The sequence below is a fragment of the Leuciscus leuciscus genome (assembly GCF_965113295.1).
Source record: "Leuciscus leuciscus genome assembly, chromosome: 7".
In the NCBI taxonomy this organism is placed as follows: Eukaryota; Metazoa; Chordata; class Actinopteri; order Cypriniformes; family Leuciscidae; genus Leuciscus; species Leuciscus leuciscus.
The window spans coordinates 17,053,564-17,308,510 of record NC_138731.1 but is presented as its reverse complement, the minus strand read 5'-3'; the positions used below and the strand labels follow the sequence as shown (position 1 = coordinate 17,308,510).

Genomic DNA, 254,947 nt, shown 5'->3' with positions numbered 1-254,947 from the left:
TGTGTCTGCCACTCATCAGATGAGCATCTCAATACAGGAAGATGTTTGTCAGTCATTTTCATGTGTTAGAACAGGACTGTCCCAAGAATCAGTACAGTCTCAAAGGATCTGTATGTGCATGTGTTTTTGTCCCTTAAATGCTATTTGCTTATTTGCTTAAAAATATTAAGCATATAAATGTCCTTTTCATTTTCAGAGGAACATGAATTTTAAAATTTGATATGTTTGACTATACTATAATTTACCATTATAATCAGGATGTTGCCAGGTGAAAAGAACACAGATCTGACAGGGTAAACAGGGTGATTGATTGATGGTTTGTTGCAAAGAAAGTTTTTAACAAATGTGAACAGAAATCATTTTGTTCTATTAAAGCTACACTGTGTAGGATTTACTCCCATCTAGTGGTGAAATTGTATATGACTACCAACTGAATATTACTTTCCAGCCCCTCCCATTCCAAGGGCGTTGTAACTCCTACGGTGGCCGTATTATTTCAAATCTGCTGGCAGTCGCGAGTAAACTCCCTCTCGCATTCGTCGTGGTGCCACTGAGAGTAAAAACGTGAAAGGCGAAGCTTGAATTGCCAGGTATGTCCCTCTTTGTCTAATATATTTTCAAGATGGATGCGCAACATGGCTTCCGCCATTCGAGCGACTCGCTCGTATGTATTCTAAATGGCAGATTATACACTTACGAGAATACTTAATTAGTTGGTTGAAGTGATTACACATGAATGAGAACGTATAATTTCGAAAGAACAAAGTGTTTTTTGCTAAAAAAAAACGTAAAATATTAAACAGTGTAGCTTTAAATTTGACTTATTGCTGATGTGACTGACAGTGCAGATACAGATTTCGGGAGTTCTTACTGCAGGAGAATGTACAGGAGAATGATCAGTCAGCTAAAAGTAGTGGTGGGCAGATTGAGGCTTTGTGGAACAGTTGAAGCAAATGTGCTGTATTGTGTTGAGGCTTCAAAACAATCCGACACCCGTCTCCACGGTGACCCCTAGTGGTCAAAACTGTGTAAATGCAACAAAAACACCTTTTAAAAATCGATTGCAAATTTTTTATTGAAAGTAAAATCTTTCAAATGCAATTATCTTATCATCTAATAAGATTATCAAGTGTCTATATGTTCCTTTATCAATTGTCAAGGGTTTGTTTTGTTAGAATGTCTCAGCTAAACAGGCCAATAAGAGACTATTTACTACCATTATTCATTTTAATTATACTAATGTCTAATTACAACGTGTACAAATGTATAAAAATGATCAGAGATCAGGTAAAACCCACAGACACTTGTTCATTGATTCATGGGCTGACAGAGATCTTGTAGGCTTTAATGCCTTAGGTTTGTGCAGCTATACTGCTCAGCCATTGTTTCGTGCAACTCCATGGCAAGACCATTGACTCATGTAGGTACCCTACACTGCGTGATTCTATACGCTTCGGTAAATCGAAGAAAAAGTAGTTATCCTAATCTAGCGAGTAGCGACACAGTATGAGTGAACCATATTAGGGAACACAAGGTGGCACCACATTGAGCTGGTGCAGTAATGCAGTATTACCAACAAGAGAGATGAAGGAGAGTCTTTAAAAACTTGAGAGACAGTCAAACGTAGCAAAAAGAAAAGGAGCAGCATTTAATATATTTTACCTTCCACATGAACACACACTTGAGTTTGAATCTGCCTGACGTGGATAAACAAAATAACCCAATACAGACATAATAACAGAAATATATTCCATTGTAAGTGTCATACTGCTTAATCTAAATGTTGTAATGCATGAAGGGTGAACTGTTAATGGAATTAAATATGTGCTGCTATTTGAAAACTGATATATGTCTTCTGAAGCGACACAATCGCTGTGTAAAATAAACTAGTTATTCAATCCTTTTTTTTACTCTTTTAAATCAAAACATTGATCAATTCCAATGTCAAATCAAATCTCAAATCATTTTAGGATACAAATGTAATAATAAAAGAGAGTCTGTAGCAACTCCTAAATGGAAAATGTTGACTATTTCAGAGATGCAAAACCTCCCAGTTGTGGTTGAAGTGGTGTTCAGTTACCATGTTAAGTTGAAATGGCTGCTCATGCAGTCAGAGTCTTAGCAAGGGTATCCGGAAAGCCGGGGCCCCTAGAGACGTCACCACCTTTCTCCCCTCTAGCAACGACCCTGCATGTAATGCTTGTGTATTTCCATTAATTTAAGAATTATTGTATCTCATGTCACTCATTTCTAAGGATTCAAGTGTCATGCATTTTGTGCATGTGCTTCATGTGCTCCATTTGCTCCATTGTGCAGCTAATAGGGTGAACCATTGTGCTTCTCTTTCACAAGCTCTCTGTGGCTATACTTGTTTCCTGATTGTCTTTTCCTGTCACTCTAAATCATCACTGTTTTACTACAAGATGTGTTTAGTATCATGAGTTCTAAACTCAGTACTTTGCTCTTCTGCTTATTATATAAAGTACACTAAAAAAATCCTAGCTGAAATATTTTTTAAACAAATTGTTTACTAAATACTAAATATGCAACTAAATATTCTGGGGGTATGGTAAAAAGAAAATGCTGGCGGTGGCTCCCAACTTTTTTCAATAAATTCTGGCTGGGAAAGAGTTAAAGATTACTGATTTCAGTTTGATTAAAGGTTTTTGTTGTCATAGTATGTCAAGCATATTGTGAAATCATGTAATTTATTCCACATCATTTAATCATTATTATGTTACTTTAGCTTCAATAAACTCAGCTTTTTTTGGCCTCTTGTCTTCACTTCCTCCCTTACTATACAGCACATCTACAAGCCTTTAAGATTCTGAGCAGACAGTAAGACAGTTTACTCCTTTACAGCCCTTAAACTGAGTGTCCTGTTATGGCAAATTTTAGGGTTCCTCATCTGGATCTCTGTCGTTATTGTTCTCCTGACTTACACAGGTACTGATTTAAGATCAAGATTTCTTTCCTCTCCTTACTTGTTTCATGATGTCTTCGTCTCAAAGCCGATAAACAGGATACATTATGCTAGCGGATATGAGTATAAAGCCCAACATAGTTTGATAAATAAATTACTATCTTACCATTTAGTGTAGTTGTTGAAAAATATGTTTTATCAGGTTAAAAGATTAAGATCCATATGAACAATGTGTCTCATCAGCTTTTGTGTGTGTGCATTGTTTCTACTGCATGGTTTTACCATCTACTGAAGTTACTGTAAAACTTTAGTAATTGTGATTCAGTAACTCTTTTCATCAGATTATTCCAAATTAAATCAAGAGCAAAGACTTCGACAGCACATCAACAAAACAGTGATTGTAGGGGAAACAGTAACACTTTACTGCAACAAAACCAAACTTGATGACGATTTCACATGGAAAATGAACAGCTCTGTTATTTTTAGGCAGGCCCCTGAGAGTAACATAACTATGAGAAACTTCAGCTCAAACAGGATTCACATCAACCCAGCCGTTCCATGAGAGTTAAAAATACATAAAATACAAGTGTCTGATACAGGAAACTACACCTGTTATCCAGCAGAAATAGGATGGACATTAACAATAACAGGTTATTCCATGATTTCATTTGTTGAACTTGTTCCCTTTCGGTCACGTTAGACGCCACGTCGGACTGACAGACGAATACGAATTTCGCTAGAGAGGCCAATCTACTTCGAGTGTATAAAACGGTAAGGGTGGATTTCCTGCAGGGGTTCAGTCTGCAAGACTGCCGAATTACTAAATAAACGTTATTAGCAAGTTGGTAGAAAACTGTAAATTTCTTGTCTATTACCACCCACTGCTACTTATACCAACGACGGAAATAAGCACAGTTACAATAGCTTAATATGTGGGAGAGCGTTGCTATAGAGTGTGACAATATTGTATTGCAATATGAAGCACTTCAAAGTCAATACCAAATCAAAACTAGTTAGCACATTATTTGTAATTGAAAAGGTTTAAAGACCCACTCCGATGAAAATCATGTTTTTCTAGGTGTTAACATGTTCTTGTTGTATTTTTCTGATGTTAGAGGACATATCTTGAGAAAAATAAATTCAAAGTTGTATTTCTGAGTATTTCTGCATTCAAATGGCTGTGAATCAGTAGCAGACGCTAAAATGCCGGCTAAAATAGACTGGAGTTGTGACGTAGTAACTCCACTGGGCGGGGCCACAAGCTCATACTCCCCTCCGCCCCGCCCGCTCAGGTTCTGAGGAGTAGAGAAGACGATGGCGGATCAATACCTATGTGCGGTAGCGGGTTGCAATGCTAAGAGGAGAGATATTGGTATTAGCTTTCATGCTTTACCAAAACATGTTGCTGTGAGAGATGAATGGATTATGTTTCAGGGTTCCAGACTGCGACCATTTTTTGAGAATGTGCGAGTTAAAATTTTATGTGGTCGCATTTGTGCGAGTGCATGGTCATGTACTACTCAGTTAAATTCACGCATGAATTTTCCTGCATTGAACTTGTTTTAGCGCCCGCCAAAGTGAATTTTTGTCCCGCCAAAGTCTTATTTGATCGGTGAGTAATGTAGATGAACTGCTGCGCTTGTTTAACTGAAAGAACGAGCAGAGAGAGAGACCCGGACGCGCTCACGCGCACTCTCTGTCTTCAGAGCCAGGCGAAAATGTAAACAAGACCTCACCGTCTCCAAACTAAGCGCTGTCTTGCATGCTCTCTCTCCCTCGCACATATTAATCAAAATAAATCGACACGGCACAGGTTTTGTGATTTTGGCTAAAAACGGCATAATCATCATTTAAAGACCACTGAGAATGTTTAAAAATAGCTCAAAATATGATCGGAGTGGGACTTTAAGGACAAAATATGGTTATGGATACACTTAAAATAGTTACAAAATAGATGAGATGATGATAACTTATACCATTAATCTTACCCAGCATATATGGGGAGAGAGAGAGAGAGAGAGAGAGAGAGAGAGAGAGAGAGAGAGCGAGAGAGAGAGAGAGAGAGAGAGAGAGAGAGAGAGAAAAGAGGAGGTAAAGAGAGAGAGCCCCAAGAAAGGGACCCAGAGAATAAGAAGAGAGCCAGAGCAACAGTTTCAATCTTCTTTTATCCCTTCCGTGACCATGTGACTAAAACCCAAATGTGAGACGTTCAAACTGACCGATCAGATAATTACAACTTCCCCCATTGTACTAAAGGTGTGACAATTCATAGACCCCCAAAGTACACACATCTTGGCCTACAGGCCTTGATCGCTATTAGCCCCTCTGTGCCTTTGGGAAATCCAAATGGTCCTTGTGGTAGAAAGAGGGGGTGGAAAACAGTAAAACAAATTTCTTTGTTCATTTCAGATATCTTGGATTATTTTCAATCCTACACATGCAATAATTGCAGCAGCTGCTCTGCCTCACAGTGCGGGTAAATAATGAGCAGCAGGTGCATCGGTTTCTCTTCATTGGTATTGGTGTGACGGCGATACAGCGGTGATCGAGTCCTCTCGTTTGTGTGTGTGCGTCTTCAGTGTGCGCTAAAAAGCTGTTCTTACAGCTGGTGACGGTGCACTTTTTAAGAATGTTAAAAAGCTGTTATTACAGCTGGTAAGAGCTGTGCCTTCAACAAGAGGGAGTGCACACTACAGGCTGCACGTTCCCTGTCAGTGTTGCATTGATCTTTTCTCTTGTGTGCTTCAGCACCGAGAGAGCGAGTCTCCTAAAAGAGTTTACATGGGTATGAGTTGCGTCTGTCTAAAGATGAAATTCCACCCGTGTGTTTCTGGATGCGGTTGCTTCCTTTCCTCACTGACGGCCACGATCACGGTCCCACATGCCTGGGTGTAAGCATGCTGACACGTTGTTTGTGGGTGGTTCATGTTCTCGCATGGGAACATGACCACGTCGGCACGTCGGTCGACTCTTCTTTCTCCAGAGAGCTTGAGTCCCCTCTTGTATGTAAAAACATAGCCGCAGGTCTGCTCGACACTCTGGGAGATCGAGAAGATCAGCGAGAGCTTATCCACAGGGCAAACCCCAGACGGACCTCTCGCTCCTCTGCGTGTCGTGAGCCGTCGAGCTGCTCTAGGTGCGCAGTCCCCTTGCCTATTCTCCATTGTAGCGCCCTCCCTGGTATAGCCACCAGGAGAGGTCAACTTCTGTAAAATAGCTTTTGTGTCTGTCAGAAAACAGACCGACGTCACTCAAACAAATGCCTCTCTACATCATCATCATCATCATCTCATGTTCTGGAGTCATTATGGCCTTTCTGATAATCAGCATCTGCATTCACAGGTGAGAAACAATAATTTTTTCTTTGTATTTTTTCAGTTGGCTTTTATGAATAACCTTAACATATTTTCAAAATATACATGCATCACTACATTTATATAAATCTTTGTAAGTCAACTCAGGGCACTTTTATGTCCCAGGGGTTGATTCTTACTTAAACAGATTTTGGTAACCCTTTACAATACATGTGCACTAATATGCATTAATTCATCCTTAACTAATGCACTGATAATCTTGAGTTATTGTATGACTTTATACTTTATTAACTAAATTATTCAATAATGATAGCCACATCAGCAACTAAAGAAGAGTCTATCTATTGCCATTATTAAATGCGTCCTCATGGATTTATTACCTATCCACCTTATTCTTGACGAGCTTACTGCGTTTTGAATTATGGGCGCCTTCTGCCACTCGGAAAATTCCACTCCCTTCTGAAAATTATAGATACTTTTTAACATGACTTAGTCATTTATTTCTGCTGCTTTTCAAATGCTGTTTATGCATAGATTTTAAATCTTTACTCGTGTGCCAGACCCAGGCTTTTTAACATAAAATACTAAAATCGATCATACAATCATTTTTAGATTAAATTTATGGTGATGTATGGAATGTTAGAAATAATCACAAACCGTTCTGCATTTATTGTGTGAAAATTATTACATATTTACACAAATTATGACTGTCATCATTTCTATGACCAACAATTATGATACTAATACATTTGATCAAAATAATAATTTATATTTTTTGATAAATTTTGATGAGTAAAGAAAATAAAGATAAATAAAGAAAAGTCTATATATTTGTACTATATACATTCAAGCTGTAATTTAGTTCAATTATGCAGGTGTGAAAATATTATTAAACTGAAGATACACAAAGATCTATATAAAATGCTAGTCTTAGCAAGACAAACAAGATAGACATTTTATTGTACAAATATATATGTATATTTAAAATGTATATACCACAGAATGCTATTTGAGATGTGATGGAAATAACTCTTTGATTGAAATGTTTTGGCTGAAGTTTGCATGCTTAAAAAAAAAAACCCATCAGAACCCCATGGGTTTCTTGTCTCCATTTTTAAAGAATGCTAGGTAATGAAAGGTTGTATATAATGAGACATGTCTTAAACTATTGCATAATACTTGTTGATGTACATGTTTAATTGGTTATTTCAAAAGATTTCTACCGATGAAGTATGTTTATGAGCTGTTTAATTCATAAATAAAAAAAAGTTACGCCTGACATAATTCTTTAAGGTTTCATATAGAACATTTACTTCTGAGAGTGGACATATTTACTGAAACATTTCAATTAAAAATGTCACACAGAGACATTCTAACAGCACTGGCATTTAGTATATCGCTTACGTGAAAACGCAAACAAACAAGGTCACAGAGAAACTGATTCTCAAATGAAAGGTGCTAGTGTGATGTTTCCTGGGCTTTATACATGTGTTAAGAGGGTTGTTTGTGAAAGTCCACATGGTGAAAAGAGGTCATTTTTCATTGCATGACTACATGCACGTACATAAACTGAACTGCATTCTGTGATGTGAAAATGCTCATAATTTAACAGGAAACTGACGCAGAAGATGAACTCTAGTCTCAGTGAAACATGCAGTCCAGGAGGGTGCAAGTATATTTACCACACCACAGGTTACTTTTCAGCACATAGGCTACACTAGGGGATCTGTTCTGGAAGTCTTGCAGTATATATTTAAGTTTTCTTTTTCATTCTATGTGTGCATGATCTGCACAGGTGAAGATGATCTCTCACTGTGACAAACATACAATAACAGCCTGTGTAAGTCAGTTCAACTCGAAACCACCTACCCCCACAAAGTCAGTTCGACACCTCCCTCATGTTCACCACATCATGTCACCATGTCCCCATCTATTTCTGGCCAAAACTGCTGCAAAACATAAACTGACACACACACACACACACACACACACACACACACACACACACACACACACACACACACACACACACACACACACACACACACACACACACACACACACACACACACACACACTTCTCGATGGAAAAACTACTTTGTAAAATCACTTTTGTTCCATCTAATTGAAAAGAGGAATGAAATGCCTGTTTTTGTTTGACTTGTTTTATCTTTGTTTTCATCAGGTCTACAGTCTTCGTACAGTTTCATGAACATGATGTTTCCTTCTCAAGACACCAGTTTATGTGTCTGCCACTCATCAGATGAACATCTCAATACAGGAAGATGTTTATCAGTCATTTTCATGGGTTAGAGAATGGGATAAAATGTGTTGAATCCCAATAAAATTTATGGATTTGTATGCTGCTTCAGAGCAATATTTGAAGCTCTTGTTCATGTCAAATCATGCAATGCAGAGGGAAATTTACAGTGTACAAATTAATTAGATATTACATATAATTTGGAACTAAAATGTAAAGTTTTGCACATTGGTTCAGAAATGAGTGTGTAGCCTTTTTTCTTTATGTTGTCAACTGCTTTTTATCACTTTATTAGAAGCACGACAATTAAACTGTGGCTGTTACAGAAAATACTAAACAGATATTTAGAAGTTTAGTTTAAATTACATTATTAAATTACAAGTATTGAAAATCAACATGTGTATATGCTCTGTAAAAATTATGTGATGCAAACCTGCTGTAAGAATTGAAAAATTAGGAAATGCCGGACAGTCTGGTTGAAGAGCGGCCAGACCCTGAGAGAGGACAAAGGACCTCTCTGGAAATTAGCATTTAAACTCACCATTTGTGAGACAAAGTCTCACCTCCGAAACATCCTAATCTACATCTCTCCCCCTCTTCCCCACTCCCCCTCTCTCATGCTGAGACCACATGTAAAACACCCAAGAAAATGTATAGTTTAATGTGAATGATTATCAGAGAGTATTTTTCATGTTTGGTATAATTTAAAATGTCACAGTGTGACTAGTACAAATGTCTCATTTCCAAATAAGTAAAACAAAAGGTAATACGGTTTTTATGAGTTTAGGGACAACTTAAACACAAAGGAAGGTGGTCTCCTTTCTACAGAGGTGGTCCCCAAAAGGTGTAACCTCTAAACGCATATTTCCATTGTTAAAATATGTTACCAAGTGAAAGAGGTCCTGACTATATAATGAAATGCAGCAGGAGATTTGGGGCCTTTTCTGTACCTCAGGTTGGCCTGTGAGGCTGAGAGTGAGACCTCTCATTCTCATGTATTTCTTAATGTTGGGTTGCATCTTTATCGATTATCTTTGAATTGATTATTAAATTGGCATGATACATTTACCTGACATAATAAATTGTTACATTTGATTATTCTAACTGACTTTGACATTATTTTCATTAAAGAGTTAAAAGGAATAGTCAAACATTCGCTCACAATTAATGATCCACAGATATAATTAAAACCTTTTCATTTATGGAGTCAGATGAAATAACGAGAGAATACATATTCAAATGTATTGCATTTAATAAAAAAATACTTTGCCTCGAGAAAAGGACAGTAACACGTAAAGACCTTCCACGCTGGTCGGATGTCGGTTTTGGGCCGATCGAGCGCTTACACTGCGGTCTTCACACACACTTGGGCTAAATACAGGAAATATGTTAGTGAATTTTTAAGTTAATCTTGATCGTTTTACCTTTGTGAGTACTGTCTATAGAAAAAAAACCGTACCGGATTGGTGCTTGCAACGCGGAGCTGTTACAGTTAATGCCCAGAGCTCCCATTCAGCTAAAACGTCAGTTCTGGGGGCATAAACCTAAAGAGTGTCTTTGTGCCTCTTAACAGACACAAAATGCAATTAAAATGTCTGTCCAACATGAACAGGGCCCTTACATGACAACGAGATGCGTTTAGCAACTTAGCCATTGTTTAAACTCACCTAAATAGTGTTTTAGACGGCTAGCTGTAGTCTCGCGCTGAAGTCCCGTGGGAACTCAGTTGTAGCCGGAACACGACGCTCCTCCCACGCGCGATTTTTTTCCCCAAACCACTTCAGCGGAAATCCCGCCCTGCAGCTGATTTAATTGGTTTAGGTTACAGTGACGATTGACATGACCAATGAAAACCTTAGAATCAGCTGCAGGGCGGGATTTCCCCTGAAGTGGTTTAAAAAAATAAAATAAAAAAAACCACGCGCACTTTTTCCGGCTACAACTGAGTTCCCCCATTTAGGTGAGTTTAAACAATGGCTAAGTTGCTAAACGCATCTTATTGTCATGTAAGGGCCCTGTTCATGTTGGACAGACATTTTAATTGCATTTTGTGTCTGTTAAGAGGCAAAACATTTTTTATTTTTGCCGTGGTCAGTCACTCACAACAAGTGTGGTCTATCAATACCAGGTGGTATTTTGTAAAAATAGAAGTAGAACGACTTCAGTATAATTTCACTTTGAACTTAAGACTGCTCATGTTACTTTCGACCCTGTCAGTTGGGACAAAAGTAACACAACAATATACAAGCTAGATTTTTTGTGTTACTCTTGTTTTTTTTTTATTAGCCTAAATATACCTGAGTATGACCTTGTTAACATGTAATTGCAAACATATTTTGGCCTTTATCTTTGCAAAAACATAATTTAAAAAATTACATTTTCATTTTAAATTTCAGTTTCATCAATGTTTCAAACCTAACCCAACAGTACAAACTTGAATTGTTTAGAATATTTTTTTTATTTACGTTTTTTCACCATGAAAAATATGAAAATTAAATTAAATTAGCATAATATAAATTCTCAACATAACGTAACAATAGTCATGTTTGCATTCCAGCTGTTTTTATGCATACATTTAAAGTCCAACTGAAATCAAAATGGACCCTATTTACTTAGCGCATATTACTAGTCTTGTGGTGAACAATTAATCCGTGCAAGTTAAAACACAGGGAAATGAAGCAGTCAATCAAGTTTACATGATTTACAAAATGGATTTCCACTATAATCAACAATTATATAAGAAACATGATAAATGTAAACATATAAAAGAAAAAAGAAAAAAACGTTATATCTTTCGCGGCCAGGGCGCCGCCATTGTGCAGTATTCTAACATGTGACGTCACGGGGTTGGTTGGCTTTAAAGGCTCTGGGCTGAGTTCAGTAAAACGCAGTGAAAGACATAAAACTTAACATTAAACTACGCATAAAAAGCGTTCATCTGCTATCATATTATCATGTCAAACCTCTCATACATGTTTGCATCACATTGGCTCGTTAACAAGATGCATGTGCTGGTCGAACCAGCGAACAACTAACGTTAGGTACAGTCATTGTTAGCTAACAGCTGTAAGCATGAACTAGCTAAATAACGCTAACTTAGTACCAGACAAAAAGACGACGTCTAACGTTATGTTTACAAACTGCACATGCACACTGTAGATGTTTGTGAAATAATTTTTTATTCAATATAATGTTTTACATTTTACAGACATGTTACAAACTATTTACAGGCTATTTGCTAACGTTATAGCTTGTGTGTGTGTGTGTGTGTGTGTGTGTGTGTGTGTGTGGACTACTCTTCAATCATACTCTTCAATAAAAAAAGCCGTCTTCCTGCTTCATTCTGTAACATACAGATCTGTATTGTGCTATTGTTTTTGATTCTGTAACATACAGATCTGTATTGTGCTATTGTTTTTGATAGTGTTATACATTTCTTACAGATAATCACGATGATCATTGCGTTTGTCTTACTGAATGTGGTATCTTCCTGTCAGCAATTACAGTTTTTCTATAAGCTTTTTTTTAATAATGCCGACAGTAAAATGTTGCCAGATATTGATACGAAAAACAAGCAACAATTATAATTTTTTTTATAATAATCCGAAATAAGTTCAAAGCGTGTGTTTTGGAAATAAGATTAATATATCACGAACCCTAACATGCAACTTTCCACTTTAAGAACTTCCTAAAGTGTGACATTAAATCAGAAAAACAAGTCCAGAAGACTACTGCCACCTTTCCATGAGATGGATCTGGCAACACTGGATCGCACCCGCGCCCTCACAACGCGCTCTCAAGCCCCGTTCACTGCGCTAGATTCTCGCAGCAAAATGAATTGCAAACACTCATATGAGGTGGTTTAAACGGCTAATTAATCATTCAGAGAGCTTGAAATTTTATTTTTGAATGTAAAAAAATGACCGAGGTCCGGACCTCGGTGACCTCATAGCTGGCTACGGCCATGTATCACCGGCTGTTCGACATAGCGACGTACCACTGCTCGGTTCCCAAGCCGTATCGACTCAAATGCATAAGTAATGGGACACACAGGCTCAACAGGTCTCTCAAGTTCGTCTTCCTACATTTCAAATCAATTGCGTATTCAGTCCGGTCCAGTAACGCTTCACTCTCTTCACTCACCAGCGGAACCAACCAACCCCGTTACGTAGGCTGTGACGTCACTCCAAAATGGCGACTCGCTAGCTAGAAATTACGAAAATAATTTTGTCATATCTGTGGTTTTTAACAACTTATTAAAATAAAATTTTTGGCAAGGTGATTTTTCTAATATATGTAGCTACTACCAGTGCCAAAACATGGATGTTTCATTTCCCCTTTAAAATCATGTGTAGTGGGCCTAAGTGTACAGTAAGTGTGTGTGTAAACATGCTTTAATGAAGTAGACTTCAAAGGCTTTTGAATTTGAGCTTACAGTTCTTTCATCAACCTGTCTTTTACATAAACTTACAAAATAGATACTTTAACTTAGTCCTCAGATAGAGGAGGGTTGCTGCTAGCTCCGTTAAGGTATTTCTGTCCCTCCCAAACTGCATTGAAATGGTATTTAGCAGCCAGAATTTAAAAAATTTCAGGGGGAGAAACCCCCTGACCCCTCCTAACATGATCCATATCACCCATCAGAAAACAATTGCAAAATCTCAGATTGTGCCCCCCCAGAATTTTGGCTTGCATGACGCCCCTGGCTACAAGTGAGACTGTGTATCGTGATTCTGTACTATTCTGCTTGTTGAAAATGTATTATGCAGTAACTTAACTATTATTCTAAGAGAGTGTGTCTGACAGTGATTTATTTGCATAACAGTTAACGTTACATGTCAGTCATTCTTTTTTTATGGTCCGTCAGCGCGGAATCGCTCGTCAAGTTCGTAGAGAGCTTATTCAGTCCATTTTAAATTCTGATTTTGGCTGCCTCTCAAATGGGTTAAACCATAGATATATTACATATGAAGTTCAAGTAAATGCGCTAGAAAATCCGCGCTCATTCAAGGATGTGCATTTATTGCATGGACGGAGAAAGCGCCGACACCTGCAGGATTTCATCTGACGGTACATAAACATATTATAATCTATCTGTTCCGTGAGAGCAGAACAAACGAGCCTTTATATCTATAGATGTTTTTAAATCTGAAAACTCCAAAAACCAACGAAATTGTCAGACATCCATTAGTGCATGTTCACAGAGGAAAACAACTGAAATACAGCGCTGGTTGTTCTCTCGAACGATACTTGACGACAACGACAGAATCCAAAGCCGCGGGCGAATTAATGGGTGTATTAAATTGTATGAAATAATCCCGAAAAAAGCACAAACACTGCAGAGATGGCAAGTTCAGCAGCTAAAATTTGCTGAGGTGAAGTGAGTAGTGACGCGACTAACAGCAAACAAACGGCTAGCATTGACATCAGCGGCAATCCACCTGTCACTCAAAAGTGGACACACCCTTAATTATGCAGAACTTTAAATATTAATCAACTAAACGGATGAGTTATAAAAAAATACCACCTCCCTCACAGTTGTTATGAAGGGCAAAATTAGCTGTATAGACCAAAGAGATCCAGGCTGTAAACATGTTTTTTTCTGCTGTAAAGTTGGTCATTTTAACATGGGGGAGATACAGATTTGACTCACTTCTGCAGCCAGCCTCAAGCGGCCAGTCAATGAATTGCAGTTTAACTCACTTCCGTGTGGGTTTCAAGAGAGAGACGGGGAGGTTGCCGCTTGGACAAAAGTAACAAGCCTCGAATGACGTCAGAGTTCGGTTCGTTTGGATGATGTGAACGCTGTTTTCCGAACTCGGGTGCGCACCCGCGAACCGTACTCGAGTCCGCTTAAAAAGGTGGTCTGGGGTACGGTTCATGTGAACTCGGGTACGGTTCGCTGCTGATATGAACGCAATCGAACCAAATCGCGGAAGTGAACCGCTATTGATGACGTATAATCTGGTGCCTGCGTGCGTGTGTGCTAAACAACTGTAAAAGGGTCTATATACACTTACCTTGACGAAAAGCGGGATTGACGCACTGCAAGCAGAGAGATGATTTCTGCTTGCCTCCACAAAAATTATCTTCGGCGGGAGAGCGGACATCCCGCTGTCTTTGGAACGGTTTTAATACTTTTGCGGCAGACAGACGCAAGTGTGTTTCTGTATCTTTTCTTTGAAAACAAAACCAAAGGTTCAAAAAAAGAAGAACAAATGTGAAGCGAGCAATTCTATCCATTTTGACGCCTTTTCATAGCGGTTACCAAGCAACACGAGTACGCGCCATCTGCAGTTTGATGACGTAAGCGTACCGCGGTTCGGATACAAATAATATAATGTGAACACAGTCCATCGGGGGCAGGGGGAGGGGGGAGCAATCGAACTCTGGTTCGGAACAGGCAATCGAACCAAGTGTGAAAGCACCCTTAAACCCCAATTACTTTTATACTGAAAAACTCTGACAAGGCAAACTTCAGGATGTGTTACAGCACTTAATAACCTGTAGATTGATCATTACTGTGTGACACATGAAATGAAAAACACAACTTGTAATTAGAAAAAAAGTACCGCTTCAGTAATTTACTAATCATACTCGAAAACTGCCTTCCGGACCTAACCACGGGAAACGATGACGAAATCACGTGATATTTGGCAGCTCCGTCAAGGGTTGCATACTGAACGTGCTGTCATAGCTTGAAATGCTAATATAGTCAGGGCTCTGAGAATATCGCTTTGTTACTTTCGTCCCGCATTATTTCGCCCCGGTTCTCTCTCAGAGAGATCCACTGGCACATGCCAATGAAGACTGGATGTGCCAATACGCATAGTGACATGTGCCATTGGCTTCTGTGCGTCAGATGCCATGTCACTTAATGTTAACTGCTACTGGAGATCTGCCAGTCGCGGGTCTTTCATGCGGAGACTCTCCTCATATTAATGCATAATGATGCATTAATTAATGGCCAAATAACGAACTAATATAGCCTACACATGGTGATGAGCTAAATGACGAACAGCTGTGATGATAATTAGTATGCAAGGAAACAGATGAGTGGTGGGAAAACTCAAAGAAAGGAACATGTGATGAATGAAAACAAACTAAAAGTCAATAGCCCCGTTTACATGCACACTTTTTTGCTATTCTGATTAAGATCGTTCTGATTGACGGATTCCGGTTGACTGTTTACATGGGATGTTATCTAAACCGATCTGGTGTTTACATGTGCTGACGCTTTCAATCAAAATCATTTTGTGACATGCGCACACTTGTCTGCCGGATCTGGAAGCTCATCATTTTCCACGTTTTCAATCCTGTCAAGATGGTGCATCACTTAATCGTTGCGTTAGTTGTAGGCATTAGCCGCGTTTCCACTGTCGGGCCAGTGCGAGTCAGGGCTTTAAACGGCCGTGCCAGGCTATAGCCTCGGGCCAGTAGCACCGTGCCCAAAATCTGCTGCGTTTCCACTGTGCCTCTCTGGAACAACGTCACACAAACCCATCATTTCACCAACAAAATGGAAGTTTTATCAGAAAACTAATCGGAAAGAAATCACTGGAAACAGCGTGATCGCAAAACAAGAGCGACCGTTTGCTGGCATTTCTGTTGTTTAATTGAATATTTAAAACCCAAGTATCGATGTTTTACCACAGGTTTACAATAAAAAGCGACACATTGATCATAATGAATTAATTTGTGTCAAAATTGCACATTAGTCACACAGAAATAAAGTGGTTTACCGTTTATGACGTTTGTGAACGTCTATTTCACAAAAGAAAGAGGACACGCAACTTATTCAGTCGCGTCTGTTTCTGTTTATTTGGTAGCCTAGTTACAGGACATATTTACATCACATTTAGAAAGAATGATCATTTCTACAAATATGCCACCAAAAATATTACCTGAGGAGCTTTAGCACTCTCTCCCAGAAGGATACAGTTATATTTTCAGTCAGAGATAAAGAGGATAGTCCGGTATAAAGAGACGAGACGTAGGCTACTGACAGATAAAATAAATCAGGATTATGATAACCTATATGATTTGTCTAATTTCTTGATTTGTCTGATTTCGCTGATTTCTAAGCGTTCATATTTACCATGTTTACTATGTTAATGGTTAGCGTGCATAGTTTTTTGCATCTGGTCACAAACAGAAGGCATTATGTTAGCTGACAGAATTATCTGGCGCAAAACCAGGCATGCGCTGAAAGACGTTCACTCAAAGTAATCGGATCAACTCGTTTACATGGTGTAATCTTTAATTTGATCGGTTCATGAAAAGGTTTATTCCACCCCCTTCAATCCGACTGAAATTTCAATCGGTTTGAGCATTTTTATTCCGATTGAGGTGTTGACATGGAGCATTTTCATTCTGATTGGACTTTTAAACTGGTTATAATCGGAATACAATGCTACATGTTAACGGGGCTAATGAAAACAAATATATCAAACACAACTGATATATTGTGACAGAATGTCCCCTCCGGGAAGACGAAACCTCGCTGCGTGGAGAGGAGATTAAAGGGTAACTAAACCCTAAACCAACTTTTTTTAGTTAATGATCTGTAAGACTGGGGCTTTATTAGTGCTGTTCATTGATTCGAGTAACTTTTTTGACATTTGGGTATAAAGTGTTTTAATTCTACAATATATGGTGTAAAAACGTCTGAGTGCTGCCCTCTTCAGGTTGAACGGTGGGCTACTGCAGTTGAATTTTCCTATTGGATGTTGCAGTACTGCGTGACGTAAGCAGGTTCCAGCTCACCACGCCCTTGGTACGAGCTCACCACGCCCTTGGCAGTATAAAAACATCTTGTTTCGTCAAAACCACTGTACCGAGTCAGGAGTTGGAATTGTGAGTATTGAAAATGACCAGGATAGCGTATTTTAGCATCTATTTAGCATAGCATTTATATAGTTATTTAGATTATTTCATGTAGCCTAGGTAGGTAATTAGCATAGTTGTTAGTTTAGTATTGTTAGAAACATAGTTAGTAGCCAACATGACATCATGACTTTGCGTAAACATACACGCCACTTTCAAGTCAAGTGGCGTGTTATTTATACGCATTTTGAGCTATCCGCGTGTATGTCCACGCCGAAACGAACCGTCATCTTCCGCGTGTATGTCTACGCTGTTAAACGTCAGAGTGATTCCGCGTGTATGTGTACGCCGTTAAATGTCCGAGCGAAACTGAGCAAAATGTATATCTACATCTGGGGAGCAATATTTTTTTTCCTAGGATGGTAGGGGGAACACTCATAAATGGTATTAACCCCAGTGACGGGTAGGTTTAGGGACGCGGTTGGGGTAGGTCATATATATTTATATACAGTAATGTAACGTTAAGTCACCGGCGTTGATAAACACGCTGAAAATCGATTATGCGTGTTGATAACACGCCAAAAATGGAAATACGAATTGGCGTGTCATACATACGCCATTTCATGAGATCAGTCTGTTAGTAGCATAGTATTGCATCAAAATTAATTGCGCAGGTATTAACATAAATAAATACATCATCTCTGTATTACATACATAATACATTACATTGTCTCCAATGTCATCTCTCTCATGTTCGTCCATCCTCGGGATGCTGCTGTTCTTCTTCTTTTTTTTCCCCACACTTTTTCAGCGGACCTTTAATTAACCGGGGTTAAGTAACCTTAACCAATGAAATTAGCTGCAGGGCGGGATTTCTGCTTAACTGGTTTTCGGCCAGTGGGATTTTTTTATATTTTTTTATAGAATGATTAAAAATACAGGAGAAATACAGGAAAATATTTAAACACGATGATAGCGGGATAGCAAGGTAAAATACGGGAGAATCCCGGGAGAACCGGGAGGGTTGACAGGTATGACTTTCGCTGCTTATTGATAACAAATCTATTATTCATTTGTTAGGGGTGTAATGATTCATCAACTAGATCGATGTATCGATTTATATTCCTACGATCCAACTACATCGATCTGTGCTCGGCAAGTTGGCCTTCCGGACGACATATATCTATCTAACATCGTTTTAAAAGGTAATGAATCGATTGTATCGATACTAGGAAATAACGCATTGGATGTAAGCATGTCAGACTTTATATGGATGTTTTTTCTTAGCACTTTTAATTTTTTATTCATTTAGCTGACGCTTTTATCCAAAGCTTTAGTGAAGTGATACAGCGATAAAGGCGCTGTAATTAATGATAAAGGCGTTAAACGTTACTCGATTCAGTCTGCCTATCTGTGACGTGATCGCCATGCGTGACGCGGCAGCAGCAGCGCGACAACATGCAGCGCAAACTAAAAGTCTCTCACCTCAGAAAAACGGACTTCCCTGTCCTCTCAGCCGCTATTGAGAATGAGGACATACTCATAGGTAGCTTGCTGTCACGTGACGAATTGAGCCCGTCCACCATTTTGGGAGGATACGCTATGGGTTGCCAGGGGCAACAGTGCAAGAGCAATACAGAGACGGAGCAGGAAAGACGGCTTGAGGAATTATAATTGAAATTACGAGAATTTTTTTTTTTTTTATGTTAAAATACGAAAAAACTGTAATACATGGCTCCTACGGTTTCCATGACAATCGTGTGAGACACTGGAGCAGTTTTTTACACAGCAGTGTTTTCCAGGCATTCTAAAATAGTGCGACAACCTCCTCTACTATCAATACAAACAATGAACGGTGCTGGCGGGTATCCTCCCAAAATGGCGGAAAGGGGAGGATGACGCGGTCTCTGAGGGCGGGGCGCTGTGTCGTGACGACATCTCCTCATTCTTCAATTGCACGCGCAAATGCGGCAGAGCGCGCTGTATCACTTCACTAAAGCGCAAAAGACATACGAGAATACAACGTCGTAAATTATTAAGTTAAGAAATAAAAGTTAAATACCAATAAATTACGTTATTGGTACGTCATGTGTGTTGCTATTTATCAGGAGCAGTTTCCATGTTTCTTTACCAGTTCTTCTAAGTATTGTGTATCACCATGGTAGCCTAACTGTTGTTTGTTTCCATAACAAAATGCCACTTACTGGTTATTTTGTATATTTTTATATGACTGTGGTGGCTCATACCAAGATTGTATTAACAAAAACTAGTTTGGGATTGCTATTTAATAGCTTAACCTCGCAGTGCCTAGTGTTTATCAGTATTTGACATATTCTTAATTTTTTTTGTATGTTAATAAGTAAAGGGGGACAGAACTTTTGTGTGTCAACAATTTTTGTGTAAACAAATGTATTATAATAGGCCTATATAATTCCTAAAAAGGTGGGTCGCGGCTTGATGACCATGGGGAAATGTGGGTCCCATGGCCAAACTATTCAAAACATCATTCAATGTTGTGATAATTGTAATTAATAATCACAATTACAAATTCAAGGGAATAATCGACAGTTATAATTTGTGTCATAATCGTGCAGTCCTACTTTATTCAAAATGTGTATGCATTTGACATTAATTGTTTACTTGTTTGTTTATATCCATAATTAATTGATACCTGATTCCCTTACAAGAATTTTTGGCTAAAAAGTCACTGAATCGATTTCAAGTCACTGAATCGTTTCGGATCGTATCGTTCTAAATGAACCAATATCGTCCTTGAATCGTATCGACAACCACGAATCAAATCGTTGTTAAAACGAATCGTTACACCCCTATAATTTGTGCATCCACCCAGGCCAGAATGCCTAACAGGAGTGTGTCGTGTGACACAGGCACACTGATGGAGCCTTTCACAGAGTGTCCCGGGGCAACCTCTACACCAATAAAGAGGAAAAGATCTGAGGTGTCCACTGATGACTCCAGCTACCATCAAGATGGAAGTGAGAGCACCATCAGAACCCAAGCGGGAAGGAAGTCGACCGGAAGTTGAAGCCGGCCGCGTGCCACCATCTTGTAGCAGAACTTCACCTGCTGTTAGCATCCCATTGACTCCCATTTATTTTGGCATCACTTTGACAGCGAATAACTTTACATCTGAGGCGTTTAAAGACTCCATTTGTCCATTATTTATTTCTAAAGAAACACGACAATGTATAAAATGCTCCATTACCTTGTAGCTTACGTTATGGCCCCGTAAAAACAGTTTTTGTAAAAGTAGGCTAACGATTGCGTCATAACCACGCGACTCTCTGTCGCACAGTAGAGAGATTACCGTATTGACGGGAGGAGAAGCTCGTGGGCAATCGGGGAGACGTGGAGGCAAAATGACAAAATAATTAATCAGAATACCTAGCAAAAGTTTCTCCTGCTCCTAGCTCATGGATACCTCCTACTCACACTCTCCGTCTCTGCAAGTTTCGGAAGGGAATGATTCAGATTTCTCATGCCACAGCCACTAGAAGACAGACGGGTTGCTCACGTCACATCTACGTCGTCAAGTTCAGTTTGAGTCTGCGCGTCAGGAACGGAAGTCCTAAAAAATCGCTGAAAACGGGCTTCACTTGCCTCAATTGAGTTCCAATGAGATGACTCTGTCCATTTCTTATACTGTCTATGTCAGAACCCCAGCCACAGAACTGGAAGTGAGGGGCGGAGCTTACGTTCTAAACCGAGTAGCGCCACCTTAGGTTTTGGAGCGTAATTTGCTTTTATTCCACACAAAATGTCATACTTTATATATATATATTATAATGATACATTAAGGTACAGTACAATAAGCATTTTAAAACATTGATCTTGTGTAATATAATTGTATATAGTTATCCGTTTCATTGTATTATGAGAGTTACTTCCTGATCATGATGTTGAACAATAATGCTTGAAACTTATGGGCATTTTATATCAAATATACTTTATTTCACAAGACCATGTGCAGCATGCATTTGTCTTTATGTAAACTAAAACATGTCAAATCAAAAAAAGAGAGAGAGAAAAAAAGCACCCTCGTTTTAAAAGAAACAATAAAAATGTCTACAACAAATGAACAATTCACCCCTAGGCCCATTTTGTCATGACAATCCTGTATAAATTAAACTTAAAATGTATCAAATGAGGAATTCACTCAGGCCCATTTTGTCCTTACATTCTTGCAAAAATAACTCCATGTCATCCCTGAACACAAAATGAAATACAAAGGGCTCTCTGGAAGCTTTTGATTGTTCCAGGATATTGTTGAGTTGAGGACCTTTTCATTCGAATGAAAAGAGGCTCTTCCACTGGACCCCTGAGCAGATGGCTGTTGGAATGGAGCCATTTCACAGCTTCTTTCATGTGCCGGATTATTGGGAGAATATTGAAGGAAAATGTGACTTTAATATTTCTTATAAATGTATTATATGTTAAGATATACACTCACCTAAAGGATTATTAGGAACACCATACTAATACTGTGTTTGACCCCCTTTCGCCTTCAGAACTGCCTTAATTCTACGTGGCATTGATTCAACAAGGTGCTGAAAGCATTCTTTAGAAATGTCGGCCCATATTGATAGGATAGCATCTTGCAGTTGATGGAGATTTGTGGGATGCACATCCAGGGCACGAAGCTCCCGTTCCACCACATCCCAAAGATGCTCTATTGGGTTGAGATCTGGTGACTGTGGGGGCCATTTTAGTACAGTGAACTCATTGTCATGTTCAAGAAACCAATTTGAAATGATTCGAGCTTTGTGACATGGTGCATTATCCTTCTGGAAGTAGCCATCAGAGGATGGGTACATGGTGGTCATAAAGGGATGGACATGGTCAGAAACAATGCTCAGGTAGGCCGTGGCATTTAAACGATGCCCAATTGGCACTAAGGGGCCTAAAGTGTGCCAAGAAAACATCCCCCACACCATTACACCACCACCAGCAGCCTGCACAGTGGTAACAAGGCATGATGGATCCATGTTCTCATTCTGTTTACGCCAAATTCTGACTCTACCATCTGAATGTCTCAACAGAAATCAAGACTCATCAGACCAGGCAACATTTTTCCAGTCTTCAACTGTCCAATTTTGGTGAGCTCGTGCAAATTGTAGCCTCTTTTTCCTATTTGTAGTGGAGATGAGTGGTACCAGGTGGGGTCTTCTGCTGTTGTAGCCCATCCGCCTCAAGGTTGTGCGTGTTGTGGCTTCATAAATGCTTTGCTGCATACCTCGGTTGTAACGAGTGGTTATTTCAGTCAAAGTTGCTCTTCTAACAGCTTGAATCAGTCGGCCCATTCTCCTCTGACCTCTAGCATCAACAAGGCATTTTCGCCCACAGGACTGCCGCATACTGGATGTTTTTCCCTTTTCACACCATTCTTTGTAAACCCTAGAAATGGTTGTGCGTGAAAATTCCAGTAACTGAGCAGATTGTGAAATACTCAGACCGGCCCGTCTGGCACCAACAACCATGCCACGCTCAATTGCTTAAATCACCTTTCTTTCCCATTCTGACATTCAGTTTTGAGTTCCGGAGATTGACCAGGACCACAACCCTAAATGCATTGAAGCAACTGTCATGTGATTGGTTGATTAGATAATTGCATTAATGAGAAATTGAACAGGTGTTCCTAATAATCCTTTAGGTGAGTACACACACACACACACACACACACACACACGGCTTAGCTCCAGTCTATTTAACGGATCTTCTATCGCCCTATAATCCATCGCGCTCTTTAAGATCACTAAATTCAAGGCTTTTGGTCATACCTACCTAGGATATCCAGAACCACCAAAGGAGGGAGAGCATTTTCACATTTGGCTCCAAAACTCTGGAATAGTCTTCCTGATACTGTTCGTTGCTCAGACTCGCTCTCCCAGTTTAAAACTAGATTAAAGTCGCATCTCTTCAGCCAGGCATTCATATAATCCTACAGTTCAAACTACAATCCGGCCTCTAGCTCATAAATGCCAGAGGAGAACTGGCCCCCGACTGAGCCTGGGTTCTCCCAAGGTTTTTTTTTTTTTTTTCTCCATTAGGTCACCTGATGGAGTTTTAGGAACACCATTAGGTCACTTGATGGAGTTTTTCGGTTCCTTGCCACTGTTGCCTTTGGCTTGCTCAGTTGGGGATATTTAATTTAATTTTATCAATCAATAAATTCCTCTTGAAACAAACTTTGTTGTATTATTTTAATTTAATACTGTGAAGCTGCTTTGATACAATCTGTATTACACACACACACACACACACACACACACACACACACACACACAGCTTGTTCTTCACTTGGAAGTGACTCTTGTAGGGTTTCTGCACTGGAATATACATATCTTGGTTAATTTAAAATTGATCAGAAGAGGGTGCAAATGTAACGGTGGAATGGAGTAAATGTCCAGTATCTACTTTTCAGAGAAAACCCTAAAGTTTTCCAGAAGAATAAGAGCCCACCATCTCCGTATGTTTGGAAAGTCACACTGGAAGACAAAAATAGAGAAATCTTGATATATCAACTGCTACAACATCATAAAGGTCAATTACTTAAATTGGTAATTACTTACAGATGTAAAATCAAAGGGTGCTCCCAAGACAAGATGTAGACCAGACTGGAAAACAGAAAAAAATTAAGGAACATTATCTCTGTAAACGTCAAATAAAAAAAATGCTTCCTTGTTCCTTATTTAACAACTTGGTTTATTTATATCAAAACAATGTCTCACCATCAACATGAAGACTGTTGGGGGGGATATCCTAAAAAAAGAATCATGAGGTTATTAAGGGTTTGACACTTCAGTCCCAACTTTAGCAGACCTCTTTATAACCAACCTTGTTTTTCAGTAGCACCCATGTGTCAGGTGCAATTTTGGCTGTCATTTTACTGCAACAAAAATATACAAATAATAAAAACAGATTTGTTAATATGAAAAGTTAAATTGTGCAGCACATACAGTTTGAAGCTCTGAATCCATGCAAAAACACAGCAGTTAACAGTATTTGGGTCTTTCTTGTAAAAACTGTCACAGCATGCAAAATCAGAACATCATGCAAGTAACCATTAAGTAGTGATGTATGTCTCGAGACCGGTCTTGGTCTCGAGACCGGTCTCGAGACCACTTTTACGTGGTCTCGGTCTTGTCACGGTCTTGACGGTCTTTGGTCTTGGTCTTGTCTTGGTCTCGGACCTCTCGGTCTTGTCTAGGTCTCGCTGTCTCAGACCGACATAGTGGTCGGGGGATTTAGCAATACAATACTACAATATCCACGATGACACAACGTTCGATAATGCAACATTATTATCCGCAACGGAACGGATTGAAGCGCGCGTCCGAGTGAAAGTGCGGCGTGTGCGTGAGCCACACCAGAAAACACTTTATCCGCGCCACTGATCGCAGCGGCAACGAGCACTTTGATCACTTGATTTAAAAAACACATATCAGTGACATGATGGGTTTTAACTTCATTCAGGAGATTTTGGGTAACTGCACAACTGACAGATGACCTTGAGCGCACCGCCAACGGTGTGTGTTTGTGTGTGTGTGTGTGTGTGTGTAACCATAGCGACAAAACGACCAACTTTCGGATCCTGCACTTAAGCCTATAATTTCGTTTTTAAAAATTGAATTATGTATTTAAAAGTTGCAGAATGGATTAATTTGGAGACTCCGAAATCGGCAGAGATAGGCAGGCATTTGCTTAGATGAATTTGTGACTTTGATGTGTGTGTGTGTGTGTGTGTGTGTGTGTGTGTGTGTGTGTGTGTGTGTGTGTGTGTGTGTGTTGTTTGATTACAGTATTGTATTTAAGATGGTGTTAGACTAAATAAATGGTCTTTTAAATATCATATGCATATCTCCGTTGTGTTGACTAAACATTAGGCCTAATCCAAGTTTACAATTGTGTATCTTTAATTAGATTTTACGATTTCATCTACACATTAAGTATATTTTCAATTGGTTACATATTTCTCATTCTTTAGACAGTTGTTGGAGGAGAAAGATGGTGTTGGAGGTGTTTGATGTTTTGTAAGATGAACCATCAGTACCAGTCATGTCAGTCCTCAACACAAAAGTTAAGGGAGTCTCAATCCTCTAATAGTGCAGTAACAGCCGTCATGCAATTGCTACACATAGTTGAACTCACCCAGTCTGCATAAACATTTACAGTGAGCTCACAGTCACACACATGACATGGTCTGTCTCTGTATTGTTCTGCCTGTGTAGTTGAAGTAATACCAACTAATATGTATTGAATGTAAACTGCGGCTGAACCCTAGAATGCTGCTATTCTTGAATTCATACAAGTTGCTTAGCTTCAACACTGTTTTTTTCCCCCTCCGGTCTCGACTTGGTCTCGGTCTTGGTCTCGACTTGGTCTTGGTCTTGACTTGGTCTGTCTTGGTCTTGGTCTTGGTCTTGTCTTGGTCTCGATACCCTCTGGTCTTGGTAGTGTCTTGGTCTCGGTTTAGGCGGTCTTGACTACAAGTCTATTGGTTTGTAAAGAAGGGCTTCATGCCTGCGCACATATATATTTGAATGCGCATACCTATGGACTAAAAACATGATGCACATGTGTCTGTGTTTTCACGGGTTTGCGTTTTTGAGGTTTGCGCAGAGATAACCTTTTTTTTTTTTCAAGGCTTGCACCTTGAACCTATTTCAGGGTTTGCGTTCTCAAGCCACCAGCCATTGTGGAGCGGGCCGGATCGCGTTGAGGGTTTTCTGTTAGAACGGTGTCGTGTAAGCGGCCCCTAAGTTAATAACTAATGATCTTTGCAACGGAAGTGAATCAATCAATCAAAACTAACTTTAGTTGGACAATCATTTTATTCTAGAGCTGCTGTAAAGCCAAAACAATCTCTGTTACTGTAATGTCCTATTATCACTGTAAAGCTGTTTTGAAACAATCTATATTGTTACTTGAGTGACTTGACTTGACTATATAAACAAATGTGACTTGACTTATGTAGTGCCGAACTGGTGAAAACATATCCATATCGCTATGAACAGATGCTTTCTAAACAGCAGTACTATTTAATCCTGGTCAACACTCCACCATATAGGTCAGCTTCACTAGAGGGCAAGCTGTCAGGAGACCATATATAGGCCTATTAAATTAAACAAGCTCCACCTGTTTGCAATCTTTCTCTATAAATACAGGTGCAATACCACCGGCACATTCTCATATTTGCTCCTTAGGCTATGTTCAGACTGTCAGTCCAAATCCGATTTTTGTGCATTAGCAAGTGTGTCAGAATTAGCAAGTGTGAACTGCAAAAAAATCACATCAAATGCGATTTTTACAAATCCGTTTTGAGCTACATCCATATGTGGTTTGAAATCCTATTCAAATCGCATTTCTGGAAATCCATTTCAGTCTCTTAGGCCACGTTTCTGTCTTCATGCCACTGGGTTTACTTCACATGTGTCAGAATACATCAGTTGTGTTTGTTAGTTTTGTTTCCATGGACTTTTAGTTCGCTCTGCTCCACCAGAGACCATCGACCTGCGGCTTTCAGCAAGGTTTTTGCGCCGGGTTCCCTCATCCCACCGGCACCAGTCGTCACTCTTCTTCCGCCACGAACCTGCAAGCCGTCCGCTGCGTCCCTCAGATGTCCGCCTCCTAAGTGTAGCAGGGTGGATTAACTCCACCTATTGGGAGATCGTACGCATGCGTTTAGCTTATTAACTGTCTTGCAATTGAGTGTAAAAGAAGTGGGTTTTGGCTACCGTATATGCGTCATGGCATCGTCGTTATGTGACGTAATTTGTTGCCGTCAAAGGTATGTGTAATGGCTGGGATAAATCCGTGCTCTTTGCGATGTGCAGGCATTGTTTAACCTTGTCTTACTTTTTAGATTGTAAGCCTTTGTTTTCCCATCTGCTGTGTGCTGGCTGCCTACTCCTCACAGGTATATCGTTCAGCCATGTCATAAACATGATTGTTGACCGCGTTTAGCTACTATCTGTTCTATTTCCAGTGAAATATTCATAGTATGTCATTTACAGCTGTATGTTTCTGATCGAGCTGCTGTTTTCCCGCATGGTGCGCGACCATGAATGGTTTTGTTTATGTTGACCATCCTGCGGTATGTAGAATTACAGCTTTGTTGATTTAGTAATTTGTTACTTCCTTTTTTAAACATATTTTTGTCATGCTCTGCAGGTACCTGCAGATCTGAGGGTCTCCCTGGCTACTTGCTGGGATTGAGCATCAATATTAAATCGTGACACGTCTAATTATGACTACATTGCTGTTTTGCCTCTACGTCTATTAACTGTACGCACTTAGTTGCGGTGTCGTCTCGCGCCTCGGTCGGGGGTGGTGCGGCTTGCTGGCCGGTCTGTCATCGCTGGCTACCAGTCAGCTAAATCTTACCCCAGATTTCCACCAACTGCGGAACGGCTCCGGAACGGCTCCGCTGCGTGTCGGATCCGTGCTCCGCTGTCCTTCAATACCCACCAGGTCCGGATTTGTTGCGGATTTGTTGCGGATAGGCTGAAGTCACGAGGACCCACGAGATCCCGCGAATTCATGTATGATCACGCGATATAAGTGCTGAATTGCTGCGGAGCTCTCCGGCATCCGGCAAAAATAGAAGCTCTGCGTATCTGCTCCGGAGTGCTGTGGATCGCCGGAGTCGGAACGCAGTCGTTCCACAGTCAGTGAAAATACACACATTGACTTTAATGGAAACCTATTGACTCCGCCGCCGTTCCGGAGCAGATCCGCAGCCGTTCCGCAGTTGGTGGAAATTAGGGAGACATATCCAGCTGCAGACCCGCAGCAGCACCAGTTTCAGAACCGGGGCAGAGTTATTGACAATGAGCCAAGCATGGCGGAGAGCACGGTGAGCTGTCTAATGTTTTGACATCATGTGGTGAAAAATTATCGCATATATTAAAGTCCCTGTAAAGGCAATTCTAAAAAAAAAATCTAAACACATTAGAAATGTTAGAAATGTATTGCTAAAACATATTACAAAGACTGTGAACTGTGAAGTGCTGAATTGTGGAGTTAGACCGTTAAACAGTTTTTCACCATTGCTGTGTTCCGGATTTTTTGGGCGGGGCTAAAACGGGGGCTCGATGACGCACTGGAGCCCCTGAGATCCCGGACACGCCCCTACTTGATGACGCACTGGAGCCCCTGACGCTGGCCCCTCCCCTAAATAGAGCACAATCACATCAGTTTACCGATCGCGAGTTACTGTCAGTACTATTAGTTACTACAGCCTACAGTTTGCTAGCTAGCTATGCATTCGTCACGGAAATGCGTACTACCTGGATGCGATCACGTACAAAACAGATCGGTGTCCTTATTAAAATTTCCAAAAAACGATCATATCAAGAAGAGGTGGATTAATTTAGTGAAGAGTCGCCTTGATGGAGAGCTGAGGATCACCGCCAAAACCTGCCTCTGTAGTGATAATTTTACACGGGATAGTTTTATAAACTTTCGTCTGAGACAACTGGGATTCACTGATAGTCCGCTGTTACTGGTGAATGGGGCCGAGCCGACTATCTCTCGCCTCGGTGTTCATACTCCCGTCGCGCCGACAACTGGTGCTATCGTCGGCAGTGCGTGCCCACCAATGAGTGTAAGTTGCCTTGTGTGCTTATGTTATAATTATAGTAGGTAGTCCAGGCTCGAACATGTATGGCTTTGTAAAAACAATTAAGCTGCTAGGAGCATCCATTCCGGCTGTAGCGGTGACAGACAGTTGATTGTGGCGACGGCAGCTTTCCCGCGAGTGGGCGTGGTTTCAGCGCAGCCAGCGGACACGCCCCCAGCGTTTGAGAGCAGAGACAATCATTTTTTCAAGATTTTGATAGCTTATTTTATGTACTTGCCGGCTTTTTTTATCATTCAAATTTGGCTGGGTGGCTAATAACACATTTTTCTGTGGTGTGACAAACTCAGAACACATACTTAATTTTGACTTTACAGGGACTTTAAGTTTAGCGTTTATCTGCTAAATATTTAATTTGTGCTTGGCTTTATCATCTTATTGAAGCTTGAATATGTTGTCATACTTTATTGTATTAAAAAAAAATTCTACGGATGGTTCGATTAATTTTTGCGTGTTGTAAATGGGCCTTGCGGTGACGTTTTGAAGACGTTAGTGTTTCTTCCACGTTCCTCTGTTATATGCATTGTTTGTGAGTTAATGTTTCCTTATAGTTGAGTTTTTTTTATTTTTTTTATCCCATTTGTAAACGTTGAGATAATTGTGTGGTGCTTTCATCTCTTGTAGAGACATATAACGATTCAGAGAGGTGACTCATTACCTGAGCTGGTGCAGTGCAACAAGTGTTGCAGCTATTACCACTGCCTTTTTTGCTCGCCCAGTGTATTTAAGCCAGCCAAACTAGTCAAATTAAAAAGCCATGTTCAAATCCACTTCAACAAGGCAGTTGTCTATGGAGACAACTAAATATCTTGAGTTATTTGTTTAATATATATACACCCAATATATTATAGCATAATAGTTTACCAGTATACTGATTTATTTTAGGCTTCACTATACACAGATGTGGACTGGGATGTAGAACAGAACTGCATCACCATTGCCCATACTGTGATACGCATGTACAGGTTTGCAAAAAAAAAAAACTGATTCCAACTTCAGCCAAAATTTTATTCCAGCCACTGCAGCGCTGACCACACCTTCTCCAGCCACTGCAGAGCTGACCACACCTTCTCCAACCACTGCAGCGCTGACCACACCTTCTCCAGCCACTGCAGAGCTGACCACACCTTCTCCAACCACTGCAGCGCTGACCACACCTTCTCCAGCCACTGCAGAGCTGACCACACCAACCACTGCATCGCTGACCACACCTTCTCCAGCCACTGCAGCGCTGACCACACCTTCTCCAGCCACTGCAGAGCTGACCACACCTTCTCCAGCCACTGCAGCGCTGACCACACCTTCTCCAGCCACTGCAGAGCTGACCACACCTTCTCCAACCACTGCATCACTGACCACACCTTCTCCAGCCACTGCAGCGCTGACCACACCAACCACTGCATCGCTGACCACACCTTCTCCAGCCACTGCAGCGCTGACCACACCTTCTCCAGCGCTAACCACACCTTCTCCAGCCACTGCAGCGCTGACCACACCTTCTCCAGCCACTGCAGCGCTGACCACACCTTCTCCAGCCACTGCAGCGCTGACCACACCTTCTCCAGCCACTGCATCGCTGACCACACCTTCTCCAGCCACTGCAGCACAGACCACACATTCTCCAGCCACATTTATTAAATACAAATATCTTTATTTATATATATACTGTATATGTTAGTTAGTTAGTTAGTTAGTTAGTTAGTGGAAATGCATAGGCCACCATCCAGTGTGTGTGTTTAAAGGACATATGAGGTTTGGGTCTGGCTCTTGTTGGCTGTTTGTATTGTAATAGAAAATTCTGACATCTCCACTGAGGAGCCAGTCCCCATAGACATTGAGATGGAGGACACAACCCCGACCTCAATGATGGTCCCAACCAGTAGTAAGTGTTAATATATCCTGTATTAAGTCTAAATATATCCTGATGCAAGTTATTGTATGTAATTATCCATTTTTACTATTACAGCAGAAAATGAAATGGTGTGTAACATCAAACACCTGTCTGCCAGTAGAGTGTTTTGGGATTGTCTGCCAAGTCATAGGCAATCAGCAATGGTATGTGAATGACAGTTGTCAGTTTTATTTGATGTTGCAATGGCATTCACAAATCAAAATGTATGAATTTGAAATGCAGAATGCAGATTTTTTTTATGTTTTTTTATATATACTATGTAATTTCTTCTCTCATTTGGCTTTAAGCTTGAATGGGCTGTGGGGACGGACGACCCAGATGAGACAATTGCCAAAGTTGGAAACTTGGTTATGAAAAGGAAAGATTTCTGTACTCTCGGTCTCAATGAGCTGTTGGAGGCAACAGTGAGTTGACACAACAACATACAATAACAATAAGAAATGTTTGTGACCGTTTACAGTTCTCTTTTTAAAAATTGCAAATTGCAAACAGCTGTCTTGAGGTAATCGCATTGGTGGCTAAGGAACAAGTACGTTTTTGTAAAGCTGCAAATTTCAAATAGTCAAAGACATAGTCGTCTAGCTTGTGTACAGTCTTACATTGGTATGTTATGTTGTAGGGAATGGATGTGTGGACAGCCAACGCATATGTTGTGGTGACCTGGTTGCCTCCAAGTAATTTGGAACCATCCTTGTCATTTCCAGTGAGGCCACAAAGTTACATAACATTCACAGCAGTGACTAATTTTATTTTAAACCAACTGAATGGATTTTTTTAAATCACCTGAATGTGACCGGTTGGGAATCTGTAATGTTCGTGTTGGTTCATTGGCAGTAGGTAATGGTTGCGTATATTTCAAATGGCAAGATACGCCCACTGGCGTTGAACCGCAGCTTGATATTGAGTACACCTGTGCGGTGCAATCATGGAGGTGCGTCAGGTTCTAGTGGTGTGATAAAAAGCCTGTTTAAGGGCCTGTCCACACGGAGACGCGTTTCGCTGTATACGTATACATTTTTTATCGTATTGGCGTTTCGTCCACACGGATCCGGCGTTTTCGGAGACTGAAACCGCTATTTTTTGAAACCGGGTCCCAAGGTGGATAAATCTGAAAACGCCGCCCTTGCGTTTTCGTGTGTACGGCCAATCCGTACATTTTGTGAAACGATGATGTCATCACACCAAGTGTCAACTAGTCAGACACTGTCAAGTCACAGCAACTACATTTATGGTTTTTCATATTGTTCAACAAAGTTCTTGTTTAAAAAAGAAAAAAGAAAAGAAAAAAAAAAAAGAATCTACTGTGCCTAATATTATTGTTGTATACAGCGTGCAAGGTTTAGGTTTATGCTCATGCTTTAAGTCTTCTTCTCCGTTTTTAGTGTATGTCTGTGGCAGAATTACAGCGCCACATACTGGTCTGGCATGTATACTACATCGTTTTGAGTCGGTTTCAGTGGTTTCGTGTGTACGCAGATATTTCTTGAGACGACGCCGTGTTTACGGAATTTTTTTTTGGAACGGGGAAAAAAAATATCGGATAGGGAAAGCTCTGGCTTCGTGTGGATGTGGCCTAAGTGGGGCATTGTCATTCTTCTCCCTGCTGTGTGTAGTAACAGGCTACTCATTTCGATTTACGTTGCACTCTCTGGTGAGTTGTTTGCCGTATTGCCCTTTTCTGGGATACATTCCCATCCGTAGCACACACACCGGCTGTGGCTCAAAGCGCAGTGCGCGCACTACCTAGACACTGTTTGGGCGGTCGGACGAAGATAATGAACCACGCGCACAGAGTGCTTCCTTGCCAGGGGTCTCGGTAGGCTTTGAAACGCGACCGCTGTAGTAATGGAGCGGGCGAGTTTAATAACGCAGCGTTTAGATGCTTAACGGTCGTTTCCTATCGCAGAAGAATTTGAATTTACTGCACGATTATAAAATACATCCAGGGCGATTATTTCCTTAGGGGGCATGGTGAAGCGTACATTCAATTTGTATGGTTATTATTTCCTGACAATAACAATGAATATCTGTGTGGTCATGTTAGGCCTATTTTATAAGATGTTTTATTACTCTTTATTGTATTTACAAATTGTTCTGGAATACTTACTTCTGATTGGTCAATAGCATAATTTTGTAATAAGTGTATATTGTGCAATTAATTAATGTATGCTGCATTGCATATTTAATTGTTTGTCCAAAGGACTCAACATCCTTTTTTCACATAGTAAAATAATCTCATTAGGCCTGTCATGTTCATGTGGCGTATTTGGTCAGTAGTCATGCTTACAGGTTTACCCAAATTTTTTAATTCTGTCATCATTTTGTCACCCTCATGTCAGGTTTTTCCTATTTGAGTCATTGGTCATCAAAACTGGTTTCCAAAGTTGTTTGGATTATCAACATTCTTCAAAATATCATCTTTTATGTTCAAGCAGAAGAAAGAAAGTCATACAGATTTGGAATGACATGAGGGCGAGTAAATTATGACAGAATTTTCATTTTTGGGTGAACACATACTCCGAGTCCCAATATTCAGATTTGTGGGTTATCTTTTTTTTGTGTGGCTGTTATGATTTTCAATTCTTACTCTCCAAGGTTACATCCTTAGTTATAATAAGAAGTCATTGGTAAGGGTGCTTCAGTGGTAACCCTTCAGTGGTAACCCACTTAAATGCACTATCAGGAATGTGTGTGCATGAAGTGGCGAGCGCAGGTAGCATCAAGTTCACTATAGCTTAAGACTTTCCTACGTGTCCTACGAGGTAAGAAACGTTATGGTGGGTTTCCTCTTTTGGGAGGGGTGAAATTACAATTAATGTACAATTCGTGTTTTTATTGCAGGTGCGGCCCAAGAGCGCTAGCTGCTGTTCTGTTCTGTTTTTTATATTTATTTGTGTCACTGTTTCATTGTGCTGTTTGCACGACTGACTGCAGCGGACGTTGCGGTTTCGAACCGCTGTATCCACCAAGCTCTTTAACGAGCCCTGCTCGGTCTGAAAAGTGTTGAAGTATCGGACATGCGTGTTCTATGGGCTATTATATCAAATTAACACGCTGGTAGCTGGGTCCATTTAAAATAGTTTGAACGATCTTAAAGAGCAGTATTAGTTGTGATGTTAAATATGTCATTTTGACTGTCTGTGTAATCTTTTGCCCTTTTGTTTTCCTGTCTTTTTTTGTTTTCCTTTCTTTGTAATTACAAATTAATTTGCCAGTGTATATCCACATTTGATTATTTGAACTGTGATATTGAAGCTTAACAGAAGGGGGGAGTGTATTTTGTTTCCTTTTGGTATTGTTTTTTTATTTTGTTTATCACAAGAAACTTTTGTTCACTGATTTGCTGTGTGGTTTGTCCCTTTCTGTTAAAGTGGGTTTATTATGGTCTCTTATTAACTGTGGGTATTTAAATGGTAATTTGTGTACGAGATCTACTTTTAGGATGTTTTAAATGAATGATTCTCCCTGTGCGAAATAAACTTTGTATACTTTTGGAAAGTCACGTCTCTGTCTTTGATGCAATTCGAACCAGCAGTTTTGTAATTCTTTTTGCTTAAACTTTCTCTTTGGGGTATTTTTTATTATTTTTACTTTCCTAGGTGGAGGAGTAACCTAGGTGGCGTAGTTTTTTTTTTTTTATATTTAGCCAAAGTTTACATATAGGATTGCATTGCACTGAAAGATTGCATTGTAATACCGGCTTGGAAGCCAGCACACTGGATGTTGTTTGTAAGTTATTTGTAATCTGGCTATTTAATGTAACTTTGCAGTGTTGTCTGAAAATTGCCTGCTTTTGTCTTATCACAATTCAGAAATACCATTTCATGATTCAGAAGTACTAACACTATTTTTTGCAGGTCATGAAGCCAAAAGGCACATGTTCTTCCTAGATTTAACCAATCCATATGGGTTGGGTGATGAGAGATATGTGAAAGTTTTCCGGTTGCAAAAATAAATATAGAAGTGAAAATGTTCAAGGTTCTCAGTTCAGGTTTGCTGTTCAAGTTTCGCTGTTCAATGTGTGTGTTACATTTTTGCCATTCAGAGTGTCCCATTCAAGAGTTTAATAAACTTGCTTAATGGTAGACTTGTAGTCAAGACCGCCTAAACCGAGACCAAGACACTACCAAGACCAGAGGGTATCGAGACCAAGACAAGACCAAGACCAAGACAGACCAAGTCAAGACCAAGACCAAGTCGAGACCAAGACCGAGACCAAGTCGAGACCGGAGGGGGAAAAAAACAGTGTTGAAGCTAAGCAACTTGTATGAATTCAAGAATAGCAGCATTCTAGGGTTCAGCCGCAGTTTACATTCAATACATATTAGTTGGTATTACTTCAACTACACAGGCAGAACAATACAGAGACAGACCATGTCATGTGTGTGACTGTGAGCTCACTGTAAATGTTTATGCAGACTGGGTGAGTTCAACTATGTGTAGCAATTGCATGACGGCTGTTACTGCACTATTAGAGGATTGAGACTCCCTTAACTTTTGTGTTGAGGACTGACATGACTGGTACTGATGGTTCATCTTACAAAACATCAAACACCTCCAACACCATCTTTCTCCTCCAACAACTGTCTAAAGAATGAGAAATATGTAACCAATTGAAAATATACTTAATGTGTAGATGAAATCGTAAAATCTAATTAAAGATACACAATTGTAAACTTGGATTAGGCCTAATGTTTAGTCAACACAACGGAGATATGCATATGATATTTAAAAGACCATTTATTTAGTCTAACACCATCTTAAATACAATACTGTAATCAAACAACACACACACACACACACACACACACACACACACACACACACACACATCAAAGTCACAAATTCATCTAAGCAAATGCCTGCCTATCTCTGCCGATTTCGGAGTCTCCAAATTAATCCATTCTGCAACTTTTAAATACATAATTCAATTTTTAAAAACGAAATTATAGGCTTAAGTGCAGGATCCGAAAGTTGGTCGTTTTGTCGCTATGGTTACACACACACACACACACACACACACAAACACACACCGTTGGCGGTGCGCTCAAGGTCATCTGTCAGTTGTGCAGTTACCCAAAATCTCCTGAATGAAGTTAAAACCCATCATGTCACTGATATGTGTTTTTTAAATCAAGTGATCAAAGTGCTCGTTGCCGCTGCGATCAGTGGCGCGGATAAAGTGTTTTCTGGTGTGGCTCACGCACACGCCGCACTTTCACTCGGACGCGCGCTTCAATCCGTTCCGTTGCGGATAATAATGTTGCATTATCGAACGTTGTGTCATCGTGGATATTGTAGTATTGTATTGCTAAATCCCCCGACCACTATGTCGGTCTGAGACAGCGAGACCTAGACAAGACCGAGAGGTCCGAGACCAAGACAAGACCAAGACCAAAGACCGTCAAGACCGTGACAAGACCGAGACCACGTAAAAGTGGTCTCGAGACCGGTCTCGAGACCAAGACCGGTCTCGAGACATACATCACTACAAACCAACCCTCAGCAAACTACTTGTCTGGCCTTAAAAATGTATAATACATAATTATTTATCGTTTCCGCGTGAACCGGAATTATCCCGACAACGTTTAATCTATACAGAGGTAAAGGGAAGGGAAGGAGGCCTTCACAGGGGAGAGACTAGTTGACACTTTAGGACTGCGCCGTCGTCGCGTCCAGGCGCAGGTCCTTCATCAGATCTGGATACGGTGGACTGCGGTAAACCTCGGGATAAACAGAGAGACTAATTTGTTGTATTATTATCATGTTATCAATGTGAAGCTGCTTTGATACAATCTGTATTGTAAAAAGCGCTATATAAATAAAGGTGACTTAACCTGACTTGACTAATAGTAGCATAGACGCCATCCTTCTTATGATGTAACAAGTACAGTACATCAGGATTTATGGGAAGTGTTCCTGGTTCTGGCTGACCTAATCTATGCAGCCTAACATCGAATTATAGAAGTCTATAATGTGTTATGTGTATGCTAGGTCAAAGAGATGTGTTTTTAGTCTAGATTTGAACTGACAGAGTGTGTCTGCTTCCCGGACAATGTTAGGAAGACTGTTCCAAAGTTTTGGTGCTAAATAGGAAAAGGATCTACCGCCAGCAGTCGATTTTGATATTCTAATCTAGGTATTATCAACTGGCCGGAATTTTGAGATTGCAATAGACGTGAAGGACTATAATGCTTTAAGAGCTCGCTTAAGTACTGCGGAGCTAAACCATTTAGTGCTTAATCAGCAATATTTAAAAATGTATACGATGTTTAATAGGGAGCCAATGCAGTGTTGACAGAACGGGACTAATATGGTCATACTTCCTGGTAAGAACTCGAGCTGCTGCGTTTTGGACCAGCTGTAGTTTGTTTATTATGCGTGCAGGGCAACCAGCCACAATAGCATTACAATAATCTAGCCTTTATGTCATGAACATTAACTAATTGTTCTGCATTTGTCATTGAGAGCATATGACGTAATTTAGATATATTTTTAAGATGGAAAAATTTGGTTTTACAGATACTAGACACGTGACTTTCAAATGAAAGACTGGTATCAAAGAGCACACCCAGGTTCCTAACCGACGAGCAATACCTATTAAGCATATGCATAGGACACCGCTTAAAATATTGTGTCCTGAATATTTGTAATATGCAGATAGCACTTGACAATATTCACAAAATATGTTATTTCTCGTGTTTGGTGTAAATCTAGATGACACATTCTAGATGTACATTCTCAGGATGTATGTGGGAACTGTCATCAACACCCCACTCTGGGCAGTTTCTGCAAGGGTTTCTTATTACAGCATACTTAAACCCACATCTTCTGCAGATACTGATGACAATTAGGCCTGTCGCGATAATTAAATAACCGTCTGATCGCGATTATTTGATCTAACCGCGATTGTTTCAGACAACCGCGATTATTGCGCTCTTTTATAGACCTACGGCACAAGGGGGAGTCATGAACCAAAATAAATAGACAAGCAGTCAAGCACTAATTACGTTTTCTAGCAATATATTCAAAGTCATCTGAAGCCATTCCATAGCTTAATGTGAGGGACAGTAGTATATTTACATTGTTAAATTAAAGTTCACAAACTCGTCTGCAGCTGTCAATCATTCCGTTCAGCATTCAAACTCTGCAGCTGTCAATCATTCCGTTCAGCATTCAAACAGCGCGCGTCGTCCGGTTACGACAGGATACACGGTAAAACTTTCTCCAATGTGACATTGACGTTATAATGCTTGATCTGTAGATAAAGGGCTGTGGATTTGCATAAAATGACTTTATTTTGCTGGAGTTTTTTGCTGTTTCTAAATGACTCGCTCGCTACCGTGTGCCTACACAGCACAAGGACTATGAATTGGCATCAGACGCACAATAACTGGAGTTTAAAACTGTGAAGAAACAAATGATCAATAAACTGTTGGACTGATATACACTAGGATTTGTGCCCTCGACATTTCTTCGCTTTGTGCCGTGAACTTTTAAATGCGCACTTGTGCATCGCTGCGACTCCATGTTGCATTAAGCACATCATTCTGCACCCGCGATGCGCATACTGTACGCGCTTTGTTCCGCTCTGTTTTGAAGCGTATCATATTATCATGGTTTGTGCACATTTGTTTTTATTAACATGTTTAGATTTTATTAAATTACTGTGCAGATGTTTTCAAAAATTACTTTTTGCTGCTGATTTATACACTCACTAAGTTTAATAAACAAATTGTCATAGCTATTGAATATAGCCTATTTATTTAATATTTAAAGGTGTTAACTGTAAACTTACACTGCAAAATGATAACTTACAAAGGATTAAATTCATCACAATTATTTAATGAATGAAGCACAAAGCCCTAAAACAGACAATTAATCAGCATAATTGCCAAAGCCCTAACACAGACAATTAATCGTCAAAGCCCTAAAACTGACAATTAATCGGCATAACCGCAATTATTTTTTAGACAATTAATCGTCAGCCAAATTTCATAATCGTGACAGGCCTAATGACAATACAGATAGCATTATTCAGATGTACAGAACTAGTGTGTATTAATGTATAATAGTTAAATGCTATTTAATTTGCAGATAAAACTTCCGCTAACCAGAGAATATAAAGTTTATAGTTACATTTATAGTACACGAGTACTAGTACTTCTACATAGTGCGCTTTTTTTAGTGAGTGCAACCCTCCTTGACACTTTATTTCTGAATTCTGAAAGATATTGTTGCAACAGTGTAATTGTTTTTTTTTTTTTTGTTTTTTTTTTTTCAAAATACTTTAATATTATAAACTTTTATATTATTAAATGCATATACTATTATATTATTTAACCTGTTATGATGTTCTGTTTGCAAATCTTTTTACCTGAAAGGGCACAAGGATGCAAAGGCACATGACACTTCTGCCTTGCGGTTGAGGTGTAAAATAGTTTCCAGTTAACGTCTTAGACTAGTATAACAAAGTAGAACAAATATGACTGACACATAAGACAATCAAACACTGTTCACTCTATACTGCGTCTAGTAAAAATACAATCCATTGTCAAAAAGCCTTTTACGAATAAGATCAGATGTGCAGTTACAGTCAATCAGAATAATTTAGATTGAGAAATTGTGTGCAACATGCATCAGATCAGTAAAAGATCTGTGGGTGCTTTTGGTGTGCGGATACTCGTGCCTCTAGTGTTTATGTTAAAAGATCATCTTTGTCTATTTGCACTTTCCACTTTTGCTATATCTTACTGGCTGTCACATGACAGAAGTTTATACTATTATAAGTTGAGTACCAACAAAGCTGCGTCAGTGGAATATTTTTGATCTTGTGAAACAGTAATCATTTCATCAGTATATAAATAATCTCTCAGTGCTATTTAGGCCTAATGAAGACACCTCCTGTTTCTCTCTGTGGTTTTAGGTCACAAGGTTGATAATGGCTGATAACTGACACGACTTTTTCCAAATAGCAAATGCCTACTTTTTTTTTCTTTTCTTTTTTAACAGCCCTCCTACTCTTTGAGATAGTATTTGTTTCAGTCTCAGACGACATGCCCACAGACCACCCACAAGTCTGTTTACTGACTGCCCCAAAAATGCCAAATACTGTCTGAAAGTTTCAAGTTCCAGCCTGTTTGTCTGGCTTCTCTGCGATTTCCAGCTGTTTGGGTGCACATGGAAACAAAGTTGTTATCCAATAGCATCATAGTCATCAAATCTTTGAAAGACATTCATAGTTTTGTTAGAGGCACTTATCAACTAATTCATGACAATCTGTGTATTCTGCTTTACTTCTGTTTGTGAAATATTCCTTATTACTTTTGAAGGAAGAGAATATCACAAAGTGTCTGTTAAGTTCCTTGTTTTCTTTGCAACTGATTGTGAAACGACAGTGCTTGTTGCTCCACGTCATTCTAATAATGTGATATGATAAATCCACCCGTAAATGGTACATAAAAACAAAACATTGGTTTGCAAAACACTGCAAAACAGTGATTGGTCGCTTTATATATCAGTCAGACGGACTCTTCCTGTGTAAGTGGGTGGTTCTTCACTACAATAAGCTACAATGTGGAGCACAATGTGGGCTACTTCACTCAGTTGTATTATTGAAAAAAGAGTTATACAGAACTTTTATTATAAAATGTCATATTGTACAACATAAATTACTAAACCATTTTAACTGTAATATCCAAAATTGATTGAATGTATGTACTTCAGTTAAAAAAACATAAAATAACATGTTGTGTTGACTTGAAAATGTAACTGTCCAGAAAATGGTATCCATATCCATATCACCATCAAAAAAAGTTACACTTTATCTTCCCTCATAAAGTGTTTAAGCAGGTCATTGATAAAACAAATGTGCAGAATCCTAAAAGTTGAAATGACACTGTTTGATCAGGCCAGCAAGTTCATTGGAACATATAAAGTGATTCATCACTCAAAGTTCTACTGAATCATCTTTTACTGCACTGATGATGTGATGATGATGAGGATGATGATGACACATTGTGCTGTTTTAAAATAGGCATGGACCAAAACCAGTCAAAAAAAGACAGGAGACTAAATAAAACAAGACTATTCCTTTTAGGAGCTTATGAATTGAACCAACCAACAACCTTTCCATTACAAGCCCAGATCTACACTTCATGTTGTAGTGGTTTTTGGTCTATTTGCTTCATATCTACTGCTATGACGCTAACCGAGGCGGAAAAATGATACACCGATCTGTGCACGTGTTCTTTCAACTGCTTTGACCAGTGGAATGTATTCACCACATGCATCATTTACATACAAACCTGATCGTACAGATCTTTCCATTCTCACACAAAAGATTATATAATAAAATATCACAGGTCATGCTATACTGTCAGGACATAAAAAGGTGTTGCTAAGCACAAGTGCTTTATTGCTTTTTTCACATTTATTCATTTTCATTGCAATGTTATTTTGCTGAGCATATTCATCAAGTGACATATTTCCAAAGGACAATATAGCCTATATGATACAATGTTGCTATGCAGAAAACATTACTATATGCGAGCCGCACAGTGATATGGCTGAAGAGGTGTTTTACATCAACTTCCCGAACTTGAACCATCCATTTGATAATTAGTTTTAAACTGTAGTGAACTCTGTATTCTTATATCCCTTTTTCATTTTCACCCTCATTGAAGAAGTCCATTCAAAATTGTGAGCAAAGGTCATCATTATACGTTTCTCAAATGTGCTTAAAGCTTTTAAAACTAGAGTCAAGTGCTTTTGTGAAAGAAGCTTAAAAATAGACAGCTGCACATGTTTTCGCTTTGGTTCACAAATGTTTTCCAGGGTACAGAGGGTCCTAGAATACAGGAAGTGTGTGGGTTATGAGGCTTCTCTCTCAACTCATCAAAGAGGCTGTTGTAGTGCACACTACTGACTTTAGTGTCTGAATTTAAAGAAAATATTAGTCCTGCCTCTACATTAATTAATTAATTCAAAAGAATTGTGCATATGAATTTGGGGTGCATTTACACCATACAGGCCTGGCGTAAATGAATGCTAATTTGTGCCTTTATCAAAAATATAGCAATAAATAATTATAATAAGAATAGTTTTAGAAACATGACATTACCTGCTAAACACACCTGGCGTGACGTGTTAAACTCCATCCTAAACATTTTAAACAGCATTTAAAAAAAATGTTGTTTTCATGATCTCATATTTGAGAAACATGGAATATGTGTAATTTAAAAAATGAATTAATGAAACAAATTTTATTTAAATTTTTATACATTTTAAAATAATTTCTTGATGTTGGTAAAAAAAACAAAAAAAAACAAAAAAAAAACATCGTAAGTCAACTACCCATACAGTACTTTTCAAATATAATGTAAGAAATACACAATTCATAATCCTTATGTTGTCTCAAGAGTAGCTGTAATAATCAGTATCTTGAGCTGTTTCACACTCTGATCATCACGTTGCTCACTTGAGCTCAGTGGTTCTCGGCGGTGTCCCACTCTCATGTAACCACTTCCCCTCGTTCCTGTCTGCAGACTCGCTCAGTTGATCAGAAGTGCTTGAAATGTTGAAGGGAGAGTGAGAGCTTCATTTCTACCTTCTGCGATCATGGAGGTCTTTCAAACCAGAATCCTGCATCTAAATATATGGGTCATCATTAATTTACTGACTTATGCAGGTATGTCGTAACATTGTTGTTGTGATTGATTGTTTGGTTTTGGTGTTGTGTGATGTTCTTGTGTGTGTTCGCGGTTGTAACGGTCACCAGCTGGAGTGCCCTTGAGAGCCACCAGAGGGCACTCCACATAAGACTATTATCACTCACAAACTACATTTCCCATAACTCACTGCCCGGACTCATCATCACTGATCACATTCACCTGTACCTCATTCACTGATTGCATTCACCTGTATCTCATCCTGTTAGTCTCAGTCTATTTATACCATGTTCATTCATTCACTCACCGTGAAGTCTTGTTTGTGTCACACTGCATTTCTGAGCGTTTGATTTTAGATTTCATGTACATGTATGATGAAGTGACAGTGACCTTTTCATAAATATTAGTAAATATTTGACACATCAGAATGCATATATTTATTTCACTTGCTTTAATGCATTATCTCTGCTAATTTTAGAGATAGAAAAGATGATGAGTAAAGACATGAAATGAAATGTAAATATGTAAAAGAGAACAACACATGTGATACTGTAAGTTATGTTTACAGGAGATGGAAAAACAGCAAAGATTTAAGTCACAGAGAAACAGGACTGTGAGTTTTTTCCCCCCATCACTTAAATAGTGAATAAGTTGTAAATGGTCCTTTTATTAAAAAGAAGAATTTTCTTATCTATTATTAATTATTTATTTTCTCATTTCAATTTAGTCACAGGCACCAGCCAGAGGAAGGATACAGACTCAAACCAGTCAGTACTTTGAGAGATACAACTCGGTGTATGGACAAGTATGATGTCATTTTTTTCAGAAAAGTTTAACTTTTCAGAAAAGTTAAACATTTTACATCAGAACTTTTTGATATTTAAGTCAGTACAAGGCAGGGCTGGAGTTTATGCACGCACTGGTGCTACAGAGGTTGAAAGTTATATAGCACAGGCCACACAGTGTAGCACAAGTATGAAACGCGTGTTACCATCTCTGAAAACAGACACAAGTAATGCAGTTCATCACCTAAACAGACATGTGACTAACAAAGGACATTAATGTTCCGTACAGGACGCACAAAATACAAACCTTAACCAGAAATGTTTTCAGACACACATTTTCTTTATTTGCCAAAAATGGCAGACTGCAGGAAAATGGCAGACGTGCTCTTGCTTAACATTAGGTCATTTTTGTTTATATAGCCCAATATCACTAATCACAATCCAAACAACATCCATTGTTTTGGCTGAGCACTTGAAAATACAGCTTCATTTTCCTATGAATCATTAAAAAGTTCTAAAGTTTTATAAAATATTACATTATTATGATAAAAATCTGTGACGGTAGTTTCTGAATTTTTTTCAGGAAATCTGATGCATCCACTGAGAGAAAAAAAAACTCCTCCACAGTGGAGAAAAATTTATAGATTTGCATTTGTTTATTTCAAATATCTCTTGAGAGTATTATTATTTTTTTTATCTAAAATAGGGTGTTGTGAGCATTTTTGATTACACACATGCAATGTAATGAATGTTTCATTCATACTCGCAGCCAGAGAGCACTCTCGTGCTGAAAGACAAGTGAGACTCATAAAGTCATAAAACTTATGATAAAAAGGCATTCAGATATCGCTGTAGCAGAATACAACACAGATAGACATGTTCTGACTGATGAAACAGGAAGACAATAAATGGTTTATCTGTGTTCTTCTTGACATCTCAGGTATTTTCATAAAATTTCTCTCCCTCATTCTATCTTATGAAGCCACTTCAGATAAGATCACAAAAGGAAGTTATATCAAACACTCAGTGCTGACGATATGAAATGAGTTTGAAATAAAAGCATGTAATCAAATGTTCACTTTTGTTGGATATGGCACACTGTACAGCCCTACACAAATGCCAATGTATGTCACATTTATAACACCCTTGCTGTGTAATTGGAACATTGGGGGTCAAACCATTTCAAGAGATCCAATGGAGGTCGCTTGACCAATTTTTTTTTTTTTTTTTTAATTGGTTTACCCACAACAGCCATAGTGTCATGGCACACAATTAATTATGATTTACGGAAACCTCAATAACTTGGCTCAAGGTGGTCCTTACCTCCATGAACATAAACTGATCTTTAGAGTACATTACAAGCCTGCATATAAAGGTTGCTCGTTTTTGTTTCTTAGACTTAAAACTTTAAAACCTAAAACTCCAAGTCATCGCATCTCTCTCTTTGTTCGAGACAATATGCAAAAGCCTAGGCTGATACATACTTCTACAGTTCTGTAGTAATAAAAATAAGTAAAACATGATGTCAGTTTAATGTTACAGTATATATTGAAAAAAGTATATATTGAGGTTTCCATAAATATCTGACCATGCAGCCCGATCTCACGGGAAAACGTACAAATTCTACAAAGTGGCTTATTCGTACGAATTAGTACGATTTTTGCAAAATCGTACATATTTGACGAATTGGCCAATTCGTATGAATTCATACGAATGACCTACCCCTGACCCCGCCCCTAAACCTACCCATCACGTGGGTTTAGACAAATCGTACAAATTCGTACGAGTGAGGTCGTACGAATTAGTACGAATTAGCCAACTTTTTATCATTCGTACGAATTCGTACGAATTGGTCGTGAGATAGCGTTGGACCATGAAACAAAGACAGCTACTGTGGTCAAACCAAGTAAAGTCATATTAATTGCAATGTCCCAAATACATTTTAGACCACTTGAGATGGACTGATCCAGTGGTAGAATGCTATGGGTAGCATATGTGATAAATGTACAGTAGGCTAAATGGTGAAAAAAAATTCATGTAAATAATTGTATTTAGTGTACATTGAACTTATTTCTAAATGTGAATTATTTTAATGTAAAGCATATTTTGGATGATTGTACATAATGTAAAACCATGATTAAAAATAAATGAATAAAATAAGTCTTTCTTTCAGACAATGCATTGGTGAAATAAATCCAGTCTAGGAGAAAGCATTACAACCAGAAAGTCAAAAAAATCATATGAAAAAGAACAAACTATGATTTAGACATAATTTGTTAAGAAGCACAATAATATACCCCTTCACAGGGTCGAATTTATGCATAGGCATCCACACATGGTTTGTATGTCCAGAGAGGGCCCAAAAATGCTGGGGTAAACAATAAGTGATAATAATATAATATAATAATATAATACAATAATACCTTTGTTCAGAGCATTAGACAGTCACTGGATTAGAGAAATGTAAATCTGAAAACCATAAGTGCAATAATTAATTAATTAATTCATTAGATTTAAACTGAGGCAGTTATGATCTGAGAACAAAAGAGCTGTAATAAAAACAGCTGTCAACAAAGAGTGATCAATGTTACAAAATTAGTCAAATATTTGACCAGTTGCCGAGCTTTGATCAAGCTTTGAGTAAAATGTAACCGGGAATAAATGTAGTTGCAGTTCTGAACACTGTGGTTTGTAATGTATTACAGAAAAACCACATGAATTTACCATGTTTTCCCTCATATGATCACATGGATTTCACATGGGAACATTTCCGAAACCACAAGTTTCCCATGTGCATAGTAGCCTGTGTGTTTCACATGTGTTTTTCCTGTACAGAGCCCACTTGACTATGATGACAGCCACAGCAATAAGATGTAAATTTGTAAATGTATTGCAAGGGAGCCTATCTATAGCCTGATCAGTCTCATTAATAATTCACGATGCATTACATGCATAGCCTATTTCACATGGACGAATGTATGGGCTATATTTTTTCTTTTTAATTTTGTATTTTGAGAGAATTTGATGTTACTTATTAATATATTAATATTTATGCAATATTTATGGTCCATTTTTGCCATTGAAATTTATTATTTTTTTAATCTAATTTTTACAAATATTTCTTCAATTATTGCAGTATTTCTGATTAATATAGAGACTAGGCCTTTTAAATCCATTTTTTTAAGTCAGATTAGCGCCATCTGTTGAAAAAAAAGTAAACATTACATGTTACTGCATGGGTTTACCACTAGATGCCTGTATAGCTCTCTATGGAGAGGCTTGTGAATTCTCTAGTTGTTTTTGGACCAAATTACTTACTTTTAAGATGTGGATTTGAATGTATTTTTTAGAAATTCTCAAATAAAACGTTTTGCCAAGGTTTATAATTCATTTAAAAAATTAATTCGATGTGAAGTATACACGTTTTTGCATTATTACTACAGTCAAACCTGAATACAGAGAAAGCATTTTGTTACAGGTAACATTACAATTCAATAAAAAAAAAATACAAAAATAAACAGTAATGCTATCACAGCTTATTGTTATTATTATTATTATTAAACATTATATTAATCATTTTAATAATAATTATATTAATTACATATTTATTTATTATAATTATTAAAGGAGCCATATGTAAGATTGTGGCCAAAACTGGTACTGCAATCACTTTCAAATTACTGTAGAGCGGTGTATCCCCTCCCCCTCCCCCCTGACTCGAGGTTGCCAGATAGGCTGCAGGATCCAGCAGAAACGTAGGCTGCTACGTAGCTGTAGTAACTAGAGCAGAGCTGGCAACCCCGATGCCGAAACACTACTGACTTCGTGATTGGTAGATAGGTGGAGGGTGGCGCTTCAGGCCAAAACACAAGATGACAACATCAACATCAGTTGAGGGCTGCAACTTCACTTTTTAAATGACAATATCCTGGCCGTACTACTGTTGTCAGCGTCAGCGATATAAGTATTTGAAATGAACATGATTTCTTAATGTCTAGTGACATATCAGGGCCATTTTATGATTAATTGAAATACATTTATTACATACAGCTCCTTTAACTATGTTATGTTTTTCACTATTAATGTTTTAGAGTTTCACCCCTTCATTGCTGAGCACTTTTTTTTTTCTGCATCGTGACCGATTTGTAGAGAATTTTTGTGTTTTTGTCAATTTCCCATTCATTTCCTATGGTCGGTCATTTTTGACCGAAGAGCAAAAGTGTGACTAATTTTTTTACAACAACTTAACCTGCTGGAATCATTCGCTCAATTTTTGTGTGTTCATTGTTGAGCACTTCTTTTCTGCATCGTGACCGATTTGTAGATTGTACACACACAAATTCTCAGAATTTCCCATTAATTTCCTATTGTCGGTCATTTTTGACCGAAGAGCACAAGTGTGACTATTTTTTACGACCACTTAGCATGCTCAGATCATGACCTCAACTGTCATTTGACCTTTTTTGTATGTTCACATACCTAATGCCATAAAAGTCACCAAGTTTCGTAACATTCTGATGAAGCTGTGATTTTTTTAAATTCAAAACAGAAAATTCTTCGGTCATTTCTGACCGAAGAGCACCTGAGGGTTAAACTTTCCGCGACTGCGCAACTGGGTTATAGGTTGCCAGGTTGAGGTGACAAACGGGTTGAAATTGTATATGGTGTGTGGATTGTGTGAATATAATGCATTTAATACAAGATCTGGCAACTGGTCAACATTACACAAACATATTGGTCCGATTACTCATAAAGGAGTTTGGGCCATGCAAATTACGGGAGTATACCCGTATAAATAACAAACCGGGACGGGTCCGGGAGATAGGGCTAAAAAATGGGAGAAACCCGGGAAAAACGGGAGTGCTGACCGGTATGCTATAGGGTAGGCTACCTTTAAATAGGGCACTATTTGAGGGGACAGTCATTTGTAGTGGTGTCCACTCCGAACCCACAGTGGACGTTATTGAGGGTACTCATTCAATCCCACAGTGACGAGTGTACAACTGAACTCAATAGCTAGATAATACCCATAATGCACTGTGAGAGTCGAGCGCTGAATAAGGTCCCGCGTCTCGCCAGAAGATGGCGCCGCAGCAGAATCAAATCATCCATCCATTTTCCAAACCGCACTGGTCCAGCGTATATCATACAGGTACAAATTCCTTTTTAATTGAATATTAAATTGTTTAATTACGGTTTATACATGCTAGTTTCCATAGCAGCGTTCAGGATAAATATTTTAATTAGGCCTAGGCTACTACTGGAACTGCCAGTTTGCTACATTTCAATGAGTTATTAAACAACATGCACAAACTATGCAAGTGGCAGCTCACTCAGTCGGTTTTTTTCAACTGCTTCAAATGGACTACATTAGTGGAGTGAATATAGTGAATGAGAATGCGATTTCGAACACATACATGTCCTCCATTGCAGGCCCATTTTTTCTTCCTTTTCTTGGAGAAAACCGTTCAGTCCTCGCTAGGGCTGGGACAACGCGTCGAAGTCATCGATGACGTCGACGCAAAAAATACGTCGACGCAAAATATGCGCGTTGATTCGTCGACCTGTTTTCATTTCTCTAAAAAACGTGTGCAAATTACTTCACAGTGTGTACCTTATGTGCGCTGATACGCGATGGCCATCATTCTATCCAACGGTATAACCAATCCAGGGGTTTTCCTGCATTGAATTTTTTTTGGCGGCCGCCAAAGCCTTATTTGGTCGATGAGTGATGTAGAATAGAATGACTGACTGCGCTTGACAGGGCGCATATAAGTACGAGAGAGAGCCCCGGCCGCGCGCACGCACTCACCGTCTTCAAACAACACGAGCGCTGTCTTGCTCTCTCTCTCTCCCTCGTGCATATTAACATTAGACACGATAGAAAAAGGGCGGAAGACCAAAGTTTCACGTGGAGCATTCGGAGATTTTTTTCTCTTGAATTACCGCCGAGTGTGAATTGTGGTAAAAAATAAACTGCCGGGATAATCACACAACGCTTGCCGTAGGCTACACGTCCGATTCGCGAACTAATGACTCCTTTGAACCGATTCACTTTAATGAATGGTTAAAACAACTGATCTGTCCAACACTGAACTCACGAGACGTCTGAATCGGTGTATAACAAATCGGTAACACTTTACAATAATGTTCCATTTATTAAATTCTAGTTAAGTACTTTTTTTTATTAGTTTTTTTTTTTTTTTTTTTTAAGAAAAAGGTGAGTGGCAGAGTGTATTACTATACGTTGTTATTTTTACGTGAATGAATAATTAAAATATGCACTTTTTTCAGTAAGCTAGGACTATGTGTTTTCAACATAAATGTTCAATTCTGTTGGTTCAGGAAGGACGCCATGACAGGCTGCTGGCTCCCACTGTTAATTTTTATTTATTTTTTGTTGGAAAAGCACTCTCTACTTAAAGCCCTCAAGTTTACATTGGTTACTGTATTCTTTCAATTGCTCTAAACAAGTATTTTGGGTGACCTTTTTATTTTTTTATTGAATGCTAGACATCAAGTTGTTGTTATTTTCATCTGAAAGAAGAACTTTTTCTCAGTAAGCTAGGCCCTATGTGTTCAGTAAGCTTGTTTCAGTAAGCTATGTGTTTTCAAGGCTTTAAGGTTTTATTGAATGCTACCTCTGACTAAGAATGCATTACTATGCACTTGTATAGTCTTTTATTTTGGAATTTTAAGAGCAATAAACATATATTGCAATGTTAAGGAATTCATGTTTTTTTCATTCAGATATGTAAATTAACATGTATAAATTGCTATTAGTCAATTAATGGGGATTTGGGAGATAATCGAGAATCGAATCGAATCGAAATCGAATCGGACCGGAAAAATGAATCGTTAGATTAATCGATGCATCGAAAAAATAATCGCTAGATTAATCGTTTAAAAAATAATCGTTTATCCCAGCCCTAGTCCTCGCGCTTCTTTGCTGTAATTTCAACATTGAAAACTGGTAGGTAAGACGTTAATTCTGAAAACATTTACGCATCAACAGTCCTCGGCTCCATGCATTTGTAGCCTAAATGCAATCATTTAAAAATATTGCTGGACACCAACAGGAAAGGCCTAATAATAAGAAAAGCAAGCTTGTAAGTTAGGAGTAGGGTAATTTTGTACTATTTTCTTTATTATTATTATTTAAATGGTGAACAATAGACCATTCTTAATGTGAGGACGCCAAACCGTTTCCAAGGTAGGGTTATTAACCCTTTAATGTTCACTCCAAGAAAAAAACAATGTAAAAATGACTTGTTTGCATTTAAGTTAATGGGGCACTAATAACACAATTAATAAAAAAAAAAAAATATATACCCCCCAGTTTTTTAAATATAGGCCTCTACCAAATGGTTGAGATGCTGCTTTATGGTAAAAGTACCTATTACATAATTATAAATGTATAATAGCATTTAAATGATCATTTAATACCTTGTTCTTGCATTGAATGAACTCAAAAACTAAACAAATCTTTCAAATAAAATGCACAAACAAAATAAGGACCTATGGGAACCTTGGCCACGTTATTTTCGATGGTATGCTGCGAAGCATTGGAGATGCACAGGTCAAGGACGTATTCAAACAGGGGGAAGTACCAGCATCGTGACTTGGCAGGGGTCTTGTACAGGTGAACCAGCATGTCAGAAAGATCAATGCCACCCATATGCTGATTGTAGGCAGCAATGAGTGAAGGGCATGGGACAGCAATCTTCGCTTTCTCGTCTTTGCTCCACCGTTGGACACTTGTAAGGGGCATGATCCCACAGGCATTGCTCAAGGAGGGTAACACATTTATTGTCATACCATTTGACTGCGAGTACTCCTTCAGCAGACTTATAGTCAAGAGCTCCACGTCCTCTCTCCATCAGCTCTTTGTCTTCTATCAGGTGAGCTCGACCGATGCGGTTTGATCGGGCTGTGCCGATGCACTTGATGCCCAGATTTGCGTGCAGGCTCAGGATCAGGTCGAAACTAGTGAAGTAATTGTCAAAGAAGACAACTGAAAGCCGTGGCTGTGTTATGGTTTTGCATAATGTTGTCACCACTTTGCTCCCTAGAAGTAGCTCCTGCTCTTCCTCACTTAGATCAACATTGAAGAATGTGGACCGCCCTTGATAGAGCAGTAGGTCATGGATGATGCCAGATGAACTGGCACGACAGAACACTTTAAAACCCCACTTGTCAGGTTTATTGGCAATGTATTGGCGGAGATTGCCAGCCCTTGTGCCTTTATAAGACACCATGACTTCATCCACAATGTGCTTGTAGGTGGATGGGATGAGGAGACATTGCTTACGAAGCATCTCAAAAAGGGGTCGGATTTTGTAAGATCGGTCAGGGCTCCCATCACACTGCTGATTATCATTGAAGTGAATGTAACGACGTAACTGCTTGAATCTCCTCTGTGGCATGATATCAGCAATCACGTTGAAGCGTGATGCAGGGTGCCAGTAGTCCTCCATGGCCGGGAAGTCGAAAACACCCATCTTCAATCTTATCAGGGTTAGTCTGATCGGATCCCCCAACTCCTGAGCAGAGTAGAGATTGGTTTGATGAGCAATATGTTGAATCATCTCATCAGTGATGAGCCTTATGAAGTACTGGAAGGGTGTCTTGATAGCATCAGGGGGTGCAAAACTTGAATCAGGAACCTGGAATTCCTCAATATCTACATGCTTCCAGATTCTCCTGGCTTCTTTATCTTTCTTTTCAGCCATTTTATTCTTCTTTGTGACTGGGGGTGACATAGGAGCCACATCCAGCTCTTCCATGACTGTTTTTAGGGTGTTTTTCCCTTTTATCTTCCTCTCAGCAGATGTGCTTGTTGAGGGCATCTCCTCCTCATCCGATTCAGTGGAAAGATCCCTAATCATTTCTGCTTGTTTGGGCAGATAATCAGGATCCCCTATTATGTCATCATCATCATCATCATCACTCAGATCAGCCTCAGAGTCTTGAGGGTCTTCTGGTACAAGGGCCAGAAAATTCCGTGGCCTTGAACCATAAAATGATTTAGCATCCATCTTTTGCTTCTAAAACACAGAAATACAAGACGGAATAAGGAAATGATGCACCATTACATATAAATGTCAGCATGTTACAAAAATCATACATATTAAACCATTTAAGTATAATAACACTATAACTGTAACATATTTATAACAATGCATGAACAGCAGTGTTTTTATTCCATGGAAAATAGTGCATTTTAATAAAATTAGCATAACTTCACCAAACTGTTACCATGCGGTTGAGCTGTCATTCCATGCCAAGGTTTACCATGGAGTGCCAACTCAACCGTATGGTCAAGCATGTTTTAAAAAAATTATTTGACCATTATAAGATGTTTTCTGTTTTGCATCAATTTACATAATTCTGTTAAGTAACGTGTTAGATGAAATAAAATGTTGACAAAACTAACTCGCCTTTGAAAGTACAGCCAAAAATAGTCCACATGTCAGAAGTGATTTTTCAATTTTAAACTTGCTAGCAGCAGGATGAGTGAAAAGTTCTACTGTCAAAAAATAGAGAGACCTCTAGTCGGATGTTTGAAGCATAGCATACGTCAACCAAGTTGTAGAGATGACCCAATCAATTCCACACATTTTTCAATAAGATATAGCGACTCAAAAAGTGATCTACCAAATGGTTGAGCAGAACATTATTAATACAAATATGGGGATTTGCATCCATATTTTTGATTACATTAAATATCTTCAGTATAATTTAGACTAGTCAAAATCACAATACAGTTATCTGGAATTGGTATTTTGAGTAGTGCAGTCAGCTTTTGGCCGCGCGTGGCCGTTAGAGATAGAGGACTACATGGGCAGTTCGGCTCTTTTGGTTCGGCTCCCTTAGAAGAGCCGGCTCTAACGGCTCCCAAATGCCTCTTTATTTAGTATCACTCGGAGCCTTCTATTTTAGCCCAATGTAGCAATTGTGAATGATTTGTGTGTCGGTAAGCAACTTTTTATTCAGTGTTTAGATTTTTTCGTTACAAAAAATACAGTTACTATTAGTATTATTTAACATTTTAATAAAACTTAAATTAAACAATTGAACACAGAACCACATCAAACAAATCAAATAAATAAAGGCAAAAGTGTTCAGTGCTCGCTTGCTCTCTCTCCTCCAGCTGCACGGATGGGTGGGCGGTTCTTAGATGTCTGCCGGATATTTTCATTTGGATATTAAATGCAGTTGGAGTTAACATGTGCACAAAATCTCTCTCTCTCTCTCTCTCTCTCTCTCTCTCTCTCTCTCTCTCTCTCTCTCTCTCTCTCTCTCTCTCTCTCTCTCTCAGAGTTGAAGCCTACTACAGCCAACTGGTGGAAGAGGGGGTCTTTTTGGTGCTTTTGTTCTAGCACAGTATTTTGTTCTTGCACAAATAATTTTGTTCTTTCATATAATATAAATAAATACATGTATATATAAATAAATGTATTCTTGAATCATTCTTGGGTTTTGTCTTCTGATATCTGGCCATATCATTTAGTTACTGCATATGCTGATTCCCTCATTGTACTGTTCAATATACAGTATAATTCTAGAAACTAAGACTTACTCCACTTTTTCAGTTGTTTAAAGAATGATATACATTTTAATTTGTTTTGTGTAAATTCATTTATTTAAATTTAACCTCTGATGCATTTTGAATAAAAACACATTTTATAAAATTATGATAAAAATACTCCTGAGATTAAATGTCTTTCGAACTATATGTACAAATTAACCACCTGGGTCTTATAACTGTGGTCCTGAAACTGCAACCGTTGTTATATACTCCAGTTCGGTAGGTGGCGGTGTCACAAAAACTTAGGGTCCTATAACCGGGGTCCTATAGCCGGGTCTTTTTAAAAAAATTTTTTTATTTTTTTTTATTGAACACACTTATTTACAAAACACAATTTACAAAATCTCTCGTAGGGAGACTTATGTGCAAAAAATAGTTAAACAAAGTTGAATAGAACAAATTTCGATAAATAAAATAAATACAAATAAATATAAAATAAAATAAATGAAGCAAAGGCACTTCAGTCCATAACGCATGTCAAAGTTGTTCACATACATATATTGTCCTCAGTCTTCATATATTCTTTAAATAAAGTTACATGGAAGCTTTACAAATTATAATGACAAATATTTTGAGACATCTTCACATAGAGAGTAAATGTTCTCACTGGAATCTTTCAGAAGTTTCAAAGAAGCAAAGTATTCCCTCAGTTCAATTTTAAACACCATTAGGGATGGATTTTTGTTTTGCCATTTACATGTATGAATATGGTATTTACCCATAATTGTTATGATATTGTAAATTCTAAAAAGTTCCTTCGGAAGGTTTTCATTACCAAAAAGAATTTGCTCCAACTTTAATTGTGTAATTCTCTTCATTTTTGTTTCCAGCCAATTCATGACATCTTGCCAGAATCTTTTTATCACTGGACAAGAGAAAAACAAATGTTCAATAGTTTCATCTTCCTGGGAACAGAACACACATGGCTCCACTTCAAAACCAAATCTCTTTTTAAGCATTGCTGCTGCTGGATAATATCCATTTATAATTTTGAATTGCATTTCTTTGATTTTAGGAGGTATGGGCCATTTCATGAATTTGATGTATTTATTTGTTATTTTATCATCATAATGCCTTATTTTTATATTTTGGTCAAAATCATGAAATAGTTTACATTTGAATATTTTGCTAATACAATAATTGTTACATTTTTCGCTATTTAAAGGAATTTGGTTTAGTTGCAGTTTAGGCCAATTTATTTGACTTTTGGAATAATGTAAATAGTTTTGTATCATATTTATTAGGGCTATTGGTATTGCTTTACATACCTTATTATAATCCCTTATTAAACTTTGTATTTTAAATTTTGTTTTAAAATCCGTAAACTTAAGAAAATGACCTTGTTCATCTAATATATCTGTGATGAAAATGATTCCCCTTTCAAACCAATCCCTGAAAAAAAGTGTTTTTCTACTTATTGTTATCACTCTGTTGTTCCACAAGGTGGAGCCATGTGGTGTAAAATTATGAGTAAATGCCATCTTCCAGAAATGAAGAACTTGTTTATGATATTCAGACAGTTTTACTGGCAATTTGGATACCTCGAAATCGCACTTTAAAAGAAACTCTAAGCCTCCCACTTTATCAAAAATTGTTTTGGGTATATGATACCATATAGAATCAGGTTTATCTAAAAAGGCTTTTACCCAGTTAACTCTAAAAACTCCAACCATAGATTCAAAATCAATTGTTTTTAACCCCCCTTTATTATAGTCCTTTATAAGTTGTGATTTTTTGATGTAGTGCGTTTTATTACGCCAGATGAATTGGTAAATTATAGTATTTGCTTTTCTTATGTTTTGTGAACTAATATAGAGAGAATAGCTCAGGTAAATTAATTTAGAAATCCCTTCTGATTTTGACAATAGGTTACGTCCTAAAATAGTTAAGTCTCTTGTTAACCAATGATTTAGGTTTCTTTTTATTTCTTCAAATTTCTCTGTGATATTTTTGGATTCTCTTATTACCAAGTTTTTAGATAGCCTAGATGAATGCCCAAGTATTTAACATCATTCTTAACTGGAATCGTCTCCAAAACTGTCTCAGTTCAATTATACAAAGGTAATATTTCGCATTTTTTTAGATTAAGGCAAAGGCCTGATGCCCTGGAAAAAAACAGAAATCACATTTAAAGCCTTCTGAAGAATTGATTTGTCCTTTAGATATATCACTGTATCATCAGCAAATTGGCTTATTTTCAATTCGGTGTCACAAACTTTTATCCCTTCAAGGTCTTTATTATTTACTACAAAATAGGCCAAAAGCTGCGTACAGAGAATGAATAATTTTGGTGAAATTGGGCACCCTTGTCTTATTCCACAAGAGATATTAATTCTTGGAGTGATGTCTGATTGAAGTGAAATATAACTGTAGCCTATATTTGGTCATAAAACATTCTGATTACCTTACAAAAGTTGTTGCCAAACCCAAAAAGTTGGAGCGATTTCAGTAAAAAGTCATGTTCGATAGAATCAAAAGCCTTGAAAAAATCAATAAACAATATTAGGCTTTCATAAGGCTCTGATAATCTAACATGTCCATAATTAGTCTCACATTGTTATGAATATGTCTACCTTTAATAAAAGCTGACTGAAATTCGTCTATTAACTTGTTCAAGACATTTTTTACTCTGTTAGCATAAACCAAAGCTAGAGCCGGGTCCTATAACTGCAGCCTCCGATTGTGAAGGAATATCTTCGAAGCGTGTGTCCCCCTTCCTTCATTCACATAATGGTATGATCCTAGTCTATATAGGCTTTCCCCGACGGTAGCTTTTCTCGTTCGCTGCAAAGAATCGTGTCTTAGTTTCGCGAACGACACATCACTATTAGAAAACGAATTAAACAATGTATATGGACTAAAGGAAATAACAGTGTGAAAGATTAATACAATGAATGAAGAGTATCCTATTTGGAGTATGGGTCGATGGACTGTCTTCTATCCCGTGACACTGATGCTTGATTTTATTTTATTTTCATTCATCTACGCAAGAACTTCAGGTGAGTAGGCTGCATAAATGGTTATCAATGTGCTGTTATCTGTAGGCCTACTACTAAACTAGGTATGATGACAGAGGGGACGTACATTTCACAACAACAAAAAAAGAAGCCATCTTACAAGCGAAGATTAAGCCTTTGTTGGCCGGGTGACCAGACGTCCCGAAATATTCGGGATAGTCTCGAAATCTAAGCTGCCCTTGTCAAAAAAATCCTAAAGGATTCCAATAAGAAAATTGTACAGGATTCTAATTAGAATTTCTATCATATTTTGGAACCATTCCTATAGGATTTCCAATAGGAATTGTCTTATAGGACTATACACATACATATTCTCTATAGGATTCTGATAGAAATTGTCTTATAGGACAATGCATAAATATCCTGTAGTATTTTCTACAGGATTTTAATGGGATCCAATTGGGTCACTACTATTATATGGGATTCCCTTTTTTTCCCTTTTTTCCTTTTTTTTCTTGGGAATTTTTTAGAATCCTAAAGGTGCACTCTTCCAATGTTTTTCTTTTACTAATGGTAGTTTTTTGATTGTGTCTTGCAGTTTGCTTAAACTCACCTCAATGTAGATATTGTTCACTGTTTAATGTATGTTGTGCAACCTGCAGTCACATTATAAACAGCATGGCAGGTGATTTGGGCACACAGTATTAGTGCACACATTTCTAACGCACTGATAATGGATTGATGAAATAAAACAAACAAATCAATTAATGCATTTTCTGTTATTTTAATTTCATTAGTATTTTATTTATTTATTTCTTCTTTCATAACTAATGAATTTATTACTTTTTACAGATTATATACATTACAGACTTACACACACATACACTCAAACACACTCTCTCTCATAGATGTTTTGGGCATCTATGTTCACAATAGAACTCCTCAAGGGTAAATAAACAAATGATGATAATAATTAATGAATAAATAAAATGTTGTGTTATGATTAAAATGATCTTGCTGTATAAATGTTTATAATATTTAATATTATACATTTAATGTTTAATATTATATATTTAATTTAATATATTTAATATTTAATGGTGTTCCTGCAAGTGTAAATAAATCATTTTATTGTGTCGACTACATGACATTCTACCTAAATTGTATCTGTCTATAATGTATATAATTTCTGAATTGAAATGATTAAAATGATCTTGCTGTATAAATGTTTATAATATTTAATTGTAATTACCTGGAAAAACAGCACAACATACAGAAATACAGATAAAAAAAAAAAAAAAAAAATACTATAGGACAAACTGAAATTCCATGAAAATAAATTTGAATGAAGGACTCCTAAGAATAATAAGATCCTATAAGAATCAAATTAGATCCTACAGGACAAAGTGAAATTCCATTAAAATTAATCAGAATGTCCAATAGGATTATAAGAATCTACTAAGTTCCTATTGGAATCCAATAAGATCCTTCAGGATAAACTGAAATTCCATTAAAATAAATCAGAATGTCCAATAGGATTCTAAGAATCCAATAAGATCCTATTGGAATCCAATAAGATCCTACAGGATAAACTGAAATTCCAATAGGATTTTTTGACAAGGGGTCCCGAATCCGGCCCTAATTGTCCCTAAAATTATTCTAAAGCAAAATCTTGAGTAGTTATTGTCTGATAAAACATTTAAAAACTTTTGTCTCCCTAATCAAACACACTTGATTCAACTCATCAGCTCACATGGGTTAAATCCAGGACAGGTTTGGGAACCACTGATCTACACAATTATTTAGTTTTCTTATTTAACCCTCTGAGGTCTAAGGGCATTTTTTCACTCTTTCTTCGATTTTACATATCTTATTAAATTCACATTTTAAAGGCAATTACATAACACAATCCCATGTGTTTTATATCAAAATGTGCAGAGAAAACCCAGCTCTCTTAATGATGAGGTCACCACTTGTCCTAGAGCATTGTGTAAAGAGAGAGAGAGGGATAATTTGGCTCTAAAAGATGAAAAATATAAGTCCGATTTTTGAAATTCTTCAAATCTCTTGTGGAAACATACCATTACTCATGTGGACGAATTATTTTGGTCCTTGATATGGGTTTGCCAAAGTTTTAGGGTCACAAAAGTAGTGTAATATATGAATAAAATAGTTGATAATAAATAAGAATTGTCTAAAGTGACATTTTGAAAAAACGTTTTTTAGTACAAGTTTTGTCTGTGACTCTACCTTTTACCAAATGTTAGAGGGACTGAGATAAAATAGGACTAAAATAACTTCCTTCTACATATCAAGCTTTATGGGATGTGTGCAACTGAAAAAGTAGCATTACAACAGGTTTTTCTTTCAAGCAAAACTTTTACTTTGTGAAAAAAAAACTCACTACTAACAATATTCACAAAATGTACACATGTTTTCTTGTCTACATTACATGTCAACTTTTCAAAAAATGTTTTCAAACCAAAGATGAACTATATATTAGAAATAACACAGAAACCCACCACTATTTACAATATTTACACAATGTGCATGTTTTCATGTTTCAGTTTTTCAGCTGTCATGCCATGCTGCAAAACAGTTTCTGTCCAGCTGCATGCAAAGCGCAACATCACACTCCCTGCATTTCCAAGGTGTGTCCTTTCTCTGGCCTTGGCTTTGGCAATGCTCACACCTGCTGCGACCTGTAGTGGCTTTTGTGGAAGAATCTGCTGCATGAACGGCAATTGGCACAGGAATATGACCTGCAGGTACCGGGACTGGAGCAGTATGGAGAGGCTTACCACAGAGTTCAACAGTCAGCTCCTCCATGAAAGCTTTGTGTGTCATGGGTGTTGTTTGCTGGGCCAGACAGAGTTCCTTGTGGAGGATGTAGCTGTTGGTGGTGGCAATGTCCAGAAAATGGTAAAACAGGTGTCTGTACCAGCGCATTGTTTTGTGTTGTGCAGAGTAATACTGAATGAGCTGGTCTGAATGATCAACTCCCCCCATGTGTTCATTGTACTCCATAACTGGTGTGGGACAGGGGATTGATGTCCTTGTCCAAGAGCCATCTTGTTGTTTCACCCTCCTCTGCACAGCGCTACCAGAGTATGCTGTGTGAAGTGTGGAGCAGACTGATACTTCCCTCGTGTCCATCCATTTCACATAGATGAGGGGGCCGTCCCGGATCCATCTTATGGAGCCTCTTTCTGACTTCTTTGTGAGGGCGTTATTTGTTGTACGAGGGCAGTCCTTGCGGTTCTCCCTGTAGGTCCCACAGGCAGCAAATTTTTGCTCATGGAGAGCCCTGAAGAGCTTGGGGCTGGAATAAAAATTGTCCATGTAAATGTGGTAGCCCGTGCCAAGGTAACCTGGTTGTACCAGGGACATCACAACATCATAGGAAAGGCCATGTCCAGAGGGGATGTCACTTTTGCCGGTGTAAATGGAAAAGTCCACTGTATAGCCATTCCGTGAGTCTGCCAAGACAAACAACTTGAATCCCCACTTTATCGGTTTTGCCTTCATGTACTGCGTCATCCCAGTTTTGGCCTTTGATGCAACCATTCTTTCATCCACAGCCACATCTCTGTGAGGATGATAAAATGACTTGCAGGCATTTTTGATGGTGTTCATCAGGGGTTTCAGTCTGAAAAGTTTGTCATGGTCGGCTGTGCCCTTTTTTTTTTGTCGTTCTGGACATCCTCTTCAGGGTCGCTAAGGTGAAGGTTCCAAGAAAGTGCTCTGTATCTGTCCCGTGGCATGATCTGTACTGGAAGTGGCAAAGAAAAGAAGTGATTCTGTCTCCAGTAATCTGCAATGCTGTCGAGTTTCACCATGGCCATGTACAGAAGCAGTCCAATGTACTTGTAAAACTCCCCAATGTTCACATCTAACCATTTATATTTCTTTCCCTGTGCCATTTGTTTAGCAGCCTGCTTGTTTGTGTTTTGGCACAGTGTTTGTATGGTTTGTACAGGGAAGAAAAGTTTGAAGAGGTCGAGGGGTGTATATGTGGAAGTGGAGCTGAGCTGTGGCCCTGGTGTTCGAGCTGGTTGAAACCTGGAGACAGGGGGAGCGATGTCTGGGTCTTTTTCCGCCTTCCAAGACAGTGGAGTTGGCTGCTGTGTAGGTGGGGGTGCTGGTTGATGCTGGAGGATACGGGACCTCTTGGCTGGCCGGGTTGGTGATGATGGTTGCTGTGTAGGTGGGGGTGCTGGTTGATGCTGGGGGGTACGGGACCTCTTGGCTGGCCGGGTTGGTGATGATGGTTGCTGTGTAGGTGGGGGTGCTGGTTGATGCTGGAGGATACGGGAATTTTTCGGGACGTCTGGTCACCCTAGGCAACTGGTCAACATTACACAAACATATTGGTCCGATTACTCATAAAGGAGTTTGGGCCATGCAAATTACGGGAGTATACCCGTATAAATAACAAACCGGGACGGGTCCGGGAGATAGGGCTAAAAAATGGGAGAAACCCGGGAAAAACGGGAGTGCTGACCGGTATGCTATAGGGTAGGCTACCTTTAAATAGGGCACTATTTGAGGGGACAGTCATTTGTAGTGGTGTCCACTCCGAACCCACAGTGGACGTTATTGAGGGTACTCATTCAATCCCACAGTGACGAGTGTACAACTGAACTCAATAGCTAGATAATACCCATAATGCACTGTGAGAGTCGAGCGCTGAATAAGGTCCCGCGTCTCGCCATAAGATGGCGCCGCAGCAGAATCAAATCATCCATCCATTTTCCAAACCGCACTGGTCCAGCGTATATCATACAGGTACAAATTCCTTTTTAATTGAATATTAAATTGTTTAATTACGGTTTATACATGCTAGTTTCCATAGCAGCGTTCAGGATAAATATTTTAATTAGGCCTAGGCTACTACTGGAACTGCCAGTTTGCTACATTTCAATGAGTTATTAAACAACATGCACAAACTATGCAAGTGGCAGCTCACTCAGTCGGTTTTTTTCAACTGCTTCAAATGGACTACATTAGTGGAGTGAATATAGTGAATGAGAATGCGATTTCGAACACATACATGTCCTCCATTGCAGGCCCTTTTTTTCTTCCTTTTCTTGGAGAAAACCGTTCAGTCCTCGCGCTTCTTTGCTGTAATTTCAACATTGAAAACTGGTAGGTAAGACGTTAATTCTGAAAACATTTACGCATCAACAGTCCTCGGCTCCATGCATTTGTAGCCTAAATGCAATCATTTAAAAATATTGCTGGACACCAACAGGAAAGGCCTAATAATAAGAAAAGCAAGCTTGTAAGTTAGGAGTAGGGTAATTTTGTACTATTTTCTTTATTATTATTATTTAAATGGTGAACAATAGACCATTCTTAATGTGAGGACGCCAAACCGTTTCCAAGGTAGGGTTATTAACCCTTTAATGTTCACTCCAAGAAAAAAACAATGTAAAAATGACTTGTTTGCATTTAAGTTAATGGGGCACTAATAACACAATTAATAAAAATAAATAAATATATACCCCCCAGTTTTTTAAATATAGGCCTCTACCAAATGGTTGAGATGCTGCTTTATGGTAAAAGTACCTATTACATAATTATAAATGTATAATAGCATTTAAATGATCATTTAATACCTTGTTCTTGCATTGAATGAACTCAAAAACTAAACAAATCTTTCAAATAAAATGCACAAACAAAATAAGGACCTATGGGAACCTTGGCCACGTTATTTTCGATGGTATGCTGCGAAGCATTGGAGATGCACAGGTCAAGGACGTATTCAAACAGGGGGAAGTACCAGCATCGTGACTTGGCAGGGGTCTTGTACAGGTGAACCAGCATGTCAGAAAGATCAATGCCACCCATATGCTGATTGTAGGCAGCAATGAGTGAAGGGCATGGGACAGCAATCTTCGCTTTCTCGTCTTTGCTCCACCGTTGGACACTTGTAAGGGGCATGATCCCACAGGCATTGCTCAAGGAGGGTAACACATTTATTGTCATACCATTTGACTGCGAGTACTCCTTCAGCAGACTTATAGTCAAGAGCTCCACGTCCTCTCTCCATCAGCTCTTTGTCTTCTATCAGGTGAGCTCCACCGATGCGGTTTGATCGGACTGTGCCGATGCACTTGATGCCCAGATTTGCGTGCAGGCTCAGGATCAGGTCGAAACTAGTGAAGTAATTGTCAAAGAAGACAACTGAAAGCCGTGGCTGTGTTATGGTTTTGCATAATGTTGTCACCACTTTGCTCCCTAGAAGTAGCTCCTGCTCTTCCTCACTTAGATCAACATTGAAGAATGTGGACCGCCCTTGATAGAGCAGTAGGTCATGGATGATGCCAGATGAACTGGCACGACAGAACACTTTAAAACCCCACTTGTCAGGTTTATTGGCAATGTATTGGCGGAGAATGCCATCCCTTGTGCCTTTATAAGACACCATGACTTCATCCACACTGTGCTTGTAGGTGGATGGGATGAGGAGACATTGCTTACGAAGCATCTCAAAAAGGGGTCAGATTTTGTAAGATCGGTCAGGGCTCCCATCACACTGCTGATTTTCATTGAAGTGAATGTAGCGACGTAACTGCTTGAATCTCCTCTGTGGCATGATATCAGCAATCACGTTGAAGCGTGATGCAGGGTGCCAGTAGTCCTCCATGGCGGGAAGTCGAAAACACCCATCTTCAATCTTATCAGGGTTAGTCTGATCGGATCCCCCAACTCCTGAGCAGAGTAGAGATTGGTTTGATGAGCAATATGTTGAATCATCTCATCAGTGATGAGCCTTATGAAGTACTGGAAGGGTGTCTTGATAGCATCAGGGGGTGCAAAACTTGAATCAGGAACCTGGAATTCCTCAATATCTACATGCTTCCAGATTCTCCTGGCTTCTTTATCTTTCTTTTCAGCCATTTTATTCTTCTTTGTGACTGGGGGTGACATAGGAGCCACATCCAGCTCTTCCATGACTGTTTTTAGGGTGTTTTTCCCTTTTATCTTCCTCTCAGCAGATGTGCTTGTTGAGGGCATCTCCTCCTCATCCGATTCAGTGGAAAGATCCCTAATCATTTCTGCTTGTTTGGGCAGATAATCAGGATCCCCTATTATGTCATCATCATCATCATCATCACTCAGATCAGCCTCAGAGTCTTGAGGGTCTTCTGGTACAAGGGCCAGAAAATTCCGTAGCCTTGAACCATAAAATGATTTAGCATCCATCTTTTGCTTCTAAAACACAGAAATACAAGACGGAATAAGGAAATGATGCACCATTACATATAAATGTCAGCATGTTACAAAAATCATACATATTAAACCATTTAAGTATAATAACACTATAACTGTAACATATTTATAACAATGCATGAACAGCAGTGTTTTTATTCCATGGAAAATAGTGCATTTTAATAAAATTAGCATAACTTCACCAAACTGTTATCATGCGGTTGAGCTGTCATTCCATGCCAAGGTTTACCATGGAGTGCCAACTCAACCGTATGGTCAAGCATGTTTTTAAAAAATTATTTGACCATTATAAGATGTTTTCTGTTTTGCATCAATTTACATAATTCTGTTAAGTAACGTGTTAGATGAAATAAAATGTTGACAAAACTAACTCGCCTTTGAAAGTACAGCCAAAAATAGTCCACATGTCAGAAGTGATTTTTCAATTTTAAACTTGCTAGCAGCAGGATGAGTGAAAAGTTCTACTGTCAAAAAATAGAGAGACCTCTAGTCGGATGTTTGAAGCATAGCATACGTCAACCAAGTTGTAGAGATGACCCAATCAATTCCACACATTTTTCAATAAGATATAGCGACTCAAAAAGTGATCTACCAAATGGTTGAGCAGAACATTATTAATACAAATATGGGGATTTGCATCCATATTTTTGATTACATTAAATATCTTCAGTATAATTTAGACTAGTCAAAATCACAATACAGTTATCTGGAATTGGTATTTTGAGTAGTGCAGTCAGCTTTTGGCCGCGCGTGGCCGTTAGAGATAGAGGACTACATGGGCAGTTCGGCTCTTTTGGTTCGGCTCCCTTAGAAGAGCCGGCTCTAACGGCTCCCAAATGCCTCTTTATTTAGTATCACTCGGAGCCTTCTATTTTAGCCCAATGTAGCAATTGTGAATGATTTGTGTGTCGGTAAGCAACTTTTTATTCAGTGTTTAGATTTTTTCGTTACAAAAAATACAGTTACTATTAGTATTATTTAACATTTTAATAAAACTTAAATTAAACAATTGAACACAGAACCACATCAAACAAATCAAATAAATAAAGGCAAAAGTGTTCAGTGCTCGCTTGCTCTCTCTCCTCCAGCTGCACGGATGGGTGGGCGGTTCTTAGATGTCTGCCGGATATTTTCATTTGGATATTAAATGCAGTTGGAGTTAACATGTGCACAAAATCTCTCTCTCTCTCTCTCTCTCTCTCTCTCTCTCTCTCTCTCTCTCTCTCTCTCTCTCTCTCTCTCTCTCTCTCTCTCAGAGTTGAAGCCTACTACAGCCAACTGGTGGAAGAGGGGGTCTTTTTGGTGCTTTTGTTCTAGCACAGTATTTTGTTCTTGCACAAATAATTTTGTTCTTTCATATAATATAAATAAATACATGTATATATAAATAAATGTATTCTTGAATCATTCTTGGGTTTTGTCTTCTGATATCTGGCCATATCATTTAGTTACTGCATATGCTGATTCCCTCATTGTACTGTTCAATATACAGTATAATTCTAGAAACTAAGACTTACTCCACTTTTTCAGTTGTTTAAAGAATGATATACATTTTAATTTGTTTTGTGTAAATTCATTTATTTAAATTTAACCTCTGATGCATTTTGAATAAAAACACATTTTATAAAATTATGATAAAAATACTCCTGAGATTAAATGTCTTTCGAACTATATGTACAAATTAACCACCTGGGTCTTATAACTGTGGTCCTGAAACTGCAACCGTTGTTATATACTCCAGTTCGGTAGGTGGCGGTGTCACAAAAACTTAGGGTCCTATAACCGGGGTCCTATAGCCGGGTCTTTTTAAAAAAAATTTTTTATTTTTTTTTATTGAACACACTTATTTACAAAACACAATTTACAAAATCTCTCGTAGGGAGACTTATGTGCAAAAAATAGTTAAACAAAGTTGAATAGAACAAATTTCGATAAATAAAATAAATACAAATAAATATAAAATAAAATAAATGAAGCAAAGGCACTTCAGTCCATAACGCATGTCAAAGTTGTTCACATACATATATTGTCCTCAGTCTTCATATATTCTTTAAATAAAGTTACATGGAAGCTTTACAAATTATAATGACAAATATTTTGAGACATCTTCACATAGAGAGTAAATGTTCTCACTGGAATCTTTCAGAAGTTTCAAAGAAGCAAAGTATTCCCTCAGTTCAATTTTAAACACCATTAGGGATGGATTTTTGTTTTGCCATTTACATGTATGAATATGGTATTTACCCATAATTGTTATGATATTGTAAATTCTAAAAAGTTCCTTCGGAAGGTTTTCATTACCAAAAAGAATTTGCTCCAACTTTAATTGTGTAATTCTCTTCATTTTTGTTTCCAGCCAATTCATGACATCTTGCCAGAATCTTTTTATCACTGGACAAGAGAAAAACAAATGTTCAATAGTTTCATCTTCCTGGGAACAGAACACACATGGCTCCACTTCAAAACCAAATCTCTTTTTAAGCATTGCTGCTGCTGGATAATATCCATTTATAATTTTGAATTGCATTTCTTTGATTTTAGGAGGTATGGGCCATTTCATGAATTTGATGTATTTATTTGTTATTTTATCATCATAATGCCTTATTTTTATATTTTGGTCAAAATCATGAAATAGTTTACATTTGAATATTTTGCTAATACAATAATTGTTACATTTTTCGCTATTTAAAGGAATTTGGTTTAGTTGCAGTTTAGGCCAATTTATTTGACTTTTGGAATAATGTAAATAGTTTTGTATCATATTTATTAGGGCTATTGGTATTGCTTTACATACCTTATTATAATCCCTTATTAAACTTTGTATTTTAAATTTTGTTTTAAAATCCGTAAACTTAAGAAAATGACCTTGTTCATCTAATATATCTGTGATGAAAATGATTCCCCTTTCAAACCAATCCCTGAAAAAAAGTGTTTTTCTACTTATTGTTATCACTCTGTTGTTCCACAAGGTGGAGCCATGTGGTGTAAAATTATGAGTAAATGCCATCTTCCAGAAATGAAGAACTTGTTTATGATATTCAGACAGTTTTACTGGCAATTTGGATACCTCGAAATCGCACTTTAAAAGAAACTCTAAGCCTCCCACTTTATCAAAAATTGTTTTGGGTATATGATACCATATAGAATCAGGTTTATCTAAAAAGGCTTTTACCCAGTTAACTCTAAAAACTCCAACCATAGATTCAAAATCAATTGTTTTTAACCCCCCTTTATTATAGTCCTTTATAAGTTGTGATTTTTTGATGTAGTGCGTTTTATTACGCCAGATGAATTGGTAAATTATAGTATTTGCTTTTCTTATGTTTTGTGAACTAATATAGAGAGAATAGCTCAGGTAAATTAATTTAGAAATCCCTTCTGATTTTGACAATAGGTTACGTCCTAAAATAGTTAAGTCTCTTGTTAACCAATGATTTAGGTTTCTTTTTATTTCTTCAAATTTCTCTGTGATATTTTTGGATTCTCTTATTACCAAGTTTTTAGATAGCCTAGATGAATGCCCAAGTATTTAACATCATTCTTAACTGGAATCGTCTCCAAAACTGTCTCAGTTCAATTATACAAAGGTAATATTTCGCATTTTTTTAGATTAAGGCAAAGGCCTGATGCCCTGGAAAAAAACAGAAATCACATTTAAAGCCTTCTGAAGAATTGATTTGTCCTTTAGATATATCACTGTATCATCAGCAAATTGGCTTATTTTCAATTCGGTGTCACAAACTTTTATCCCTTCAAGGTCTTTATTATTTACTACAAAATAGGCCAAAAGCTGCGTACAGAGAATGAATAATTTTGGTGAAATTGGGCACCCTTGTCTTATTCCACAAGAGATATTAATTCTTGGAGTGATGTCTGATTGAAGTGAAATATAACTGTAGCCTATATTTGGTCATAAAACATTCTGATTACCTTACAAAAGTTGTTGCCAAACCCAAAAAGTTGGAGCGATTTCAGTAAAAAGTCATGTTCGATAGAATCAAAAGCCTTGAAAAAATCAATAAACAATATTAGGCTTTCATAAGGCTCTGATAATCTAACATGTCCATAATTAGTCTCACATTGTTATGAATATGTCTACCTTTAATAAAAGCTGACTGAAATTCGTCTATTAACTTGTTCAAGACATTTTTTACTCTGTTAGCATAAACCAAAGCTAGAGCCGGGTCCTATAACTGCAGCCTCCGATTGTGCAGGAATATCTTCGAAGCGTGTGTCCCCCTTCCTTCATTCACATAATGGTATGATCCTAGTCTATATAGGCTTTCCCCGACGGTAGCTTTTCTCGTTCGCTGCAAAGAATCGTGTCTTAGTTTCGCGAACGACACATCACTATTAGAAAACGAATTAAACAATGTATATGGACTAAAGGAAATAACAGTGTGAAAGATTAATACAATGAATGAAGAGTATCCTATTTGGAGTATGGGTCGATGGACTGTCTTCTATCCCGTGACACTGATGCTTGATTTTATTTTATTTTCATTCATCTACGCAAGAACTTCAGGTGAGTAGGCTGCATAAATGGTTATCAATGTGCTGTTATCTGTAGGGGAGAGCGGGGCACAACCTAACGCTTTTTGACTTTCTCAGTTTGTGTAAATCTACTTATGGTTCAGAGTATTTATTTTTTCCCACATTAATTTCCCACATGTCTAGTACAATTATGTGGTTTTGTTTTATTAATACAGTATATACTTTTTTCTTGACATACCCCGAAAGAATGGAAGTGAAATGTGACAACATGCCCCATAGGTGGGGTACATTGTAACATGTGTGGGGCACATTGTAACATAACATATGACAGCTTAAAATGTTATCTGATCTAATAAAAAATATATACAAAACAAACTAAAATATTTTCTAAATAAAATACAATTAAAAAACTTTTTCATATAAAATAATGGCAATTTTTAATAATTAAATATAAACAAATTTTTGAGTTTTGACTACGAACACATGAAAACACAGCTATACAACATAGTTCAAAACAAATAAATAATTAGTCATTTCTGAACATTGACTCTCAGTCTTTATTCACCTTTTTCTCACGTTTTCCCAATAAAATTAATAAAAGTATAGAATATAATAGCATATTTCTAATAGGGGCACATTGTAACGCAGTGTTACAACATGCCCCCGCCTGCACAACTGGGATTTAAACCCTGCTAGTGTCTTCTGCTAGTTAGCGAAGCATTAAATAACTATCTCAACTGTTAAATAACATCTTGGAGATTAAAATAATATCAGATTTGTCTTATTTTAAATAAACACAAAAAATAGAGATGAAAAATTAACTTAAGTAAGAAATTTACTTTTGCTATGGTTTAATAAATGTCTATGGATATCTTCCAAAAAAAAAAAATTTTTGGCGGAATTTTTTTTTCTATATAGTGTTGATATGGCAACTAGTAAATACACAAAGTTTCGTCATCCAAGCATGTGCGGAAGTATTTAAAACAAGCGTGTTACAACTAGCCCCGCGTTAGGTTGTGCCCCGCGCTCCCCTACTACTAAACTAGGTATGATGACAGAGGGGACGTACATTTCACAACAACAAAAAAAGAAGCCATCTTACAAGCGAAGATTAAGCCTTTGTTGGCCGGGTGACCAGACGTCCCGAAATATTCGGGATAGTCTCGAAATCTAAGCTGCCCTTGTCAAAAAAATCCTAAAGGATTCCAATAAGAAAATTGTACAGGATTCTAATTAGAATTTCTATCATATTTTGGAACCATTCCTATAGGATTTCCAATAGGAATTGTCTTATAGGACTATACACATACATATTCTCTATAGGATTCTGATAGAAATTGTCTTATAGGACAATGCATAAATATCCTGTAGTATTTTCTACAGGATTTTAATGGGATCCAATTGGGTCACTACTATTATATGGGATTCCCTTTTTTTCCCTTTTTTCCTTTTTTTTCTTGGGAATTTTTTAGAATCCTAAAGGTGCACTCTTCCAATGTTTTTCTTTTACTAATGGTAGTTTTTTGATTGTGTCTTGCAGTTTGCTTAAACTCACCTCAATGTAGATATTGTTCACTGTTTAATGTATGTTGTGCAACCTGCAGTCACATTATAAACAGCATGGCAGGTGATTTGGGCACACAGTATTAGTGCACACATTTCTAACGCACTGATAATGGATTGATGAAATAAAACAAACAAATCAATTAATGCATTTTCTGTTATTTTAATTTCATTAGTATTTTATTTATTTATTTCTTCTTTCATAACTAATGAATTTATTACTTTTTACAGATTATATACATTACAGACTTACACACACATACACTCAAACACACTCTCTCTCATAGATGTTTTGGGCATCTATGTTCACAATAGAACTCCTCAAGGGTAAATAAACAAATGATGATAATAATTAATGAATAAATAAAATGTTGTGTTATGATTAAAATGATCTTGCTGTATAAATGTTTATAATATTTAATATTATACATTTAATGTTTAATATTATATATTTAATTTAATATATTTAATATTTAATGGTGTTCCTGCAAGTGTAAATAAATCATTTTATTGTGTCGACTACATGACATTCTACCTAAATTGTATCTGTCTATAATGTATATAATTTCTGAATTGAAATGATTAAAATGATCTTGCTGTATAAATGTTTATAATATTTAATTGTAATTACCTGGAAAAACAGCACAACATACAGAAATACAGATAAAAAAAAAAAAAAAAAAATACTATAGGACAAACTGAAATTCCATGAAAATAAATTTGAATGAAGGACTCCTAAGAATAATAAGATCCTATAAGAATCAAATTAGATCCTACAGGACAAAGTGAAATTCCATTAAAATTAATCAGAATGTCCAATAGGATTATAAGAATCTACTAAGTTCCTATTGGAATCCAATAAGATCCTTCAGGATAAACTGAAATTCCATTAAAATAAATCAGAATGTCCAATAGGATTCTAAGAATCCAATAAGATCCTATTGGAATCCAATAAGATCCTACAGGATAAACTGAAATTCCAATAGGATTTTTTGACAAGGGGTCCCGAATCCGGCCCTAATTGTCCCTAAAATTATTCTAAAGCAAAATCTTGAGTAGTTATTGTCTGATAAAACATTTAAAAACTTTTGTCTCCCTAATCAAACACACTTGATTCAACTCATCAGCTCACATGGGTTAAATCCAGGACAGGTTTGGGAACCACTGATCTACACAATTATTTAGTTTTCTTATTTAACCCTCTGAGGTCTAAGGGCATTTTTTCACTCTTTCTTCGATTTTACATATCTTATTAAATTCACATTTTAAAGGCAATTACATAACACAATCCCATGTGTTTTATATCAAAATGTGCAGAGAAAACCCAGCTCTCTTAATGATGAGGTCACCACTTGTCCTAGAGCATTGTGTAAAGAGAGAGAGAGGGATAATTTGGCTCTAAAAGATGAAAAATATAAGTCCGATTTTTGAAATTCTTCAAATCTCTTGTGGAAACATACCATTACTCATGTGGACGAATTATTTTGGTCCTTGATATGGGTTTGCCAAAGTTTTAGGGTCACAAAAGTAGTGTAATATATGAATAAAATAGTTGATAATAAATAAGAATTGTCTAAAGTGACATTTTGAAAAAACGTTTTTTAGTACAAGTTTTGTCTGTGACTCTACCTTTTACCAAATGTTAGAGGGACTGAGATAAAATAGGACTAAAATAACTTCCTTCTACATATCAAGCTTTATGGGATGTGTGCAACTGAAAAAGTAGCATTACAACAGGTTTTTCTTTCAAGCAAAACTTTTACTTTGTGAAAAAAAAACTCACTACTAACAATATTCACAAAATGTACACATGTTTTCTTGTCTACATTACATGTCAACTTTTCAAAAAATGTTTTCAAACCAAAGATGAACTATATATTAGAAATAACACAGAAACCCACCACTATTTACAATATTTACACAATGTGCATGTTTTCATGTTTCAGTTTTTCAGCTGTCATGCCATGCTGCAAAACAGTTTCTGTCCAGCTGCATGCAAAGCGCAACATCACACTCCCTGCATTTCCAAGGTGTGTCCTTTCTCTGGCCTTGGCTTTGGCAATGCTCACACCTGCTGCGACCTGTAGTGGCTTTTGTGGAAGAATCTGCTGCATGAACGGCAATTGGCACAGGAATATGACCTGCAGGTACCGGGACTGGAGCAGTATGGAGAGGCTTACCACAGAGTTCAACAGTCAGCTCCTCCATGAAAGCTTTGTGTGTCATGGGTGTTGTTTGCTGGGCCAGACAGAGTTCCTTGTGGAGGATGTAGCTGTTGGTGGTGGCAATGTCCAGAAAATGGTAAAACAGGTGTCTGTACCAGCGCATTGTTTTGTGTTGTGCAGAGTAATACTGAATGAGCTGGTCTGAATGATCAACTCCCCCCATGTGTTCATTGTACTCCATAACTGGTGTGGGACAGGGGATTGATGTCCTTGTCCAAGAGCCATCTTGTTGTTTCACCCTCCTCTGCACAGCGCTACCAGAGTATGCTGTGTGAAGTGTGGAGCAGACTGATACTTCCCTCGTGTCCATCCATTTCACATAGATGAGGGGGCCGTCCCGGATCCATCTTATGGAGCCTCTTTCTGACTTCTTTGTGAGGGCGTTATTTGTTGTACGAGGGCAGTCCTTGCGGTTCTCCCTGTAGGTCCCACAGGCAGCAAATTTTTGCTCATGGAGAGCCCTGAAGAGCTTGGGGCTGGAATAAAAATTGTCCATGTAAATGTGGTAGCCCGTGCCAAGGTAACCTGGTTGTACCAGGGACATCACAACATCATAGGAAAGGCCATGTCCAGAGGGGATGTCACTTTTGCCGGTGTAAATGGAAAAGTCCACTGTATAGCCATTCCGTGAGTCTGCCAAGACAAACAACTTGAATCCCCACTTTATCGGTTTTGCCTTCATGTACTGCGTCATCCCAGTTTTGGCCTTTGATGCAACCATTCTTTCATCCACAGCCACATCTCTGTGAGGATGATAAAATGACTTGCAGGCATTTTTGATGGTGTTCATCAGGGGTTTCAGTCTGAAAAGTTTGTCATGGTCGGCTGTGCCCTTTTTTTTTTGTCGTTCTGGACATCCTCTTCAGGGTCGCTAAGGTGAAGGTTCCAAGAAAGTGCTCTGTATCTGTCCCGTGGCATGATCTGTACTGGAAGTGGCAAAGAAAAGAAGTGATTCTGTCACCAGTAATCTGCAATGCTGTCGAGTTTCACCATGGCCATGTACAGAAGCAGTCCAATGTACTTGTAAAACTCCCCAATGTTCACATCTAACCATTTATATTTCTTTCCCTGTGCCATTTGTTTAGCAGCCTGCTTGTTTGTGTTTTGGCACAGTGTTTGTATGGTTTGTACAGGGAAGAAAAGTTTGAAGAGGTCGAGGGGTGTATATGTGGAAGTGGAGCTGAGCTGTGGCCCTGGTGTTCGAGCTGGTTGAAACCTGGAGACAGGGGGAGCGATGTCTGGGTCTTTTTCCGCCTTCCAAGACAGTGGAGTTGGCTGCTGTGTAGGTGGGGGTGCTGGTTGATGCTGGAGGATACGGGACCTCTTGGCTGGCCGGGTTGGTGATGATGGTTGCTGTGTAGGTGGGGGTGCTGGTTGATGCTGGGGGGTACGGGACCTCTTGGCTGGCCGGGTTGGTGATGATGGTTGCTGTGTAGGTGGGGGTGCTGGTTGATGCTGGAGGATACGGGACCTCTTGGCTGGCCGGGTTGGTGATGATGGTTGCTGTGTAGGGGCTGGTGGTGACCTGGTGGCAGGCACAGGTGAGGCTGCCTGTGTTACACTGGGCCCTAGCTGTGAATCCTCTCTGAAAACAAAAAAAACCCCACAAAAAAAATTGCATTATCAATTTCATTGAAATAAAGTTTACACCTCCTCTCTTGATTTCATTCCAGATCTCGCTCTCTCTCACACACACACACACACACACACACACACACACACACACACACACACACACACACACACACACACACACACACACACACACACACACACACACACACACACACACACACATACATCAATCTACTAACAAGAATGTGGAGGATGTGTGAGGATTTGACATATCCTTCAGCTAATATTCTCTTTATCTATTCAAATTGATCACATGTGCTAGCTGTCCTGTCCACCCCAAATCACAGCAAATAACACCTGAATGAGATGTGTGAATACGGTCTCTTCCATTTCAAAACTCTACAGAGATTTACAATTTTACATTCAGTATAAATATAGGCCTACTAAACATAAATAAATAAATTGATATGAAAGGTCAAGCCACATCTATACAAGTATAAACAATATGATAAAATAGTAAATGGCCAAAACATATTGATTCATCACTACAAGAGATAATGTTATTCAAATTGTGAATGGAGGTGAATAAATATTATTACATTAGTTATCAAAAGGAGACCACCAAGAACAGCCTACATCATTACTATTTGTAAGTGTACCCTAGTTTTACACAAGAAAATAACTTTTACAGAAAGTAAACGCTTTGCATAAGGCGCAAGTTCAGATAAGTTACACAAAGCAGCACAGCACAGCTTATTTTAGTCAAGATGGTCACAGTTAGCCAAGCACAAAGTGCACCATGCGAACAAGGTTTTTATAAAATAAATACGCTTACCCGTCTTCAACTGGATCTCTTCTGTGATCATAATCCTCATCTTCATCAGAAGAAAATCCATCAGGCTCGGAAACTCGCCTTTCATCCTCATCGCTGCTCTCAAAAACCGCCGCAAGTACGTCTTTCAATGTCATCGCCATTATCTCTCCTCGTCTTCTTCTTGCTTTTCCTCTTCTTTATATATGTTTTTGCCATGTTTTTTTCGCGGACTTTTTCTTTCGCGGACTTTTTTACTCTTTCTCTCTGCATGTCACTCAGCTTGGTATTTTCCTCACTGTGAGGAGGAGATGGGAGGGTACTTATGGATTTCACCCGCATCTATTGGTTGGCTTCACACAAAATGTAGACAGGCAAGCTAGCCCACCAATCACGCAAGGTGAACGGTCTTCTTTTTTTTTTTTTTTTTTTGGGTGAACGGTCATCTTGTATTCCCTCTTGCTCTCTGTGTGAGTCACGTACGATCTCGCTAAAATAAGGACGTTGAAGCTGAGAATCTATCGATTACGGCAAAATCAGAACCATTTATGTGTGCTTTACAATCGCGGAGATATTAATAGAAACATTTAGTCAACATCGAGTTGACGCGCCCGCGCGTCATCCGACCTCAGGGGGTTAATGACCGATAATTTAGTTGTAATAATAATTTTGTTGTTGGCACAAGGCTTATTAGCGTTAGGCGTTACCCCTCATTTAAGGCCAATTTATACTTCTGCGTCGGGTGCGCGTAGAAGGTACGGCGTAGCATACGCATTGACGTGTACCATACAGGCCTCATTATACTTCTGCGTCGGACCTACGCCGTAGGCAACGTGTTGGTTTTAATTTATACTTCTGCGTTGTTGTCCGCGTTGACGCGCACCTAGGGAGCATGTGAAACCCCGAGGGAGGGGTTCTGGCAGACCAATCACAGCGCTTGCGTCGGCGTAGAATTGACACGTTGTTACATTTTTGGAGAGGTGCACGTCAGGGTACGCCGAAGGGTACGCGCGCTACACACAGCCTACGACGTAGCTACGGCGGCAGTTCGACGCAGAAGTATAAATAGGCCTTACGTCGTACCCTTCGCCGTACCCTGACGCGCACCTCCTCAAAAATGTAACTACGCGTCGCGGCGACGCGGACCGCAAGATCTGTGATTGGTCGGCTGGATAGCATCGCGTTTCCTCCTACGCATTTCCGTAATGATCTTCTGCACTCTGCACCGCCCGCCCGCCATTTTTAAATTCCGAAGATCAGTGAAGAGCCATGGAAATAGACCAAGTGACCGAGAGATTGCTTGAAGAAGTGCGGAAAAACAGCCATCTGTATGACTCCTTAAGTCGCCATTGCTCGTAGAAACCTAAACTCAAAACAGCCGCGAGGAATGTAAACACAGTGGAACATTAAAACCCACCCGCGCCAACTAGCGTTTCGGCGGTGTAACTGCAGAGCAACACAGACATTCGCAGAAGTATAAATGGTCACGACGGCGTCGCCTACGTGCGTAGCCTACGACGTACACTACGGCGTACACTCGACGCAGAAGTATAAATTGGCCTACACTGAACACGTCTGCGGCGCATTACGTCTGCGACAAGGTTTTATTCCGTCCTCCACGCGGTGCAAACTCACACCAGGAACATTTCAGAAGCGGAGCAACTGGATGCGCGAGACCACGTGATTTGCCTGTCCGACGTATTTTTTCTTGATTTTTGAGTTTCTACCATACAGTCTATGGTTTCTGCCAAGGATATTGGTGTGTAATACGTTTGGGAGTTTGCACAGGGTGTTTATTTTGGATTTTACAATGTTTTTTGACTTTTATTTTGTATTCCCGGTGCGACTTGGACGCGCGTCCGTCAAAAATAGACTAGGCGCCTATATTTAGCGAAGCGGCGCGGAGAGCCGCTTCTGGGAAGCTTCTGAAACGCGCCGCGTCGCGGCCGGTGTAAACACAAGCATTGACTAGAATGGGCGCAATCAGCTCCGGTAGCCGTGTCGCAGCCGTAATGCGCCGCAGATGTGTGCAGTGTAAATGAGGGGTTAGGCTATAGCCTGAAAGGTCTGATTTACGCACTGTTACAACAGTCATTGTTTTGTTTTTTTCACAATGACATTTGAGTTCATGATTTTAATGTTGTTGTTTTTGTGGCAGACTAAAGACTAATGACAGACTGTTGATCTTTGAATAAAAATATGTTTGGTTCAGGTTTGAAATTAATTATCTTTTATTATAGGCTATACAGTCTACACTGTTAAAAAAAGTTCCGTTAAAAAACGGAAAAAGTGCTGGTAATTAATTACCAGCACATTTTCCGTTATTGTATGGGCACTTCTGTAAACCTTTAAACGGATATTTCCGTAGATTTACCTGAGTTTTTCTGTACCATTGACGGACACTTCCGTCAAACCTAAAATGGAAAATTCCGTATTTTCCGTAAATTTTTGCGTTATTGTACGGACAATTCCGTAAACCCTATAACAGATATTTCCGTAGATTTACCTGACTTTTTCTTTACCATTTACGGACACTTCCATCAAACCTAAAATGGAATATTCCGTATTATTAAAGTACTCAATCCGTACCATTTACGGACACTTCAGTCATCCTAAAATGTTTAATTCCGTACAGTTCTCTATACCGTTTATCATCAATAAAGCACAAATGTAGAATCACAACAATTATTTATTTCCTTTAACAGCTGCCAGTGCTTTAAAGTGATTGCACTTTTTCTGGTGAATGAATTGCAATTTTTACATTACAACCATTAAAACATTCAGAACATCACCTTCACATTCAGAGCAATTTTACATACATAAACCACCTGTTCTCTCAAAGAACTACAGCCATGTCCTTTAACAGGGAGCTGCCAAATCTAGCAACTTTTTAGCACCCACAGGCTGACAGGCATTAATAACAAATGGATTTGTTAAAGACATTGACAAAATAAGACAATAAAACTGCCAGCATTGCTGTTGCTGTCTCACCTGTCAGTGCAAAATGAGGAGCCCCCTCCAGGAGGATGCAGAAACCTACACCTCCAACTCCACATATCACACCGACAGGCAGAGCTCTGCAACCAGTGTCTGACCTTTCTACAAAAAACAAATAGAACATTAGAAGTATTACATTATACAACTTTTCTATAAAACATCAGTGCAGCAATAACAACCATGACCTTAGAAGGATGACTCTGTGCAACATGCCATAAAGAGATTTCTGCAAAAAAATAAAACTTAAAACTTACACCTCCAACTCCACATTGACAGGCAAAGCTCTACCTGGAATCCCCCTTAACATGGGGGATTTGAAACTGCAGCATGTGTGTTGTGGGCATCTAGTTAAAACATCTGAACTCACATAAAACTGTAAAAATCTGTATTTCTACTCCCAAGCCCCATGTTTTTGTGTGTGTGTGTGTGTGTGTGTGTGTACATTCAGTCCAAAAAGGTATTTTCTGAGCTTTGAGAACAGCTCAAATGGCCCACTCAGATTCCTTCTGCTTGCATTCAAATTCCTTCAGCTGAGAAACCAGCTTGCACACCTGTGGAGGAATGAAGTGCCGTTTCTTCCCCTTCTTCTCTGCCTTGGAGCCTCGCTCAGGATTGATCCCAAAGAAAACTCTGATAAAAAAATAATAATAATAGTGAGATGCAGACAAAGTTTGCACGTGTAGTGTGGCTTGACAGGAGTGGAGCAGTTCAATAAAATCATACATTTGTTTTCTTCAATATGCCCCTATGTGTGAACCTCTCTATCATTCTAGTTGACCATCTGTCTAGTACCCAATGTTGTTGTGGTGCTGGTGCCAGTGGCTAAGCTTATCTCTTCCTTTGTCTTTTCAAGACACATGCATTCACACTGCGCATATACAGAAATGTTTGCAAGGGCGACAAGTCTGCTTATCACCAACACATGACAGCATGCATCCTCAACATGTGTGCAGGGATATTATAAATGCACAGAACACAGAAGGGGATAGAAAACACAGTTGACATCGTCCTATCAAAAGGTGTAACAGCACATTTGAACACGGACTGTCCTGGGGGTTACTCAAACATGGAGTGGAGCAACTGTGACATTCAGTGCATGTTACACATCAAAGTATTAACATCTGGGCATGAATCCAGCATGTATTATTTTTTAAATGAATATGTTTAGTCTTTGCTTCTGGAGGGGGTCCCTGGAACAACATATTTTGAGGTTGGAGTCTGCAGCCAAATACATTTCAGTTTGTGTGTCTTTGACATGAAAAGGTTTGACCACCACTGACATAACCTGGTCTCAGGTGCTAATGGTTTTAAAGAGATAGCTCAAACGAATTTTGTGTCAAGAAACCATTCTAAGAAAAATATGTTTCTGCTCCATTTCCCAACTAGAATCATGTTATGTTTGTTTTGTTTTTGATTGACTTGGGACACTATGTAAAGCAAAAAGCATGTTACCTGCCATTTTAAAAAATATGACACATTTATTCCAACAATAGTCTTCAACAGGGAGCTACGAAATCTACGAACAAATCCATATTCAGGGGGATCATAAGCCAATAACAGCTGATCTAAAAGCTCACAGCATGTGGCGACACATTTTGAGCTTGTACATCTCAGACAAAGGGGTTTGGTGTAGATTGACAAAAAGCAGGTCGGGTACAGAAAGGCACGGCAAAGTCACATTTACAAAGTATTTCCAAACAATGAGTGCTTACCTTTGCATGAATTCGAGAGTAAAAGCCATCTCCGGTGGGTATTGAACGTTGCAGACATAAAACATGGAGAAGACGTAGCTCAAGGCCACAATGGGAGAGGTGATGTGGTCATTGACAAGTAACCCATCAAGAGCAATCTTGAATTGCTGGTCACCTTAAACACAGATTAAAAAAAAAGATAAAGAAAAAAAATAACAATTCTGAGCACCATGTACAAAAAAAAATAATCCTATATTTTAAGGCAAGCAAAACATTTCTTTAATAAATACGACATAACAACAGCTTATAAAACAGCTCGCTGAGAATCAAAAAATATTTAACTACAAACCTCTGACTAGGATGCATGGGGTCACTGGGAGTTCGACTTCAGGATCTGCAGAGATCTGTTTTGGTGACAGACATGACACATGAATTAATGTTTCCAGTGCACACAAACCTGCTGGCAAATTGACTATCTGCTAGTGTCTTCATCAGACAGAGGTAGCCATTAAGCACAGACATTAATGTAAATAGTTTATAGATAGAGAGTTTATAGAGAATATCAGCAGCACAATTAGGGGAATCTATACTTCATACTGTGATTGGTTACTTGGTTCACCACTGGATGGAAATAATTATCTTGCACACAGTTTAAAATTTACAACATCTACCTCTTTTTTGTCGAAGAGTTTATAAGAGTCTTCCTTGAAGTAATTTGCAATGCCACAGATGAGCTGTATTGGACCTTCGCCCGTCTTCATCCCTTTGGAGTCAAGGAAGTCATTGATCCCCTTTTCTTTTTTGGAAAGTTCCTGTTCAAGGTGTTAATTTTGTACAGGTACATAAGACTAACACTCATTTTCGTTTGGCCTCCAAAAAATGCAGCTATGGAGAGAATTTTGAATTATTTCATTTTAATTTGCAACCTGTTCTGTTTTGATCTCAAATGTTCTGCTTTTTTGGTTGCCACTTCCTGATTTTTGGTCTCAAATCTATTCTATTTGATTGTTCATCCAATTTATTCTATTTGATTGGTTGCCAGTTTATCTTTTTTGGTCTCAACTCTCTTTTTGGTTGCAAATCTTTTTTTGATTGATTAATAAAGACAAAATTCTCTCCATATGGAGCAGCACAGCACAATCATAATAATAACAGTAACAACACACCTGTGCCAGCTTGTTTTGTACAGATAAGCCAAGGAGTTTAGATGCATGATCAAACAGGTGAGGAACTTCAAACAGGAACGGCCACTCGTCCTTTACAACGCCAATAGGGGTATCAGCATCGTTGAGGATTTCACGCTGAATGGGATATGTTTCAGTCATCAATTTTCGAACAGATGACTCCTAAAGATAAGAGGCAGTTAGTCAAACAGTCGAACAGTTAGTCAAACTAACCAATTAAAATAATAAAACAGGGTATACATTTCAATAGACTATGGGCGTAGTGATGTCAGACGATCTACAATTTCACAATGTGTCCTACAATTTCACGTGTCCTTACAACACAAGAAAATAATGGATGATTGCAGACCCACCTGAAGATCCCGGGTTTGAAAGGCACGTTTCAAGTCATCTCGTTTAGACAGCAGGTCTTCTCTACACACAGTCCCCTCAATGATTGGATCCCACGCCACACATCCATACAGATCTGAATTCCTGGGCCTTTTCTTTGTTGAATTTTCACCCCCTGCTCGCCTCTTCAGTGAGCTTTGTGGCCTCTTCATATTTTCAATTCTGTGTTCCAGCTGACGAAAGACAGTTTCAGAACCATCTTTTGCAAAAGGTTTGTTTCCAAACGGCTCTGTCAGCTTGAAGGAGGCAGTATATTGTCCTACAATCATACTGGCGAGTTCCCTCAGCTTTTGTCTACCAGGTCTTCCTGGGTGTTTATGGAGGTAATCTTCAGCGACGATCCGAACCATCTCTCGTCTGTCTTTCCCCATTATGTACTTCTTTTCACGCAACTCATCCATGACTTTTGAGGGAAATTTGTGCCATGGTACAGAATATGTGTCTTGGGATGGGGAGTCGGCTGTCTCAGGTGGTGTTGAGGGCAGCTGAAACCTCTGTGGCTCAGGTGTTGATGAGGGGCCAGGCCTGGTGAACTGCGGTGGAGCTTGTGAATCTATGGATGACATGACACACATCTCCATAAATTAAACACATCACGATTGTTACGAATCAATTAATACATTGGTCCTCAATGTCCAGTTTGGGTCCACCAGGAATACAAATGGACCTAATTACGAAATTATAGGGTAGTTATTGCCATGTACAGCTGATGGCAACCTTTTTTTTGCATTTTTTGAATAAACCATTGTAGTCTCAGAAAACTTGCATTAAAACAGAGGGGCAAAAACTCACCTGCTTCCAATGCTTTGACAGCTCTGACGAATCTTTTGCACTGAATGAATGGCAGAGTGTCTTTAATGTCCTCCGGGTCCACAAGGCTCAGGTCATCTACAGAGAGAACTCCTAATTCCTCCAGTTTAGCCATGAGTGTTTCCATCTGATCGTTACTGAGCGATGGCATTGCTTTCTTGACATAGTTTTTCACAAGTTCCATGTTGGTGTGTGTTTAAGAGGAATGAGCCACCGAGTACCTCTCTGGTAAGAATAAAGTGGATAATAATTATCAAATTTGTTCAAATCATGGCAACTGAACAGGTCAGAAGCATTTTGAGTCCAAGCTCAGGTACCCAGCTGGCAGTTTTCCCTCGAAGCAAAAGTAGGACAGTAGTTTCATTTTTTGTCACAAAAATGCTTGCTATTTGTCCTAACTGCAGTTGTCCTTTGGCATAGCTCAGTAAGACCAGCATTCCATTTGCATATGTAGTGCCTTTAACCTGCACTCTCTCTGTGACAACTGAGTTACTTGAGTTCAAATCAAATTCTTCAACCACTGTCTTTATGTTCTGGACATAGAGCTCTGGATAGAACCGTGTTGAGTCTGAGACATGAACCTGGGGACTAAACAAGGTACCACAAGACTGATAAGCCTGAAGCAACTGGTGCTGTTCAGCCAGAGACTTGGTTACATTTATGAAGTTCTTACTTGCCCTAATGCACCTTTTAAAATAAGAATGTTTTGATTCAAAGCGCATTGTCCAAGTATATATGAGTGGGCCAAATTGTAAAGTCAAGTGTGCATAGTGAAGCAGATAGTGGTGTTTCGGTCTAAGTTGAACTCTTGGAAATAACTCTTGCCTCAATTCCACATACAGTTCAATCAGTCTGTAACGACAATGACTATGACATGCGGTCACATGCTGTTCAAATTAGTAAATCCTGATCTCCAAACAGACAACGAGTTGTTCATGGCGTCTCCAAGTCTGCTTGAACGGTCAAAATTGCATCTTTGTGGCTCCCCCGAGGGACATTTGAGTCACATAAGGAAACCCTGTTTTCTTAGAATCCCCTCTAAAACCCCCATTTCAGCATGGACTCCCTGTGACTTTTACAGTCTCATGACACACACACACATACACACACACACACACACACAAACATCCGTTGTGTGTAACTTAACATTCTTTTAAATGTGTGTAACTCAGACTTGTATCTGAACTTCCTGTATGTATGTGTGATTAATGTTGTTTTGATCATATAGTTATGATCTTCGAGTGTTTGGATCTGAAATGTATTTTTGAAGAATGTTCTCCCAGTAGAATCGCATCCCGTAACCCGAGCTCATTGGCAGGTCATAAAATTTGACCACCAAGATCAGCCAGCCCTATGCATGAGATAACAGGGTCGCAACATTCCAACACCCACACACACAAACACACTCTGGACTTTGAAACAGAAACCCCCTACAGAAAAGGACTTTTACCCATAAAGTCACTCTTAAATGTACTAAATATATATATTTGTGTGTTAAGAGGTGTGTGCAAACCATAGGAAAGCATATGTCCTATTTGTAACATTAAATAGGACTGCTAGTGCCTATACAAATGCATAATAATGTATCTTTGCATGGCTACAAAGCCTATATTCTATTTTTGATATCTCTGTAATCCTCTCCACAGAGCCGATCCTTACCTCCCTGGGGCCCTAAGCAAAATTCTGTTTAGGGGCCCTCATACCTGACCCATGAGCCATGAACCATTAGCCATTGCCACACAGTCACACCTGACACCCCAGTGTTCCCACTACAATCCCTCCTTTAACTAGTTCTAGTGAAAATGTAATTCCTGATATCAGAAGACATTGTTACTAGTAAAAAGTTCATTCTTAATATCAAGAATTCACATTTTAAATAGTACAAATTGAATTATTGATATCAAAAATGCATATCCTGTGAATGAATAAAAGCTAAAATGGCACCATAGCATGTCACTGTGTTTTAAATGATAAAAGTAATTATTGATACTTGATGGTTATTATTTACTGAGGGATGTGCATCCATATTGACCAGAATCTCCAGCCAATCAACATTTTAAATTCAATGGAGCCTATCAATAGTCAATGTCAATACATGGCTTTCATTATTGCATTAGTGCAGAGTTGTAACTAAACCTTGACTGAGCGACTAGATAATCATCGTCTTGTTTTAAAACTATAATCCCGACAGATGTTTCTGCTGGAAAGTGCACGTTTCATTTCATGCACGCGCATATGAACGCGTGACGCGGTTATCTTTTCCGAGCTGCAGTTTATAAACAAACACCGTTGTCCTTTGTCGTTTATTAAGCATAATAAATCAACTCACATCAACTTAACTTTAGCCTACTGTTCTTTGCTGACATCAAACTTTGAGAGGAGAGCACACAAGTCTACCTGATAACTGTTGCCGCAATTAACTCTCATGGTGTTTTTTTCTCTCTCTTTTCGTGACCAGAAGGATAGTTCCGCTTCATTTTGTCATCGATATTGTAAACATTGATTGACGCGCTTTGACACGAGGGGAGGCGGGGCCTTGAGTAATTTGCGGGGCCCTACGCACCTTGCGTAGTGTGCGTATAGGGCTGATCGGCTCTGCCTCTCCAGCTGGCGGAGTTGAATTCCGATAGCAGAATTCAGTGATGCGCATTGTTTTATAAGTTCATATGTCTGGAGAAAATCCTCTCAAGTTAAAGTCAATCATGACTCATTCGAGTGGGCGTGTCTAACCGGACAAAGGAATCTTCCCGCTCGAAAAATCTCGACAGCTGAAGGAGGGGACGGCACATTAGACACTGATAAAAGTCCAGACCTTCAGTAACTCGCTCTCTCATCTCTTCCAACTCAACTCATCCAACTTCTCTGGACCCTCTTCCTCGGCGCAGCGCTTCTCCAAAGGAACATCTGGAGGAGGCCCTGGCCTTCTCCATCGAGCGAGCACATGTTCGAGTCGTAGCTGCGTCCTTTGCAACAAAGACTGTAAACCTCTCCCATCCCGGGAGATGAACCTTATTTTCCGGTAACATTAAATTCAAGTGAGCCTTTACATCGTCTTGCGAAACGACCCAGAAGACGAAGCTAGACGCAAACCAGCCGGACACGCGCACGCGTATTATTTTATTAATAAACCCATGTATACTTTTAATTGTCTCTGTGTTTGAAAACCCACCTTATAAAGTCAATGAAATTGTAAAAGATCTAAGCTACAAGCTCGATATTGACTACCTTGAGTAGTTTTAATTCATAAACTCAGAAAGTTTGATATTCGCGGCCAGAAGATAAAACTTTCTTGGAGTTTGAAAAGAGATACCCCCTTCTTAACTGTAATGATCAGACAGTACAGAACAAGGTAATCTCGATAATTGATAAAATAAATGTACATGCGACTTATGAATTATGACCATGAGTCATAAATATTAATATTGCCAAAATTCCCTATATTCTTGAGCTAATTCACATTTACCCCGAGTCGTTATTGTTACAAGTCCCTTCATGAAAGCAATCTGCGACTCTGAGAGCCGAGGTGCACAGACAAATTCAACAAGCTCCCTCAGAAGTAGTACCAATCCCCATACTTCATTATCAGCATCTTCAATTGTGTCACCAAAACAGGCAAGAATCTCAAAAGCCACCTGTTTTGGGCTGCATGCCCTCCAAGCCTTGCTCCTGTAGTGGGAATAGTGTTTAGCTTGTCGCTGCTTTCACCAGGAAATGATTTGATTCTTTCATTAAGAACCTCATAACTGAACCACTTTTGTGTTCTGATTAAGAACTGCAAAAACAATGCCAAATCATAATCTACTACCCCCTCAAACAGATCATGAGCTAAACAAGCTGGTAAGCCTGGCTGACACACATGAAAGTTGGACAGTTTGTTGAAAACACTGTCACATTTAACACCGTGATGAGTGTGTACTTCATTGTTACTTTCCAGAAACCGCACAGTCTCATTATGATCAGCTGGATTTCTATGAGTGAAAACTGTGAGAGGGTTCGACTGAAATTCACTTTTTGTTGCCAAACAGTATCTGCAGAAATATTGAGCTGTGCTGAAATTTTCTGTAAAGCCACCAATCATGTGGGAGCCCAGATTATCTCCCATTATGCACGCAACATTGCCTTTATATATCTTTCCATTGAAAGATATGCCCCTTTCCTCCAGCTCACACAAGTCTGACACTAGCTTATTGGAAATCTTATCCATTCCAAAGTATTTGCAATCTTTCTCTACACAGAGTAATGCCAACTGTATCTGATCAACAGTTGATCGTTGGTGTGGATGAAAATTTCCAAGTGTGAAGTAGACAGCCAATACTTTATGCTTTGTCTTGGCAGATCCGAGTGGATTAGCCACCTCAAAAGCATCCTGAAAGAGCATTACCTTTAAACTGTCTGGGTCTGAGGAAAACATGGCATTGGATTTGATGGCCCACCCATCAGTGACATCACAGAGTACATCATCTTCAGAATTTGAACTAGGACTGTGCTGATCTAAACCTTGCTGTTTCAGAATTACTTTGAGGGTTTCCAGTATTAGGATGTAATGATAGTGCCTCTTCTGGCCACTGCGATTGCGTCCAAGAAAGACTTCAACAGGTTCAACATAGTCATAGTGTGACTTGTAATATTTCAGCCTCTTGTGTTGCGTAGTTAAATGACCCTTTTCATGTAATGCCTTGTGCATAGGGCTCTGCTCGTATACACTATTCCCAAGAGATGTTACAGTCTCCTTTGGAACACCATACTGCCCCAGTTCACGGGCTAGTGCATCCACAGTATATTCCTGTTGAATATCACTTATAGTTCTCATTTCATTTGCTATTTCTGTTATTGTGGAGGCTGGGACCAAATATTTTGCCTGTAAACCCAAGTAAAACTGAGCAAGACTCTCTGTGAAGTTGTCTTTCACTTGATCACTGCAGAAATTATCACTTTGTTCTGCATCAATGTTACAACTTTCTTGTTCTTCAAGTTCTACTGGTTCTACATGTGATCCCTCACCTTGGAAAGACCGTTCTGTTAGTTCACATATATGAACTGGGGCTATCTTGGTAACATCCCACCCGTTATGGTATCTGGAAATATGCGTTAAAAAGGATGACTTTACATTGAATGTCTTAGAACATCCATCAAAGGGACATGTTACAGTCAAACCCTCATCTATGTGACCACTCAAATGACACTTTAAAGTTTTAAGATCAGCATATTCACTGCTGCAAAAATTAAACGAGCACTTTAACTGTACAGACACATTGCGGTTCCATGTTTGTGTGCTCCTACTGTCTACATGTGCTCGTGACATATGCACAGCAAGGCTACTGTATGTGTTAAGCTTCCTTCTGCAATCCCTATGGCCACATAAAAAAAATACATTATTATTATTTCCTTGTGTTCGGCAGTGTTTCAAGTAATCAGTCGAAGACCGGGCGTTAAAGCCACAAATGTTACAAGTCAACATGTTTAAGAGATTGAATTTGCCAAGTGAAGGATAGACAGAATCAGAACAGAATCAATATGAAAACAATAAATTCAGATCAGCACAGTGAAGCACATTCACTTTTCAGATACCTTCAAATAAGCAATCTGCTTTGGGCTGCATGGGCCACTCTCTTTGGGCTGCAATGTTTTCCTCACTGCTTTTTTCACTTTAGGGAATGGAAAGTCTTATAATGCACAGGGGAAATCTGATTCTACTTAATCATCACCCCTTTTAATTATTGTCATTTTCAGTTGTATGGTAACGTAACACAGCGAGCTATAACAATACACACACACGCGGCTAATTTACACACACACACACACACACACACACACACACACACACACGCCCAACTTATTGGCTAACTTTAGCTGGGCAAACGGGCCGTCGTCCACCCACGCTTCAAAATAACGCAAAACGCACACATTCAAATGTTACCATGAAACACACACGGCTACCAACTGACTGTCGAGACCAAATTTCATGTACGAGGTGGAACAAAAAATTGGCTTTTGACGTAGGCAAGGCAAGGCAAGTTTATTTATATAGCACATTTCATACACAATGGCAATTCAAAGTGCTTTACATAGAAGAAATTAAAATAATAAAAAGAAACATGAATAATTAAAACAGTTTAAAAAAATAAAATGAAATACAAGACAGTACAGTCGGACGAACAGCGGCACAGTGCTCATTTTACAGACACGTACTTACGAAGCGCAGGCGGCGGGCTAATGCTAACGCAGCTAACAGCAAACGTCCACTCACGCTTCAAAATTACGCGAAACGCACACATTCAGATGTCGACATGAAACACACACGACTACCAACTGCCTATCGAGAACAGAACGCCCGCCATGCAGACGTAAATGAACAGAAAACGTGCTTATCATGTGTTTAACATGTTTAACTCAATATATTTTGTTTGAGAGGTGGCACTCCATTCCTATTCTCATTACACACAACCAACCTGTTTCCAACTTTCCATCTGACTCGCAGAACTTCAGGCTGGCACTGACCGCACTGAGTGTAATGGCGTCGGAAAATTCTGGCTGGGGGAGAAAATTCTACCCATACTGCCTTGCGCAACAGCAAACTTTCCGTATTTCGCAAAACGGAGCGAATCCGTAGCAAATCCACGGTAAAGGGACCCCTAAATTTACGGATTTTTTTAACAGTGTATAACATGAATAGCAACTCGCCCCCAATTTGTTATTGGATAGAACAGTGATCTGTGAATATTTTTTTGGATATTAAAACGTTTTTGTCAATTTGTTAAGCGAAGATTTGACTAGATGGATTAGATTTGTAGCTACTAAAAAGACATCATACAGTTTTTATTTTATTTATTAGTTTTCCGTTATTCATCATAACCTGGTGGAAACATTTAATCTGAGCTCATAATCTATTGCTATTATGATGTACCTTCAATTAAAATATAGGCCTGTATTTTATGTATTAGCATTATATGGTGTTTGACTGGGATCATACTGGGCCCTTTTTTCGGGGGGCTTCTGCCTAGCCCCTCTAAAAAATTGTGATTAAGTGTAGGCTACACTAATTCGTGTTCGCTTCAGTCCCCGTTAAAAAACTATGAAAACGGCGGCAGACTTTAGGCTTCGCCCCGTCTTTTTATAATCAGCGCGTTCTTCATTAGGGCTGTCACTTTTGTGGAAAAATCTTGTTAGATTTTTGACACAAGTGTTCATTGAATCGATTGTAAAATCGATTTTCCATGTCTAAAGACGTTTCCATTTTAAACGCCAAATATAGGCAAATCCACGGACAACTAACAGGCATTATTTTTTACAGTCTATGGGACGAACGTAAGGAGGGCGCTTGAGACGCGCACAAGTCAGCAATATTTCTGATGATTTATTGGCGTGAAGTTTTGTGCACAATGACAAACAGGAGTGCAGCATTCTCGAAAAACAATAAGCAGAGTGGACTGCCATAACATCAATGAAAAACATTACTGCAGGCTTCAACATGGCTGTGTTTACGATTAGAAATGTCAAACAAATTTTGCCTACGTAAGCGTTTGTAGGCCGTAGCCCGAATCTGTATCTGTATTGTGGCGCTTTTCCACTGCATGGTACGGCTCGGTTCGGCTCGGTACGGTTCGACTCGGCGCGGAACGGTTCGGCTCGCTTTGCTTTTCCACTGCGTGGTACGACTCGGCACGGTACGGCACGGTTCGGTTCGTTTTAGCTCGGTTGCTTTTCCACTGCAGTTAGTACCGCTTCAAAGTGGGTGGGACTGATCGTTATAGTTGCCGTCTCTACTGCCATGACATCATCATATTAAATACAAATTTTTCATTCCGTGTTTCCCCATCCACTCCTCGGCAACCAACGAGAGGAACGTCTGCACCTCGTCCACTGACCACGATTCAGCCATTTCTTTTTTTAAAGTTTATACTCTTTTTTTGAAGCAAATACTTTTAAAACAGGCGCTACAGCGTTGGCTGTTGTCTACTGGCTATTTAAATCTAGCGGGTTTAGTGTCTCGTGTCGTAAATACAATGACGCTGGTAGTGATGATTCTGTCTGACCAATCAGTGATCTGCAGTGTTTGCACGTCACATTTTAGTATCGGTACGGTACGCTTGGAACCTCAACAGAGGTGGTACCATTTAAAGCGAGCCGAAGCGAGCCGTACCGTACCGTACCATGCAGTGGAAATGCGCCATAAGTGAGCCGTACTGAACCGAGCCGTAGCGTACCATGCAGTGGAAAAGCGCCAAAGCGTGCCGTACCGAACCGAGCCGTACCGTACTATGCAGTGGAAAAGCGCCATTGAAGATGAAGAATAGGGCTGTCACTTTACGTTCGAAAATCGATTGCACAATCGATCGGACCAACCAACACAAGTTTCGAAAACGAAAATAAGGAATCGATTTTAACGGCCTTCTCTCGGAGCGCGTCCAGCTCGTCACAATACGCCCGCAGCGAACGCGCATCACACAGCAACTGCAGGCTCTGACAAACACACATAACAGCAAATTATACTTCTAATTCTAATTTCGCCATTTTGAACTGAAAATAGGCCTATAACGTGATTCATGTAATGTAATAATTAGTTTAGGCCTACTGTTATTGCGAGGGGACAAGAAACATTAACAAAGCCGTTTTCATCATATTAGGCACAAGATTAATAATGAATGTGTACATATTGAGAATTAATAGGCTACGATACATGTAGCCTTCAGTAAATTGAATAAGCTCCGCTATATGAGGGGAAGAGACAGTGCAGGATAAGGAAAGGAGACAGAGAAAAAGAAAGAGTGATGGAGATGAGGAGAGAGCAGGTATTGACGAATAATCGACTGCCCACTGACATGGTTTTAAATCTATGTCTTAACTATTTGGATGTTCCTGCTATAAACCATCACTTCCAGCCAAATGTCATACGTGGTAACGAAAGCATCTTGAAGCACTACGTAAGCATTTTGTGAAGCTTGTGCGTGAAGTAACATTAGTGCAAAAAAAAAAATCTGCTACAAGTAATTTTAAATATGCTATTTGTGCTGAAGCAGTGTGTCTTACTTGCTCACAGCAGCGTATTGACAGTTGCAAGTCCCTGTACAATAATCTACAACAGCAATAATCAACAGTGTAGCAGATCTATTCCGCCAAGACCAAAAACATTAACATTGTCATATCCATTACCATGCTAAAAATCTTCAGAGATTTGTCATGATAGAAATATATTTATTAAAACTATAAATAACAAATCAAATTATCAAATAGTTTTGATAATCTGTACTTTATTTTCTGGAACCAGCATCAGTTTTCTGTTTGTTTGAATAATCAATCATCATGATTCATGATTTGAATATATCTATGGAATAAAAGCTTATAAATGGTGCTGGTTCATGTTTGGAGCACTGAAGTAGATGAAATATGATCTTGAAAAAGCTTGAGCTTGCTCACTTCTTTTAGGATATGCACCATGATCTGCTTTTTCGAGTGACATTAAACTTATGTATCCCTAAAAGGTAGAAACTCATCTAATTTCCCACTATTCTTGTGTATGAGGCAGTGTAGCTATCGGATCTAAATAATTTGGAAGTCAATCCTTGTGAATGTTATGGAGAACAATGTAATATGGTTCTTAATGGCTTCTTGGTACCAATCACAATTCAGAGTTTACACTAAAATGTGCACATTCTGTAGCTTTACTTAAAATTTACTTTGCTTCAACCAGAAGAATGAAATGGCAAAAAATAAAATAAAATAAATAATAATAAATAACCACTTTTCCCTTAGTATTGAAAATAATGTATGAGCACATATGTATGTTAACATCTTAAACAAATGTATTTTAGGGTTTTATGACACCTTAAAGGAATTTTATCAGCAGGACCATGCTGAAAGAGTGTCTGTGGCTGTTAATGAGCTCACCCAAAAAGTTCTGTCATAATTTACTCAACCTCTTGTCATTCCGAACCTGAATGACTTTCTTTATTTTGTAGAACATTTGTTTTTATGTCCTGGGACATTTGTTCAAATAGAAGTCAAGAGTAACCAAAACTTGTTCTGCAGAAGAAAGTAAGTCATTAAAGGATCTCTGAGTCACTAGGCATTGCCAACGGCTCTGCTTCATCCTACTTGCCCAACTGAACATCTCTATGTACAGTGTTTGCTAATTCATGTACTTTGTGCATTTTTTTCTGTTAAAGGTGTAAAGGTTATTGGTCATGATACAACAGTCATTTATGGAGAGAATGCCACTTTTTTGTGTCAGCTGACTGAGACTGATGAAAGTATAACTCGTATTATATGGATGAAAAAGACAAGAGAAAACCCTAAAGAGGACATCTTCTTTGCCATTCGGCCAGATGGCAAAACTGAACACCAAAATGGATTGGGGGACAGAGTACAATTCATTGGAAACGTTGCAGAGAAAAATGGATCAATTCAGCTGCTCAGAATGAGGCTTCTAGATGACGGGATCTACACATGCGTTTTCAACTTATTTCCTAGTGGAGCATTTAAAACGTTCATCGATGCCACAGTTTTTGGTATGATGGCTTGTTCATATTTTTTCTCTGATTTACAGCAATGACAAATATGCACATCTCTGTGTTTTGATTTCCAAACAACTACATTTTTTAAAAATAGTTCATGCTTACATAACAGAATTATGGCCCTGATATACCTCAAGCAAAATCAAAGAACGAACTGATATGACGTAATTTTGAACAAAATCAGGCGAAACAGAGTTCATTTGGAGTTTGTTTTGGGAGTTAAGGCCCCAATATACTTTAGGCGAAATTGAATGAACTTATGTGACTTTACGGAAAAGTTCACTACGGCTGGTAAACTTGTACTACTATCTGCCTAGCAAATAAGTAATAGTTGTGCGCTGAGGCTCCGCCTTCTTTTACATGGACAATCTTTTCCGCTCTATTTCTCCTGATCAGTCCGTCGAGGTCAGACGTCCGCGAGTGAAAACATGAACACACTGCTTTATTGTAGAAAATGAAGTTGTACTTCTGATGAAAAAAAAAAGACACTCATACGTGTTTTTTCTCATTTGATACGGTAAAGCTGCTTGATTTTACGTAATCTATCGAAAGTGCATTAATATAAATTAATGTGATGTGACTTTATTAGAGTGCCGAATTGCAGAGCTCATGCAAACATATCCACGTTGCCAACCAGATGCTTTTTGTATGCTTTATTAAAATGCGTGCGGTTTTCTAAATTTTATTGTGTGTCTATTTTTGCTATTGAGAGGAAAGCACACAGCACATATTTACATATTTATCTAAACGCTCTCAGCAGTGGTTGGTCAGATGTTCAAAAACAGTGTACCGCTGGTCACATTACCCTTAAGCGAAGAACGAAAAAGAACTTTGCCGTGAGTATATCGGGGCCTTTCTTCTATGTGTTAGAAAAAATTGTTACATTTATATTTCACATGTTTTTAGTAGTTATGAGAAGACCTAGAGCAGACTAAGCTATTTTAGTTAGTATAGTCAATTAGTTTTTACAGTTGAATGATTTAATGATTATCTTTTTTCTATTTCAAATGTAGCCCGTCCTGTGATTAATGTGAAAGGGGAAGCGCCTGTTACTGGTTGTTTTGAGGCTACATTGGCATCATGTGTTGCCTCTAATGCTTGGCCTGCTCCAGCAGTGATGTGGAGATTAGGAGATCTGGAAAACTCTCTGAGGACTGAAACCAACCATACAGTGCACCCCAATGGGACCATTACTGTTGTTTCCTACCTACTTGGAGTCCCATTCAAACATTTAAATAAAAAGAACATCCAGTGTGAGGTGAAGCACAACACCCTAAGAGAAGACCTCGTAATTAACTACACAATAAACATTCATTGTAAGTATTTGGAGTATCAACCAACAGCTTGCATACAAATGACTGTGTTATGATCTTTAAAGGTTTAGGAGATGGAACGTAACATTCAGATATCACATTATTGCTGGTAAATGGGATACAGCAGAAAGAAACATGAAAAGAATACTTGCAGTGTATATTTTAATATAAAAATAAAATGTGAAAAATAAACAGAATTCTTCAGCGTATTCGACGCCCTAAAGATCCTTCTCTAAGAAAACAAAAATACAAAGGGTGGCGCACACTTCTTACCTAGTGTGTCTAACATCTGACATTACTACGGGCACAATGTATATCGCGTGATATACTGACCTGTTCTCTTTTCACATATAGACCCGAAGCCCATTAAACTCAGACATTGGCGTAAAACACAAAAATACCACTAAGGAAATAAATGTTAGACCACACATACACAATGGAACTGGATTAAACTAATACAAAGTACGCAACTCAAGACACTGAACAAACACACACTGCTGCCGAATGAGACGCGCTGGAGGTCTTTTAAAACAGCGGGGTGACAGCCGATTGGACGCCGAAGAGCCGCCCTGATGATGATAGACAGCTGAGACGGCCTATCACAGGAACCTGAGAGCAAATAGACAGTGTACAAGAGAGAGAGGGAAAAAAAACAAAGGCACAACAACAAACACTTATAGAGCTGGTAAGTTCTGCCCATCCCTAAAACCCCAAGTGGACCTCTAGGTTGAAAAATCGTCAATGCGTAGGCCTATGTGAGAAAATAATTATTTTCTGGTCCCGTTTGAATTGTGCCATGAATGTGAACATATGTTGTCTGTGAATTTTTTATATAATTTTTCATGTTACGAGTTTGACAGTATATTGTATGATTCTTTGGCTAGCAGTTGTGGAAAAGGCAACGAGAAAGACTACATGTCGCCTATGTGACGTCACCCCATAACACATTTTCCCTCCACTTGTCAAATCACGGTGCTAATGCTGCGATAATCTATGGAGACAGATCGAGATGCCTGTGTGTTTTGTACCCAAATGTCACCATTCAAACCAAATGGGCTGTTCTGTCTTCAGATTCCTGTCGAAAGCAGCAAAGAGTTGTAGTCCACAAAGTGCTCTCACACAAAGTCTAACCGTCTAACACGAAAAATTATATGAAAAATTCACAGACAACATTTGTTCACATTCATGGAAAAATTCAAACGGGACCAGAAAATAATTATTTTCTCACATTCACTTGCATTGACGATTTTTCAACCTAGAGGTCAGTGGGGTTAGCGGAAGGGGCGGGACTTACCAGCGTAACAGACTGTTATATACTTTTCATATAAAATACAAACTTCACATTCTAAATGCAATTATCTATATTAAACTGTTTGGGGTTTTATGTGCAGAAAAAAATAGGGGATGACGATAATCATAACGAAAACATGAGTGAACATATGTTTGCTTTCTTCATGGCACAGAAAATAAGAGTATACTAATGGCTGTAATGAAGCAATGATGCATTAATATGAACTTATATTTCAGTAAATAAGCCTTTCAATAGCTGTCCTGATGGATTCTGTGAGTTCATTCAGAAAAGGATTTGTCAGACTTGCAAACTCCTACGTTTGAGTCGTTTGGATGATTCTATGAAAGAACCAACTCATAAGAGTCATTTTGAATCAGACTACACAGGTTGTGATGTGTTTGTTTTGTGTGTGCCATGCGGCCATGAGGAACATCACTTGTTAATTTAAGTTGAGAACTTCACTATTCTCAAAACTTTGCGCTTATTCCTACTCTGTAACCCACCGCTTAAAAATTATGGCTTAAATTGCCATGTTTCTGCCTATGAACCCTAAAGGTTTCAGTTTCACACACAGTACTGTTTGTCATTTTTGCTACCTAATTTCTTTTCCTAGATCCTCCAGAGTCAGTGGTTATAATTCCTGACAGTCCAACAAATGCTAAAGAATTGAAGTGTGTAGTGGACAGTAACCCAGAACCAACCATCTACATCTGGACTACTAGGTAATATAAAACTACAAATAAAATCTGCACTCAGTTCTATATAATATTTTGTCTGTAGAAGCTTTGATAATTTCAGGCAAATTTTTTTTTTTTTTTTTTTTTTTTTTTTTTTGTGTTTTTACGATATTTAGTATTTTAGTGCATAGCGATGTCTGTAAGGCCTGGAACCTTTCTTCCTTTTATTCTCATTTGTATTGTATTTCAGCACTGAATTTTGCATTTCCTTTTTTATCTATTTCCTTTGACTTTACAGGGAAATCAGACAGATAATTAGCAAGAAGGTAATACGTTATTGATTCAAAGGCATGTTGACAATGTAGTGGATTTTTTTCCCTAAACCCGACTATCTAGCATCTACAAATCGACACTTAATAAATAAATCTGTTGCGTCTACTGATCGACACAGAGCGTCTACAAATCGACACTTAATAACCTTTATACTCTAGCTCTTGCGTCTTCAGTCGACAACTGGCCGAGTTTCTAACTAACTTGCTTCCCTAAACTGACCTGCTGCGCAGCAGAAATTAACAGACAGACATCAGCAAATGTCCTCTAAATGCCTTTATTAACGGCCAGGAGAGTCTTCGAGCAGTTCTCAGAGAAACTCTCCCAAGAAGATTCAAGGCTGGAGGATCTCAGACAAATTCCATTGAGAATCCCACCATAAAACACACATACAACAGTTTTTATAGAATCGAGAAAACAAATAAGACTAACATGTCACCTTTAATATGATTGGTTCAATTGGTTAAACTCTGTCACTGGCAAACTCTGTTTTAATGATGACTTAATTTGTTAATCACAAGATTCTAACAGACTGTCTAGTTTCATTTCCCAAACTATGTTATTTATACATAGATACACACACAGTCAAAGTCACAAGTTTTCCATTGGTTTCGTCATAGTACATCCTGTTCCATTGTTAGATGTTAAATAAGGTTAGATGTTAGAAACATGGTTAGTTTAATATACAGTTTAAAATTTCTACGACAACAAATAATCACTAAACAACTTTATCTTAGTGGCAGTTATTCTCTAAGCTAACCATTTTTTAAAGGTGAACTAAGTAACTTTTTTTACCTTAACTGAACAGCTTCGGAGTCATTGGAATGGTTATATTACTTATTTCGGGTTGAATGGTGGTCGTTTCGCACCCCCCTGGTGCCCGTGAGCGGAAAATGCGCACTTGCAACTTTGAGCCGGCGGGCCGCCGGCCGCTGCGTCAGGAAGTCTCGCGTGATATCAGGTCTCGCGATGTAAACAATTGCTTTACGGCCAAAAGAAATCTGCTAAAATGCTGTCATTATTGCGCTCCCTCACTCTGTTCGAACCCGAATGAAGAAGACGTTTTAAAGAATGTCCCATCTGCTTTGATGTCGTTGATCTATAGCCTCTGGTGTCTGAGAATCAACAACGAGTTTTTACAACAGTGTTGTCAAATATCTATTCCGAAGCTGTGGGGGGAGCTCTAGAGAGAAACCTGCGAGCAAAAAGCGAGAATACAGCGAAGAAATCCCGAAGCTACTGAGTGCTGTGCTGCGTTCCAGTCCACTTTTAGACACGCACTTGCGAACTTCCCTAAGCACTTCCCCTCGGGGGAATCCCCGCCGCCATTTTTAAGTGCGTTCCACTTCGTGAAGTGGACGAGGGAAGTTTAGATGGACAGACCCTCGTTCCCTCGATTTTGACCGAGGGAGCGAGTCTACTTCATATGTACACTTCAGGCACCTATATGTCCCACAATGCAGTACGATTGTGACGTCACCACATATCTCGTCTAATCAACACCACAACAAACAACTCTATGATATATTAATTAAATTTTTTTTAATTGAAAACAACACAAACACCATATATACATTTGTATGCTGCATTAAACAAATTCTTAAAGGGAAAACAAATGTAAATTAAAGCTGCAAGCAGCGATGAAAAGGGCCCTCGCACCCCTGCCACCGCCACCCGGTGGCTTTAGGAAAGGCCTTAAGATTACACTCACCAAATTTGAAGAGGATCAGATCAAAACTGTAGGAGGAGTTCGTACAACATCAGTACAAAATCAGGAAATGGCAAAAACTGCACGAAATCTGAGAGGAAGTTCAAAATAGCTGACTTCCTGTTGTGTTTAGGGCTACGCTCCAAGATACTTTTTTGTAGGTATTGGGTCATTACATGTATGTATCAAATTTCATGAAAAATGTAGGGGCAATAATTAAGCCATTTTGCCCCATCCAATTTTGAAAACCATATCACACGTACATTTTCACCACTTCTGAAGTGTGTGCAAAGTTTCATGATTTTTCAAGCACGTTTTGTATTTGCCACACTTCCAGCTACCAGCAGGTGGCGCTATTGCTATAACCATAATGAGCATGGTCATGTGTTCAGGACAGGACTCTTATCAAACATGTGAAGTTTGGGACAGATTGGAAATTGTATGCCTGAGTTACTGCAGGCTGTCTGTGGTTGCCTACCAACATCGGAACTGCAAGCAATATTGACAGAGAACTTATCTGATCATGCATATATCACCAAAAGGCCGAAATTGGGTGAACATTTGTCAGGCCGCCGAGGGCACACCCTTCGACGAAAACTCTAGATCTTCGCAATTTAACGTCGCAAAGGCCATAAGATTACACTCACCAAATTTGAAGAGGATCAGATTAAATCTGTAGGAGGAGTTCGTTAAAGTACAACATCAGGAAATTACGAAAAATGCCCAAAATCTAGGAGGAAGTTCAAAATAGCTCACTTCCTGTTGTGTTTAGGGCTATGCTCCAAGAGACTTTTTTGTAGGTATTGGGTCATTACATGTATGTACCAAATTTCATACCTGTGCGTGAAACGTAGAGCCGGGGCAAAATGTGGGGGCAATAATTTACAGAATTTGCCCCACCCAATTTTGAAAACCATATCACACGTAAATTTTCACCACTTCTGAAGCGTGTGCAAAGTTTCATGAGTTTTCGAGCATGTTAAGGCCCTCTAAAAAGCGATTCACTTTGGAGAAGAAGAATAATAATAATAAACAGAGCAAAAACAATAGGGTCCTCTCACCATCGGTGCTCGGGCCCTAATAATAAATCAACTATATAGCTGATTCCAAGTGATCAAGGGCTTAGGACGTTCCAGTTCAGCCCATTGCAGTTTCCGCCAGTAGTGGGCCCTCGCAATGACGTACATCCGAGTGAACGAGACGGAGGGAAGTTAGCAAGTGAAGGGCATGACAATATTGGACTGGAACGCAGCACTGCTTTAACGCCTGCACAAAGCTGACAAGTTTTGCATATTGTGGTTCACAGGTTTAGAATTTGACTACTATATTGGGACATGTTTCTTATGAAATGGCTTAGTGAGCAAGAAAAAAACATTAGACGGGACATGATTTCATCCATCAGTTGTTGATTGGATTGTGAAAAGTGAGCATACTGGAATGGAGGCAGATCTGAGTGTGATTGGCTTAACTGCAACATGGATCTCATGTCATAGACATCAAGTGAGTCGTATCACTGGGAGAGCAAGTTATAATTTTTTTATTTGAAGACTACAAGGTCAAAAAAATTCATTCACATGTGAATCATTTACAATAAGACCAGTAACATGCATTAACAACACACGCACTCTTTTTGCTACTGTAGAGAGACTGACAAACCCCCCAAGCCAGATTCCTAGTGAAATGCTCTCAAACAGCAAGTGCAGTGAGTTTGCTTCTTTCTTCTCTGAGAAAATCAATAATATCAGAAAGGTGATCAGCACATCCTTGAGTTGCACTGAGGTCAGACAGATCAGACCACCTGAGAAAGTAGTTACTATGTCTGACTTCAAAGAAATTGATGGCAAAATTTTGGAAGAAACCGTACAACACCTTAAAACATCAACATGCGCTCTTGACACACTTCCCACATCTTTTTTCAAAAGTGTGCTAAACAGTTTAGAAGCAGATCTTCTAGAAGTGGTAAATGCCTCACTTCTCTCTGGGAGTTTTCCAAACTCCCTGAAAACTGCAGTTGTCAAGCCCCTCCTGAAAAAGAGCAATCTGGATAAGACCATATTAAGCAACTATAGACCGATCTCAAATCTTCCTTTCATAGGCAAGCTCATTGAAAAAGTTGTCTTCAATCAGCTGAACAAATTCTTAAGCTCGAATGGATACTTTGACAATTTTCAATCTGGTTTCCGACCGCATCACAGCACAGAGACCGCGCTCATAAAGATAATAAACGATACTCGCTTAAATACTGATTCAGGAAAATTATCAGTGCTGGTACTACTCGACCTCAGTGCTGCATTTGACACTGTCGATCATAACATACTTCTTGACAGGCTGGAAAACTGGGTGGGGCTTTCTGGGATAGTCCTAAAATGGTTCAGGTCATACTTAGATGGGAGAGGTTATTATGTTAGTATAGGAGACCATAAGTCTGAGTGGACATCCATGACATGCGGAGTCCCTCAAGGCTCAATTCTTGCGCCACTCCTGTTCAACCTGTATATGCTCCCAATGAGCCAAATAATGAGAAATAACCAAATAGCTTACCACAGCTATGCAGACGACACACAGCTGTACTTAGCCCTATCGCCTAACGATTACAGCCCCATTAACTCCTTGTGCCGATGCATTGACGAAGTCAACAGTTGGATGTGTCAAAACTTTCTTCAATTAAACAAAGACAAAACTGAAGTTATTGCGTTTGGAAACAAAGATGAAGTTCTCAAGGTGAACGCATACCTTCACTCTAGGGGTCAAACAACTAAACATCAAGTCAGGAATCTTGGTGTGACACTAGAGTCAGACCTTAGTTTCAGTAGTCATGTCAAAGCAATAACTAAATCAGCATACTATCATCTGAAAAATATTGCAAGAATTAGATGCTTTGTTTCCAGGCAAGACTTAGAGAAACTTGTGCATGCTTTCATCACCAGCAGGGTGGATTATTGTAATGGACTCCTCACTGGCCTTCCCAAAAAGACCATAAGACAGTTGCAGCTCATACAGAACGCTGCCGCTAGGATTCTGAGCAGAACCAGAAAATATGAACATATCACACCAGTCCTCAGGTCTTTACACTGGCTCCCAGTTAAATTTAGGATTGATTTTAAAGTACTATTACTGGTATATAAATCATTCAATGGCCTAGGACCTCAATACATTGCAGATATGCTCACTGAATATAAACCCAACAGATCACTCAGATCATTAGGATCATATCAGCTAGAAATACCAAGGGTTCACTCTAAACATGGTGAGTCTGCTTTTAGCTATTATGCCAGCCGCAGCTGGAACCAGCTTCCAGAAGAGATCAGATGTGCTCCTACAGTGGTCACATTCAAATCCAGACTCAAAACACTTCTGTTTAGCTGTGCATTTACTGAATGAGCACTGTGCCGCTGTTCGTCCGACTGTTTGTACTGTACTGTATTTTATCTTATTTTTCTAAACTGTTTTAATTATCCTTATTTCTTTTAATTATTTTAATTTCTCCTATGTCAGCAGGGCATTTAGCCCGAAACTGTAAATGCCCACTCAGAAGGTAAAAGAAAGTGATAATGTGAAAGTGACGTGTATTAATGTGGGTTTGAAAGTAGAACAGTGTTTAAATGACGATAATAAAGTTTTCGTCTGAGAAAGAATGTGAACGCAGTGCTAAAGAAAGTGAAAAGAACGTGTGAGTAAATGAGGGAGAAAAGAAAGTTAAAGGAAAGTTGATAGATGGAAGTCGTAAGAAGATTGAAGGTTAAAAGAAGGAAAGATTTAAGTCTTAAGGGAATCCTTTGAAGGAAAGATCTATAATAATATATTTTTTTTTTTTTTATTTTTTTAAGTACTGTATTTAATTTAATTTTTCTAAACTGTTTTAATTATTCTTATTTCTTTTTATTATTTTAATTTCTTCTATGTAAAGCACTTTGAATTGCCATTGTGTATGAAATGTGCTATATAAATAAACTTGCCTTGCCTTGCCTTGCCTTAAGAAAATAAATCGGGTCAATTTAGATTTCATGTCAACTTTGTTGTTTTTGAGCGTCTACTAACCAGGGGCAAAGGTCATAGGCTTGATGCATGAAGGTTTTTGTAGGTTTCAGAGAGAGAGGCCGATAGATGGAAGGTTGAGCAGTTCTTAATGGTTGCTGGGGTGTTGGTGGGTGGTTGCTAAAGTGTTTGTGGGCAAATTTTCCAGATGTTATCCAACCTTGTTTTACCAGTATGTTCAGTGATCTTTCATATCTCTCTATTTTAACAGAGACAATAAAAGTACTCTCTATTATAAAGACAACAAGCTTCCTGTCCCAAAACTGTCCCCTGACTTTAATGGCTTATACATCTGCCATGCTTCAAACCAGTATGGAAACTCATCAGGTTATCTGTATGTGAATGTTCATACTGGTGAGTCTATTTTTTTTTTTTTATATAGGTTATGATACATGCTGTTTGTTATTCTTGAAACACTTATCCAATGAAAAGTTGTGTGCTGCATATGGTGATGAACTGAATTGCTAAATTTCAATTAAGATAGCAAACAGAACATTTACATTTATGCATTTGGCATTAAAAATATAATTTATGCATGCTACAATTTATCAGATACAAAACGATTAAAAGACTACATTATGTGGAAATTCAAAACTGTGATATATAATTGTTTTAACTGGATATCCCTGTATCATATTAATCTCAATTCTGGACATGGGAATCAGGATAAATCTAATCTGTGATAACCCATGTCTGTATAAATGGATATAGTCTTTGTCAGCCTTTCATGAATAACAGTAATGTTGTAGAAGTTTGAACTTTACTTGACAATGTTTCGCTTCCTGTATCTCCACCCTTCTTTTCTAGAATCCAGCACCGTCTGTTGGGGTCTGTTTGTTTTTTTCCTCATCTTTGCTCTTCTCGGTGCTGTTGGTGTTGTGATATTCAAAACCAAGCCGTGAGTTTAAACACTTCATTTGTCTCAGTGTGACGTGAGGGTTTGGAGCTTTTGTATGTTTTGTTTACATTTTAATATTGCCCTACAATAATAAATGATGTCCAAACCTAGCATGAATTAAAAATGTTTCCAGTTATACGCTATTTTTTGACACAATCACAGCCAGTCATATTATATTAGATTTTTATGTGCAGTTATGAGAAGTAGAATTTTAAACCACTGAGATTGGTCATAACAGACTGAGGACTAATACGCATGATGCTCCAGAAATAGAGACCAAGCGATCAACAAAATGTCCTGACAAAAAAAAAAAACTGTAAGTTAAAATGCAGTAATGTTAAAATACAAATTATTGTGTACATTTAGTTTTTGTTTTTTTGTTCATGAAAATATATATATATAATAAAAAAAAACCATTGTTTAAATCATAATTTTATGTTTGTGGAAAGGCAGAATAATAGTGCATAATCATGATCAGTTTGTTGGGTCCATAATTTATAACCTCTATATTGTTTACAATGCACATATGTCTCCATAATCAGTCAACTGATTGAGGTCATCAGCTCATTAGTAAAGTCCTGAAATGGGTGTGTCATTCAAAGGGATGTTCAAAATGTGCAGTGTTAGAGGCTCCAGAATCAGCTTATAACCAGTACAGAAGACTGCACCAACATTGGTCATCTAGTGCTGCCATGTTACATTTATCTTTATTTTTAGGAAATGGATTCGAGTATCAAGGCGTGCCAATTCCAATGATGAAGAACAGGTGTGTTTTTTGTTGTTGTTTCAAAATACCACATTCATTGAATGTACTTTTTCTTATATATTGATATAGTGTAGCCATACACCGTTCAAAAGTTTGGGTTTGGTAAGATGTATTTAGAAAAAATCTCTTAAGGCCCCGATATACTTCAAGTGAAATCGAAGAACAAACTGATGCAACGTCATTTTGAACAAAATCAGGCCAAAACTAACTTAATTTGGAGTTCGTTTTAGGAGTTCGAAACAGCTTGCCAAAGTGAACTTTCCAGAAAAGTTCACTACGGCTGGTAAACTTGTACTACCATTTGCCCATAGCAAATAAGTAATAGTTGTGCGCTGAGGCTCTGCCTTCTTTCACATGGAAAATCTTTTCCTCTTTATTTCTCCTGTTCAGTCCGTCGAGGTCAGACGTCCGCGAGTGAAAACATGAACACACTGGAGATCTGCTTTAATATTGTAGAAAATGAAGTTGTACTTCTGATGAAATATTTTCAAGTTTAATACGGTAAAGATGCTTGATTTTAAGCTATCTATTGTATAAAGTGTTATATAAATTAACATGATGTGAGTTTACTAGAGTTCTGAATTGCAGAGCTTGTTCAAACATATCCACATTGCTATGATCAGATGCTTTTCTTCTGCTTTATTTAAAAAAAATACTTGCTATTTTCTCAATTTTGTTGTGTGTTTATTTTTGTTATAAAGAGATAAAAGTGCGCAGCACATACAGCATTTACATATTCATCTAAACGCCGCTCTCAGCAGTGTGGACAGTGTCGGATGTTCGATAAGATTATACCGCTGGTCACATAATATTTTGAACTTTGTTTTAACCCTAAGCGAAGAACAAACATAAATTCACCTTGAGTATATCGGAGTCTTTATGCTCACTGATGCTACATTTATTTGATAAAAAAGTTAAATTGTGAAATATTACTATTTAAAATAATGTAATTTATCCCTGTGATGCAGTCATTTATCCGTCTTATAGTGTCACATGATCCTTCTGAAATCATTCTAATATGCCAATCTGGTGCTTAAAAAGCATTCATTATTATCAATGTTGAAAACAGTTGTGATGCTTAAAGGGGTGGTATAATGCCCTTTTCACAAGATGTAAAATAAGTTTTTGATGTCCCTGGAGTGTGTATGTGAAGTGTTAGCTCAAAATACTCCACAGATATATTTATTTAGCAAGTTAAAATTGTACATTTTTGAGAGTGAGCAAAAAGGCACCGTTTTGTGTCTGTTCCTTTAAATGCAAATGAGCTGCTGCTCCCGGCACAGAGGGCGGAGCTTCAAGAGGTTGCACTCACACAGACATGCACTGAAAATTTCAAAAACTTTTAGCCTTTTATGTTCAAACCGGATTCAGACAATGATGGAGAGACTCAAGAAGAAGTGACAACATGTCGAGCAACAGGACATTTCTGAATGGTTAGTTGAGGAATTTATTTATCTTAAGTTATGTGTAAGTTATCTTCTAGTCATTGATTAGCATATTCTGTCATGATAATCTATAAATCGTGATCCGGGGGAGGGGATTATGTAAATTCTAGGGTTGGTGATGTCACTAACCCTGGAGGAATGTCTGTAGTCCCTACCAGCTGTTTGTTAGTCCTTAAAGGTGAACTAAGTAACTTTTCTAACCTTAACTGAACAGCTTCGGAATCATTGGAATAGTTATATGACTTTTTTCGGGTTGAATGGTGGTCGTCTCGCACCCCCCAAGCGCCTGTGAGCTGAAAAACCACCCTTGCAACTTTGAGCCAGCGGGCCGCCGGCCTCAGCGTCAGGAAGTATCGCGTGATATCAGGTCTTGCGATGTAGCGAATTGCTTTACGGCAAAAAAATCTGCAAACATTCTGTCATTATTGCGCTCCCTCACGCTATTTGAACCCGAATGAAGAAGACGTTTTAAAGAATGTCCCATCTGCTTTGATGCTGTTGATCTACTAGCCTCTGGTATCTCAGAGTCGCCAACGAGTTTTTCGACAGCGTTGTCAAATATCTATTCCGAAGCTGTAGGGGGAGCTCTATAGAGAAACCTGCGAGCAAAAAGCGAGAATACAGCGAAGAAATTCCCGAACCTGCATAGCCCTGCTTTAAAAAGCGATTTCTTTAAAAGCAAATATCTCCCTTTGCTTTGAACTTTGAGCATTGTAACTTTACAGATGTTGTTTATGCTCAAACAGCAACATTACACAGTAACTAAAGTTAGAAAAGTGAAATCATAATCAACCACCCCTTTAATATTTTTCTGGAAACTGTAATACATTTTCTTTCGGGATTCTGAACAGAAAGCTCAAAAGAACAGCATTTATTTGAAATAAAAAATATTTTGTAACATTATAAATGTCTTTACATTTACTTCTGATCAATTTAATGCTTTATAAGATTATATGCATTATATGCAGAATAAAAGTTTTAATTTCTTTCCAAAAAAAACCTCTTTTACCCAAACTTTTGAACTGTAGTGTAGTTTTTATTTATGATCATATGGGCTAAATTTGTCTAAATATTTCCTACAGGACAGTGGAGGACTCTAAACATGACAGGAGGAGGGCTGTGATGATGAGAATGAATAGGTTGGTGATCTTTTATCATTTGTCATCAGTGCCGGCTCCAGGATTTTTTCCTTGGGGGGGATAAACAATCCCTAATGAAAATAGTATACTTTTGAAATACATTCCTTTTTTCAATAGTAGGCTACATTGCAAATATACCTAATTTTTTTTTTACTATCTCTAGATATATTAAAAGTATATTAGCATCATGCTTTTACCTATTTTCACAATACAACTTTTAACACACTTTAAAATAATTGTACTTTAGTATATTCTCTAAAAAAATATATTTCTGAAAAATATACTTGAAGTATAAAAAAAATTCTGTTTATTTTTTAAAAGTGTATTTATTTACACTTTACTTATATATAATATATTTACTTAATATATTTTAAGGTATATTTTTAACTGTGTGCTGGAAATGATCATTATAATAATGCATTGAAGTATACTTTCAAAATACATTATAGTATACAAAAGTATATTGTACAAAGTATCGCTAAGTAATATTTGTTTATTAATGTGCATTTGTTATTGAAGACAAATTGTGCAATTTGTAGGATTTGGAATAAGCCAAAGCTATACCTGAGCATATACTTTTTACTCAAATACACTTATGGTATATTGCTTGTATGTTTCGAAGTCACTGGTAATGCATTTGTAATGTACTTGGAAAACAAATAAAGTACACTTTAATCACTAATCAAGCATGTAATTAGTCCCTACACAGTCACTTAAAGTAGACTAAGTATACTTGAAGTTGTCCCAATTTAGCACAAAAAAGTACACTAAATACAATTAAAGTTATGATTTACTACAATTTAATTACAACTAAAATATACTTAGTACAAAATTAGTTGTTCCAAAATAGCACACTTTAAGTTAACTAATCATAAACACACTTGAAGTATACTGAAGTCTTTCTTAAGTCTGTTTGCAAGTATTCTTAGGCATATTTATTTTTTCACGAGGGATTCATTGCATCAATTACTTCAATACCTTGCATTTATTGCATTTTATTTATTTAATTTTCCATTTTATCTTAAGGTCACATTGTAAAGTGTACACAGAACTAAGCACAGAATAAATTTTGCTTAACACCAATATATATAATATATAATAATATATAAGCACTGCGCTGGTGCTTATATATTACCTTATCAGCTCTTTGAATCAATAACGGTTTATTGAAACTTGTCGACTTGCAATCCCATAGACATATAGCCTAGGCGTAGCTACGTATTTATTATGTCCATGTGAGGGCTTTAAAACGGCAGTAAGCTAAATTAAGGAACGCACTTGTGCTTTTAAAATGCAAACGAAATGGAAAAGAGCGCGGGTGTCGAGACGTGTTTTCAAAAGTTGAACTTTCAACTTGACAAGGCGTTTTAAAACATGGCGTGAGAAACAGAAAAAGCAGAAGAGATGCAATAACGGTCGAAGACGCTTGTTTTACGCATATGTTTAGATCTAAAATAACATTTTCTCTTTATTTTTTTCATCACCAGACTAGTGCAAGAATTTATACTAAAATCACGATTCGCCAATGCGCACGCCGTACCAGTCTGTGCAATTGACTCCTCCCCCATTAAAACCCCCATTGTTTTAGGCACATTTACAACATTTATTACACCCCTCTTTTAGGTTTAATGAACGTGACACTGAGAGTAAAAAGCACTGCACTGCGCTGGTGCTAAGCACATTTTTGGTGGAGCTACAGCCCCAGCAAGCCCTGGTCTATTGCCACCACTGTTTGTCATATTTATAACAAATATGTTTGCCCATAGATGCAATTCACTAACTGTGTTATGTTTGTTTGTATTTTGTTTTGTGATTTTCTCAGGAATGGAGTGCTTTCACATTACTGACAGTCACAGATGTGTGTCAGTCAGCTCTCCATATCGAACCGGATGTTCTGAAACACTTGATGTGCCTTTGTCTAGAGAGAGGAACTGATTGGAACAAAGTTTTTAAGGACTGGTAATGGGAGGATTCAGAGTAAAATAACTGCAGACAAGGCTGGATTAGTACCCCCAGGGGCCCTTGGGCACTGAAACACACCCTCCAAAGAAGGCACTAAAATTTTGCGAAGATATTAGCCGAAAACCACCGGACACGCTTCAAAATGGCGGTAACATCACGATCTCAGAAGAAAATCGCTCGTATCTCGGCAACGCGAAGACCCAGAGGGCTCAAATTCGGTTGAGGAGGTCCCACGGGGACCCTTGCTCGAACGCGAGAGTGGCCGGCCTCGGGGACGCCCCCTACCGGATCGCCGTTCGCTGGGTCCCCCAACTTTGAACGGCTATAACTTGGGGAGTTGGACCTCGTGGGTGGGCTCGTCCAGCACTACGATTGATTAGAGTTTGGAGACTATTGAGCAAGGGAATTTCGAAATATACCTTTATAAATATAGGGCCCTATTTTAACAATCTGAAATGCAAGTATCAAACGCGAAAAGCAAAAAACTTTGTGGGCGGATCTCGGGTGCTGTTGCTATTATACCGGCGGGATAAATTACTCTTGCGCCCGACGCAAATCTAAAATGGGTTGGTCTGAAGTAGCTACATTACTCATAGGTGTGGTTTGGGGGTAACGTGAAATAAACCAATCCGAACATCATCTCACATTCCCTTTAAGAGCAGGCGCGCTTGTTCCATGGCGGATTGCTATTATAATGGCGGATTTACCAGGAGCGGTTCACATCCGAGGAGACCGACGTTCTCGTCAGGGCCGTAAAAGACAGAAAAGTGATATTGCATGGGGATGGGAGAAACCCACCCAAATTAGCTTCGGTTAAACAGGCGTATAATAATTTTTTTTCATTTTTTCACATCTTCATGGACACCACAATGATTTCCCTCATGTGGAATATTTTTCCTTGTAATTATGTATGGTCTGCAAAAATGGCAACTGCTGCGTCTGTGTGTAGATGAGAGAAGCAAAGTGTACTGTATGCACGTTGTGCACACGCTACTTTATGGCCAAGCATGCGCCCATAAAATAGCATCTGAACGCGCCACTGAATTTAGACTAGGTTTTTTCTGGTCTGTCGCGGAATTGTTGTCTGGAACTGCAAAATAGCACCAGGGAACGTTTGCGCTGGAACACGCCTCCTCTTTTCGCTGAACTGCCCCCGGGAGCGCAAATTCATTCCGTAATTTACCGACGTGTATTTGTCGAGGGAAAAGTCCGCTGTGCGTCGGGTGCAAAATAGGAATGATACATGCGTTGTGTACAAAGTCAATTGCGCTGGGTGCAAGATAGGGCCCATAAGGTATTTTCATTCACCTTTATATTTTTATATTTAAAAAAACTCCCATCACGGAGGGCCCCTCTCTGCGCAAGGGCCCCTGGGCATGTGCCCAGATTGCCCGTATGGTAGATCCGGGCCCAGACTACAGACCTCAGCTAACATGACAGGAAATCACATAGATCACACAATACTTTGACTACAGAAGTCACCATAAGCTTTCAGTTCAAAATGAAAGTGGTGTGCAGGAAAGTACCTTACTTTCACTAAAAAGGTTTAGTGATATTATATTTCAAGCTGCAAAAGCCCATTTTGAAAACAGTACCATTTTATTAATTTTTTTGTATCATGTACATCTTCCCTTCTCCTGACGTGTTCAGAGCTTCACTCAGAGGGGGATGAATAGCATTCATATTGTGTTGTCTGTGTCTGCATTGTTTTAGCAGCTGACTAATAGAAAATTAGAGCAAAGCACAGTATGGTGCAGTTTCCCATTTAGCAGGCCTGGTCTGCTTGTTAGGCAACTAGGAAGATTAGGCAGATCCGTCAAGCATTATTTGAGCTGTAACGTCACTCACTGTGATTAAGTGTGCTTGATTACACACCACGTCTAGACATATGTCCTGTTATTTAATATGTTGTGAGTGTATCATCAGCAGAAAAGGCAGAACAGGATATCCTATATCAACAGATGTCTGTTTAGTGTTGGGCTAACGGTTAATGCAGGCAGATGTTGGCTTTGGCCTGTAGCTCAAACTGTCTAACTGAGTAGTTCTCTTTTTGAAAAGACAGTAGGTGTGAATGAGAGGTGATGTGGGATCAGAACACAATGGGCTGTACACAACCACTTGATCATGGAAATGTAGTACTTTTTTTGGTAGAAATGCTAAACTATTCTTTAAATATCAGTTGGACAAATCAACAAAAATGGCCTTCAGCAGCCAAATTTCAACAGCTAACACAGGCTAAAACTTTAAAAACATGGACAATGGCATATTCTGAAGACACATGCAAAATTTAATCAGATTTTAATGATAGCTGATGCTATATATCAGTAGTTCCCATTCTTATTCCTGGAAACCCCCCATAAGTGCAGGTATAGCTCTCCAGGAGCAGGGTTTGAATACCCCTGGTTTATTCATGATTCACAAATTTACTGTAAGCGGGTGTGAAACATAATACCCATGTTTTAGCTTGAAAAGTCACTATTTAAACAGCAGATAGCACATCCTGAGCTAGTAGCACAAACTGTCAGAACACTGTCTCACTGCAGCACACGTTTACAGATATTTCCCTCATACATTCTGCACTGAATTACTTAATGATAATGTCAAATATTTAATTCAATTTTCTCTTCTCTCTGTAAGCTTCTCTCAACAAAAATTTAAGTAGGGAAGTTTTATATCTAAAATTAGTTTTGTGTGCTGTAGCTTGGAACACACAGGGGATTGACTTCATTCATTGCATTGCAGATATGTCACTTTGCTCACAGCTAATGTATCAAGTGTCTAGTTGTAATCTGATCAACAAAACCTGCCTCGAAGCAGCAGAGTTGTGTAGCTTTAGTAAATATGGTGATGAACAGTGTTAAAGTGATCCACCATGGACTGAAAAAATGCAAGTTTATTTCACGGTACAAAAAACTTTTTTTTTGTAGTTTGCTCAACTTAACTGGTAGCCAATTGCTTTGTGAGACAGATCTCTTGTGTCAAGGTGATTTCATATGAAGTACAAAAATGCATAATGCTATTCAAAGACTAGGTGCTATAAAATGATGCAATAAAAGCTTTTATGTTAACACTTTACAATATGGGTGCACTAATATGCATTAATTCATGCTTAACTAATGCACAGATAATCATGTGTTAGTGTATGACTACCATTAAATCCATTAATTAATAATTACTGCATCAGCAACTAATAAAGATTCTAAATGATTAATAGATTAAGAAATATATGAATTGTTATTAATTAAATGTGTCATAATGTATTAATTCCTTAATAAAATATTTTATTAAAGGGATACTTCAGGATTTAGCATTAAGCTTTGTATTAGTAGAAAACCTGTAGTATTTTCGAATTACCATGCTTTCCACCCTCATATCCCCCTGAGACAAGAGATTTATGTATTTTTTGTCTGGAAAAAATCCTCAGATGACGCAAAAATCTTAATTTTGCGTCATCGGAGGATTTTCTGGCCAGAGGCAAAAGACTACAGCCAGTAGATGGCGTTGTTCCGCATATTTTCAGCCCGCCCATAGAGGGATCTCACTCACAGAATGTACACAGTGTCAGCCGTCTTTCTTTGGAAGCTAAGCTAGCAGGCTCTTGTTCTGTGGAGAAAGCTGAATAATAGGAGAAAGCTGAGTAAGTAGGGGTTACCATCCTCCTTTTCCCGGACTTGTCCGGCGGGCGAGATCGTTCAAAATGTACGGGATTCAGCTTTTGCGTTCTGCGGTCGCCATTCATTGTTTACATGCACACCTTGTGTTTCAATCTAACTGAATTCATTCCGATTGGTGAGTCTGAATGTAGTGTTTACATGAACGCTAAACAAGTAATCTGTTGATGTGCGTTTTACCATTGCAAAGAAAATTCCCGCACCTCCGTGAGAGATAGGAGACCGGCGCGTCTCAGTAATCACGCCACCGGCCTCGCGCCATTCTCCCGCGGCCCTCAGCCTCGTCCTGCTCGCCACAGTAAACATAATGAATGGCGACTGTAGAACGCAAAAGCCGAATTCTAGACATTTTGGGCGATCTCTAAATCCCTGGCAAACTCATCACGTAGGCTAGCCTAATAGCCTTGTTGTTTTCAACTGCACTCTCTTACCGGTAGGCGTGGCCTCCTAGGGCAGCGAAGCAAGTGCATACTGGGAGTTGTTGTCTTTCATCCACATAAGCCAAAAATACATTTTCTGGCTTTTCTCAGTCTAGAAAGCTCCAAATTCAAAAATTTCTTCACATTTCTTCAGCTTAAATGACCTATTTTAAATACACATTCATCTTCCCAGAGGTGAAGTATCCCTTTAACTAATAGTGTAAATTAATGCGTTAATTACCACAATGGGTTGAAGTCATGTACTTCAACTTCGAATTGTCTGCTTTAATTAATCATTAGCTAATGATTTGCAAATGTATCATTATGTTATGACTTTACTTGTTGAGGCACATGACTATTAACTAATTGTTAAGTAATATGCCATTTTGGTTTTGACATCCACACTAAGCCATGGATTTCAATCTCCAACCATCTCCAACCAAGATTTCACTGAGTCCGATGAACCTTGTTGTTCATGGCACAGGAATATGTCAGGTTAAGCTTGAGGTTGTGGTACACTGAGAACATGCGGTCGAGCACTGCTATTTCATAACACTATGTCAAGACAGGACAAAGACAATAGAGCGTCCATTATAGTCAATGATACTACACTGGATGCGGCGCGACGTTACACGACAAAACCCCGACAGTAAGCTGATGCCACACTCTATTTCTGACGTACTCAGAGCTCTTGTGCTAGTTCTGTTACGAAGGACAAATGGACTTGCAATGGTCTGTCATGTCAAGTGTAGACAGCTGTCTCGTCCAGTTTAAACACAGTGTAACAGCGGTCAGGAGTTCAGATTCTGGTGTGCTGATATTTGTGTGCAGCCCAACTTACCCATCCTTCAAACACATTCATAATTGGTGATAAAATTCATAATTTATGACACATTTAATTAATAACAATTCATATATTACTTAATTTATATATGACTTAATCTATTAATCATTTAGAATCTTTATTAGTTGCTGATGCAGTAATAATTAATTAATGGTTTAGTTCTTCATGAGTCATACACTAACACATGATTATCTGAAAAACGCCTTCAATATATTTCTAATGTGGAAACAGTCAGTACACCCCTACATTTATCACTACATCAAGTGCAGATGTACATCAATAAACTGATCATGTTTGCTCGTAGCACTGAAGTATGTAGAGCCATCATGCCAAGTTAAAAAGAGCTGAATGAGGCCCTTAGAAGAAAGATTGCTGAAGCTTATGAAAATGAATTTTTGAAGCAACCTGTACAACAGATGAAGCTGAACTGTAAAATCAAATCCACAAAGGAATGTTTTTGTTATTTGTTATGTCACCATCTTTCAGTACTGACTGAATTATCATTATGTCCACATACATGTTGATAAAGGACACATTTCATGGGGTGTACTTACATATTCACAGCAGTGATAAGTTTTATTTGGGGTTCAAGCAAAAGCCTCTAACAACCAGCCTTAATTGCTGTTAGATGTGATTATTCACAGAGCACATGGAAACAACTGCTTATCAACTGCTGTTTTAAGATAATAAAAATAGAAACACAAGCAGAGAAACTCTCCCTCATACCAGTGAAAGAATATGTCCTTGACATCAAGGTCATACGGCAGCTACAACACAGCAATACAACTAAATCCTGGGCCTTATTCATGAAGCAAAAGCTCAACAAATTTCTATATAAATCATAAAAAAAAAAAAAAACTGTAGCATTATTGCATTAAAATGTAGAAATTTTGCAGAATATTTATCTTTTGACCATTCAGTTGATGAGGCAGTGTTTTACTTTTGTTTTGTTTTTTTTGTTTTGTTTTTGAGTGTTTTAAAATGGTAAGAATATAGCTATTGTTTGTTCTTTTCCTTTACCAAATACTGTGTGTACCTTTTTTATGACAATAAAATCTTGAAGGTTTGTTGTGTGTAAACTGTTTGTGATGTAAACATTTAAATAAAACCCATTTAAGGTTGTATAGCCAACATTCAATTATAGACATTTACTAGGATCTCTCAAATAAAGAGAATGTTTTGGTGCACATGGTATGGTTTAGGTGGACGACACAAGCAGCATTGCTTCAAAATCACCTTGCTCAGTTGCATTTTTAACTTATAAAAATTGAAAATCCCTGACTTCTTATGCCGATACAATTTTTCTGAACTACTCCAGAAAAAACCATTAATTCAAATCATAAAGTGGCAAAAAAAAAAGTGCACTATGAATCCCTAGAGTAAAATGTCTTCTACTGCACCATAATCATTCAAAAACCTTTAAAACTAAATTCCTAAATGCAAAGGATGAATAAAAATGAAAATGTGAAAAAAATTATTATAATTAATATCATGTATTGTAGCACAAATTATTTGACTATTTACTGTATTTTGCTATTCTTCCAGTTATTTACTATAGCTTTTAAATGAATCAGAAGTGCCCAGACAATCGCAGAAAAAAAGCTTACTTCTGCGTTGCTTAAAAGGTGAATAGATTTAAATGATGATTATGTGTATATACTGTAGATACAATATATTTTACATTTATTGCAACATATGCACATATAGTTTAAAAGTAAAAACTATTTAATAAAAATTAATCAGTTCTAATGTTTTTTTTGTTTGTTTGTTTTTTTTTTAGGAATTTATTTGACAATAAACATCTTAATCTTTTTGAGGAAATAAACCCTTAAAATCTGCCAACCTGGTGCAGGTATGACATCACTTTGTAGGCCAAAACGCGGAAGCGAGCATTTTAGCACTTCCAGTTCCATCGTCCCGAAGTCAATGGGTTTTTTGAATGGGGTTTTGGTTAAATGGATGAAATAAGGTCTGTGGTGAACACAAGCTCAAGACACTTTCACGTTTTATTCTACGACATAAAATACATCAATATTACCCCACTCTGAAAAAGGCATGCTGCTAACAGACTCGATGAGATTAAACATCATCACGCTGAAAAGGTAAACTCGGTCCGCTTTTACAGCATTGTTATGGTTATAATTGTGCTTTTATAAACTATACTAACTCAAATGTTCTGGGAAAAAGTTTTTAGATAAAACTGAAAGAGTTGTTGGAAGCTCAGTGATGGTGTTGTTGAATTTGTGGGACTATGGTGTTGTTCATTTATAGCCTACCTTTAGCTTTTTACTTCTGGCGACTGCATTTAGGCTTTAAAATTCATAAAAGTTGTGTTCATCTGTGATAATTATCTTGATGGACAAGAGCTTGTTTTTTTGCCTATGGGAAAATCCTATTGGTTTTTGTCAGGGAACTAGCGTGATGCTAACTGCCGGTTGGCCTACTGTCATACCTACACCACTCTATTCAGTTTTGGCTCGTTTCCACCAACCTGGTCTCACAGGATTCCGTGAAATGTCCACGTGCCCTTAACTCAAAATCCGTGGAGCCATCACGGAATCGCCCCAAATTCCGTGATGCGGCCACGGATATTACTCCAATGCAAGTCAATGACACTGACCTTCCGTGGTCCACACACGGATACCCGTTTCAATGACGGAGTACAGATCTCACTCAATCGACGTGCTTTCTCATTTGGAAACGCAACATTTGAAGTATTTGTGAACTTTTCCAACAACAAATGCCATAATGACGTTAACCTGACTGTTATTGAAGCTATTGCATTGTCCTGTCATCATAAAATTTCGGTTTGTTTCAGTTAGCCTAACCAAAGTCCCGTGATGGCACCACGGACCTCAACAACCTGACCTCACTCATGGACGTTGTAATGTTGCTGGCTTGTTTAGGAACGTATAAGCTTTAGGTCGACTGTGTTGCAATGGCATGTAATTAACTTGACATTTTGTCTCGTCCTGTCATCATAAAATCCAGTTTGATGGCGTTTTACACCTATTGCTCGCTTGGCTATAGTCAGATCTAAAATCTGTGATAGGAGCACGGAGTGAGTCTGTGGTGAGACCACGGATAACTCCAACGCGCAAGTCAATGACACTCATCTTCCGTGGTCCACACACGGATGCCCGTTTCAATGACAGAGAACAGATCTCACTCAATGGACGTGCTTTCTCATTTGGAAACACAACATTTTAAGTATTTATTTATTTTCCAACACCAAATACCATAAAGACTTTAACCTCTCTGTTATTGTAGCTATTGCATTGTCCAGCCATCATAAAAATTCAGTCTGATTCTGTTAGCCAAACTGAAGTCCCGTGATGGCACCACGGACCTCAACAACCTGACCTCACTCACTGGATGGTGTGATGTTGCTCACTTGTTTAGAGACTTGAAAGCTTTATGTCGACTGTGTTGCAATTTTGTCTTGTCCTGTCATCATAAAATCCAGTTTGATGGCGTTTTACACCTATTGCTCGCTTGGCTATATAGTCAGATCTAAAATCTGTGATAGGAGCACGGATTGAGTCTGTGGTGAGACCACGGATAACTCCAACGTTCGTGATATGGTCACGTAATTTAATCTATTGATTCGTGCCACGGACACGTTTATTTCGTAATTTTTCGTCTTTCGTGATTACAGCTCGATTATTTCTGCCTGTCGGCTGCAGCAGAGAAGCTGTTTAATCAACATTTATTCACGAGATCTTATCGTGGTTTATGTGTTTTTTTTTAATGTTATTATTTCGGTCTTATTGCCAGGGAAGCTGGATTGTTTTGCTGTTTATTGATCTTTTTAAAATGATATTTTATTAGTAGGAAATCGCGCTGAAGAAGTCTCGTTCCGAACACACATCGCGATATTTGGCATCAGTTCACGTGTGTCAGCTGTTGGTAAGTAGCCTAGTAAATAAATACATAAATACGCTGTCCTAATAATGTGTGATATAATGTCTTTTCTGTTTGTCGATATTAATCTGCCAAATATATCTGCCATTTCCACGGAGACTTTGCGTTTCATTGCTTTCTAATTCAAAATATATGATTAAACACTGCCTGTCACGTGACGTGCTATAGGCTTAGATATTCATATCAGATTAAAAATAGTACAATTAGTTCCAAAGTTGTATTTGTAGTAGAAGCACAGTAAAAACAACACTTACCATGCTTTTACCACAGTAACATTAGTTTTACTGTGATAGGGTGTGGTAAAAGGACAGTAACCACAAAACTTACCATGCTTTTACCACACTATTGGTAGTTTTAATGTGATACTTATTGTAAATGCACAGTAACCACAACACTTACCATGCTTTTACCACAGTAACCCTAGTTTTACTGTGATAGGGTGTGGTAAAAGGACAGTAACCACAAAACTTACCATGCTTTTACCTCTGTATTGATAGTTTTAAAGTGATATTTGATGTAAATGCATATTAACCACAACACTTTCCATGCTTTTAACGCTTTATAATGTAACATCCAATATTTGTAAGGTAAATCAGTACTTTTTCCTATATTTTCTTTTCTCTTTTTCCAGCTGAAAAGACCAAAAGGGCCTTTCGGACTCAGTCAGCCCATTATTGTTTGAGGAGAAGTAAACGGAGGAGACGGAAAGCTGCAAAGGCAAATATTCACAATGGTATAGTATGTGTTGGGTTTTAACCCTAAATCAAACATTTTATCAAGCATTTGTTGTTTCTTAAAACTTTTCTCACAAAACCCATATCCCAATCAGTACAAACATAGTCTGAAAGTCTTAATAATTCACAAGATTTAACAAGTTGTCAAATTCGTACGATACTCGTACATATTTGTATACTCGTACACAATCCTGCAGCTTTTACTCCTAGTGCTGTCATTGGCTACTGCCTCAATTCCTGTACATATTTATCGCGATATTTGTAAATCAGTTGCGCCACTTCTTGGAAAGTTGTCGGATATCACACACACTGTCAGAAAGTTTATATTAATTGCAAATTGGTCCCTGTCTGTTCATGTTCCAGTGATACATGATGTCTCTCCACACCTCATAACCTACCTCTGTTTGCAAGAGTGGAAAAGCTTATCTGACTTGTCACATGACATCAGATACTCGATTATTTTGTCATAATCAGAATGTTACACTGCTGATAACTGTCCCGTTTGCATGTAAATCATTTTCGTATGATTATTGCTTGCTATTAAAGACATACTTTTATTCATAGAAATGCCCACATATCAGTGAACTTATAACATAAAATTGCTTTTAACATTTAATTATGCAACACTCTTTACAGAAAACATATCATACAGTTATAAACTGACTATTTGCAAGTAATGTATTAAAATTACCTTCCTTTCTGTTTTGCAGGATTGCTTAGTCCTTTTTTTTAAAGCTCTACAATATCAAACTCAACAGCTCTTTTAGGAGCCAACCATTACAAGAGCTACTAGTGAGTCGCAGCGAATCTTGCCGTGATCAGCCCTTCCCAGGTGAAGTTTCTAGAATATTGCAATCAGTATTTACTCATCAAATGTTCTCTCCTGAATCATATGGTAAATTAACTTATTTAATACTGTCTTAATTTATGTTTCAGGAACAATAGTAATTGCACATAGAGTAAGTCGAGACTATCTTGTTTTACAGCAGAGAAGGAAGACCAGTCCTTATATCAACGCAAGCTAATCGAATAAGTCCTTTGTTTCGGGTGAGGAAGGAACATCTGGTGCCCAAAGAAGACAGAAAAGTGAGCGAGTCCATTGGTATGTCTTGAATTGAAACAATGCTGTAAAATGTAGTACATAATTTGATGTTGACAATTTTACATTGTACAGGTTTTCACTTGGTTTTTGATCATGTGAAGCTCTTGAAACAAGTGACAGAAGAGTATGTTGTCTGGAAAGAAATCAAGCATCACTGGCAAAGGCTCAAAAGAGACAATGCCTTTCTTAAAAATCTTTTAAAATAGGTTGCTGTTGATATGGGTAAAACAGTTTTTGTTCAGTACTTAGCTTATATTATGTGCTCCAATATATATATATATATATATATATATAATAAATACTTCAATGTGTATATTATATAATGTACTGACTGCTGCTTTGTAAATTTATGTAAGGAACAGGCAACTCTGGCCCTTTGCATTCTACTTTTTGAGGTTAGTTAAGAGTTAACCTCCAACCCTAATCGAGCACATCTGAAAATTTTAACCAAAGTCTTCAGGTTTATTTCTAGACAATAGGCAGGAGGGTTTGAGGTCGGAGCTAAATCTGCAGGACAGTGGACGCTGAGGGCCAGAGTAAACCATCACTGCTTTAAATAACGCAGAACATAAGCTGACCCGACTGTCCATTAAACAACTTCATTTGAATGTTTTCTGTTTTCTGTTTTACTTTCAGACCAGGACTGGAGAACACCTGACAATGGGATGTTGAGACTTCTTCTTCTGGTTGAGAAAAAGCGACACCACATCAGTGATCACATCTTCTGTTCTTCAACTGAACAAACTGTTTAGACGAGGAAGAAAAACACGAACACGATAGAGACGTACAGGGAAGAGCAAGAAACCAGTTTAGCTGTGATTTTCCAACACAATATCAAATCTGTTTTCTGTAGGTGACTGAATATGATTCTCTGGCACTAATTTTATGGCTTCAGCAGCTGTGAATGGACTATTATGATGTTAATGTATTTTTGAAGACACATTTTTATTTATCTTGAATCTCATTTGTCTTTATGCTACTTTATTAACTTTATTCTGTGTCCTCCAATAAAGTGTTGTTTAATAAAGTATGGTGACTATTGTGTATTGAAAGTGGTGTTTGGTACAGTAAATAGACATTTTTATTTGAGAAATTTTAATTTCTTATTTCTTTAGTTTAATTAATTAAAAAATAACTAGGCCTACATATAATTAATAACTTATAAATTACTACATATAATTAATGACCATGATTCTTTTACTTGGGACATAAAAAATGTAGATCTGGTTAATGATATTTGGGACAACAATGCAACAAAAGTTGCACATACTTGCATGTATGCCAGTTTGCAGTGAAATAAAAGGAAGCTATGTGAATAACAAGAGGCTACAGTGGGCTATCTTGCTATAAATACTTAACGCTTAATTGAAGATGATCCATGTTGATCATTCTAGCACATCTACAACTGCTTTTTGAATGAAAGCATATATCACTGATGTCAGGCATATAAGCAGCAATCAGAGGGGGTGAAAAGGAAATGTTGGCACTGTTTTTTTGTTGTTTTACTGAATGGTGCATTACCCTTGTGTAATAGTAATAGTGTGTGTAGATCTGTGTAGATTGTATGGCCCAGCAATGGCCCCCAGAAGAGCAAACAAATGCACATTTCAAATGGCTGTAACTCGAAGTCCGGTTAGTGTATCAAAGAGAAAATCGGCAGGACGACTGCTTATGCTATTGTATAATAAATAATGTTGGCCACAGTTTTCAGATATATATGGAAAGCTGGCATAAAGGTTATTTTTAAAGTGCTCACAGTAAAATATCAAATTTCAGCCTGTCCCTCATATATGTCATAAAGGTTTGCGCAATGAAGATATCCAGTTGTCCATTAAATATATAATTTATTTAACATTTATTGTTTTATTACTAAACGTTTTATACTACATTACCCACATATCTCTGTCATTCTATCAGTGGAACAGGAAGCATTGTTCTGTAGTTCATTGAAATGTGCAGACATGCTTAGGGTTAGGGTTAGGATCTCGGTAAAGGAGTAATTTCTCACATTATAGAGACACTTTATAGTTAGCTTAATGTATAACTAATGTAATAATAACACCAAACCATACTTTGTAACATGAAGCGCCAGTTTATATGGGTTAAACGATTGTCCAATCACAGCGAGTTCTGCGATAAAGTCACGGCCAATACAAACCCAGCTGAATAAATGCGTCACACTTACATGCCCATTTATGGCAAATGATGACAGATCTCTTCTGGTTCCGCCTGCAGGGATAGATACCTTAAATATTTAATTAAGGCTGTTAAACATGTATTATTTCTAATTAAATTATAACACTCATATTTAAAAACAAAAGACTCTTTGTGTGGTTACCGTCCAAAAACGAGTTCACATGATCAATGACACAAATTTGCTTATTTGATTAGACTGATGCATAAATACATTTGAAAGAGAAACTTTTTTCTAAGCAAAGGCCTACAGCAGGAGTAGTTTTGCAGTATTTTAATTAAAGATAATTGCATGTAGGCCTACTAAAGTGCTTCTAACATTTACAGTGTATGTATAGTCAAAGATATATCAATTATATTCAAATAAATGTAACAAAAGCACAATGAATGGACACAATTTTGAAAGCTTATTCCAATATTTAATGTCAAACTGTTTAAAGACAAATGTAGCGCCAAAACTACTGCACAACAGTATAAAAATCAGTTAATTTAAAATATCCAGATACAGGGGCAATCTATTATAGTGACACATACATTAACGTTCAAAAAATTGCTATGATGAAGTTATATATTTACAAACCAAAAGATGAGATTCAACTTTGTTATGTGGAAATACATTTGTTTCGTCGCTTTAAAGAACAAATAGGCAAAAACATAAGCACAACATTTTACATTCTCAACTTTCATTCTATATCCTTGTGATTATTGGTCACTTTTATTTTAACTATGCAATGAATATGTCCTTTAGCAAAACACCTGATGAGCACTGACCCTTTTTTATAAAGGCATTAGGCAGAAATCAAGTACAGTTTATGAAGCTGAAAAGAGAAAACAAAATGCTTTAACAATATGGAAAAAGATAAATCACTATATTCAGTATTGGTTCTGCATATATCAAAGAGATCCTGAGGAGGAGTGGGACTCCACATGAGGACTTTCAGAAACTGAGACAGAGCAAAGGGTGCACCTCGCTGGACACATCCTACGCATGCCCAAACAACAACACCCAAACACAGTGATGAAGTGGACACCACCAGGAGGATGCAGGAGACAGGGAAGACCAAGGAAGACACAGAGACAGATGTTTCATGAAGACCTGAAGAATGTCAGTGTCCCATGGGAAGATGTGGAGAACTTGGCCACGGATCGAATACGTTGGAGGACACTTGTTGCCCAATGTGCCCAGCACAGCACTTGATGATGACGTTGTGAGTTTATCCATAACCGTGGGATATGTTTTCTGTAGAGAGTGTTGCATAATTAAATGTTAAAAGCATTTTTATGTTATAAGTTCACTGATATGTGGGCATTTCTATGAATAAAAGTATGTCTTTAATAGCAAGCAATAATCATATGAAAATGATTTACATGCAAACGGGACAGTTATCAGCAGTGTAACATTCTGATTATGACAAAATAATCGAGTATCTGATGTCATGTGACAAGTCAGATAAGCTTTTCCACTCTTGCAAACAGAGGTAGGTTATGAGGTGTGGAGAGACATCATGTATCACTGGAACATGAACAGACAGGGACCAATTTGCAATTAATATAAACTTTCTGACAGTGTGTGTGATATCCGACAACTTTCCAAGAAGTGGCGCAACTGATTTACATATATCGCGATAAATATGTACAGGAATTGAGGCAGTAGCCAATGACAGCACTAGGAGTAAAAGCTGCAGGATTGTGTACGAGTATACAAATATGTACATTTAGTCATTTAGCAGACGCCTTTGTCCAATATGTACGAGTATCGTACGAATTTGACAACTTGTTAAATCTTGTGAATTATTAAGACTTTCAGACTATGTTTGTACTGATTGGGATATGGGTTTTGTGAGAAAAGTTTTAAGAAACAACAAATGCTTGATAAAATGTTTGATTTAGGGTTAAAACCCAACACATACATACCATTGTGAATATTTGCCTTTGCAGCTTTCCGTCTCCTCCGTTTACTTCTCCTCAAACAATAATGGGCTGACTGAGTCCGAAAGGCCCTTTTGGTCTTTTCAGCTGGAAAAAGAGAAAAGAAAATATAATTATGTATAATATATAGGATTATTTAAAGGAAAAAGTACTGATTTACCTTACAAATATTGGATGTTACATTATAAAGCGTTAAAAGCATGGCAAGTGTTGTGGTTAATATGCATTTACATCAAATATCACTTTAAAACTATCAATACAGAGGTAAAAGCATGGTAAGTTTTGTGGTTACTGTCCTTTTACCACACCCTATCACAGTAAAACTAGGGTTACTGTGGTAAAAGCATGGTAAGTGTTGTGGTTACTGTGCATTTACAATAAGTATCACATTAAAACTACCAATAGTGTGGTAAAAGCATGGTAAGTTTTGTGGTTACTGTCCTTTTACCACACCCTATCACAGTAAAACTAATGTTACTGTGGTAAAAGCATGGTAAGTGTTGTTTTTACTGTGCTTCTACTACAAATACAACTTTGGAACTAATTGTACTATTTTTAATCTGATATGAATATCTAAGCCTATTGAGAATGAGGAGATGTCGTCACGACACAGCGCCCCACCCCCAGAGACCGCGTCATCCTCCCCTTTCCGCCATGTTGGCAGGATACCCGCCAGCACCGTTCATTGTTTGTATTGGTAGTAGGTTGTCGCACTATTTTAGAATACCTGGAAAACACTGCTGTGTAAAAAAAACTGCTCCATTGTCTCACACGATTGTCGTGGAAACCGTAGGAACCATGTGTTACAGCTTTTTCGTTTCCCTACATGGAAAAAGCATGAAGGAGAGCATGTCTCCGATGTGACAAGGAGACACCGGATTTCTTGGGTGGCTGCAATTAAGTTACTGTTTGCTGTGCCTTGGCAAATATGTGCAAAAGTGTTGTCTGAGTGCAGACTTTGTTTTGTTTAAAATAAAGTGTAATCTAATGTAACGTTAATCTAATCTACTATGAAATGACTGTCAATTTGAAATAAACACTTTAAACACCTTTATATGACTTAACAGTATTTAACAGTGTTTATTGAGAACTCTCAATGAACAGTCAGTGTATTAATCATAGGGTATTAATATGTTGCATGCAGGCAGCTCGTATGGGTCGACGTTTTTAATATCAGCCAGCTTCTCTAAATACCTCTGTTTGGCATTGGTAGTAAGTTTCTCCCTGTAAGGACCCTTTTCTTTTGCCGCATTCTTCTCCATCTCTTCTTAATTTTCTCGTAATTTCTATTATAGTTATAATTCCTCGAGCCGTCTTTCCTCCGTCTCTGTATAGCTCTTACACTGTTGCCCCTGGCAACCGATAGCGTATCCTGCCATCATGGCCGACCGGCTCAGACCCCGCCCAAATCGGCACGTGACTCCTCACTCTCAATAGCACGTCACGTGACAGGCAGTGTTTAATCATATATTTTGAATTAGAAAGCAATGAAACGCAAAGTCTCCGTGGAAATGGCAGATATATTTGGCAGATTAATATCGACAAACAGAAAAGACATTATATCACACATTATTAGGACAGCGTATTTATGTATTTATTTACTAGGCTACTTACCAACAACTGACACACGTGAACTGATGCCAAATATCGCGATGTGTGTTCGGAACGAGACTTCTTCAGCGCGATTTCCTACTAATAAAATATCATTTTAAAAAGATCAATAAACAGCAAAACAATCCAGCTTCCCTGGCAATAAGACCGAAATAATAACATTAAAAAAAAACACATAAACCACGATAAGATCTCGTGAATAAATGTTGATTAAACAGCTTCTCTGCTGCAGCCGACAGGCAGAAATAATCGAGCTGTAATCACGAAAGACGAAAAATTACGAAATAAACGTGTCCGTGGCACGAATCAATAGATTAAATTACGTGACCATATCACGAACGTTGGAGTTATCCGTGGTCTCACCACAGACTCAATCCGTGCTCCTATCACAGATTTTAGATCTGACTATATAGCCAAGCGAGCAATAGGTGTAAAACGCCATCAAACTGGATTTTATGATGACAGGACAAGACAAAATTGCAACACAGTCGACATAAAGCTTTCAAGTCTCTAAACAAGTGAGCAACATCACACCATCCAGTGAGTGAGGTCAGGTTGTTGAGGTCCGTGGTGCCATCACGGGACTTCAGTTTGGCTAACAGAATCAGACTGAATTTTTATGATGGCTGGACAATGCAATAGCTACAATAACAGAGAGGTTAAAGTCTTTATGGTATTTGGTGTTGGAAAATAAATAAATACTTAAAATGTTGTGTTTCCAAATGAGAAAGCACGTCCATTGAGTGAGATCTGTTCTCTGTCATTGAAACGGGCATCCGTGTGTGGACCACGGAAGATGAGTGTCATTGACTTGCGCGTTGGAGTTATCCGTGGTCTCACCACAGACTCACTCCGTGCTCCTATCACAGATTTTAGATCTGACTATAGCCAAGCGAGCAATAGGTGTAAAACGCCATCAAACTGGATTTTATGATGACAGGACGAGACAAAATGTCAAGTTAATTACATGCCATTGCAACACAGTCGACCTAAAGCTTATACGTTCCTAAACAAGCCAGCAACATTACAACGTCCATGAGTGAGGTCAGGTTGTTGAGGTCCGTGGTGCCATCACGGGACTTTGGTTAGGCTAACTGAAACAAACCGAAATTTTATGATGACAGGACAATGCAATAGCTTCAATAACAGTCAGGTTAACGTCATTATGGCATTTGTTGTTGGAAAAGTTCACAAATACTTCAAATGTTGCGTTTCCAAATGAGAAAGCACGTCGATTGAGTGAGATCTGTACTCCGTCATTGAAACGGGTATCCGTGTGTGGACCACGGAAGGTCAGTGTCATTGACTTGCATTGGAGTAATATCCGTGGCCGCATCACGGAATTTGGGGCGATTCCGTGATGGCTCCACGGATTTTGAGTTAAGGGCACGTGGACATTTCACGGAATCCTGTGAGACCAGGTACGGAACGGTACGGTACAGTACGGTACGGTTTGGTAAACCATGAATCGGCTAGCGTTTCCACTGCCAACAGTACCCTTACTTGATAGGCGTGGCAGCCTATGCCGGAAAGAAGCGATCGACGTCATTTTCGCGCGAAGAAGAAAGCGACATAAACAACAATGGATGACATACAGCAGATCTGGTTCTTGCTTCTCGGCCTGTTTGTCACAAGAAGCCAAGCGCCGACATTAGGCGTTTCTCAATAGCAAGTACGCAAAGTTCGGACTTGCCAAGTCCAGCTCAGGAGAATGACTCATGAGGACGCGAGTCCGGTAATTCTGCAAATGGAACAGCGCGTTCTTCAAAGTGTCACTCAGCTCGCTCTGCTAACGTTACTCCGGTCGTTACCCTGCCTCTTTTCGTTTAAATTTAAAAAAAATTTTAACTTATTAATATGGTTCAGGCAATATGTGCATTTGTACTCTGATCATCTTCACTGTAATAAAATAAAAAATTACAAAACTAAACCCTGTCTCTTTTTGTTAAATTTCAGTTTTATCCATAATAGCCATTATAAAAGTATAAGTAAAAAGTACAAGAAGCTATACAATAAGAAATAAAGCAAACAATTCAGTCAAATATACAAAGTCAGCGCTCTAGTCTAACCATACAATGGTAAAGTTAAATAGCCTAAATATAAAGTTATGAAATTTCACTTAGCCCTCAGTTCGGCCAGGGAACAAATTATAGATTCACAAGACCAAATATCACCCGTTAGATATACACAAGACGAATTATATCTCATGTTTAACCACTACAGAGACGTCAGAGTCAGCGGCAAACGTCAGAAAGGCCAGCCGAGGAAAGGCTGTTCCAGGTGGGGTACATGAGCGCCGAGCGCCCGGTGATTGCACAGATCTCAAATTTTCATAAATCTTTATAAATAAACCACAGATTTGAGCTTTAAACAACTACATTCTCACTTGAAAAACTCTTAAAATTACATTTCGTGACACAGTAACAGTAGTATTATATTAAACTGTATATTAAAAAATGGCGCTTCTTATGTTGTCATTCCACTTGTAGCACGCGCAAGTGACGATTCTCTGTCAACCAATCAACGTTATGCAGTGAGTCTAGCTCCACCTTTTAGTACCATTCCACTGTGCTAGGTACCACAACGGAAGGGTACCCAAAAAGTGGTACGGTACGGTTCGGCATTTTGGTACCATTCACAACTTTTGATAGTGGAAACGCAAATAAATGCGTACCGTACCGTACCATACCGCTCAGTGGAAACAAGCCATTAGTGTTGTGTAGACGTCCGTGTTCTCCATATTAGGATTTTTCTGCCTAACGCTTACAGCTCTGTGACTGATGGTCCAGCTGTGAAATTACAGAGGGCCAAACCATAGCAAGTCACTGAGAGACAAATTTCAAATGACAGGAAAATGTACCAATCATATCGTCCGTCTAAATGGGTGGAGCTTGTTATAATCAAGTTTATGATGCCTTCTGCCTGCTGTGGGGAACACCATCGGAGGGAAAAAAAAGCAATATTTAATAAGGAAACCGCTATATTAATGAGGAGGACATTGTTGCTAATTTATTATCCACGCCATTTACAAGATTAACTTTTGAAGAAAAGCTGAAGTTAATCAGCAAAGGAAGACCTACACCAGAGTTTCATTTTGTGCAGAAAGCCAAAGCTTTTTAAAGCATTTCAACCACATCAATTAAGCGATACCCCTGGATGACAGTATCAACCAAGCGTGCTGCACAAGTCCTGAAAAGTGAAGCCAAAGCGTCTCGATCGGCTTCTCTTACTTACATACTTAATTTACTTTATTTATAAAGCACTTTACAACTGCACCTGCAGACCAAAGTGCTGTGCAATATAAAAACAAACAGGAACTTCTCTAAACAAAAGCCGCGTTTCCACCGCAGGAACTTTCCCCAGGAACTAGGAACTTTGGGCTGGTACTCGATGTGTTTACACCGCAGGAACCAGGGTCTAAATGAAGTTCCGGGTAAATATTTCCCCCTCCGATAGTCCCTGCTCATGAGGTAGTACTTTTTCAAAGTTCAGGAACTTTCAGGGGTGGGACTTGTGCGCTGCACAAGCTGATTGGTTGTGTTCACGGCGCATTTTGGTTGGATGATTCCACGCAGCATTTTATTTATTTTTAACCTCCCTTTTTAAAAAATCTATTGCGGTTCGTGTCGTGGCTTCATGCAGTAAGAGTTGTCTGTCAGCAAATATGGAATTTAATAAAAAAAACTGGTGGACTGGCGACGAGTTTCAGGCTTTATTAAGGGTATTTGTGGAAGAGGAAACTTTCTGCGCGTTCGTCCCAGCCATCTCACGGTCAATGTCCACAATAGCTGATAACATACAAATGTTATATCTAACGTTAGCATTACGAGCTTACTGAACACGCTTTATCAGTGCTCGTCTCTTTTTTGCCACAGCTTTTATTATTAAGTCATTATGTTTACACATTGTCATTTATTGCAAGGTTAGGTTAGTAACAAACAACTATTTACAAGACTGTCACTATTTATGATTGATAGACGGGGTTCAGGCTTTTTTTAAGCGTATTTGCGAAAGAGGAATTTTTTTTTTGCGCGTTCGTCCCAGGCATCTCACAATAACTGATAACATACGTTGTCTAATTTTATACGCATACGAGCTTTCTGAACACGCTTTAGTATCAGTGCTCGTCTATTTTGTTTTGTTAATTACCTCGTTAGTAAACCAATACATAACTGCAGCACAGTTTGAATCTCCTCCATACTTATTATAAATGTGGCGCAACTGATTACTGTCCGTCGCAGACTGGGAGGAGCAGTTGCGCGCAGTTTACCTTCCCGGTACTTTAGACCGCGGTGTAAACGCAGAAAGCAACCGGTCTGGGGCAAAAAAAGTTCCTGGGAAAAAAGTTCCTGGTACAAATTGTTCCGGGTAATTTCGGTGGAAACGCGGCTAAAGTAGTCCAACTAACTTTTTGGGGGGATTTTCGGGAGGAGATTGGAGTTTCAATACACTGACACAATGAGTTGCTCTGCAATAAACTTTGTACTAACCGTTTCTGCGGGAGTGTGGGCGGGACCTTGATATCGCGGCTTTACTTCCGGCTTTGTATATCTTTCTGTTTCGAATCATTATTTACTATCATTCCTTGTTGTTTATACTGCTAAATATAGCTTACTCAACATCACACATTAACCTGACATCGCTAGCTTCAATTTAAATTGTTATTGCTAGCACAACACGCTAGTAATTCGCTAGCCTGTTAGCGTGCCATCCTTGCGCTCTTTATTTATTTTTCTCTCGTGCCTTTTACAAGTTCATCAAACCTTAGGTGAGTAGGATCAGTCAACAAACACGGTGAGTCATGTCATCATCTCCTCTTATTGTCACTTGCACTTCATGTAACATATATAGCATAGCCTTCTCTGCCAGAACAGGATTTACATGTGGTAAATGCAGGGAGATAGTCAGGCTGGTGGAGAAGATCTCAGAACTAGAGACACGCATCCAAACTTTAATCGAGGTTTATTGTAAGAGTGCAAGGACTTTAGATACTGCTTTGGATGCGACTAGCTTAGTGATCTCTGTACATTGTTCGGTTCCGGCTGAAGTAGAGACCGTGCAGCAGGGCAACTGGGTGACGGGGAGGTGCTGTAGGCGAAAACACCGCTCTTCCATTCCGATTACCATAACAAACAGGTTCTCCCCACTCAGTGAAACACCCACTGTGAATCCTGATGAATGTGCCCTAGTTATTGTCGAGTCTATTACACGGAACGTGAAAATAGAGATACCAGCCACCATAGTCACCTGTTTGCTTGGAGCCAGAGCGCCTGACATCAAAGCAAATTTAAAAGTGCTGGCTAATGCTAATCGTAAATTCTCTAAGTTTATTATTCACGTCGGCACTAATGATGTTCGACTCCACCAGTTGGAGATCACCAAAATTAGCGTTAAAGAGGTGTGTGAACTCGCAAGTACGATGTCAGGCACTGTAATTTGCTCTGGCCCCCTTCCTGTTCGTAGGAGTGATGAGATACTTAGTAGATTGCCCTCACTCAATGGCTGGCTGACTAAGGGGTGTCCACAAAATAATCTAGAATTCATAGACAATTGGAAAAGTTTTTGGGGCAGACCTGACTTGTTGAAAAGAGATGGTATTCATCCCTCCTGGGATGGTGCTGCTCTTCTCTCTAGTAATATGGCACATAGTCTTAGACCTCAAACATGAATTGGGGCTCAGGTCAGGAAGCAGACAGACTGGCTAAACCGACCGTCTGCCAGCCATCTCACGTCACCAAGGTCAGATAAATCCCATCACATAGAGACTCTTTCACCTAGATATCATCATATAGAGACTGTGTCTGTTCCCCGAATTAGGAAATACAAAAAACTTCCAAACCCATCTAAGAGTAAAAATGTAATTGATGTTCAACAGATAAAAAAAACAGATATAATTCAAATGAGCAAATGATAAAACTTGGGTTGCTGAATATTCAATCCCAATGATATGATTACAGACTATAATCTAGATGTGCTGTGTTTGACAGAAACCTGGCTAAAACCAAACGACTACATTACTTTAAATGAGTCCACCCCACAAGATTACGGCTATAAACATGAACCTCGTCTGAAAGGCAAAGGGAGAGGTGTTGCTGTAATTTATAGTAATATTTTCAAAATTACTAAGAAGTCTAGTTTGGTTGCTTGTGTTGGTGCTTAAAGTGTTGGTGCTTAATGTAACAATATATAGTGTAAATGAAAAATCATGTTAACATTTGTGCTGGCTACTGTATACAGGCCACCAGGGCACCATACAGACTTTATCAAATAATTTGCTGATTTCTATCAGAGTTAGTATTGGCTGCAGATAAAGTATAAATTGTTGGTGATTTTAATATACATGTAGATAACGCAAAAGATGCATTGGGATTGGCATTTAAAGACATTCTTAACCCTATTGGAGTTAGACAACACGTGTCAGGACCTATTCATTGTCGTAATCATACTCTAGATCTAATATTATCACATGGAATCAATGTTGATGCCATTGAAATTCTGCAGCAGAGTGATGACATCTCAGATCATTATCTAGTCTTGTGTAAACTTCTTCTTCCTCCGTGTTACAAATATGTTAGACCTATCACTTCTGCCACTAAAGATTGCTTTATTAATTATCTTCCTGATCAGTTTCATCATCTCAGCATCCCAGATAGCTTAGAAGAACTCGATATTGCGACAGAAACTTTTAACTCTCTCTTTTCCAGCACTGTAGACACAGTTGCTCCGTTGCGCTTAAAGAAGATTAAAGAAAATAGTCCAATGCCATGGTACAACGAGCACACTCAGGCCCTTAAGAGAGCAGTCAGAAAAATGGAGCGCAACTGGAAGAAAACAAAACTAGAGACATTTTGCATTTCATGGAAGGAGAGCTCGATTGCATACAGAGAGGCCTTAAAAGCTGCTAGATCTGCTTGTATGTTAGACTCTATACCGACTAAGCTACTGAAAGAGATGCTTCCAGAGGTCATAGATCCTCTTCTTAATATCATTAATTAATCAGGATACGTACCAAAAACTTTTAAGCTGGCTATGATTAAACCGCTTGTTAAAAAAACGCAACTTGATCTTACAGAATTAGTCAATTACAGGCCGATCTTGAATCTACCTTTTCTGTCAAAGATACTAGAAAAGGCAGTATCCTCACAACTATGTTCCTTTTTAGAAAGAAATGGTATCTGCGAGGATTTCCAGTCAGGATTTAGTCCATATCATAGTACTGAGACTGCTCTCAGATTTACAAATGATTTTCTCTTATCATCTGATCAAGGTTGTATCTCGCTATTAGTGTTACTCGATCTTAGTGCTGCATTTGATACTATTGACCACAACATTCTTTTAAATAGACTCGAAAATTATGTTGGCATTACTGGAATTGCATTAGCATGGTTTAAATCATAATTATCTGACTGTTATCATTAGCAGTAAATGAAGAGATGTCTCATCAATCACAAGTTCAGTATGGCGTACCACAAGGCTCAGTACTAGGACGTTTCTGTGTCTGTACATGCTACCCTTAGGAGATATCATTAGGAAGCATGGAATTAGTTTTCACTGTTATGCTGATGATACTCAGCTCTATATTTTTTCACGCCCTGACGAAACTTACCAATTCACAAAATTAACAGAATGCATAGCTGATTAAAAAAAAATTGGATGACTAGTAATTTCCTTTAATTAACTTTTAAGTTAAAAGTAATTAACTTAAAAACTTCCACACGTAATAACCTAGAAATCTGTCTAACACTTGATGGCTGCTCTGTCAAGTTTTCGTCGTCGGTTAGGAACCTGGGTGTGCTCTTTGATACCAATCTTTCATTTGAAAGTCACGTGTCTAGTATCTGTAAAACTGCATTTTAAAAATATATCTAAATTACTTCATATGCTCTCATTGACTAATGCGGAACAATTAGTTAATGTGTTCATGACATCAAGGCTAGATGGTTGCCCTGCACGCTTAATAAACAAACTACAGCTGGTCCAAAACGCAGCAGTTCAAGTTCTTACCAGAACCAGGAAGTATGACCATATTAGCCCCATTTTGTCAACACTGCATTGGCTCCCTAGTAAACATCGTATAAATTTTAAAATATTGTTGATTACTTACAAAGCACTAATTGGTTTAGCTCCACAGTACTTGAGCGAGCTCTTAAAGCATTATAGTCCTTCACGTCTATTGTGATCTCAAAATTCCGGCCAGTTGATAATTCCTAGAATATGAAAATTGACTGCTGGCGGTAGGTCCTTTTCCTATTTAGCACCAAAACTTTGGAACAGTCTTCCTAACATTGTCCGGGAAGCAGACACACTCTGTCAGTTCAAATCTAGACTAAAAACACATCTCTTTGACCTACCATACACATAACACATTATAGACTTCTATAATTCAATGTTAGGCTGCAAAGATTAGGTCAGCCGGAACCAGGAACACTTCCCATAAATCCTGATGTACTTGTTACATCATAAGAAGAATGGTGTCTACGCTAATATTAGTCTCTCTGTTTATCCCGAGGTTTACCGCAGTCCGCCGGATCCAGGCCGTATCCAGATCTGATGAAGGACCTGCGCCTGGACACGACAACAACGCAGTCCTGAAGTGTCAACTAGTCTCTTCCCTGTGAAGGCCTCCCTCCCCTCCCTTAACCTATCTACAGATGAAGCGTTGTCGGGATAATTCCGATTCGCGTGGCTACGTGGAAGCGATACAAATTCTGTATTATTAATTTTTTATCTTTTTTACAGTCTATGTCTGGTATCAACCAAGAGGCTAAAGCTTTACTGCTGGAATTGTTTGCTGTTTGGGCAAGTTATTTAAAATTGAATAGGTCACATGACTGATTTTATTCTGGCCGCCGCTACCATTGTTTTATACATGTTAAGCTTTAGTTGAGAAAATGTATTTTCTAAACTAAAAAAAGTTATTTCGCAGAATTACTGGTCAGTCTGTAAATTTGCAAACTTAGCGACCATGCACATTTGCTGTAATTCTGCAAATCATAAGTTTAAAAAGGTCTGTTACATACATGTAATGGGCTGCTGTGCCAGTCTAATGATTTATTATCAACATGCAGAAGTGTCTGTCGCTAATGTGCTTTGGTCTGAGTGCAGTCATGATGCGTCAGCTTAGATTAAATTTTGTTGGTTTTGTGGCCAGTTATATTCCACTGAAATGACACACCGATTGTGTGATAATGCAGTTTTTTGTAATGATTATTTGCATTTTATTACTTTTTGTTTCATTTTGGTGATAACTTTGATGCTCACTCTGATTGTGGCATTTCTTGTCAAAGGTGCAGTATTCTAAGCTATGCTATTTTTAGGGTGTTTACTTTTCCTGACGAGCGAGGGGGGTGAGAGGGCCAAGGTTCAAGAGTCACAGTTCGCTATAGGTCCTTTTACAGTTGGTAAACATGGTGACGTATTTGTGTGGGCGGGGCTTAGCTGGAGGCAGAAAGATCCCTCTGGCCGCTTCACTAACGTTAGTTTGCCAGTTTGTTAGCTTGTTTTTTTTAACAATGACTGGAGAAAATCCAATTTTATCTTAATGTGCAAGGTCACTCACTGTCCAGGACCACGATTGTTATTTGCAAAAGTTCATTTTAACGGACGGAACCAGATTGGCCGACCCGTACACGCTCAGTCAATGGACGATCTGACAGGATTAACGTTAACGCTACCAACGGTTGAGTGGCCTGACTTCTACACCTGCCCGATAGAGAAACCGAGGGTAAAGAGAAACTGAGGGCATATAAATCTTTAGATGCCTATAACTATGTGCTGAATGGTCATGTAAAGATTTGTGTGTGCGATCCGCAGTTCTGCCTAGCCAGCGCCAAGACGACAATGTAAAGAGTGACGGTGCAATTTTAAAGATGTGGATATTTTCTAGAAATAAAAATTCCAGATACAGCATACTCATTTTTCATCGATTCTTGCACCCAACAACACAACAAGATGACATTTAATAATAAAAATAATAATTTAAGCTCCTTATTATGTAGCCGAATCTGTGCTGGTTTGTATTGGCCGCCTCCAGTTTTCCGTTTGTTTTGCCTCCAGCTAGCGCCGTGACGTAACTGTGACGTCGGCGCAAAAGGGGTCTATATATAGCGAACTGTGACTCTTGAGCCTTGGCCCTCTCACCCCCCTCGCTCGTCAGGAAAAGTAAACAAGCTAAAAATAGCATAGCTTAGAATACTGCACCTTTGACTAGAAATGCCATATGCTCTATATATAATTTGGAATAATACAGGCCTATGGCTTTAACAAAAGCATTTACAATCGTGGCTCATAGTCAATCTACATCTTTATCGTAAAAAATCAGTTCCCCTATGAGATGGACGAAGTTTTAACTTCCGGGAATCAGATTGTTGCACACTATGGGCAAGATTTACAAAACAGGTAATGTACTAACTTAACGTGAGCACAATTCCAAAAAAGCGCCAATGGGAGTGGAAAGTTATGCGCAAAATCTACCAACGACGCACAAATTAAAGAACGCATATGCAGCCGGATCATTTCCATAATTACCAACACAATTTGGGGCGGATGCCCAATGGCGCAAACACTGGTAAATTGATAAGCACAAACCTTAGTATATCACCTTGCGTGATTCATTTAAATAATCTCCTCCAATGAACTTTTTGCCTAAAAGGGAAACTCCTACAAATGCATATGCAATAAGATCAGCCGCAAAATTAACTGTGTCCACGCCTTTTCAGAGCTAAATTTTCACTGTGTGTCTTTAGTAAATCCTGACAGTAGTTTTTTAACGCCAAAAGAGGGTTTGTGCTGACTCAAGCTGTTAGTAAATGTGGCCCTATTAGTCTAACCAACATCCCTTTAAAGCAAGTCATTTCACTCGGCAGCCATCTTTGAAACACCTCTTGGGCAGCTATTTCAGTCATGCAAGTGCAGCTCCTATCTATTTGAATGGGGAAACATCAATTTATCTGAAGCTGTTCACCAAGCTTATGTCTAAATGCAATAACTTTACAAATCAGCAATTGGCTCTTTTACTTAGAAGACGGGATGTATTCTGCCATATTGTGTGTTGTAGTTTCTCCCATTTCTAAGTAATAGGTCTTTCTATATCTATAGTCTTCGCCTATAGTAATACGAGTGCACCATCTTTGCATATCCAAAGTCTTTGGTATAACTCTAAGCTGTTTATGGTTGCCAAGCAACATTAGATGATATTCCTCTTACAACCGTTTTTTTAAAAAGGCTCATCCAATAAGTATTTACTGACTTAACTATCTGTTGTGTGCTAGCAATTTTTTTAAAAGTGATGTGTGACATGCTTTTAGTAGAAAGAAAAACCCATCTCTAACCAGCATGAACCAGACTAAAATGGAATTCATGTTGTTTTATGTTGGATTTTTCAGCAGGGATGGTATGCCTACAACAAGCCCCCATATATAAACCAAAAAGGGGCGACACCAAAGCCTGCGGGCTCAGCTGGCCCTCCTCCTCCTCCTGTGAGAGCTCTTTGGCCTCTACCACAATGCCAGCGTGCCCACACCCTCCTCCATCTGCTCTAGGTGAATCAAAAACAACTGATACCAGCTCTCAGTGATATGTGTTGAACCCAGTGCTCCTGAGTCTGCTTTTAGCTTTTAGCTATTATGCCAGCCGCAGCTGGAACCAGCTTCCAGAAGAGATCAGATGTGCTCCTACAGTGGTCACATTCAAATCCAGACTCAAAACACTTCTGTTTAGCTGTGCATTTACTGAATGAGCACTGTGCCGCTGTTCGTCCGACTGTTTGTACTGTACTGTATTTTATTTTATTTTTCTAAACTGTTTTAATTATTCTTATTTCTTTTAATTATTTTAATTTCTCCTATGTCAGCAGGGCATTTAGCCCGTAACTGTAAATGCCCACTCAGAAGGTAAAAGAAAGTGACGTGTATTAATGTGGGTTTGAAAGTAGAACAGTATTTAAATGACGATATTAAAGTTTTCGTCTGAGAAAGAATGTGAACGCAGTGCTAAAGAAAGTGAAAAGAACGTGTGAGTAAATGAGGGAGAAAAGAAAGTTAAAGGAAAGTTGATAGATGGAAGTCGTAAGAAGATTGAAGGTTAAAAGAAGGAAAGATTTAAGTCTTAAGGGAATCCTTTGAAGGAAAGATCTATAATAATATTCTTTTTTTTATTTTTAAAAGTACTGTATTTTATTTTATTTTTCTAAACTGTTTTAAATATTCTTATTTCTTTTTATTATTTTAATTTCTTCTATGTAAAGCACTTTGAATTGCCATTGTGTATGAAATGTGCTATATAAATAAACTTGCCTTGCCTTGCCTTGAATATTTCTCTATTTCTGTTATATTACATGATAGAAAGTCTAAGGTCTTCTCAAGAAGAAGTTTGCCGTACAGCAAACCTATCTAATCTGCTGCCTGTTACATATCAAACTAAGTTTGCTGTGGGGGAAAAAATGATACTGTTTAGATAAAACATCTGATAACTTAAAAAAAAATCACTTCTAGTAAATGACTTAAAGGGATACTCCACCGAAAAATGAAAATTCTGTTATCATATACTCACTCTCATGTTGTTTCAAACCTGTATGAATTTCTTTCTTCTGCTGAACAGAAAGGAAGATATTTAGAAGAATGTCAGTAACCAGACAGTTTTAGATAGATACCATTGACTTCCATAGTATATTTTTTTCCTACTATGGAAGTCAATGGGACCAGAAACTGTCTGGTTACTGACATTCTTCTAAATATCTTCCTTTCTGTTCAGCAGAAGAAAGAAATTCATACAGTTTTGAAATAACATGAGGGTGAGTATATGATGACAGAATTTTCATTTTTCGGTGGAGTATCCCTTTAATAACCACAAACAACCTAGATTGTATGCTTCTAAATGAAACTTGGCTAGAAGACAGCTGTAGTGCGACAGTCCTCAATGAAACAGCCCCTCCTAACTTTACTTTTATGAGTGTCTGCAAATTTTTGGGGGGGGTGTGGACTGATCAGGCAGTGAACCCGAGGTTACCCCGTGAGTCAGTCCTAGAGCTCCTCGGGTCTATTGGAGACGTCCAATAGATTTTCTGGGCGCGTCGAAAGAACATCACAGACGCAGTACAATCCACATGGGAAAATCTCACAGTAAAACAAGCAACTATGCAAAATATGATACACCGGTGTTTTGCCAGATGAGAGGTTTATTTATGTATAATCGTATTACTCTTAATTATTTGTATAACTGTATCAACTGTATGTCCGACTGATTGCACTGTATTCCTCCTTTTGATTCTAAACTGAACTCAAATGGCACTGAGAATTGGGTAAGAGATAAATATAAATTACTTAATTGGGGAACTTGAGAGATGAAACCATGCTGATGACCTGGGTCTGTGGTGGAGTAGTGAGTTTGATGTGATTAAACTCGAGGTCCTGTGGGGTGCGGACTGGATTGATTCCATTTCTAGAGCTTCCGAACAAATGGGTTTCTGGGGTGTGGACTGATGAGGCAGTGAACCCGAGGTTACCCCGTGTGTTAGTCCTAGAGCTCCTCTTGTCCGATTTTAGGGAAAAATCGGGTCTATTGGAGACGTCCAATAGATTTTCTGGGTGCGTAGAAAGAACACCACAGACACAGTACATAGCGTATGAAATGTGCTATATAAATAAACTTGCCTTGCCTTACAGACTAACTTGTTAATTAAACTTGAGAATTTCTTTTTTTTCTTACATTTTGCATGACCTACTTAAATTTGCAAACCACAGTTTGAAATCACTTGCATAGAAGACTAGTTTTTCTTCCTAAGAGCCCTTAAGGCCAATTCAAACTGCACAGACGGATGCTGACCAACGCGGACAATAGGGTGGCCCTTAAATGTACGGAATTTTTTTTTTTTCGTTTTTCTGCAGCCTGACCCGCTAGATTTGTTCCATTTATGCTAAAAACACCCCAGAAAAAAAAGGGGGCAAAAAATATTAATATTTAGAGGTAGCTCAAGCACATCAAAGTTCACGTTTTTTTTAGGCAATTCTACAAGTCAGCAAAATTCTTCATTCTAAAACGTTTAGCATTGAGCATTGTATTCAATACTATACACAGTTTGCAGAATGCATCAAATCACATAGCCTATTACTTGATCACAGTTCAGTGTGAGTACTATATTAATTATTTAACCAAATATATCTTGCACAACATACATTTGACTATTGTTGGCATCTTTTCACATTTAGTCCAGGCAAAGTAACAAATTTTGGAGCCAAAAATAGAACTAATTGTAAAATAATTTTTTGCAGCTTAGATCATTTCTATGAGGTGTCCAGAACAACATACTAAAAGTCCTAAGAAATCCTAGTTGAGGAAATATGTTAAATTCTCATCAATCCGAGATGTTTGCCAATAAGGCCAGACAACAATACACCCCAATGGGGCTATTTTTTTCTTTTACTCCTATCAAAATGAAACTTTACACAATGAAAGTACCCATGAAGAGTCACATTTTTTGTATTACAAGTTTCTTTGAAAATGAATTTGAATATGCAAATGAGCTATACACTAATCGAATATAGGCTACCCAAAATACACCCGCATAGGCTTAATTTTTTCCTTTACTCCTACCACAATAAAACTTTACACAGTGAAAGTATACATGAAAAGTAAAATTTTTTGTTTTACAAGTTTCTTTGAAAAATATATTTTAAATATGCAAATGAGCTCAACACTAGGCCTAATTGACTTATGGCCAAGAAACCATAAAGTCACAAGTAGAAAAAACAGGGGCCAAATAACTAACACATTCATGTCCATTCAGTAAGTTAACCTATGCATAAACACGATAAATTTCACTTGCCACACTTACCTGGGTCACTTGCCATAAAAAGACTTATATTGACCTTAAGAATTGATTGTACAATCTTGCCTCCAGTTGCTTTCTAAATTCTTCTTTTTATTTTTTTTTTTTTGAACAAGCCTTACCTAATGACATTCCCCCACAGATAACATCAGAAGAAAGTCAGAATAGCCATCTTAGTCATTAGTAATGTGGTGAGATTAAATTTTGGGCTGGTAGATTTACAAATGATTGGTATTGTTGGTAAGATTACGAGATTACAGGCAGAAGTCATTCTTACCAACTAAACGATTCACTCTCACACAGAAGACAGATGAAAAACCAGATAGACACACTTTCCAGACATTCCAGCTCTTTAAAATAATTTTGCCAGACACCAAAACTGCTTCTCTTTTTGTAGTTAGCAAGTATTTCAGACCAGGCGAGCCACACATCAGACTTCCACCGTTTGTAAAGTAGCTTTGCAGTGTTATGTGAAGCTAGCAACAGCAATATCTAGGTTAGTAAAAAAAAAAAAGAAAAAACCCTTTTACCTGTTGTTACCGACCCTGAAGACTATACCAGTGGGGGTTATACCCCTGGCAGGTACTACCAAGCCAGGCAGTTTTCAGGTTAGAGTCCAGTCTAAAAGCAGCATTGCCATCACCCATTGGCAGTAGGATGATTGGATGAAGATTGGGTCGATGTATTTGTCATATGAATGGTGTTTCTGCCTATATGCAAATTAGGACATATTCAATAAGTGTGGCACTCATGTGCATATTCAAATTAATTTCAAAAGAAACTTGTAATACAAAAAAAATTTTTTTCATTTCTTTTACTATGTAAAGTTTTATTGTGGTAGGAGTAAAGGAAAAAATGAAGCCTATTTGGGTGTATTTTGGCCATATTCGATTAGTGTATAGCTCATTTGCATATTAAAATAAATTTTCAAAGAAACTTGTAATACAAAAAAAAAAAAACTTTTCGTGGGTACTTTCATTGTGTAAAGTTTCATTTTGATAGGAGTAAAGGAAAAAATAGCCCCATTGGGGTGTATTGTTGCCTGGCCTTATTGGCACACATCTCGGATTGGTGAGAATTTAACATATTTCCTCAACTAGGATTTCTTAGGACTTAGTATGTTGTTCTGGACACCTCATAGAAATGATCTAAGCTGCAAAAAATTATTTTACAGTTAGTCTGTCGTAAAACGCTACTTTGCCTGGACTGTGCACAGTTCAAAGTCAATAGTTCAGAGTTTCTTACACCACGCATTTCTGTGAAAGTGGCTTTGTTAGCCCGTCGTTAACACAATTTATGCTTCTGCAAGAAATGCATAGAATATATTTTGTGCAAAATAGGTGTAAATTCAGAATTGCCATTAAATAAGCAAGTATGTAATTTAAATAGTTTAGATAAAATTATGCAAGTGGTAATTATCACAAATTGAGCATAATAACTGATTATACAAAATTTCAACGTCATCGAGCCACCTCTAAATATTGTTCAAATGAGCTCATATTTTGCCTGAATTATTTTTTCATGTATTGGAACAACTTGAGGGGGTCAGACAATTATAAATCAAAACTTGAAAAATAAGGGCCACCTTAATGTCTATGGACTGTGTATGGGAAACCAGAGTCCTCACAGAAGGGACTTCTGGCTCGAACCGGGGACCTTCTTGCTCTGAGACGACCCACTCTGATGACTCTGAGAGCTACCCACTGAGAAAACATGTACACAAACATATTAATAAAACAACTTCCAAGGCTTAAACCTAGTCCCAGACTAAAATGCATGTTTGAGCTGTTTTAACTGAAAGCAATGTCTTAATTGAACTAAGGTCTAGTAATCCTGGCTTAATCTAAGCCCTGTCTGTGAAACCAGGCCTCAGAAACTGTTGATATTTAATAGACAATGTTTGGTGCCTTTGATATTGATTCTTTATAGAAACAGAAGATGATTATGTTGTAGTCCCTCTGAACTGTTTTACATATTTATGGACATTAATGTTTTATCAGGCCCTAAATCAACAAGAACTGAACGCTTGCTTTTTTGTTGCCACCCCTCATAGTCCTCATGCTACCCCATAAATAATCTTCTAGATCCCTCGCCCCGCTCACCTTCATGTCGTTCCATAACTTATGACTTTCTTTCTTTTGTGGAACTGGAATCTTAATGTAGAATGTTTGAATGTACGCAGTTTTAAATGAGATCTCACATGGATGTGACCTTTCACATCTGTTCAGAACACTTGAAATATAGCGCACAAGTCATACAGCTAACTGGGAACACTCAAAACTTTGGCTAATGTTCTGGCAAGGTTCTATCAAAGTTATGAACACACATTCTTCAAGGTAATAGAATATGTTCATTCAAAGTTCTGATCTTTAATAATGTTCTCAAAATGTTGTATTATGTATACATCGTTCATGAAAGATTTTTTTTCTGAAATGTTTTAGTTGGATGTTTTCATCTAAATGTTGCTGCTTGTTTCAGAACATTCAGAGAACATTCAAAAGTAAAATTCCCATAATGTTTGCAAAATCATAAAATGGAAAGTTTCCTTAATGATCATATAGTATAACCAAGAAAAATGTTTTATTGAAACATAAAAAAAACACACAAAAAAACAAGATGGTTTAATAGTTAGCAAAACATTCTTAGAACATATTTTTGATAGCTGGGTATGCACTACTTTGATTGTGCTTACGCACCATTAACATTCTTAAAAAATTCTGCTTTTGTATTCCACTGACAACATACAATCAAATAAATTATCGAAATATAAATTTTGGGTGAACTATCACTTCAACCTAACAATGCATTAGCTGCTTCTCATAGCAACAAGTCTCTCTTGTGGTTAGCCTTACTTAAATGCAGAATTTTGATGAGATGTGGTTTTGCCAAATGACTGATCAAATTGAAATGATATCCATGTTTATTCCACACAGGGACCCTTTTCTTTTTAAAAAGAAAAAAGAGCCTTGTCATATCAAAAGGAAAGGGTTTGGTGTTGTGTGTATGCTAATTTGATCATGAGTTTCTAAACACTTGAAACATATACACACTGAAATAATTCCAAAATACTTTGTCTTCAAGTAAGTGCATTCACTGAGCGGTATAGATTTATTTGTAAGACTTGCCAATCATGCAGAGCATATAGTGGCTTACTTAACCCAGACTTTGTCCTTTCTCATAATGTCTTTCAGCCAAGAGTGCCTGGTAATCAGAACAGCACATAATTGCTTTCTCCACAGCTACTGTTTTAACAGCATCTGCATAAATTCACTTCATGAATAAATAGTCTGTCACAGATGCATCTACTATTCAATCTCATGTACTACACATTTAACACCATCTAGTCAGATATTCAGAAACAAGGTCAGTGGGGATGACGCCTTTGTTTTTCTTCCTGTATGATCCCTTTATCTTTTTCTAAGATAGTCTCTGTAAAAACAACACAAGTGAAAACTTTCCTGTCTGTCAATGTGAGGCAGTTTCCCTCCCATCAAAGAGAATGTCAGAAGCATGAAAGCCAGATGTCCTACACAGCTGATCAGTTTCATACAGTACATGTCATTAAGGCGGTTTTTCTGTTTCTGCACACTTACTAAAGATGCTTCAGACCTTTTATCATTAATCTGTTACACTGTGGACACATCTGATATGTATTTGATTTGAGCATCCTTTAAAATAATTTGCTTTGGCTGTAAGCATTCACTTAGAAACAAATTCCCAAAATAATTAAGGCATATAACCAATCAATCGACCAAATGTCCTTTACAAATACTGTTTTCCTCAACATTAACTTTTTGACCACATCATTGTAGCATATTGGACATGGCAACTTTTCAATGAATAAATGCAATTTGATAAGGTATAATAAAGCATATCAGGATCAAGAGCAACAAAGGTAGTGGGATATTTGTGTGTTTTTCACAACCCACATTACTTTTGTGCTTTACAGAAAAATATTGCTTTAATAATGTCTTAAATTCCATAAGGTCCTTTAGGTGCAGGTGAAGGAAGATGGAGCGGGGAGAGGGTAGATCCATATAACTTTAATAACACAGTAGTGAAGGGGGGGTGGAGGAAACAGAAAAAGGTCAATTGAAGAAGATGCAGGAGGAAGAGTCCATGGAGGAATGTGAGTAAGAGTCCACGGAGGAGCCACAGAGCAACCAAGATAAGGACACAGAGGAAGACTCACAGCAGAAGCGATGGAGGGAGGAGCCAGGCACCGACCCACATCCTAACCATGAGGAAAGTCCGTCGCAGAACCGATAGAGGGAGAAGCCAGGGTGGAGCCTCGGCAGTGAGTCCGTGTGGAATCAAGGGGACTGTGGAGCTGTGAGAGCTGGAGACCTGGGCTGAGTCGAGGGGCCGAAAAGACACAGGGTGACACTGCAGGTCTGGAGAGCTAAGGCTGAGCTGGTAGCTTGTGGGACAGAGGAGCTGAAGGGAGCCGGAAGAGGGGGAACTGAAGAGGTTGGCGGAACCACCATAGACGGAGCAAAGGAACTGATGGGAGCCAGCAGAGATGAAGTTGTGGAACTGGAAGGACCTGTAGGAAGAGGGGGGCTAGGCAGGACCAACAGCAATGAAGGAGACAGGGAGCTGGACGGGACCAGCGACGACAAAAGAGACAGGGGGCTCGACGGGACCAGCGCGATTGGAGATTGGAGCACTGAACTGGCATAGTCAATGTCGTCATCTATTCCTGGGTTGAATCAAACACTCCTCCATGGCTGGTGAACAAGCCAGGAGGGTTGGGAAAAGACCTGGAAACCTACCCCATAAAAACATTGCCAAGATGGACAGTTTCTTGCGTATATATCTTTAAGCTTTCGTATAATGGCAATGACAATTTTATTTGTATAGCACCATTAAATACAACCCAATAATAAAATAATAATAAAATATGATGCAAGAGTGCTTCAACATAGATTGTATGCCTTATCAAACAAATATACGCTTTTTAACTTAGATTTAAAAAACAGATATGGAGGGAGCTTATCTGAAAGAAATGGGCATATCCAATGCAATATGCAATATTTGCATATTGAATGACACCACAATCACAGGCACTCCTGTCTGGTCAAGATTAGATTTCTTAATTAGTAATTAAGGACCAATGAGTAAGCTGAAAAATCTCATCTCATCACCACACGCAGCTGCTGAGAAACTGTCCAAGTATCACTGCTCCAGTGATACTTGGACTCAAAGCAAGTTAAAGACGACTGTGGCAAGAAATAAAAAATAAAATAATATAAAATAACATAGTAGTGGAGAAAAATGCCTGGCCTAAAAGTTGTTCAGTGATTTAAGGTGAATGGTCCTTCCTTGCTGACTTTATATTGAAACTAATCAACAACAGAACGCTTGCTTGATTATCTCGTATCTTCCTGCTGTAGCAAATTAGCTCATAAGGAAAATATTAATAATTGTTCATAACTTGTTATGAATAATTATGAATATTTGGATCAGTTAATCGGATTAACTTGATGTAGCTTCATTAACATTACAACCAATTAATCAGTTCATCCTGTGAACCCTCAATATTGGTTATTAATTGATTAATAAAAATGTTAATTTCTGGGGTTGGGAAATAACTTTCTTACTGTACAGTACTACAAAGAACATTTAGTCAAAATCTCGAAATCATTAAATAGACCTTGTTTGCAGGGCAGATAATCAGAACCAAATACCAATCAACTAAAATCAACTAAATCACAAACATAACTCATCTAAACATATACACATTCGCACAATCACACATACATGGGTAAAATTTAAAGTGACAGGATGAAACCGTAAACATGGAATGAAGCTATAACTATGAAAAGAACCATCAACTTATTATTTTCAGAGCACCTCATTAAATGTATACTTGCATGGCCTTTGCAGTGAAATAATTTTGTGAAATTCCTGAAGGATTTTGATGGTTCCATGAGTTTCAAACGATTTCTTCTGCGTTGAAGGAAGAAATGGTGATGAACTTGAATGGTTTGTTTGACTCTGTTCTGGTTCAAGGTTTTCTCTCTCTCCATGAGCACATGGTTGGAGTGCTGGTCGGTAGAGGCCACGCAGAGCAAGCAGGAAAAGGGAGGAAGTCGGAAGAGTGGATGGTAAAGTTGCAGTTTTCTTCTGAGTTGGAATGAAGAAATTACAGTCTGACTCTGTTGGGAGAGTGAAGGCCTAGCAGGTCATGATGGCCCCCGGTGGGGGTCCACACAGACATCAACCCGAAGAAGCATAAGTAGAAGCCAGAAGAAGAAGAGGGGGGTCACTGTGAATTTGTCTCTAATAAAGCCTGAGAAAAGTCCCACCTCTCCGGGTTTGCTTGACCAATTAGAAGGGTGAAATTTCCAAGCGGGGAAATTCCTCTGTTGGCGATTTATGGATCTTTGTTTCAAACGTGCCAATTTGCATGTGCAGCTGCATTGGTTGCTGAAGAAAAAACTATGAAAGATTCTTGTAATACTAATATGTTGCACAGCTATCGACATATCATATACACGATCATTTCGGACCAAACATGGTATAGGTGAGGTTACATTGACCGTTGGTTCGATCATAAAATACACAGTATCAAAAAAATTATAGAATTAAAAGACAATACACAAGACAGTAAATCATTCACACAATGTTCTGCGATGCATGTTCATTGAATCAAATTAATGCAGGAAAGTCTGTTTTAAGGTCTGTTTCTGTCTTCCCTATATGGTAACATTTTTAACAGCAATAAAACCATCTTATCTGATGGTATGGATCTTGCCCTAGTTGGGGGGATGGGAGCATAGATCCCAGAGTGAGTTTTAAATAGTATTTGTTAAAGGAACACTCCACCGTTTTTTGAAATAGGGCTTATTCACCTTCTTTCCTACATTTAGATAGGTGGGCAAATGCATTTTTGTCTCAGTGCATGCATTGTTTTAGTTTGACAGGGTCGGCGCTAGCTTAGCTTAGCATAATGAATGGAATCCTTTGTTGCCAGCTAGCATGTCCTGAGTAAAAGTGATATAAAAAATTTAAAAAACCCACCTAATTACTTCTTGTGGCCTGCGTATTCACAACAAGTACAAATAGCGATGCAGATTAACACTAGACGATTTCCTATGCAGATATTGACTTGGGACTATATTAGGGGGAAGCACAGGTGAAGCACTGCTACTTGGGCGCAGAGATATCATGCCCAAGTAGCAGTGCTTCGGCCTAATATAGTCCTTAATATATAAGTCAATATCTGCCTAGGAAATCGCCTAGTGTTAATCTGCATCACTATTTGTACTTGTTGTGAATACGCAGGCCACAAGAAGTAATTAGGTGGGTTTTAAAAAAAAATGATATCACTTTTACTCAGGACATGCTAGCTGGCAACAAAGGATTCCATTCATTGTGCTAAGCTAAGCTAGCGCAGACCCTGTCAAACTAAAACAATGCATGCACTGAGACAAAAATGCATTTGCCCACCTATCTAAATGTAGGAAAGAAAGTGAATAAGCCCTATTTCAAAAAACGGTGGAGTGTTCCTTTAAATATAACAAATAATTGTGTCTGATTTGTCTCAGTTGTTACCAAGGCCGCCTTAATGCACGGGCTTACCTGGGCTGAAGCCCAGGGGCCTCCCAAGTTCAGGGGCCTCCCATGTTCAGGTTCATGATGAGCTGAAAAGGTCATAGCCTATTGTTTTAACTTGTCAGATTTTGTCGCTGTATGTCGCTAGTCGCTTGTGGGTGTTGGTAGTGCTGTCGCTCTAATGTTATTGTTAAGGTGCGTTCACACCAAACGCGAATAGAGCGTCTGGCGCGAGTGATTTCAGTGTTGTAAAGACGCGTTTACGCGCGTCTAGAGGTCCCGCGGCGCGAATGAGGCGAGACTGCTCGTCTGGCCACATCTATACAAAACACCACCACAAGTGATATTATACAACTATATCATTTTAATTTGACTAGGAATTAGGCTCAAAAGAAACAGTATGCTGTTGGGAGAGTGTTTTTATATTACACACAGCAGTGTTCAGGGATTAAATCATTTACTAGATTAACGATCGATCAATCTACAAATTAAACTCACTCAAACTGTCATCAATTACTAAAACGTCATCCGAATTTGACAAATAGGCTAATACATTTTCTTGTCCCTAATAGTCAACATAATGCACTGTAAAATGAACTGCAGCAGTGCTAAACTTGCATCATAAAACTACAACACTCGAACTATAAATGTATGAATTAAACTCACTGAGACTGTCGACAGTTTCTTTTCCATGCATCATTTTATTATATCCATGTTTGTGGTTAGTTACAGTCAAATCATATAAAACAGTGAAATCGCCCTTGAACTCTTCGGTCTTGCCGATTCACATGCAATTTCACTCCAGACGGTGACGGGAGCTGAGCTCCACTGAAAGGCTTCTTTCCTATTGGTCGTCGCTCGCGAAAATCGCTTCTCATTTGCATAAAGTTTAAATTTAGTTGCTGTGTGTGGTTGTTAAATAAAGTGTCTTGTGTGTTTATGTGCTCAGTGATATGTTAATAACAATATTAAAATGAAAAACAATATTTTTAAAAATCACTGTTGTAGGTCTCGAAAGAAACTAATGCATTTTGGGATGTGTGTTTATGTGCTCAGTGATATGTTAATAACAATATTAAAATGAAAAACAATATTTTTAAAAATCACTGTTGTAGGTCTCGAAAGAAACTAATGCATTTTGGGATGTAGATTATCTATAGATAGGCTATTACACTTTTTTTAAATGAGACTCTTTAAATTGAGGGGATGGGGGGCCTACAAAACCTCTCAGCCCCGGGGCCTAACATTAGGTTAAGGCGGCTCTGGTTGTTACAATGCAGACACTCATGTTTATTGTAGTACAAAAAGTTATTGTGTGCAAAAGTCAGCAGAGATTGAGAATGTGAAATGGTGATGGTCTCACAGAGATGCAACACCTCCCCCTTTGTGGTTGATGTGGGAAGTGGTATTTATTAGTGGTTAATTATGAGCCTCAGTAATACCAGGAGCTAAGGTGTAAAGTTGTCATCCCGTTACACATTATTCATGAGGAAATTAGTTATCCATACTGATTTTTCAGTTGACGAAAATGTCCTTGATATGTGGTCTCTCATTGTGTTATGCTGGTCTGTTGGATAGTTGTGGATAACATCTGAATAAAGACATTATTCATTTCCCTTCAACTCATGAGTCAGTGTAACCTTCAAAAAATGGTGTTAGTCAAAATATGTAAATAAGTATATACAGTCAGCTGGTCATTATGGCATTAAATAACCCATCGGACTGTACTAATGTGCACAACATGCTACATACACAGCTACTTGCTAAAGAAATATATGGCAATGTGAACCATCGATTGTAGTATCAATTATTTTATTATCTTATTGATTGGATTAAAGTTTGAAGAGCCTCAGACTGTGAACTGTTTTTGTTTATTTGTTATGAATGTGAAGTGATCTTGGTCATGAGAAACATTTTAAGCATCAGCTTTGTGTGTGGTTAGTTATTCCGACCACAAAACATGCTTCCTGCTTTACTGTTATAGAGAAACATGACTGCTGCACTTCAGAAAACAAGTTAATGTTATACATTTACATACTGCAAGATTTTAGCCACAAGACTCTACTGCTTCTTCTTTTTTTTTTTTTTATTAAGGCAAAATGGGCTACATGGCTACATATTCATTTATATTTATCTATAAAACCACAGGAGTTTATCTAACCTTCAATTGTCAAATCTAATCAATTCAATTATCAGAATTTTTTTGTAGACACATAATTCATTTTTTGTATTGGTTAAATATTTGAATTTCCCAATGTTGAAAAAATGGTGCTTGTTCATTTTGAATAATGTTACTTCATAAACTGACAGCAAACCAAACAATAAAGATGTAGTGATTAAACTTATGTCACATCAGTAACATGCTCACAATTAAGTTGAAAGATTTTGATTAAACAAACTAAAGCTTAGTAACATTACTTACACTTAAACAAATACAACAGTTAGTTGACCAGATTTTTTTAATTATACAAAAAGAAAGTGTTCTCTAGTGGAACTGTGAATAGGCTAACTGTGTACTTCATATCTGAGAATGTGTGAAGTGTATGTGCACATAAAATATTCACATAATAAAGGTTTTTCATTCGCTTAAAACACATCGCTCTCTGGCAATTAGTCAGACAAGTAGTCATTGCATAAACTTAGTCTTAACTTTAACTTCTGTTAAGACTGTGTCTTAAGAACTATATAGTCTGATAAACTAGTTTATCAAGGAGTTATCAGTCATTTTTCAGATTCAAATTAGACCAGCCTATGGTTTTATGTAACTGACTTAAAAAAAAGTTATGACCAGTCTTGATTAGGTTGTAAATCTGGTTGACAAGCTAGACTTGTTAGATGTATATTGAGCAAAGCTTTAATAAAATCTGCAGAGCTTTTTGCATAAAAAGCAGAGCAATACTCAGTTTCAAGAGTAACATAGAGCAGAGCCAGAGAAAAATATAACATAGTAACGAAGTTTTTTTTTTTTTCGAAAGTGAAGTTTTTTTTCGAATGAACAAGCGTGAGCTGTTTAATAAGACAAGTAAACACGGTAGACAGTGACAGGATGTGACGGTTCTGCTGTGGAAAATGAGCTCTGTGGTTTCACTGGTCACTGAAGACAAGAGCACAAAACTAATACTATTATATTTGTTGCCATCCATTTTATACTGTAGATGTGAGCATTGCATTTAGGTGACCTGTGTTTGAAATTACATGTTTAACAATTATTCTAATTCTAAAAACTATTCTTAATAATTAAGTATTTTTCTCATCAGCTGTCTTAGTCATTGCCATCTCTCTTCACTTCTTCCTTTACTAGTTCAGTCTCTACAGCACGTCTACAAGCCTTCAAGATACTGAGCGGACAGTAAGACAGTTTATAGGCCTACTCCTTTACAGCCCTTAAACTGAGTGTCCTGTTATGGCAAATTTTCAAACCAGGATTCTTCATCTGGATCTCTGTGTCATCATTATTCTCCTGACTTACACAGGTACTGATTTAAGATCAAGATTTATTACCTCCTCACTTGTTTTCTGGTGTCTCAAAACGATGAATGTAGCCTTTGCATGTTTGTATAAAGCCTAACATAGTTTGATGACTAAATAATAATATTATTTAACATTTTTACAATTTAGTGGAGTTGTTGAAAAAAGTTGTATCCTAATGTGTGTTTTTTAATCAGGGTTTAAAGATTAAGCACCATATGAACAGTGTTGTGTGTTTTATAAGTTTTTCTACTGCATGATGACAGTGAAATTCTTTTCACAAGTTTACCATCCAGGGATGCGTTTTTCAGATACATTGTAAGCCTTAGTAGTTGTTTAATTTTCTGTCTTTTCATCAGATTATTCCAAATCAAATCAAGAGCGAAGCATTCGGCAGCACATCAACAAAACAGTGTTTGTGGGGGAAACAGTGACACTTTACTGCAACAAAACCCCATTTGATGAAGATTTCACATGGAAAATGAACAGCTCTGTTATTTTTAGTTATGACTCGTTCAGTAACATAACTATGAGAAACTTCAGCTCAAACAGGATTCACATCAACCCAGCCGTTTCAAAAGAATTAAAAATACATCAAATACAAGCGTCTGATGCAGGAAACTACACCTGTTATCCAGCAGCAACAAGATGGACATTAACAATAACAGGTTACTCCATGATTTCATTTATTTGATTTGTTTTCTAAAAATGAAAAACAAATAAAGGGCATTTATTATAGAGGAAATATAAGTATATGTGTTTAACTAGTGACTATCTAAGTGCTGCTTTACCGATATCATGTGTGTTTGACTCTTTTGTGTGTCAGAAAACAGACCAGCGTCTCTCAAACAAATGCCGCTCTACATCATCATCATCATCATCATCATCATCTCATGTTCTGGAGTTATTATGGTCTTTCTGATAATCAGCTTCAGCGTCTGCATTCACAGGTGAGAGACATTGAGTTTTTAATCAACATTTCTTCCTTCAGCAACAGTGACATGTAGTTCCAGCTTCTCAACAGCTTTACCCATGCTATAGAATAATGAACTGCTTCCTTCTTTAATGTTTTCTGACTTTTTACATGATTTGCTACTTTTCAAATGTTTATTTGTAGGCAGTGTCTATTTAAAATGAGTAGAAATAGCCAGCTTTATCGGCAAAAGTTATTTTCATTAACTCAGCCAACAGCTGGTTACATATTTTACCTTTACCTTTACAAGCTGTTCACTTGTATTTACATTTTGTTTGAATATAGAATCTATAAGTATTTGCACTTCTTCTTAAATACCACCTGATATATGTTTATTGATGTGGGGCCTATTCTTTTAGATATTGATTATATTATTTAACTCTTGTCCAGGACCCAAACATTCAGTTTTAAAATAATAAACTTTATAACAAAAATATTAATTTCAAAAGTGTTATTTTGTGGAAATATTTTGTGTATATTTAGTATTTATAAAATGCTAGCTAAATTAGCCTTAGCAAAACATTATCCATTTTTAAAATGTAAATTCCATCACATTAAATTTTTAATGGGCAAATGAAGTAAACTTGTGGGAAAAGTGTGTTTTAAGAGACATTCTGTTGTTCTCCAAATGTTCATTGTAACAGGAAATTGAAGCAGAAGATCAGCTCTGGATCACATGAGGAGGATGTAAGTATTTACCACAGGTTATTATTAGGCTCCTGTATCTTTCCTCGTTTGAGAAGTTAAAGTTCTTGTGATATGTTTTCTTTCTATTTGTGCATGATCTGCCCAGGTGAAGATGATCTCTCACGTTGACAGACACACAATAACAGCCTGTGTAAGTCAGTTCAACTTGACCTCCTACACACCTCATTCCTGTCTGTTCACTGGTTCATCTATTTATGCCCCCCCCCCAACTGCTGCAAAACATAAATTGTAAAACAAAAGTTTAAAATTACTTATTTACATGTAGTTAATAGTGTAATTTTTAATATCAGTTAAATGGTAATTTCTGAATTGCACAGCAGAGCTGAAATGTTGTTCGTGTTTGACTTGTTTTTCTCTTTGTTTTCATCAGGTCTACAGTCTTCATACAGTTTCATGAACATGATCTTTCCTTCTCAAGACACCAGTTTATGTGTCTGCCACTCATCAGATGAGCATCTCAATACAGGAAGATGTTTGTCAGTCATTTTCATGTGTTAGAACAGGACTGTCCCAAGAATCAGTACAGTCTCAAAGGATCTGTATGTGCATGTGGTTTTTGTCCCTAAAATGCTATTTGCTTATTTACTTAAAATATTAAGCATATAAATGTCCTTCTCATTTTCAGAGGAACATGAATTTTAAACTTTGATATGTTTGACTATACTATAATTTACCATTATAATCAGGATGTTGCCAGGTGAAAAGAACACAGATCTGACAGCGTAAACAGGGTGATTGACTGATGGTTTGTTGCAAATCATTTTTTTTAACAAATGTGAACAGAAATAATTTTGTTCTATTAAATTTGACTTACAGTATTGCTGATGTGACTGACAGTGCAGATACAGACTTCGGGAGTTCTTACTGCAGGAGAATGTACTCAGTTACCTATTATCCAGTTATAATTATCTCAGTTATCCCTGAGATAACAGGAACGTGTACTGTGTCGCTAGACGCATTGGGAAAACTCCTTTTTCTCAGATTTACTGAAGCTTATAGAATCACACAGTGTAACTGCACGAACCAATGGCTGAGCAGCATAGCTGCCTGAAACTTTGTCATGAAAGCCCGCTAGAGGCCGCCAATATGGGCAGGGCTACCCCTCTGGATAATGCGGGCATTCTGCCATAGGAACTCAGGTCAAGTCGACTGAAGCAATGAACACCGAGTAATGCAGCATGACAGCACGGCAAGTTACTCAGTACTCGTTCCCGTTATCTCAGGGAACCAACTAAGGTTACGCAAGTAACCGAGAACGTTCCCTATCGACATGGTTCACTCGTACTGCGTTGTTAGACACATTGGGAACCCAGTCCAATCGCGGCGTGCTTATAACTGCGGAACGACAATCGTTCTAAGGCCTTGGCCCAGGACGCTTGAATAAGGGCCCAAAGGGCACCAAGGTAAGGTAGGGTGAGGTAACCGCCCGGTACTAAGAGACTCAGACCGTATGTCGGAGCCACAAGGAAGGGTTCTAGTTCATGTAGAGGTCAAATATGACCAAAACTCACATCTCAGTTTTCTTTGATTTCTTCATCTAGATTTGGCAGGTGTGATTTCTTAATTGGTTAATTGTCACAACTGCTTATACCATAAGACTGATATGGTCCTAAACGTTTGTGATGTACCTATATGTAAATGATGTGTGCATGAACCAAAAAAAAGTTGTTTATTTCTAATGATTACTATGCCTCTACGTATCCATGTCATGCCATCTTGAGTCACTGAAATTTCACGTGGTCTGTCCTGCTATTTCCCACCAGGAAAGTCTTATTCAGCATCAATTTTTAAAATGTTAATTGGACTTTGTTTGTAATTAGACTTAAGTCACAGTCTCTGTAAAATGACAAGTGAAAACTTTCCTGACTGTCAATGTAAGACAGTTTCCCTCCCATCAAAGAGAATCCTGTCAGAAGCGAAAGCCAGATGTCATACACAGCTGATCAGTTTCATATAGTACATGTCATGAAGGCTGTTTTTCTGTTTCTGCACACTTACTAAAGATGCTTCAGACCTTTAATCATTAATCTGTTACACTGTGCGTACATTTTGAAACAAATTTAGAAAAATAATTAAAGCACAAAACCGGAACCAATCAACATGTCCTTTACAAATTCTGTTCTCCTCAACATTAACTTTTTGACCATCATTGTAGCATATTGGACATGGCAACTTTTCAATGAATAAATGCAATTTGATGAGGTATAATAAAGCATATAAGGATCAAGAGCAACAAAGGTAGTGGGATATTTGTGTCACGAATCAAGCCTCTGTGTTTCCTCCCACTCACCACCAGAGGGCTCCATCTCCCAAATATTAACATTACACATTTTCACTCCATTTCCCATAAACCCGTGAGCTGGTACTGATTATCTGTACACCTGCCACTCATCACCCGGACTATTATACTGATTCCTCGTTTACTGATCCTGGACTGTTCTACTCGTTTTGACACTCTGCTTCATGCTATTGTGACCCTGCTTCGTTTGACTGGATGTATGTTTCACTGTTTGCTGCCTGCCCGCCCATCGACTACGATTGTGGACTGCCTCAGATATATCCTTTTCTGGTGATTGACCCCTGCCTGATTGTGTTACGTTTACTATTACCAATAAAGATACTGCAAATGGATCTCAACGACACTGCCTCATCATTACAGTTTGTGTGTTTTTCACAACACGCATTACTTTTTTGCTTTACAGAAAAATATTACTGTAATAATGTCTTAAATTCCATAAGGTCCTAGGTGCAGGTGAAGGCAGATGGCGCAGAGAGAGGTAGATACATTTAACTTTAGCAAAAAAGGCAATCCAACTTGAAAACAACACGACAGCTTTACCAAAGAAAATATCAGATCAGAATTAAACTGAGGCCTTAAATACACAGGAGATAACGAGGAAGGGCAGGTGAACATAACTGGTAACCAAGGTGTTACAAGCTCTCCCAGTCTAGGGTTGGGAGAGGGTAACAGGTTCAAATTAAATTAAAAAAAGAAACGTAAACGTGGAGGATTCCCTTCAGTCCTCTGCCTCAGAAATGTGAGCCAGCCACTTGATGATGCAAAATAAAGTCACTTAATTTAAGTTAAACAAAGAAAATGGAAGCAATCAATCTTCAGGAGAAGGTCTAGCCAAAACAACAAATAAAGGGGTTACTTACTAAAGGGGTTACTTACTTCTCCTTCTTGGAAGGAGAAATAAATCAGCTATACAGGTAGAAGAAGAAAAATAACCATGTGCTTCCCTCCACTCCCTGACTAACTAAAAACATGGATAAATGTATTACAAAAGAAAAAGTGGCACCCACTCCCTTCAGCTTCTCATAACATAAAAAGTTCATATAAGATAGATACAATACATTTCAATACCGAAACAATGTTAGGAAGTAAAGTGAAAAATCACTACCTGATAGCAAAAGAACTACAATGCTGTTTTGACACCAGAGCACACACAAACAACAAGGTGTGCAAATTAACTGCAATACACAAGGCCAGCACACCAGTTTTACACTCAAATGCAGGAACACAGGGTGACACCCCAGGTCTGAAGGGCCAAGGCGGAGCTGGCAGCTCGTGGGACAGAGGAGCTGAAGGGAGCCGGAAGAGGCGGAACTGAAGAGGTTGGCGGAGCCACCATAGGTGGAGCAGAGGAGCTAATGGGAGCCAGCAGAGATGAAGGTGAGGAACTGGAAGGAGTTGGAGGAAGAGGGAGGCTAGCAATGAAGGAGACAGGGGACTGGACGGGACCAGTGGCGACGAAGGAGAGAGGGGATGGATGGGACCAGTGGCGACAAAGGAGAAATGGTGCTGGATGGGACCATCAGTGACAAAGGAGACAGGAGGCTGGACGGGACCAGCAGTGACAAAGGAGAAATGGGATGGTTGGGACCAGTGGCGACGAAGGAGACAAGGGATGGTTGGGACCAGTGGCGACGAAGGAGACAGGGTATCCTACCGTTAATGCAGCGTCAGATGTTTATACTTCCACTTTCTGTAGTGAATAATTGACTGGGGTTTGAGACTTCTTCACCGGCATAACTCTAGAGCAAAGTTGGCACTTGCTTATGTGATATCCACAAGCTCGCCTTCATGGTTTAAAATGTAAATATTTCCAATATTATGAGAAAATTTCCTTTTAAAATGATGGACAGAGATTTACATTTTGCAAGCATCATTTCCCGTGATGAAATCAAGTAGATTATTAACAATTATAAACATTATAAATTATTAATTATTAACAAGTACGCAAAACACCCCAACCCCCAAAAAATTATACAAAAAGAATGTGTTCTCTAGTGGAACTGTGCATGTATATTTCATAGGATGTGTGTAGTGTATCGTCACATAAAATATTCAATTCAATAAAGGTTTTTCATTTGCATCTACAATTATCACACATGGCTCTTATAATTCAGACAAGTGACCATTGCAAAAACTTAGTCTCAACTTTAACTTCTGTTAAGACTGTCTTAATAACTAGCCTAATAAACTAGTTTTACAAATTTTTGTGATTCAAATGCAACATACAGTTTTATGTAACTGACTAAAAAAAAGTTATGACCAGTCTTGATTAGGTTGTAAATTTGGTTGATAAGGGTAAATACATAATGTCCGTTAGATGTCTATTATGCTTTAATAAAATCTGCAAAGCTTTTTGAGGTAAAACCAGAGTAATACTCAGTTTCAAGAGTAAAATAGAGCAGAGAAAAATATAACATAGAAATTAAGAATATTTTTGCTTGTGTTTAAGTAAACACAAAGTCGAACATGAACAAGCGTGAGCTGTTTAATAAGACAAGTAAACACGGTAGACAGTGACAGGATGTGACGATTCTGCTGTGGAAAATGAGCTCTGTGGTTTCACTGGTCAATGAAGACAAGAGCACAAAACTAATCCGATTATATTGTTACAATCCATTATATATGTACACATTATATATGTGAGCATTGCATTTAGGTGACCTGTGTTTGGATTTACATATTTAATAATTATTATAATTCTAAAACTATTCTTAATAATTAAGTAGGCTACCCTTACGAAAAAGAAGTAGGCCTATACTTCAAGTTGATTTTATGAAGTATACTTAAGTAATGTTCAAGTATGTTTTTAAGTATACTTTATGTAGTAAGTATACTAATATCAATGTGTACTTGTAGTAAACTTGTAAGTGTACTATTTCAATACTGTTTGGGACTAAACTGGCCCACTTTTAGTATATAAAAAGTATACATTTAAGTGTACTATAAGTGTAACAAACTTTCCTCATTTGTAATGCATCTGTACTAAAAGTGAACTTATAAGTATACTAGTAGTTTACTATTTTTACACAAGTAGTATTTTTTTGTTTATGAAAGTACACACTGAAGTGCACTCTCAGTAAACTAGTAGTTTGGTAGTTTATACTGCAAGTATACTTGTAATTTTTCTTTAAGTGACCATAACATTATACTTATAGTTTACTATTTATATATTATTTTTGCACTTGCAGTATACTACTATGTTCAAATGTAGATATTATTTTTTATACTTGAAAAATACATTTAACTGTAGGCCTACTTTAAATAATTATAAAAACATTTTATTTTAGCTTTATGCATCCTTTTTATCAACACTTGAATGTCGGTAAGTTTCATAAAGAAAGGCAACACTTTAAACAAAAAGTTGAGAAAATAACATTTTTGTCAAAGACTACGCCTTGATCTGATTCAGAACGATGATCAAAACACAGATGGAGTAGATCGAGTCCAACACCCCCACAGCTTCACTGTCGTTTTCTCTTCATGGGTTCGACATTTAATTTGGTAACATTAAGCAGATTTGATTTACATGCTGTTTAATGTTTGATGATCACGTTATTTTACATTTGCATGAGCAATCTTCTATCACTTGGCCTGCGTCCCAATCAGTGGCGTCATGCCCATTCAAAGTGCATGGAACATTTATCGGCACGTGCCCCCTCAGATTTTTCCTCCCTGATAATTTTTTTGTCACAACTTTATTCCTATTATGCTCCATAATATACCAGAGCCTATGACGACTCAAATGTATTCTTCTGGATGTGTAATAAATCGGTCAGCAATGCATCAGTCCGCCCCTTTTTCCTATGGTGTCTGTGTATATCAAATCTAGAGCACGCGCGTAGCGCTCTAGAATCTGTGCTGTGTATGTTCAAGCAACTCACTCGTCTCGCACGTTGAGCTGGCAATGTTTTACACAGGGACGGACTGGGGCTAAAAAACAGCCCTGGACTTTCTCCCAAATAGGCCCATCATCCGGCCATTCGCCTCTAGCCGTGTGCGACAGACACTAGCCAGAATGTCCTGATACTACTATGCCACAATACTGTAGCCTATCAGACAAGGTATTCACAGCAAGTATCTCAAAACCAATGATGATAATTGGGGTTGTGTTTATTAATGAAGCCTCAGCCTTCAATTAAAAACAAAAAATCTACAATGCCATAAAATACAAATAATGAAATGTCACTGTACTAATTTGTTCCTTTTAGGTACTAATTTGTCCTTTTTATATGTACCATTAAGGTACCAATATGGTACAAAAATGTAGGCTACCTTTTAAAAAGGTACAGCCCCAGTGACAGCTTTCGTACCTTTTTTTCTGAGAGTGTATACAGTAACCCCAAATTACACAAACTTGTAATAATAAAACATATAGTTACTATATACCAGAGTCCAACCTTTTTGTGTGCGAGGGCTACCTCAAGGGATAAAATAATCTAGAAGATTTTTTTTTTGTTATACTCCAATATTTATTATACATAACATGGTGAAGCTTTTTTACTTTTCACCATCATATGGGAAATAATAAAATATCTTGATATTCTGGTTCAGACTTACAAGCGTTTAAAAACAAAAACAATTCCTGCAAAATTCTGAAAATATTTATTGATTTTTTTGTTGATTTTCTATAAACCTATTGTATGTGTTATCAAAAACAGTAGCCCAAACATTTAGTATTTAAATATAAATGAAAAAAATCAATAAAAAAATAAACTGCCATAACTTCTAAACAAAACATTACTGCATCTACATTTAATATACCGTATATTAACATAACAGCATTTTTAATATGAATACAGGCACATTTCTGCCAAAAAAGTTTGTTTTACTAAAGTTAATTCATAAGTTTTCATAAGTGAAATGTCTATAGCTGGTTTGTTCTCGGAACAATGTTTCGCCTGTTTGTTTGTTTTTTTGCGTCAATATGTTGAGAATATCAGCGCTGTTTCATCTGGCTTTTTACAAGCTTAAATCACATAGTCATTTGTGGGTTTATAATAGAGATAGAGAATTCTGCGCTGAATTTAAATGCTTCTCAGTGGATCGCGCAGCTCTGTGTAATAATCAGGGCCGGCGCTCCGCACACGCACATCACGCACTGCGCGTAGGGCACCAAGTGCTTGGGGGGGCACCAAAAATTCTGGGTCGTGAAAAATCATCACAATAGGGTACTAGTATAAATAACAAATAAAATATGTCTAAAGCATGTTAATATTGGGTTTAAGTGGTCGTTCAATGAGGCCTATTATATGTTGATCCGACGAAAATTATGTGTGTATTTAAGTGGTCCAGTGGTAGAATTTTTGCCAAGCGTGTCAGAGGTTCTGAGTTCTAGTCCGCACTCATATCGTTTTTTTTTTGTTTTTTTTTTATCAAAACCGATTATGTTTTTTAGTGGTTGTATATCAGGCAGGGACACTTTTTGTGCTTTTTGTTTTCTAATTGTACCGGAGCGAATAGAGAGTCTCTCCACAACGGATTGAAACGCGCGTCTGAGTGAAGGCTGTGCGCGAGCCAGAAACAAACATAGTATCCGCGCCACTGATCGCTCGGCAACGAGCACTTTGATCAGTTGATTTAAAAAAACAACACATTCCAGCGCTAGATCGACTCTTATTTAAAAAACGAATGAAATGAATGCTCTGCTGGTTAACTGGAGATGTTTTGTTTGTTTGTATTGGTACATTCGTGCCGCGAGATGTTTCAAAAGTGGTGGGGACATGTCCTACCCGCAAATTACGCCTATGCGTATGCATGTCCAGGGGCGTCGCTATAGTAGTGCAATAGATCCGGGGCTTTAGCCCTGCATGGCTAAAATCTTTCTTTTTTTTTTTCTTTTTTTACTTTTTACTTTGAAACTGCAATTAGAAGGAAAAAAAACCCCACAATCTCAGTGTTTGTATATTTTCATATTCACAGAGTTGTCAAATTATGTACAGAATTATTATATTGTGCCTGACCTTTGCACTTTTAACTTTCTGTGTTTACATTGTTCAGTTCCAAATCTGTGTTTTTAGTAATTGTGGTGGTATTTGGTATTTATAATTTTAACCTTTATATTATTTATTTCTTTTCATGTTTGGTGCCATTGTTAATGTAAAATTATTTATTTGCAGCAGTTATTTTGGAAGTAAAGAGAACCTAACTAAGAAATTCTGAATGGTTGTTATTCCCTTGGTGGGTGGGGGGGGGCACCACCAAGCATTTGTGCTTAGGGCACCCAAATGGCTAGCGCCGGCCCTGGTAATAATGTTCGTGTGATCGAGATCAGCCCGCACAGCTGCTTTGTCCGCGATCGCTGTTTTTTTGGGCCGAGCTAATAATGCTCTGCTCAGATCAAACAAGTTTGAGCGTTTGCCATTTGATGTTTCTCATACGCAACGCAAATGACAGCGTATAATCAAAGAGAGTTGGGTAATTTTGTAGAGGCAAAAGTTCAAATTGAAACGTTTAGTTGAAAAGGTCGCAAAATTATACTATTTATTCGTAGTCTGGAACCCCGACGGCAAGTTGGAGCTATTTATAGAATGTGTTTAGCGGGCAACTCACAGGCACCACGTTGGAGAGCCACTGCTATTCAAATATTAATGTAAGCAAATTTAAAAGTGCAGCCTAAAACTAACTTTCTGTCAGTGGCTAGTAGGCCGACTCTTCTTCCTCAGTTGTTGTTTTTTACACGTAGCATATAAGTGATCGTATTAGTGCCCCTGCTGTTGGCTGTTCATATTGCTTTTCACATTTCTTTGCACAAGTTTTCTATAATAGATAGCCTATATTTCTCAAATCTGTGAGGCACAAGCTGAGTTTCGGCGCCCTCCAGTTCACAATCATGCAAGTGATTGTGCCGGCGCCTTATTACATCGTCTGTTTATCAACAAATGGTTGATAAAACATTGATCAAAATTAAGATACAATTTATACAAAACGAAAATCTTTTAAAAATAGTCTTTCTACGAAACAAAACTCAATGAAGTGGTCAAAATCATGTCTTACCCGCTGCATGTCTCCAGTCATATTGTGCATCTCATGATCATTATCTTTCTCATGCTGCATGCTCTCTTTCATAACCAACATTGATTAAATAAAAAAAATAACATTAGCCTATAATATTTAAACATAAATATGAAACTAAATGTTTTCTTTAATGGCTACAACACATATACAGTAGGCCTACAGAGAAATGTCATGTCTTGTCATCAGCCACAACATTATGACGTCACATATTTTCCAACCCAGCCCCCAGCCCCCCTCGCATGAAACAGCTTCCAGCGCGCCTGCGCACAGATTGTTAGTCCGTCCCTGGTTTTACAGATGGTCTTGAAGTGGTAAGTGGGCAAAGCAACAAATCGGCATTGAATTAGTTATCGGATGATATTAAAAGGTAGTGGGATTATTTGTGGTTGACCTGGAAATTTTAACTTGATCAAAAAGTTATGGATTTGATATTAGCTGCGAATTCAGAGCATTAACTTAAGTTGTGTCAGTGTAACATTAGGCTACCGATAGCTAGCCTAGTCTAACCGTAAACTAGTTAACGTTACTGCCATACAAAGCCATAGTAACGTTATCTGATCGGTTTTGATTACTTTTTTACATTTCTGTCAAATATTAACCATTTTCAAATAAACGGGGTAGTGTGTTAACCTTATTCAGCACTGAAATCTGTCAAACTTCTTTCAAAGTCCTTCATCACATATTAATAATAAAATAACTTAATTTCAGAGCACCACAAAGTCAGACCTCAGCACCTTTATGTACCTTTAATGTAAGATCGTTCTTAGGTCACATACCAATTATCATAACATAAAAACTGCAATACTGTTTTTAAAATCATGTGTAGTAGGCCTAAGTGTACAGTAAGTGTGTGTGTAAACATGCTTTAATGAAGTAGACTTCAAAAGCTTTTGAATTTGAGCTTACATTTCTTTCATCAACCTGTCTTTTACATAAACTTACAAAATAGATACTTTAACTTAGTCCTCAGATAGAGGAGGGTTGCTGCTATAGCTCCGTTAAGGTATTTCTGTCCCTCCCAAACTGCATTGAAATGGTATATTTAGCAGCCAGAATAAAAAAAAATTCAGGGGGAGAAACCCGCTGACCCCTCCTAACATGATCCATATCACCCGTCAGAAAACAATTGCAACGTCTCAGATTGTGCCCCCCCCCAGAATTTGGGCTTGCATGACGCCCCTGGTCCCAATGTGCATACTATCCCTCCTAAATAGTATGTGACATTAGTAATTGTCAATACTATTTAGGGCAGATAGGGCGGATAGTATGCACATTTGGACGCAGGGTTGGTTTAGCTTTTTCTTCTCCTTTGTTTTGATCCTGAGATTCTGTACTAGAAGTTGTCATATAGCGCCCCCTTAACCATATAACAGTGAAAACATGGATGGCTTGAAAATTCTGTCAATAGTGGGGAAAGAGTAAAGTAGAATTAAAGTAAATTCCTATGTACACTACCAGTGGACTAGCCTACACAAAAATTCGGATACGTAGAATTAGAAACATATCTGTTTTTTGATCGAGTAGCCTATTAAATATACTTTTTTTTAACATAGTTTTTCATAAACAGTCTTATGAAACTTACATTGTTTGAAAATATTGATTAGAATATTGATATAAAACAGATATGTTTCTTATCAATATAATCATAATAATAATAATATATTCTTATAAATATTTTCAAACAATGTAAGTTTCATAAGACTGTATATGAAAAACTATGTTAAAAAAAAGTATAGGCTACTCGATCAATAGAGTTAACACAACTACAAGCCAAGTTTGAATACTTAAGTATATCTCGATCAAAAGATTGAGTACAAGTACAGGCCAAATGTACTTGGACTTTTCTCTCAGTATAAGTGAAGTACACTTAAGTGTAATTTTAAGTATATTTCTGAGAAGTATATAAAATGTATACTGAAAGTATTTCTTATTTTTAGTTTAAAAGAAGTATACTAATACAACACTTGAATACTTCTTTTTCGTAAGGGTATGTCTTAGTCATTGCCCTCTATCTTCACTTCCTCCCTTACTAGTTCAGGCGCTACAGCACGTCTACAAGCCTTTAAGATACTGAGCGGACAGTGTGATAGTTTATACTCCTTCACAGCCCCTAAACTGAGTGTCCTGTTATGGCAAATTTTCAAACCAGGATTCTTCATCTGGATCTCTGTGTCATCATTTTTCTCCTGACCTATTCAGGTACTGATTTAAGATCAAGATTTCTTTCCTCTTCTTACTTACGTCTCAAAGCCGATAAATAGGATGAAGCCTTTCCATGTTGGTATAAAGCCCAACATAGTTTGATGACTAAATAATATTATTATTTATTGTTGAAAAAAGTTGTATCATAATGTGTGTGTTTTTTTTTATCAGGGTTTAAAGATTAAGCACTATATGAACAGTGCTGTGTGTCTCATGAGTTTTTGCTAATTTTTTTAGTTTTTCTACTGCATGATGACAGTGAAATTCTTTTCACAATTTTACCATCCAGGGATGTGTTTTTCAGATGCACTGTAAGCCTTAATAGTTGTTTAATTTTCTGTCTTTTCATCAGATTATTCCAAATCAAATCAAGAGCGAAGCATTCGGCAGCACATCAACAAAACAGTGTTTGTGGGGGAAACAGTGACACTTTACTGCAACAAAACCCCATTTGATGAAGATTTCACATGGAAAATGAACAGCTCTGTTATTTTTAGTTATCACTCGACCAATAACAGAACTATGAGAAACTTCAGCTCAAACAGGATTCACATCAACCCAGCCGTTTCAAAAGAATTAAAAATACATCAAATACAAGCGTCTGATGCAGGAAACTACACCTGTCTTCCAGCAGCAATAAGATGGACATTAACAATAACAGGTTACTCCATGATTTCATTTATTTGATTTGTTTTCTAAAAATGAAAAACAAATAAAGGGCATTTATTATAGAAGAAATATAAGTATATATGTTTAACTAGTGACTATCTAAGTGCTGCTTTACCGATATCATGTGTGTTTGACTCTTTTGTGTGTCAGAAAACAGACCAGCGTCTCTCAAACAAATGCCGCTCTACATCATCATCATCTCATGTTCTGGAGTTATTATGGTCTTTCTGATAATCAGCATCAGCGTCTGCATTCACAGGTGAGAGACATTGAGTTTTTAATCAACATTTCTTCCTTCAGCAACAGTGACATGCAGTTCCAGCTTCTCAACAGCTTTACCCATGCTATAGAATAATGAACTGCTTCCTTCTTTAATGTTTTCTGACTTTTTACATGATTTGCTACTTTTCAAATGTTTATTTGTAGGCAGTGTCTATTTAAAATGAGTAGAAATAGCCAGCTTTATCGGCAAAAGCTATTTTCATTAACTCCTCCAACAGCTGGTTACATATTTTACCTTTACTCTTCACTTGTATTTACATTTTGTTTGAATATAGAGTCTATCAGTATTTGCACTTCTTCTTAAATACCACCTGATATATGTTTATTGATGTGGGGCCTATTCTTTTAGATATTGATTATATTATTTATCTCTTGTGTGGGACCCAAACATTCAATTTTAAAATAATAAACTTTATAACAAAAATATTATTATTTATAACAAATAATAGTTATTTTGTGAAATAATTTGTGTATATTTAGGATTTATAAAATGCTAGCTAAATTAGCCTTAGCAAAACATTATCCATTTTTGAAATGTAAATTCCATTACATTAACTTGTTAATGGGCAAATGAAGTAAACTTGTGGGAAAAGTGTGTTTTAAGAGACATTCTGCTGTTCTCCAAATGTTCATTGTAACAGGAAATTGAGGCAGAAGATCAGCTCTGGATCACATGAGGAGGATGTAAGTATTTACCACATCACAGGTTATTATTACGCTCCTGTATCTTTCCTGGTTTGAGAAGTTAAAGTTATTGTGATATGTTTTCTTTCTATTTGTGCATGATCTGCCCAGGTGAAGATGATCTCTCCCATTGACAGACACACAATAACAGCCTGTGTAAGTCAGTTCAACTTGACCTCCTACACACCTCAATCCTGTCTGTTCACTGGTTCATCTAGTTATGGCCCCCAACTGCTGCAAAACATAAATTGTAAAACACAAGTTGTAAAATCCCTTATTTACATGTAGTTAATAGTGTAATTTTTAATATCAGTTAAATGGCAATTTCTGAATTGCACAGTAGAGCTGAAATGTTGTTTGTGTTTGACTTGTTTTTCTCTTTGTTTTCATCAGGTCTACAGTCTTCATACAGTTTCATGAACATGATCTTTCCTTCTCAAGACACCAGTTTATGTGTCTGCCACTCATCAGATGAGCATCTCAATACAGGAAGATGTTTGTCAGTCATTTTCATGTGTTAGAACAGGACTGTCCCAAGAATCAGTACAGTCTCAAAGGATCTGTATGTGCATGTGTTTGTGTCCCTTAAATGCTATTTGCTTAAAATATTAATCATATAAATGTCCTTTTAATTTTCAGAGGAACATGAATTTTAAACTTTGATATGTTTGACTATACTATAATTTACCATTATAATCAGGATGTTGCCAGGTGAAAAGAACACAGATCTGACAGGGTAAACAGGGTGATAGACTGATGGTTTGTTGCAAAGAAAGTTTTTAACAAATGTGAACACAGAAATAATTTTGTTCTATTAAATTTGACTTATTGCTGATGTGACTGACAATGTAACCTCGGTTCCCTGAGATAACAGGAACGTGTACTGTGTCGCTAGATGCATTGGGAAAACTCCTTTTTCTACGATTTACTGAAGCTTATAGAATCATGCAGTGATAGATGGTGTATGAAAGAAAAAAAAGTTGTTTATATCTAATGAATACGTATCCATGTCATGCCATCTTGAGTCACTGAAATTTCACGTGGTCTGTCCTGCTATTTCCCACCGGGAAAGTCTTATTCAGCATCAATTTTTAACATTTTTAAAGGGATAGTTCACTTTGAAATAAAATGTTGGTATGTTTTAGCTTACTTCAAGGGCATCAAGATGTAGGTGTCTTTTTTTCCGCAGTAGTTTCAATTTTGATATTTTTAGGTCAAACCGTTCTTGTCTGTCAGTCATATAATGCAGGTCTATGGTCACTGTCTCAAAGAGCATGCACAGAGTCCAAATTAAAACAATTCCCCATCGTCCAAATTAAACAATTCCCCATCGTAAGTACACATTGATGGCCTAAGACACGAAATGAGCGGTTTGTGTGAGAAAACAATAGAAGTCGCCTTGGCTACTGCAGTTCATTGGAACGAAACCGTAGCCAATGCGACTTCTATTGTATATATCTATACCCGCCCGCGCTCTCAGATCACTTGGACGTGGCTGTGTATAAGAGGTAAAAACGATATAAATACTGTTCGTTTTCTCACACAAACCGCTGTATAAGTTGTATAACCACTCCCTTTGTGGTTGATGTGGGAAGTGGTATTTATTAGTGGTTCATTATAATTTTGCTTAGCTTTTAGCCTCAGTATAATACCAGGAGCTCAGGTGTAAAGTTGTCATCCGTTACACATTATTCATGAGGAAATTAGTTATCCATACTGATTTTTCAGTTGATGAAAATGTCCTTTATACTTGGTATTTCATTGTGTTATGCTGGTCTGTTGGATAGTTGTGGATAACATCTGAATTAAGACATTATTCATTTCATTTCCCTTCACCAATGAGTCAGTGTAACCTTCAAAAAATGTTGTTAGTCAAAATATGTAAATAAGTATATAAATTCCACTGGTCATTATGGCTTTAAATAACCCATCGGACTGTACTAATGTGCACTACATGCTACATACACAGCTACTTGCTAAATAAATATATGGCAATGTGAACCATTGATTGCATCAATTATTTTTGTATCTTATTGATTGGATTAAAGTTTGAAGAGCCTCAGACTGTGAACTGTTTTTGTTTATTGCTATGCATGTGAAGTGTTCACGGTCATGCGAAACATTTTAAGCATCAGCTTTGTGTGTGGTTAGTTATTCCGACCACAAAACATACTTCCTGCTTTACTGTTATAGAGAAACATGACTGCTGCACTTCAGAAAACAAGTTAATGTTATATATTTACATACTGCAATATTTTAGCCACAAGACTCTGCTTCTTCTTCATTTCTTAAATTAAGGTACAATGGGTTACATGGCTACATATTCATTTATATCTATCTATAAAAGTTTATAAGAGTTTATCTAACCTTATTTAATATTTCATCAGAATTCATTTAAAGACACATAATTCATTTTTTTGTTCTGTATTGGTTAAATATTTGGGCTTCCCAATGTTGCAAAAATTGTGCTTGTTCATTTTGAATAATGTTACTTCATAAACTGACAGCAAACCAAACAATAAAGATGTAGTGATTAAACTTATGTCACATCAGTAACATGCTCACAATTAAGTTGAAAAGTTTTGATTAAACAGACTAAATAGAGCTTAGTAACATAAAATATTCACATAATAAAGGTTTTTCATTTGCTTCTACAATTATCAGATTATTCAGACAAGTGGCCATTGCATAAACTTCGTCTCAACTTTTCTGTTAAGCCTTTTTATGTCAAGACAAGTCCGATAAACTAGTCAGTCAGATTAAGATTCAAATTAGACCAACCTACGGTTTTATGTAACTGACTTAAAAAAAGTATTGACCAGTCTTGATTAGGTTGTAAATTTGGATGACAAGGGTAAAGACATGTTAGCTGTCTATTGAGCAAAGCTTTAATAAAATCTGCAGAGCTTTTTGCAGTAAATAGAAGAGCAATACTCAGTTTCAAGAGTAATGTAGAGCAGAGCCAGAGAAAAATATAACATATGAAAGAGGAATTTTTTTTAGTGTTTAAGTAAACACAAAGAAGAACATGAACAAGCGTGAGCTGTTTAATAAGACAAGTAAACATGGTAGACAGTGACAGGATGTGACGATTCTGCTGTGGAAAATGAGCTCTGTGGTTTCACTGGTCACTGAAGACAAGAGCACAAAACTAATACTATTATATTGTTACCATTATATAATTACTGTATATGTGAGCATTGCATTTAGGTGACCTGTGTTTGGATTTACATGTTTAATAACATATTCTAATTCTAAAACTATTCTTAATAATTAAGTATGTCAGTCATTGCCCTCTATTATCACTTCTTCCTTTACTAGTTCAGTCTCTACAGCACGTCTACAAGCCTTCAAGATATTGAGCGGACAGTGTGATAGTTTATACTCCTTTACAGCCCTTAAACTGAGTGTCCTGTTATGGCAAATTTTCAAACCAGGATTCTTCATCTGGATCTCTGTGTCATCATTATTCTCCTGACCTATACAGGTACTGATTTAAGATCAAGATTTCTTTCCTCTTCTTACTTACGTCTCAAAGCCGATAAATAGGATGAAGCCTTTCCATGTTGGTATAAAGCCCAACATAGTTTGATGACTAAATAATATTAACATTTTACAATTTAGTGGAGTTGTTGAAAAAAGTTGTATCCTAATGTGTGTTTTTTAATCAGGTTTTAAAGATTAAGAACCAACAGTGTTGTGTGTCTTTTGCCCTTAAAAAAAAAAAAAAAGGCTTTTCTACTGCATGATGACAGTGAAATTCTTTTCACAAGTTTACCAGCCAGGGATGCGTTTTTCAAATACATAATAAGCCTTAGTAGTTGTTTAATTTTCTGTCTTTTCATCAGATTATTCCAAATCAAATCACGAGCAAAGCATTCGGCAGCACATCAACAAAACAGTGTTTGTGGGGGAAACAGTGACACTTTACTGCAACAAAACCCCATTTGATGACGATTTCTCATGGAGAATGAACAGCTCTGTTATTTGTAATTATGACTCGTTCAGTAACAGAACTACGAGAAACTTCAGCTCAAACAGGATTCACATCAACCCAGCCGTTTCAAAAGAATTAAAAATACATAAAATACAAGCGTCTGATGCAGGAAACTACACCTGTTATCCAGCAGAAATAAGATGGACATTAACAATAACAGGTTACTCCATGATTTTATTTTAATTATTTGTTTTCTAAAAAAACAAAAACAAATAAAGGGCATTTATTATAGAAGGAATATAAGTTTTTAACCAGTGACTATCTAAGTGCTGGTTCACTGATATCATGTGTGTTTGACTCTTTTGTGTGTCAGAAAACAGACCAGCATCTCTCAAACAAATGCCGCTCTACATCATCATCATCATCATCTCATGTTCTGGAGTTATTATGGTCTTTCTGATAATCAGCATCAGCGTCTGCATTCACAGGTGAGAGACACTGAGTTTTTAATCAACATTTCTTCCTTCAGCAACAGTGACATGCAGTTCCAGCTTCTCAACAGCTTTACCCATGCTATAGAATAATGAACTGCTTCCTTCTTTAATTTTCCGGCATTTTTTTAAGATTTGCAACTTTTCAAAGTATTTGTAGGCAGTGTCTATTTAAAATGAGTAGAAATAGCCAGCTTTGTCGCAAAAGTAATTTTCATGAACTCCGCCAACAACTGGTTATAAATTTTGACTTTAGCACAAATAGCTCTTCATTTGTATTTATATTTTGTTCGAATATAGCATCTATCAGTATTTGCACTTCTTATTAATAAGATCTCAGTGCAAACACTCAGTGTTAATAGTATCTACCATTTTTATACTTTGTAAATGTATAAATACCGCATAAACATAAATATGTGTTGCCAGTGTGTGAACACAATCACCCTAAAATGATAGAAATCCACGCACTCCTTTAAAAAAAAATCTCCATTAAACCAAAGCAGTCTCATTAGACATGCCGTTTGATTCTCTGAGCAGTGTGACATCATACTGCTCAAGCCCCGCCCACGGCCGCTGACTGACAGTCCTGCATTACCATAGTTTCCATAGTTGTACACTATTGGCCATTTTCTCTGCGCTCGAGCAGCTGTAGTGACAATGTCTTATAGGCAATCCCGGTGTTCTGTTGTTAGATGTATAAGTGAACATAAGAGTCTTCATTTTCTCCCATCATCCGAGCCACTGAGGACGCAGTGGATTAGTTTTTATTTTTGAAGGGATCGTGATCCAACTCACCGTCAACATTTTTCTATGTAATACAGTGCACACTCTCCCTTTCATTACTGTAATGAAAGGGAGAGCGTGCACTTTATTACAGTTCATAGGAGTAGGTTTACGGTTATAAAGTTTACCAATTTTACCAGTAAGCACCCCCCGAAAAGGCATAAAGTCTATATATATTTGTTTACTGTTTACTGTTAGTTGTAGCGAGTGTTTTTGTGTTATTCGCTGTGTATGAAGATGATAATGCAAGGGAGAGAGAGAAGTTTTATGGATAAGACTTTAATGTGCACTTCTTGTACTGTGATGTATTCAGCTCTTACAGTGATTTTCTGGAGTGAAAATGGACGGTTCGTCTTTTGTGTGATGTACAATAAATGTCATAAAACTGATTAGTAAAGTTTTGGCCATCATAAGGAGACCTACTCTGCTACAACATGGCTTGTAGTGGAAAAACAAGGTGAAAACATTTAAGTTATATAACGGTAATTAAACTAAACTAGGGGAGAGCGGGGCACAACCTTACGCTTTTTGACTTTCTCAGTTTGTGTAAATCTACTTAGGGTTTAGAGTATTTATTTTTTTCCCACATTCATTTCACACGTCTAGTACAATTATGTGGTTTTGTTTAATTAAAGGTACAATATGCAAGAATTTTGCATTAAAATATCCCATAATCTCAAGGCCAGTGTTATATATTTTGTTAAGTTGATTACTTACAATATCCCAAATGTTTCCAACTATTTTTAAATCGTGAGAAAATTGCGATTTTAACCAAGGAAACGGGGCGTTAGAGCAGGGGGGAGCTGGGAGTCGCCAGTCAATTGCGTCATATCCGCGTTACCCTCGGTTTCCGCTCGTACTGCGTGGAGTCCTGGACAAATGCGGAAGTTGTAGTTGTAGCGTCTATCAAGCAACACACGTAGCTTGTTTCTTGCAGTCGTTATGGAACATAATTATTCTTTACCGATTGCAGCTGGTTCTGTCGACAAAGTAACGTTATGCTTAATTTTATATTTCCTAATGTAGCATTCGGTATGTAAGGGAAGTATTATTGCTTTAGATTTCTGTTTAGTTTATTGACATTGTTTATCACGTCTGGTGTTTATGGCCATGTAAATAAATATAGCATGTGTTATACATAAATATTAATCAGTATTTTGGCAAATGATGTGGGTATGTTCGAATGTACTTTTACAACAATTGTTTAGAACACGTAAAACTGCGCAGCGTTATCACAACAATGAATTCGACATACAGTAACATCTATGATAACCAATGTAGTATTAAACCTTACTTTTCTTGCGGTTAATTCATTTTAATGAAATAAAAGTGTGATGAGGTTCAAGAGTCAGGAAGGAAGAAGACAGGGGTCGGCGTGACTGGGACTCGTACTTTATTAAAATAAAGCAAAACAAACAAAAGTCGTGCACAACGCGCATTCACCGTGGCAACCGCGACGGCACAAAACAGTTCAAAAATGAGAGCTCGGATCCACCGGTTTTCTTTCTCTGCGTCCAATTTTCTCTTCAGTCTCTCTCTCGTTCCAGCGCGCGGCTTATAAGCGGTCTCTCCACGCGGATCACTGCAATAAAAAACAGGTGTTCGTCATTTGCACTTGACCTACTTGCTCGTCTCTTCTCTCTCCCATTACAGACCGCGCTGAACCCGCCCGCCACAAAAAGCATGTCATTATAAAAAAAGAACTTAGCCTCATCCATGAACATGATTTTAGATTCCCGTCTGACTGATTTACATCCACGGTGGAGTTTAAAACGACAGTTCCCATCATTCCACGCTCCTTCACATCGTCATCAAGCTACGCCGTTGTTGTTGTTTGGAATGTAGCGCCCTCCAGAGGCCAAAAATTCTTGCATATTGTAGCTTTAATACAGTGTATACTTTTTTCTTGATATGCCCCGAAAGAATGGAAGTGAAATGTGACAACATGCCCCATACGTGGGGTACATTGTAACATGTGAGGGGCACATTGTAACATGACCATATGACAGCTTAACATGCTAAATGATCTAATAAAAAAAATATACAAGACAAACTGAAATATTTTCTCAATAAAATATTCATTTAAATAAAATAAAAATTCAGAGTTTACACCTTTTGTGGGCCGGATGCCATTTGCCTGGAGGACCCCCCCTCCTCTGTGTGCAAGATATTTCTAAACTCTTAAAAACTTTATTACCTTTTGTTTTACTTCTTTGGCGATGAGACCTTTGTACCAGTCGCACTAAGACATTTCAAATGATACCAAACAGGTATAATGTTGTATGATAAATGTTCACATTAAACCATATAGATATTTGGGTGAATTTCAGGTGATCTCAGCATGAGAGAGAGGGAACGGGGGAATGGGGGTTCAAGGGAAAGAGATGTACATTAGGATGATGCCTAGGTGAGACTTGCATCTCAAATGGTGCTAATTTCACAAGAGAGAGTTCAAATGTTAATTTCCCAAGAAGGATGGGGGGGGTTGCACCAATTTTAGATCTAAGGCACTTGAATCGGTCTCTGAGGAGATTCAGGTTCAAGATGCTCGCTATTCCTATCATCGTGAGTCAGATCAAATCTGAGGATTGGTTTGTCACGATAGATCTAAGGGACGTACAGTATACTTCCACATATCCATCCATCCATCTCACAGGATGTTCCTGAGGTTCGCTTTCGGGAGTGAAGCATTCCAATATTGGGTTCTTCCGTTCGGCCTAGCTCTCTCCCCTTGTACGTTTACTAAATGCATGGATGCAGCTCTAGTTCCGCTGAGGCTTCAGGGTATCAGGGTGCTAAATTATATCGACGACTGGCTTATTATGGCCCAGTCACATGAGCTTGCAGTTTGGCATCGAGATTTCGTCCTTGCCCACATCCAGAGCCTGGGGTTGAGACTCAACACGAAAAAAAAAGCATGTTGGCACCAGCCCAGAGAACCAAGTTCCTGGGAGTGCTGTGGGACTATTATCCCACATCTCTATCTCTCTACTATCTCCTGCACGGAACGAGTCCATCCTGGCCACAGTGACCAGGATAAAGCTAGGCCAAGCCATCACTGTAAAACATTTTCAGAGAATGTTAGGGCTCATGGCAGCAGCGTCCAACGTCATTCCATTCGGCCTACTGCACATGAGGGCCCAGCAGTGGTGGTTGAAAACCATGGGGTTTTCCCCGAGGGGGAAGCCGTTACGCATGATCAGGGTGACGTGCAGATGCCTTCGTTTCCTATCTATGTGGAAAAAAAAGCTTTCTTTCACAAGATTTCTGTCACAAGGCCCTGTGCTGGGAGCGTCATGTCGCCAGAAAGCCCAAGAAGGAGCTTCCCGCATCTAAACAGACCATCAGCAACTGGATCGTTCAGGCAATATCAGGTGCGCAGTGTGCCTTCACCTTTGGCTGTGAAGGCTCATTCAACCAGAGGCATGGTGTCCTCTAGAGCCCTCCTTTCAGGGGCCCCGATCCAAGAAGTGTGCGATGCAGCAGGATTGGCCACCCCTCATAATTTTATCAGATTTTATAGCTTGGATATTCCTTCTACGCCAGGCACTCTAGTGCTCTCGTCCTAAGTGTGCCTGTGTGCAGTTTCACACTGGAACTGCCCTTTACACAGGCAGGGCTCGTTGTGGCATAATGTGTACTCGTTCCCCAAAGTGTCGTATCGACGCAGTTCGAATTCCCTCGAAAGGGAACTGCGTCCCTCCACCACGCCTTCTCCTGCCTGGGAGCGACTTGCTTCATCGCAGAAGCTAACTCTGTTGTGTGCCGTCACGTTACGTCATGACGCAGCCCCAATCAGGATTGGATTAGTTTCATTCATACTTCAGATGCGTTACGCTAAGGGCGTTCCCCAAAGTGTCGTATCGACGCAGTGTCTCGTTCCCTTCTCAGGGAACAAGGGTTACATTCGTAACCCGAGACGTTCTCTGGTCCGACTCCAGTTTGAACTGAACACCACTAGTAAATTTTCTGACATTTTATTGTGTGAGATTGTCCTGTTTTTGCTGATATGTCAGAGAATGAGCTCTTGAAGCTCCGCCCCCTTCATGGAAGGGGGCCGGGAGATGCAGCTCATTTGCATTTAAAGGGACACATACAAAAACGGCACGTTTCTGCTCACCCCCAAAAAGTGGCAATTTTAACATGCTATAAAAAATCATAATAAACTTTATTACAAACATATTAGGTAACACTTTAAAATAATGGTCCGTCATTAATAAGTAACTATGCAGAAAGTAATGCAGGACTAATGAGTAGTACTACATTAACACTTCAGCTACTACTATTAACTAATATAGAAACAAGCTTAACTAATCAGTAATCAGATGTTTTTCACTTGATGGTCCAGATCACTAGTAGTTCATGCATAGTGACTAGGTAACACTTGATTAATTAGTGATGCATTTTATGACCAAGTTCAGAGTAAAAATTATCAAGCATCGCGTTAGTTCAGGCAGGCCACGTCAGCCAAGTTCACATCAGCTGATAGCCAGCTGTTCATAACGTGTTCCAATCCAGTGTCGACATCTATCACAGCGGCACATACAGTATAAACTCCCATTCCTTCAGCATTTCCTCCATAGCATCGCTGCTCGCATTTAAACTCCCTCCTCCAACCCCAACTCCACCCAACCGAACCTTTAAAGGTCCCATTGCATGGATTATTTTTATTATTTTAGAATGTTTCCTGGGGTGCCCTTATAATGTTAGTATGTTTTTTAGATCAAAAGTTGTTATAATTTAGAAATAAACTGCATATTTCCTAGCCTGATTTTAGCCTCTGATTTGAACGCTCTGTTTGAAGGGGCGTGTCTGCTGTGAGACTTCAGTGTAAACGCCCACTGCTGTGATTGGCTGACATGCTTGCATATGAAATATCTCGCATTACATGTGGAACTCTCTCGAAAACTTTTACTATTACAGCTATTATTCGTTTTTACTATTACAGCTATCGGGATTAACAAATCGTGTGAAGTTTTTTAAGTATTTAGATCTATTCCCATCACATAAAACGTTCCAGTGATGAGCATTGAGCAGATGACAGCCTGTTGATCGCGTGAATGAAGATCTTATCATTGCAACGCAGTTTCTGCACTCTCACTAATGATTTCACCAATGCAAACATGAGGTACTGTAAGTACAGTAAGAGCTTTGTTGTGCAGCGTAACAGCATCATTGATTTCATAACGAGTTTTGGCAAGTGTCCAGATAAACTCTCGCTGTGTGATTGACAGCTTGGGCGATTGGAAAGGGATTGTTCTTTGATCGCTTTCTGTATATATATTAATAAATATTTTAAGTACGATTATTTTCATCCTACTTAGAGAAACGACGTGAAGTTGATCGTTTAGTCACTGGCTTGATTTACTGATGCATAAACAGTATTGAACGACTTTGAGAGAAAGATTATCTGTCTGAACTTGAACAATTACACATCAGAAATTCACATAACCCACTGGTTCTTCAGAGGCTCGGATGAAGGAACTAAAATAACTAAAAAAGGAACTAAAATACTTTTGTGTTAATTTGTACATCCAAACACTGAGCAACTGCCATGATTCGCTCGTTTGCAAGCCATGATGTCTCTCGAGGAAAAAACAATATTGCGCTAGCGCAGCTAATTTTCTCATGGGCGGCCAAATTCTTTTTGCGGGCAAAGAAGAGAAAGGTGAGGTGACCTTTCCCCTTATGATGACATAAGGGGAAGATTTCTAGATTCGCCCGTCTGAGCTTTCATTTTCTCAAAGATACCCAGGGCTTGGTTTACACCCATCAAAACGTCTAGCCACTGGGGGACCATAGGCAGGCTAGGGAAACCCATTAAGGTTAAAAAACCTCATAAAGTGACATTTTCATGCAATGGGACCTTTAATCATTCTGTCTTTCACCACTTCATCACTTCTGTTTTTCCTGTACAGTCATACATTGCAAGCTTTCATCATGTATTTGTATTTTCTCAACTCACAACTAGTTCTGTCCCCAGGGGGGTTTAACTTGCTGCTCTCCCCGCTCTGTCCAGACATAGCTGCATGGACAGGCGTAGGAGTTTTGCCCAGAACAGAACCATACCGCCAACACTAACTGTATGCTATAATTGTAATAAATTGATATACTTGGCAAAGTGGTCCTGACTGAAATGACTGATTACGTCTCAGACACACAATAATGTTCTTTATAATTTGTCAGTTAGTTAATAGTTATTAATTAAGCATAGCTCATTAAGTAATTATTGATTACCTAATAAGAAACTATCTCCTAAATTTGATATTTCTTACTGATTAGTTAAGCTTGTTTCTATATTAGTTAATAGTAGTAGCTAAAGTGTTAATGTATTACTACTCATTAGTCCTGCATTACTTCCTGCTTAGTTACTTATTAATGATGGACCACTATTCTAAAGTGTTACCAAATATGAATTTCAAAAGTGTTATTTTGCCTTATTAGCCATAGCAAAACAGTGTCGACATCCATTTTTAAAATTTAAATTCCATCACATTAAATTGTTAATGGGCAAATGAAGTAAACTTGTGTGAAAAGTGTGTTTTAAGAGACATTCTGTTCTACATCATTGTAACAGGAAATTGAAGCAGAAGATCAGCTCTGGATCACATGAGGAGGATGTAAGTATTTACCACATCACAGGTTATTATTAGGCTACTATATCTTTCCTGGTTTGAAAAGTTAAAGTTCTTGTGATATGTTTTCTTACTATTTGTGCATGATCTGCCCAGGTGAAGATGATCTCTCCCATTGACAGACACACAATAACAGCCTGTGTAAGTCAGTTCAACTTGACCTCCTACACATCTCAATCCTGTCTGTTCACTGGTTCATCTATTTATGGCCCCCAAATTGCTGCAAAACATAAATTGTAAAACACAAGTTGTAAAATCCCTTATTTACATGTAGTTAATAGTGTAATTTTTTTATTATCAATTATATGATCATTTCTGAATTGCACAGTAGAGCTGAAATGTTGTTTGTGTTTGACTTGTTTTTCTCTTTGTTTTCATCAGGTCTACAGTCTTCATACAGTTTCATGAACATGATCTTTCCTTCTCAAGACACCAGTTTATGTGTCTGCCACTCATCAGATGAGCATCTCAATACAGGAAGATGTTTGTCAGTCATTTTCATGTGTTAGAACAGGACTGTCCTAAGAATCAGTACAGTCTCAAAGGATCTGTATGTGCATGTGTTTTTGTCCCTAAAATGCTATTTGCTTATTTGCTTAAAATATTAAGCATATAAATGTCCTTTTCATTTTCAGAGGAACATGAATTTTAAACTTTGATATGTTTGACTATACTATAATTTACCATTATAATCAGGATGTTGCCAGGTGAAAAGAACACAGATCTGACAGCGTAAACAGGGTGATTGATTGATGGTTTGTTGCAAAGAAAGTTTTTAACAAATGTGAACAGAAATCATTTTGTTCTATTAAAGCTACACTGTGTAGGATTTACTCCCATCTAGCGGTGAAATTGTATATGACTACCAACTGAATATTACTTTCCAGCCCCTCCCATTCCAAGGGCGTTGTAACTCCTACGGTGGCTGTATTATTTCAAATCTGCCGGCAGTCGCGAGTAAACTCCCTCTCGCATTCGTCGTGGTGCCACTGAGAGTAAAAACGTGAAAGGCGAAGCTTGAATTGCCAGGTATGTCCTTCTTTGTCTAATATATTTTCAAGATGGATGCGCAACATGGCTTCCGCCATTCGAGCGACTCGCTCGTATGTATTCTAAATGGCAGATTATACACTTACGAGAATACTTAATTAGTTGGTTGAAGTGATTACACATGAATGCGAACGTATAATTTCGAAAGAACAAAGTGTTTTTTGCTAAAAATCAACTTAAAATATTACACAGTGTAGCTTTAAATTTGACTTATTGCTGATGTGACTGACAGTGCAGATACAGATTTCGGGAGTTCTTACTGCAGGAGAATGTACAGGAGAATGATCAGTCAGCTAAAAGTAGTGGTGGGCAGATTGAGGCTTTGTGGAACAGTTGAAGCAAATGTGCTGTATTGTGTTGAGGCTTCGAAACAATCCGACACCCGTCTCCACGGTGACCCCTAGTGGTCAAAACTGTGTAAATGCAACAAAAACACCTTTTAAAAATCGATTGCAAATTTTTTATTGAAAGTAAAATCTTTCAAATGCAATTATCTTATCATCTAATAAGATTATCAAGTGTCTATATGTTCCTTTATCAATTGTCAAGGGTTTGTTTTGTTAGAATGTCTCAGCTAAACAGGCCAATAAGAGACTATTTACTACCATTATTCATTTTAATTATACTAATGTCTAATTACAACGTGTACAAATGTATAAAAATGATCAGAGATCAGGTAAAACCCACAGACACTTGTTCATTGATTCATGGGCTGACAGAGATCTTGTAGGCTTTAATGCCTTAGGTTTGTGCAGCTATACTGCTCAGCCATTGTTTCGTGCAACTCCGTGGCAAGACCATTGACTCATGTAGGTACCCTACACTGCGTGATTCTATAAGCTTCGGTAAATCGAAGAAAAAGGAGTTATCCCAATCTAGCGAGTAGCGACACAGTATGAGTGAACCATATTAGGGAACACAAGGTGGCACCACATTGAGCTGGTGAAGTAATGCAGTATTACCAACAAGAAAGATGAAGGAGAGTCTTTAAAAACTTGAGAGACAGTGAAACGTAGCAAAAAGAAAAGGAGCAGCATTTAATATATTTTACCTTCCACATAAACACACACTTGTGTTTGAATCTGCCTGACGTGGATAAACAAAATAACCCAATACAGACATAATAACAGAAATATATTCCATTGTAAGTGTCATATTCCTTAATCTAAATGTTGTAATGCATGAAGGGTGAACTGTTAATGGAATTAAATATGTGCTGCTATTTGAAAACTGATATATGTCTTCTGAAGCGACACAATCGCTGTGTATAATAAACTAGTAATTCAAGCCTTTTTTTTTACTCTTTTAAATCAAAACATTGATCAATTCCAATGTCAAATCAAATCTCAAATCATTTTAGGATACAAATGTAATAATAAAAGAGAGTCATAGCAACTCCTAAATGGAAAATGTTGACTATTTCAGAGATGCAAAACCTCCCAGTTGTGGTTGAAGTGGTGTTCAGTTACCATGTTAAGTTGAAATGGCTGCTCATGCAGTCAGAGTCTTAGCAAGGGTATCCGGAAAGCCGGGGCCCCTAGAGACGTCACCACCTTTCTCCCCTCTAGCAACGACCCTGCATGTAATGCTTGTGTATTTCCATTAATTTAAGAATTATTGTATCTCATGTCACTCATTTCTAAGGATTCAAGTGTCATGCATTTTGTGCATGTGCTTCATGTGCTTCATGTGCTTCATTGTGCAGCTAATAGGGTGAATCATTGTGCTTCTCTTTCACAAGCTCTCTTTGGCTATACTTGTTTCCTGCTGTCTTTTCCTGTCACTCTAAATCATCACTGTTTTACTACAAGATGTGTTTAGTATCATGAGTTCTAAACTCAGTACTTTGCTCTTCTGCTTATATAAAGTACACAAAAAAAATCCTAGCTGAAATATTTTTTAAACAAATTGTTTACTAAATACTAAATATGCAACTAAATATTCTGGGGGTATGGTAAAAAGAAAATGCTGGCGGTGGCTCCCAACTTTTTTCAATAAATCCTGGCTGGGAAAGAGTTAAAGATTACTGATTTCAGTTTGATTAAAGGTTTTTGTTGTCATAGTATGTCATGCATATTGTGAAATCATGTAATTTATTCCACATCATTTAAACATTATTATGTTACTTTAGCTTCAATAAACTCAGCTTTTTTTGGCCTCTTGTCTTCACTTCCTCCCTTACTAGTTCAGTCTCTACAGCACATCTACAAGCCTTTAAGATTCCGAGCGGACAGTAAGACAGTTTACTCCTTTACAGCCCTTAAACTGAGTGTCCTGTTATGGCAAATTTTAGGGTTCCTCATCTGCACTGTAAAAACTAAAGGAGCCTCAAATATCCTGTCGGATACTCAAGGAACTTCAAAATGTAATTTAAGTGCCTCAAAGCTCTTTCTCCTATAGTAGGGTTACTGGAGGAGCATTGACATACTTTGAGGTTCTTGCTGGAACTTATGGGATCCTTTAAGCACTTTGTATTTAGTTCAGAGGTTCTGGAGTCACCTTTTCATTACCATGAGACCTCGAAGTGCTTTGGGGGAAAATAGAGGAACTTGAATGCGATAAAAGGGTTATTGGAAGATCTTTTAACATTTAAGTGGTTCCTGGAAGATCTCTTATGTTAAAGCCAGCATCTGGAGGAACCCAATGGTTCTGTGAGGCCAGAATGAGAATATTATTATCCTATTATTATTATTATTATAGGCTACTTATGTTTGATTCAGTATAGCCTACATACCCAGGTGAAAAAAGACGTACTATTAAAAATGTACTTGAGAGTGTTTTTAGTATAGGCCTACAATACAAATATACTTTAATGCATTTTTAATACATTTAACAGTAGCCTACGTCTTTTTCACCTGGGTAGCTTACATTTATTTAGTAGGCTATCTGTAGGCCTATTTTGTTGATTAATTTAAACCTTAAACAACAATACTAAATTATAATAATATTAATAAGAAGAATTCATTAATTATTATTGAATAAATAATAGTAATAAAATAATAATTTTTACCTACTTCTTCATAAATTATTATTTGAAGAAGAAGAACTAGGAGGAGAAAAGTTTTATTCTGTCACGAAACTGCTGCTATTCCTCTGCTGTCGTCGCTTCAGTGATCCTCGCGCTGCTCGCGCGCAACAAAGCTCAGCTGATCGACGTCATCGGGTAACGGCTCCGTCCTCTCATCAAAGCTTCCGCCGTTTGATCGGCTCTCCGTTACAAGGTTTGTAAACTCGCCAAATAAATATAAATACAGAGTCTACTCACTATATATTCAAACACACATATATATAAACTAAATTGATTTTACATTACTACTTTTTTACAGTGTTTACCACTCGTTTATTGCACAGTATCTGGTATGAAGGTTTTAGCCGCGATGCTAACTACGTTGATCTAACGTAAGTTAATGAACAAATGGAAATTATTGACTTATTGTCTTAGATTGATTTAGTCATTCAATTCAACATATTCTGTAAAACTGTGTCTTCAAATTGCTGATATAGCCTAACTAATGTAGCTGATTCCTGCTGTCGTCATTGGCGTTTTTTATGAATAACAAAAGCAGGTTAAAATAGTTTGGTCTGTTTTTGTTTAGCCTAACTTTACTTACTACAGGTGCCCTCATTCTCTCAAATACCATTTTAAAGCCATTTACTGGTCAATAAATATTATGTTGTGAATAATCAGCTTTGTTCTTTTGTTTCCCCAGATGAACCAGTAACGTTACATTTCTAAAATAATCTGAACATTTCAGAGGCAACATTGAATTACAGTAAGTTACCTATACACCACATGCAAGTACTTTATTACTATGAACTTTCTCTGTGTGAAATTGTATTGTTTGACTGTGTACTTTTTTAATAAGTTATTCTCTGAAAATCTTCCCTCATGCTCTCAAATCTCATTCATGTTACTCAGAAAAATAATATCACAGGTTTGGAGCTAATAATGCTATGCATTTTTTATAGGCTATACCTTAATCATATGCATTTGAATATAAGACATTTGAACCCTGAATTATAACTAAAAGTTTAGTATTTTTCGACAAAAAAAAGGAAAAAGCTATTATATGACTTCAGAAGACTTATACAACACAACCCATAACACATGAGTTGTGAACTCATTGACTATTTTTAGGATCTTTTCTGCACTGTAAAAAATGATTTGTTAGTTTGACTAAAAAAAGTAAGTTACCTGGTTGCCTTAAAATTTTGAGTTCATTGAACCTAAAAATGTGAGTTTTTACAACAAGTGATTTTGTTGTCATAATTTAGGATTAAATATCGTATCAATTTATTCAAGCAATCAAAGGGATTAAGTTAACTTACAAATTTAAATTCACTCAACTTAATTCAATATTATATGAACAAACTATTTTAAGTTAACTCAACGTAATCTTAACTACATATAGTTTGTTGTAACAATTAACTAAGAAGTTTACACGGTTGCCTTAAAATTATGAGTTAAGTCAACTTCATTATGAGTTAACTCAACGTAATCTTAACTACATATAGTTTGTTGTAACAATTAACTAAGAAGTTTACACGGTTGCCTTAAAATTATGAGTTAAGTCAACTTCAACAACTTAACATGACAAAAGCTTTTTTGTTAAAACAAATTCTGGAATAACAGAGCACAAATAAACCATAACTTTAACATTTATTATAACATTCACAAAAATATTAATTCATTGAATTGTCTGACAAGTATATCTTAGTATAAATTAGTAGGCCTATGAGAGAATTAACTGCTGTTTGAAAAAAATACATTAAAGCAACAGGATACAAGCTGCTGCTATAAATGTCAAGCATGTGTGAGAATAAACAAATGTCAGTGTGATGACATTAACATCAGCTTGAATTAAGTGCAATAGAATTAAAAACAAAAAACCCATTTAATGAACATTACACATGAAAATCATTTGCTCAAAACAATATTTTGTCTGTTCAATAAAACAATACAAGTATGGAGTATGCGAGTATGTACAACCTCATAAAGTGAATGAAATAAGAAAACTATTGACAAGCAAACCACAAAATATCAGGCCACTATTCATAACAAATCTCAACGAATATTAAAAAGCATTTCTCAAACAGCATTTAAAGGGTAAGTTCACCCAAAAATGAAATTTGTCAGTACTCACCCTCATGTCGTTCCAAACCTGTAAGACATTAATTCGTCTTTGGAACACAAATTAAGAGATTTTTAATGAAATCTGAGAGCTTTTTGTCCATTCATTGACAGCCTATGCAACTACCACTTTAAAGCCCCAGAAATTTTATAAAGACATCATAGAAGTTATCCATGTGACTCCAGTGGTTTAACCCTTAAGTTTATGAAGCGATGTGAGTGCTTAGTGCAAAAATAAAAATATTTACCCAAATATTAATCTATCAATCTTCAACGCACATTCACGTTTTTTTTGTGCAAAAAAAGCACTCACTTCATAAACTTGAGCTCAATCCACTGGACTCACATGGATTACTTCAATTATAAGGCATGAAAACAGGTCAGGGGTAAAAAAGGTGAGAAAGATGCAGCATATATAAAAAATAAACACTTACATTGAAGTTGCATATCTTTGAACAAAATGATTTTCTCCTTTTCATTAGAGCTAGCAAAGAGTTATATTTGTTTCTGAGATTTTGTCTTCAAAGTTGATGAATAAAAACATCAAGTCAGAATGTCAGTGAGTGTGAGTAGGGGAGAGTAAAATCCTCTTCCACTAAACACTGAACAGTTTGTTCCTTATTCCGCGAACATGCCTCGCCACCAATTTTCATGAGCACTTTTTGGAGTACTTCAAATGTATATTTGACCTCTTTGGGGTAAGTGATATCCAGAGCATAAAGAAGCCCCATTAGTACAGCAAAGGCATTTGACACGTCCTTTAAGCCATCAAGCACAATCTCCTCCTCTAACACCACAGCCACATCAATTATTTCCTTTGGGAGAAGTTTTGCAGTGTTCTTCTCTGTGACCACCAAGAGTCCAACATTCATCCCCTTCACCACCTCTTCCTCATCAGTTGGCTAATAAGAGAAAAGGGAAATTACTATGAATCATAAAAGTGCAAAGCATTTGTAGGTTAACAATGAATGAGTTTTAAACAGAGGCAAGCCTGCATAGTCCATAGAATCTATAGTAGGGCTGCACGATATGAGGAAAAGCTGCGATGTGCGATAACTTTGTTTAATATTGCAATGACGATACGACTTGCGATAAATATTCAAATGTGAATGTTAGCTATACTGTTCCCATGTCTTAGTACTTTAATAGGTTCTTTGCGTGATTCTCAAATAGGTTCTTTGCGTGATTCTCAAACGTTTATTACCTGCCTGGTTCAGATTACACGATTTTGGCACGATCCGTTTGACGTAGGGTGTTGTGGGGATTCATAAACGACAACGGGCGTCGGGACGCAAGATTCGATCGTTTCATCTCGTATAGTGTCATAGTGGGCGACAACCTATGTTGCATCTGCGATGCTTCACGACATCACAACAGAAAGACTAGCATGTTTAATTTTTTAACGGTCCTCTACGACGGGTTGAGTATTTAAACGAGAGTGAGTGTGCGCGAGTGAGTGAGAGTGCGAGCAACAGTGAGTGTGTGTGTGCGCCAGTGAGCGAGTGTGTGCGTGCGAGTGTGTGCGTGCAAGTGTGTGTGTGCGCGGGTGAGTGTGTGTGTGTGTGTGAGTGAGTGAGCGAGGGACAGTGAGTGTGTGTGTGTGTGTGTGCGCGCGCGCGAGTGAGTGTGTGTGTGTGCGCGACTCAGCGCGAGAGCGCAAGTGAGTGATTGAGCGAGGGACAGTGAGTGTGTGTGTGTGTGTGTGCGCGTGTGACGGCACGCGATGACTGGCCGGAAAGCAACGTGTAGTCTGACGTTTCTTGTCCATGACACGAGTCAAGAGTCAAAATCGTGTAATCTGACACCGTGACTATCGTAACAGACACAAAAATCTTGCAATCTGAACCAGGCATTATTCATCGTGTCAGGCTGTCTGTTGCAATGTGTTCATTGCGCGAGTTCATATCGCAATGACGATGAAAATTCGATGTATCGTTCAGCCCTAATCTATAGTACAATTAATGGCAAATGTTCTTTAATGTTTTAATTATTTTAAACCAATAATGCTAGGTCTTGGCCACGTCGGTTTAAAATAGCTTAAAATTATTTCAGTTACTCCAAAGAACTTTACATTCTACATGGGGTAGACTCCCTCCCCTGAAAAAAAGAAAAGTCATTGGCCAAACCCCATCCCCATAAGAAAAACACAAACAAAAAAACAAATATGACACTAATAATGTGACATAAATTATTATTTTACTGAAAAACTTTTAGCTTTGCAGTCCAAAAAAGTGCAATGTGTTGATAAAATATTTTAAAACACAAAAATAGACTTTTCTTGGTCTGAACAATATATTGTTTAAGCATCAATACTATGATATGTGTATCTGTGATAGCCAGTAGAAAAAAATCCTTAGCATTGAGCCCTGACTTTATTGTATTACAACAAACATGATATTTACATACCTCACAAATTTTGATGAACTTGGAGGGTTCCTCTTTAAGGAAGTAAGGAAACCCAAAAAGGACAAGTTCTCTTCTAGATTGGTTTAAGCTCTGCAATGAAAAACATTGTTTTAAATAAAAACTAGTAGTCATAAGCCACTTTTCCACTGTCATGCCAGTGCGAGCCAGGGCAAACAGCGTGCCGGGAGAGGGCCAATAGCCTCGGACCTCGAGCACTAAGGCTTTCCACTTTCAGGCCAGTAGCTCTGCAGTGATTCCCTCAAACCCACCCTTAACATGGCTCCATAGAACAACATCAGACAACCCCACCATTACTTAAGACTTGAGATTCTAGTATCAATATTTGACCAATGTTTTACAATAAAAATGTTACAGTGACATTAACTTATTACTTTGTGTCAGGAGTGCTTATCAATCATTCTGAATCAAACTGGTATTTATCATTTCATATAAAAGAGCATCAACAAATGGGAAAAAAAGGGAAAGGGAAAAAAGAGACATAAAACATGTGTATTTATTATCGCTATGGTTAGCATAAGTAGCCTTTAGCATCACATATAAATATATATCTGCTTTACAGTGATCAGAATCTCCATCGAATCGCAACACTCGCTGGTGTCTTAAAGGGATAGTTCACCCAAAAATGAAAATTCTGTCAGTAATTACTCACCCTCATGTTGTTCCAACCGCGTAAGACCTTCGTTCATCTTCGGAACACAAATTAATATATTTTTGATGAAATCTGAGCTCTGTCTGACTCCTCCGTAGGCTGCTAGATGGCCCAAACTTGCTGGCCCAGAAAAGTTATTAAAGAGATCGTTAATATAGTCCAAGTGACTACAGTGGCTCAATCTTAAGTATATCAAGCGACGAGAATACTTTTTGTGCGCAAAAACAAACAAAAATAACTACTTTATTCACTATTCATTTCCTTCTCTCTGGACCTCTAGTTGGTTCGCGTAGTGTTTTTGCGTAGCGCGTCTGTGTTACACGTCACCACGTAGGCTCACTATTGGCCAACGCTGGTCATGTGTGTGATGCGTGATGACGTATAACACAGACGCGCAGCGCAAAAACACTACGAGGCCCAGAGAGAAGGAAATGAATAATGGAATAAAGTCGTTATTTTTGTTTGTTTTTGCACACAAAAAGTATTCTCGTCGCTTGATATACTTAGATTGAGCCACTGTAGTCACTTGGACTATATTAAAGATCTCTTTAATAACTTTTCTGGGCCAACAAAGTTTGGGCCACCTAGCAGCCTATACGGAGGAGTGATCAGCTCTCAGATTTCATCAAAAATATATTAATTTGTGTTCCGAAGATGAACGAAGGTCTTGCGGGGTTGGAACAACATGAGGGTGAGTAATTACTGACATAATTTTCATTTTTGGGTGAACTAACCCTTTAAAGTGAGTTTTGAGAACTGAAAATTGCTAAAATTGTCTTAAATGTTGAAGTTAGCTGGTTGCCTGATAAAATAACATGATACATTTATTTTATATAATAAAAAACCTCCAAAAAGCTCTGGCCATTTGCCCCAAGGAAGTCCATTTGAGGCCTGATCAAGCCCTGGAAGTGACAGTGTAAGCACGACTGGCCCTGGCACGCACTAGCATGCTCGATTTTGGCCTGATAGTGGAAACACGCCTATGCTGTTGCATGGAAATTTTAATTAATCAGGCATATGACACTGGAACCATTTTTCTAAAAATAAATTAACATATACTCACATCATCCTTAAGAGACTGAATCAGGGTCTTGAGTTCTCCAATGTCTTTGGCTTGGTACAACCGCAAAAATCCGTTACTCGTTACTCATCAAGCCCATGGAAAAAGGTCGCCTTAATGTCGGTGGACACAATGCGTCCACATTTTGCAGCAATCTAGTAAAATGACAGACCCACAATTAGAATATTACAGTTTTTTTTTTTTTTTATTAACAATTGCTAGGACACATTTTCTCAATACTGAGGTCACCTTTTCAGTTTTCAAAAGAGTAGCCTATGTAAACGTGCAGATTGGCCTGCAGGTTTGGTAATGGTTGTCTGTAAGAGACAAGAAATCATGCAAAGATTAATTGAAAGATATATTCATTGAATTTATTTTGTGCCAAAGCAGTGATAAATTATCCACAGTTTAACCCACATAGACCACTGTTGTGCTTACTGTGTGAAGAGTTTTGACAAAGTAACCCAAGTATTGAGAAATGGGTTCTAAAGATTAAAATAAATAAATAAATAAATAAGTGTTTTAAGTTTTAGAATAGGTAGTTTAAAAAAGATGGTTTATAATGCAAGGCAATGCTGTATTACAAAAGCAACAGTTAACCCATGTTTTAGTAAAGAATGCTAACCTGTCTCTGGGTAAATAAAGCAGGCCATCTGCTCCTCACATCTTTAACATGTTTAGGATCCGTTCACACATAATCTCTAAAATGTAAAAAACGTATAAAAGGCTCATGTGTGAAAGCTACTACGTTAACATTAAACCACTAACGTTAACGTTATGTATATTAAATGGACTCAATGGAAACGGGTCAACGAAAAAGAGGACGACATTTCTGATGCAGAATTATAATAAATTTAAACCATTTTCGGAGTTTTTGCCGCCTAGGAAATACATTAAATTAATATTAGACAAAACCAGTTGAGATTAATACTTACCATAAACAGCCTAGAAGAATATGGCGCCTTCCCGTTCAGCTGTGTTACAAAGTTACGTCGTGTATCTTGGCAAACATGTTCAAAAGCTCAACACGTCTGAAATATCACATAAAAAGATTCATTTTAGCACTTATTGCTTAAGAATCATAAGTATAACGTTAACAGTTCAATCTCTATTAGCCTACTTATTGCCGTTTCCTTCTCTTAAATGTAACGTTAACTTAACCTGAATGCATATTTTAAAACGGGCAATACGCATTCGTGTTCAATCAAGACAAAAATGAAAAATAACTAAAATATTGTTATTTATCGGGATTATTTTAAGGTTGAAACGCTTCACTAACAGCCTTACTAAACTGTAAAGATAAGAAACACTATATAAAATAACCTCAATTGGAACTTCTGGAATTTCTGAGGCAAAATTATTACAGATTTAAACCTTCTTCTGAATTCTCGCTTCCTAGCAAATAAATTACATTTCCCTTAGAGAAAACCAGTCTATTAAGACACTGAATTTTAAAATTACTTACCATAAACCGTCTGCTTCTGAAGAAGCTATAGCTTGTCAAGCTGAGGAGAAAATCGCGCCCTCTCGTTCAAGTCAATCAAGTGTCGTCTGTGTCGTACTCGTCTCCCGGGCGTCCGGCGCATGCGCAGGGAAAACTGAAGTCTAGTGAACTATCTATTAGTTGAATCAACTAATGTTTTTATTTTATATCAGTGAATTGCCACCAAGCCATTAGTTTAATAAACCTTAACTTAAAATGTTTTGTTATCTGAACAACATTAGTGCATCTAAGTTGATTTGACAAAAGAAAATATGTTGTGTTAACAAATCATGGAAATAATTTTTTACAGTGTGGGACATTTTTGGAGCTTAACTATTTTTTACATAAATTGTTGCATTGAATTGAACTAGACAAGTGTACATAAGAATAGTTTGAATGAATTACAAAAAAAAATGTATGCTTGTGTTTCATGCAGTGATATTGAATGGTGATGGGTTGCATTATGCCTGAGATCTGCTTTCGGGTTCCACAGACAGAAAGTCAAACAGGTTTGGAACGTCACAAGGCTGAGGAAATTATTTAATAACTTTAATAACCTTACTAACAGTAAATTTTGTAATTTGCAGGGATCTCGGTAAGCTGAAATACAAGTTTGATCAAGAATAAAAATCCTCCTGTAGACCTGAAAATCACTGAAGTGCCTGGACCATCCACCAGAAAAGAGGAAAAGCAAACAGAAAATGAAGCTGATGCACCTTTTCACTTTTCGAACTCGTTAAGTACCTCACGTGTCCCTTGTGAAGATTTTATAATTGATTGCATTTTATGTTGCAGCGAGTAAAGGTGCATCACATTTGTGAATTTCGTGAAATTACACAGGCAAAAAGACAAAATTGCTGATCGTATGGATTCTTATTGAAATGACTGAATTCACCAGTGAACATTAACAGAACAACAGATCATTTTACTGCACCTTAACTCTGTTAAAATGGAAAATGTTTTCTGCTTGTTGTGACATAAGGAATATACTGTTTCCGGGTCGAAGCCTCTACTTCTACTTTCTCTATCTTGTTTCTAGATATTGAGAATACTCAACAACCATTTATGAACACTGTTGATTCAAGTCACACATTTAAGCTTTTCAAAAGGCATAGTGTACATTTCAGTCTCCAGTCTCACGGCATCCCAGACTTCAACATTTTATGATTCAAAATAGCTGAATAACTAACCATCTGAGATTTCGGAATAGAGATAAAGGTTAGGATCCTAATTTTCAGGAATATTACAGCACAATGAGTGTATATTAGCACTGTTTGTTGTCTGTTTTTGGCATCTGATAGAGCTTTTGGACTTGGAAACAGTGACGTCAGACTTAACAAGTGGACTGAAACACATGTTTTAAAATTAAGTGAAGATGGACATTTTTAAATAGTCAAAATTGTAATGTTTTACATTGATTTATTACATGGAACATGTGTTTTCCATGCATTTTGTTGAGATGTCTTTTCTTGTGTAGCCTATTGTATACACATGGTTGATTATTCATGTTACTTATGTATTATACTATTTTGTGTGTGTGTGTGTGTATTCATTGATATTAATCTATTACTAGCTTTTTTTTTCAAGTGCATGGAAGTGTATGTATTAAAATGGATCTAAAATATGTAATAAACAATTCTTATTTTGTATTTGGTTCATTTTGTTTATTATAATAGAAGTTAATGGTGGTAACCATAGTAACAACATGAAATTAATTTAATACAAATACAATAAAATTGAAATTTGGTTCCTGGAGGCACCCACAGTGGTTCCACACAGTGCCTTATATAAGAGTTCCTCAGGAAACCTGTGTGGTTCCTCAGAGAACCGCCCCTTTTTAAAGGGTGCCTAGAGGATCTACAGACGGTTCCGCCGGTGTGGCAAAGTGAAGAACCCCAAAAGGTTCCTCCAGGCACCTTTTATTTTTACAGTGTGGATCTCTGTGTCGTTATTGTTCTCCTGACTTACACAGGTACTGATTTAAGATCAAGATTTCTTTCCTCTCCTTACTTGTTTCATGATGTCTTCGTCTCAAAGCCGATAAACAGGATACATTATGCTAGCGGATATGAGTATAAAGCCCAACATAGTTTGATAAATAAATTACTATCTTACCATTTAGTGTAGTTGTTGAAAAATATAATGTTTTATCAGGTTAAAAGATTAAGATCCATATGAACAATGTGTCTCATCAGCTTTTGTGTGTGTGCATTGTTTCTACTGCATGGTTTTACCATCCACTGAAGTTACTGTAAAACTTTAGTAATTGTGATTCAGTATCTCTTTTCATCAGATTATTCCAAATTAAATCAAGGGCAAAGACTTTGACAGCACATCAACAAAACAGTGATTGTAGGGGAAACAGTAACACTTTACTGCAACAAAACCAAACTTGATGACGATTTCACATGGAAAATGAACAGCTGTTATTTTTAGGCAGGCCCCTGAGAGTAACATAACTATGAGAAACTTCGGCTCAAACAGGATTCACATCAACCCAGCCGTTCCATGAGAGTTAAAAATACATCAAATACAAGTGTCTGATACAGGAAACTACACCTGTTATCCAGCAGAAATAGGATGGACATTAACAATAACAGGTTATTCCATGATTTCATTTGTTGAACTTGTTCCCTTTCGGTCACGTTAGACCCCACGTCGGACTGACCGACGAATAGGAATTTCGCTAGAGAGGCCAATCTACTTCGAGTGTATAAAACGGTAAGGGTGGATTTCCTGCAGGGGTTCAGTCTGCAAGACTGCTGAATTACTAAATAAACGTTATTAGCAAGTTGGTAGAAAACTGTACATTTCTTGTCTATTACCACCCACTGCTACTTATACCAACGACGGAAATAAGCACAGTTACAATAGCTTAATATGTGGGAGAGCGTTGCTATAGAGTGTGACAATATTGTATTGCAATATGAAGCACTTCAAAGTCAATACCAAATCAAAACTAGTTAGCACATTATTTGTAATTGAAAAGGTTTAAGGACAAAATATGGTTATGGATACACTTAAAATAGTTACAAAATAGATGAGATGATGATAACTTATACCATTAATCTTACCCAGCACATATAGGAGAGAGAGAGAGAGAGAGAGAGAGAGAGAGAGAGAGAGAGAGAGAGAGAGAGAGAAGAGGAGGTAAAGAGAGAGAGCCCCGAGAAAGGGACCCAGAGAATAAGAAGAGAGCCAGAGCAACAGTTTCAATCTTCTTTTATCCCTTCCGTGACCATGTGACTAAAACCCAAATGTGAGACGTTCAAACTGACCGATCAAATAATTACAACTTCCCCCATTGTACTAAAGGTGTGACAATTCATAGACCCCCAAAGTACACACATCTTGGCCTACAGGCCTTGATCGCTATTAGCCCCTCTGTGCCTTTGGGAAATCCAAATGGTCCTTGTGGTAGAAAGAGGGGGTGGAAAACAGTAAAACAAATTTCTTTGTTCATTTCAGATATCTTGGATTATTTTCAATCCTTCACATGCAATAATTGCAGCAGCTGCTCTGCCTCACAGTGCGGGTAAATAATGAGCAGCAGGTGCATCGGTTTCTCTTCATTGGTATTGGTGTGACGGCGATACAGCGGTGATCGAGTCCTCTCGTTTGTGTGTGTGCGTCTTCAGTGTGCGCTAAAAAGCTGTTCTTACAGCTGGTGACGGTGCACTTTTTCAGAACGTTAAAAAGCTGTTATTACAGCTGGTAAGAGCTGTGCCTTCAACAAGAGGGAGTGCACACTACAGGCTGCACGTTCCCTGTCAGTGTTGCATTGATCTTTTCCCCTGTGTGCTTCAGCACCGAGAGAGCGAGTCTCCTAAAAGAGTTTACATGGGTATGAGTTGCGTCTGTCTAAAGATGAAATTCCACCCGTGTGTTTGCTGAAATATGTTGTTTGTGGGTGGTTCATGTTCTCGCATGGGAACATGACCACGTCGGCACGTCGGTCGACTCTTCTTTCTCCAGAGAGCTTGAGTCCCCTCTTGTGTGTAAAAACATAGCCGCAGGTCTGCTCGACACTCTTGGAGATCGAGAAGATCAGCGAGAGCTTATCCACAGGGCAAACCCCAGACGGACCTCTCGCTCCTCTGCGTGTCGTGAGCCGTCGAGCTGCTCTAGGTGCGCAGTCCCCTTGCCTATTCTCCATTGTTGCGCCCTCCCTATAGCCACCAGGAGAGGTCAACTTCTGTAAAATAGCTTTTGTGTCTGTCAGAAAACAGACCGATGTCACTCAAACAAATGCCTCTCTACATCATCATCATCATCATCTCATGTTCTGGAGTCATTATGGCCTTTCTGATAATCAGCATCTGCATTCACAGGTGAGAAACAATAATTTTTTCTTTGTATTTTTTCAGTTGGCTTTTATGAATAACCTTAACATATTTTCAAAATATACATGCATCACTACATTTATATAAATCTTTGTAAGTCAACTCAGGGCACTTTTATGTCCCAGGGGTTGATTCTTACTTAAACAGATTTTGGTAACCCTTTACAATACATGTGCACTAATATGCATTAATTCATCCTTGACTAATGCACTGATAATCTTGAGTTATTGTATGACTTTATACTTTATAGATTAACTAAATTATTCAATAATGATAGCCACATCAGCAACTAAATAAGAGTCTATCTATTGCCATTATTAAATGCGTCCTCATGGATTTATTACCTATCCACCTTATTCTTGACGAGCTTACTGCGTTTTGAATTATGGGCGCCTTCTGCCACTCGGAAAATTCCCCTCCCTTCTGAAATTTATAGATACTTTTTAACATGACTTCGTCATTTATTTCTGCTGCTTTTCAAATGCTATTTATGCATAGATTTTAAATCTTTACTCGTGTGCCAGACCCTTTTTAACATAAAATACTCAAATCGATCATACAATCATTTTTAAATTAAATTTATGGTGATGTATGGAATGTTAGAAATAATCACAAACCGTTCTGCATTTATTGTGTGAAAATGATTACATATTTACACAAATCATGACTGTCATCATTTCTATGACCAACAATTATGATACTAATACATTTGATCAAAATAATAATTTATATTTTTTGATAAATTTTGATGAGTAAAGAAAATAAAGAAAAGTCTCTATATTTGTACTATATACATTCAAGCTGTAATTTAGTTCAATTATGCAGGTGTGAAAATATTATTAAACTGAAGATACACAAAGACCTATATAAAATGCTAGTCTTAGCAAGACAAACAAGATAGACATTTTATTGTACAAATATATATATATATATATGTATATTTAAAATGTATATACCACAGAATGCTATTTGAGATGTGATGGAAATAACTCTTTGATTGAAATGTTTTGGCTGAAGTTTGCATGCTTAAAAAAAAACAAAAAACATCAGAACCCCATGGGTTTCTTGTCTCAATTTTTAAAGAATGCTAGGTAATGAAAGGTTGTATATAATGAGACATGTCTTAAACTATTGCATAATACTTGTTGATGTACATGTTTAATTGGTTATTTCAAAAGATTTCTACCGATGAAGTATGTTTATGAGCTGTTTAATTCATAAATTAAAAAAAATTATATTAAAACGAAATAAAGCCTGACATAATTCTTTAAGGTTTCATATAGAACATACTTCTGAGAGTGGACATATTTACTGAAACATTTCAATTAAAAATGTCACACAGAGACATTCTAACAGCACTGGCATTTAGTATATCGCTTACGTGAAAACGCAAACAAACAAGGTTAAACGTCACAGAGAAACTGATTCTCAAATGAAAGGTGCTAGCGTGATGTTTCCTGGGCTTTATACATGTGTTAAGAGGGTTGTTTGTGAAAGTCCACATGGTGAAAAGAGGTCATTTTTCATTGCATGACTACATGCACGTACATAAACTGAACTGCATTCTGTGATGTGAAAATGCTTCATAATTTAACAGGAAACTGACGCAGAAGATGAACTCTAGTCTCAGTGAAACATGCAGTCCAGGAGGGTGCAAGTATATTTACCACACCACAGGTTACTTTTCAGCACATAGGCTACGGGGGATCTGTTCTGGAAGTCTTGCAGTATATATTTAAGTTTTCTTTTTCATTCTATGTGTGCATGATCTGCACAGGTGAAGATGATCTCTCACTGTGACAAACATACAATAACAGCCTGTGCAAGTCAGTTCAACTCGAAACCACCTACCCCCACAAAGTCAGTTTGACACCTCCCTCATGTTCACCACATCATGTCACCATGTCCCCATCTATTTCTGGCCAAAACTGCTGCAAAACATAAACTGACACACACACACACACACACACACACACACACACACACACACACACACACACACACACACACACACACACACACACACACACACTTCTCGATGGAAAAACTACTTTGTAAAATCACTTTTGTTCCATCTAATTGAAAAGAGGAATGAAATGCCTGTTTTTGTTTGACTTGTTTTATCTTTGTTTTCATCAGGTCTACAGTCTTCATACAGTTTCATGAACATGATCTTTCCTTCTCAAGACACCAGTTTATGTGTCTGCCACTCATCAGATGAACATCTCAATACAGGAAGATGTTTATCAGTAATTTTCATGGGTTAGAGAATGGGATAAAATGTGTTGAATCCCAATAAAATGTATGGATTTGTATGCTGCTTCAGAGCAATATTTGAAGCTCTTGTTCATGTCAAATCATGCAATGCAGAGGGAAATTTACAGTGTACAAATTAATTAGATATTACATATAATTTGGAACTAAAATGTAAAGTTTTGCACATTGGTTCAGAAATGAGTGTGTAGCCTTTTTTTTTTTATGTTGTCAACTGCTTTTTATCACTTTATTAGAAGCACGACAATTAAACTGTGGCTGTTACAGAAAATACTAAACAGATATTTAGAAGTTTAGTTTAAATTACATTATTAAATTACAAGTATTGAAAATCAACATGTGTATATGCTCTGTAAAAATTATGTGATGCAAACCTGCTGTAAGAATTGAGAAATTAGGAAATGCCGGACAGTCTGGTTGAAGAGCGGCCAGACCCTGAGAGAGGACAAAGGACCTCTCTGGAAATTAGCATTTAAACTCACCATTTGTGAGACAAAGTCTCACCTCCGAAACATCCTAATCTGCATCTCTCCCCCTCTTCCCCACTCCCCCTCTCTCATGCTGAGACCACATGTAAAACACCCAAGAAAATGTATAGTTTAATGTGAATGATTATCACAGAGTATTTTTCATGTTTGGTATAATTTAAAATGTCACAGTGCGACTGGTACAAATGTCTCATTTCCAATTAAGTAAAACAAAAGGTAATAAGGTTTTTATGAGTTTAGGGACAACTTAAACACAAAGGAAGGTGGTCTCCTTTCTACAGAGGTGGTCCCCAAAAGGTGTAACCTCTAAACGCAAATTTCCATTGTTAAAATATGTTACCAAGTGAAAGAGGTCCTGACTATATAATGAAATGCAGCAGGGGATTTGGGGCCTTTTCTGTACATCAGGTTGGCCTGTGAGGCTGAGAGTGAGACCTCTCATTCTCATGTATTTCTTAATGTTGGGTTGCATCTTTATCGATTATCTTTGAATTGATTATGAAATTGGCATGATACATTTACCTGACATAATAAATTGTTACATTTGATTATTCTAACTGACTTTGACATTATTTTCATTAAAGAGTTAAAAGGAATAGTCAAACATTCGCTCACAATTAATGATCCACAGATATCATTAAAACCTTTTCATTTATGGAGTCAGATGAAATAACGAGAGAATACATATTCAAATGTATTGCATTTAATAAAAAAATACTTTGCCTCGAGAAAAGGACAGTAACACGTAAAGACCTTCCACGCTGGTCGGATGTCGGTTTTGGGCCGATCGAGCGCTTACACTGCGGTCTTCACACACACTTGGGCTAAATACAGGAAATATGTTAGTGAATTTTTAAGTTAATCTTGATCGTTTTACCTTTGTGAGTACTGTCTATAGAAAAAAAACCGTACCGGATTGGTGCTTGCAACGCGGAGCTGTTACAGTTAATGCCCAGAGCTCCCATTCAGCTAAAACGTCAGTTCTGGGGGCATAAACCTAAAGAGTGTCTTTGTGCCTCTTAACAGACACAAAATGCAATTAAAATGTCTGTCCAACATGAACAGGGCCCTTACATGACAACGAGATGCGTTTAGCAACTTAGCCATTGTTTAAACTCACCTAAATAGTGTTTTAGACGGCTAGCTGTAGTCTCGCGCTGAAGTCCCGTGGGAACTCAGTTGTAGCCGGAACACGACGCTCCTCCCACGCGCGATTTTTTTCCCCAAACCACTTCAGCGGAAATCCCGCCCTGCAGCTGATTTAATTGGTTTAGGTTACAGTGACGATTGACATGACCAATGAAAACCTTAGAATCAGCTGCAGGGCGGGATTTCCCCTGAAGTGGTTTAAAAAAATTAAATAAAAAAAAACCACGCGCACTTTTTCCGGCTACAACTGAGTTCCCCCATTTAGGCGAGTTTAAACAATGGCTAAGTTGCTAAACGCATCTTATTGTCATGTAAGGGCCCTGTTCATGTTGGACAGACATTTTAATTGCATTTTGTGTCTGTTAAGAGGCAAAACATTTTTTATTTTTGCCGTGGTCAGTCACTCACAACAAGTGTGGTCTATCAATACCAGGTGGTATTTTGTAAAAATAGAAGTAGAACGACTTCAGTATAATTTCACTTTGAACTTAAGACTGCTCATGTTACTTTCGACCCTGTCAGTTGGGACAAAAGTAACACAACAATATACAAGCTAGATTTTTTGTGTTACTCTTGTTTTTTTTTTATTAGCCTAAATATACCTGAGTATGACCTTGTTAACATGTAACTGCAAACATATTTTGGCCTTTATCTTTGCAAAAACATAATTTAAAAAATTACATTTTCATTTTAAATTTCAGTTTCATCAATGTTTCAAACCTAACCCAACAGTACAAACTTGAATTGTTTAGAATATTTTTTTTATTTACGTTTTTTCACCATGAAAAATATGAAAATTAAATTAAATTAGCATAATATAAATTCTCAACATAACGTAACAATAGTCATGTTTACATCCAGCTGTTTTTATGCATACATTTAAAGTCCAACTGAAATCAAAATGGACCCTATTTACTTAGCGCATATTACTAGTCTTGTGGTGAACAATTAATCCGTGCAAGTTAAAACACAGGGAAATGAAGCAGTCAATCAAGTTTACATGATTTACAAAATGGATTTCCACTATAATCAACAATTATATAAGAAACATGATAAATGTAAACATATAAAAGAAAAAAGAAAAAAACGTTATATCTTTCGCGGCCAGGGCGCCGCCATTGTGCAGTATTCTAACATGTGACGTCACGGGGTTGGTTGGCTTTAAAGGCTCTGGGCTGAGTTCAGTAAAACGCAGTGAAAGACATAAAACTTAACATTAAACTACGCATAAAAAGCGTTCATCTGCTATCATATTATCATGTCAAACCTCTCATACATGTTTGCATCACATTGGCTCGTTAACAAGATGCATGTGCTGGTCGAACCAGCGAACAACTAACGTTAGGTACAGTCATTGTTAGCTAACAGCTGTAAGCATGAACTAGCTAAATAACGCTAACTTAGTACCAGACAAAAAGACGACGTCTAACGTTATGTTAACAAACTGCACATGCACACTGTAGATGTTTGTGAAATAATTTTTTATTCAATATAATGTTTTACATTTTACAGACATGTTACAAACTATTTACAGGCTATTTGCTAACGTTATAGCTTGTGTGTGTGTGTGTGTGTGTGTGTGTGTGTGTGTGTGTGTGTGTGTGTGTGTGTGTGTGTGTGTGTGTGTGGACTACTCTTCAATCATACTCTTCAATAAAAAAAAGCCGTCTTCCTGCTTCATTCTGTAACATACAGATCTGTATTGTGCTATTGTTTTTGATTCTGTAACATACAGATCTGTATTGTGCTATTGTTTTTGATAGTGTTATACATTTCTTACAGATAATCACGATGATCATTGCGTTTGTCTTACTGAATGTGGTATCTTCCTGTCAGCAATTACAGTTTTTCTATAAGCTTTTTTTTAATAATGCCGACAGTAAAATGTTGCCAGATATTGATACGAAAAACAAGCAACAATTATAATTTTTTTATAATAATCCGAAATAAGTTCAAAGCGTGTGTTTTGGAAATAAGATTAATATATCACGAACCCTAACATGCAACTTTCCACTTTAAGAACTTCCTAAAGTGTGACATTAAATCAGAAAAACAAGTCCAGAAGACTACTGCCACCTTTCCATGAGATGGATCTGGCAACACTGGATCGCACCCGCGCCCTCACAACGCGCTCTCAAGCCCCGTTCACTGCGCTAGATTCTCGCAGCAAAATGAATTGCAAACACTCATATGAGGTGGTTTAAACGGCTAATTAATCATTCAGAGAGCTTGAAATTTTATTTTTGAATGTAAAAAAATGACCGAGGTCCGGACCTCGGTGACCTCATAGCTGGCTACGGCCATGTATCACCGGCTGTTCGACATAGCGACGTACCACTGCTCGGTTCCCAAGCCGTATCGACTCAAATGCATAAGTAATGGGACACACAGGCTCAACAGGTCTCTCAAGTTCATCTTCCTCCATTTCAAATCAATTGCGTATTCAGTCCGGTCCAGTAACGCTTCACTCTCTTCACTCACCAGCGGAACCAACCAACCCCGTTACGTAGGCTGTGACGTCACTCCAAAATGGCGACTCGCTAGCTAGAAATTACGAAAATAATTTTGTCATATCTGTGGTTTTTAACAACTTATTAAAATAAAATTTTTGGCAAGGTGATTTTTCTAATATATGTAGCTACTACCAGTGCCAAAACATGGACGTTTCATTTCCCCTTTAAAATCATGTGTAGTGGGCCTAAGTGTACAGTAAGTGTGTGTGTAAACATGCTTTAATGAAGTAGACTTCAAAGGCTTTTGAATTTGAGCTTACAGTTCTTTCATCAACCTGTCTTTTACATAAACTTACAAAATAGATACTTTAAAGGGTAACTAAACCCTAAACCAACTTTTTTTAGTTAATGATCTGTAAGAATGGGGCTTTATTAGTGCTGTTCATTGATTCAAGTAGTTTTTTTGACATTTGTGTTTAAAGTGTTTTAATTTTACAAAATATGGTGTAAAAACGTCTGAGTGCTGCCCTCTTCAGGTTGAACAGTGGCTACTGCAGTTGAATTTTCCTATTGGAAGTTGTGGTACCCTCTGATGTCAGAGGGTACCAACTAACCACGCCCTTGCCTGCAGAGAGATACGTCTCAGATGCACGCCCCCTCTCCACTGGGCTCTGCCTACTTTTCCAGCATTTTTCAAATATTGCCAGTGGGTAAGGCTCTGTCAGGCTCTGACCAGGGGTTTAGTTACCCTTTAACTTAGTCCTCAGATAGAGGAGGGTTGCTGCTAGCTCCGTTAAGGTATTTCTGTCCCTCCCAAACTGCATTGAAATGGTATTTAGCAGCCAGAATTAAAAAAATTTCAGGGGGAGAAACCCCCTGACCCCTCCTAACATGATCCATATCACCCGTCAGAAAACAATTGCAACGTCTCAGATTGTGCCCCCCCAGAATTTTGGCTTGCATGACGCCCCTGGCTACAAGTGAGACTGTGTATCGTGATTCTGTACTATTCTGCTTGTTGAAAATGTATTATGCAGTAACTTAACTATTATTCTGAGAGAGTGTGTCTGACAGTGATTTATTTGCATAACAGTTAACGTTACATGTCAGTCATTCTTTTTTTATGGTCCGTCAGCGCGGAATCGCTCGTCAAGTTCGTAGAGAGCTTATTCAGTCCATTTTAAATTCTGATTTTGGCTGCCTCTCAAATGGGTTAAACCATAGATATATTACATATGAAGTTCAAGTAAATGCGCTAGAAAATCCGCGCTCATTCAAGGATGTGCATTTATTGCATGGACGGAGAAAGCGCCGACACCTGCAGGATTTCATCTGACGGTACATAAACATATTATAATCTATCTGTTCCATGAGAGCAGAACAAACGAGCCTTTATATCTATAGATGTTTTTAAATCTGAAAACTCCAAAAACCAACGAAATTGTCAGACATCCATTAGTGCATGTTCACAGAGGAAAACAACTGAAATACAGCGCTGGTTGTTCTCTCGAACGATACTTGACGACAACGACGGAATCCAAAGCCGCGGGCGAATTAATGGGTGTATTAAATTGTATGAAATAATCCCGAAAAAAGCACAAACACTGCAGAGATGGCAAGTTCAGCAGCTAAAATTTGCTGAGGTGAAGTGAGTAGTGACGCGACTAACAGCAAACAAACGGCTAGCATTGACATCAGCGGCAATCCACCTGTCACTCAAAAGTGGACACACCCTTAATTATGCAGAACTTTAAATATTAATCAACTAAACGGATGAGTTATAAAAAAATACCACCTCCCTCACAGTTGTTATGAAGGGCAAAATTAGCTGTATAGACCAAAGAGATCCAGGCTGTAAACATGTTTTTTTCTGCTGTAAAGTTGGTCATTTTAACATGGGGGAGATACAGATTTGACTCACTTCTGCAGCCAGCCTCAAGCGGCCAGTCAATGAATTGCAGTTTAACTCACTTCCGTGTGGGTTTCAAGAGAGAGACGGGGAGGTTGCCGCTTGGACAAAAGTAACAAGCCTCGAATGACGTCAGAGTTCGGTTCGTTTGGATGATGTGAACGCTGTTTTCCGAACTCGGGTGCGCACCCGCGAACCGTACTCGAGTCCGCTTAAAAAGGTGGTCTGGGGTACGGTTCATGTGAACTCGGGTACGGTTCGCTGCTGATATGAACGCAATCGAACCAAATCGTGGAAGTGAACCGCTATTGATGACGTAATCTGGTGCCTGCGTGCGTGTGTGCTTAACAACTGTAAAAGGGTCTATATACACTTACCTTGACGAAAAGCGGGATTGACGCACTGCAAGCAGAGAGATGATTTCTGCTTGCCTCCACAAAAATGATCTTCGGCGGGAGGGCGGACATCCCGCTGTCTTTGGAACGGTTTTAATACTTTTGCGGCAGACAGACGCAAGTGTGTTTCTGTATCTTTTCTTTGAAAACAAAACCAAAGGTTCAAAAAAAGAAGAACAAATGTGAAGCGAGCAATTCTATCCATTTTGACGCCTTTTCATAGCGGTTACCAAGCAACACGAGTACGCGCCATCTGCAGTTTGATGACGTAAGCGTACCGCGGTTCGGATACAAATAATATAATGTGAACACAGTCCATCGGGGGCAGGGGGAGGGGGGAGCAATCGAACTCTGGTTCGGAACAGGCAATCGAACCAAGTGTGAAAGCACCCTTAAACCCCAATTACTTTTATACTGAAAAACTCTGACAAGGCAAACTTCAGGATGTGTTACAGCACTTAATAACCTGTAGATTGATCATTACTGTGTGACACATGAAATGAAAAACACTACTTGTAATTAGAAAAAAAGTACCGCTTCAGTAATTTACTAATCATACTCGAAAAATGCCTTCCGGACCTAACCACGGGAAACGATGACGAAATCACGTGATATTTGGCAGCTCCGTCAAGGGTTGCATACTGAACGTGCTGTCATAGCTTGAAATGCTAATATAGTCAGGGCTCTGAGAATATCGCTTTGTTACTTTCGTCCCGCGTTATTTCGCCCCGGTTCTCTCTCAGAGAGATCCACTGGCACATGCCAATGAAGACTGGATGTGCCAATACGCATAGTGACATGTGCCATTGGCTTCTGTGCGTCAGATGCCATGTCACTTAATGTTAACTGCTACTGGAAATCTGCCAGTCGCGGGTCTTTCATGCGGAGACTCTCCTCATATTAATGCATAATGATGCATTAGTTAATGGCCAAATAACGAACTAATATAGCCTACACATGGTGATGAGCTAAATGACGAACAGCTGTGATGATAATTAGTATGCAAGGAAACAGATGAGTGGTGGGAAAACTCAAAGAAAGGAACATGTGATGAATGAAAACAAACTAAAAGTCAATAGCCCCGTTTACATGCACACTTTTTTGCTATTCTGATTAAGATCGTTCTGATTGACGGATTCCGGTTGACTGTTTACATGGGATGTTATCTAAACCGATCTGGTGTTTACATGTGCTGACGCTTTCAATCGAAATCATTTTGTGACATGCGCACACTTGTCTGCCGGATCTGGAAGCTCATCATTTTCCACGTTTTCAATCCTGTCAAGATGGTGCATCACTTAATCGTTGCGTTAGTTGTAGGCATTAGCCGCGTTTCCACTGTCGGGCCAGTGCGAGCCAGGGCTTTAAACGGCCGTGCCAGGCTATAGCCTCGGGCCAGTAGCACCGTGCCCAAAATCTGCTGCGTTTCCACTGTGCCTCTCTGGAACAACGTCACACAAACCCATCATTTCACCAACAAAATGGAAGTTTTATCAGAAAACTAATCGGAAAGAAATCACTGGAAACAGCGTGATCGCAAAACAAGAGCGACCGTTTGCTGGCATTTCTGTTGTTTAATTGAATATTTAAAACCCAAGTATCGATGTTTTACCACAGGTTTACAATAAAAAGCGACACATTGATCATAATGAATTAATTTGTGTCAAAATTGCACATTAGTCACACAGAAATAAAGTGGTTTACCGTTTATGACGTTTGTGAACGTCTATTTCACAAAAGAAAGAGGACACGCAACTTATTCAGTCGCGTCTGTTTGTTTATTTGGTAGCCTAGTTACAGCACATATTTACATCACATTTAGAAAGAATGATCATTTCTACAAATATGCCACCAAAAATATTACCTGAGGAGCTTTAGCACTCTCTCCCAGAAGGATACAGTTGTATTTTCAGTCAGAGATAAAGAGGATAGTCCGGTATAAAGAGACGAGACGTAGGCTACTGACAGATAAAATAAATCAGGATTATGATAACCTATATGATTTGTCTAATTTCTTGATTTGTCTGATTTCGCTGATTTCTAAGCGTTCATATTTACCATGTTTACTATGGTAATGGTTAGCGTGCATAGTTTTTTGCATCTGGTCACAAACAGAAGGCATTATGTTAGCTGACAGAATTATCTGGCGCAAAACCAGGCATGCGCTGAAAGACGTTCACTCAAAGTAATCGGATCAACTCGTTTACATGGTGTAATCTTTAATTTGATCGGTTCATGAAAAGGTTTATTCCACCCCCTTCAATCCGACTGAAATTTCAATCGGTTTGAGAATTTTTATTCCGATTGAGGTGTTGACATGGAGCATTTTCATTCTGATTGGACTTTTAAACTGGTTATAATCGGAATACAATGCTACATGTTAACGGGGCTAATGAAAACAAATATATCAAACACAACTGATATATTGTGACAGAATGTCCCCTCCGGGAAGACGAAACCTCGCTGCGTGGAGAGGAGATTAAAGGGTAACTAAACCCTAAACCAACTTTTTTTAGTTAATGATCTGTAAGACTGGGGCTTTATTAGTGCTGTTCATTGATTCGAGTAACTTTTTTGACATTTGGGTATAAAGTGTTTTAATTCTACAATGTATGGTGTAAAAACGTCTGAGTGCTGCCCTCTTCAGGTTGAACGGTGGGCTACTGCAGTTGAATTTTCCTATTGGATGTTGCAGTACTGCGTGACGTAAGCAGGTTCCAGCTCACCACGCCCTTGGTACGAGCTCACCACGCCCTTGGCAGTATAAAAACATCTTGTTTCGTCAAAACCACTGTACCGAGTCAGGAGTTGGAATTGTGAGTATTGAAAATGATCAGGATAGCGTATTTTAGCATCTATTTAGCATAGCATTTATATAGTTATTTAGATTATTTCATGTAGCCTAGGTAGGTAATTAGCATAGTTGTTAGTTTAGTATTGTTAGAAACATAGTTAGTAGCCAACATGACATCATGACTTTGCGTAAACATACACGCCACTTTCAAGTCAAGTGGCGTGTTATTTATACGCATTTTGAGCTATCCGCGTGTATGTCCACGCCGAAACGAACCGTCATCTTCCGCGTGTATGTCTACGCTGTTAAACGTCAGAGTGATTCCGCGTGTATGTGTACGCCGTTAAATGTCCGAGCGAAACTGAGCAAAATGTATATCTACATCTGGGGAGCAATATTTTTTTTCCTAGGATGGTAGGGGGAACACTCATAAATGGTATTAACCCCAGTGACGGGTAGGTTTAGGGACGCGGTTGGGGTAGGTCATATATATTTATATACAGTAATGTAACGTTAAGTCACCGGCGTTGATAAACACGCTGAAAATCGATTATGCGTGTTGATAACACGCCAAAAATGGAAATACGAATTGGCGTGTCATACATACGCCATTTCATGAGATCAGTCTGTTAGTAGCATAGTATTGCATCAAAATTAATTGCGCAGGTATTAACATAAATAAATACATCATCTCTGTATTACATACATAATACATTACATTGTCTCCAATGCCATCTCTCTCATGTTCGTCCATCCTCGGGATGCTGCTGTTCTTCTTCTTTTTTTTCCCCACACTTTTTCAGCGGACCTTTAATTAACCGGGGTTAAGTAACCTTAACCAATGAAATTAGCTGCAGGGCGGGATTTCTGCTTAACTGGTTTTCGGCCAGTGGGATTTTTTTATATTTTTTTATAGAATGATTAAAAATACAGGAGAAATACAGGAAAATATTTAAACACGATGATAGCGGGATAGCAAGGTAAAATACGGGAGAATCCCGGGAGAACCGGGAGGGTTGACAGGTATGACTTTCGCTGCTTATTGATAACAAATCTATTATTCATTTGTTAGGGGTGTAATGATTCATCAACTAGATCGATGTATCGATTTATATTCCTACGATCCAACTACATCGATCTGTGCTCGGCAAGTTGGCCTTCCGGACGACATATATCTATCTAACATCGTTTTAAAAGGTAATGAATCGATTGTATCGATACTAGGAAATAACGCATTGGATGTAAGCATGTCAGACTTTATATGGATGTTTTTTCTTAGCACTTTTAATTTTTTATTCATTTAGCTGACGCTTTTATCCAAAGCTTTAGTGAAGTGATACAGCGATAAAGGCGCTGTAATTAATGATAAAGACGTTAAACGTTACTCGATTCAGTCTGCCTATCTGTGACGTGATCGCCATGCGTGACGCGGCAGCAGCTTTACCAGTTCTTCTAAGTATTGTGTATCACCATGGTAGCCTAACTGTTGTTTGTTTCCATAACAAAATGCCACTTACTGGTTATTTTGTATATTTTTATATGACTGTGGTGGCTCATAACAAGATTGTATTAACAAAAACTAGTTTGGGATTGCTATTTAATAGCTTAACCTCGCAGTGCCTAGTGTTTATCAGTATTTGACATATTCTTACAATTTTTTTTGTATGTTAATAAGTAAAGGGGGACAGAACTTTTGTGTGTCAACAATTTTTGTGTAAACAAATGTATTATAATAGGCCTATATAATTCCTAAAAAGGTGGGTCGCGGCTTGATGACCATGGGGAAATGTGGGTCCCATGGCCAAACTATTCAAAACATCATTCAATGTTGTGATAATTGTAATTAATAATCACAATTACAAATTCAAGGGAATAATCGACAGTTATAATTTGTGTCATAATCGTGCAGTCCTACTTTATTCAAAATGTGTATGCATTTGACATTAATTGTTTACTTGTTTGTTTATATCCATAATTAATTGATACCTGATTCCCTTACAAGAATTTTTGGCTAAAAAGTCACTGAATCGATTTCAAGTCACTGAATCGTTTCGGATCGTATCGTTCTAAATGAACCAATATCGTCCTTGAATCGTATCGACAACCACGAATCAAATCGTTGTTAAAACGAATCGTTACACCCCTATAATTTGTGCATCCACCCAGGCCAGAATGCCTAACAGGAGTGTGTCGTGTGACACAGGCACACTGATGGAGCCTTTCACAGAGTGTCCCGGGGCAACCTCTACACACCAATAAAGAGGAAAAGATGTGAGGTGTCCACTGATGACTCCAGCTACCATCAAGATGGAAGTGAGAGCACCATCAGAACCCCAGCCACAGAACCGGAAGTGAGGGGCGGAGCTTACGTTCTAAACCGAGTAGCGCCACCTAAGGTTTTGGAGCGTAATTTGCTTTTATTCCACACAAAATGTCATACTTTATATATATATATATTATAATGATACATTAAGGTACAGTACAATAAGCATTTTAAAACATTGATCTTGTGTAATATAATTGTATATAGTTATCCGTTTCATTGTATTATGAGAGTTACTTCCTGATCATGATGTTGAACAATAATGCTTGAAACTTATGGGCATTTTATATCAAATATACTTTATTTCACAAGAACATGTGCAGCATGCATTTGTCTTTATGTAAACTAAAACATGTCAAATCAAAAAAAGAGAGAGAGAAAAAAAAGCACCCTCGTTTTAAAAGAAACAATAAAAATGTCTACAACAAATGAACAATTCACCCCTAGGCCCATTTTGTCATGACAATCCTGTATAAATTAAACTTAAAATGTATCAAATGAGGAATTCACTCAGGCCCATTTTGTCCTTACATTCTTGCAAAAATAACTCCATGTCATCCCTGAACACAAAATGAAATACAAAGGGCTCTCTGGAAGCTTTTGATTGTTCCAGGATATTGTTGAGTTGAGGACCTTTTCATTCGAATGAAAAAAAGAGGCTCTTCCACTGGACCCCTGAGCAGATGGCTGTTGGAATGGAGCCATTTCACAGCTTCTTTCATGTGCCGGATTATTGGGAGAATATTGAAGGAAAATGTGACTTTAATATTTCTTATAAATGTATTATATGTTAAGATATACACTCACCTAAAGGATTATTAGGAACACCATACTAATACTGTGTTTGACCCCCTTTCGCCTTCAGAACTGCCTTAATTCTACGTGGCATTGATTCAACAAGGTGCTGAAAGCATTCTTTAGAAATGTCGGCCCATATTGATAGGATAGCATCTTGCAGTTGATGGAGATTTGTGGGATGCACGAAGCTCCCGTTCCACCACATCCCAAAGATGCTCTATTGGGTTGAGATCTGGTGACTGTGGGGGCCATTTTAGTACAGTGAACTCATTGTCATGTTCAAGAAACCAATTTGAAATGATTCGAGCTTTGTGACATGGTGCATTATCCTGCTGGAAGTAGCCATCAGAGGATGGGTACATGGTGGTCATAAAGGGATGGACATGGTCAGAAACAATGCTCAGGTAGGCCGTGGCATTTAAACGATGCCCAATTGGCACTAAGGGGCCTAAAGTGTGCCAAGAAAACATCCCCCACACCATTACACCATCACCACCAGCCTGCACAGTGGTAACAAGGCATGATGGATCCATGTTCTCATTCTGTTTACGCCAAATTCTGACTCTACCATCTGAATGTCTCAACAGAAATCGAGACTCATCAGACCAGGCAACATTTTTCCAGTCTTCAACTGTCCAATTTTGGTGAGCTCGTGCAAATTGTAGCCTCTTTTTCCTATTTGTAGTGGAGATGAGTGGTACCCGGTGGGGTCTTCTGCTGTTGTAGCCCATCCGCCTCAAGGTTGTGCGTGTTGTGGCTTCACAAATGCTTTGCTGCATACCTCGGTTGTAACGAGTGGTTATTTCAGTCAAAGTTGCTCTTCTAACAGCTTGAATCAGTCGGCCCATTCTCCTCTGACCTCTAGCATCAACAAGGCATTTTCGCCCACAGGACTGCCGCATACTGGATGTTTTTCCCTTTTCACACCATTCTTTGTAAACCCTAGAAATGGTTGTGCGTGAAAATTCCAGTAACTGAGCAGATTGTGAAATACTCAGACCGGCCCGTCTGGCACCAACAACCATGCCACGCTCAATTGCTTAAATCACCTTTCTTTCCCATTCTGACATTCAGTTTTGAGTTCCGGAGATTGACCAGGACCACAACCCTAAATGCATTGAAGCAACTGTCATGTGATTGGTTGATTAGATAATTGCATTAATGAGAAATTGAACAGGTGTTCCTAATAATCCTTTAGGTGAGTACACACACACACACACACACACACACACACACACACACGGCTTAGCTCCAGTCTATTTAACGGATCTTCTATCGCCCTATAATCCATCGCGCTCTTTAAGATCACTAAATTCAAGGCTTTTGGTCATACCTACCTAGGATATCCAGAACCACCAAAGGAGGGAGAGCATTTTCACATTTGGCTCCAAAACTCTGGAATAGTCTTCCTGATACTGTTCGTTGCTCAGACTCGCTCTCCCAGTTTAAAACTAGATTAAAGTCGCATCTCTTCAGCCAGGCATTCATATAATCCTACAGTTCAAACTACAATCTAGCTCATAAATGCCAGAGGAGAACTGGCCCCCGACTGAGCCTGGGTTCTCCCAAGGTTTTTTTTTTTTTTTCTCCATTAGGTCACCTGATGGAGTTTTAGGAACACCATTAGGTCACTTGATGGAGTTTTTTGGTTCCTTGCCACTGTTGCCTTTGGCTTGCTCAGTTGGGGATATTTAATTTAATTTTATCAATCAATAAATTCCTCTTGAAACAAACTTTGTTGTATTATTTTAATTTAATACTGTGAAGCTGCTTTGATACAATCTGTATTACACACACACACACACACACACAGCTTGTTCTTCACTTGGAAGTGACTCTTGTAGGGTTTCTGCACTGGAATATACATATCTTGGTTAATTTAAAATTGATCAGAAGAGGGTGCAAATGTAACGGTGGAATGGAGTAAATATCCAGTATCTACTTTTCAGAGAAAACCCTAAAGTTTTCCAGAAGAATAAGAGCCCACCATCTCCGTATGTTTGGAAAGTCACTGTAACGTGCCGGAGAAAGCAGGCGGAAGCGAGGATCTAAACGCAAGGTTTTAATGAAATAGACATAGAACAAATAATAAAGAACTTCAGGGATAAAGAAACAAAACCACGAGCATGACAAGACTAAGCAATCCTTACATGTACAACAACTGACAAAGTAACAAGTGAAACACAAGGGCTATAAATACACAGGGACCAACAAGCTAAACAAGATAACAAGGGGGTGTGGCTAATTAGAAACACCTGGGGATACTAATAAACTAATAAAAACTACAAAGGTCTACAAAACATGACACAGAACAGGAAATAACTAAAGTCCACATAAGACGAGGGAAACACAAGACAGGAATCATTACATAGCCCCCCACTTAAGGAGTGGATTCCAGACACTCCTCAGAAAAACAATAGTCCAGGAGGGTGGTGGATCGGAGGCGGATCCGGGGGCGGGATGGAGGGCCAGGCCCATGGAACGGAAGAGGGCCTGGAGACTGCGACAGGACGAGAGGCCAGGGTGGAGCAGCCAGTGCAGGCGACCAGGGCGGAGCAGGCTGTGCAAGCAACCAGGGCAGAGCAGGCTGTGCAAGCAACCAGGGCAGAGCAGGCTGTGCAAGCAACCAGGGCAGAGCAGGCTGTGCAAGCAACCAGGGCAGAGCAGGCTGTGCAAGCAACCAGGGCAGAGCAGGCTGTGCAAGCAACCAGGGCAGAGCAGGCTGTGCAAGCAACCAGGGCAGAGCAGGCTGTGCAAGCAACCAGGGCGGAGACGACCGGCCAGGGCGGAGACGAACCCTCAAGCGGCCAGGGCGGAGACGAACCCTCAGGCGGCCAGGGCGGAGACGACCCCTCGGGCGGCCAGGGCGGAGACGACCCCTCGGGCGGCCAGGGCGGAGACGACCCCTCGGGCGGAGACGAACCCTCAGGCGGCCAGGGCGGAGACGAACCCTCAGGCGGCCAGGGCGGAGACGACCCCTCAGGCGGCCAGGGCGGAGACGACCCCTCAGGCGGCCAGGGCGGAGACGACCCCTCAGGCGGCCAGGGTGGAGACGACCCCTCAGGCGGCCAGGGCGGAGACGACCCCTCAGGCGGCCAGGGCGGAGACGACCCCTCAGGCGGCCAGGGCGGAGACGACCCCTCAGGCGGCCAGGGCGGAGACGACCCCTCAGGCGGCCAGGGCGGAGACGACCCCTCAGGCGGCCAAGGCGGAGATGATGGACCCTCGGACGTCCAGGGCGGAACAGGAGACCACCCCTCTGGCGGTCCTGGCGGATCAGACTGGTCCGGAGGTGTATTGCCCCCCCCCAAAATTTTCTTGGGGAGGCTCCCCGGTAAAGAGTCCTGGACCAGCGATGAAGAGGGCCTTGAGCTGGGCAGGACCAGCGGCGAAGAGGGCTTTGAGCTGGGCAAGACCAGCGGTGAAGGCTCTGTGCTGGACGGGACCAGCGGTGAAGAGGACTCTGAGCTGGAAAGGACCAGCGGTGAAGAGGGCGTTAAGCTGGACAGAACCAGCGGCGAAGAGGACTCTGAGCTGGGCGGGACCAACGGCGAAGAGGACTCTGAGCTGGGCAGGACCAGCGGTGAAGGCTCTGTATCGGCAGAAGCGACATGAACAGTCTCTGGATCGGCAGAAGCGACGTGAACAGTCTCTGGATCGGCAGAAGCGACGTGAACAGTCTCTGGATCGGCAGAAGCGACGTGAACAGTCTCTGGATCGGCAGAAGCGACGTGAACAGTCTCTGGATCAGCAGAAGCGACGTGAACAGTCTCTGGATCAGCAGAAGCGACGTGAACAGTCTCTGTGGCGGCCATCTTGTCCGAAGACACAGGCTCGGCAGACGTGACGTGAACAGGCTCGGCGTCGGCCATCTTGTCTGAAGACACAGGCTCGGCAGACGTGACGTGAACAGTCTCTGTGGCGGCCATCTTGTCCGAAGACACAGGCTCGGCAGACGTGACGTGAACAGGCTCGGCGTCGGCCATCTTGTCTGAAGACACAGGCTCGGCAGACGTGACGTGAAGTGCAGGCTCGGCTGGACTGGCATGATGTGCAGGCTCGGCTGGACTGGCGTGAAGTGCAGGCTCGGCTGGACTGGCGTGAAGTTTCTCCACCTCCCCTACAGTGAAGGGGGAACCACAAAACTGCAGGACAAAGTCAATGTACTGTACCAGGGTCCAGCTGGGGTCTTCCTCTGGTAAATTTAAGCTAATGTCCTGTTCTAGTCCACTCCAGAAACAGTCCTTCAGCCTAGCCTCGTTCCCAGGAACGAGATGACTATATAAAAGGAACTCCTCCACATAATTTTCGATGCTGCGATCATCTTGAAATATAGAACAAATTTTGCTCAGTGGGTCCCAGCTAGTACTTGCTAGATCCATAGTCGGTCAGTTGTTCTGAAAAATGCCGGAGAAAGCAGGCGGAAGCGAGGATCTAAACGCAAGGTTTTAATGAAATAGACATAGAACAAATAATAAAGAACTTCAGGGATAAAGAAACAAAACCATGAGCATGACAAGACTATAAGCAATCCTTACATGTACAACAACTGACAAAGTAACAAGTGAAACACAAGGGCTATAAATACACAGGGACCAACAAGCTAAACAAGATAACAAGGGGGTGTGGCTAATTAGAAACACCTGGGGATACTAATAAACTAGAAAAACTACAAAGGACTACAAAACATGACACAGAACAGGAAATAACTAAAGTCCACATAAGACGAGGGAAACACAAAACAGGAATCATTACAGTCACACTGGAAGACAAAAATAGAGAAATCTTGATATATCAACTGCTACAACATCATAAAGGTCAATTACTTAAATTGGTAATTACCTACAGATGTAAAATCAAAGGGTGCTCCCAAGACAAGATGTAGACCATACTGGAAAACAGAAAAAAATTAAGGAACATTATCTCTGTAAACGTCAAATAAAAAAAATGCTTCCTTGTTCCTTATTTAACAACTTGGTTTATTTATATCAAAACAATGTCTCACCATCAACATGAAGACTCCACAGTCTATACCACCAATCTGTTGGGGGGGATATCCTAAAAAAAGAATCATGAGGTTATTAAGGGTTTGCCACTTCAGTCCCAACTTTAGCAGACCTCTTTATAACCAACCTTGTTTTTCAGTAGCACCCATGTGTCAGGTGCAATTTTGGCTGTCATTTTACTGCAAAAAAAATATACAAATAATAAAAACAGATTTGTTAATATGAAAAGTTAAATTGTGCAGCACATACAGTTTGAAGCTCTGAATCCATGCAAAAACACAGCAGTTAACAGTATTTGGGTCTTTCTTGTAAAAACTGTCACAGCATGCAAAATCAGAACATCATGCAAGTAACCATTAAGCAAGTTTATTAAACTCTTGAATGGGACACTCTGAATGGCAAAAATGTAACACACACATTGAACAGCGAAACTTGAACAGCAAACCTCAACTGAGAACCTTGAACATTTTCACTTCTATATTTATTTTTGCAACCGGAAAACTTTCACATATCTCTCATCACCCAACCCATATGGATTGGTTAAATCTAGGAAGAACATGTGCCTTTTGGCTTCATGACCTGCAAAAAATAGTGTTAGTACTTCTGAATCATGAAATGGTATTTCTGAATTGTGATAAGACAAAAGCAGGCAATTTTCAGACAACACTGCAAAGTTACATTAAATAGCCAGATTACAAATAACTTACAAACAACATCCAGTGTGCTGGCTTCCAAGCCGGTAAGACAATGCAATCTTTCAGTGCAATGCAATCCTATATGTAAACTTTGGCTAAAAAAAAAAAAAAAAAAAAAACTACGCCACCTAGGTTACTCCTCCACCTAGGAAAGTAAAAATAATAAAAATACCCCAAAGAGAAAGTTTAAGCAAAAAGAATTACAAAACTGCTGGTTCGAATTGCATCAAAGACAGAGACGTGACTTTCCAAAAGTATACAAAGTTTATTTCGCACAGGGAGAATCATTCATTTAAAACATCCTAAAAGTAGTTCTACCAGAAAGACTCGGGAGAATTAATACTGTAACAATAACATTTATTTAGGAGCTCAGCAAGCAATCAGGTTCTTTGGCGTAGGCCCCGTTCATAACTCGCATTCAGAGGGTACTGAATCTGCGAGTCCCGCCTGAAGACGAAGGCGGGGGCGCCGCTCACCCCCCGGCGGAGTAAGGAAAGGGGCCATCTGGTGGTGCTGGGGTGGATGGAGGAAAAGACATCTGAAGTCTTCAGGATGGAAGGGATAGCCTGACTGATGGTGTTGGGGTTGATAGAGGGAGGACCCAGCTTGGTTGAGTAGAGGAGTTGGAGGAAAGATCCCATCTTGGTGGAGGCGGGGAGGATGGAGGTACTGGAGTGACAGCATCTGCGAACTCAGACATGTGTAAGCGCTGCCCTTTTAAGCTACAGTAAGTGATATAATTGGATAGATGAGGAGGTAATTAATGACGCGAACGATTGAGTCTTCCTGGCAGAACTTGCGCTAGCTTCATATCTCGTACACAAATTACCATTTAAATACCCACAGTTAATAAGAGACCATAATAAACCCACTTTAACAGAAAGGGACAAACCACACAGCAAATCAGTGAACAAAAGTTTCTTAAAACAAGTGATAAACAAAATAAAAAAACGTACTCGGTTACTAACGTAACCTCGGTTCTCTCTAGAAGAGGGAACGAGTACTGCGTAAGATCTTACGCTAGGGGAAAATCCTTTTTCCGCGAGATATTGAAGCCAAAAATTATCCTTAATTTTGTAATAATGCAAAACGCGTTGCGGCAGCATGCAGACATAGGCGAGACAGCTCGCGCGCCTATTGGCTGCTCTGCGGCAACTGCAGCAGCCTATCGAGCGAGGCCTGGCGTGACGCCAGACCCAATCAGGGCACTTCGCGCCCGCTGCGTCACGTCCCGCCGAAATGGGCGTGGTCTAGGCCTATAAATACCGCTCGCAGGCAGCTATTATCTGGTTTTTCATCATCGAAGCAACCAGAGCGTGTGCATGCACGGCAAGATACGCAGTACTCGTTCCCTCTTCTAGAGAGAACCGAGGTTACGTTAGTAACCGAGTATGTTCTCTTACGAGAGGTCTCTCGTACTGCGTAAGATATCTTACGCAAGGGGACCCAATGCAAAACGCCGTGCATGCTGAGATCTGACACCAAAGACCCAAGGGCGAAAGCCCGGGGTACATATAGTGCACAATCACTCAGGGAACTCACAGGGAGTCCAGGAAGAGGGAGGGGCGAAGCCGCACTCTTCCACATATGGTAGCGTCGCTGAGACGCGAATTTCATCATACAGACAGGGCGGGGTACGGCCTGAACTGATGGGGGAATGTGGGTCTTACACAGTTTGCCCAGACACATCTCGTGCTGCTACTTTTTTTACTGTCGAACATTGAGCTGTGCTCAGTAGACGCAGCATTCTGAGCTGATCGCATCAGGTCAGACAATACTGGTAAACTTAGACCGACAGCAGCCTGGCCTGCAGGGCGGGAACCTCTAGGTTATAAAACCTTATAAATGTAGACGGGGAGGCCCAGCCTGCCGCCATACAAATATCTTGCAAGGCAATCCCACTTGACCAGGCCCACGAAGAGGCCATGCCTCTCGTGGAGTGCGCTCTGACACCCAACGGGCACTGCATGCCCTTGGAGGCGTATGCCAGCGCTATAGCATCAACTATCCATCTGGATAGGCTCTGTTTCGACGCGGCTAGTCCCTTAGAACGTCCGCTAAACGAAACAAAGAGCTGCTCCGTCTGTCTGAAACCAGACGAGCGAGACACATAAGCTCGTAATGCCCTGACTGGGCAGAGGAGGCTCGCGTCTCTTTCCTCATCAGGGACCGGTAGGGCTGACAGGGAGATAACCTGCGCCCTAAACGGTGTGTTGAGGGATTTCGGAACATAACCGTGCTAAGGTTTGAGTATAACTTTTGAGTCATTAGGCCCAAACTCCATGCACGCCGCGCTCACAGAGAGCGCGTGCAGATCCCCTATGCGCTTCACCGAAGCGAGAGCCAGCAAAAACACCGTCTTGAAAGACAGGTGTTTCAAATCGATTGACTGTAAAGGCTCAAATGGCGCACCTTTCATGGCTTCCAGAACCGTAGAAAGGTCCCATACGGGGACTGAGGGAGGTCTGGGAGGATTCAGTCTCTTAGCCCCTCTAAGGAAGCGGATGACAAAATCGTTCCTTCCTATTGACTGACCAAGCGTTGTTTCTGAGAACGCTGCTATAGCCGCCACATAAACTTTGAGCGTGGAGGGGGCCCTGCCCCCATCCAACAGCTCTTGTAGGAAGGAAAGCACCTCCGCCACACCACAGTCTGTGGGTGACACACCACGGGCTGTGCACCAGCCCGAAAACACTGACCATTTCGAGGAATAGAGTCGTCTCGTAGACGGAGCTCTAGCCTGCGTGATCGTGTTTAATACTCCTTCAGGGAGTCCAACATGTACCCGTTGATGGCCCAGACATGAAGGGACCATAGTTCCGGGTGAGGATGCCAGATCGAACCGTGGGCCTGTGAGAGGAGGTCTCTCCTCACTGGTACTGGCCACGGGGCAGTACTCGCTAACTGCATCACGACTGGGAACCAAGGTTGGTTTTTCCAGAACGGTGCCACCAGCAGTACTGAGCATCCTTCTTCCCTGATCCGTTCTATCACCTGAGGCAGGAGAGAGACGGGGGGAAAAGCATAGAGCGGGCGGCGGGGCCACACATGGGCCAGCGCGCTCCTGCTCTTTGAGAAAAATTCCTGACAGTGAGCGTTTTCTTGAGACGCAAACAGGTCTACTTCCGCTCTGCCGAATTTCTTCCACAGCAGTTGGACTGTCTGTGGGTGTAGAGACCACTCGCCTGCCGGAACATTGTTCCTGGACAGTCTGTCCGGTCCTATATTCAGGAGCCCTGGCACGTGCGCTGCTCTGAGCGAGCGCAGGTTGCACTGAGCCCATACCAGGAGGCGTTCTGCCAGCCTGTACAGGTTCTTGGACCTGAGGCCGCCCTGGCGATTTACGTAGGACACCACAGACATGTTGTCCGAACGGACCAAGACGTGGCGTCCTTTTATCTGGGGACAAAAACGCATCAGCGCGTTGTCTACTGCCAGCATTTCGAGGCAGTTTATGTGCAGGAGCTTCTCCCGTTCCGACCACTGGCCGAAGAACGGTCTGCCCTCGAGCAGCGCTCCCCATTCCGAGGTGGACGCGTCCGTGGACACCACTTTCACCCTCGAGGAAGTCCCCAGGCTTACACCTGATTGGTACCAGTCGTTCGCTCTCCAAGGTTTCAGAGCTGTGACGCACTTCTGATTGACCCTGAGGCGAAGCGAACCGGATGCCCACGCTCTGCGTGGGACTCGCGCTTTCAGCCAAAACTGCAGCGGGCGCATGCGGAGCAGGCCCACCTGGAGCACTGACGATGCTGAGGCCATGAGACCTAGCATCTTCTGAAATTTCTTGAGCGGGACAGACGCGCCGCAGCGAAACGCGTTCGCTGTGCGTTGAATGTCTACCGCGCGCTGTGGTGATAGTCGCGCTATCATGGACAGCGAGTCCAATTCTGTGCCCAGGAAAGATATCTTCTGACTGGGTAACAGAGAGCTCTTCGCCCAATTGACACTGAGACCCAAATCCTCGAGGTGATCGAGTAAAATGGTCGTGTGTTCTATGAGCACTGCGCGAGATTGCGCTAGAATCAGCCAATCGTCCAAATAGTTCAGCACTCGCATGCCTCTCATTCTGAGGGGTGCGAGCGCCGCGTCCATGCACTTCGTAAATGTACGGGGTGCCAGGGACAAACCGAATGGCAGGACTGTGTACTGATATGCCTGGCCCTCGAAGGCGAATCTCAAATATCGCCTGTGACGTGACACTATCTGTATTTGAAAATACGCGTCTTTCAGATCTATTGACACAAACCAATCTCCTTGGCGAATCTGCACAAGGATTTGTCTGGTCGTGAGCATCCTGAACTGTCGCTTCACAAGCACTTTGTTCAGTTGCCTTAGATCTAGTATGGGTCTGAGACCCCCGTCTTTTTTCGGTACCAGGAAGTATCTGCTGTATAGCCCTCCTTCGCTCTGAACTTGAGAGAGAGGCTCTATGGCCCCTTTGCTCAATAGTTTCGCCACTTCGGCTCGAAGTAAATGTGCTACTTCTGTTTTTACCGTGGTCTCGACGCGCGCCACATAGCGGCGAGGGCGTCGGCGAAACTGCAGCGAATAGCCTCTTTTTATAATGTTCAGCACCCACTTCGAAACCCCGGGCAGCTTTGCCCATGCGTCTGCATGGATAGCTAGGGGTTGAATACGAAGCGCGCTCCGCTCGCTCAGCGATGGAGAAGCTTCGGCGTGCTGCAACACAAGCATCGCGCTCGTGACATTTGAGGCATGGGGCGCGCTGATAACAGCGGGCAGATTGCCCGCGCTCGACTCCTCTGCGGTGGTCAGCCACGAGGGGGAGGGCTGGGCGGTTCCCGTGGGAACTGTCATGTCTATGTGTGGATGTGGGCGCGGGACAGCGGGCACATTTATCACACCGAAAACATCGTTCGCTTGCGTGAAGCGAGTGCACGTTGGTTTCGTTTTTACAGAAACCGTGAGACATGCATAACGCGGTGTTAGTGGGCACTGGGTAGTGGGCACATTCACCATGTTTGAAGCGCAACCGATCTGAGTCGGTTTTATGTCGGCTGTGCTTGTGTGTAGGGATGGGCACTGGGCAGTGGGCATTCTTACTACACATGAAACACCATCGGCCGTGGCCGGGACACCAGAAAATACACTCTTTTGGGGATTTATCTGGGTAGCCGTGAAAACGGCATTTGTGTGCAGGCAAGCGGGTGACAGAACCGACTTGTTGGCTGCAGAAAACACTGGAACAGTCACATTTGCTGGAACTGGACGAGCGAATAGCTTTGGAGCTGTGCTAGGACGACTTCGGGGCCTCGGGCTTCACCGTAATCCTAGGTCGCGAGCCACGTACAGCGGGGCGGCGACCGGATGAGCGGGAGCGCGGTCTCGCGCTTCGAGCCTGGCGGCGCTGTGAAGTGGAGGCAGTGGACGGTGGCTGTGGCTGTGAGCTCTGAGCAGACGGTTTCGCACGGCCTGCTGCAGAGCTGGAGCGCTTCGGGAGGAAGTGCTTCATAGCCTGTGACGCTTTCTGTACCTCTGCGAATCTCTCCGCGAAATCCTTGACGGAGGATCCAAAGAGGCCTGTGGCGGAAAGCGGGGCGTCGAGGAACGCGGTGCGCTCAGACTCGGCCATTTCCGAGAGCGTCAGCCAAAGATGTCTCTCAGTCACGGTGAGAGAGGCCATATTCCGTCCAATGGCTTGCGCTGCAGACTTAGTAGCACGGAGAGCGAGGTCCGTGGCACTCCTTAAGTCCGGCACACAGATCGCGTCAGGTCCTTCCTCATCCAGCTTACGGAGGAGATCGGCCTGGAAGATCTGAAGCGTTGCCATGGTGTGCAGCGCTGACGCAGCTTGCCCGGCGGCGGAGAAAGCGCGGCGGAGCAGGCTTGACGTCGTGCGGCAAGCTTTAGAGGGTAGGGCCGACTTAGCACGCCGTCCAGCAGAGGGCGGGCATAAGTGGGCGAAAGGTATCCTTTGTTCTTGGCATCGTCAACAGCGGAGAATGCCAAAGAAACAGCAGGACGCACTCTAGCCGAATAGGGGGCGTTCCAGGACTTGGCGACTTCTTCGTGTAACTCAGGAAGAAAAGGCGCCGGTCTGGACGCAGGCGAAGCGCGCTCCCCAGGCAGGAAAAATCCATCCAGCCGGTTGTGAGCGGGCTGCTCAGGCGAAGACCACTCGAGGCCGAGGCTCGCCGCGGCCTGTGCGAGTACTCGCATGAGCTCCGTCTCGATGGACGCTCTCTTGCCTGACGACATGCGGGCAGGGGGCGCGGGGTCCTCAGCAGAGCATGTGAGCGGAGTGGAGCGGGAGTGAGCGGGGAGCGCGAGCGGGCGGATCTTGGACAGAGCGCAGAGCGGCAATTTCAAAAGGACGGAGCGTCGCCCTATTTCCCGCTCCAATTCCGCTCCGCTCACGCCACGCATCAGTCAAAAAATGCGCCATGAAGAAGAAAAAACATATATAGTCATAGCCTAAGTCGCACTGGACTATAAGTCGCATTTATTTAGAAATTTATTTCACAAAAAAAAACAAAAAAAAAACAATGTTACAGATGGGACAGTTCTCCGTTACGGACGTGAGCGCTCTGACAGCGGCACTAAACGACTGCTTTAAAACTTTCACTGAGACCTCAAACAGAAAGCACAAAGCCTGTCTTTAAATTTAATTTCGTTTTGTATTAATTGTATCTTAATTTTGATCAGTGTTTCATCAACCAATTTTCTGGATTTAATAAATAAGTAAATATATTAGAAAATAGATAATCACGACACGAAGGCGCCGGCGGGTGAACCTGGAGTTTGTCTCATAAATGAACCGAAACTCAGACCTGAGACATATATATAAAGCCTGAAATGTCTACTTTTAAACAGAACAATTCAAAACGAAAGAAAACAGACTGCTCTCTTATGTAATCCGTCAGCATCTTTCCAGCCGACACAGACATAAAAAAAAATGGTTTATTACAATTAAAATGTCTCCTGCTATATTTTACATATACATAATCATTAATTTTGCCGGTTCGTTGTGACAGCTTTTAGGTGCGTTATTGGCAGCGCCACCCTTATGTTACATGAACGCATCAGCACCGAAAACATGGAGATTTTTTTCTTTTGGGGGCATTTTGTTTGTGTTCAGACTTTCTCAGTTGTCTTTAGGCGCGATGTTAGAGGACGCTGCTAATAAAGTTGCTAGTATGGCCTACACATATTGGATTCACGTTTATTATTATAGGCTATTTAAAAAAAAATACCCCATTTTTTATGCCGTTCGTATCATTTTATTTTGTTGTATTTATCCGCCACACCTTGGCCGGTCCGTGAAAATATTGTCTGATATTAAACCGGTCCGTGACGCAAAAAAGTTTGGGGACCGCTACAAGTGATATACATGTAGATTTTTTTCCTTTTTTGGAGCGAGCGGGGGGCGATTTGAGTGGAGCGCGAAGCAAACTGCGTTGAGCGCTGAGCGAAAATGAGCGGAGCGGCCATATGTAGCTTTGAGCGGGGGAGCGGAGGGGTGAACAGTTCCGTGAGCGATGAGCGGAGATTCTCACCGCTCCACTCCGCTCATATGCTCTGGTCCTCAGAGCCCGCCCAATCCTCACTGCCTGACGCCAGGATAGAGCAGGAATCATCCTCTCCCAGCAGGGCTTCCTCATCCACGATGTCAACGGAAGCGGCGGCAGACGGCGGCCGCTGTCCGTCAGGAAGCGAGGCTGACGAAGCCAGGGAAGCAAGCGGGCGAACCGGCGAGCTTTGGCGGCTGAGGGAGGGTTCAGGGGCCCGCTGGGCACGGCGCTTTTTACGGCGCGACGTCGCGACGGGCGGGGGAGCAGTCTCGGTGAAGAAGGCTAGGCGAGTCCTCAGAGTCGCCATTGCCATCAGCTCGCAGTGAGGGCAGCCGCCGTCAGCGAGCGCGAGAACTGCATGTTCCTCACCCAGGCAGGAAACGCAAACCACGTGGCGGTCCCCGTCGCTGAGTGTGGCTCTGCACGAGCCGCAGGAAGGCATCTTTAAAAAGACGCTAGCTCTTTTAGAATGTGTGTCGCGGCGGCGACACACACACACAAAAGTACAGTGTAATAAAGGGAAGGATATAAGCGCCGGAAAGCGCAGCAGGAAGGCAGGAAGGCGGCGCGGCCAGCGACTTCAGTGACTCGTCCCGCTGAAGGTGCTCTCTCTCAGACGGCGCGGCTTCTTCTCCTTGAAGGATGAAAAATCAGATAATAGCTGCCTGCGAGCGGTATTTATAGGCCTAGACCACGCCCATTTCGGCGGGACGTGACGCAGCGGGCGCGAAGTGCCCTGATTGGGTCTGGCGTCACGCCAGGCCTCGCTCGATAGGCTGCTGCAGTTGCCGCAGAGCAGCCAATAGGCGCGCGAGCTGTCTCGCCTATGTCTGCATGCTGCCGCAACGCGTTTTGCATTATTACAAAATTAAGGATAATTTTTGGCTTCAATATCTCGCGGAAAAAGGATTTCCCCCTAGCGTAAGATATCTTACGCAGTACGAGAGACCTCTCGTAAGAGAACAATACCAAAAGGAAACAAAATACACTCCCCCCCTTCTGTTAAGCTTCAATATCACAGTTCAAATAATCAAATGTGGATATACACTGGCAAATTAATTTGTAATTACAAAGAAAGGAAAACAAAAAAAGAAAGGAAAACAAAAAAAGACAGGAAAACAAAAGGGCAAAAGATTACACAGACAGTCAAAATGACATATTTAACATCACAACTAATACTGCTCTTTAAGATCGTTCAAACTATTTTAAATGGACCCAGCTACCAGCGTGTTAATTTGATATAATAGCCCATAGAACACGCATGTCCGATACTTCAACACATTTCAGACCGAGCAGGGCTCGTTAAAGAGCTTGGTGGATACAGCGGTTCGAAACCGCAACGTCCGCTGCAGTCAGTCGTGCAAACAGCACAATGAAACAGTGACACAAATAAATATAAAAAACAGAACAGAACAGCAGCTAGCACTCTTGGGCCGCACCTGCAATAAAAACACGAATTGTACATTAATTGTAATTTCACCCCTCCCAAAAGAGGAAACCCACCATAACGTTTCTTACCTCGTAGGACACGTAGGAAAGTCTTAAGCTATAGTGAACTTGATGCTACCTGCGCTCGCCACTTCACGCACACACATTCCTGATAGTGCATTTAAGTGGGTTACCACTGAAGGGTTACCACTGAAGCACCCTTACCAATGACTTCTTATTATAACTAAGGATGTAACCTTGGAGAGTAAGACTTGAAAATCATAACAGCCACACAAAAAAAGATAACCCACAAATCTGAAAATTGGGACTCGGAGTATGTGTTCACCCAAAAATAAAAATTCTGTCATAATTTACTCGCCCTCATGTCATTCCAAATCTGTATGACTTTCTTTCTTCTGCTTGAACATAAAAGATGATATTTTGAAGAATGTTGATAATCCAAACAACTTTGGAAACCAGTTTTGATGACCAATGACTCAAATAGGAAAAACCTGACATGAGGGTGACAAAATGATGACAGAATTAAACATTTTGGGTAAACCTGTAAGCATGACTACTGACCAAATACGCCACATGAACATGACAGGCCTAATGAGATTATTTTACTATGTGAAAAAAGAATGTTGAGTCCTTTGGACAAACAATTAAATATGCAATGCAGCACATTAATTAATTGCACAATATACACTTATTACAAAATTATGCTATTGACCAATCAGAAGTAAGTATTCCAGAACAATTTGTAAATACAATAAAGAGTAATAAAACATCTTATAAAATAGGCCTAACATGACCACACAGATATTCATTGTTATTGTCAGGAAATAATAACCATACAAATTTAATGTACGCTTCACCATGCCCCCTAAGGAAATAATCGCCCTGCATGGATGTGTTTTATAATCGTGCAGTAAATTCAAATTCTTCTGCGATAGGAAACGACCGTTAAGCATCTAAACGCTGCGTTATTAAACTCGTCCGCTCCATTACTACAGCGGTCGCGTTTCAAAGCCTACCGAGACCCCTAGCAAGAAAGCACTCTGTGCGCGTGGTTCATTATCTTCGTCCGACCGCCCAAACAGTGTCTAGGTAGTGCGCGCACTGCGCTTTGAGCCACAGCCAGTGTGTGTGCTACGGATGGGAATGTATCCCAGAAAAGGGCAATACGGCAAACAACTCACCAGAGAGGGCAACGTAAATCGAAATGAGTAGCCTGTTACTACACACAGCAGGGAGAAGAATGACAATGCCCCACTTAAACAGGCTTTTTATCACACCACTAGAACCTGACGCACCTCCATGATTGCACCGCACAGGTGTACTCAATATCAAGCTGCGGTTCAACGCCAGTGGGCGTATCTTGCCATTTGAAATATACGCATCCATTACCTACTGCCAATGAACCAACACGAACATTACAGATTCCCAACCGGTCACATTCAGGTGATTAAAAAAAATCCATTCAGTTGGTTTAAAATAAAATTAGTCACTGCTGTGAATGTTATGTAACTTTGTGGCCTCACTGGAAATGACAAGGATGGTTCCAAATTACTTGGAGGCAACCAGGTCACCACAACATATGCGTTGGCTGGCCACACATCCATTCCCTACAACATAACATACCAATGTAAGACTGTACACAAGCTAGACGACTATGTCTTTGACTATTTGAAATTTGCAGCTTTACAAAAACGTAATTGTTCCTTAGCCACCAATGCGATTACCTCAAGACAGCTGTTTGCAATTTGCAATTTTTAAAAAGAGAACTGTAAACGGTCACAAACATTTCTTATTGTTATTGTATGTTGTTGTGTCAACTCACTGTTGCCTCCAACAGCTCATTGAGACCGAGAGTACAGAAATCTTTCCTTTTCAGAACCAAGTTTCCAACTTTGGCAATTGTCTCATCTGGGTCGTCCGTCCCCACAGCCCATTCAAGCTTAAAGCCAAATGAGAGAAGAAATTACATAGTATATAGCCTATATATTTTTTTAAAAATCTGCATTCTGCATTTCAAATTCATACATTTTTATTTGTGAATGCCATTGCAACATCAAATAAAACTGACAACTGTCATTCACATACCATTGCTGATTGCCTATGACTTGGCAGACAATCCCAAAACACTCTACTGGCAGACAGGTGTTTGATGTTACACACCATTTCATTTTCTGCTGTAATAGTAAAAATGGATAATTACATACAATAACTTGCATCAGGATATATTTAGACTTAATACAGGATATATTAACACTTACTACTGGTTGGGACCATCATTGAGGTCGGGGTTGTGTCCTCCATCTCAATGTCTATGGGGACTGGCTCCTCAGTGGAGATGTCAGAATTTTCTATAACAATACAAACAGTCAACAAGAGCTAGACCCAAACCTCATATGTCCTTTAAACACACACACTGGATGGTGGCCTATGCATTTCCACTAACTAACTAACTAACTAACTAATTAACATATAAACTCACCTAAAGGATTATTAGGAACACCTGTTCAATTTCTCATTAATGCAATTATCTAATCAACCAATCACATGGCAGTTGCTTCAATGCATTTAGGGTTGTGGTCCTGGTCAATCTCCGGAACTCAAAACTGAATGTCAGAATGGGAAAGAAAGGTGATTTAAGCAATTTTGAGCGTGGCATGGTTGTTGGTGCCAGACGGGCCGGTCTGAGTATTTCACAATCTGCTCAGTTACTGAGTTTTTTACGCACAACCATTTCTAGGGTTTACAAAGAATAGTGTGAAAAGGGAAAAACATCCAGTATGCGGCAGTCCTGTGGGCGAAAATGCCTTGTTGATGCTAGAGGTCAGAGGAGAATGGGCCGACTGATTCAAGCTGATAGAAGAGCAACTTTGACTGAAATAACCACTCGTTACAACCGAGGTATGCAGCAAAGCATTTGTGAAGCCACAACACGCACAACCTTGAGGCGGATGGGCTACAACAGCAGAAGACCCCACCGGTTACCACTCATCTCCACTACAAATAGGAAAAAGAGGCTACAATTTGCACAAGCTCACCAAAATTGGACAGTTGAAGACTGGAAAAATGTTGCCTGGTCTGATGAGTCTCGATTTCTGTTGAGACATTCAGATGGTAGAGTCAGAATTTGGCGTAAACAGAATGAGAACATGGATCCATCATGCCTTTTTACCACTGTGCAGGCTGGTGGTGGTGGTGTAATGGTGAGGGGGATGTTTTCTTGGCACACTTTAGGCCCCTTAGTGCCAATTGGGCATCGTTTAAATACCACGGCCTACCTGAGCATTGTTTCTGACCATGTCCATCCCTTTATGACCACCATGTACCCATCCTCTGATGGCTACTTCCAGCAGGATAATGCACCATGTCACAGAGCTCGAATCATTTCAAATTGGTTTCTTAAACATGACAATGAGTTCACTGTACTAAAATGGCAGTCACCAAATCTCAACCCAATAGAGCATCTTTGGGATGTGGTGGAACGGGAGCTTCGTGCCCTGGATGTGCATCCCACAAATCTCCATCAACTGCAAGATGCTATCCTATCAATATGGGCCAACATTTCTAAAGAATGCTTTCAGCACCTTGTTGAATGAATGCCACGTAGAATTAAGGCAGTTCTGAAGGCGAAAGATGGTCAAACACAGTATTAGTATGGTGTTCCTAATAATCCTTTAGTGTGTGTATATATATATATAAAGATATTTGTATTTAATAAATGTGGCTGGAGAATGTGTGGTCTGTGCTGCAGTGGCTGGAGAAGGTGTGGTCAGCGATGCAGTGGCTGGAGAAGGTGTGGTCAGCGATGCAGTGGCTGGAGAAGGTGTGGTCAGCGCTGCAGTGGCTGGAGAAGGTGTGGTCAGCTCTGCAGTGGCTGGAGAAGGTGTGGTCAGCTCTGCAGTGGCTGGAGAAGGTGTGGTCAGCGATGCAGTGGTTGGAGAAGGTGTGGTCAGCGCTGCAGTGGCTGGAATAAAATTTTGGCTGAAGTTGGAATCAGTTTTTTTTTTTTTGCAAACCTGTACATGCGTCTCAAAATCCCTTCTCCTTAAAACATCACAGTATGGGCAATGGTGATGCAGTTCTGTTCTACATCCCAGTCCACATCTGTGTATAGTGAAGCCTAAAATAAATCAGTATACTGGTAAACTATTATGCTATAATATATTGGGTGTATATATATTAAACAAATAACTCAAGATATTTAGTTGTCTCCATAGACAACTGCCTTGTTGAAGTGGATTTGAACATGGCTTTTTAATTTGACTAGTTTGGCTGGCTTAAATACACTGGGCGAGCAAAAAAGGCAGTGGTAATAGCTGCAACACTTGTTGCACTGCTCCAGCTCAGGTAATGAGTCACCTCTCTGAATCGTTATATGTCTCTACAAGAGATGAAAGCACCACACAATTATCTCAACGTTTACAAATGGGATACAATTTTTAAAAAAAAACTCAACTATAAGGAAACATTAACTCACAAACAATGCATATAACAGAGGAACGTGGAAGAAACACTAACGTCTTCAAAACGTCACCGCAAGGCCCATTTACAACACGCAAAAATTAATCGAACCATCCGTAGAATTTTTTTTTAATACAATAAAGTATGACAACATATTCAAGCTTCAATAAGATGATAAAGCCAAGCACAAATTAAATATTTAGCAGATAAACGTTAAACTTAATATATGCGATAATTTTTCACCACATGATGTCAAAACATTAGACAACTCACCGTGCTCTCCGCCATGCTTGGCTCATTGTCAATAACTCTGCCCCGGTTCTGAAACTGGTGCTGCTGCGGGTCTGCAGCTGGATATGTCTCCCTAATTTCCACCAACTGCTCCGGAACGGCGGCGGAGTCAATAGGTTTCCATTAAAGTCAATGTTGTGTATTTTCACTGACTGTGGAACGACTGCGTTCCGACTCCGGCGATCCACAGCACTCCGGAGCAGATACGCAGAGCTTCTAGTTTTGCCGGATGCAGGAGAGCTCCGCAGCAATTCAGCACTTATATCACATGATCATACATGAATTTGCGGGATCTCGTGGGTCCTCATGACTTCAGCCTTTCCGCAACAAATCCGGACCTGGTGGGTATTGAAGGACAGCGGAGCACGGATCCGACACACAGCGGAGCCGTTCCGGAGCCGTTCCGCAGCCGTTCCGCAGTTGGTGGAAATCCGGGGTAAGATTTAGCTGACTGATAGCCAGCGATGACAGACCGGCCAGCAAGCCGCACCACCCCCGACCGAGGCGCGAGACGACACCGCAACTAAGTGCGTACAGTTAATAGACGTAGAGGCAAAACAGCAATGTAGTCATAATTAGACGTGTCACGATTTAATATTGATGCTCAATCCCAGCAAGTAGCCAGGGAGACCCTCAGATCTGCAGGTACCTGCAGAGCATGACAAAAATATGTTAAAGGAAGTAACAAATTACTAAATCAACAAAGCTGTAATTCTACATACCGCAGGATGGTCAACATAAACAAAACCATTCATGGTCGCGCACCATGCGGGAATACAGCAGCTCGATCAGAAACATACAGCTGTAAATGACATACTATGAATATTTCACTGGAAATAGAACAGATAGTTGCTAAACGCGGTCAACAATCATGTTTATGACATGGCTGAACGATATACCTGTGAGGAGTAGGCAGCCAGCACACAGCAGATGGGAAAACAAAGGCTTACAATCTAAAAAGTAACAGGTAAACTCAAGGTTAAACAATGCCTGCACATCGCAAAGAGCACGGATTTATCCCAGCCATTACACATACCTTTGACGGCAACAAATTACGTCACATAACGACGATGCCATGACGCATATCCGGTAGCCAAAACCCACTTCTTTTACACTCAATTGCAAGACAGTTAATAAGCTAAACGCATGCGTACGATCTCCCAATAGGTGGAGTTAATCCACCCTGCTACACTTAGGAGGCGGTCAAAGGGATGGTGATAGTTGGCGGCAGAGGGATGGTAACAGGAGGCCGACAAAACCCCGGCGGCGATGATGGAGAGTCCCCGATGCCACAGACCCGGAGCACAGCAGGGACGACAGCCCACAGCGGAGTCGAGGGATGGAGGAGCCAAGGTGTTGACTGGACATCTGAGGGACGCAGCGGACGGCTTGCAGGTTCGTGGCGGAAGAAGAGTGACGACTGGTGCCGGTGGGATGAGGGAACCCGGCGCAAAAACCTTGCTGAAAGCCGCAGGTCGATGGTCTCTGGTGGAGCAGAGCGAAACTAACAAACACAACTGATGTATTCTGACACATGTGAAGTAAACCCAGTGGCATGAAGACAGAAACGTGGCCTAAGAGACTGAAATGGATTTCCAGAAATGCGATTTGAATAGGATTTCAAACCACATATGGATGTAGCTCAAAACGGATTTGTAAAAATATTTTTTTGCAGTTCACACTTGCTAATTCTGACACACTTGCTAATGCACAAAAATCGGATTTGGACTGACAGTCTGAACGTACACTGTAAAAACTAAAGGAGCCTCAAATATCCTGTCGGATACTCAAGGAACTTCAAAATGTAATTTAAGTGCCTCAAAGCTCTTTCTCCTATAGTAGGGTTACTGGAGGAGCATTGACATACTTTGAGGTTCTTGCTGGAACTTATGGGATCCTTTAAGCACTTTGTATTTAGTTCAGAGGTTCTGGAGTCACCTTTTCATTACCATGAGACCTCGAAGTGCTTTGGGGGAAAATAGAGGAACTTGAATGCGATAAAAGGGTTATTGGAAGATCTTTTAACATTTAAGTGGTTCCTGGAAGATCTCTTATGTTAAAGCCAGCATCTGGAGGAACCCAATGGTTCTGTGAGGCCAGAATGAGAATATTATTATCCTATTATTATTATTATTATAGGCTACTTATGTTTGATTCAGTATAGCCTACATACCCAGGTGAAAAAAGACGTACTATTAAAAATGTACTTGAGAGTGTTTTTAGTATAGGCCTACAATACAAATATACTTTAATGCATTTTTAATACATTTAACAGTAGCCTACGTCTTTTTCACCTGGGTAGCTTACATTTATTTAGTAGGCTATCTGTAGGCCTATTTTGTTGATTAATTTAAACCTTAAACAACAATACTAAATTATAATAATATTAATAAGAAGAATTCATTAATTATTATTGAATAAATAATAGTAATAAAATAATAATTTTTACCTACTTCTTCATAAATTATTATTTGAAGAAGAAGAACTAGGAGGAGAAAAGTTTTATTCTGTCACGAAACTGCTGCTATTCCTCTGCTGTCGTCGCTTCAGTGATCCTCGCGCTGCTCGCGCGCAACAAAGCTCAGCTGATCGACGTCATCGGGTAACGGCTCCGTCCTCTCATCAAAGCTTCCGCCGTTTGATCGGCTCTCCGTTACAAGGTTTGTAAACTCGCCAAATAAATATAAATACAGAGTCTACTCACTATATATTCAAACACACATATATATAAACTAAATTGATTTTACATTACTACTTTTTTACAGTGTTTACCACTCGTTTATTGCACAGTATCTGGTATGAAGGTTTTAGCCGCGATGCTAACTACGTTGATCTAACGTAAGTTAATGAACAAATGGAAATTATTGACTTATTGTCTTAGATTGATTTAGTCATTCAATTCAACATATTCTGTAAAACTGTGTCTTCAAATTGCTGATATAGCCTAACTAATGTAGCTGATTCCTGCTGTCGTCATTGGCGTTTTTTATGAATAACAAAAGCAGGTTAAAATAGTTTGGTCTGTTTTTGTTTAGCCTAACTTTACTTACTACAGGTGCCCTCATTCTCTCAAATACCATTTTAAAGCCATTTACTGGTCAATAAATATTATGTTGTGAATAATCAGCTTTGTTCTTTTGTTTCCCCAGATGAACCAGTAACGTTACATTTCTAAAATAATCTGAACATTTCAGAGGCAACATTGAATTACAGTAAGTTACCTATACACCACATGCAAGTACTTTATTACTATGAACTTTCTCTGTGTGAAATTGTATTGTTTGACTGTGTACTTTTTTAATAAGTTATTCTCTGAAAATCTTCCCTCATGCTCTCAAATCTCATTCATGTTACTCAGAAAAATAATATCACAGGTTTGGAGCTAATAATGCTATGCATTTTTTATAGGCTATACCTTAATCATATGCATTTGAATATAAGACATTTGAACCCTGAATTATAACTAAAAGTTTAGTATTTTTCGACAAAAAAAAGGAAAAAGCTATTATATGACTTCAGAAGACTTATACAACACAACCCATAACACATGAGTTGTGAACTCATTGACTATTTTTAGGATCTTTTCTGCACTGTAAAAAATGATTTGTTAGTTTGACTAAAAAAAGTAAGTTACCTGGTTGCCTTAAAATTTTGAGTTCATTGAACCTAAAAATGTGAGTTTTTACAACAAGTGATTTTGTTGTCATAATTTAGGATTAAATATCGTATCAATTTATTCAAGCAATCAAAGGGATTAAGTTAACTTACAAATTTAAATTCACTCAACTTAATTCAATATTATATGAACAAACTATTTTAAGTTAACTCAACGTAATCTTAACTACATATAGTTTGTTGTAACAATTAACTAAGAAGTTTACACGGTTGCCTTAAAATTATGAGTTAAGTCAACTTCATTATGAGTTAACTCAACGTAATCTTAACTACATATAGTTTGTTGTAACAATTAACTAAGAAGTTTACACGGTTGCCTTAAAATTATGAGTTAAGTCAACTTCAACAACTTAACATGACAAAAGCTTTTTTGTTAAAACAAATTCTGGAATAACAGAGCACAAATAAACCATAACTTTAACATTTATTATAACATTCACAAAAATATTAATTCATTGAATTGTCTGACAAGTATATCTTAGTATAAATTAGTAGGCCTATGAGAGAATTAACTGCTGTTTGAAAAAAATACATTAAAGCAACAGGATACAAGCTGCTGCTATAAATGTCAAGCATGTGTGAGAATAAACAAATGTCAGTGTGATGACATTAACATCAGCTTGAATTAAGTGCAATAGAATTAAAAACAAAAAACCCATTTAATGAACATTACACATGAAAATCATTTGCTCAAAACAATATTTTGTCTGTTCAATAAAACAATACAAGTATGGAGTATGCGAGTATGTACAACCTCATAAAGTGAATGAAATAAGAAAACTATTGACAAGCAAACCACAAAATATCAGGCCACTATTCATAACAAATCTCAACGAATATTAAAAAGCATTTCTCAAACAGCATTTAAAGGGTAAGTTCACCCAAAAATGAAATTTGTCAGTACTCACCCTCATGTCGTTCCAAACCTGTAAGACATTAATTCGTCTTTGGAACACAAATTAAGAGATTTTTAATGAAATCTGAGAGCTTTTTGTCCATTCATTGACAGCCTATGCAACTACCACTTTAAAGCCCCAGAAATTTTATAAAGACATCATAGAAGTTATCCATGTGACTCCAGTGGTTTAACCCTTAAGTTTATGAAGCGATGTGAGTGCTTAGTGCAAAAATAAAAATATTTACCCAAATATTAATCTATCAATCTTCAACGCACATTCACGTTTTTTTTGTGCAAAAAAAGCACTCACTTCATAAACTTGAGCTCAATCCACTGGACTCACATGGATTACTTCAATTATAAGGCATGAAAACAGGTCAGGGGTAAAAAAGGTGAGAAAGATGCAGCATATATAAAAAATAAACACTTACATTGAAGTTGCATATCTTTGAACAAAATGATTTTCTCCTTTTCATTAGAGCTAGCAAAGAGTTATATTTGTTTCTGAGATTTTGTCTTCAAAGTTGATGAATAAAAACATCAAGTCAGAATGTCAGTGAGTGTGAGTAGGGGAGAGTAAAATCCTCTTCCACTAAACACTGAACAGTTTGTTCCTCATTCCGCGAACATGCCTCGCCACCAATTTTCATGAGCACTTTTTGGAGTACTTCAAATGTATATTTGACCTCTTTGGGGTAAGTGATATCCAGAGCATAAAGAAGCCCCATTAGTACAGCAAAGGCATTTGACACGTCCTTTAAGCCATCAAGCACAATCTCCTCCTCTAACACCACAGCCACATCAATTATTTCCTTTGGGAGAAGTTTTGCAGTGTTCTTCTCTGTGACCACCAAGAGTCCAACATTCATCCCCTTCACCACCTCTTCCTCATCAGTTGGCTAATAAGAGAAAAGGGAAATTACTATGAATCATAAAAGTGCAAAGCATTTGTAGGTTAACAATGAATGAGTTTTAAACAGAGGCAAGCCTGCATAGTCCATAGAATCTATAGTAGGGCTGCACGATATGAGGAAAAGCTGCGATGTGCGATAACTTTGTTTAATATTGCAATGACGATACGACTTGCGATAAATATTCAAATGTGAATGTTAGCTATACTGTTCCCATGTCTTAGTACTTTAATAGGTTCTTTGCGTGATTCTCAAATAGGTTCTTTGCGTGATTCTCAAACGTTTATTACCTGCCTGGTTCAGATTACACGATTTTGGCACGATCCGTTTGACGTAGGGTGTTGTGGGGATTCATAAACGACAACGGGCGTCGGGACGCAAGATTCGATCGTTTCATCTCGTATAGTGTCATAGTGGGCGACAACCTATGTTGCATCTGCGATGCTTCACGACATCACAACAGAAAGACTAGCATGTTTAATTTTTTAACGGTCCTCTACGACGGGTTGAGTATTTAAACGAGAGTGAGTGTGCGCGAGTGAGTGAGAGTGCGAGCAACAGTGAGTGTGTGTGTGCGCCAGTGAGCGAGTGTGTGCGTGCGAGTGTGTGCGTGCAAGTGTGTGTGTGCGCGGGTGAGTGTGTGTGTGTGTGTGAGTGAGTGAGCGAGGGACAGTGAGTGTGTGTGTGTGTGTGTGCGCGCGCGCGAGTGAGTGTGTGTGTGTGCGCGACTCAGCGCGAGAGCGCAAGTGAGTGATTGAGCGAGGGACAGTGAGTGTGTGTGTGTGTGTGTGCGCGTGTGACGGCACGCGATGACTGGCCGGAAAGCAACGTGTAGTCTGACGTTTCTTGTCCATGACACGAGTCAAGAGTCAAAATCGTGTAATCTGACACCGTGACTATCGTAACAGACACAAAAATCTTGCAATCTGAACCAGGCATTATTCATCGTGTCAGGCTGTCTGTTGCAATGTGTTCATTGCGCGAGTTCATATCGCAATGACGATGAAAATTCGATGTATCGTTCAGCCCTAATCTATAGTACAATTAATGGCAAATGTTCTTTAATGTTTTAATTATTTTAAACCAATAATGCTAGGTCTTGGCCACGTCGGTTTAAAATAGCTTAAAATTATTTCAGTTACTCCAAAGAACTTTACATTCTACATGGGGTAGACTCCCTCCCCTGAAAAAAAGAAAAGTCATTGGCCAAACCCCATCCCCATAAGAAAAACACAAACAAAAAAACAAATATGACACTAATAATGTGACATAAATTATTATTTTACTGAAAAACTTTTAGCTTTGCAGTCCAAAAAAGTGCAATGTGTTGATAAAATATTTTAAAACACAAAAATAGACTTTTCTTGGTCTGAACAATATATTGTTTAAGCATCAATACTATGATATGTGTATCTGTGATAGCCAGTAGAAAAAAATCCTTAGCATTGAGCCCTGACTTTATTGTATTACAACAAACATGATATTTACATACCTCACAAATTTTGATGAACTTGGAGGGTTCCTCTTTAAGGAAGTAAGGAAACCCAAAAAGGACAAGTTCTCTTCTAGATTGGTTTAAGCTCTGCAATGAAAAACATTGTTTTAAATAAAAACTAGTAGTCATAAGCCACTTTTCCACTGTCATGCCAGTGCGAGCCAGGGCAAACAGCGTGCCGGGAGAGGGCCAATAGCCTCGGACCTCGAGCACTAAGGCTTTCCACTTTCAGGCCAGTAGCTCTGCAGTGATTCCCTCAAACCCACCCTTAACATGGCTCCATAGAACAACATCAGACAACCCCACCATTACTTAAGACTTGAGATTCTAGTATCAATATTTGACCAATGTTTTACAATAAAAATGTTACAGTGACATTAACTTATTACTTTGTGTCAGGAGTGCTTATCAATCATTCTGAATCAAACTGGTATTTATCATTTCATATAAAAGAGCATCAACAAATGGGAAAAAAAGGGAAAGGGAAAAAAGAGACATAAAACATGTGTATTTATTATCGCTATGGTTAGCATAAGTAGCCTTTAGCATCACATATAAATATATATCTGCTTTACAGTGATCAGAATCTCCATCGAATCGCAACACTCGCTGGTGTCTTAAAGGGATAGTTCACCCAAAAATGAAAATTCTGTCAGTAATTACTCACCCTCATGTTGTTCCAACCGCGTAAGACCTTCGTTCATCTTCGGAACACAAATTAATATATTTTTGATGAAATCTGAGCTCTGTCTGACTCCTCCGTAGGCTGCTAGATGGCCCAAACTTGCTGGCCCAGAAAAGTTATTAAAGAGATCGTTAATATAGTCCAAGTGACTACAGTGGCTCAATCTTAAGTATATCAAGCGACGAGAATACTTTTTGTGCGCAAAAACAAACAAAAATAACTACTTTATTCACTATTCATTTCCTTCTCTCTGGACCTCTAGTTGGTTCGCGTAGTGTTTTTGCGTAGCGCGTCTGTGTTACACGTCACCACGTAGGCTCACTATTGGCCAACGCTGGTCATGTGTGTGATGCGTGATGACGTATAACACAGACGCGCAGCGCAAAAACACTACGAGGCCCAGAGAGAAGGAAATGAATAATGGAATAAAGTCGTTATTTTTGTTTGTTTTTGCACACAAAAAGTATTCTCGTCGCTTGATATACTTAGATTGAGCCACTGTAGTCACTTGGACTATATTAAAGATCTCTTTAATAACTTTTCTGGGCCAACAAAGTTTGGGCCACCTAGCAGCCTATACGGAGGAGTGATCAGCTCTCAGATTTCATCAAAAATATATTAATTTGTGTTCCGAAGATGAACGAAGGTCTTGCGGGGTTGGAACAACATGAGGGTGAGTAATTACTGACATAATTTTCATTTTTGGGTGAACTAACCCTTTAAAGTGAGTTTTGAGAACTGAAAATTGCTAAAATTGTCTTAAATGTTGAAGTTAGCTGGTTGCCTGATAAAATAACATGATACATTTATTTTATATAATAAAAAACCTCCAAAAAGCTCTGGCCATTTGCCCCAAGGAAGTCCATTTGAGGCCTGATCAAGCCCTGGAAGTGACAGTGTAAGCACGACTGGCCCTGGCACGCACTAGCATGCTCGATTTTGGCCTGATAGTGGAAACACGCCTATGCTGTTGCATGGAAATTTTAATTAATCAGGCATATGACACTGGAACCATTTTTCTAAAAATAAATTAACATATACTCACATCATCCTTAAGAGACTGAATCAGGGTCTTGAGTTCTCCAATGTCTTTGGCTTGGTACAACCGCAAAAATCCGTTACTCGTTACTCATCAAGCCCATGGAAAAAGGTCGCCTTAATGTCGGTGGACACAATGCGTCCACATTTTGCAGCAATCTAGTAAAATGACAGACCCACAATTAGAATATTACAGTTTTTTTTTTTTTTTATTAACAATTGCTAGGACACATTTTCTCAATACTGAGGTCACCTTTTCAGTTTTCAAAAGAGTAGCCTATGTAAACGTGCAGATTGGCCTGCAGGTTTGGTAATGGTTGTCTGTAAGAGACAAGAAATCATGCAAAGATTAATTGAAAGATATATTCATTGAATTTATTTTGTGCCAAAGCAGTGATAAATTATCCACAGTTTAACCCACATAGACCACTGTTGTGCTTACTGTGTGAAGAGTTTTGACAAAGTAACCCAAGTATTGAGAAATGGGTTCTAAAGATTAAAATAAATAAATAAATAAGTGTTTTAAGTTTTAGAATAGGTAGTTTAAAAAAGATGGTTTATAATGCAAGGCAATGCTGTATTACAAAAGCAACAGTTAACCCATGTTTTAGTAAAGAATGCTAACCTGTCTCTGGGTAAATAAAGCAGGCCATCTGCTCCTCACATCTTTAACATGTTTAGGATCCGTTCACACATAATCTCTAAAATGTAAAAAACGTATAAAAGGCTCATGTGTGAAAGCTACTACGTTAACATTAAACCACTAACGTTAACGTTATGTATATTAAATGGACTCAATGGAAACGGGTCAACGAAAAAGAGGACGACATTTCTGATGCAGAATTATAATAAATTTAAACCATTTTCGGAGTTTTTGCCGCCTAGGAAATACATTAAATTAATATTAGACAAAACCAGTTGAGATTAATACTTACCATAAACAGCCTAGAAGAATATGGCGCCTTCCCGTTCAGCTGTGTTACAAAGTTACGTCGTGTATCTTGGCAAACATGTTCAAAAGCTCAACACGTCTGAAATATCACATAAAAAGATTCATTTTAGCACTTATTGCTTAAGAATCATAAGTATAACGTTAACAGTTCAATCTCTATTAGCCTACTTATTGCCGTTTCCTTCTCTTAAATGTAACGTTAACTTAACCTGAATGCATATTTTAAAACGGGCAATACGCATTCGTGTTCAATCAAGACAAAAATGAAAAATAACTAAAATATTGTTATTTATCGGGATTATTTTAAGGTTGAAACGCTTCACTAACAGCCTTACTAAACTGTAAAGATAAGAAACACTATATAAAATAACCTCAATTGGAACTTCTGGAATTTCTGAGGCAAAATTATTACAGATTTAAACCTTCTTCTGAATTCTCGCTTCCTAGCAAATAAATTACATTGCCCTTAGAGAAAACCAGTCTATTAAGACACTGAATTTTAAAATTACTTACCATAAACCGTCTGCTTCTGAAGAAGCTATAGCTTGTCAAGCTGAGGAGAAAATCGCGCCCTCTCGTTCAAGTCAATCAAGTGTCGTCTGTGTCGTACTCGTCTCCCGGGCGTCCGGCGCATGCGCAGGGAAAACTGAAGTCTAGTGAACTATCTATTAGTTGAATCAACTAATGTTTTTATTTTATATCAGTGAATTGCCACCAAGCCATTAGTTTAATAAACCTTAACTTAAAATGTTTTGTTATCTGAACAACATTAGTGCATCTAAGTTGATTTGACAAAAGAAAATATGTTGTGTTAACAAATCATGGAAATAATTTTTTACAGTGTGGGACATTTTTGGAGCTTAACTATTTTTTACATAAATTGTTGCATTGAATTGAACTAGACAAGTGTACATAAGAATAGTTTGAATGAATTACAAAAAAAAATGTATGCTTGTGTTTCATGCAGTGATATTGAATGGTGATGGGTTGCATTATGCCTGAGATCTGCTTTCGGGTTCCACAGACAGAAAGTCAAACAGGTTTGGAACGTCACAAGGCTGAGGAAATTATTTAATAACTTTAATAACCTTACTAACAGTAAATTTTGTAATTTGCAGGGATCTCGGTAAGCTGAAATACAAGTTTGATCAAGAATAAAAATCCTCCTGTAGACCTGAAAATCACTGAAGTGCCTGGACCATCCACCAGAAAAGAGGAAAAGCAAACAGAAAATGAAGCTGATGCACCTTTTCACTTTTCGAACTCGTTAAGTACCTCACGTGTCCCTTGTGAAGATTTTATAATTGATTGCATTTTATGTTGCAGCGAGTAAAGGTGCATCACATTTGTGAATTTCGTGAAATTACACAGGCAAAAAGACAAAATTGCTGATCGTATGGATTCTTATTGAAATGACTGAATTCACCAGTGAACATTAACAGAACAACAGATCATTTTACTGCACCTTAACTCTGTTAAAATGGAAAATGTTTTCTGCTTGTTGTGACATAAGGAATATACTGTTTCCGGGTCGAAGCCTCTACTTCTACTTTCTCTATCTTGTTTCTAGATATTGAGAATACTCAACAACCATTTATGAACACTGTTGATTCAAGTCACACATTTAAGCTTTTCAAAAGGCATAGTGTACATTTCAGTCTCCAGTCTCACGGCATCCCAGACTTCAACATTTTATGATTCAAAATAGCTGAATAACTAACCATCTGAGATTTCGGAATAGAGATAAAGGTTAGGATCCTAATTTTCAGGAATATTACAGCACAATGAGTGTATATTAGCACTGTTTGTTGTCTGTTTTTGGCATCTGATAGAGCTTTTGGACTTGGAAACAGTGACGTCAGACTTAACAAGTGGACTGAAACACATGTTTTAAAATTAAGTGAAGATGGACATTTTTAAATAGTCAAAATTGTAATGTTTTACATTGATTTATTACATGGAACATGTGTTTTCCATGCATTTTGTTGAGATGTCTTTTCTTGTGTAGCCTATTGTATACACATGGTTGATTATTCATGTTACTTATGTATTATACTATTTTGTGTGTGTGTGTGTGTATTCATTGATATTAATCTATTACTAGCTTTTTTTTTCAAGTGCATGGAAGTGTATGTATTAAAATGGATCTAAAATATGTAATAAACAATTCTTATTTTGTATTTGGTTCATTTTGTTTATTATAATAGAAGTTAATGGTGGTAACCATAGTAACAACATGAAATTAATTTAATACAAATACAATAAAATTGAAATTTGGTTCCTGGAGGCACCCACAGTGGTTCCACACAGTGCCTTATATAAGAGTTCCTCAGGAAACCTGTGTGGTTCCTCAGAGAACCGCCCCTTTTTAAAGGGTGCCTAGAGGATCTACAGACGGTTCCGCCGGTGTGGCAAAGTGAAGAACCCCAAAAGGTTCCTCCAGGCACCTTTTATTTTTACAGTGTAGCCTAAGGAGCAAATATGAGAATGTGCCGGCGGTATTGCACCTGTATTTATAGAGAATGATTGCAAACAGGTGGAGCTTGTTTAATTTAACTATATATGGTCTCCTGACAGCTTGCCCTCTAGTGAAGCTGACCTATATGGTGGAGTGTTGACCAGGATTAGTACAAATAGTACTGCTGTTTAGAAAGCATCTGTTCATAGCGATATGGATATGTTTTCACCAGTTCGGCACTACATAAGTCAAGTCACATTTGTTTATATAGTCAAGTCACTCAATTAACAATATAGATTGTTTCAAAACAGCTGTTACAGTGATAATAGGACATTACAGTAACAGAGATTGTTTTGGCTTTACAGCAGCTCTAGAATAAAATTATTGTCCAACTAAAGTTAGTTTTGATTGATTGATTCACTTCCGTTGCAAAGATCATTAGTTATTAACTTAGGGGCCGCTTACACGACACCGTTCTAACAGAAAACCCTCAACGCGATCCGGCCCGCTCCACAATGGCTGGTGGCTTGAGAACGCAAACCCTGAAATAGGTTCAAGGTGCAAGCCTTGAAAAAAAAAAAAGGTTATCTCTGCGCAAACCTCAGAGTCCATAGGTATGCGCATTCAAATATATATGTGCGCAGGCATGAAGCCCTTCTTTACAAACCAACCCTCAGCAAACTACTTGTCTGGCCTTAACAATGTATAATACATAATTATTTATCGTTTCCGCGTGAACCGGAATTATCCCGACAACGTTTATACAGAGGTAAAGGGAAGGGAAGGAGGCCTTCACAGGGGAGAGACTAGTTGACACTTTAGGACTGCGCCGTCGTCGCGTCCAGGCGCAGGTCCTTCATCAGATCTGGATACGGTGGACTGCGGTAAACCTCGGGATAAACAGAGAGACTAATTTGTTGTATTATTATCATGTTATCAATGTGAAGCTGCTTTGATACAATCTGTATTGTAAAAAGCGCTATATAAATAAAGGTGACTTAACCTGACTTGACTAATAGTAGCATAGACGCCATCCTTCTTATGATGTAACAAGTACAGTACATCAGGATTTATGGGAAGTGTTCCTGGTTCTGGCTGACCTAATCTATGCAGCCTAACATCGAATTATAGAAGTCTATAATGTGTTATGTGTATGCTAGGTCAAAGAGATGTGTTTTTAGTCTAGATTTGAACTGACAGAGTGTGTCTGCTTCCCGGACAATGTTAGGAAGACTGTTCCAAAGTTTTGGTGCTAAATAGGAAAAGGATCTACCGCCAGCAGTCGATTTTGATATTCTAATCTAGGTATTATCAACTGGCCGGAATTTTGAGATTGCAATAGACGTGAAGGACTATAATGCTTTAAGAGCTCGCTTAAGTACTGCGGAGCTAAACCATTTAGTGCTTAATCAGCAATATTTAAAAATGTATACGATGTTTAATAGGGAGCCAATGCAGTGTTGACAGAACGGGACTAATATGGTCATACTTCCTGGTAAGAACTCGAGCTGCTGCGTTTTGGACCAGCTGTAGTTTGTTTATTATGCGTGCAGGGCAACCAGCCACAATAGCATTACAATAATCTAGCCTTTATGTCATGAACATTAACTAATTGTTCTGCATTTGTCATTGAGAGCATATGACGTAATTTAGATATATTTTTAAGATGGAAAAATTTGGTTTTACAGATACTAGACACGTGACTTTCAAATGAAAGACTGGTATCAAAGAGCACACCCAGGTTCCTAACCGACGAGCAATACCTATTAAGCATATGCATAGGACACCGCTTAAAATATTGTGTCCTGAATATTTGTAATATGCAGATAGCACTTGACAATATTCACAAAATATGTTATTTCTCGTGTTTGGTGTAAATCTAGATGACACATTCTAGATGTACATTCTCAGGATGTATGTGGTAACTGTCATCAACACCCCACTCTGGGCAGTTTCTGCAAGGGTTTCTTATTACAGCATACTTAAACCCACATCTTCTGCAGATACTGATGACAATACAGATAGCATTATTCAGATGTACAGAACTAGTGTGTATTAATGTATAATAGTTAAATGCTATTTAATTTGCAGATAAAACTTCCGCTAACCAGAGAATATAAAGTTTATAGTTACATTTATAGTACACGAGTACTAGTACTTCTACATAGTGCGCTTTTTTTAGTGAGTGCAACCCTCCTTGACACTTTATTTCTGAATTCTGAAAGATATTGTTGCAACAGTGTAATTGTTTTTTTTTTTTGTTTTTTTTTACAAAATACTTTAATATTATAAACTTTTATATTATTACATGCATATACTATTATATTATTTAACCTGTTATGATGTTCTGTTTGCAAATCTTTTTACCTGAAAGGGCACAAGGGTGCAAAGGCACATGACACTTCTGCCTTGCGGTTGAGGTGTAAAATAGTTTCCAGTTAACGTCTTAGACTAGTATAACAAAGTAGAACAAATATAGGCCAGTGCTGTCATTCTTTTGTTCCAAACATTATTTGAATTTCATTTTGTTCACAAGCAATCCAGTGAATTAATTATTTTTTGTTTTATCAATTTTGTGATCACACAAACATATGAACCAGTAGATTAACAGCAACTCTGCACCTTGCCAATATTGAATATAGAACACAAGTTATTTTTTTTAACTTCAAAATTAGTTTAAACTCCATTAAATCCTTCAACCTAGTCTTGTATAGCCAACTGACCATTGACTAAAGGGCAAAAGATCTATTGCAGCTTATTTAAACCAAGATTGTCTCACACAGGAAGAGAGAGACAGAGTGACTGACACATAAGACAATCAAACACTGTTCACTCTATACTGCGTCTAGTAAAAATACAATCCATTGTCAAATAGCCTTTTACGAATAAGATCAGATGTGCAGTTACAGTCAATCAGAATAATTTAGATTGAGAAATTGTGTGCAACATGCATCAGATCAGTAAAAGATCTGTGGGTGCTTTTGGTGTGCGGATACTCGTGCCTCTAGTGTTTATGTTAAAAGATCATCTTTGTCTATTTGCACTTTCCACTTTTGCTATATCTTACTGGCTGTCACATGACAGAAGTTTATACTATTATAAGTTGAGTACCAACAAAGCTGCTTCAGTGGAATATTTTTGATCTTGTGAAACAGTAATCATTTCATCATAAATAATCTCTCAGTGCTATTTAGGCCTAATGAAGACACCTCCTGTTTCTCTCTGTGGTTTTAGGTCACAAGGTTGATAATGGCTGATAACTGACACGACTTTTTCCAAATAGCAAATGCCTACTTTAAAAAAAATAAAAATTTTAACAGCCCTCCCACTCTTTGAGATAATATTTGTTTCAGTCTCAGACGACATGCCCACAGACCACCCACAAGTCTGTTTACTGACTGCCCCAAAAATGCCAAATACTGTCTGAAAGTTTCAAGTTCCAGCCTGTTTGTCTGGCTTCTCTGCGATTTCCAGCTGTTTGGGTGCACATGGAAACAAAGTTGTTATCCAATAGCATCATAGTCATCAAATCTTTGAAAGACATTCATAGTTTTGTTAGAGGCACTTATCAACTAATGACAATCTGTGTATTCTGCTTTACTTCTGTTTGTGAAATATTCCTTATTACTTTTGAAGGAAGAGAATATCACAAAGTGTCTGTTAAGTTCCTTGTTTTCTGTGCAACTGATTGTGAAACGACAGTGCTTGTTGCTCCACGTCATTCTAATAATGTGATATGATAAATCCACCCGTAAATGGTACATAAAAACAAACAAACTGTGATTGGTCGCTTTATATATCAGTCAGACGGACTCTTCCTGTGTAAGTGGGTGGTTCTTCACTACAATAAGCTACAATGTGGAGCACAATGTGGGCTACTTCACTCAGTTGTATTATTGAAAAAAGAGTTATACAGAACTTTTATTAGAAAATGTCATATTGTACAACATAAATTACTAAACCATTTTAACTGTAATATCCAAAATTGATTGAATGTATGTACTTCAGTTAGAAAAACATAAAATAACATGTTGTGTTGACTTGAAAATGTAACTGTCCCGAAAATGGTATCCATATCATCCATATCACCATCAAAAAAAGTTACACTTTATCTTCCCTCATAAAGTGTTTAAGCAGGTCATTGATAAAACAAATGTGCAGAATCCTAAAAGTTGAAATGACACTGTTTGATCAGGCCAGCAAGTTCATTGGAACATATAAAGTGATTCATCACTCAAAGTTCTACTGAATCATCTTTTACTGCACTGATGATGTGATGATGATGAGGATGATGATGACACATTGTGCTGTTTTAAAATAGGCATGGACCAAAACCAGTCAAAAAAAGACAGGAGACTAAATAAAACAAGACTATTGCTTTTAGGAGCTTATGAATTGAACCAACAACCTTTCCGTTACAAGCCCAGATCTACACCTCATGTTGTAGTGGTTTTTGGTCTATTTGCTTCATATCTACTTCTATGACGCTAACCAAGGCGGAAAAATGATACACCGATCTGTGCACGTGTTCTTTGACCAGTGGAATGTATTCACCACATGCATCATTTACATACAAACCTGATCGTACAGATCTTCCCATTCTCACACAAAAGATTATATAATAAAATATCACAGGTCATGCTATACTGTCAGGACAGTCATGGTTAAAAAGGTGTTGCTAAGCACAAGTGCTATGTTGCTTTTTTCACATTTATTAATTTTCATTGCAATGTTATTTTGCTGAGCATATTCATCAAGTGACATATTTCCAAAGGACAATATAGCCTATATGTTAAAATGTTGCTATGCAGAAAACATTACTATATGCGAGCCGCACAGTGATATGGCTGAAGAGGTGTTTTACATCACCTTCCAGAACTTGAACCATCCATTTTATAATTAGTTTTAAACTGTAGTGAACTCTGTATTCTTATATCCCTTTTTCATTTTCACCCTCATTGAAGAAGTCCATTCAAAACGGTGAGCAAAGGTCATCATTATACGTGTCTCAAATGTGCTTAAAGCTTTTAAAACTAGAGTCAAGTGCTTTTGTGAAAGAAGCTTAAAAATAGACAGCTGCACATGTTTTCGCTTTGGTTCACAAATGTTTTCCAGGGTACAGAGGGTCCTAGAATACAGGAAGTGTGTGGGTTATGAGGCTTCTCTCTCAACTCATCAAAGAGGCTGTTGTAGTGCACACTAATGACTTTAGTGTCTGAATTTAAAGAAAATATTAGTCCTGCCTCTACATTCATTAATTAATTCAAAAGAATTGTGCATATGAATTATGGGTGCATTTACACCACAGGTCTGGCATAAAATAATGCTAATTTGTGCCTTTATCAAAAATATAGCAATAAATAATTATAATAAGAATAGTTTTTAGAAAGATTACATTACCTGCTAAACACACCTGGTGTGACGTGTTAAACTCCATCCTAAACATTTTAAACAGCATTTACTTTTTCTTTTTTTTTTTTTGCTTTCATGATCTCATATTTGAGAAACATGGAATATATGTAATTTAAAAAATTAATTTACACTATAGGACCATTTTAAAATTAACTAATAATGCCATTTAAAAACATTTATTTTATATACATAGAACTTATTTTTTTGTATATTTTCATAAATGTTTTAATTAATTCTTGATGTTGGTAAAACAACAACAACAACAAAAAATCTTAAGTCAACTACCCATACAGTACTTTTCAAATATAATGTAAGAAATATACAATTCTGAACATTCTTTTGTATAATCCTTATGTTGTCTCAAGAGTAGCTGTAATAATCAGTATCTTGAGCTGTTTCACTCTCTGATCATCACGTTGCTCACTTGAGCTCAGTGGTTCTCGGCGGTGTCCCACTCTCATGTAACCACTTCCCCTCGTTCCTGTCTACAGACTCGCTCAGTTGATCAGAAGTGCTTGAAATGTTGAAGGGAGAGTGAGAGCTTCATTTCTACCTTCTGCGATCATGGAGGTCTTTCAAACCAGAATCCTTCATTTAAATATATGGGTCATCATTCATTTACTGACTTATGCAGGTATGTCGTAACATTGTTGTTGTGATTGATTGTTTGGTTTTGGTGTTGTGTGATGTTCTTGTGTGTGTTCACGGTGACTAAGGAATTGAGCAACCGGTGTGTCTTTTGAATGCATGTGTTCACACTTGTGTTTTGCCTTCTGATGTAGTTTCTGTCTTTTCATCAGATTATTCCAAATCAAATCAAGAGCTAAGCATTCGGCAGCACATCAACAAAACAGTGTTTGTGGGGGAAACAGTGACACTTTACTGCAACAAAACCCCATTTGATGAAGATTTCACATGGAAAATGAACAGCTCTGTTATTTTTAGTTATCACTCGACCAATAACAGAACTATGAGAAACTTCAGCTCAAACAGGATTCACATCAACCCAGCCGTTTCCAAAGAATTAAAAATACATCAAATACAAGCGTCTGATGCAGGAAACTACACCTGTTATCCAGCAGCAATAAGATGGACATTAACAATAACAGGTTACTCCATGATTTCATTTGTTGTTTCTTCAAAAACAATTGCATTTATTATAGAATAAATAAGTATGTTTGTAACCAGTGACTAGTATCTAGAAGAGTGCTGGTTCACTGATATCATGTGTGTTTGACTCTTTTGTGTGTCAGAAAACAGACCAGCGTCTCTCAAACAAATGCCGCTCTACATCATCATCATCATCATCACCTCATGTTCTGGAGTTATTATGGTCTTTCTGATCATCAGCATCAGCATTCACAGGTGAGAGACAATAACACACTATGAACTGATGAGATCGTTTATTGATTTTAGATTTCATGTACATGTATGATGAAGTGACAGTGACCTTTTCATAAATATTAGTAAATATTTGACACACCAGAATGCATATATTTATTTCACTAGCTTTAATGCATTATCTCTGCTAATTTTAGAGATAGAAAAGATGATGAGTAAAGATATGAAATGATATGTAAATACGTAAAAGATGTGAGAACAACACATGTGATACTGTAAGTTATGTTTACAGGAGACGGAAAAACAGCAAAGATTTAAGTCACAGAGAAACAGGACAGGACTTTGTGAGTTTTTCCCCATCACTTAAATATTGAATAAGTTGTAAATGGTATTTTTCATAAAAATAGTTTTTTTTTTTTTTTATGATTTAATTTCTCATTTCACTTTAGTCACAGGCACCAGCCAGAGGGAGGATACAGACTCGAACCAGTCAGTACTTTGAGAGATTCAACTCGGTGTATGGACAAGTATGATGTAATTTTTTTCTTTTCTTTTCAGAAAAGTTAAACATTTTACATCAGAACTTTTTGATATTTAAGTAGCAATTGCCTGTGTAACCTAAGTCAATTAAACAAGTACAAGGCAGGGCTGGACTTTATGCACGCACTGGTGCTACAGAGGTTGAAAGTTTTGTATAGCACAGGCCACAGTGTAGCACAAGTATGAAACGCGTGTTACCATCTCTGAAAACAGACACAAGTAATGCAGTTCATCACCTAAACAGACATGTGACTAACAAAGGACATTAATGTTCCGTACAGGACGCACAAAATACAAACCTTAACCAGAAATGTTTTCAGACACACATTTTCTTTATTACTTTTTCTTTATTACTATTGTGACTACAGGAAAATGGCAGACGTGACATTAAGTCATTTTTGTTTATATAGCCCAATATCACTAATCACAATCCAAACAACATCCATTGTTTTGGCTGAGCACTTGAAAATACAGCTTCATTTTCCTATGAATCATTAGAAAGTTCTAAAGTTTAATAAAAATGTAATAAAATATTATATTATTATGATAAAAATCTGTGACGGCAGTTTCTTAATTTTTGTCAGGAAATCTTATGCATCCACTGAGAGAAAAAAACTCCTCCACAGTGGAGAAAAACATATAGATTTCCATTTGTTTATTTCAAATATCTCTACACTATAAAAAAATTCTAACCCTCCCAAATCAAAAATTTCAAGTGACCGATAACTTCTAAATTTTTCAGTTGGCCCAAGTGAAATTCTTGTTGCAATAGTCTGTTAACATTGGCTCAATGAGAAATAATACGTCAGACTAATTGAAAAATTTAGATGTTATCGGTCACTTGAAATTTTTGACTTGGGGATGTAATTTTTTTTTTACAGTGTAGAGAGTATTATTATTTTTTATTTAAAATAGGGTGTTGTGAACATTTTTGAGTACACACATGCAGTGTAATATATGTTTATTTCATACTCGCAGCCAGAGAGCACTCTCGTGCAGAAAGATAAGTGAGACTCATAAAGTCATAAAACTTAAATAATAAAAAGGCATTCAGATATCGCTGTAGCAGAATACAACACAGATAGACATGTTCTGACTGATGAAACAGGAAGACAATAAATGGTTTATCTGTGTTCTTCTAGACATCTCATGTATTTTCATAAAAATAAAGCATATATAATGCAATGCTAACTGACATACTGTAGCCTCTATCACTTTATAGAATACTATAAAAAATTATTTAATTTCTCTGCCTCATTCTATCATATGAAGCCACTTCAGATAAGATCACAAAAGGAAGTTATATCAAACACTCAGCACTGATGATATGAAATGAGTTTGAAATAAAAGCATGTAATCAAATGTTTGCTTTTGTTGGATATGGCACACTGTACAGCCCTACACAAATGCCAATGTATGTCACATTTATAACACCATTGCTGTGTAATTGTAACATTGGGGTCAAACCATTTCAAGAGATCAAATGGAGGTCGCTTGACCAATTTTTTTTTTTTTTTTAATTGGTTTACCCACAACAGCCATAGTGTCATGGCACACAATAAATGATGATGTTTACGGAAACCTCAATAACTTGGCTCAAGGTGGTCCTTACCTCCATGAACATAAACTGATCTTTAGAGTACATTACAAGCCCACATATAAAGGTTGCTCGTTTTTGTTTCTTAGACTTAAAACCTTTTTTTTTTTATGGGGATGAGAGTGCTTTTTTATGGGGGGTGGCTCTCTTATGGGGGGCCAGATAGTCGGGGGGAGAGAGCCCACTTTACTCGTGCATTTTGAAAACTTAAAGGTCCCATGACATGGATTATTTTTTTATTTTATAATGTTTCCTGGGGTGACCTTATAATGTTAGTATGTTTTTAAGATCAAAATTTTTAATAATTTAGAAATAAAAGGCATTTTTCCTAGCCTGATTTTAGCCTCTGATATTGAACGCTCTGTTTGAAGGGGCGTGTCAGCTGTGAGACTTCAGTGTAAACGCCCACTGCTGTGATTGGCTGACATGCTTGCATATGAAATAGCTAGCATTACATGGAACTCTCTCGAATACTTTTACTATTACAGCTATTATACGTTTTTACTATTACAGCTATCGGGATTAACGAACCGTGAGAAGTTTTTAAAGTATTTAGATCTATTCCCATCACATAAAAGGTTGCAGTGATGAGCTTTGAGCAGATGACAGCCTGTTGATCGCGTGAATGAAGATCTTATTGCAACGCAGTTTCTGCACTCTCACTAATGCTTTCACCAATGCAAACATGATGTAAATACAGTAAGAGCTTCGTTGTGCAGCGTAACAACGTCATTGATTTCATAACGAGTTATGGCAAGTGTCCAGATAAACTTGCGCTGTGTGATTGGACAGCTTGGGCGATTGGAAAGAGATTGTTCTTTGATCGCTTTCTGTATATATTTTAATCACAGTTTAAGTACGATTATTTTCATCCTACTAAGAGAAACGACGTGAAGTTGATTGTTTAGTCACTGGCTTGATTTACTGATGCATAAACAGTATTGAACGACTTTGAGAGAAAGATTATCTGTCTGAACTTGAACACATCAGAAATTCACATAACCCACTGGTTCTTCAGAGGCTCGGATGAAGGAACTAAAAAAATACTTTTATGTTCATTTGTACATCCAAACACTGAGCAACTGCCATGCTTCGCTCGTTTGCAAGCCATGATGTCTCTCGAGGAAAGACCAATATCGCGCTAGCGCAGCTCATTTTCTCATGGGCGGGCCAAATTCTTTTTGCAGGCAAAGAAGAGAAAGGGGAGGTGACCTTTCCTCTTATGACGACATAAAGGGAAGATTCTAGATTTGCCTGTCTGAGCTTTCATTTTCTCAAAAATACCCAGGGCTTGGTTTACACCTATCAAAATGTCTAGCCACTGGGGGACCATAGGCAGGCTAGCCCTCATGCCCTATTCACATAACAGCCCTTAATTGTTCATTGGTGGACAAATGTGGGCACAGAGGTCTCAGGTGTGATCCAATTTTTTATTTATTATAAATGTTATATCACTGTCTTCGATAAAATTTATACCATCCATTTATGGTATTTTTATTTATTTTGGGGGTATTTTTGAATTTATTTACCAGTAAAAGTACCACATTTTCTATGTAAATTATGCTTATTTTTATGTCATATTTAATATTTATTTAACTACATTAAAAATATCATTCCACTAAGTTCTGAGAGTTAAATCCTAAAGGTTGAAGTGTTTTTGCTGGCATCTGGTGTCTCATATTGGTATTAAATTAAAGGGATAGTTCACCCCAAAATGAAAATTCTGTCATCATTTACTCACCCTCAAGTTGTTTCAAACCTGTATGAATTTCTTTTTTCTGCTGAATACAAAAGAAGATATTCTGAAAAATGTCGGTAACCAAACAGTTGATGGACCCCAATGACTTCCATAGTAGGGGGAAAAAAATACTATGGAAGTCAATGGGGTCCATCAACTGTTTGGTTACAGACATTTTTCAGAATATCTTCTTTTGTATTCAGCAGAAAAAAGAAATTCATACAGGTTTGAAACAACTTGAGGGTGAGTAAATGATGACAGAATTTTCCTTTTTGGGAGAACTATCCCTTTAAGAAAAAAAACAATAATATCAATAGCCACTAGATGGCTATAGTAGGCTACTCAATGGCTGCATATTGGCTGACCTCTGAACCACTCGGAACCACTGTATAAAATTAATTTGACCTCTTAAGTTTTTGACTATCTAAAAAAAGATATATCTGTGTTAGGTGAGACTATACAAAAAAAAAAAAAAAAAAAAAACCTTGCAGTAGCACTTTGATCTGACTCTGAAGTGTGCCTGCGTGTGTGCGTGTGTGAGAGAGAGTCTGATGAGCCAGGTGGATGATTGGATCATACCAAAAAACATGGTCAGACATTGGCTCATTCAATTCTTTGTTTTTGTATGTGTGAGTGAGTTTTTATTTGAAAAAAAAGCCCAGCTCTGTCATGGGCTCATTGAATGCATTGTTTGTGTGTGTGTGTGTGTGTGTGTGTGTGTGTGTGTGTGTGTGTGTGTGTGTGTGTGTGTGTGTGTGTGTGTGTGTGTGTGTGTGTGTGTGTGTGTGTGTGTGTGTGTGTGTGTGTGTGTGTGTGTGTGTGTGTGAGTGAGAGAGAGAGAGAGAGAGAGAGAGAGAGAGAGAGAGAGAGAGAGAGAGAGAGAGAGAGAGAGGGTGATGAGCCAGGTGGTTGATTGGATCATTCCATTGGTTGTCATCATTGATTGGATCATTTTTGTATGTGTGAGTGAGTTTTTATTAAAAAAAACAACATAAAAAAAAAAAAAAAAAAAGCCCAGCCCTGTCATAGGCTCATTGAATGCATTGTTTGTGTTTGTTTGTTTGTGTGTGTGTGTATGAGTGAGAGTTTTTGCCATGTTGAGAATGTTGTACAGGATCTCATTTGTGTGTATGTTAGATATACAATGTATTGGATTTACTGACATTTCTTGGAAAGATATTTTTGCAGTGATTCGTTAGCTTCCTGTTAAATATCAAATACAGAGCTATTCTCCAACTACAGGCACTTTTGTGTCCGATGCCTTTTTCTTTTGTAAATAAACAAACAAACAAGTGCATAAATAAATTGTCATTATGAAGTTCATGCTCCAACATCCTAGTAACCACCAAATCCTGCCCCTTTTTTCTTTTAAAAATGCTTTTTCAAGGCTGTTTATTAGCAGATTTTGCAGTTTTATGCTTGTCCCCAACCCAGACTGGCCCTCTTTGAATGTTAAAAAATGATATTAAAGTATCGATTTAAAAATATTTTTTAACATGTTTGTCTTAAGGACAAATAAAATATCATACCATCGAAATTCCATATGTATATCATAATTTTAAACTATTTTTGGAATGAAATAAGTCTGTCCCCAGGTTTTCCGTCATTTCCACCTCCTTCAACAAAATCCACTTTAATAGATCCACCTTAAATATTTTATTTACTTGGTAATCATGGAAATAATAGTGAAAAGGTAGTATTAGTTGAAGATGAAACTACAGGCACATGTAAATAAATAAATAAATAAATAAATCAAGGTAACTCAAGCTTTTATACAGAGTATTTTTATTCAGCGTCATTTCCACCTTGGCTGTTGTTCGGTTGAATTATGTACAACAAATATGAAAATAATGTATTTATGTTTATTACGAGTAAACAACATAAGTCCAAAAGTAGCCTAGTCCTGACATGAGGGAGTGCTAATATTGGTTCATATAATTTGCATATCATTTGTAATCATTATTTTTAAAACTATTAGGTATACTGTTCAACTCATATGTTAAATAATAAAATACATGGTTTAAAATATTTTGGACTGGTAATTTAAGTAAAAATAAACAGAAACAATCTTTCCACCATAAACCGTCATTTCCACCACTACAGTTTTTAAGAAAAGAAAAAAAAAGAATAACTAATGATGTGGATCTAAAAGTATTTTAAATCAAGCAGTAATAGTTCATTACTTACAATATATGTGTGAGTGACTTATAATAAACATAGACCTGAGCAAAAATGAAATGCTGTATGCAAAAATCCCCCAACTCGTGGCATTTAGCAACTTTAAATAAAAATGCATTAAGTTCATGAAGTATTAAGATTTATTTTGTTACATGATTAGGTAGCCACTGTTGTTGACTGATACATAATCTTATATAATCAGTTTTACAATATTATATTGTCATAAAATACATAAATTGAAAAGTGGTGGAAATGACATCTTTGAAAGCGCTCTTCAGAAAAACTGTTAAAAATAACAATAATCCATGGAATTCTAAAACTGCCACTGTTATATTGTGTTAGAAGACAAATGAATGAAGCTAGGAAGATTGTTTTAAGAGTGTTTTAAGAGAGTGAATTTTCCATAAACTCACAGTGCCAAAAGTGCTCCTATAGTTGGAGAATCACCCTTGTAGTGGTGTCCACTACGAACCCACAGTGGACGTTATTGAGTGTAGCCTACTCATTCAATACCACAGTGACGAGTGTACAACTGCGCTCAACAGCTAGATAATACCCATAATGCACTGTGAGAGTCGAGCGCTGAATAAGGTTTTTATCAACTGCTTCAAATGGACTATATTAGTGGAGTAATGTAGGGAATAGTGAATGATAATGCGATTTCGAACACAGGACATATGTCCTTCATTGCAGGCCCATTTTTTCTTCCTTTTCGTGGAGAAAACCGTTCAGTCCACGCGCATCTTTGCTATCATTTCAACATTGAAAACTGGTAGGTGAGACGTTAATTCTGAAAACATTTACGCATCTACAGTCCTCGGCTCCATGCATTTGTAGCCTAAATGCAATCATTTAAAAATGTTGCTGGACACCAACAGGAAAGGCCTAATAATAAGAAAAGCAAGCTTGTAAGTTAAGAGGAGGGTAATTTTGTACTATTTTCTTTATTATTATTATTTAAATGCTGAACAATAGGCCATTCTTAATTTGAGGACGCCAAACCGTTTCCAGGGTATTGTTGTTAATACAAATATGGGGATTTGCATCCAGATGCATTTCTTGCTGAATTTAAATGAAAACAAGCTTGCGCGCCAACGGCATTCATTTCATTGGATCACTTACTGGTGACGATGCAGCCTGTGGGCAGGCTTAAGAGGCCACACGTGGGGTAGAAGCCGCTGATTGGCTGAGAAGCTTTCCTCGGGCTGCTTATTGGATGAAATGCTAGAATGAAAATCACTCACTAGGGGCACGTTCAAGTTCAAAACGGTGTGCAACGTTTTGCTACGGTTTCCGGGTTGAACGTCATGTTTCCTGGAAACGGCGTGCACCGGTGTGCAACGGGGTTTGAGATACGTTTTCTCTTGTTTGGTGGGTGTGTCAGAACTGCAGTCCAATCAGCAGCAACATGTATATAAAGCATGCGGTATTAAAGTGAACTCGCACAATGGGTTCAAGGAAAGTAATTTAATTTTATGTAAAAACAAATATTGCATCACAATAAGTGTAATTGTGATTGTCAAAACATTTGGTAACTAAATAGAATTTTATGAAGTTTAGTGACAATATGTTACAATGTTTACATTGTACAATGACTGGTAGGATACAGTTTTTATTATTGCTTGACAAAAAAGTCAATATTTCAATTCCATTCTTGTGATTTGATTCCGATTTTGATTCAATATTGACTACTTTGGATACATGTTTATTTTAAATTTTATTTTAAAAAAAAGATCTCACCTAATGCTGTAAACATATAGGGCCCAATCTGCTGGTATTATTAAAGGTTAAAAATAACAAATGAAATTAAATATAATGCAGTTTTTGTTATAATAACAATTATTTAATGACATAAGTAAAAATATAATAAATATGTAATATAGTGCTCAGCAAAATCTCCTCTCTAGCTATTTTTTCTATTCAATTAACATGCTATGGTCATTAAATGGCTTTCCTGAGGTAAATGTAACGTTATGTTGTCCAGATAAACAACAGAACAATGTAATTGTTCTCCTGCTATTATATATTGACCTCTTTCCGTGGTTGAAAAACACTAATTGGTCGATATTATGTATACTTTAGGTAAGTTGTACTGCATCTTTAAATAAAAAAGTAACAGATGATCGTTTCACGTGCACTTGAACTGAGGCGCAGCGATCTGTCACGTCACATTTACAAGCGCCAAACGTATTTTTGTCTGAATTTCGTAATAAAATTGACGGAATCTAAGAGCTGATAATTAGTTTAATTTTAAAAGTACCTCTTTGCTCCGCAATTTTTCTGTGCGTGGGAAAATGGATGTGTGCCGTGAGAGCGTGTGAAAAGTGTCAATTGCGTGAGTCTCACGCTCAATGCGTGAGAGTTGGCAGCCCTGAATGTGTGCTTCAGTTTCAGCAATCCCTTCACTCGATTTGGATGTTCTCTTTTGTTCTGGGCGGCAAGTGCAGTAACTGTAACATCGGGCATATGTTGTAGTATTAAACACATATTTATACCGACTTCATCAGGCTCCGAAAATTCTTCACAAAGAACACAAAGAATGGCCTTCTCAGCTGCCATAGTTGCAACTCTTATGTCATCAGAACAGTGTGTTCAACGCATCACCGTTTCTGTTTAAAAAACGTTGTGCAACGTTTTGTCGGGGCTGAACACAGCCTAGGCCTGGGTCAGTAGCGCCGCGGCTGCTCCGTCCATCTTAGAAAACGAATTAAACAATGTAACGTTATATGGACTAAAGGCAAACGCCGCTGAAATAAAAGGGTGAAAGATTAATACTAGTGATGGCAAAATGAGGCTTCCTGAACCACTGAGACCTCGCAGCCCATTGCTTCAGCCAAAGGTTCATTACTCGAAGGAGCTTCATTCAGCATTGCTCACTAGTGACACCTAGCTACTGTGCAACGAAATATCAGTCAAATTAATTTATTCTGAACCAGTGTCGTCCCCTGATAAATAAACATTTG

At 38.6% G+C, this 254,947-nt stretch overlaps 8 protein-coding genes and 9 long non-coding RNA genes across 22 annotated transcripts in view; 11 read left to right on the top strand and 6 right to left on the bottom strand.

The window, feature by feature from the left end:
• The first annotated feature begins 42,423 nt into the window (after positions 1-42,423).
• LOC309503164 (uncharacterized protein) lies at positions 42,424-153,543 on the top strand. Its single transcript, XM_082175888.1, has 6 exons — positions 42,424-42,583; positions 150,589-150,897; positions 151,056-151,179; positions 151,847-151,889; positions 151,996-152,040; positions 152,281-153,543. The coding sequence occupies exons 1-6, from the start codon at positions 42,514-42,516 to the stop codon at positions 152,305-152,307; spliced, it is 618 nt and encodes a 205-aa protein (XP_082032014.1). The 5' UTR covers positions 42,424-42,513; the 3' UTR covers positions 152,308-153,543.
• LOC309503178 lies at positions 43,246-44,934 on the bottom strand. Its single transcript, XR_014207534.1, has 2 exons — positions 44,372-44,934; positions 43,246-44,283 (listed from the first exon to the last, which is right to left on the bottom strand). It is a non-coding gene; the product is annotated as an uncharacterized lncRNA (long non-coding RNA).
• On the bottom strand, positions 50,697-53,650 carry LOC309503128 (piggyBac transposable element-derived protein 3-like). Its single transcript, XM_082175831.1, has 2 exons — positions 52,789-53,650; positions 50,697-52,395 (listed from the first exon to the last, which is right to left on the bottom strand). The coding sequence occupies exon 2, from the start codon at positions 52,384-52,386 to the stop codon at positions 51,013-51,015; it is 1,374 nt and encodes a 457-aa protein (XP_082031957.1). The 5' UTR covers positions 52,387-52,395; positions 52,789-53,650; the 3' UTR covers positions 50,697-51,012.
• On the top strand, positions 68,421-114,006 carry LOC309503132 (nectin-3-like). Of its 3 annotated transcripts, none has more exons than XM_082175836.1 (9): positions 68,421-68,660; positions 92,039-92,380; positions 93,400-93,702; positions 95,604-95,712; positions 101,952-102,094; positions 102,548-102,638; positions 103,356-103,404; positions 105,932-105,988; positions 107,811-107,948. In XM_082175836.1, exons 1-8 carry the CDS (start codon positions 68,552-68,554, stop codon positions 105,947-105,949), a joined length of 1,164 nt encoding a protein of 387 aa, XP_082031962.1. In that variant the 5' UTR covers positions 68,421-68,551; the 3' UTR covers positions 105,950-105,988; positions 107,811-107,948. The 3 variants fall into 3 exon arrangements, with proteins under 3 accessions (XP_082031962.1, XP_082031963.1, XP_082031961.1); XM_082175837.1 differs by having other exon boundaries at positions 103,356-103,406; positions 105,937-105,988; XM_082175835.1 differs by lacking the exon at positions 105,932-105,988 and having other exon boundaries at positions 107,811-114,006.
• LOC309502558 (uncharacterized protein) lies at positions 78,283-80,271 on the bottom strand (the record flags this gene model as incomplete). The annotated part of the gene is made up of 4 exons (XM_082174961.1): positions 80,163-80,271; positions 79,841-79,895; positions 79,513-79,666; positions 78,283-78,430 (listed from the first exon to the last, which is right to left on the bottom strand). Exons 1-4 carry the CDS (start codon positions 80,250-80,252, stop codon positions 78,283-78,285), a joined length of 447 nt encoding a protein of 148 aa, XP_082031087.1. The 5' UTR covers positions 80,253-80,271.
• On the top strand, positions 115,375-119,446 carry LOC309503176. Its single transcript, XR_014207532.1, has 5 exons — positions 115,375-116,793; positions 117,440-117,541; positions 118,253-118,374; positions 118,529-118,644; positions 119,281-119,446. It is a non-coding gene; the product is annotated as an uncharacterized lncRNA (long non-coding RNA).
• LOC309503179 lies at positions 121,235-124,418 on the bottom strand. Of its 2 annotated transcripts, XR_014207535.1 has the most exons (3): positions 124,381-124,418; positions 122,752-122,853; positions 121,235-122,077 (listed from the first exon to the last, which is right to left on the bottom strand). It is a non-coding gene; the product is annotated as an uncharacterized lncRNA (long non-coding RNA). The 2 variants fall into 2 exon arrangements; XR_014207536.1 differs by lacking the exon at positions 124,381-124,418 and having other exon boundaries at positions 122,752-123,343.
• Positions 134,607-136,686, top strand: LOC309503680. The gene is made up of 2 exons (XR_014207813.1): positions 134,607-136,283; positions 136,337-136,686. It is a non-coding gene; the product is annotated as an uncharacterized lncRNA (long non-coding RNA).
• Positions 153,544-162,967: 9,424 nt separating the features above from the next.
• LOC309503167 (uncharacterized protein) lies at positions 162,968-166,333 on the top strand. Its single transcript, XM_082175891.1, has 6 exons — positions 162,968-163,422; positions 163,778-164,086; positions 164,245-164,353; positions 165,018-165,060; positions 165,172-165,216; positions 165,454-166,333. The coding sequence occupies exons 1-6, from the start codon at positions 163,353-163,355 to the stop codon at positions 165,478-165,480; spliced, it is 603 nt and encodes a 200-aa protein (XP_082032017.1). The 5' UTR covers positions 162,968-163,352; the 3' UTR covers positions 165,481-166,333.
• A 1,856-nt stretch (positions 166,334-168,189) lies between these two features.
• On the top strand, positions 168,190-179,306 carry LOC309503166 (uncharacterized protein). The gene is made up of 6 exons (XM_082175890.1): positions 168,190-168,547; positions 168,909-169,217; positions 169,371-169,485; positions 176,849-176,891; positions 177,003-177,047; positions 177,288-179,306. The coding sequence occupies exons 1-6, from the start codon at positions 168,478-168,480 to the stop codon at positions 177,312-177,314; spliced, it is 609 nt and encodes a 202-aa protein (XP_082032016.1). The 5' UTR covers positions 168,190-168,477; the 3' UTR covers positions 177,315-179,306.
• A 2,296-nt stretch (positions 179,307-181,602) lies between these two features.
• LOC309503192 lies at positions 181,603-190,355 on the top strand. The gene is made up of 3 exons (XR_014207550.1): positions 181,603-181,729; positions 189,143-189,215; positions 189,294-190,355. It is a non-coding gene; the product is annotated as an uncharacterized lncRNA (long non-coding RNA).
• On the bottom strand, positions 182,833-187,809 carry LOC309503181. The gene is made up of 3 exons (XR_014207538.1): positions 187,227-187,809; positions 185,494-185,583; positions 182,833-183,989 (listed from the first exon to the last, which is right to left on the bottom strand). It is a non-coding gene; the product is annotated as an uncharacterized lncRNA (long non-coding RNA).
• A 2,576-nt stretch (positions 190,356-192,931) lies between the features above and the next one.
• LOC309503196 lies at positions 192,932-196,364 on the top strand. The gene is made up of 3 exons (XR_014207554.1): positions 192,932-193,037; positions 194,647-194,702; positions 195,189-196,364. It is a non-coding gene; the product is annotated as an uncharacterized lncRNA (long non-coding RNA).
• A 33,787-nt stretch (positions 196,365-230,151) lies between these two features.
• LOC309503190 lies at positions 230,152-238,900 on the top strand. Its single transcript, XR_014207547.1, has 3 exons — positions 230,152-230,278; positions 237,688-237,760; positions 237,839-238,900. It is a non-coding gene; the product is annotated as an uncharacterized lncRNA (long non-coding RNA).
• On the bottom strand, positions 231,382-236,342 carry LOC309503180. Its single transcript, XR_014207537.1, has 3 exons — positions 235,776-236,342; positions 234,043-234,132; positions 231,382-232,538 (listed from the first exon to the last, which is right to left on the bottom strand). It is a non-coding gene; the product is annotated as an uncharacterized lncRNA (long non-coding RNA).
• A 6,165-nt stretch (positions 238,901-245,065) lies between the features above and the next one.
• LOC309503163 (uncharacterized protein) lies at positions 245,066-250,732 on the top strand. The gene is made up of 5 exons (XM_082175887.1): positions 245,066-245,224; positions 245,391-245,699; positions 245,844-245,955; positions 246,224-246,275; positions 246,381-250,732. The coding sequence occupies exons 1-5, from the start codon at positions 245,155-245,157 to the stop codon at positions 246,462-246,464; spliced, it is 627 nt and encodes a 208-aa protein (XP_082032013.1). The 5' UTR covers positions 245,066-245,154; the 3' UTR covers positions 246,465-250,732.
• Positions 250,733-252,572: 1,840 nt separating this feature from the next.
• LOC309503139 (nectin-3) overlaps positions 252,573-254,947 on the top strand; it is a 57,499-nt gene continuing 55,124 nt past the window's right edge. For 2 of the 3 annotated variants that reach the window (XM_082175850.1, XM_082175851.1), the window contains exon 1: positions 252,587-252,756. In XM_082175850.1, the coding sequence (XP_082031976.1) occupies positions 252,633-252,756 (124 nt within the window). In that variant the 5' untranslated portion in view covers positions 252,587-252,632. Of the gene's footprint in view, positions 252,757-254,947 lie in introns of all 3 variants that reach the window. The other variant, XM_082175852.1, reaches the window with a different exon arrangement.

Coding starts and splice junctions, on each gene's coding strand:
- LOC309503166 (XM_082175890.1), top strand. CDS start 168,478: ATGGCAAATTTTCAAACCAGGATTCTTCATCTGGATCTCTGTGTCATC. Junction 169,486..176,848: donor ATCAGCGTCTGCATTCACAG/GTGAGAGACACT, acceptor TCATTGTAACAG/GAAATTGAAGCAGAAGATCA. Junction 177,048..177,287: donor GACACACAATAACAGCCTGT/GTAAGTCAGTTC, acceptor TGTTTTCATCAG/GTCTACAGTCTTCATACAGT.
- LOC309503132 (XM_082175835.1), top strand. CDS start 68,552: ATGAATGAAGAGTATCCTATTTGGAGTATGGGTCGATGGACTGTCTTC. Junction 102,639..103,355: donor GTGATATTCAAAACCAAGCC/GTGAGTTTAAAC, acceptor CTTTATTTTTAG/GAAATGGATTCGAGTATCAA. Junction 103,405..107,810: donor ATTCCAATGATGAAGAACAG/GTGTGTTTTTTG, acceptor TGATTTTCTCAG/GAATGGAGTGCTTTCACATT.
- LOC309503164 (XM_082175888.1), top strand. CDS start 42,514: ATGGAGGTCTTTCAAACCAGAATCCTGCATCTAAATATATGGGTCATC. Junction 151,180..151,846: donor TTCAGCGTCTGCATTCACAG/GTGAGAGACATT, acceptor TCATTGTAACAG/GAAATTGAAGCAGAAGATCA. Junction 152,041..152,280: donor GACACACAATAACAGCCTGT/GTAAGTCAGTTC, acceptor TGTTTTCATCAG/GTCTACAGTCTTCATACAGT.
- LOC309503167 (XM_082175891.1), top strand. CDS start 163,353: ATGGCAAATTTTCAAACCAGGATTCTTCATCTGGATCTCTGTGTCATC. Junction 164,354..165,017: donor ATCAGCGTCTGCATTCACAG/GTGAGAGACATT, acceptor TCATTGTAACAG/GAAATTGAGGCAGAAGATCA. Junction 165,061..165,171: donor CTGGATCACATGAGGAGGAT/GTAAGTATTTAC, acceptor TGATCTGCCCAG/GTGAAGATGATCTCTCCCAT.
- LOC309503163 (XM_082175887.1), top strand. CDS start 245,155: ATGGAGGTCTTTCAAACCAGAATCCTTCATTTAAATATATGGGTCATC. Junction 245,700..245,843: donor ATGGACATTAACAATAACAG/GTTACTCCATGA, acceptor TTTGTGTGTCAG/AAAACAGACCAGCGTCTCTC. Junction 246,276..246,380: donor GAGAAACAGGACAGGACTTT/GTGAGTTTTTCC, acceptor ATTTCACTTTAG/TCACAGGCACCAGCCAGAGG.
- LOC309503128 (XM_082175831.1), bottom strand. CDS start 52,386: ATGGATGCTAAATCATTTTATGGTTCAAGGCCACGGAATTTTCTGGCC.